Genomic DNA, 288,358 nt, shown 5'->3' with positions numbered 1-288,358 from the left:
TGAGCAGCTGATCAGGGAAGAGGGATACATAATGTTGATTGGTAAAATTCACTGAGGCATTTTTCACAGTGCATTTTTGTGGAATCTTGCCTTAATATAGCTGCTTTATAGCGTCCCACACGTACAGCCTTATCTGCATGTGGACAGCTGCTTTAAGCAAAGAGACTTACTAGCTCAGCATAAGCAGGCCAAATGATTAAGCTACAACTGTGCCAATAATCAAAACAGGTGCCCGCTCACTGTGCTGCTATAATTATTGGAGGAATCCCCCTCAGCTGCTAACCCCTGTGGGAATCTGGCAATCACCCACACCAGGTACTCTTAACAGTATACATTGAACCAATTAATATTATTAAAAAGCAACATTAATAAAAACAAAAGTAGGAAATGTAATTGACAAGAGTCTTTAAGGTTAGGAGATGTTTTTGAAAAAGAGTCTCATTAAACAATTCTTATGTCAAAGATACATGTGATGGAAGATGAGTCTTTTAAATGTGTGCAGAGTTGCTTCAAATTGTTTTTCAGTCCACAGAGATCTTGTCAATTTCTTTCAGTTATTTTTTTTTTCCTGTTTTCCTTCTCGGATCTCCTGGCTCTTTCTCTCTCTTACTCTGATGTTTCTTTTTTTTCTGCTTAGCATGCATCCCAAACTAAAAGGCATCACTTCCCGTCAAAAGTAACAATGATTACAAGAATAATCAGTAAGTGTTTGCCTTTCTCAGGCTGTTTGTCCATTCGGATCCTAATTACCCCAGGCTAATAAAGTACAAATAGTATCTGTAACAATCTTTTAAATAAAGATACAGAATTTAAAATCAATTTATATTAGACATTTAAAAATATACACATGAGTGTATTTAAAATGGTATTTAGAGTCCAGAGTTTAAGGAGACCCTGTTTAAATAAACTCAAAAGGTCCGGGTTTTCTAATTGCTGGCTATTTATTCAGGTGTCCTTAATGCTGGCAGGATAATCAATGTTAGTTTTGTGATATTCCATCTAGGTTGCAGATTAAGTCTTGAATTGTAACGTTCTTTGCTGATTCTTGTAATGCTGAACATTAAAAATCTCATATGGCTTATTTGTTATACCAAATATACACAACAAACATGCTGTGTTCACCAGTGACATTGCCGACTAAATATTTTCCTTGGAAATTCTCTGTCAGCTGGCTTAAAGAAAATTTTTTAACTGTGTCCCATAATGCTTTGTGAGGTCAGAGTGACATCACAGATGGATGCAGAAGTCACTACATGATCACGTATGTGCAGAACTTTTAGGCATGCCTAATGTAAGCATACTTCATCTCAATTTAACACCGCTTCCTGATCTGCTTTGTCATTACCTGCTTTGTACTACAGCTGGATTGGCACCCTATGTACATAAAAAAACAAACCTTACAGTATATTTTCATTTAAGGAGTACATAAGCTGACCATAATGAGAACATTGAGAACATAATGCATTGTTCTGAATTGATTCATTGTATGCTGTGTCTTTACTGTTGGATGAGGCAAGTTATACTCCTCTCAAGTAGCACAGATCAGATACTGACAGGGAGAGCCCCCTGAATATATAACACTGACCCTTTGCATCACACGCTCTGTTGATATTCCAAAACTCAGAGAAGTGCCAGTTTGGAGTAGTATTGGAGTTCAAACCAATCTTCAAGTCTGTGTACTTATAAGGGAGGCAGGCATAGGACGAATGCACAAATAATTAGCCATGCTGTGTGGCAGCAGTCAAAACAAACGATAAGGGAGGTCAATCCCGCCCCTCCCATGAACCCCTGTGAAATAGTAATAACAATAATAATGTGTTTCTGTCTTCTTGATGGAAGAAAGAAGTGCAAGGCATCTGCACAGACAGACTGGAAACAAAAAAGAGGTACCAGCTGGAATGAGCCAGTCCTACAGCATCGGTGCGTGGCACCTCTAATCAATGCCCTAAATAGTGGAACTCTGAGTGCAATGATATTGTTTTTACTTATTGGTAGTTTGTGGCTGTTTGTAATAGTTTGCTTGTGGTTATCATTCATCTGGGTCTTTTGTTGTTTGAGACACAGGGGTTCAATGGTTAGCACTCCTGCCTCACAGCTCAGGACACATTTTTGGCCATAAGTTTCGAAGACTTATCCCTAGCCCTCAGGAACACTTAAAAAACCATTGAAAAATTACAATCCACTCAAAATTAGTTTAGTTCCTGTCTCCCTTATTGACTTTAATGAATTTTGCAGAGTACAGTAAAGTTCTTGAACATTTCTGCAATTTCACCAAAATCACAGCGATGCAAACTCTATTGTGTTCACTCATAATTAGTGACGAATGGAACTAAAATAACTGCACATTTAATTTTTCTTCTGCATACATTCTTTCTGTCATGAAAACTGATCACTTACTTTTTTTTGTCCTGCCTATCCTGTCTCACTTTACCTACTTATTAAAAACTCTGCCCTTGTTGAGGGAGAAAGAGAGAGTCAAGACTATAAATATTTTGATGAGGACAGGTCATTCAGCCCACCAAAGCTCACCAATCATATCCACACACTGTAATTTAGTAAAATCAAATCAGACTCAAATCAGAATTCTACTCCTTTCACAGAAATAGCGAATAGTGTGTAACCCCAGACATAACCTGGAAGAGAACCCATAAGTTCAAAAAGTAAAATACACCTCAAGAAGGCCTTGGAGGTAATTGCAGAGCTTGCACTTTTGGTTACACTCCTTCTGAAGGAATGGGGTATAAAAGGAAAAAAAAAGATGAGATGGACTCCGGTGGTGCAATCTCAAGAGATGAAGAAACACCTTTTGCCCAAGTGGTTGCTCTCAGCATCCCTGAAAGGGCTGACAGTGATTGCTTGGCATAGCTTTAATAGAGTAAGAATGCCTGGTTTTGAAGATGTGTCACTGTCTGCTGTGTATCAGTTTTTCCCACACATTTTCTCAAATTTAACTATATTTTAGAAGCAAAACATGATTAACTTCTGCTCTTTGAAGAGTTGGTGCCTGCCTTGCATTTGATGTGACCAAGGTAGACTCTGGCCCAACTCTGTCAGGAATATACAGTATATGAACTTTTTCTAGATGCTTTTGTTGCATTTTGACATGATATTAATAGTTTCTACTTATTGTTTTGATTCTTTGCTGTCTTTCCAGTCACATTATTTGTGTCATCATTTAATGCTTGGGTTTTCCTTTAAGTTCTCCATAAGTAAAATCATGGGTGCCACCATTCTATGGCCACAGAGTTGTCTGGTTTCCAGGTAATACAATTTGCATGATGTCAGCATCGTCACACCATAACAGATTGTAGCACACAATGGGTCTGAACTTTGACAAAACAAAGGGAAGTCTTTTCTTAGAAATATAAAAGCTCAAAAATTTGAATGTAAAACTAAAAAGCAAGACTCATAGGTAAGGAATTAGTGATATTGAATAAAGGTTGAATTTGTGACTAAAAGGTTTAGTATCTGCCCTATGAAGACTCTTTCGCTAAATGTTTATGAAGGCTATCATGTCTGCGTCTAGTTGTGACATTCCTTTATAGGACACCACATGTAAGCTGTGTGGAAGATGACCCGGACACAGACAGGCGGACACATTCAACTCACCCATAACACGTTTATTTACACAATCCATTATTTACAGCAGTGCACACTAACCCCAAAAGTCCCCAAAGTCCAGGCCAACTCAAATGTCTTATCTCTCTTCAGGCTGCCTCCTTGCCACCTCCCAGACCTTGTCCTTCTTCCACCCGACTCAAGCCCCTGAATGGAGGGAGGCGGCCCCTTTTATCCTCAACTGGATGTGCTCCAGGTGTCTTCCGATGAGCTTCCGCCGGCACTCCCCAGTGTGGCGGAAGTACCGGCTCTGCACCCGGAAGCACTCCAGGTGTCCCCGATCCTCTTCCCCCCAGCACTTCCGGGTGTGGCGAAAGTGCTGAGGTCCAGGGCTCCCAAGGCATTGGGGCGCTCCCTGGCGGGCTGCTACGGGGTTGAGCTTCAAAGCTCTGTACCCGTGGTCCCCATAGCCGCCAGGGCGGTCACCCCCACGTGGTCTAGGGGAGGCGTAAACCCTCCTCCAGTCCTCTGGGGCGTCCCAGCTGGGTCGCCCCCCAGCCACCTGCAACAGCTGTTAAAAACTTCAACTATGACCTTAGAAATAATTAGGGATGGGTAAGAAATGTAGCTAATTAATATTTATTCATGTATTAATTATTGCAAACATTCTTTCTTCAACCTCAGGCCTAAATAGGAACTAATCCTTGACAGAATGATACATTTTGTTTGTAAACTAAAGGTAAATGTGTGGAAACTGGTACATGTTTGCCAGGGCACCACAGTACACACTTATTCATACGGGCCCAGTTTAGAACCTATGGATATAAGGCATTTTACCATTCCATTAATCTGGCTTATTAGTTTAGCTAATAACTCACCTAGATGCATTTAAAAAGCTCTGAGCATCTCTGTTTCAACGTCTTGACTCTATTTTTTTGCACAACTTATGAAAACCCTACAGTTACTAGTCAGTCTAATTTGTACATCATTAGATTATAGGAGCTGTCACGATCCCTAGTTTGTTCATAATACAGTGTGACCTTTGAATGAGGTTTCATTACGTGTGACACAATTTTGTGCTCATTTTTCATGGTCACAACCATTTTGTGCATAACTATGACTCTTGTTGCTGTCTGCGTGATCACCAGTGTCATGGTGTGTGAAGTCATTGTGTAAAAGCTATTTAAGATGGCGGCATGGTATCTTAGCACTCAAACCTTTGGATATTCTAAAAAAAAAAACCTTCAGCAGTGTGCTTGAGTTTGTGTTTAGTTATGGACTTTTACAATAGTCTGATTTTGACCATTGCTTTTTGTTTTGAGTGGCACATGTACTATTGACCTTTAGTTATTTTGTTTTCTCCTTAAATGTATACCTGGAAAAATGGGTTGATGTGGGTTTGTCTCTTATTGGAGATCTGCACATTTAAGGAGGAGGAACTGTACAGACAGGACAGTTTGCCAAAAGGGGATTTAACTAAGAGACTTAGGGATGAGGAGTGAGAGAGACATCTGAAGGTGAAGCATGGAGCTACAGCACACGAGCGCTGGAAATTTGAAACTGAAGTCACCTGCTGGAAATTGGATTTTTGTCCAGATTTACAAGAAGATGAACCCTTTTGTTTTTATTTTCTCTGGAGCAACCAACTACTTTTCCTATTAGGACAGAAAGTTTATATTACATAAGACAGCTTGTTTGGGATTCCTTCCTGCTTCCATCAACATCAAAAGCAGACTGTTATTTTTATGTGAAATAGTTTAATATTGGAGATTGAATCACGCACCTTAATTTGTTAATTTCTAGCTTTGTTTTGGCAATATATCTATTTTTTGGGGGGTTTGTGTTGTGTTTATTTTTGCTTGTGAAGTTGTTAATACACTTTTTTATAGTGCTGGTCTGGGATTTGTGGAGAGTGGGTTAAATAATGATGAGTGCTGGTCACTGAACCTCAAACTGTTTTTTATTAAGTATTGCTGCTAGTGAGATAGCAGTATTCTGATTGTGCTGAATCTTTATAATGCACTAGTGAGGCCTCACCTGGAATATAGGGTGCAGTTGTGGTCTTCATATTACTAAAAAGACATAGCAACACTAGAAAAAGTCCAGAGAAGAACAACTATACTGATTCCAGGACTAAGAAAAATAAGCAACGAGGAAAGGTTGAAGGAATTGAACCTTTTCAATGTAAGCAGAGATTAACAGGTAATATGATTACAGTGTTTAAAACTAGGAAAGGAATGAGTACAGTAGACTCAGGCTATTACTTGACTTTGTATTAAAGAATACGGGTACACAGCTGGAAACTTGTTAAGGGCAATTATCACACAAATGTTAAAATCTTCTTCAAGCAAAGAACCAAAGACACATAAACAGGATGCAGTAAAAGTGTTGCAGTAAAACAACAGTGTAGGATCAAATTAGGTCACTTGGGATTATACTCAATACTCTCTAAAAAAACATGTCTAAGCCCCACTCTCATGAAGGATCTTGTGCTGAAAAGCAGCACCCAGATCCACATACTCTTTCTGTATGTTGTACATCTATCTATCTATCTATCTATCTATCTATCTATCTATCTATCTGTCTGTCTGTCTGTCTGTCTGTCTGTCTGTCTGTCTGTCTGTACTGGTAAATAACAATAAATAGTCTAAAAATATAAAACATCTCACCCCTTGTTAGCATATTAGGCAGTACAATAGTCACTTAAAATGCTCAAACTGCATAAACTCAAACTTTGTCAGAAAATGCAGCTTTTCAAAGAGTTGCCACATGCAGTATACAGCTCTTATAAATAATTCAGTTGCTCCTGTCAATGGTTGCACATGAGAAACAGGAGGACATTACTTATTGAGAATTCTGTGTACCATATGGACATTTGATTTTACTTTTCAAATATAATATATAAAAACATATTAATTGATCATTTACTATTTTAAGTCTGGATTGAGAAAGTAATTTTGAGAAAAACAGCTTCTTAATTTTTCATTGAATCTGCAAAACTGAAAACAGCAAGTGAACATTAATATTTTTCAGCCACTCATCACACACACAAATGTCAAACTGCAGTCTTTGTGGTTTCACAGAGCCAGACATATAACATACGTCTGGAGACAGCCATGAGTAAATTGTGCTTAAAAGTAGGTGGGTAAAATTTGATGGTTCACTGAGTTCGAGATTTCTAAACCAATCCACTACCTTATGAAGGTGGAGCTCAGACTAGGGGCAGTGATTTAAACAGCAAAGAGTTAACAGTTCTCTGATTTATCTGGTTCAAAAGATAAGCTGTGGCCATGATGGATTAACTTCTATGGCTAAAAAGTCTCCTAAAAAGACCCCTGTATGTGTCAGGAGAACATTTTACATGTGTTAAAAAACAGGCATAACTTGTTGCAAGTGAAAAAACTTTCTGTAATACAAGACTGCACTTTGGCCATTGTCAGAAAAATGACCAAAAGACATTGAGAAGGTTTGGGGCAGCCACCCATATAATTGTTTACGGCTGCAAAACTGATCGAATAGCAGAGACATGCTCATTCAACAGAGTCCAAAACAGAACTGATTTCCATGTCTCCTAAACACACGTGTGTGACAGGGCCCCTCCCTTAGCCCAGACCCGTCGGGTCAGGCGTTCTGCACCGAGAGGTCGTGAACGTGGGAGAGAGCATCGGCATTGGCGTGTAGAGCACCCTTCAGATGAATGAGCAAAAACTTATAATGTTGCAGATCGAGGAACCACCTCGTGACTCGTGGGTTAGACTCCTTGTGCAAGGCCATCCACTGTAAAGGTGCATGGTCCGTGACTAGTGTAAACTCCCGACCCAAGAGGTAGTACCTCAACTGTGTAATTGCCCACTTAATCGCAAGAGCCTCCCTCTCCACTGCCGCATATCTGGTCTCCCGATCCAACAGTTTCCGGCTCAGGAACATGACGGGGTGTTCAGCACCATCGACACTTTGGCTCAGCACTGCCCCTAGGCCTGTGTCCGAAGCGTCCGTCTGGAGGATAAAAGGCCGTGAAAAGTCAGGCACCTTTAAAACGGGTGCCGACGTCAGGGCCCTTTTTAAGTCACTGAAGGCTGCCTCAGTCATATGAGTCCATACCACAGTGTTAGGAGCCCTCTTCTTTGTTAAATTAGTCAAGGGCACGGCTCTCTCCGAAAAACGTGGTACAAACTGGCGGTAGTACCCCGCCAATCTGAGAAATGCCTGGACCTGCCGCTTGGTTCGTGGACTGGGCCATGTCAAAATGGCTTCTATTTTAGAGCACTGCAGCTTCACCGTACCATGACCCACCAGGTAGCCCAAATACTTGGTTTCCTCCAATCCAAAGAAACATTTCTTTGGATTGATTCGAAGACCGGCTTCACCCAGCATCCGCAATACCGCTCCAATGTGCTGTAGGTGTTCCTTCCAGGTGCTGGAATAGATGATGACGTCATCCAGATAGGCAGCACTATACGTGTTATGGGGGCGGAGCACTTTGTCCACCAGACGCTGGAAAGTTGTAGGAGCCCCACGTAACCCGAATGGAAGGACACGATACTGCCAGTGCCCACTAGGGGTGCTAAACGCGGTTTTACCCTTTGCGGAGTCCGTTAAAGGAACTTGCCAGTATCCTTTGGTCATGTCAAGTGTGGTCAGGTATTGTGCCTGTCCAAGCCTTTCAAGGAGGTCGTCCACTCGAGGCATTGGATAAGCATCAAATTATGAGACCTGATTAAGCCGACAGAAGTCATTGCAAAACCTCCAGCTCCCATCAGACTTAGGAACCAAGACAATTGGGCTGGACCAGGGACTATGACTCTCCTCTATGACTCCTAGGTCCAGCATGCGCTTGATTTCCAGTTCCACTTCCACTTTCTTTGCCTCGGGAAGTCGATAGGGTCGTTCTCGGACTATGACCCCGGGTTCAGTCACAATATCATGGGCAACCAGAGAGATCCTTCCTGGGATTTCGTCCACTACCTCCGGGACGGACGAGATAACTGCTTCTAGCTCTCGCCTCTGTTGGTTATTCAAATTAGACCCGAAGTTAAGGGTGTTACTTTGAGCAAAGAAGGAGCGGGGCTGGCCGGCGGTGGGATCAGGGTCCCTTTCCTTCCACGGTTTCAGCAGATTCACGTGATATATCCGCTCACTCGGCTGACGATTGGGTTGTTTCACCAAATAGTCGACGAGTCCCTTTCTCTCTTTAACTTCGTATGGCCCTTGCCAGTGGGCAAGTAGTTTAGAGTGGGAGGTGGGAACCAATACCATGACTCGATCCCCCGGCTGGAACTCCCGAAATGTCGTGCCACAGTCATAATAGTGGGCCTGTGCTGCTTGCGCCTCTTTCATGTGACTTTTTAATATGGGCCGAATTTTCTCAAATCTATCGCGTAACTGCGATAACTCTGACATCACATGTGATGAAGACCATGGAGAGGCTGCTGCTTCACCACCTTAGGCCACAGGTTCAACACGCCCTCGACCCTCTGCAGTTTGCATATCAGGAGAAGGTGGGAGCGGAGGATGCCATCATCTATATGCTACACCGTTCCCTCTCCCACTTAGACAGAGGCAGTGGTGCTGTAAGAATTATGTTTCTAGACTTCTCTAGCGCCTTCAACACAATCCAACCTCTGCTCCTTAGGGACAAGCTGACAGTGATGGGATTAGATTCATACCTAGTGGCATGGATCGTGGACTATCTTAAAGACAGACCTCAGTATGTGCGTCTTGGGAACTGCACGGCTGACATTGTGGTCAGCAACACAGGAGCGCCACAAGGGACTGAACTTTCTCCGGTCCTGTTCAGCCTATATACATCGGACTTCCAATACAACTCGGAGTCCTGCCATGTGCAAAAGTTCGCTGATGACACTGCTATCATGGGCTGCATCAGGAATGGGCTGGAGGAGGAGTATAGGGACCTAATCAATGACTTTGTTAAATGTTGCGACTCAAACCACCTACAACTGAATACCAGCAAAACCAAGGAGCTGGTGGTGGATTTTAGGAGGCCCAGACCCCTCATAGACCCCGTGATCATCAAAGGTGACTGTGTGCAGATGGTGCAGACCTATAAATATCTGGGAGTGCAGCTGGATGATAAATTAGACTGGACTGCCAATACTGATGCGCTGTGCAAGAAAGGACAGAGCCGGCTATACTTCCTTAGAAGGCTGGCGTCCTCCAACATCTGCAATAAGATGCTGCAGATGTTCTATCAGACAGTTGTGGCGAGTGCCCTCTTCTACGCGGTGGTGTGCTGGGGAGGCAGCATTAAGAGGAAAGACGCCTCACACCTGGACAAACTGGTGAGGAAGGCAGGCTCTATTGTTGGCATGGAGCTGGACAGTTTGACATCTGTGGCAGAGCGAAGGGCGCTCAGCAGGCTCCTATCAATTATGGAGAATCCACTGCATCCACTAAACAGTGTCATCTCCAGACAGAAGAGCAGCTTCAGCGACAGACTGCTGTCACTGTCCTGCTCCACTGATAGATTGAGGAGATCGTTCCTCCCCCAAACTATGTGACTCTTCCATTCCACCCAGGGGGGTAAACGTTAACATTCAACATTATACAAAGTTATTGTCTGTTTTTCACCTGCATTATTATCATTCTTTAATTTAATATTATTTATTGTATCAGTATGCTGCAGCTGGAGAATGTGAATTTCCCATTGGGATTAATAAAGTATCTATCTATCTATCTATCTATCTATCTATCTATCTATCTATCTATCTATCTATCTATCTATCTATCTATCTATATTCCAAAATATTAGTCGAGGGAAGAGCCTCTCCTTCCCAACCTTCATTTAAAATGTCCAATATGCCCCGGGGTTGTCGTCCATATAATAATTCAAAGGGTGAGAACCCCATTGAGGCTTGAGGGACTTCCCGGTAGGCAAAGAGCACAAGGGGGAGGAGTTGATCCCAGTTCCTCCCATCCCCGCTGACCACCTTGCGAAGCATCTGTTTGAGAGTCTGATTAAATATCTCTACTAAACCATCGGTTTGAGGATGATACACCACGGTTCTCAAGTGCTTTATTTTCAGTAATTTGGCCGTTTCCTTGAACGTCTCCAAGGTAAACGGCGTCCCTTGGTCCGTAAGGACTTCTTTAGGGACCCCAGCTCGCGCAAAGACTCCCATTAGTTCCCGTGCAATGGTTTTAGAATTAGCTGAGTGCAACGGAACAGCTTCTGGATATCGGGTCGACCCCTATCCTTTCAAAGGGAACATCAATTAAGGGAAGGGGAACGAGAGGAGCACGGTCCCTCCTAGAAATTTGCCGCAACTGACATTCCGGGCACAAAATACATAAGCAGCGAACCTCCTCGTTAATTCCTGGCCAATAGAAGCAGAGCTTAATACGCTCTAGAGTTTTTTCGGTGCCCAAGTGGCCTCCTAGGAGATGGCCGTGTGCTAATTCACAAACTTGCCGGCGGAAAGTTCGTGGGATCAGCAACAACTTCTGCACACATCCGTGCTCACTGACCCGATATAATAAGTCATTTTCTATCACAAAGTGGGGTCCTTGTGGCATGGGCTGAATGGTGCGTTGTCCGTTGACGAGGACTACTACATTTTTAGCAAACTTAAGGGAATCGTCATTCCATTGTTCCCTTTTAAACGATGCCGGGGTTTGTCTGAATTGAGGGCTCAGATCTGAGAGAGGGTCTGGGTTGACCTCAAGGGGCGGAGAATCCTCCCGCTCTGGCGAGGTGCGGACTGATGACGTATTATTCCATGACGGCCCAGGAAGTTCGCCATCCTCCTCGTGGTTTCCCATACCTCTCTCCACTGGCTGCATACACGGTGTGGAGACAACTTGAGACGGTGGATTTCCGTCTGTTACTAGGCCCAATTTCGAATAAGGCGAGATCATTACTTCACCGCTTTGTCAGACCAGTCCCGCCCGAGAATCATAGCACACGGTGGATATGGAAGGACCGCTACAGTGAGTTTTTTGAGTGATCCTCCGTGGCAGATGAAACATCGGGCGGAGTTATAGGAGCGGACATCTCCGTGTACACAGGTAATTCTGGTCTTTGTTTTTAACCACTGTCGCGGTAGTACGTATTGGCAATCAACAATAGAAATGTTGCTGCCGGAATCAAATAGGGCTTCTACCTTGTAAACATTTACAATTACCTCTCCCTTATGAGCCATTAACAAGGGGTTTGAAAGTGCACACAATCCATCCCTCTCTCTCCATTTACATTCCGCCTCGCCTCCGAGCGTGGACCGTGCCCGCGGAATCGGGGACTCCGGTGCACACTCCGGGTTATGTCGAGAGGGCAGTTTAAGAGGGACGTAATGTCTACGGCTTCCACTTAAGGACCGTTCCGCTCTCCCAAATTGTGAGGCTGCCCTAGTCGTTTCAATGAGCTCAATGAGCTGGTTTACGTTTGAAAGTTCTCCCCAGACTGGCTGGGTGAAATGCTCTGGCAGGCTATTTATAAATAGAAAACAGGCCACTTTTTTCACTAATTGGAAGGTGGTGCATTCAGCGGGCCTTAACCAGCCTGCCACCTCTTCCCAGAGAACGTCAAGTTGTTCTCGGGTAGACCGTTCAGGGTCAAACCTCCAGTTTTGTATTTTTCTCACCTGCTTGTCTTGGGAATGTCCACTTTCCTCTGGGACCTTAGCCCCGGTGGGAAGGACAGCTCTCTCCTCCGAGAGAGCATAATAAGTCCCCCTCGTTTCCCCCATAGAGACCAGCCCACGTCTGTGTGTCCCATCGACACTCTCCCTATTCTATTTAGGTGACCCAGAGATAGACAAAGTTAGCGGAGTCTGCACCAGTTCTTTCCGAAATCCGAGACGCACTCCCCACCCAAAAGCTCGGCCCAGGTACTCTCCCACCTGGACATGATTCAGGTCCGGTCCCGTTCTCTTCAGGGTTTTCTCCATCCTGCCGACTACGCCACTGTCAGAAAAACGACCAAAAGACATCGAGAAGGTTTGGGGCAGCCACCCATATAATTGTTTACGGCTGCAAAACTGATCGAATAGCAGAGACATGCTCATTCAACAGAGTCCAAAACAGAACTGATTTCCATGAAGCAAGATGGCAGCTTTAAAGGCCAGTAGCGGAAGTGATGTCATTAATACCGGAACCAGAAGTGACGTCAGTGGCTGCCCTAAAGCCGGGCGGGATTTCCCTAGAATGGTCTGCAAAAGATCGAGAGGGAAAATTAGTGCACTTCACCACCCCCTGGTCTGGCGTGGAATCACATGTATTTAAGCCCTTTAGCTGTCTCCTAAACACACGTGTGTGACACCATCAAAGACACAACTGGGCTAGTGATAAAAAAGAATGATGCATCGCAGCCCACTGTCTGCCATTCTCAGTTACTACGAGAAGTCAATGTGAGACTAAAGAAATGGCAGCTAATTCCACAAAAAGATAAACTGTAAAATTTGCATTTGAACTGTCACACTGAGTTAAAAAGAGGTGAAAAAAAATCCCATTAAACAAGCTGATAAAAACAGTCACAGGAGATGTATAACGCAGTCCTCAGTACATCTGAAATAGTAGATGCGCCTGACAGCACTGATTTGACTCCTGTAGATGCTGCATAGCAGCCAAATTCTCACTGCATGTCTAAACAAATAACTAAAGTAAGTAAACATTACTGCCTAACTGAATACACCAAACATGCTATACCTGAATAGGGTTGCAGTTTGTTAACATGTAGTATCTATCTATCTATCTATATGTATATATATAAATGTATATATACATATGCCAGGCAGGATTATGCTGGAAGGAATGGAAGGACAATAGTGATGGACTGGAATCCCATCTGGGATGGGTATGGGACCCTTATCTGGATAGAAGGACAGGAGCAGTGCGGGAGAACTTCTATGTCAGAAAATGTTTATCCTCCATCCATTAAATGGCAGCATCCCAGGACCTCAGTAACCATGTTGACATCTGTAGGGCATGATGGCAGTTGTAGTGCCATGAGTCAGCCCTGCTGGATTCCATGGGTGCTGCCAGGAGGTGTTGTGGGGATTTATGATCCCTGTTCTTCAGGGCTTCTGTCTGACTTGGAAGTGCTTCCATCAGGCTTTGCCCTGGTACTAGAAGTATTCCCGGGTCTGACATGAAAGGAAGCCATCCAACCTCCTCCAGTTGAATTACAGTTGGGAGAAAGGAAGGCAACACTCACTGGAGAGAGGTGGATGGAGAGAAAAGAGAAGAAAGGAAGAAGAAATTGATTGTAATTGTGTTTTTGCAACCTTTAGAAGAAACCTAAATGTGGTAGTTTGATAATAAAAACCTCTATTTTGAATCTGTGACTGTATTTGAATTGGTTGTGTCCTGGGTTTGGACTCAGTGGCATCTCCATCTGTCCTGTCACTATACATATATATATATATATATATATATATATATATATATATATATATATATATATATATATATACTGTATATATATATCGGGGGTGAGCAAAAGTAGGTTTACAGTTGTTTGTATGGAAAAAGACATTATGATTATTACAATAGATTTATAACCTCATCAGCTTTATTAACTCAAAAGAACACTTAGGTACAGTTTCATAAGTGCTCAATTTGCCAGCCTTCGTTATTTACACATTCTTGTAGTCTATCTGCTACACTCAAGCACACTTTAATAATGATAAGAAGAAGAAAAAGACAAATAGGAAGACAAATAATACAAATAAATAATACAATAATTAATAAATAAATAAATAATAATACAAGAATGAACTCTGCATTTCGCATACTCACAACTGTAAACCTACTTTTCCCACTCCTGTATATATATATATATATATATATATATATATATATATATATATATATATATATATATATATATATATATATATATATATACGAGGGGGGACCCAAAAATAACCGGAAATTTTTTAAAACGTGTTTAATTTAATTTTCTGTACAAACTACAATTAGTCTCCTTCAAAGTACTCTCCATTGGCGGAAATACACTTATCTAACCGTTTGTTCCATTGTTCGAAACATTTTTTAAATTCGTCTGAAGTAATGCCCATTAATGCTCTGGTCGTTTCTTGTTTTACCTCTTCGACGTCAGCAAAACGCCTTCCTTTCAAGTCTTTTGTCATCCGAGGGAACAAAAAGAAATCACACGGAGCTAAATCCGGTGAGTAGGGTAGGTGGTTCAGGGTTGTCATACCGTTTCTTGCCAAAAATTGGCGAATGCTGAGAGCAGTGTGAGATGGAGCATTGTCATGATGAAAGAACCAATCGCCCGACTCCCACAAATCAGGGCGTTTCCTTCTCACACTGTTGCGCAACCTACTTTTACAAAAAAATTCATTGAACACAAGCACAACCTTCCAGACTGATGGCACTTGGCAGACTGACTTGTGAGGAGTGTAACTAGATCGCCTTAGCGGCCCAACCACGTACTACAAGTACCAACCTAACAACAACAAAATTCCGGTTATTTTTGGGTCCCCCCTCGTATATATAATGATTTGTGCAACGATTTTATGTGATGTTTTTATGTCACCTTTTTGTCACGCTTTAAATCAGCTTATTTTAAAACTTATATCTATATATGTTTAGTGTCATTCCTTTCAGAATTTGTTGAAGTTTAATTTGATGTTGTTAGATTTTCAGATTCTTATTCCGTTTTTAATTTAACGTAAAAAATATCAAGAACTCATGTCCCACGAGACAAGACTTTGTGCCAAGAGATGCAGATCACGCGGCACAGCAGCAGCAGCAAGCCAGCAGCTGATCGAGCAAAGAGGAGGTAAAAAAAAACTGTATTTGTTTCCCATTGTATCACTGTTTAAGAGGGGGTTTCGGAGGAGCAACCACGTCTCCTTGGGGTGCGTTCAGCCCCCCTCTTCACAACATGAGGGGGGTTGGCAAGCAAAGCGAGTAGGGGGTAAGCCCCCTAGTATATATTGTCACGCTTGAGTCACAGAATTGCACAGAATACAGAGGAGGTTGAACACGTACCTGTTTCTGCGTTTTAGGCCGGGGGTAAGCAAGCATCTTTTCAACTTTTCTTAACTGTGGATGAAGTAAACCCCTGCCCATGGAGTAACCTAAATAATGAGTCTCAGACATACCCAGTTTACATTTCTTAGGGTTAGCAGTCAAGCCAGCCTGTCTCAGGCTGTCAAGGACAGCCTAATGATGTTCTAAATGTGAATGCCAATCATTGCTGAAAATCACAACATCATCAAGGTATGCCCCAGAATATTCAGAATGAGGACGCAATATCTGATCCATCATACACTGGAAAGTTAGAGGTGCCCCATGAAGACTAAACGGGAGTCTCGTAAATTCATAAAGTCCGTCAGGAGTCACAAATGCTGTTTTCTCACAACTGTCAGCCTCTAGAGGCACCTGCCAATAACCTTTTCGTGAGATCTAGCATGGAGATATAGGTTGCCTGACCCAGTTTTTCCAGCAGCTCATCAACATGGGGCATTGGATAAGCATCAAATTTAGAGACCTTATTCAAGCGCCTGAAATCGATACAGAAGCGAACTGAACCATCTTGCTTTGGGACTAATACGACCGGACTACACCAGTCACTTTTACTTTCACGAATTACACCTAATGCCAGCATCTTCTTGACTTCTTTGCACATAATATTTCTTTGCGCTTCCGGGATTCGAAACGGCCGCATCTGTACCCGGACACTGGGTTCAGTAGTGATTTTATGTTCTGCAAGGTTAGTCACGCCTGGCAAGTCTGAAAAGACATCAGTGTTCTGTTCAATCAAAGTTAACAATTCTGTCTTTTGTGAGTTAGTCAAATCGTTACCAATGACAACATCGGTCTGAGAGACAGCAGCTAAGGAAGTAAAAATACCCTGCCGATCATGCCATTCCTTCAAGAGATTAACATGTAAAATCTGGAATGGTTTGCGTCGGCCTGGTATTCTAACTTTGTAATTTACTGGTCCCATACACTTCTCAATAATGGCAGGGTCCTGCCATTTAGCTAGGAATTTGTGCAGGTCAGACGGAACCAGTACCAAAACACAATCACCAGGTTTGAATTCACGAAGCTTACTGCGCCTATCGTAAAGACGCTTATGTGTTTCCTGCTTGCGTTGTTGATGCTCCACAGCAATAGAAGAAAGCTTAGAAATTCTATCTTGCAACGAAACTACCCGATCTGCAAAGCTTGGCCCAAGAGCTGTTGACTCTTTTCCTATCCATTCCTCTTGTACAACATCCAGGATGCCTCTCGGGCGCCTGCCAAATAACAACTTGAACAGACTCAAGCCAGTGGACGCCTGCGGTGATTCCAGCACTGCGAACATAACAAAACGCAGGACAGAGTCCCAGGATGTAGGATCATTATGAGCAACTCGTCTGATCATTTGTTTTAAAGTCTTGTTAAACCGTTCAGTCAAACCATTCGTCTGTGGATGGTAAACAGTGGTACTCAATTTCTTAATAGCAAAGCTGTCACACAATTGTTTCATCATGCGAGAAGTAAAAGATGTGCCCTGATCAGTTAAAATTTCTCTAGGGATGCCAATACGAGTAAAAATCCCACACAGAGCGTTGGCTACATTGGAGGAATTAGCCTTTTTCAAAGCAGCCACCTCTGGATATTGTGTTGCATAGTCAACCAACACCAGCATTTATTGATACCCACTTTTAGTCTTAGGCAAAAGGCCTACAATATCTAATCCCACCCTCTGAAAGGGGATTTCCAAAATAGGCATAGGACAAAGGGGATCCCGAGGAGGCTTATAAGCGGAAACGATCTGACAGTCAGGACATGAAGTACAGAACCATTTAACATCTTTTCCCATATTCAGCCAATAAAATCATTTTGATAAGCGATCTCTGGTCTTATCAGCCCCCAGGTGCCCTTCCAAGATGTGAGAGTGGGCCAGCTGCAAAAGAATTTCCCTATGCACTTCAGGTACAACTAGTTGTTCAATAAATTCCCCCATTGAATGGTCTGAAATCACTCTGAAAAGGCAACCATCTTTTTCTAGAAAGTGTGGAGTTTTCAAGCCCTCGGTATCACGCTCTTGGTAATAGGAGTACCTAACAGTGCGAGCCTGTTTAAATGCATATTCTAATGAGCCATCAGCATGCTGTAAGCACACAAAATCTGACTGCTCGCTAGTACTCGGTTTGAGTTTGGAGGCATTTGCAATCTGGGAGGATGTAGAAGGGCCTCCCTGCCACTTTGGGAAATTGGGGGGGGGGGGGGGGGTGTCTCCCTCAGTCTCGCTGGAGAGATCGGGTTCAATATTTAATTGGGGCTCTGGTTCAATGTTTAATTGGGGCTTTAGATTATCCCTGACTGCCACTAGTTCTCCTTCTTCTTCCCCACCACTAAGCTCAACAGGCAACTCGATGACCGGTGCACGACATTCAGCAATTAGTCTAGGAAAAAGGGCATTTCTTCTGCCTAACAGTAATGGCCAGGGGCAGGAGTCCAAAACGGCAGACCAAACTTTAAAGTGACGACCTTTATAAGTTAAAGGAAGAAGCAATGTCTGATAGTCTTTAACATCTCCATGTACACAACATATCTTTACAGTCTCAGTGTTACTAAGGCATCCATCATCAAGACAGTCCTGTCTGACAACACAAAGGTCACTGACTGAGTTCAATAATGCTGAGATCTTGCGGCCCCCCAACTTCACCGATATCAATAAGCCATCTTTTTTTTTACATGAATTGGGAATACGTGAGCAACAAACCTCCACCAATCCAATTTCCTTCGATTGAGCTGGAGACAGGTGACATTCCTTTGCCAAGTGACTGGGTTGATCACACTGGAAACATCTTCGTTTAGCTCCACTGCCACAGACTCGGCCGCCTCCCACGTCTCCAGAAACGGGCACCTCATTAATAAATGAGGCCTTCCTGACGACATCCGATTATCAGGTCCTGAAGTTTGTCGATGTTCAAGTCTTCAGTCAAAGTGATGAGAATGCCCTAGGCTCTCTCTCGGAGGTTGTAACACAGCATACGGGGCACCAAATCCACCGCTTTTTCTCCAAGCGGTCTGAGAACCTTCTAAACATTGAGACACAATCGTCAATGATTCAATATTATGACGAAGAAACTCATCTCGGAGAAGTGCAGGTATCCCGGCCAGTACTATGTTCATGACAACCTTTTCTACGACTCGCTCCATCTCGTCCCCCTCAAACCAGCAATGTACTTTATGAATCAAATCTTGTATTTGCGCCCGGATGGGACCGTCCATATCCAGTTTCCAGTCATAAAGTGCAAAACCTTTAGCCAAAAAGGTTGTGGTCTTACGCAAAAGAACTTGCTCCTTCAGGAAATTATAATTGCAGAGCTTATCACGAGGTACATTCCTTAAGGAAAGTAAGGCGTCCCCAGACAAAAAAGGGGTGATGATAACAGCCCAGTGTCGTTTATACAATCCCAACAAAGTCGCCACTTGCTCAAAAGCCAAACGAAACATCTCTGGGTCATCGGAAGGACCCATCTTCATCAGCACATTCTTAAAATTTTCAGGTAGTAGAGGCAGTGGAACATTTTGCCGAATATTTTGAGGCGTAACATTCTGGTGGGGGATCGGATCATCCTCTGGATTGTAAGGTAGCGAAACATTCTAAGCGATTTGAAATAACTTCTCGGCATCCATCTGTGCAACCACTCCTGGTACCACTTGTCACACCTGAGTCACAGAATTGCACAGAAAACAGAGGAGGTTGAAGAGACAGGAATTTTATTCAAACACTGCAAACAAACATTTGTCTCTTTTAAAAGGTTTTAAACGTGCTCCTTGACAGGATAGAGTTGACAGTTCCGTCTCTCAATTAAAAGTATGCACAGGTATCTTGTTCTTCGAAGGAGTACGTGTCAGGAGCAGGAAAAGTCTGAGAGAGAGAGGGAGAAGCAAAACAATCAATTCCAAACTGACAGAAGCCCGTACAAGCTTTTTAAGTAAGTGGAGTACCGCGTGAGAGGCATATCACGCGACAGAGCCTCCAGAAAGGTAACGAGGAATGTGAAGGTAGTCTGTCAACGTTTTTCAGGGGTTTTCTAAGCAGCGTCTGTATTCTCTAGAGGTGCGATCAGCCACCCAGCTCACAATATATATGTATATATATATATATATATATATATATATATATATATATATATATATATATATATATATATATATACAGTATATACAGTGAGGAACATAAGTATTTGAACACCCTGCGATTTTGCAAGTTCTCCCACTTAGAAATCATGGAGGGATCTGAAATTCACATTGTAGGTGCATTCCCACTGTGAGAGACAGAATGTAAAAAAAAAATTCAGGAAATCACATTGTATGATTTGTACAGAATTTATTTGTATTGCACTGCTGCACATAAGTATTTGAACACCTGGCAATCAGCAAGAATTCTGGCTCTCAAAGACCTGTTACTCTGCCTTTAAGAAGTCCACCTCTACTCCACTTAGTAATCTTAATTAGTAGCACCTGTTTGAGCTCTTTAATGACACCTGTCCACCCCACAGTCAGTCAGACTCCAACTACTACCATGGGCAAGACCACAGAGCTGTCAAAAGACACCAGAGACAAAATTTTGGACTTCCACAAGGCTGAAAAGGGCTACGGGGCAACTGCCACGCAGCTTGGTGAAAATAAATCAACTGTTGGATCTATTGTCAGAAAATGGAAGAGGCTAAAGACGACTGTCAGTCTCGCTCGGGCTGGGGCTCCATGCAAGATCTCACCTCGTGGGGTATCACAGATGATAAGAAAGGTGAGGAATCAGCCCAGAACTACACGGGAGGAGCTGGTCAATGACATGAAGAGAGCTGGGACCACAGTTTCAAAGGTCACTGTCGGTAGAACACTATGCCGTCATGGTTTCAAATCGCGCATTGCACGGAAGGTTCCCCTGCTCAAGTCATCACATGTCCAGGCCCGTCTGAAGTTTGCCAATGACCATCTGGATGATCCAGAGGAGGCATGGGAGAAAGTCATGTGGTCAGATGAGACCAAAATAGAACTTTTTGGTCTAAACTTCACTCGCCGTGTTTGGTGGAAAAAGAAGGAGGAGTTGCATCCCAAGAACACCATCCCTACTGTGAAGCATGGGGGTAGAAACATCATGCTTTCGGGGTCCTTTTCTGCGAAGGGGACAGGACAACTGCACTGTATTAAGGGGAGGATGAATGGGGCCATGTATTGTGAGATTTTGAGCAACAACCTCCTTCCCTCAGTCAGAGCACTGAAGATGGGTCGTGGCTGGGTCTTCCAACATGACAATGACCCGAAGCACACAGCCAGGATAACCAAGGAGTGGCTCCGTAAGAAGCATATCAAGGTTCTGGAGTGGCCTAGCCAGTCTCCAGATCTATATCCAATCGAAAATCTTTGGAGGGAGCTGAAACTCCATGTTGCTCAGTGCCAGCCCTGGAACCTGACAGATCTAGAGGAGATCTGTGTGGAGAAGTGAGCCAAAATCCCTGTTGCAGTGTGTGCAAACCTGGTCAAGAACTATGGGAAACGTTTGACCTCTGTAATTGCAAACAAAGGCTTCTGTACCAAATATTAACACTGATTTTCTCAGGTGTTCAAATACTTATGGCAGCAGTGCAATACAAATAAATTCTGTACAAATCATACAATGTGATTTCCTGAATTTTTTTTTACATTCTGTCTCTCACAGTGGGAATGCAACTACAATGTGAATTTCAGACCTCTCCATGATTTCTAAGTGGGAGAACTTGCAAAATCGGAGGGTGTTCAAATACTTATGTTCCTCACTGTATATATATATATATATATATATATATATATATTGTAATAAGAATGAGTCGAAGACATCACAAAGGTTTGGGGCAGCCACCCGTATATTATGCTTGGCTGCAATCGCTCTTTTTAAATACACGAAGTTAATCGTACGGAGTCCAAAACAGAACTGCCTGTACTGAGTCAAGATGGCAGTTTTAAAGGCCCAGAAGGGAAATGACGTCTTCATCACAGGAAGTGGGAGTGGTATCCTGGTGTTCGGAAGTGACGTCATCCTTGGGGCCGTCCAGAGGCGGGATTTCCCGGGACAGGTCTGCAAGGGACTGAGAGAGATAGTCAGTACACTCCGCCGCCCCCTGGCCTGGCGTAGAATTACAAGTGTCTAGGCCCTTCAGCTGTTTCCCATGCGCACGTGTGTGACAATATATATATATATATATATATATATAAATATAAATATATACATATACTGTGTGAAAGATAGAGGCACTGTCGACCCCTTGAACCCTCAGATCAGACGTCAGACACCAGATAAAAGTCCAATTATTATTTATTTTATAATAATAATGTGCACCAAGCACCCTCCACTCCACTATACTCAAAAACTACAATAATACAATACAATCAATAATCAATACACAATCCTCCACTCCCAGACACTTAGCCACCCTTCCTCCCAGCTCAGCTCACTCGTCTGGGGTTTCCCACAGTCCTTTATAGTCCCTGACCCGGATGTGGTTCCAACTCTGCAGTCCATGACTTGTTATCACTTCCTAGTCAGATTAAAAGTCCTTTTCTTCATCCCGGAATCACGGCGTTCCTTCTGGTCATGTGATCAGGACGTACTTCTGGGTTATAGGGCACGTATAAGTCCTTGAGCCTCCTTGCAGTGTCCTCTGGTGGGCCCCACAGTGTCCAGCAGGGTCGGGAATAAAAACTCCATTGTCCATGATTCCCTGCTGGTCTTTGGGGCACTTCCATGCTACAGGGAGGGCTCTATCTGGTGGCCTGGGGGTATTGGCCGGGATGAACGACCGGCCATCTCCCACAGTATTCCCCACCCAGCGAAGAATTATAATTCGGAGCGACCAGTCCCAAGAGGAACGTCTTTCTCCAAGAGGATCCATGCGCCGGACTTGGGCTTCGTTGTCTAGACTCCCCGGAGAACCTAGGGGGAACGTTGTATTGCCAACTCTTCTGATCCCTTGTCCTCCAAGGACAAGTTCGCCATAGATGGCCCGGCCTATGGCATTCGTAGCAGAGCTGTGGTCCCCTTGATATTCTCCCCCTGCGAGACTGGAAGCACCTCGGTACTTCTGGCTCCATCCTTCTCTCCACTGAGACGGGTTTATCGTCCGCTTTTACGTTTTCCAACCCCTTATCCAACTTGTCAGGAGACCCCCGTTTTATTTTAGGGATCTCCTGTTTAATCTGGGGCTTGTGTACAGTTTGGGTCTCTCTATTAGAGAAAGAGAGCCCTTTCACTGCCTCCACGTCCTTTGACTTTAAACTAACTAGAGGCGGTGTCTTCAGCACCGCATCGCTCCGAGAGACAGCACTTTTCAGCTGCTCTGGTTCGATTCTGCTCTGCAGAATCAGGGTGAAAGCAGGAAAGTTCAGCAAAGCTCAAAGAAGAAGTGGCTGTACAGCACTATAAAGCTCTACTGCATGTTAGGCGCTGTGGTTGTGAACGTAGGTGGAAAGGAGAGAGAGAGAGTTAAATGGCGGATGAAGTGCCGCCCTTAAAGTGGAACTAAATAACCTCAGGTATTTCGTGTATTCCCTATTCTGTGGGCTTCTCCTTACTCCTTACAATGCTGAATAAATTATGTACTAATTCTAATAATACTAGCCCAGGGGAAAGGTTAACCAGTCAAGTTCATGCAAATAATCCAGTAAGAAAAGTATTTTTAAAAAAATACCCCCCCCCTTTTTACAGTATCTGCAGCCTTGTGGCAATGCCTATACGGGGACTACAAAGTTTACAAAGCTTAAAAAGAGCATCAACAAAAGTGGCCTGTCATCAAAAGTAGCAACTACTGTACAGTAATCCCTCGCTATATTGCGCTTCGCCTTTCGCGGCTTCACTCCATCGCGGATTTTATATGTAAGCATATTTAAATATATATTGCGGATTTTTCGCTGCTTCGCGGGTTTCTGCGGACAATGGGTCTTTTAATTTCTGGTACATGCTTCCTCAGTTGGTTTGCCCAGTTGATTTCATACAAGAGACGCTATTGGCAGATGGCTGAGAAGCTACCCAGCTTACTTTTCTCTTTCTCTTGCGCTGACTTTCTCTGATCCTGACGTAGGGGGATTGAGCAGGGGGGCTGTTCGCACACCTAGACGATACGGACGCTCGTCTAAAAATGCTGAAAGATTATCTTCACGTTGCTATCTTTTGTGCAGCTGCTTCCTGAAATGACATGCTGCACGGTGCTTCGCATACTTAAAAGCTCGAAGGGCACGTATTGATTTTTGATTGAAAAACAAACTCTGTCTCTCTCTATCTCTCTCTCTGTCTCTCTCTTTGTCTGCTCCTGACGGAGGGGGTGTGAGCTGCCGCCTTCAACAGCTTTGTGCTGCGGTGCTTCGCATACTTAAAAGCCAAACAGCCCTATTGATTTGTTTGCTTTTCTCTCTATCTCTGTGACAGTCACTGCTCCTGACACGCACTCCTTTGAAGAGGAAGATATGTTTGCATTCTTTTAATTGTGAGATGGAACTGTCATCTCTGTCTTGTCATGGAGCACGGTTTTAAACTTTTGAAAAAGAGACAAATGTTTGTTTGCAGTGTTTGAATAACGTTCCTGTCTCTCTACAACCTCCTGTGTTTCTGCGCAAATCTGTGACCCAAGCATGACAATATAAAAATAACCATATAAACATATGGTTTCTACTTCGCGGATTTTCTTATTTCGCGGGTGGCTCTGGAACGCAACCCCCGCGATGGAGGAGGGATTACTGTATTTTATTTTCTCAACCACTTAGGGATAACAATTTTAATATGTCTTTTTGTCTAATCTTTGGTTATATTTTGACTTGTTGCATTTACAAAAGACACTTTTCCCCCACTTATTTAATTCAGAGACCTTTTCTGAGAAATGTATGGGTTCCAAATGAGTTTATGTTGCCAAACTCAAGCTGAAATCATCCTTTCTTTCGACAATAAAAAAAAACGTAAACAATTTCCAAACCGAAATAACTGTTTTTGCAAACTAACACGCACATGGTGAGATGCAATTGTCCAAGCATGCACTTTTGCTGTGTACACTACGCATGGCAATAAATCTAAAATGAAGTCATTTTTTATTCCTTTTTTTTAATGCATAGTCTTGCACTTTTGAAAAAGCCAGCATGGTTATTCACCTGCATATCATCATTAGTAGAAATTTGCAATACAATCAATAAACTGATTTTTGAAGAAAGAAAAATAAAGAGGAAAGAAAAATGAAAAAAAAAACCACACACAGCAAATTAACTGATGGAGCCAAACCATGATGAAACAAAATGAAGCATGATTTTTTTCTGTAACTGATGGGGATGTTGATTTTCAGAATGTGATGGAAAGAGAACAGGACAGTGCTTTTAAGTGAGTAAAAGTACTTCATAACTTATATATAAACATTTTTGGTAGACATTTATTAAAATCCACTGTATACTGTGGCAATACTAATTTTAGACATTTGATGCAAATGGAGAGTCAAGACTTTTAGATGTTTTAGCTTTGAATGAGTCAACTTTTTATCACCTGTATAACACTATTGAATAATGCTTTAATATGGAGTTTTGCTGCACTCTCATACACACATCAACACTACAACTGTGGATCCTTTCCACAGTCCATGCTGTACATAGTTCAGTCTTTTTGTACCTGTTCTTTTCTGTACAATGCATAAAGCATTCAAATCATTGTAAAAGTGCAGCCTGTAAACATCATTTCTATTTGTAATAAGGTAAAGTAAAATATGATTCTGGATTAGAAATTTATAACCTGGCAAAAAAAGAATCTTAAATATACAACTGATGAAAATCATGAAAAGAAATGTTTGAGTGAACAATGTACACAAAGGAAAATCACAAACATGATAATAAGGTACACTCAAATTTAACATTATTCCTACTGATTACCCATTTTAAGTCAAAAGAATACACTTTCTTGTAAAAATCTGTTTTGCAAACACCATCAATAAAAGCCAAGGTCAGTAAGTAGGAAAAGCAGGAATTGACCTATGGTAGAAATATTTCACTCTTGGGCAATGGTATATAGCATATTCAAGAGTAAGAAACTCCAGTGAACTAATAGTATTAGACACTGGTAAAAAAAATGCAGATATTGTATACAAAAAAAGTACTCAGTTACATAGTACATCTAATACAGGCCTATTATTTTAGAAAATATCCCAGGTAAAGCCAGATAACACAGCAAATGTGTGTGTGCGTGTGTGTGTGTGTGTGTGTGTGTTAATCTGATTGACATGGGTGCGAATTGTTGGGGCACCAACCCGGTGAAACCCCATTTAATGAGGTTGCAACAAAAAAAAAGAAACAAAAAAAGGTGTCCATGTGATATTCAACCATATTGTTAGGCTTTAAGAATACCTAGTGACAGGGAGCTCTGTCTCCTGTTGCAATCTTGGGCCCAGTGATGATCTCCATTTGGCAGATCACCTGTACTGTGTATACACAACTGAACACAAAGAAGGTCAGACATGCTCTCCTGGGGAAAGTTTAGAGCTGATGGAGGAGAATTGAGTCATTCTTATCTGGGCATTTTGGGTGATCCCAATATTTATAGATTACAATGTTTCTTTAAACACTGATGTTATGCTATTTAGTGATGCATTAATCAAAAAGACAGGAAAAACTAATCATTAAGACTCAGATACTGAGCTCTTGAATTGATAATAGCAATTTTAGCTTTCGATTTTCTCTGTGTCAAGTGTTTTGTTCTGTTTCCTTTTCTCTCTCCTTTTATTTCCATAGTATTTGTATAATAGATGAGTAGAAATGGGTCACAGCAGCCCTGAACATGCACAGGCTGAAGGAAACTGGGGGCAGACATTTAGGAAGAAACCCTGAGGGCTGAGCCGTTTTAATTGGCAGGTTTCATGACAAACAAGCCTTTTAGTGATTTGTCCCCAGACGTGTGTTTTCGTTCAAGAAGCACGTCTATCCTGTGGTCTTTTCAAGCATTGCACAAGTCTGACTCGGTGATATAGGTTATGAATCATTACTTTCTTTTAAAGAACAACAAGGTTTATGACCAAATAATGTGCACAACAATAGACAGTACACTTTATTTAGTTGGGCAAAATGTTTTTGAGTCATTCTAATATTGCTTGCGTATAAGTACTTATGATATGCAAATCCTGTAGGACAAAATTTGTTTTCAACCCAACAATGCTGTAGTTGCAGTGGTTCCAGTCATCTGAAACAAATGAAACTGCATTTGTTGTGATAGTGGAGAGAAACATTGAGATGTTGTGCTTTAAGGAGAAGGTCGAGACAGCAGTTTTATATCTGAAGGAGTGACCCCCATATCTCTAGCTACAAGGATAGGCTGAAAGCTGTTTGCCTGGCTAAGAGTTAGAGTTAAGTTTCAACTCCTCCAGTTCCACTACAGCAGGGTTGAGCAAAGTCGTTCCTGGAGGGCCACAGTGGCTGCAGGTTTTTGTTCCAACCCAATTGCTTAATACAAAGCACTTATTGCTCAAGTAACACTTGTGCTTCATTTTCGTGATCTCGCTCATTAAGATTCTGAACCCCTATTGCTTATTTTAGTCTTAAACAGCTGTTTTCTTGGTTTTTAATAGCTCCTTATTAACAATAAGAATCAAATGACAAAAGAAACCAGCATTTCTCCATTTATCTTGTTTCCATTACACCTCTGTCTATTTATCGTGCACTATTTGGTTTAATTAACTCTTTCAGGGCGGATGTCGACTTTTGTCAACAGGAGGTGCTGGCGGCGGTAATCAAATGTAAAACGGTGACAAACCTCGCTGTTACGTTTTTGTTCCACTCTAGTAGTAGGAATGTTCGCTGTGTCGGCTTGACCGAGATTCCCTGCGCTTGTGTGAGTAGTGAGGACTAAACGACAGTAAAAATGGCATCGACATCCGGCGAGTGATCGAAGGGAATGAGTAAACAAAAATACACTATGGATGATGTTTTGCATATTATCGCTGAATCGGACTCTGACTTGTTGGACTCCAATGTTGTTACCAGTGATCAAAAGCGAATGTGAGGTACCGGCATCAGCTGATCGATCTCCAGCTGACTGTGGTGCTGAACAGGTTCACCACGAAGGACCACCACTTACAATGACAAGGGGTCAAACCAGTCTGTGTGGTAGTGCGACTGCCGCTGCTAAAACCCCTGCCATGTGAAGACAGCCTGGCAGCCAAGCTCCTACCTGTGAGCGGCTCAAGCCACAAGAGACACCGAACTGGCAGCCACGGCATGAAGCAACAGATGTTTAATGTTGATTCATGTGTGAAACCATTGCTTTGTGTGCTTTTCAAAATACTGCGTTGTTTTGGAAAATAATATTCAGCCCTCAAAGAGTTAAATACTTTGGAAGAAAAGTGAAGAGAAAAAGTGAAGGACTGAGAATTTCTCATCTGTTTCAGACTTCAAATCATTTGGATGATATCCTCAGAAAGGAAAAAACTAATTCTAGGATATGAGAATGGCCTAACATGGCAGAGTTAAAGCACTAACAAGCTGTGAAATTGAATATTGGTAAGGATTGTTTTTCTAATTAAGCAACTGGATTGGAGAAAAAACCTGCAGCCACTGCGGCCCTCCAGGACTGACTTTGCTCACCCCTGCACTACAGCCTTACATTTCCTAACCATGATGGAATAGGAGTTTGGACCTTTAATCTGACTTTAATTTATTGCTTAAGGTCTAAAAGACCTACTTTATCTTAATAATATGAATTAGTTAATTTACTATGACTTTAAACAAATAAATCATCTGGGCTGCAGCTCATGGGTCTTGTTCAGAAAGCGGAAGCCACTTGAGACGGCCTTCCCTTTGCCCAAACACTAACCTTAAGGTCAATAAAATAGGCCCCTAATGTTAAGTCACTATTTTAGGGTTAAAATGATAAGAGAAATGTGAAACCTACTTATATCCCTAAATCTTAATTATTGTGAAACAACCAAGTTTCTATCTATCTATCTATCTATCTATCTATCTATCTATCTATCTATCTATCTATCTATCTATCTATCTATCTATCTTAGCACATGTTGGTTGGACATGCGAGTAACAATTCCACCTTACTTGGTATTTGTGACAATAGTTTTACTACTTCAATTACTATTACTACTATCACCAGGACAAGCAGGTGGAACAGTTAATGAATGACTGAATTAAAAATAATATTATAAATATTGTATGATAAAAAATTCACTAATACTATAAAAAATAAAATCCTGAGAAAATAGCAAGACAAGTTCAATTTCAAACATATGCCCTAAGGCATACATAACAAAACTCTGCATACTCTTTGTCCTTGAGCTGTTACAAATGCTCAAAGGAGCTGGACAATGCCTTTAACTATGACTTTCACCTCCAGAACTGACCTGAGAAAGAAGGACTCTATATCAGCCTCTGCGGCACAGCCAAGTGTAGCATGACCTTGCATTTCACATTTCATCTGAAGGATAGAGATCACAGAGGTTAAGCGACTTTGTAACAGTGACATAGTGAATTACTGACTGAAGCCGTTGGTTTCAAATGATTGTCTTTAATCAATGAGTCACGCGGCTTTGCTCAAAGCAACTTCCTTTAAAATAGCTCAATGCGGTCTGGCAGAAAAACAGCTAAATATACATAATATCTGTGTTTGGTTTTCAAATGTCATTGACATCTGGAAATTCAGGATAATTTTTTTAACTAATCTGTAGCATCATTTCAAATATAACATTCAAGAAGTATCTGAATCTGTTTCTTAAAAAAAATGCTAAAAATGTATTCAAACTAGATCAGCTGAAACATATCATATCATAGAAAAATACTCTCTTTGTTTAAAGCTCAAGGCGAAATTCTCCAAAGGCATTTATGGGGAGTAAGGGGATGAATTTCTTCAGCTCCTACAGAAACCGCCATTCAAAAATAAAAGGAATACTTCAGGCAGATTTCTGCATTTAGTTCCCTGAGAAGGTGCAAAAGGCCTCTGTCGGTTGTCTTCAATGAACAGCAAGTGTTACATGGAACAGTGTGACCTTGTTGAATTTATGCCACCCCCGAGGAAATGTAAAAAGATATGGCAATACTTCTTAGGGAAGAGAACGAAACGTGCCTTTGGGAGCTTGTGTATATATACAGTACATGCATCTTTGTTATATTCTGCTTAGCAGTCATGTTTTTATCTTAGTATATATCACATTTCAAATATTGTTAAATGGTGCAGTGACCCTGTTTGCTCTAAGTAAATATGAACAGATTTCAACTCTCTGTTGCTTTGATGTATGCTTGCATAATTGCATTTGCAGCTAATACTGTGCTGATACAGCAATCTCTTTACGGAATATGAAATAAATGATGCATTTTGTTTCTTGTTTCATTGCCATTCACAGCAGCGCATCAGGCCGATTTTACATTTCGATGAAAAAAAAAGTCAATTTTCTATCTTAATAGACTATATTGCACAATTATAGTGAAGGTTACTTGTAAATTTTAAAATCTGGAAGAAATGTAGAAATTCTATTAAGTACGGAAACCCAAATTGCTAAACCACTGATGATGAGATCATTTTACATATAAAGTAGAAGACCTCTTTGTGCTCTTTTCTTCTGTCACACTGAGCAGTCTGTGCACCAACTCAGTTCAGGAGGCTTCTTAATATGGCTTAGATTAAGCTGCCCACACTGGCTCCACTATGTTCTTTTAGATAGTCCAGATCTGATTTGGCTAACAGCTGAGATTCTACATAAATGGACATGAGAGTGCAGCAACTCAGGCTTTTGTTTTTAGCGTGGTTGGCAGGATATTTTCAGTTTGTTGTAATTTAGGCATTCTTCTTAAAGTGGTTGGTGCAGGTCAGTTTCTGATTTGGTGAATAGCTGCTTTATGGGGCTTTCTGGGACAAATAATGGTTCTGATAATTCTGCCCCTAATGTTTACTTTATTATGAGTCATTGCACAAAAATACACTTCCTAGTTTGTGCTCTATAATTGCCTACTTTGAATCTATCAATCTCCCATTGTGCTGCCATTGCATTCAGTTAACAGGACAATCAGCTTTGTGCTGTTGCCATTTTTGGCACTGCTACCGATATCGTCTGTGGCACCAGGAAGTGCAAGAGGACAGAGCTTACTCTAGATCTACACACAAAAGGTTTGTCTGTGATTGCCTGCTGCAGAATGAGCAAAAGACCTGCAGCAGAAATGTTCAAATAATTAAAAATGTGTTGTCTTATGAATGTTCCTTACTTGTGATGTTATATTCACCCTCACGGCTATTAATTTCGCCTAAATTATTTAACCACTCTCTTCATGCCTTATCCATGTCACTGCCCTACAAACAGTTATTGGTGGAAGTAATGGAAAAGAAATGAAGTTAGCAGCAATGCTGAGCCATACCTGGTAAAACAGTAGCATGGCCTAAAGCCACAGTGGAAAAAGGCTCTTAGTTTCTGCATTTTACTGCAGCGTTTTCAGTACCAATGATTAAAACCATCTGAAGGTCTGGTAATATACCTCCAGAGTGCTCCGAAAGTGATTACACGATGAATGCACATCCTCAGTCCTCAGGAGGTATGCACTCCTTCTGTTTTCCATTGCAGCTATATTACTCTCTTAATTTAATGACAGGGTGGCCTTGAGACTAAGAAGTGAGACTGAAAACCACAAGGTCACCAGTTCAGACACCACCTCCAGCTCGATGGGTGACCCTGAGCAAGGTACTTAACCTGCTGTAAAAATGGGAACAGTATAAGGTAATTTGTAATTGATGCAGGGTCAATCCAACTATCTTAAACTCTTAATTCATTTCTAGATATTTACAAGTAGGAGATTAATTCATTAGGTCCATTTCCTCCAGATTACATATAAGTACAATTTAATTTAACTACACCACCTAATATAAGGAATTCCATGCATTTAACATCTCTTGTTGAAATAAATATAATGCTATAACGCCTCAGTATACTTCTGTTTTGCTAGTCTGGGGTTAGAGTTTTCTAGGGTCAGTTAAACCACATGCTGAGCTCTGGTTTAATCTCCCTATTTTTATCTTCCTGTGCAACTCGGTGGCACCTTTTGTACCCTTACCTTGTAACGGTCATCTGGAATACGTGTGCGTCACTGTGAGTTTGTAACTTTTCCCATTACTATTATTAGTGGAATGGCTTAATTTGTAAGGCGGCCAATTGCACAGGGGGAGGGGAGCACCAGGCATAGAGGGCCAGCAGACTGTATGGGGAGGAGCCAACAGACTGTATGGGGAGGAGCCAACAATATGCAAAGGGAAGCGCAGAGCCAAGAGAGAAACGGATGCCATCACAGGAAAAGGCAAGAGGGAAAGGATTGACACCGCATGGTCGCTCCATTCTGAACATTTTATATGTCTTGTTACTACACGTATACTCTTGTGTGGCTAAATGATTAGCAAACAATAAAAAAAAAATGAAACTGGAAATATTCAAGGTAGAGTTCCCAGTACATTCTAGTAGTAAGTGGAAGTTTCCAGAACATTTAGTGTACAGAGTTTCTATTTTATTTCACCTTTATTCACGGTCTACACAGAAAATTGTAGAAGCGTCTGGTAACAACAGTTGCCTGTATAAAATGTCAAAAACTACACAACCGATATGTCGTTAAATGTAACAGCAAATTACCTTAAGATAGGAGTTATTAAACTAATATGACTTCATCAAGTTTAAGATCTGACCTAGAGAACTCGTTGCTTGGAAAGCCAAACTTTCATTTATCCACAGGAAGACTACCATATGGACTCGAGATGCTACAACTAGTCTAGGCATTTACGTGTTGAAAATGTTCCTTTTTAAGGCTCAGTTTGGGATAACTGCACGTGAATCCAAGATTATCCTAGATTTTGCTGTTTGTCAGACTTGTTTATGTCAGACATTGATTTTTTATCAGTTCTTTGCAAGTCGACATTTTCAAAGAAGCTCTGGTTTTTATCAGAAAATTCATTAGCTTTGCCTTTTTTGATGACAAGAGTCTTAGCAGAAACAAAGGAAAACATGGTGCAAAGCCTGCAGTGGCCACCATTACCGGATATTTCTTGATGTTTTAAGCTGTCAAATGAATGTGAAGAGCTGAAGTTGGAGAATCTGGTAACAGAAAGAACAACATTCTTCTCTGATGTCCTTATGGAAAAAAGGCAAAGAAAGATCTTGGTTGTTTCGGCACCCATAAAGGTAGTGAATAATGCAGCTGAAAGAAGAATAAGTCATTGAATAGTTAATGACATAATGACAAGGAACACAAACTCTTTATTTTTCGACCAGTCGCAAACTATTGCAAGAATTTTCCATCTTCATGGCTAATGTTGTAGACCTACAAATGTGGAACAGTTGTCTACTGATCAGTTCAGGCCCCATAAAAACTGCTAAATGGAGTAACTTGTAAATGCTTATTCCCTTTGAAATTGTGTGCCTCATGTTTGTATTTCTAATTCTGTGCAATTTTCTACACTGTAGTGTGCTGGACAGGTAACATCAGAGGCCCACTGAATCAATGAACTAACTTAAAGGTGTAGGATTTTTCATTTAGAGAAACTGCAAAAAAAAATCCAAATGTCAGTGAGTATGTTGTCCTACACAATCCAAAGGCAATTGGAAACTGGAAGAAACTCTGATAGGAAGAGTTCTGGTAAAGTCTCAACCCAATCAGAAGACAAGTTTCTGAGGGTCACCAGCTTGTGTGATAGGCACCTCATAGCATAACATCTTCCAGGTCGAAAAAAAACCAAGTCTCAGTTTCTACTGTGAAGAGGAGTAAGAGGCAAAAAGGAACGACATTCTTTAAAGGACAAAATTAAACCAGCGGAGAACTGCACACTGGAAGAAAGTCTTAAAGAAATGATGAATCAAAATTTGAAATCTTTGGTTCATCACACAGGGTGTTTTTACGCCATTGAGTTGGTGAACGGATGCTTCCTCAGTGTGTGGCACCAACTGTTAAACATGGAGGAGGAAGTGTGATGGTCTGGGGTTCTTTTGCTAGAGGCAGAGTTGGTGACTTGCACAGAGTGACAGGCATTCTGATTTAAAAGGGTTACCACAGTTTGGCTGTTATATCAATGAAAGGTGGCTACTATGATGAATCAAAAATTTCAATAAAATTTTGTACAGTTAATGATACATTGACTTATTTTTTTATTTGCCATTGTTTATTTGTCGTATGCCTTGATTTCATGAGACATTAAGACATTAAATTGTGCATTTCCATAAAAACTGAAAAAACTGATGTGTTCTAAAACTTTTGACTAGTAGTGTATATTATGAATAAATCTAGCATTGTGGAGAACTTTAATCTGTTTTGTTTTTTAATACAGTTTTTACAGAATTGGTCCTGTGCATGAGGTTAAACTACATCTGACACTGCAAGTGGTCCTCCAACTTGCAGGGAAAACTTGGATGTTGGGGGCAGGATTGGCACTCCAGCCACTGTAAAAATTTCACGTACCTCCAAAAAAACAGACAAGATTCCTTTCTGCTCTCTGCTGCAGTGGCTCAGCTGAAACCACCATAATAAGGCTGCTTGCATTATGAAGGGGATGGGAGAAAGCCCTCAGGAGCCTCATCCCCAGAAGAGCAGAAAAGTTGGAGAACCAATAGGATCAGGCCTGTTGGGAATTGGAACTGGTATGGTGCTGAGGCATTGCCTGCTGCATTGCAGCACTAGGGTCCTACTTTGAGGAAGCCTTTCTGGGTAGGAGTGTGGAACATCTTGTCTCTCTGGCATGATGATCATCTTTTCTGCTGTCGGAGGAACTTCATAAACTCCACATTTCAGTGGCAGCACTCTCTAAGGTACGCAGACTAGGGACTGTCCAAATCTCTGTAGATGGGTACACCTTTTATTGGTCTAGTCGCTCTGATAGCTGTCATACTCAGGGAGTATCTTTGCTGTGACAGATCGGCTCCTATCGATGGTATCCGATGTCACTCCTTTCAACGAGTGTATTATGGGACTCAGATTAAGGCACTCTCTGGGTGGCTTGTCTGTTGTCTCAGTGTATGCTCTGACTGCAGGGAGTGATATCTCTGTGAGGGAGACATTCTATTCTCAGCTTCGCTTGGTGGTTGATGGGTGCCCATGAGATGACAGTCCTCTGGTTATGGGTGACTTAAATGCGACCACTGGTACTGACAGGGCTGGCTATGAGGATTGTGTCGGTCCCAAAGGGTCTGCCGACTGTGGTGAAGATGGCAACCTTGTTTCTTGACTTTTCTAAAGGTCAGGGGCTATTGAGGCCAGGGGCCTGCACCCTGAGCCACATCGTCAGACCTGATACTCCGATTCTGGCGGAGTGGTGAAGGAAAACGATCACATCCTTGTAGGCAGATGCTAGAAGCTCCTACAGAACTACAGGGTCTGCAGAAGTACCCAGTTTGTGAATTCTGACCACAAACTAGTTGCTACTCTGAAGATCCAACTTGGGTCCAGTAGGCTATCACCTACTAGGAGAATAAGAATAGACCTGGCCAGAGTTTGCATGCAGTTTTTGGGAGGAACTTGTAGTCGCTGGTGCAACTAAATCCTAATATGAGGTGGGAGAACTTCCCTGACAAGATCCTGAAGGTTACTGAGGGTTGTGTTGGTGTTGCTGATGTTCCCAGAAGGAGGTATTTCATCTTACAGGGCACCACGGATATCATCGAGAGGAGTCGCAGCTCACAGCTTGATGGCAACTCTGGTCTGTACCAGTAACTGAGATTGATGAAGACAGATAAGAAGGTGTTTTGTTAAAGGAACCTGTGAGCAAATAACAAACCATCTATGGTCTAATGACCCATGTCCTGCTTACAGAGGAACCAAAGCTTTACACACATCCAAATGTGTTCCTTGGAGAGTCAGAGTTAGTGCGAGGTCTTACGGATGACACTGCAGTTGTGACTCTATAAGCTGGCTACTTTGAGCAGATGTTTAAAGCAATCTTTACTTCAACTCAGGAGATGGGCATCATCCCAACTCACTGGAAAAATGGGACTTATTGCCCCTATCTGGAAAAGAAACTGTGATCGTCTGGGTTGTGGCGACTACTGCTCTCAGTGCTGGGTAAGGTCCTTGCCGGGGTCGTCCTCAATATGATTTGTGATCACTTACTCACCTACCAGTGACCGGAGCAGTCTAGTTTTTCACCTAAGATGTCTACTATTGACTGCATCCTGGCACTGAGGGTTCTCATCAAGTGTAAATGGGAATATCGGCAGAGTTTCTTTGCAGGCTTTGTCAGTTTTCATAAAGAGTTCGGTTCAGTTGATCGAGCTGCCTTTTGGTACATCCTGAGACTTTGCAGAATCCCTCAAAAGTTCCTAAATATTATGGCCTGCCTGTACACTGGTACTTGAGTGCTGTGCAGAGTGGAGGCAGAACCTCTGCATTTTTTCCCAGTTGATTCTAAGGTTCGTCAGTGGGTGTATTCTTGCTCCTACCTTGTTCAGTGCTTGCACGGACTGGGTATTGTGCAGGATCGTGTGGTCCCATGGCTGTGGAGCATCTGTTGATGAAGAAAATTTACTGATCTTGATTTTGCTGACAATGCTATGATCTTCGTGGACTCCTTAGAGGCTTTCGTTGGGGTTCTTAAGAGACTGAGCAAGCAGTCTGAGTGTTTGGGCTTGCAAGTGTCTTGGATAAAAACCAAGATCCAGGCCTTTAATGACCTCTTGGGCACAGCCTGTCTGCAGAGGGAACATCTACCTTGTTTAGAGGTTTACTTACCTCAGCAGCAACATTCATGTCTCTCTTAACTGATCTTATGAAGTTAGTAGACAAATCGAAAGAGCTTGGGGGGGTTTGGTCCTGGGGGTCATGAGGTCGCTGGAAAGGAATATGTGCTGCTCCTGATATCTTTGCAAATGGATGAAAGTCCAAATCTTTAGAATCCTGATGCTTCCTGTTTTTCTATATGGTTGCGAGACATGGACACCATCCAGTGACCTGAGATGAACACTGGACTCCTTCAGTACTATGTCTCTTCAGAGAATCCTTGGGTACCACTAATTTGACTTTGTGTTAAATGAGTAGTTGCTCACGGAGTCCCAAATGAGACACATTACCTGCATTGTGAGGGAGCATCACTTACGGCACTACAACCATATGACGCGTTTCCAGAGGGTGATCTGGCTCGCAGGATCCACATTGTTGAGGACAAAAGTGGCTGGAGTAGGCCAAGGGGACACCCTCGTAATACATTGCTGCAGCAGATAGATGGCCATTTCCAGAGGGTGGGACTGGACCGTGTGTCTGCATGGGGGGGTTGCAAACTGGGATCCCAAACTATTTCATCTTGTGGAGGGTGCAGCAACACGTTGTACCAGTGTGTGCTCCCAAACCTGACTTGACCTGACCTGATTTACAGTATTTTGGGACAACTAAACATCCAGTCTTCACAATTCCCATTTCAGGAGGATGCTGGTTGTAGAGTGAACTCCTGCTTCCTAGCTGGCATTTCCTTAAATAGCTTATGTGATGGAAGAGGCAGGACTTTCAGAAATTCCTCAAGCAAGTTGTCATCTGGTTTATGGTAAGAGTTGGAGAACAAGTAAGCACCTTAATCTCAGATTTCAGTTTTTTATTTTTAATAAATTTGAAAAATTATAAACTCCCATTTTTACTTTGTCACACAGATGGAATTGAGTGTTAGTGTATGTGAAGAAAAAGTATTTGATTTTTGCACAAGGCTGCCACATAACAAAATGTAAAAAAGTGAAGAGTTCTGAATGCTTTCTGAATCCAATGTATATGCATCTATATAACAAAGGCATTTCTCACTAGACACTATGACTGGCTACTGAATAATGAAATAAGATTTGGCTCCCCTCAACCCTAAAATGGATTTAAAGGGTACAATATTTTGAAGTAGGCATATTTTATTCCATATTAATAAAAATTGGCTAATTGCAATCTATTTTTATAATACAATCTAATCTCTGAATGCACATCTGTGTACCATTAAGCTATAAATTCAGAAATATAGGAGCTAAACTTTTCTGACTTTACCCATATTTTGATAATAGAAATTCTAAAAATTCTGAACAATGAGTTGTATGAAAGCAAGAGTCCTTTGACTCTTTTAGAGTAATAAAACATGACACTGAAAATATTGTATGGATAAAATCTTGTGATAGAGGGTAAAATACAAGTAAACAATACTGGGTAGAGGTTAAACATTCTAAAAAATAAAGGGGGATAGCAATTGCTGCAAAAGTACTGGGAGTCAAAACATCAATGATAATGGTGACATGAATAATGGTATAGTTTCTGAAGTTTTTTTATTATCAATTAAAAATTGTGTAAATTCGGGTGCAAGTGCATGGATCTAGGAGAGAAGTGCCATCAAAAGGAGTGGAGCCATTCTGGAAACTGGCCATCAAAGTTGTCTGTGTGCGTGTGTGTGTGTGTGTGTGTGTGTGAGAGAGAGAGGGAGGGAGAGAATGAAATACTTAAACAGCAGCACTTACAAGATCAGCTCTACTGCTTAAATCAAATGGCCCAGGGTATGTGACCACTAGAGAGTCTAGGGAAGGGCCCTGGTTACATCCAGGGTTTGTTCCATGACTTATGTTTATTTCCCACTTTTGTGCTTTTTTTGTTTATTTTAAAGTAATTATTTTTCATTATGTCTATTAAAACTATGTATTTTTATTAACGTTTTTATTTTTATTTATTATTTCCTTTTAACTTTTTCTTCCTTTTTTTCTTTTTTGCCAATTAGTGTCCTTCTTTTCTTTATATGAATAAATTCTCCTTTTATAAAGTATTCTTGTTTTGGATCACCTCTACAATCCACAGTGTTTTATCTTTCTCTCCCTTCTGCTCCCTACTAAGACAATTTGATATATTTTGGGACTTTCAGTGTATTTCTGAACTTTCAAAACAGTTCCCCTATTTTGGGCATGTGTAGGCCAAAGCCTACAGGAAGCAGTTGAAGGACAGGCTGACTTGGGGTGAGCCTGGTCTGGTTACGCCTGCTTTTGTGGCTTATTTTGGAGGGCTCACACATTTCATTATGTTTGGATCTCCTAATCATAAGAGGCGCAGGGGAAAGTGAGTGCAAAAGGTGTAGCTTCCGACATCAAATGAGAGGTGTGAGGTAGAGCTGATGGTGTGAATATGCAAGCAGTGGATGTGGCAGAAAAAAGATAATTTGAGCCACATGGAAGAAGTTATGAAAGATAGGTTTTGGAAGGTGGCTAAGCAAGGAGACGTCCTCTAATAACCTTTCCTTTAGAGATTATGAGACACTGCACTTCACAAAATGTTAGGTTACCTGCACCAATGAATGTAAAATGTCAGCTGAATAATGCCTTACACAAATCATACAAAATGAAGATCTATCATTATATTATTTTGTAATCAGGTACAATCACTAAAGAACAGTATTTAAAGATCCATATTACTAACCGAGAATGGTAAACCGGAAGGCACGGACGCAGGTACACGGCGATGGACCCAGGAGACATAGTGTGCAGGTGCCTACAGCGCGCGTCTCATAAACCGCAAGAGAAGTCTGATCCACCGCGAACGAAGGAGTCACGGCTCAAAAACGAAAGAGCTCAACTAAAGTAAATAAGACATGAAGCAACAACGCGCCCATAGCTAACAACTAACGACACAGCCACACAGAAAAGAGGATTCTGCACTGCACCCCAGAGTCAAATGGAAGACACTACAGAGTCCGCAAAGGTCCACAAAGATAGTACGAAAGGTGCAGGCACCTACAACACGCTTCTGAACTAAATGTCCACACTACACAGCATGGTCCGGGTAATAAGAATAAACGAACTCTCCATATTAAACGTACGGCATCCTCACACGTCCAAACCATATAGCATATGTGAATCACATTACAGTGATGCATTATTAACAGTACAACCACAGAAAACGCTCCGTATTAACAGTAAGTGCAATTATCCATATTACTAACGGTAGACAACGGATAACTAATGGAGTCACGGTCACGGCTCCAAAACGATCCAGTTAACTAACGGAGCTACAAAAATGAGCCTGCATGGATAAAAAAAATAAACGTAGGAGCCTACAACGCGCGTCTGAAACCGCGGAAGCAAAACTGTCTCGGCTCCAAAACCAAACAGCTCGACTAACGGAGCTACAAAAACGAGCCCGCATGGACTGAGCCACACAATATGTCGCTTGCCAGTTCATTTAGAGCACGAACAAAATGTCTGTTTTCATGCAGGTAATGAGGTCCAAGCAGCAAAGAGAGCAGCCACAAAAGATACTAAACTTACCGCGTGGTTTAAACTCAATCAAAATGATCAGGATGCTCACCAGTGGAAGTATTGGGAGATTCCGGTTCACTATGTTTGGGTTGACAATGGTACTTTATGGAGAAAGCAACATCACCACGGTAATAATGTCATAGGCCGAATGTACACTGTCAGTATTAAGGAGCGGGAAAGGTTTTATTTACGGTTACTTCTTCAACATGAAACCGGAGCTACGTCATTTGACGACATTAAAACTGTTTGGATTGGCAACACCATCAAACTCTGTAAGACATTCCAAGAAGCAGTAAATGACAAAGGATATTTATTGGATGATACACTTTGGCAGAAAACTCTAAATGATGCAATATCGTATTCAATGCCAGGTCAAGTTCGCCAACTGTTTGCTTATATCTGTGCATTCTCCTCCCCATCAGATCCATTGCATCTCTGGAATACAAATAAACGAGGAATGATAGAGGACATATGCCACAAGCTACATGGAAACGATGATTCCTGCATCAACTGTGAAGCCTATGCATTTAAAGACATTCAGTTGGCTCTAATGCTCCTTGGATATACATTAGATAACTTCAATTTACCAAATGTTCCAGATTCATTACCAACTCTACATTCAACACCAATAAATCTGCAAGAAGAACAACATATTGCGCAAACTATGATTTCCAGTTTAAATACCTTACAATCTGCTGCTTTTAATAAGATTGTTCTTGCCACAGAAGACGACAGCCCGATACCCAAATGCTACTTTCTTGACGGCCATGGGGGGAAGCGGAAAGACATACCTTTATGAAACACTTATACATTTCTTTACTGCAAAACAACAGTTAATTATCGCATCAACTACAACCGGAGTAGCAGCTAATTTGTTGATAAATGATCGCACATGTCACTCCTTATTCAAACTTCCAGTCCCAATCACGGAAACATCGGTATCAACTATGAAAATGAACAGTAACAATGCACAAGAAATCCGTCTTGCAAAACTGTTGATTTTAGACGAATGTATAATGGCATCCAGTCATTTACTCAACACCATTGATAAACTTCTCCAAACGTTAATGAATAATAATATTCCATTTGGAGGAAAAGTACTGTTATTAGGAGGAGATTTTCGACAATGCTTAGCTATTGTTCCACATGCCATGCGTTCAGCTATTGTTCAGTCCAGTTTGAAATACGCAGACAATTGGCATTACTTTGAGACAATAGATTTGGTACAAAACATGCGATGTCCAGATCCAGAATATACCAATTGGTTATTGCAACTAGGAGATGGAAGCCTTACCAATACATATGGACTTCACCCAGATATTATTCAGATCCCTCAAGCCTTTATCTGCGACGACTTAGTGACGGAGGTGTTTGGAACAGCAATCATATTAGACCAGATACCACTATTAACACAACGGGCTATATTATGTCCAAAGAATATTGACGTTGATCGCATAAATAACCAGGTCATTGCGTTACTTCCTGGAGAAAGCCGCCTCTTTCTAAGTACTGACAATGTTGATTCTGAAGACGAGAATGAGCATCTTAATTTCCCCTTAGAATATTTAAACACTATTAACCCAGCCGGATTACCACAACACAATCTTAACCTTACAATCGGGACAATAGTCATGCTATTAAGAAACCTTAATACTAAACAAGGTTTATGCAACGGTACACGTTTAGTCATCAACACCATGACAGACAATGTTATTGAAGCAAAAGTACTTACAAGATCACATTCTAACAATACTGTTTTGATTCCTACAGTTGACGTTCCAAGTTCTGACCTGGAATTACCTTTTACACTTAAACGACGCCAATTTCCCATTAAACCTGCATTTGCCATGACAATCAACAAATCCCAAGGACAAACCATGGACAGAGTTGGCATATACCTCTCTGAGCCTGTATTTGGACATGGACAACTTTATGTAGCCTTCTCAAGAGTTCAGCGTTCATCTGACATTAAAGTTAAAGTTATAGATACTCCATACCAAGGAAAACTCATTCAAGGACAACACACCATCTTTACTACAAATGTTGTGTATAAAGAAATATTCCAATAAACCTTTCTAATGTGCCATGCTATGGGTTCTTTACTTCCTTTGTTCGTCATCTACACCTTTACACTCCAATATATCTGCTATATACATCAATGTATTTCGGGTTACCCAACACCAGGGGTTGGCGAGCGAAGCGAGCAGGGGGTGGAGCCCACTAGTATAACATAAGCACCAAATACCCAACACCAAAAGCAAAAATGCAAATGAATATTAATAAAGATCTCATTTTTGCTCAAACGCTAAGTTCTATTGTTCATAAGTTATCCATGTAATTCATGATTATGATGACAGCTTATACAAAATAGCAAGATGTGGAAGTTCATGCACCGTTTAAATTGCACAATAAAAAAATTAATAAACAGGTCACTTAAAAAGACTCAAGCCTTCAAGCACCAAGACGGAACAAAAAGCTGAGGCTGCACACTTAGGCACCTGAGCAAAAGCAATATGTAGAACACTGCAGGGTCTAAAGAAGGCAGGTTAGAAAACTAGGCACAAAGAAAATTTCATATATTTTTTCTAAAAAATAAATATTTTCCTAGATAAGAAATTACATTGAGCATTTCATGAAAAATTGGAAAAATCAGATTATGACAACTATGCTGCATTTGCTATAAATATTTTAACAATACTTACATTTTTGCAAAACAGCACATCAGTGTTTATCCATAAAAATAAAGCTGAAGTTTGTCTGTTGCCTTTTTCTTTAAACTGTTCCACTGGACGTGTCCCTTTACTTCGCAACTGCCCATTTCAAACATTGCATTTATTGGGGATGTTACTGAGTCTATCGGGGACTGTGCGCATACCATGTACTGTTTAACCAGAAATGAGAAGTACTTCATGATGGTGTTTATTAAGAAAGGCACTACATGAAATATAGATCAGTATGTTGACTTCCTCTCTTCACCAGACAGTTTTGATTTCCTTGCCTTGAGTGAACTGTGTGGCACCCATTTCTGTAATCAGTGGATTTGTATACTTTGAGATCATAGCTTCTGGCTGGATATTATGTTAAATATCTATAAGGCGATTTAACTCAAGAAAAAACACAGTTTTTAACTTTTCTACAGTATTTTATGTTTGAAAATCTGTGAAAGTGTGCAGAGCCCATCATTAGAGAAGAGTACTCTATATGAATTGAATTGAACGCAAAATATAAAACATGAAAGCAAATAAACCAAATGCAAAGCTGTCTTTAGAGTTATAGCAGGGAGCAGTTTTCCATCAGCCTCTGGGCAGTCATTCAAATGGTAATACAGTTTTATCTAATACAACTACTGCAAGCATTTCATTCCATAAGGCAGGCTGAGTGAGAGATCAAAGAGTCTGTGCGGGCCGTGGAATCTGTTCTACTGTAGCAGCAAATGATGGAGTGCTTTTGTAATCATGGTTTTGCTTTAAACAGCCTTGTTCTGGTTTGCCCAGAAACAATATTTCTTTCAATTTTAAAATATCCAAAAATCCATAATTGTAAGAATCTACTCCATCTAAACAAGAACTGAAGTACAGCTTGGGCTCCAATGTAAGCTAGCACACAATGGTGTATTGGTTATTTCCAAAAATAAAATAAAAAAAACCCACCTTCAATGGCCCGAGGAGTTCCAGTGATGGCCAATATTTTATTTCAACAACCCCACCATTTATTCACTAAGCAGCATGTCATCTGTCAGAATCACATGCTTCTTTTCCTCTTTTGTCATTCCACACTGGAAATTAATTGAACTGTTATAACAATTACAGGTTTCATTTTCTGAATAAGCCTCCAAGTATTATGATGGTTATTTATTCCAAATTAGAATTTTATCAGGGAAAATGGTTTTAAGTCATCAACAATCCTCCTCTCGAGAAATCCGCTGGCGGCTCTTTTTAAGCCACCAGCTTTGCCTTTGATGAATTATGCTCCTATAGGAATAAACGAAGTAGACCGTGCAAAAACGTCTTTTGATGCTAGTTTTATTTTTTCATACTTTGCTAAAGCTCCCCGCATTAATATTTTTGGGCATTCTCATTTGCATTACCATTAATCTCTGGTTCCAGTTTAAACGGATTTGAATGAGTAATTCTCACAGAATGCAGAAAATATGGTCTCCAGTTTCGACCTTAATAGCCAAGGTAAAAATGTCATCTTAATTTGCTTATCTGTTATTGCTTGTGTTTCAGAACCAAAGAGAATTGAATTAAGGATAGACTTTAATTAGAACATATCACGCATATAATAACCTAAGGTTATCTGACATGTTTCAGAAGTCTGCCTAGGAATTAAATCTGAGCGTGCATTCTGACCTAAATTATCCAAGGTCAAGGTTATTGTTACACAGCTTCATTAATAAACAGTGCTGGGCATGGAGACGCATAGCCTCAAGCATTCTTTGTGTTTTTGTTGCAGCTTGAACCATAGAAACAAATCAAAAAGAGAAAGGCTAATGAGGAACTGCATTCAGACAGCCGTTGACGTTAATCTGCGATGAACAATGAAATTTGTTACATTTGTTCAGTACAATATCACTATTTGTACCGTATGCTCAATTGATCTGAAGAATTGAATGCTACCACTGCTATTACTATGTGTACTAGCAAGTGGACCATCACATTTAAAGATACTTTTTTTCAATGATGGAGGTAAGGTTGAATATATAGATATGGATGTATTTATTATGAGTTCTTATTCCTTTGCCCTTATAGATATTCATTTAAAACTGTGAGATCTGCAATCTCCCTCTAAGTCTGAACAATGACGTTTGAGTACTTTTGAGAACAAAGTGCAAAAGTTAGTTAATGAGGATTGTGATACAAAAAGAGCTCCACAACAAAGAAACAGAGTTGAGGACCATCCCATATAATGTCCAATGGACAAAAAATGCAAAAAGGCAATAATCTTGATCAAAATTCATCAAGATGGCGTTTTATAGAGTGGAAAAAATGGCTGACGGAAATGAGTTGGCAGGATATGACACCATAGCTGTCAGATGGAAGTGATGTCATCATTGGGAGCTGGAAGTGAGGTGATGTCGGAAGTGACATCATCGGGGTGGAGCCAGAAGTGACGTCATGTCGAAAGCGCAAGTGGCATCATGGCAAGGGCGCCGAAAGTGACGTCATCACTGGGAGTCAGAAGCAGAATTGACGATTGGGATCCATCTTGGGAACCCGGAAGTATGGAAGGTAAGTTATATTTCTTCTTTTTGTCTGGCAAGAGATAGAGAGAGAGGTATTAGTATCGCAAATCAACCCCTTGTCTTGTGATATTTCACTCAAATCCGAGCTTGATGACTGCCTTCTAAGCGCACGTGTGTAACAGGATATATTTAGAAATGCACATTGACCTTATTTTACATATCTTCAGTTCTTTTGTTTCTTAAACAAATAAACTTCATTATTTATTAATACATTGTAACAGATATAAACAGTATATCCATCCAGCTTTTGATATGAAAGTTAAATTCGTATATAATTCAAGGCTACATGAAAGCAAGATCTATTGCAGTACCAGTGGGTGCAAGGCAGCAACCAATTCTGAACTGGAGGTCAGCACATCTCAGAACATGCTCACAAATAAAGACTCGCTCATCAAGAGCTAGTTTAGATTTTCAGATTAACCTAAACTTGGGATTAGAAGGAAACTCAAGCAGGCAAAAGGAGAAGATGGAGACATCAGTATGCTGGAGCTGTGAGGCAGCAGTGCTACTCATTGTGCTACCTTCTTATACTATTTTAATTATTCATCCCCATCATTGTTTTCACTCTGCTTATCCTGTTGAGATTCATGTTACTAATATACTAAGCTTGGCTCACCAAGCCAATGTATTTTCAGCAATTTTCCCCAAAATCTTTTAAGGGAAAGTTCTAGATGCTCCCAGGCCAGCTAAGACACAGAATCCTTTCATCATGTATTGGGTCTTCCTCCCCAGGTCTTCTTCTAATGGGCTATACCTTGTTGTGGTGTAGCGGGTCCAAAGCTCACATCAAAAAGGCCATTTTTTAAACAAATAATCGCCGCACTTGTGGCTTAGCGAGGGGGCATGGTATGTGTAGCCAGACCATTTCCCGGGTGAAACGTGATATGGACGGTCCTCACTAAAGTGCACAGGTGAAGAGTCGTCTGCATCTGTAATTGGTGCTGGGAGCTGATAATTGCCACATTTGATCCACGTCCCAATAATAAATAGAAGCGCAAGGCGGCTAGGAGGGAAGAGAAGAGAAGAGAAGAGAGAAGGTTAAGAGAGAAGGACGGAGGTTAAAGGAGATTTTAAATAAAAGCACTTTTGCACTTTTTGCACCATCCCCTTGCTTTGTTATGCCTCACTGCCTAGCTCATCGGTGACATTATCGACAGTGTCGGGTTCAAGAGCTCCCAGAAGTCAGATGAGAGCATGGAGCGAACCAGCATCGTCACATTTGTACACCTTCCATTGCCAAAAGAACATTCTAACAATGTGTCCAAACCACCTCCATTAGCTCCTCTTCATCTAGAAAAGAATTACTTTAACTCCAAAGTCCTTCCACATTGCCTAGCTTCCCATCCCGTTACACAGAGTGGGTCCAGTAACGTCATTTCAGCAACTTGTGCTCACAATCTCATTCTTTCAGTCACTAAGAAAATTTCATGACCATAAGTGAGGGTGGTGATATAGACTGAAAGGTAAATGGAGACCTTCATCTGAGGGCTTAGATCTCACTTGACCTACATGGTCCAGGTAATAATCACAAAACTGCTGCCACCACACCAATTTGTTACATAAACTCACACATCACATGTTACATAATATAATCATCTGTTTTCCTGCACTCATGAAAAAGACTCCTTGAGGCATCGGCCTTACATGAAGAGATCAAGCTGCTCTTTTCTAGCTGAAGACCATGATCTTGAATTTGAGGAGCTGACTCTTTATCCACCAACCACAAACCATTCCACTCTACAATGGAGAGCACAGTCTGATTAGGCCAAGAGAACAAATTCTCTATGGACAGCAGAAATGCAGCCCAGAAGAGGATGCACCAGTGTTGGAGTCTAATGCCAACATGGAATGAACTGAACTTAACAGCAAACATGTGAACGCAACTCTTGCTCCAATAGTACTCTTAAAGCACAAGATACTACATGGTACACGGGGACAAGCTTTTTCCTAATCCAGAAAGCACATTTAGACAGTATTGGCAACTTCCCAAACCCCTTAAACATCTGTGCAAGGGTAAAGATTGGTTCACTCTTCTAAGGCCATAATAGAATCAACACCACTTCTCCTAGATCTAACATACAACTATCAGATGAAGTCTCTGTTGCAGTAGGTCTGCATAGACTTGAAATGTATGATCACCTGTTAACTGGAACATATTCTCTTTTATACCTTTTAAAAATGGCGACAAACACTTTAGTCTAATTGCCCACAAGCACAGAGTGCAAGAGGCCTGTAAAAAAAAAACATACATATATATATATATATATATATATATATATATATAGTGATAAGAATGCCCCCGGGCACAGACAGACAGACATCGAATGTCCCAAAATACACACTATTTATTTACAAAATGTCCTGCAAGGAACACAGTGCTCTAATCCATCCAAACTTAGTCTCTGCTCTTCTTCGTCTTCTTCTGCCGCCTTTACTCTTCCACACAAAAGCTTTGTCTTCCGCCTCCCACCTCTGGCTCCAGAGTGGACAAAGGTGGCCTCTTTTATAAGCACCTGGATATGTTCCAGGTGCTCTTTGACGATCTTCTGGCGGCACTTCCTGGTGTGGAGGAAGTGCCGCATGAGCACCTGGAAGCACTCTGGGTGTCCCTGGAATTCCTTCCGTCACCACTTCAGTGTGCGGCGTAAGTGCTGACATCCAGGGCTCTACAATCCTGTGGGGGCCTCCATGTGGTGACCATAAGCCCCAATAGGGTTGAGCTTCTATACTTCATTTCCATGGCCCCCATACAAACTAGGGTGGCTGCCCTCTCGTGGCCCAGAGAAGGTATAGTCCCATTCCGGGTCCTTCCAGGCGTCCCAGCTAGGTATGGCCCCCAGCTGTCCGCCACAATATATATATATATTATATATATATATATATATATATATATATATATATATATATATATATATATATAATATAGATATATATTATATATATATATATATATATATATATATATATTTTCATATATATATATATATATATATATATATATTTTCATATATAATACACTATCGTGGCTGTCGGTTTGTCTGTCCAGGATTTTAAATCACTTGTAGCTCACAAGCTGTTTAAACTATTGACCTGAAATTTGGTACACATATACTACGTGATGTCTACTATCCGCTTTCAGGGTGATGATTGACCTCCAAGGTTATTCCTCTTTTTATTTTTATTTTATGTTATTGTAGAATCATCTCTAGGCAGCGTCCAGTAGGGCGGCTGTGCAGCGCATGCGTATGGGCACTGTTCTAATTCCTTATCACCTTTGCCGTAACTTCCTATACCTCTTCATATTTTAAATCATTCTTATGGCAGATTGAAGACTTAAGTGCCAGCTTAAGTGAAAAATTATGGAAAACGTACTAAGTAATTGCAACACAAACACTGACTTAATCAGTTTTAATGTGAAAAGATGCCGACGAAAGGACAGAGGAACCGGGCCTCTAGCGCTGACATCCGAGGTTTGATTCCTGAGAGGGGGTGCAGTGAGTGTGTACACCTGATGAGCCCAGAATTAGGGCGAAACATGTGTCGCGCACTCTTTGCATTATTTGACAGTAAAACTATTTTCAACCATATATATATATATATATATACTGTATATATACAGTACTGTGCAAAAGTTTTAGGCAGGTGTGAAAAAATGCTGTAAACAAAGAATGCTTTCAGAAATATAAATAATAATTGTTTATTGGCAAAACATGTGTCGCGCACTCTTTGCATTATTTGACAGTAAAACTATTTTCAACCATATATATATATACTGTATATGCAAAAGTTTTAGGCAGGTGTGAAAAAATGCTGTAAACAAAGAATGCTTTCAGAAATATAAATAATAATTGTTTATTGTTATCAATTTACAAAATGTAAACGTGAGCAAACAAAAGAAAAATCTAAATCAAATCAATACTTGGTGTTACTACCTTTTGCCTTCAAACCAGCACCAATTCTTTTTGGTACACTTGCACAAAGTCAGAGATTTTGAAGGATTATAGTCAGGTGTATGATCAACCAATTATACCAAACAGGTGCTAATGATGATCAATGTCACACATAGGTTGAAACACAGTCATTAACTGAAACAGAAACAGCTGTGTAGGAGGCTTAAAACTGGGTGAGGAACAGCCAAACTCTGCTACCAAGGTGAGGTTGTGGAAGACAGTTTCATGTCATGGCAAGATTGAGCACAGCAACAAGAAACAAGGTAGTTATACTGCATCAGCAAGGTCTCTCCCAGACAAAGAAGCAGACTGGGGTTTCAAGATGTGGTGTTCAAGCTCTTTTGAAGAAGCACAAAGAAACGGGCAACGTTGAGGATCATAGACGCAGTGGTCGGCCAAGGAAACTTAGTGCAGCAGATGAAAGACACATCAAGCTTATTACCCTTCGAAATCGGAAGATGTCCAGCAGTGCCATCAGCTCAGAACTGGCAAAAACCAGTGGGACCCAGGTACACTCATCTACTGTCCAGAGAAGTCTGGCCAGAAGTGGTCTTCATGGAAGAGTTGCAGCCAAAAAGCCATACCTCCGACGTGGAAACAAGGCCAAGTGACTCAAGTATGCACGAAAACATAGGAACTGGGGTGCAGAAAAATGGCAGCAGGTGCTCTGGACTGATGAGTCAAAATTTGAAATATTTGGCTGTAGCAGAAGGCAGTTTGTTCGTCGAAGGGCTGGAGAGTGGTACAATAATGAGTGTCTGCTGGTAACAGTGAAGCATGGTGGAGGTTCCTTGAACGTCTGGGGCTGCATTTCTACAAATGGAGCTGGAGATTTGGTCAGGATTAATGGTGTTCTCAATGCTAAGAAATACAGGCAGATACTTATCCATCATGCAAAACCATCAGGGAGGCGTATGATTGGTCCCAAATTTATTGTGCAGCAGGACAACGACCCCAAACATACAACCAAAGTCATTAAGAACTATCTTCAGCGTAAAAAAGAACAAGAAGTCCTGGAAGTTATGGTATGGCCCCCACAGAGCCCTGATCTCAACATCATCGAGTGTGTCTGGGATTACATGAAGAGACAGAAGGATGTGAGGAAGCCTACATCCACAGAAGATCTGTGGTTAGTTCTCCAAGATGTTTGGAACAACCTACCAGCCGAGTTCCTTCAAAAACTGTGTGCAAGTGTACCTAGAAGAATTGATGCTGTTTTGAAGGCAAAGGGTGGTCACACCAAATATTGATTTGATTTAGATTTCTCTTTTGTTCATTCACTGCATTTTGTTGATTTATGAAAATAAATGATTAACACTTCCATTTTTGAAAGCATTCTTTGTTTACAGCATTTTTTCACACCTGCCTAAAACTTCTGCACAGTACTGTACATATATATATATTGTCACGCATGCATGTTGGAAGTATGTACTTCTACTCCGGGACAGGATAGGACACTGTTGCTAACAGTGTAGTCTCTTTTCTCATTAACAACTGCAAGAAGATGCCCCATGACACTTCCCCATCTACCACAGGTTCCTTCCTCTCCCTCCTGTCTACTCAGCCTTAAATAATCAAAAACTAGTTAATCTAGTAATTTGCTTCAATAAGGCATCTCCCTTCTTATCCTGGGAAGGGATGTGGGGGGGGGGGGGGGGGGAGTATAATCACATTAAGTAAATCACGACAATGACAAAAATGATACCAAAAATGATGTTAACACACATAACTTTCCCATCAAAATAAACCTGACACTTACTGCACCCTCCTAATACTTGGTCTTCTACCTATCCACGCGATTTCGCTTTACAGTATGGACAGTGTATTCCCCGCGCAGAGCAACCTCTCAGCGAGCATAATGGAAAAAGAAATTAAATGACCATGGTGAGCATGAAGCCTTTGGTGATGGTACGTTTAATAAAGCTTTCTTTTTTTTCTCTCTCTTTCTTATAACCATTGCCAAGTGAAAGAGGGTAAATGCATGTTCCCCAAATGATACACAGACTTCTCTTACCACCACACTCATGGCACCGGGAGACTCATTACCCATGTCTCTATGAGACTCAAGGTATCACAAAATTGTTCAAGCTGTGCCAGGTTAGCTGGGAAGCAGTGGTGGACAGCAACTTTTAGATCTAGCCACATGGTTATAATCAGCTGTTTTTAATCATTTTTTTTGGTCGTTCTTTCATGGTTTCACATGATCCATATGTATTTGTAGGGGTTTTGAGAGTTGAAAATTTCATCTCTGCCATTATTTTTGTTGTTATATTCATAGTTTAAAAGTTGTAAATTTATTTATGTCTTACCGCAATGACATTTTGTTTCAAATTGTCAGATTATTTTTTATGAAAGGACTGGGAGAGAGTCATAGTTGGGGAAAAAACAAAGCAAGGTTGGCACTGGAATATAAAAGAAAACCATTCATCAAAACCAAACATTAAAAGCAGTGGTCAATAACAAAAACAAAAAAGTAACGCGCATGTAATCACTGTTTTTATCGAAATCTCGGACATCAAAGAAAGTCTTGTGGCAACATTTATACCATCGCATCTGACTATGTCACCAAATGTGGAGTCACAAAATATTGTGGGAAATCGCCATAGAAATAGAGCACGCTAACCTGTCAATACGACAACAACCAATAACAAAACAAAATGGCCGTAAAAAATATTAACTTTCAGGTAAAATACTAAATCACAAAACAGCACAATTGGACTCCTTGGTTTGAGAAACCCACAAAACTTAGGGAAAAAATAAAGCAGATGGCTAATTGTAACACGGCATCTGCTGTTTCCATGATGATCTCCCACAATTCCTAGAACTGTGCCAGCTTGAGATGTCACCTAAAACATAAAGATTGTCTTGGACAGTTCCGGATTTTCCGAGATTGCAGATATAAAACATCATTTGCAATTCTTAAACCTCAATTTTTTATGTTCCTGGTTACTGACTTGTTCCTCTTGTTATTGAATCTTGCCCTTTCTTTTTGACTCACAAATCTTCTGGTTATTTTCATTAATTCTTAATTTCTCTCATATGTTAGTATTGTGAGCATGGCGCCTGACCCGGCACAGACTGACACAGAGGCACTTGTAAAATCCAATCAAGACTTTTATTTTCTTCAGCTGGAGGGCACGTCTTCCCTGTGAACCCCCCAGCCACAACACAGTCCCAAAAGCACTGAACCCACAACACACAATCCTTCACCTTGGCACTACCACTCCTCCCAGGCAACCTCGTCCTCTTCCTCCCAATTCTGGCTCTGAGTGGTGGATTCTGGCCCTTTTTATAGCCCACCCGGAAGTGCTCCAGGTGCTTGATCACCTGTTGCTAATTGTACTTCCGGGCAGGGCTGTAGAGGTGTCCAGGTTGGCTCCAGGATCCATGCAGAACCCCCTGGCGACCACCCCAGATCCTCACAGGGTTGTGGAGAACTCCATCTCCCATGGAGCCCTGCAGGAAACTGAGGCACCATAGTCACCCAGGGAGGCTGACACCAAGCGTCCTGGGGGAGGTACTGAGGAGAACATGGCTGCTCCCCTGGAACATATGTAGCAGGGGCGTCCCGGCCGGGCGTGGGACCCGGCTGCCCGTCACACTATATATAGATGTTTAATGGGATTAAGGGCATCACTGTGGCTACTGAAAACGATTCATCTTAAGTCACTCCATTGTTGCTCTTTGTGGATTGTTCTGTTGAAAGACAAACGTCCTTCCCAGTTTAAGCTTTTTGACAGAAGGGAGATGGTTTTGCTTCAGGGTCAGTCTGTATCTCTTAGCATTGATCTTCACATCATTTGTGACCAGCCCATGCTGCTGAAAAGAATTCCCAATAAATGATGCTGAAATAACCATAATTAACAGTGGGGATGGTGATGTCTAGCTGATTTGTAGTGTTAGATTTACACCTCAGATAGTGCATAATGTTCAAGCCAAAAGTTACACTTTAGTCTCATCACACCACAAGACTTTCTTTCTCATTCTGACAGCATATTCTTCAACTGAGGTTCTGCAATTTTGTTTCTCAGCCACTGCTTCTTCTTTCTCACTTTTCCATAAAGACCCTTTTTCTGTAATGCCTTGAAGATTGTTGAGCCATGCACATTTCCTCCAATTGCAGTCACTGACTTCTGCAACTCAATCAGAGTGATAGTTGGCATCACAATAGCCTTGTTGACAACTGTCAGTCTTGTTCAGTGACTTTTAAGAGAAGGAGCTCAACTGAGGAAATGTGCCAGCTGTTTCTTTTTTTTCCACTTCTCTATGACTGAGTTTAGTGGTATGTTCAGTGCCTCAGAGATTATCCTGTATATTCTGTAAACAGTCTTTAAATATAAAGGAACATTATTTCTGGTAGTGTTGGCCAGGGTTTTGTAGCTACACCCTGTCCTTTTTATTTTTTGAGATTCAGAAGCCTTGATTTGATTTTAGTCTTCACAACAGCCTTGGGGCCTAGTTTTTGTAATGAAACCCTATTTTGACTTTTGGAGAGATTTTTTTTCCTAACAATTTGAAGTTTAGAATATGAGACTGTAAAATGTGTAAATGATTTTGGGCCACATCCGGAATGAGGTAATACATGGGGATTGTAAGCATCAGATAATATTCACATTATTGGCAATATAAGTAGCTAAGCATGGTGGCATGTTGTTATGCCGCTCTTGTGGCACACTCAAATATGTTTCTGTTCAGCTGTCCCTGATTTGTGGCATCTGTGGAACAAACTGGAGTTGACATCAATGAATGTATGACAGAAAAAAAGGTGTTCCTTACTAAGAGATGGCAAGTCGTGTGTACTGTCCCTAAGAATTCTCCCTGGTTTCATTCATAATGAGGAAATGTCTGTTTCCCTGATTATGGACCATGTATTGCCAGCTTTTGGCAAGTAGATCTTGTGGAAACTTCCCGACCATTTATGGCCATTTTTATTAAAACTTTTATCAAAACCTATTCTATATACCAGTAATGGCACACTGCACGATAATGTGCAGTGAATACGCTTCACTTGAGCATTCATAGTTTTCATCCTCTTTCTCTGTATGTTTAGCATTTGTTTGCTCAGTGGTTGATGCGCATGCTGCTTCCTGAGCAGCTCTTCTTTTCTCCACCCTAGCAGTCCGCTTCTTCTCTTCTTTCGTCTGCATCTTTTCGCGTTAAAACTGATTAAGTCAGTGTTTGTGCTGCAATTACTTAGTACATTTCAATCTGCCTCAAGAATGATTTAAGATATGAAGAGGTAGTGGAAGTGACGGCGAAGGTGGTAGGGAATGAGAACGGCGCCCATACGCATGCGCTGCACGGCCGCCCTGCTGGCTGCTGCCCGGAGTTGATTCTACAATAAAATAAAATAAAAATAAAAAGAATAATAAAAATCATCACCCTGTAAGCGGATAATTGATGTCACGTAGTATATGTGTACCAAATTTCAGGTCTATAGGTCAAACAGTTTGCGAGCTACAGGTGATTTAAAATCCTGGACAGACAAACAAACGGCCACGGTGGCGTATTATATATGAAGATATATAGAATCAGTGTAGGTCTGTTTCAGCGTGTACATCTGTACAGAAAAACAAAGGTGAAAGGCTATTTCCAAACAAAAAAGAAAATCGGCTGAATAGACTTCATTAAGTGTGCAACTGAAGAGTAAAAAATGGGAAATTTAGGTGGTAAAGATGGGAAAAAAGAAAGGGGACAGATGAAATGAGAAAATGTGGGAGTAGGTGTGAAAAAGCTGCCATTAGAGAAGATGAAGGAAGAGATTATTAAGACCTGGAGACATATATGATCTCAGGCTAAGAATGAGCTTAGCTTCTTCTGTTTTTCTTTGAAAAAGTCTTTAACGCCCTGTGAAAGAATACCAACAAAAAGTGCCTGATGAGGAATGTGGCTTTCCTCTGTGAAGTGAGCTGCAAATGAGAAGTTTGCATAGGTTAGGAGGTCGACAGAATGAGATTAAGGGAGGGTTGGGAGTAAATGCTACTACAGAGGATTCAGATGGGGAAATTTTGTTTAATAACCTGTGGGAGAGATAGAATTGAATAGAGAGGAATAAGAAGGACAGCATCATGCAGGTTTGAAGCAGAAACCTTGACAGCTTAACGAAGAAACTGGATGAGATATTTGGGTAGCTTAGCTATTAGCTAAACAAACAGGTTTGATGGACTGAATGGTCTCCTTTTGTTTCTTAAATGTCTTATGTTTCATTATTGTGGGTTCCTCTTGAAGTGGATGTTATGAGATCTACTACTGGCTTGACTGAAGGCTCTGTCCTCTCTATAAGAAGGGTATCCTCTGTCCTTGAGGAAACTCCTCATTCTGTGTGCTTCATTACAGAAGTCAACCTCATCACTGCATAGGTGTTTGAGTCTAAGGAACTGTGGAAGAGGTAGGGTGTTTTTAGTGTGCTATGGAAGGAAGGAGCTGTAGAGAAGGTAATTTTGAGTCAGTTGTAATAGCAGCTCTTATAATAGACAAATGTGTTATGTCCCGGGCAGCTGATTGAAAAAGTAATATCTCAAAATGGTAGAGCTGTGGCAGAAATGTTGACTGTAAACCAGACAGAAGCACAGAAACTAATAAAATCATCAATGAATTCCAGTAGTTTGTTTCTAGAACAACAGGCAGCACCAACACAGCTGACAATGTAAAAATTATATATAAATACAATATTCAGTGATTGGAGGTAAGGTAAGAATGATATTCGTTTTGTGTTATTAAAAGGAAAATTGTCAGTCCGGAGTGGCAAATATTTACAATATCAAGTCAACTCATACCACAAGAATAAGTACAAATATAATGGAACCCTTCCTAGTAGCAAAGCCAAGAAGGGACTTCCAGAGTAATTCCTGAAATAGTCCCGGCCAGAGATTTAAATACCATTTGGCCTGGGAGTGTGGAGTTAGGAAGTAAGTATCGGCAAGCTCTAATTTGGCAGGAGGTTAAAGGCTGGGCTGAAGAACGATTGAGAGATTTAGACTTCTAGAGATGATAAAATTGGTGGACAAGTGGGTAAGTCACTTTGCCAAGCAGAAAGAAACACATGACTGATTTAGGTAGTCCAAGAGAGACCACTCCAATGGACACGTCAGTCTTCTAGGACAATATATCATAGCAGTAATGTAACTTTAGCATTTTTACTGTATGTTTCAGAGAATGGCTAGTTGGGACTAGGAGGTATATTTATTAAAACTCTGCAGATTTATTTTCTCTAGCATCTCGCTGGTTCAAGTTTTTAATTTTGACCATAGTATTAAACTTATCATTGTAATCATTAAAGACTTAAGAAAATTATTTAGCAATTTCATCCATAATTAAGAACTCTACACTATCTGTTATTTGGTAAATCTATATTATGTAACATTGTATTTCTTAATGTTTATTTTTTTTTTCTATTTCATGTTATTTATCTTTTGTAATTTTTTTTATATTAAGTTATGAGCACTATGAGCTACCTGTCTTGTATGCAGACGTGCCATAGAAATAAATATTTTCTGCTTCTTTTTGCTTTTTTTTGTTCATACCTTTGCTGTGTTTATTTGTAATACATGGTGCTAATTATCATATTTTGGCCTCCTTAGAGTTATTTTGGCTTTGGGAATGCTATGAAACTGATTCTATTGTTTGTAAGATTATATTTATTTTGATGACCATTGTGGAACAGTGATGCTCGAGTTCTATTTTTGAACCAGGCACCATCTGGCTTAAATATTCTCCCTGTGCTTGTGTGGGTTTTCTCCTGGTACTCCACTTTCCTCCCAAATACCCAAGGCATTTCTGTTAGGTTGATTGAAGTCATTTTCCTACCATGGATTAGCGTGGGTGTATGCATAAGTGTACACGGTACAGTACTGGCCTTAGTTTTTACTTCATAACTGAAGCTGCCAGATTAGGTGAGACTCATTTTAAAACTGAAGCAGAACAAAACTGGGTTATACAGTGCATGGGTTCATTACTATTTTATTGTGTATGTTATTCCTTTACATTGTGGAGTGAGTGCTTTAATGTTCCAATATACATGGAGAGAAAAAGAGAGAAGAAGAAAGACCTCTAAATGCAATGAAAAGACAAGCACAGCATGGTAAATATCCATAACTCCATTCAAGAGTTATCAGATTGCAAGTGGAGAATCACATTTTGCTTTATTGAATGGTTTAAGAACTAATTCTCACTTCAATTGCCAATTTGTAGGGGGTTTGTGTATTGGTTGACACCTATTCAATAAATCTAAGTAAATGTGTGAAATAGAATGTCTTATTGCTAATGCTTTAGATATTTTAAGATCAGAAGTCACACATGAGGTGCTGGAGAATCAGACTAAACGAATGATAGGATAATCATTGACATTCTTATTCATCCATTTTCTAAACACACTTTTACCAGTTCATAGATATAATAAGCTGGCCTGGTAAAATAAAATGAGAGGGGGGGGGCAACAACAACAGTGTGTCACAAAGCACAGTCACACTCACTTCTCTTGTGGATGGTGAGCTTTGACTAACCAATTTTTAGCCAGCATGATGCAGCTTTTTGATTATTTCACAGGTATACCTGAGTATTTCATGCAATTTTTATATATTTTTGGGTGCTGTATTCAAAACTGAAAACCATTTTCTCCATCATATAACATTTCACACATTTTTAGCAATTATATTTAACTTTTTTATTATAATTAATTAAAGATCAATTTTTATTTAATAATTTGTTTGAATTTAATATTCTTTAGCATTAATATCTATTTTTAAAGCAAAACAGTTTTTTTTAAAAGGTTATTGACTAGAATAAGCACCATGGATTCTCATCTAGGGACCTGAAAGTTCTACGTATCTTACCAGGTCAGTAGTCAGGACATGCAAAATTTCCCTGATTTCTCTGTGAGTGGGACAGCCGAGCAAAAAATTGACATTGCGTTCAGAAGGAATGGTCAGCTAGAAAAAAACCACATAATCAGACCTAGCTTAATGGATCCAGGTAACGTTCTGCTACCACAGCTTCATATTAAGCTTGGTTTACTGAAGCTGATTGTCAAAGCCCCATCAAAAAATTGAGTCTGTTTTATGTATATGTGCCAAAGGTTTCCATATTTGCCTAAGGCTAAATTGAATTAGGGAATTTTTGCTGGACCTGCCTGATAATAGAAAAGTGATTTTTGACACAAAATTTAATGATACGATAAATGACTTGGAATGAGAGACTTGGGTATCATTCACACAAGTTATTCCTAAGTTTTTATGTAACAATAAAAAAACAAAATATTAAGAAATGGTGAAAAATGTATTAGTTAAGTTTAAGGAATTCAGCTGCAACATCAGTCTCAAAGTTCACTTTTTGGATTTGCATTTCAAAATTTTCCCTAAAAATCTTGGTGCGATGAATGATTTGGAGGGTTGAAGATTCCAAGGATATAGAAAGAAAGCACCAGGGATGCTGTAATGTCAGTATAGTGGAGACCTACAGCTGGATAGTTCATAGGCACGTACCAGAACATGTGTACAAATGATGGGCGATCAAACAAAGTTTTGGTTTTAAAAAATCATGTGACAAAAGCTAGAGAAGTTATATATAAGTCAATGAGTACATATTGTTGTTTTCTTCACATATATATACCAGTGGAACCTCGGTTCACGAACGTCTCGGTACACGTACAAATCGGTTTACGACCAAAAAGTTCGCCAAACTTTTGCCTCGGTTCACGACCACACACTCGGTATACGAACAAGCCAGTTTCCCTTTCGGTTTGTACATGTTCAGTCTCTCCCTGAGCATTTTCTGTGCAGCCAGCAAGAGAGAGAGCGAGAGAGCTTGCGACACACACACACACACACACACAGAGGCAGCCCGAGAGAGAGACAGACACACACACAGGCAGCATGAGAGAGAGCCACGCACACACATAGGCAGCGCAAGCGAGAGACAGACAGAAGCACACACACAAGCAGCGCCAGAGAGAGAGCCGGCAGCGCGAGAGAGACAGAAGCCGACACACAGGCAGTGCTAGAGAGAGAGAGGGCTGGACTCATAAGGTAGAGAAGGCAGTTAAAGAATGCACTGGGCTTGATTTTGTTTTCACTTCTGTTTACAGCGATCGGTTCGTAGCGTGCATTGTTGCAATGTTACTTTTCTTGGTGGTTTATTAAATTACGGATTTTTTCAAATGTTAATTTTTTTCTCTGTGCTTAAAACTCATTAAAAAAAAGTGTTTTTAGCCAGCGGTTGGTAGCGCTATAGCGCGAACTATTGCAGTGTTAGTTTTCTCTGTTGTTCAAGGTTTTCTCAGTGTTATTCAATGTTTTTTACATTTAGTTTACAATTACGCTGTGCATTCTATGGCTTGATTAACTATATTTGTGCTTAAAAACTTAAAAAATATATATATTTACATACAGTTCGTATGGTCTGGAACGGATTAATTGTATTTACATACAATCCTATGGGGGAAATTGCTTCGGTTCATGACCAAATCGGTTTATGACCAGAGTTTTGGAACGAATTATGGTCGTGAACCGAGGTTCCACTGTATTTAAAAAATATTAGATTGACTCAATATTTTCATGTTAAATTGATTTAATCCAATATCGTATACATGAAAAAGTAATGTTTGTTAAATTTTAATTCAAATTTTTTTCAGATTTATACTTAAATGTGACATGATGGAAACATTCTAATTATATTTTTATTGTGCTCATGAATGCAAATAAAAATTACTATTCACAATTCACACAATGAAGACTTGTGTTTTTATCATGCATTTGTTAGTCATCTTTATCCAAAGTGAGTTATAAGGTCAGGAACCCTGACTGAAACATAAAGGTAGGGGATCAATTTCTAATCCACACTCTAGGGAGTAGAAAAAACAGTAAATATTAATAATTATTTTTAGTCACTCATACACACCATCCCCAGTTGTTAATTTTTCTCTCTTCCATATATGCAAAAGGAGCGATTCAGTGTAATAAGTGTATATGTTTAATATGTCGCTGTGTCCTGTACAAATATTTTATAAATCTACTTTTCTTTCTGCTCACATACACAGCTAATACAGTGGACACAGATTTAGCACAGGGGCTCATCATATAGAACTGCTAGGCAAGCACTGGAAGACAAGACAGGGACAACTGCGAAATGGGCATTGTATACTATTTTTGTGTGTCAAAGTCAGCATGAAACTGCATCCCCTTTTCCTTGTTTGGAATTGCATGATTCATCAAAGTGGGGGCCTGCACATGAAGAAAGAGTATAAAGCCTTGGAAAATTGCCCGGCACACCTTTGAAGCTGACGGACAGATGGGAGATAACGTGATCTGATCCGGAAAATCCTTCCAACGCAGCAACAAAAATGGCAGACTCTATAACATCAGGCCCTCACTCCCGAAGGTCTTGTCATGGCTTCCTTCGTCTGTTATGCCACGTAATCCGTCATTAAAGAATGCTAAGTGATTTTTCCTATGTGATTTCTTACCATTGTATCACTAAGGGAGGGGTATCGCCTTTTTATATTACATCTATATAGTTTTGTGTTATGTAACACGCCGCAATTAAAAAGAACTCATTTCAACAAGGGAGCTAGTGCCCCCTGCTGGATACAAATGGTGACAAGGATGGGATTGTGGCTAAATTACTAACCGCATCATATTTATAATATATCATATATATATATATATATAATACGCTTCTGATAATGACCACATGGAAGGTCTCAGTCAGATACTGAATATATCGGGATTGTCGTGTGCACAGTCATGGACTCCCATGGCTGAGTTATACTGCTCCAAATGCCTGGCCCTGACTGGAAGGGGATATTAATCCTGTGAAAGTGCAAGAGGCGGTCTTGGAATCTGGGCTAAAATGCAGGGGAAAGAAAAACCAGACAGCTGCCGGTGAATTGGGGTAGCTTTTGCTAATTGCATTAAGCGGGTTGGCCTTAAAAGTTCAACGTATGATTATAGAATGTGGAGAAAAAAGATGAAACTGAGCCAGATGCGATAAATTGTAAAAATAAAAGTTTTGAAATTATAGACATGATACCGGTTGTCCGGAATAAAGTGAAACATGATGTGATGACACAAATTCAGACCTTTGACTCTATCTTCAAGATGATCTCTCCTTTTATAAATCTCATTCTCTTTGTATAAGAAATATTTTGTGCCCTAGTGCCCAGATCCTCTCATTCAGTTATCAAGTGTACATGCGTTTCAATAACCCAATTACAGTGTAAGTGCCAAGCAGGATTATATGGCATCCTGTCTGTGATGAATATGGAACCCTTACTTAGATTGGAGGAGAAGATAAAGGAGCAGTAGGGGAAGGCTCTTAATTTTGTACATTTTTATCACCCATCCACTAGATGGCAGCATCCCTGGACCATGTGGAAACCTGCAGGGAATGATGAGAGTTGAAATGCCTTAATTCAGCCTTGCTGGGTTCCATGGGTGCTGCCAGGGGTTGTTACAGGGATTCACAATCCCTACTTTTCGGTACTTCTTCCTTCCAGGACTATGCCCTGACACAGGAAATACTTTTGGGTCTGACATAAAAGGAAGCCATCCAGCCTACTCCAGCGGAGTGCACAACGTGGTGTGGTCTGAAACCCTCAACTCTGAAGTTTCCCAAATTAACAGTCACATCCTCTAAAGACGCTTTTAGCATTTTATTATCCAAGTCTCTCCAGCCCATCTCTGGCCCAATCTGGTTTTTAGACCAAGTTTTCTCCAGTGGGCCAAGGTGGTCTGGTTTCATGACAGTGCAAGAGCTGCAGAAAGCACATAACCCCGAGTGTTAATTGGTATTGTGAACTGAGTGATCATGCCATGGCTTTCTCAATAATGTGATTTTAAATTTAGTTTGAACCAAAAACATAATGAAGTGTAATCAGCTTAGTTCAGATTTATTGTCACTTGAGCTACATACAATTACATTCTTATTTACAAGTGTGAATCTCATTCCATAAGTTATGTAAAAGATACCAACACACAATCTAACAGGCCAAAAGTAATCTGGATCCCAGATGTGGTTGGCTCACTGGTTCCAAGATCCAAGCTCTGCCGTGACTGACTGAAAATTAGGCTGAAGGAACATTTTATGTATTTTCAGAAATACAAAAGAGATTTTCTTCAATAAAGCAATTGAAAGCCTTAACAAATGGTAATTCTGTGTGTATTGTTAACCCTAAGGCAAATGGAGGCTTTTTTGGAAGGAAATTGTAAAATCAAATGTTTTTAAAAGAAAAAGCGATGACAATCAATGGTAGTTTGTTGAGATCACAACTGAAATGTCTGTTGGCTGCCATTCAATTAAAATAAAAATTACATTTCTGACTTATTTCCTAAAAGCGCTGCCATCATTTGTACTGCACTAAACTAGCCTTGGCTTAGCAGGTGTTCAGTGGAAAGCCTTGACCTTGGTTGCCTTGGAGTTTGCTTGGCAGGACACTGTGTTTGAAGCGTTAATAAAAAAATACATTAAAAAGAAAGGTATACAGTACTCCCCGGCCTACTTATTTGAAGCTTTCCTCTGTGTGTTTTTGCTATACCACGAGGTCCCTGACAGTATATTTTATTTAAAATATTCCCTTTTTTGTTCAAACACACCAGTGTGACAGGTTTTAAATAAGAGATATGGAACAGGATGCTCTCAGTACTTGAAACATGCATCAACCTCAAGGCTTGCTGCTTCACTTTATTTTGTTGTATGCTCTGCTTGCAATTATTTTGAACAAGCGTCAAGATTTAGTATCTCTTGATGGAGTCCAGGCTCAGCTGGCCATGGTGGTGTACTGGACTTGATTGAATCCTTGCTGTTGGTATCAGTAACAGCCCCCAGATGATGCTCTATGCTTCAGTGCTGTGTTCTCATCTCTGTATTACTCTTTGTACTTTTATTTTTTTTGTTCTTTAATCTGTCTGCAGGGCTGATTCTTTTAGTTTTATTCAGGGCTGTCATCATGCAATTAAGTGCTGATAGTAGATCATTCTAGTACTTCAAATGCTGGCCTATTTCATATGTCCTTCCATTCATTTTCAGCATTCAGTCGCAAGGCACATTTGCAACTCAATCTTATGCAGAGTTACCAACATGTATGCCTCTGGGAGGAAAACTAGAATGCTATGAAAAACCACACATAACGAAGAAGGAAATATTCAAACTGCACACAAATGACAAGCCCATGATTTAATCCCAGCCATCTGACAAACAACTCAAACCTAGCAGCTAAATTGTGAACTGATGTCATCTAAAGAGTTCTTACATTTAAATTTCCTAGAGATTTATAAAGTTGCACAAATGAGTTAATAGCACTCTTCTGTAATACACTATTTCTCAGCTCTCCTGCTGAGGAGTTAAATGTACTAGAAGTTTGTAATTTATTTTTCATTCATTTTCTTGACTTATTTGTGCATACAGTAGTTTGGTCCAGGATGGTGCACCGATTACTTCTGTAGCTTTCAGCACCAGGATGCTGGATTTGAATCCCACTGTCTGTGTGAAGTTTGCACATTCTCACTTGATCAGATTGGGAACTTTCTCCAGATACTGCAGTTCTTCCATACCCTACAGATGTATGTATTAGGATGGCTGGCAGTTCTAAGATGGCCTGGTGTGACACAGTGTGAGTGTGCTGAGTTATGGAGAGGCACTCTAGGCAAGATGTAATTGGATTTGGAAAAAAAAAACTTTTTGTGAGTGGGAAAGATATCATTGGAAATTTAGTGATGCTACATATGGGGTATTTTCATGATTAGTATGCCCTGTTACAAGATTTGCCTTTACTGTAAAATACTTACAGACGCCCAAAAAACTTGACAAATTATGTGATGTGATGGATGGCCAGGGTTCATGCCTGGCCGGGGCGCCCCTTCACCACATCTGCCAGGGGGACAAGGGTGGGAACCCCCCTGGATGCTAGATGGCAGCCTCCCTGAGTTGCAGCGGTGCCTCGGACTCCCCCAGGGCTTCATGGGAGTTGGAGTTCTGTGCAGCTCTGTGGGGTTCCGCAGGTGCCGCCAGGGGGTGCTGCAGCAGGAGCTGCTGGACCCTTTTGGGCACTGGTTTCACCACACCCGGAAGTGCAGCCGGATGTTGCCAATCAAGCACCTAGAGCACTTCCTGGTACCCAATAAAATGGACCTCTGGACATGTTAACGTCAAAATCTCCACTTGCTGCAGGGATATCGAACTGTTGGCCGTAAGTTTACGTCCCTACTATTTGCCCAGAGAGTTTGGACATGTCATTGTTGTTATTATATACATTCCTCCTCGGGCAGACGTGGAGTCAGCGAGTGACATCATCCATTCCGCTGTTGCTAAGTTACAAACGCAGCACCCTGAGGCTCTTGTGCTAATCGCTGGAGACTTTAACCATGTGACGCTGGACAAAACATTACCTGCATTCTCCCAGTATGTGCACTGTAACACCCGGGGGAAATAAGACTATTGATTTACTTTATGCAAACGTTAAAGATGCATACAGCGCCACCCCGCTGCCTGCGCCTGGGAAAGCAGATCATAACCTGGTTCTGCTTCAGCCTCACTATAAACCAAAAGTTAGAGTCCTACCTGTAACCACACGATCATTCAGGAAGTGGACTCCGGAGGCTGAGAATACTCTGAGAGAATGTTTTGGAACTACAGACTGGGATATCCTGCAGGGATCTCATAGTGAGAACATTGAGGAAGTTGTTCACTGCACTACTGACTACATCAACTTCTGTATGGACATTGTAGTTCCAGTAAGAACAGTACGCTGCTATGCTAACAACAAGCAATGGATTACAAGTGACATCAAGGGCCTTTTGAATCAGAAGAAAAGGGCTTTTAAAGACGGTGATCAGCATGAGCTCAAGCGCGTGCAGAAGGAACTCCGAGTCCAACTCAGGGCGGCGAAGGAGCAGTACAGGAGAAAGCTGGAGCAGAAGTTGCAGAATAACAGCATGAAGGAAGTGTGGGATGGGATGAAGATCATCACTGGCTGCAGCTCGAAGCGGGGTACCACCATTGAGAGAGACGTGAAGAGAGCAAACCAAATGAACAACTTTTTTAACAGGTTTGACTACCCTAACCCACTCTCACTCTCACCTCGGAGTACTGCACCCTCCACACATCCTTCTGCTGATACCAGCATAAGAAAGACATCCCCACCCATAATTACAACAGCGCAAGTGAGCAGAGAGCTGAGGAGACTTCGTGCCAGCAAAGCAGCGGGTCCAGATGGAGTATTGCCACGACTGCTGAAGGTCTGTGCATCGGAGCTGGGGGGTCCTCTACAGCGCATCTTCAACCTGAGCCTGGAACAGGGAAGAGTCCAGAGGCTTTGAAAAACATCTTGTATCACCCCAGTCCCAAAGGTATCACGTCCTAGTGAGCTGAATGACTTTCGGCCTGTTGCTCTGACATCACATGTGATGAAGACCATGGAGAGGCTGCTGCTTCACCACCTTAGGCCACAGGTTCAACACGCCCTTGACCCTCTGCAGTTTGCATATCAGGAGAAGGTGGGAGCGGAAGATGCCATCATCTATATGCTACACCGATCCCTCTCTCACTTGGACAGAGGCAGTGGTGCTGTAAGAATTATGTTTCTAGACTTCTCTAGCGCCTTCAACACAATCCAACCTCTGCTCCTTACGGACAAGCTGACAGAGATGGGATTAGATTCATACCTAGTAGCATGGATCGTGGACTATCTTAAAGACAGACCTCAGTATGTGCGTCTTGGGAACTGCACGTCTGACATTGTGGTCAGCAACACAGGAGCGCCACAAGGGACTGTACTTTCTCCGGTCCTGTTCAGCCTATATACATCGGACTTCCAATACAACTCGGAGTCCTGCCATGTGCAAAAGTTCGCTGATGACACTGCTATCGTGGGCTGTATCAGGAATGGGCTGGAGGAGGAGTATAGGGACCTAATCAATGACTTTGTTAAATGGTCCGACTCAAACCACCTACACCTGAACACCAGCAAAACCAAGGAGCTGGTGGTGGATTTTAGGAGGCCCAGACCCCTCATAGACCCAGTGATCATCAAAGGTGACTGTGTGCAGATGGTGCAGACCTATAAATATCTGGGAGTGCAGCTGGATGATAAATTAGACTGGACTGCCAATACTGATGCGCTGTGCAAGAAAGGACAAAGCCGGTTATACTTCCTTAGAAGGCTGGCTTCCTTCAACATCTGCAATAAGATGCTGCAGATGTTCTATCAAACAGTTGTGGCGAGCGCCCTCTTCTACGCAGTGGTGTGCTGGGGAGGCAACATTAAGAGGAAAGACGCCTCACGCCTGGACAAACTGGTGAGGAAGGCAGGCTCTATTGTTGGCATGGAGCTGGACAGTTTAACATCTGTGGCAGAGCGAAGGGCGCTCAGCAGGCTCCTATCAATTATGGAGAATCCACTGCATCCACTAAATAATGTCATCTCCAGACAGAAGAGCAGCTTCAGTGACAGACTGCTGTCACTGTCCTGCTCCACAGACAGATTGAGGAGATCGTTCCTCCCCCAAACTATGCGACTCTTTAATTCCACCAGGGGGGGTAAACGTTAATATTTAACATTATACATAGTTATTGTCTGTTTTTTTCACCTGTATTATTATCATTCTTTAATTTAATATTATTTATTGTATCAGTATGCTGCTGCTGAAGAATGTGAATTTCCCATTGGGATTAATAAAGTATCTATCTATCTATCTATCTATCTATCTATCTATCTATCTATCTATCTATCTATCTATCTATCTATCTATCTATCTATCTATCTATCTAAAAGGGAGCCAGCGACCACCACTCAGCGGCCAGAGTCAGGTGGAAGTGGACAAAGCTTGCTGAGGAGGAGAGGTGGTGGAAGAGAGGAGAAGAAGAAGAGTGCTTGGTACTGTGTTGTGGCTGGAGGGATTACGGGGAAGATGTGCCCTCCAGCTGAAGAAAAATAAATAGTTTGTTTTATGTTACCCTTGCCTCCGTGTCTATCTGTGTCGGGTCGGGAACTATATAGTACCTTTCTTACAGTGGTTATGCAAGGAATTATGGGAATTGTGCAAGAAGCTTATAGGAATTTTAATTTGTTTTTTATATGTTGAACTATATAAAAATATTTAACATTGGAGTCCCTTGTTTTAAACATTACTACTTCAGTCAGCTTAATATAGAAAAGAAGATGTTTGAACTGGGAAAATGCTGCTTTGTCATTGATGGATCAGTCTTTACCAACAGCCGGAGAAGGGCAGTATTACCTTTACACTTGCACATATTTCTATGGATTCAAGCTGAAACAGTAAAAGATTTTAATGAAAGGAGATGAGATGTGGTCAGGAAAACAGCCAAGAGTTGAAACCAGAAAAGACAGCTGATCAATCATCAAGTTTAAAATATCTTTTAAACAGAAAAATGTTTTTGTACACAAGAATAGACAAATCAGAATAACGCAATGCACACCAATACGGGAATACTAATATCCTAATATCCAGAGTAGAAAATCATGCATATTCCTAGGGATCCTGGTCACGACAATGGTTAACACTCTACTATACAGAATACGACACAGCAATAAGATGTTAGCATAATTAAATATTGTAAACATTGCATAATGAAATAAATGACTGTAAAGATCAAAACTACATATTTCATGTACTGTATTACATGCATTCAGACCTCGAGGACAGCAACAAAAATTAAAGATAGAAAGATGTATTTTTCCAAAGCAACTTACAAAAGAAATCAACATAATCAAGTAAACATCACTCTGAGGGACTATTTGGGAACAATTGCTACAGGACAAGGTTACAAAAATTGATCACCACGTGTCAGCTGAAAAGTTAACTTTTTATTCTTCTAAGACCTGTTTGAATTTTTCCAGTGGAAGAGGCTTACCCATGAAGTATATTCTAAATTTGGACTTTGCTGGTAGGACAAACTGTCTTTTCTGGGGAAGCTGTTTTGTCAGAAGAAATACAAGTCATCTTTATCCATAGCTATTGTCAATTTTTACTTGGAATTGACTTCCAGCTCCTGCAACAACTGACTCATTTGGGACTGGGTTTTTATGGTTTTGATGTTGGCATCTGTTATTTCTGTGTCTATTATGTTATTGTAAATATTGTATATATTGTGCATGTGATGATAATACTGTGACGTGTCTTGCCATTGCATGGGCTGTAGGGAGTGGAAGTAGTGTTGGGGTGGAGTCTTGGGGGAACACTTTTTGTAAGGGCTTGAGGCACCTCCCTAGTGAGAGAGAGTTGTTTGACAGGGATCCTGGTTAATAAACGGTGTGTGAAGAAAAGGGAAGGTGGTGGCCGGAAGCAGTAGTTGTGGCTGGAGCAAAAGGAAGACAGCACCAAGTGGTGCAGGGAACGAACAGTTAAAGAGGTAGATAGGACGAAGGTGAACTATCTTTGTTATTTTGGAGGTGTCCCTGTGACCCAGACAACGGGTGGCGGTAGGGCATCATTTATATCGCGGCATATTCAATAAAAAGCCAGTCGGCATTTGGAAGACTCCCCCGGACAAGCGGCTCCTGAGACGGGACGTCACAATACATTACACATTCATATATTTTAATGGCGAGATTGATTTATTTAAACAGTTTTTTAGACATTTTACTATAGTAGTGATTTTTTCCTGGCCTTCAAATGTTCTTCCCTCAGTACTAAGTGTAATAAACTAACAAATCTGCTGTAGCCTTGTCACACCTGAAATTGGTGGAGAAATTGTTATAAAGAGCATAGTTTTCAGTTGTTGTATCCAGTTGTTACATTTCTGAAAGCTTAATGTGGAGAAAAAAGGAAGTTTGCGTAATGAGACGAGCAGTCTCTGGATTATTGTGAGCTGAGAAAGGACGAAGAAAGGCAAAATGCATTGGTATCGTAGTCAATAAGGAATGGAGAAATCGTTAACAAGAAGGCAAAAAGATTAAGATGTCAAAAACAAAAGGGTATGGTAAAAATCAGTGCCAAAAATCAAAAAAAGAGATCAAAAACTAAACACCGGGACCTACTTGAAATGAAAGCAACTAACACTAAAGATCCTGAAAGATTTTCTGCATGTATCCACAAAGGGATAGTGAATGATATGAACCCAAAGATATTTATAGCTTTAAATTCTGTCATCCATAGCATGACCGAATGGGTCATGTAACACTGCTCAGAGTCATGGACTTATTTGTTTTGATTTCTTTGTATGTGTGGATTACTTGGGTTGTTACCGACATGTGGTGAAAATTTCATGTCAATAGCCCAATTAGAAATATATATACTGAGAACAACGTTGATGCTTTCAACACTTATTTTCCATGCTGTATGTAAACAACGAAAACAAATTGTTAACAAAATAAAAATTTTTTAATTCAAATCAAAATAAAAAAAAAACAAACTACAAAAACAGACTCCTTAATGTAAAAAAATAACAGAGGCACAAAGATTGAGTTAACGTTTTGCCATTTAAATTGGTGGCAAGTGTTACTTCTATATTGCTAACACCTTTTTATTGACACCAGTGAGTTTAAATACAAAGGAGCATCACATGTTTGAAATCCAATTATTTCTTAATTAAGTTCCAATAATTTTGTCCAGTCCACTTCTGGAGTTCTGTGCGGAATGATATCAGATTTTAATTTTTTCTCTGTTTTTTCCATCCATCCATCCATCCATCCATCCATCCATCCATCCATCCATCCATCCATCCATCCGTCCATTGTCTCCCGCTTATCCAAGGTCAGGTCGCGGGGGCAGCAGCTTGAGCAGCGATGCCCAGACTTCCCTCTCCCCGGCCACTTCTTCTAGCTCTTCCGGGAGAATCCCAAGGCGTTCCCAGGCCAGTCGAGAGACATAGTCCCTCCAACGTGTCCTGGGTCTTCCCCGGGGCCTCCTCCCGGTTAGACGTGCCCGGAACACCTCACCAGGGAGGCGTCCAGGAGGCATCCTGATCAGATGCCCGAGCCACCTCATCTGACTCCTCTCGATGAGGAGGAGCAGCGGCTCTATTCTGAGCCCCTCCTGGATGACTGAGCTTCTCACCCTATCTTTAAGGGAAAGCCCAGACACCCTGTGGAGGAAACTCATTTCAGCCGCTTGTATTCGCGATCTCGTTCTTTCGGTCACTACCCATAGCTCATGACCATAGGTGAGGGTAGGAACATAGATCGACTGGTAAATTGAGAGCTTCGCCTTGCGGCTCAGCTCCTTTTTCACCACGACAGACCGATGCAGCGCCCGCATTACTGCGGATGCCGCACCGATCCGCCTGTCGATCTCACGCTCCATTCTTCCCTCACTCGTGAACAAGACCCCGAGATACTTGAACTCCTCCACTTGGGGCAGGATCTCGCTACCAACCCTGAGAGGGCACTCCACCCTTTTCTGGCTGAGGACCATGGTCTCGGATTTGGAGGTGCTGATTCTCATCCCAGCTGCTTCACACTCGGCTGCGAACCGATCCAGAGAGAGCTGAAGATCACGGCCTGATGAAGCAAACAGGACAACATCATCTGCAAAAAGCAGTGACCCAATCCTGAGCCCACCAAACCGGACCCCCTCAATGCCCTGGCTGCGCCTAGAAATTCTGTCCATAAAAGTTATGAATAGAATCGGTGACAAAGTTTTTTCATGTTGTTCCAATTCAAACAAATTAAATAAACATGTGAATACCATAGCATTTGTAATTGCAACAATTTTCTTGGAGAACTGGTACATTTTCTGATAGAAGTGCATGGGTGCCCATATTTTTGGCCATGACAAAAAATTAATACACTTTGGCAGAATGCCTTTGTAGGCTATTTTTCTCAGTATTAGTGTGTGTGTTTTTTCTGACCAAAAATTTTATCAATCGTATAATTAGCATAATTTTACATTGTTCCTACTACCCATAAAGTCCTAACTGCTGAGAAAAGAGGTAATGAAACTGTATGATTGGAATTTTGAAGCAATTTGTGCTACATGCAGTTCAAAAGATCACCTGATCTTAATTATGCACATTTTATATTTACTTAGCCTCAAATTACATTCAAGCACTTCGTATACTTGAGAGCCTTCCTTTAATTACCAGGACTTAAAAAGGATGTATTGTATTATGAGATAATAAAACTGGTTCCTGCTTTCGTGGAGAGATCTTAGGATAAATATTGAAGGATCAAGGGTAGTCACATTGCAATCCAAATAGTAATGCACAACAACAGCAACAAAAAATAATACATACTTACTTACTCACATGATGTATTTATGAGGCTCCAAGCTTAATAAAATCTATGGACAGCTCGTATGTTCATTTCTGAGCTGGGCCTACTTTGTTCTGAAATCCAGGATACCTGGAACTTCTGAAAGTGAATACTGAGACTGTCCTGGGAGATGAAATTGTAAACCAAGACATCTGGCAACCCTACAAACATGAGTAATTGAAACCAAAAATGTGAAATCTGCAAAGAGTCTGCCATTATTGTTTTGATGCACATATTGATCTCACTGTAGCTTTTCTGTCTTAGTCTTAGAAACACAAAATACTGTTATAATATAACAAAATACTGTATATATATATATATATACATATATATATATATATATATATATATATATATATATATATATATATACACACACACACAAAAACTTCCATTCCTTAGTTTTTTGGATTTTGAGGAAGATTTTCACTGAGGTGGCCAATTTCCTTTAACACATGAAATGTCAGGTGATTGAGTGTATTTGGAATAACAGGCTTGATTTATTAAGAGCTGTGGCCCAAGTCTTAAATTTATTCTGGCAAATGTTGAATGAAGGGTGAAAAGGGTCTAGGTGCAATAATCTGTGCAATTGTGAAGTCATTATGGTACGTGGAGTAAGTAACTGGAGACCTGGAAAGTTATCTGGAACAAATTAAGACTTATTGGGTCCAGCTTGCCTTAATTCTACAGTTCAGACAAAATACACGGCTAGAATTGGGGAATAAAATCCCTGCAGTTTTCACTGTTCTCCCTCTCCAGAGTGCGCTGTATTAATAGTCTTGCAGGCCTATGGTAAGTTATTAACTGAGACACTCGGTTTATGGTGAGCAGGTGTGTTTGTGCAAAACTCCAAGCCAATCTGTTCAATTTACCAATGTGATGAATAGAGCAGCAATTCTAGTGATTTATGAATGTTAATATTCATGCCTCTCCTTTTCTCAAATTAAAGTCATAGAAGACACATTGGGAAACATTCAAGGATAGACTGCAGACATCTTAAGTTTTTGGGAAATCGGTAATACTGTTTGCTACTTCTTGGCATGACAATATTAATTGCTTTCTTTTCATCAAAGAAAAATTGAGTTCTGGTGGGTTTATAAATATTGCTTGAGTTAGCCTTCTCTTGGTGTTTTAAGAGGGGGCAGTGGATATTTGAAACACTAACTGTGTCTTATACATAATCAGAAAAAAGCCATCTGTGTCCTCTTCATGCCCTGATGGAAAGCTTAATCGACACACTTTGAGAATGAGGGCAGATCAAGATACATAATTTATAAGATAAATTATAAGAAATCTCTTAGTTTATTTACAGCAATGTCAACATAAGGCTCATCCCCCAAACATCAGTGACATGAAAATATAGCATTTTTTAAAACATATAATAGCATACCTTTCATGCTGAATTATATCTCAGCGCATTTTATTGGAGGCACCCACGGAGATCTATAAATTATTAATTAGAGGTTAAGTGAGTGGGTCACATAGTAAGCTTGGGATGGAGTCCACAAGCAGAGTGTTGGTGGGAGTTGAGTATCCACCTTAATAGAAGGTCAAGTATCTGTGTGTGTTTGTGTCTGTGTATCTGTGTGTCTGTCCGGTTGCTAGGGTAAGGAAGAAAAATGTAAAAATAGGCAAAACATGTAGAAGGGTCAAAAAAATCAAAAGTAATAATAAAAATACCAAATAATTAGTCTTATCAGCCTATTCTGTTATCTAACATTATACTTCGGGAACAGCAACATGCTAGCAACCTTTTTGCACCCGCTTGGGCCATGTGAATGGGGTTTATGTCAGTGTTGCTAGAGTTTTTACCGCCTGGGGTGGTCTTTGAGTTTGCAACTTACTTACAAAATAAAACATAATACATATACAAATAATGAAAACAACAAAAAAAGCTACATTTTAAATTATTAATTATAATTACAATTTGATTACAATTACAATTTAATTACAATCTAAAATCTACAATCTACAACTATACAAACAATAAAGCTACAATAGTACTTTTCTTGCTTTTATGTTGACAAAATCGTTGATGATATAATCAAAGTCAATTTTGTTTGCTAGTTGCTGCTCTATGGAAAGTATGACAAGGTTTTTTAAACACAAAGTACACATTGAAGATCTTTGGAGAAACTTCTCCCACAGCTAGCAACACTAATAGCAATTGTGAGGAAAATTCGCAGAAGTATTCCGATATTTGGAAAAGAATTTCCAAGACTGAATTGACAAACAAAATTGTCAAAAAAGTCTAATTGTTCTTCCCCACATCTTGTTAGCTGTTACTGTTATTTGTTGAGCTGTGCTCCCCCTTCATCTTGTCATTTATTAACACACCAGTCAGTCACATCCCACACGCACAGTGGTGCTATAAAATAATCATTAGAATCATACACCCCATGTGTCTCACGTAGGCACCCCTTTATCATTTGTTTTGGTCACGTCCGAAGTGTATCTTTAAGGTATATAAACCCCTGGGTCTGGTTAGTTGTGGTACGCAGCAATCTGAACCTCTGTCTACGCGCTTCTCTTTGTCTTGATCCAACTGTGGAAATAGATAGATAGATAGATAGATAGATAGATAGATAGATAGATAGATAGATAGATAGATAGATAGATAGATAGATAGATAGATAGATAGATAGATAGATAGATAGATAGATAGATAGATAGATAGATAGATAGATAGATAGATAGATAGATAGATAGATAGATAGATAGATAGATAGATACTTTATTAATCCCAGGGGGAAATTCACATACTCCAGCAGCAAAAAATATTAAATTAAAGAGTAATAAAAAATGCAGGTAAAAAACAGACAATAACTTGAATAATGTTCAACGTTTACCCCCTCTGGTGGAATTGAAGAGTCGCATAGTTTGGGGGAGGAATGATCTTCTCAGTCTGTCAGTGTAGCAGGACAGTGACAGCAGTCTGTCGCTGAAACTGCTCCTCTGTCTGGAGATGACATTGTTTAATGGATGTAGCGGATTCTCCATAATTGATAGGAGCCTCTTGAGTGCCCGTTGCTCTGCTACGGATGTCAAACTGTCCAGCTCCATGCCAACAATAGAGCCTGCCTTCCTCACCAGTTTGTCCAGACGTGAGGCGTCCTTCTTCTTAATGCTGCCTCCCCAGCACACCACTGCGTAGAAGAGGGCACTCGCCACAACCATCTGATAGAACATCTGCAGCATCTTACTGCAGATGTTGAAGGATGCCAGTCTTCTAAGGAAGTACAGGCAGCTCTGTCCTTTCTTGCACAGAGAATCAGTATTGGCAGTCCAGTCCAATTTATCGTCCAGCTGCACTCCCAGGTATTTATAGGTCTGCACCCTCTGCACACAGTCACCTCTGATGATCATGGGGTCCATGAGGGGCCTGGGTCTCCTAAAATCCACCACCAGTTCCTTGGTTTTGCTGGTGTTAAGTTGTAGGTGGTTTAAGTCGCACCATTTAACAAAGTCCTTGATGAGGTTTCTATACTCCTCCTCCTGCCCACTCCTGATGCAGCCCACGATAGCAGTGTCGTCAGCAAACTTTTGCACGTGGCAAAATCACTCGCCTTGTAAGTGTCTTTTAAAGCTTTATTGTTTAATGTATACTCTCTGCTATGTATTGCTTTGTAAATCATTCTTTATTGTCTTTGGTTGTACACCTGTATATTCCTGTATGTTTCTTTTGTATATATTTCAGTTTACAATGAGGTACGTCCAGTAAAAGCCTTCAAGAAAGCTCACCCCTTGTCATTTTTATGTGGGATGTGCCAAGTTGTTTAAGCTCTCTGCGGCCACGTTGCAGTGCAGATTGAGGCAGAAAACTAATACTAAAGTTTATTAAAAAGTGCCACCCTAAAAAAGTGCTGCCCAGGACAGACTGCTCCCTCCACCGCCCCCTTAGCTATGTCAATGGTTGAAATGCTAATATGATTGATAATATGGGCAATGGATGAGTGAAAATAACAATATATTGACACATACTTTGGGAAACCAAAGCCCCGACACAATAAGGCTTGATCCACTAAACTAGGCCAATTTTGTACTGACCACTGCCACATTTTCCCATGCTCCGACTATAATAAAGGTCAGTTCAATGAGTGATGCTGATAGGAAGCAGCAAAAATGGGCAGCTCTATCTGAGAAAGAATATGCCACTGTGAGTGAAAGGGAATGGACAGCGTATTATAATACCAGACCAAATGGACTACCCATGTATGAGATAAAAAAAAAAAAACATGAGGATTGCATTGATTACTTAGATTTCAACCCATCTTCAATAACTAGTACAGCTAGTTTACTGTATATGCCAACTTTGCTGCTTAGGGACACCTGCTTTTATTACCATCCATCCACTTTAAAAACCCTCTTTAAACCTTTGGGATCAGAGGGGCCTTGAAACTATCTCAGAAGGACTGAGCGCAAAGCAGGAACAAACCCCAGGTGTTAGTCCGTGTTAGGATACACTCATGCACACTTTTCTGTGGTGCCAATTTAGATTTTTGAACTAATGTAACATGCACATCTTTGGAATTGTGAAGAGAAATGTAAGAATCTGAAGAAAAATCCCACAACAACAATGTGCAAACTCTAAAGGACTAGTGACCAGCCAAGGATCTGAATTACCACCATGCAGTTCCCCTTAAACGTACCTGTACAGAGTGTCAATCACAAAATCATCCCTTATGTGGAGATATTTAAGGGCACACCAGCAAAAGTTAAGAGACTTGGAACCTTATTCATTTAGTCTCCATTTATCTCCTTCAAAACAGACAAATACAGGGCAGATGAAAAGAATTGGCATCACTTCTGTCCTGCCTCAAACTCTGCCCCTTCCAGCCAGGAAGAATAAATAACCACATTTTACCAACACATGACAGAGAGAGACAGCACTTTAATCCTTGGCAGCGAATGTCAAAATTATCACAAGTCTCTATTTATCTTTTTCTTCTTTTGACATCAACATCATTGCCATCCTTTCTTCCTGGGGTTTTCCTCACCAGGACCCCAACATTTCTTATAGCTTTTGTCTGTTGTCATTTACAAAAGACTGAACCTTCTAGAAACTTTAAGATTGGATTCAGGGAACCAGACGTTCTTGTACCTTCAGGATCTTTTAAAAATAAACGTTTTAAGACATGCTGAAGTATATTTTGCTTGGCTCTTTATTTTTACTCATGTGGTGGAATCATCTAGCCAGAGTTCTGTCTTTCAGGACATCATAGTGTAGCAGTTCATGATTAGCTTATTATATTTACCACTACCATTTTTTGGGTTTAGTCCTACCAAATCTAATTTAAGATGACCCCATAACTCTCATTATAAATTCATTTACATTTCCCCAAATAACTCAAGAAACAGATGTAACTTAGAAAAGATTTTCATATATTTTGTGATTTATATACAAACAACAAAGAACAAATATATGCATATTTATAAATTCAGCCAAAGAGATGACACAAATCCCACAAATGATATTTTACAGTCTTGATGCTAGCTGGATTTAGCATTCTTAAGAGACTCTCAAGCTTAATTCAAAGAAAAGAACATACATGATTCAGTTTGTTATCTTTATCCTACCCCAGGGTATATTCTTACATTTGAGCCATCCATGTTTAATGTTCTAAATCACTTCTCAATATTAAAGTAATCCTTAACAGGATTGTAAGCATCAAAATAGTACTGTCCACAGAGTCTTTTGAGTACCATCTTTAGTGACAATATATACTGTCCTGTGCATGAACATGCCACAGATCTTAAGAGTGACCGATCTAAAAGGAATTCAGGAAGAAGGATCTGGAAATGACACAGAGGTCCAAGTGTTTGTTCTTTTCCTGTTTAGCAAGGCTGGGGATATACTTATGCAGTGCGACTCTTGCCCTTCAGAACACTGCTGCTACACAAGCAGTGTAATGTCTGTACTTGCACGCGTACTTTGAGTAAATCTGGAGGACTCCACCAGGTGGCATTGTGAGAAATCAAAAAGGTGAGAAAACAATGTCCTGTTTCACTGTGTTGTGAGTTGAGGGATTCTTTAAAATTCTTTGCATTCTGATGCTTTTGCAAAGGTGCAAAAAAAAAAATGGCAACAGCGATACAGATGGTATGTGAGACCATTAAATGTATTGCAGCATTACAATGGGGAATATGCAACGCTTGTATTGCCTATGTAAGAAATGGATGAAGAAAAGCCCCATGAATACTTTCATATGTCAGCATTTAAGTTTAATGATTTGCTTCACCGCATCGAACCATTCATCAAACATCGAAGCACACAGATTGGTCGTGTTGGAGCTGCAAGTGCATCTTGCCATTACATCACATATTAAACAACGATGCTGATGTCATGTATAAAAACTTGGACACACATGCCATCCAAGTTTTTGCTGGTACTGCAAATCACACATGGACGCGTTAATTTCTGATGTGATGAGTCAAAACAGCCAATCTCGCTCAGTCATTTTGAATGCGATGGCCACACAGTACACATGCTCACTGTGACAACCCATGTACTGGGAAATGGGGGACACCAGATTACACTCTAGGTGTCTAGTATGCAGGGCCAAGCATGACCAGGATGGTGGTGTAAAACAGGGAGACATGGACACAAAATGGTTGGGTTTTGCAAAAATAAAGTGAGCGCATATAGCTATGCCAGCATTTGAGCACGTGAACTGCGCTTCTGTCACAAATTAAAGTAAGCCCTTTTTTCCCCCAAGCTACTGCCCAGACAACTGCTGATATGGGATCCCCTTGTAAGCCATGGCAGGCCGAAACTAACATGCTTCACACTTTCCTTTGCTTCCCCAGCACTACGAGGTCACACTGAAAAATATGGTAGGTTGTTACATTTACAAAAATGTATTTACTTTATATTACATGTATTGTTTATGTTCCACTTTTGCGCATAACTCAATCATGTTTAATTTATTGAATCTTGTGGGATGTACAATATACAAATTTCAGTCATGTACTGTAGGTAGAAGTCAAAATAGTTATATTTAGTCCTCATCGGAAATTAACATGCATCAAGCAGATTCATTGTCAGCAGAGGTTGGATATCATGGCGGTAAAGTCATGTGACTTTCAAAGAAGCAACAAGTTGTGGGTTTGAGTCATTGTCGCTGGTTAAGAGCAAAAGGTTAGTGAAATAAAAGTTAAAACACACACCCAAACACGCACACACACACAAGAAATATTCAGACATTCATTTAAAACACTTAATCACACAGACTAACGTTACTTCATTTTGCGTTTTTTCCTTGTATCCTCTTTTAATGTTTTATCAAACTATGCTCACTAACTATTGTCACAAGTCAGTAAAGGTACTATTAAGTCTAGATTTACTCGTTTAGTATGGGTATGTTTACGTACTTGGAAAAACAAAAAGTTCTGACTTTCGTTACGGGTCAACTACTTTCAGCATTGCTGTTCATTAGTATTATCATAACATTGTTCAACCAGATAAATACTTTAAATACAGACAAATAAATAATACACCCAAATACCACACAATGCAGTTGCCGAATTTGCTCATTTGAAAATAAAAAAACAAAAAATTATTTTGTGAAAGAAGGTGCCAAGCAGCAATTTTTGCACTTTATATTTTACTAATAATTAATGATTATTTTGTTATATATACAGTTACATAAATATAAATAAATGTATTTTATAATATAACACTCTATCCAAGGTGCATTTTGTGTTCATGTTTAGTTATACATTGGTCATGGCATTCTGGCACAGCCAAAGAAACAGTGTTCTTGTACAACTGTTGTACATTTCAGCTTCTGAATACTAATCTTCTGTATTTTTGTTGGTTTGTATTGTTTTTACCAAATAAAACTAGTTTTGGTATAAGCAAACCTGTCTATTTCTTATTAATAACTTAGAACATGAACTATAAAATGATACTGGAACAAGTATAATTGACAAACTAAAAAGGTTATAGCTAAGTAACTCGGTGAGGTGCATTTTTTAAAAAGTTTATAAAATAATTGATAAAATATTATGCTTTATTGACATGTTCATTTAACATAATATAATTAATTTAACATAGAATGAAAAAGTTTCATTCATTTTATATAAAAATATATTGTTTCAGGATATATTCATTTAGTGCATTAAGCATAATTAAATAATTTTTGATGAAAACAATTTTATTATGTCCAACCAATGTCCATCCATCCATCCATTATCCAACCCGCTATATCCTAACTACAGGGTCACAGAGGTCTGCTGGTGCCAATCTCAGCCAACACAAGGCAAAAAACAAACCCTGGGCAGAGTGCCAGCCCACCGCAGACCAATGTCCATATTTTCATAATTTTGATCTGACATACAATTTTTTAAGTGCATGGGAGGCATGTGTGGGTGACGGACAACACCATCCCGGCAGGTCAATGGCAGAGTTGTGTTTCCCCACTTGTACAAACTCTCGCCACAATGCTCCCCAGAAGTCGCTCATATCATCAGCAAAGTCGTTCCTCTGCACTTTCTAAGTGGACAAAAAGGCAAGCTTTATTTCTTTATACTTTATTTGTCCTTTTTCTCCTAAAACTACTACCTCTCTTTTAACACTGCAGAGGACACAAAAATCATCTTTATTTAAATGCTGGTAATGCCTGTGAGGCACATTACCACACTTATCCAATGGCGTCTAGTGCCCCCCACTGACTAATCCAGTGAAGTTGTCATTGTTCATACATGCGCATTCTAGTCCACTCTCTTTGGCTGCCAGGTTACATCAATGCTGCGCAAACCGTTCACGTTATAATAACAATGGTTGGACTTTTTCTGAACAGACCTTGTATGTCACATTTTTTTAAAAAATGTACTGCAGAGATATAACTAGAATTGATTCTACTGTTCTCATTCAGATAAAATTCAGATAAAATGCTTTATGCAGCTGCAGAACGAACACAGGTAAACACAGAAGTGTGAACGAGGCTTTAGAGAGCAGTATTCCTTGTTTTACAACCACTCAAAAATGTAAAATATTCCTAAAAATTTTGATGCATTCTGCACAGCAAATTTTAGTGTCCGTTTCACGAAACTACCTGCTTTGCTCATCACTAGTAGCAGGCTATTGATTCTGTGTAGAATTGCTTTAGCAGGTTTTACAGGACAAAGACATTAATTTTGAGTTCTTTATACAATATGGCCTGTAATATTTTAGTGCCAAAATGTTAATCTAGACCCAACAGCATTTTTTAAAACTAGATTTCACTTTTTAAATATTTTTTGAATAGGGCAATGGCTCAGTGGTTGGTGTGGCTTCCTATCTGCATCAGGATGTAGGATTTGAAGTTCAGTCATTGTCAATAAAGAGTTTCAATGTTCTCCTCATGTTGACAGAGGCTTTTCTCCAGGTACTCTGGTTTCCTCCCATATCCTAAAGATGTACACTGTTGAGTAGATAACTTAAATTGTCCCAGTGTGGTGAGCAGACAAGACGTCCACCCACTGATTCCCCCACATGTCCCTTTAACAAAAAAAAGCAGATTTAGAATGTGGATGGAGTTAACTAATCAATATCTTTATCAGTTTCAGCTAAAAATCATGAAGATGATCATATGGTTAGGTTGATGTTTAACTATTAGCTCAGATCATTTATAAGCTTCATTGTCAGTGTGATATCAAGCCACTCTAGCTGTAAAACTAAGCAGTGGGATTGTCACAAGCATCTCACGTGTACAGCAGTCCTCAGCACAGCATTCCTGGTCTGAAAGTTTAAATAAGCCTTGGAGTTATACTTGGCAGCAGCCTTGAATTGTAAACTAGCATCTCAATTGAGGCGAAAAGTTCATCTTATCATCTATAATTTGCTGGAGTCTGATCTTCCATTTTCATTTCATGCCGTGATTATGTCTTGATTGCTGCAGCCTTTTTTTATCAATGGCCTCTCTGTACAAACACCCACAACAGATTACACAAGACTGAAAACACTTATTTGGACCAGCCCAACAACCACAGCACCCCTCAGCTGGCTTGGCTACATCGGCTTACTTTTCAAGAGCAAAAGATGTTCAAACCTCTGCTATGAACTGACAAAATTAAAGGTTACCTCAAGTTTTAACTTGTCTATTTAACTGGAAACAGCAGTGAAACTAACAACACAGACTTCTAGACAAAGAATCACCAAAGCACAAACCAACAATGTTTACCAGTTGGTAAAGAAAAAAAAAACTTACAAGGGAAAAAGCACAAGGGAATAACTGGAAAAATTCCCCTGTGAGAGTCTGTTGATGCAGCTGCCCGGTTCCTTTCCTGCTGGAAGAGGCATCTGTTCTGCTTTAAATTTAGTGTCCCAAGCCTTTCACCTTCTTGTCTTCTTTCAACAATGCCCTCAGATTGCCATGGTATTGTTCTTGGCTCTAGAATTATGGAATCTAAGAAAACTGGATGTGATCATACAAACTCTAATGTCAGTTCACTGCTGTGTTCAGGAGTTTCATGTAAACAGGGATGGTTTTACGTTTCCTGATTTGTCTGTGCTCTTGTTTGGGCTGTAGGGCCCTTCTATACTTACAACATAACCTTTTAGTCTATAACAGGACAGGGTGACTGGGACCATCCTGCCCAACACTCTTTGGCAGCACATCAATCTTTTCCTCTGTTGATGTTTTTTGGTGTAATTAATACAGTCCTCTATGACAAGTATATTAGGTGAAGGGTATTGTTAGTGTAGATTTTATTATTTCCTAAACAGTAAATGAATCCTACATATATCTACTACCATGTTGCCACTGTCCTTGTTATTAGCAATTAATAACTACAGGGACATTCTTTACACCTACATAAAAATGGGCCAGGATGGGCATGGATTGAAGAGCTGCCTTAAGTTGTTCAAAAGCATCCTACCACTCAATGGTTCATTTCCAATGAGTCTTTTTTCTTAAGTTGGTTAAGGGGAGCGGCAATGCCACTAAAGTGAGGAATGAACTAGTCATACTATCCCACAAGACCAAGAAACCTCTGTAGACTCTTTAGATCCATTGCTGTAGTTCCACATGGCAATGGTCTTCTCAGGATCCATCTGCACACATTTGGCTGACACCACTTGTCCAAGAAAGACAAAGTGAGGTTAAACAAGGTGACACCTCTTCACATTCAGTGTTAACACATTCATTCACTGCAAGACGACTTGTAGATATGGAGAGATGTTGCTTAAAATTGATGTGGACAAAACATATTTTCCCAATAAATCCCCTTACAACTTGTTCCATCAGATGCTGAAAACTAGCTGAGGCATTTTTCAGGCCAAACACCATTGCATAAAATTGGAACAAACCGTTCAGGGATTGTAACAGCTGTCTTATGTTAGCTGCCTTCTCACATTTCCACCTGTTAATAGCTAATGTGCAGGTCCAAGTTATTAAGAGTCTCCATGAAGTGACTCTTGGACCTGGGGCATAGAGTAGGCTTCCAAATGGGTCTTGGCATTTATTTACTCCTCAAATGTCTACACAAAAATGAAATGACCCATCAGATTCCTTTGCCAAAACCACAGGAGCCACCTGTGCTCTATTATATCCTAAACTAAAATCTTGTCAATATATGGTGTTTGATGACTAATTTTTCTGTCTGGTAAAATGAAGTTAATACCAGAGACAGGCAGAGAATCTCTTGCTGACTTGATTTCTTCTGCCACCAGCTCTTCTACAAAAGAGTAAATTGGCTCCATCCATCTACAGCAACATCTATGAACCATCCTCAAACAGGACTGAAATAAACAAAAGGGGTGTCGTGCTGGAAATTACAGTGAGCATAGCCTCTGCCTGGTTGCTTTTCAGTTTAATGGATTTGGAGGGCTGGGTTTCCTTTTTTCCCCAGTATGGACTTTAAGGATGATGTCACCCAGTTTTGCTTTATCAAAGAGCCAACTTTTATCAGGGATTTGACTGAACTTACAACCTCCCTTAGTCCTCCCTCTAGGAGAGGATTACAGGCATGTAAAATCCACCAAACCTTCTCCTCTTCCATCATATCTGGTTGCCACTTTAAGCATAAGGCCCAGTAATCATAAGCAAAGTCCTTAATAAATTGATCCGGAGCATGGAACATGGTCAGGAGTTTACACTCTGACTCAGCTTCATACTCTCCAGAAGGAATGCTTCCTGTAAGCCAGTAGGGGGCGCACTGCCACCCTAACCCCCGGACACAGACAGGCAGGACATAGGTTCACTCAACACCCGCGTTTATTTACAGTTTATGCACATTAACAACACCACAATATACAGTCCATTCCCTTCCTTGCCACCAGTTCATCCGCCTCCACTCCTCCTCAGGCTTTGTCTCCTTCCTTCCGACTCTGGCCCCTCAATGGAGTGAGGTGGCTCCTCTTATTCAGGTCCCGGAAGTGTTCCAGGTGGCTCATCACTATTACCTGGAATCACCCCCAGGTACGTTGGAGGTCCTCTACAGGGCTCTGCAGCTCCTCCTGGCGGCCCCCACAGAACCCAACAGGGCTTCACCAAACTCCAGTTCCCGACATGCCCTGCAGGAATCTGTGTGCCACAGCTGCCTAAGAGGGCTACCCTCTAGTGTCTCAGGGGAGGTATTGCCTCATCAATGCCCTTTCCCCTGGTCCTTCCACCTTGCAGGTGTCCCGGCCAGGTAGTGGCCGTGGCTGTCCATCACACTGCCCCTCCCACAGCTGAGCCTTGTCGGGCGAAGCGTCTTCTGTTGGATGGGGAGCTGCTCTCATCCAGCCCACGGTTCCGTCCTGCAAGATATAAACACAAGGGGGACGAGGAGGTGCTGCGCTGATGCCTTCTCCAGGCTCTTGAGACCTTCTCCCGGCAGCCTCTCCACACGTGGCCAACTTGTTGGCACTTGTAACAGCGGCGCTCCCCAACATGCGTTTGTGCCCTCTGGGCACTAAAACACTACGGGAATGCCCGCTCTGCTTTGCGCTCAGCTGGTTCAAGACCGCCCCTCCGCCTCTGTGGAGAGTGGCCCTCCGTCACACATGAGCACACGGGCTCACATGCTGCAGTGTTCAGAGACCCAATCATCCCTTTCCAGGTCCTCCTTATAATATGGGGTGCAGTGACAGTGTGAGTCTCTCTATGAGTGAAGAAGAGACTCCATGTTGTCTGCACCCCTGTCGACTTAAGTGAGACCGTGGCGGTAGTTGGGGGGTGGTGCATTGGGTTTTGGCGCATACCAGCCGACCCCTCTCTTGCGCCTCAGCTTTTTTCACTCCCACTGCGTGATCGGTCATCACAATGTGGTCAACTGTTGGACACCTGGCTACTTGAATTCCACCAGGGATTACTTCCGGATTCACTTTGCTCAGGTTTCCTTTATTATTTATGGTACAGGAACCATTCACCTGTACCGCCCACTCAAGTAGATTGAAGAGTCCCGCGCCATGTCGCGTCAGCCACTGACATGCTGCCTTTAGCGGTGCTTCAGCCGTCCTCTCCATCCTCTCGACTGCCTGCTTCAGTAGGTCAGTTTCCTGTAAGAGAGACTGTACAGGTTGGAGGACAGACTCCAATTCCCGTAAAGTTAAAAGCAGGTTACTTATCTCAGCGGATTTGGGATTTTCTCATCCTGAGCCGCTGGCCGGGAGCCATCAAGCGCATGTGTGTCCTGCACCGGCTTCAGTGGGAGTCCATTAGAGCAGACGTTCGTCAGCCCCACTTGTAGGCATCCGCAGGGCTCAGACACACGCTGTCCACTCTCGTCCAGCCCCCCTCCACCCCCTTCTCCCTCGGATTGATCCCGATGGATGCGTGAGAGTCCAGGTGATCCTGGCCATTGAGTGGTGGTTGCCGGCCCCTTTTATAGTTCACCTGGAAGTGTTCCAGGTGGTTGACTGCCGAGTTCCGGCTGCATTTCTGGCTGTGGTGAATATACTGCCCATACAGGCTCAGGAGTACCAGCTGCAGCACCCCCTGGCGGCAACCTGTGGGACCCAACATGGCTGCACCCAACTCCAATTTCCATGGAGCCCTGCAGGAAAACGAGGCACCTCTACCAACCCAGGGGTGCGGTCATCTAGCATCCAGGAGGAGGTATTACAGAGTCCATGGCTGCTCCTCCTGAACATATAACAGAGGGGTGTCCTGGCCGGGCATGGGCCCCGGCTGTCCACCACATTCCAAAAATGCCTTTTTAAAAGCACTGCAATCAGTGATAGTGTGTTTACGAACCTGCCACCAGCTCTTCATGGGTCCCTTCAGTGATACACTAATCATCCCCTGTGAGCTCTTCTTTTCTCACAGGAATAACAGATAAACAAGCATCTGCCTTCTTCACAAAAGAAGCAATGTCTTCTGAAGTATATACTGTACCTCATTGAGCTTAGGGAAATTGACATGAAGTATGGGAATGGGGAGGCAGGTCTAACTAAAGGAGGTGTGCGCCCTTTCCCAAGGCATAGATTGTGCTTGTGCAGCACCCAGTGATTGAAAGATGCTTCTGAAATCCCTCTGGAGGTGCTCTTTCCAAAGCTGATCTCACCTTCCTAGACTCTGCACTATATCCTGTTCGAAGTTGGTCGCTATATCATCTACATAATCTTTTATCCTGGCCCACATATGAAGTACATTATTTATGGAGGGCATCTTTCTGTGCCCTGTGCTGTCAGCCACTGAAGTTACGCATTGGTCAAACACTTTCAACCAAAAGCTGCGGTGCTTTGTCACTATCTGTCCTTAAAATGCATGGATTGCAACAAGCTCGTCCTCTCCTGTAACACTGATCGTGCCTTGACTGTAACGTGATGACTGAAGACTACCATATTTTTATACAGCAACCCATGCGGCCTGTTAATATTCTGCCCTGACTGGACATAGTGATGCATTTGTGAATACTAGGATGGGTACAAAGAAAAACAAAATATGCGAGGGAGGATGTTAATATAATGAAACAGCCTTCTGAAAGAGTTCCAATATGTAGCAAATGCTGTCTACTAAGGGTGACCTTGTTACACTATGATGCTGCAAACCTCATCTCTAAATAAGCGGCAAGAGACAGTGGCACTGCTGATAGCTAGCATGCAGTGCTAAGCATAACTTCGCTAAAGGGGGACAAAATATGATATGCAAAAAAGTGGTGAATATGACTTACCTCAGAATAGCACATCAAGGGTCTTCTCAACTGTCCTGATGGTTGCCCGACACACGTAATTGAGTGATGCTGGTGTTTTGAAAGCTAAGAGAAGCCATGGACAGAGGAGAGTCTGAAAAACTAGCATAGGGGAGTAAACTTCAATTGTACATTTATTTCACGTTTGCTTTAAAGTATTTGTTGATCTCTGTTATTTTATTTTTGAAGTTTTATTGTAATGAGTCAGCCTTTGTCAGTTTTATTTAGGTCCACAGTCCTGTGTGGATAATGGTTTTAGGAAGAGTCATCTGATTTCCCCCTCAATTTATTGCATGGTTGTGCCTGATCAGAGCTTGTGCTGTCCTGCGATGGCATGTTTTTTATAAAGCTGAGGCTTCCAACCAGAAGGGGGCAGAATTCATGTATTGACTAGAGAAAGCAAGAGAGAACGTATATAACACTCCTTCTCAGGGAGGCTCAGTGGTACTGTAGTTGGCTGCCAAACAGGAATGTATTCTTACTCCTATTAGCCAGTGGAGGCTTCTGATTTTTATATGAGAAGTCCGATTTTTATTTAGCTAATGGGATTGCCTCAGAACTGATTATTTTGTTATTTTCGAAAGCTGGTTTATTTAGACCAGATTCTCAATAGTGGGTAAGAGCCTTAAATTTTGATTTTGCTTTCCCTTACCTTTGTAATTTCACGTAAGGATTATTTTTAATTTAAAACATCTTTGATTTTTGCCCATTTACTTTCTGTTTATTGTAAATATTTGGATCCCTTCATACTGTATCTTGTTTTTGAGTGACTGTTTTGAATAAACTTTCATTTTTTGTGATAGAACGTTTGTCATCATTTTTAACTTGCACATCCTTCTTGATTCATCCATTAATCTTGGTTCGGATCTACTAATCGAGCGTCTGCCTCAGCAGGTGGCTGGTGACATACGCTTCTCTACCTGCTAAGGTTCAAATAAAAGGATCAAAAAAGGCCAAGATCTTCTCTGCACTTTGTCCTTCCCATCCCTCTACAAGAAATCCCTTGAAAACATACAAACACCATCAAGAAAGCTGTCTAAGGTTTCATCCATTGTAATAAAATATAGATGAAGACAAATAATGCAAAATACATAGTCAACAAAACAACTCCCCTCCCCCCCCCCCCACCACCCCACCTCACAAAAAGTTTGTTGCTTGATTCATTTTTATAGATAACTAGAGGGCTCTGCCCCCTGCTAGCTTCGCTCGCCAACCCCCTGGTTTGGCTAACTGGATATACAATTTAAAGAGATTGTTATTTTCATGAGAATTGTTACATATGCATTATTTTCACTTTTACTTTCAAACTTCAGTGAAAACAATATTTGGAATGAACTTTTCTTCAAGATCGCATTGAATTTTGATTCCGTGTTTGGATTCACATTGTGACAACGCAACGTATAACTGTCTGTGAGTGAATATCATTTCTTTCTCTCTAATAAATAAACCGACTATTTTTAATGTTTGTCCCTGTGATTTGTTAATTGTCATAGCAAAAGTTATTCTCACAGGAAACTGCTTAAACGTTTTAATACGAATGGCATATCAAGATCTCTTTTGGTGTCTAATGTTATTCGTGGAATATGTATTACATTACCTTTCTTGTCGCCTGTTAAAATTTTACACGTTAGAATTGTTCGACCAATTTTTAAAACAACTAATCTTGTTCCATTGCATAGTCCATCACTCACACATAAATTACACAATAACATTACAATACATCCTTCTATCAACAGTAATTCGGCCATTGGAAGACTGGACGGTGTTAACACTTGTAGATATTCTATGGGATATTGTAAATTGATGTTTTCATCAGCATAGTCTATTGATACGCATTTAATCAATTTGCCGTGTAACTGATAGACAATTATCACGTTAATTTGACTTCATTATTTCTCGCTGCCATATTTTGATGAATGGGTGATTCTAAACTGGATCTTTGTAAGTGTGTGTGTGTGTGTGTATGTTCATAAGTAAGCCCTTTAATGGATTGGTGTCTGTCCAGGTTAAGTGCCGGAATGTACCTGATGACTGTGGAAAATAGTTGTAAGTAGGGCGTGACTTGAAAGAATCTCATGGCAAAAGTCTCCATCCTGCGTGACTTGCTTCCAAAGGTTGAAAGTATGGCGTGACTTGAAAGAATCTCATGGTAAAAGTCTCCGTCTCGCGGGGCTTCCTTCCAAAAAGTCTCTTCAAAAAGTCACATCTCGTTGCAGGATTAGTCCTGTCTCATCCCAAGATTTTTTTATTATAATAGAGAGACTTATAGAAACAGCTCAGTCAAAACAAGAACAAAAAAAATTTGTCTGGTTTACAAATTGAAGATGGTGAGTGTGAAATGCAAAAGGACCGGCAAAGCAGGTAAAAACGCCTGTCCCCAGCTTTATCCCTGACATGAAAACTGATATTGCCTCACTGGGTTTGACGTTGGGGAGCTCCCATTTGCTGCCATCTAGAAAGGGTCTTTCTCCAGCCACACACTAAACGAGCTGCGTCAACGGAGGCCACTTTTTCAACTACAAACCTCTCTAAAATGACGATCAGCCAGTTTTTTGCTAGCTGGGGAAACTGCTGCCAATACATCTGTCAAATCTTTGTTTTAGACCAAATATGTTCAAGGAGGTACTTTTTGTAGTTGTCTTCTTGTCTTCCTCTTCTTCTTGATCTATAATCCCTTTACTGGCCTTTTGGTGGTGTCCATGGCAACCCCTAACATCTGCCTGGGAATAATCACAGTAAGGGGTTGTCGTTAAGCACTGCCCCACTTTCACCATACTGTATATCAAAGCAACAAAACAAAACAACAGCACAGGTAACAGAACAAAAAAATGCCCTATGTGACAGTGCTGCTATCTAAACTGAAGACATACTGTAGGCATGTGTCAACTTTGTAGCATCCTCTAAAGACATAAAGCACCGACCATGCTCTGTGTCTCTTAAGTAAAAAGGGCAGGTCTGGTGACACAGTTAATATGATATTTAAAATTAAGTTCTGAATCTAAAATAACTCTTCAGGTTTACTACTTATTTCTAGTTTTTCTAATTTTTAAAAACTGTTGCAGTTTTTTCTGACCCTTTTGTGTTATAGATTTAATTTTTAATTGGTAAATTTGCCATTATTTCAGTCTGCACCCATAATGACAAAGTGAATCCATGTTTTTAGAAAGGGTTATAAATTTATAAACATCAAAAATTAAATCTCTCATTCCAGTATTCAAACCCATAATTCAGTATTTTGTAGAACCCAATCTGGCAGCAAATACAGATTCAGATCTTCTTGGCTAAGTCTGCATTTGGGCAGTTTATCCCAGTCTTCCCATCAGATCCTCTCATGCTTAGTTAGATTTATGTAAACATCCATCTTCGGGTATCTCCAGGCATGTTCTAATGAGTCAAACTCTGGGCTGTGGCTGGGCCAACCATGGTCACTCAGCAGCTTGTCCTCAAGTCACTTCAGTGTTTTCTTGGCTGTTTGCTTCGGGTCATTGTCAGGCTGAAAGGTGAACAGTCACCCAGTCTGAGGTTGTGTACACAGTAGTGCAGGCTTTCCTTAAGGTTCCCAATGTATTTGGATACATTCCCTTAATTCTGACCAATGAGAAGCACCCCTATAGCATGATGCTGCCACCACCATACTTCACTATAGGAATGGCATTAGGCATGTGATGAGCATTGCCTGGTCTTCAGCAGACACAGTGCTTGGAGTTTTACCCAAAGAGTTCAATTTTTGCCTCATCAGACCAGAAATTATTTTTCTTCATGCTCTCAGAGTCTTATAAATGCCTTTTAATCAAGAGTGGCCACTGTCTAGGCACTCTATATATCTATAAAGGTGTCATTGATAGGTGGTCTTCCTTCCAACAAGTTCTGTCATCTTAGAAGAGGACTTCTGAGGCTCTGTTAGAGTGACAATTGGGTTCTTGGACACCATCCTTCTTACTTGGATGTCCAGCTTGAGGAAGAGTCCTGGTGATCATTTCACAGTTATCGAGGTTACTCTTCTCCTGCGAACACTCAAAGCTTTATACCCTTGTCCTGATCTATTCTTCACCACAATTTTATTGCACAGGTCTACAGAGAGTTCCTGTTCATGGCTTGCTTTTGCCCTGACATGCAGGGTGAATTGTGGGATCTTACATACACAAGTGTGTGCCTTTCTAAACATTGTATAAGCAATTCAGTTTTTCACAGGTGGATTCCAGTCAAGCTCTAGAAACATCTCAAGGAGAATTAAAGCAAACAGGATACACCTGACCACAATTTGGAGTGCCACCGCAAAGGATCTAAATACTTATATAAATAACAGATTTCAGTTTTGGATTTTTAATAAAATTGCAGACCTTTCTGAAAACATGTTTTCACTTTGTCATTATGGGTTATTTAGTGTATATTGGTGGATAAAAATGGAACATTTATCCATTTAAAATTAAATCTACAACATGATAAAGAGTGTAGAAAGTGACAGGGCCTGATTACTTTCTGAATGCATTGTATACTGTATATAATATTTACCATATAAATATATGTTTATAAATCCATATTTTTACTTTTAATAGTTTTGCAAATTATTAATAAATTCTTCATTATTTCTAAAATGTATACCTGTACCAAAAAAAAAAAAAAAATGTAAGCTCAGAATCAGTTTTCATGTCATTTGAACAGCTCTGTGCCTTGAAGCTAAGGGAGCTATGGATTTCACAAGATTAAACCTTCACTATCATATTTTTAGAACTTCAGTGCCACTCAACTCAAACAAGTGAAAAGCTGGAGAGTAGAATGAAAACAAAATTGTCGAGAAACGCTGTAAAACAAGAAGAAAGATCAGAAATAATATTATGACCTGCGGTCTTCTTTAGAAATTTCAAGGGGGTTAGGGTCTGTTTCGCTGTATGAAATGAATGTGAAAGGATCATCAGGAGACAGAACCGCTTTGAATGAGATCAAACCCTCTTTGCTCAAGGTCAGTGCCATATTCCAAATTGAACTTACCAGTTGTCCCTGGAAGGAGATTGCCTTTTGAGTGGCCTGCTGTGCAAGATGAAAGTAAATAAAGTACCTGTCAAGTGAAGAACATGTCATTTAGTGCGGTTCAAGTTAAAGATAGTTTAACAAGAAATGCTTTATTGAAATATCAATTCAGGACAAGAAAAAAAATATCATTTTAATTTTAGTTTTACTTCTTGAAGCATTCCACACATTTTTCAGAACAAAACTGTTTTTAAAATTAAGTTTTTTTTACAGCTAATTTTCTTTCCTCTTTTATTTACCTGAAAAATATAACCTAATTAAATTGGGCCTAATTTACGCGACCTGTCTGCCTTTCCCTTACACTGTTTCAGCAGACATCTTTAACAAACAGCTCTGTTTTATTACCGTTACCTAATAAACCTGAATCCAAGGTCCTGAATTCAGTGTTTTCTTAGGCTGTGATATGTAGCTTTGTCATGCTCAGAAATGTCATGCTCAGAGAGCTCATAAAGAAATCCAATATGAGAGACCTTTACTATTATACCACCACCAGCATGGGCCATGAACTCATGGGGTATTCACCATATCCTAATTCCTCAGTGTGAATTAGTAGGACTCGGGATTCATCATAGCAAGAGCTTGTTCATTTGTTCATTTTCTCATGGCTCTGTTTCCTAAGCCATTAAAGCTACACCATGTTATTCTTCCTGACAGAGTTCTAACTCTTGGGATATAACAAGTCATAATGAGTTGGTCATTTTAATATTAAGGTCATATTTAACTGTTAGGTGACTGACTGAAGCCTATCTGCTGCTCTGCACAAGTGATACCAGCCTCCTCTAGCTCCCTTCAACATGCCTAATGCCATCTATAGAAGCATGGTGGTGGCAGGGTTGCTGTTGTCAATACGCTAAAGTCCACACATCTGCTGCTCACTACCATGTCAAACCCATTTTAACCTTTAGACTTGCCCATTATCCCTCTGAACTGCAAATATATTGCTGTGACATCACTTTCTTTGAAGATGGCCAACTGCGAGCTACAATGTGTTGCGGAAGAACTGGAATCCTTAGAGATGCACTGGTTTTTCTTAAGGATTATTTGTTGACTTCTTTATTAATTGTCCGCACTGCACTTTAGGAACTGGACGTTCTTTTAGTAAACATACACTTTGGCTATTTAATTATGCTCAAGCTTTATAATGCACTGGTGAGAGCTCACCTGGAGTACTGTGTACAGTTTTGGTCTCCAGGCTATGAAAAAGGCATAGCAGTATTGTATTAAAATCCAGAGAAGAGGCTGATTTCAGGGCTACAGTGAATGAATTATGAGTAAAGATTAAAAGTGCCGAGACTTTTAAGTTTAAGCAAAAGAAAATTAAGAGGAGACATGACTGAAGTGTTTAAAATTATGAAGGGAATTAGTACAGTGGATCGAGACTGTGACTTTAAAATTAGTTCATCAAGAACACGTGGCCACAGTTGGAAACTTGTTAAGAGTAAATTCCGCACAAACATTAGTTTTTCTTTACACAGAGAATCATAGACTCTTGAAATAAGCTACCAAGTAGTGTGGTAGACAGTGAGAATTTCAAAACAAGACGATGTTTTTTTAGAAGAATTAAGTGAATAGGACTGGCGAGCTTTGTTCTCATCCTGATTGTTCTGATGTTCTAATGGAACCTGATTATTGTCTCTCACTCAGTTACCCATCTCGATGACAAACTACTAGGGGGTCATGTGGCCAGATTAATGATGGGAATGTGTCCCAAACTTCGACCCCTGACAATGTCTGTGTTTTTAAATAAAAATGTAGCAGTGTGGATGGGACCTTAGGCACAGACAGTTCATTTCAGCATAGAGCATCCTGCCATTTTGAGAAACTCGAGACTTGTTCTTGCGATTTGAAAGACTTTTAGATATAAAGATTTTGACCATTTTTGTTTGTTTTTGGATGCTTTCGCTTCTTGTTTAGGTATCATTCCTGTTTTGACATTTGCTTTTAACCACTTCCCTACTTTTTTGGTTTTCAGAAACCTTTGCTGCATTATTTTTGCTTCTGCTGTTTAGCACCATTTGCTTTTTTCCCTTTAAACTATTCTTTAGATAACAACCTTGTGTTAGTTATTCACCATGCCTCTCCTGATGTTGCTTCATCTTAAGCTGCACACCAACCAGGGCGTGTGCTGCCAGCTGAACTTTACAGCTTGAGGCTAGGTACAAGGAGCTGCACTTGACATACCCCTGCTGTTCCAGCCATGTCTGGTCAGTGTGCGCCTGACTAAAATGTTGAACTCCTTCTGTCTTTTCTCATTGAATGTACTGGTAAAATAAATTAAAGTAAATGTTCCCTGGTTTTACCTAGCTATCCATTCGTTCATCCATCCACTTTCAAACCCAATTAAACCAGGTCAAGTTCATTTTGCTCTGAGTCTGCCCATCAGACGGATAGATTCACATACTCCAGCAGCAGCATACTGATACAAAAAACAATATTAAATTAAAGAGTAATAAAAATGCAGGTAAAAACAGACAATAACTTTGAATAATGTTTGAATAAATTGAAGAGTCGCATAGTTTGGGGGAGGAACAATCTCCTCAGTCTGTCAGTGGAGCAGGACAGTGACAGCAGTCTGTCGCTGAAGCTGCTCCTCTGTCTGGAGATGACACTGTTTAGTGGATGCAGTGGATTCTCCATGATTGACAGGAGCCTGCTGAGCGCCCGTCGCTCTGCTACGGATGTCAAACTGTCCAGCTCCATGCCTACAATAGAGCCTGCCTTCCTCACTAGTTTGATCAGGCGTGAGGCGTCCTTCTTCTTAATGCTGCCTCCCCAGCACACCACCGCGTAGAAGAGGGCGCTCACCACAACCATCTGATAGAACATCTGCAGCATCTTATTGCAGATGTTGAAGGACGCCAGTCTTCTAAGGAAGTATAACCGGCTCTGTCCTCTGTTGCACAGAGAATCAGTATTGGCAGTCCAGTCCAATTTATCATCCAGCTTCACTCCCAGGTATTTATAGGTCTGCATCCTCTGCACACAATCTCCTCTGATAATCACGGGGTCCAGGAGGGACCTGGGTCTCCTAAAATCCACCACCAGTTCCTTGGTTTTGCTGGTGTTCTGGTGTAAGTGATTTGAGTTGCACCATTTAACAAAGTCCTTTATGAGGTTCCTATACTCCTCCTCCTGCCCCCTCCTGATGCAGCCCATGATAGCAGTGTCGTCAGCGAACTTTTGCACGTGGCAGGGATAATACACAGGAATTGAAGGCTATCACAAGGCATACTCATACACATGCCCATACTTGAACAATCAGCATGGGTTCAGAAGAGGGAGGTTGTGTTTTACTAACATGCTGGAATTCTATGAGGAGGCAACAAAAGGACACGTTCAAAGTGGAGCATAAGATATTACCAGTATTTATCTTGACTTTCAGAAAGCATTTGATAAGGTGCCACATAAGAGGTTGGGCATCAAATTAAAAGAAGTGGGAGTTCAGGGTGATGTTTTTAGGTGGGTGCAGAATTGGCTCAGACACAGGAAGCAGAGGGTGATGGTGCGAGGAACCTCATCAGAACTGGCTCATGTTAAGAGTGGTGTTCCACAGGGGTCAGTGCTAGTGCTGTTATTTTTAATATATATAAATGATTTAAATAGGAATATAAGTAACAGGCTGGTTAAGTTTGCAGATGATACCAAGATAGGTGGATTAGCATATAATTTGTAATTCGTTATATCATTACAGAAGGACTTGGATAGCATACAGGCTTGGGCAGATTTGTGGCAGATGAAATGTAATGTCAGTAAATGTAAAGTATCACACATAGGAAGTAAAAATGTTAGGTTTGAATACACAATGAGCGGTTGGAAAATCGAGAGTACACATTATGAGAAGGATTTAGGAGTCATAGTGGACTCTAAGCTATCGACCTCCCGACAGTGTTCAGAAGCCATTAAGAAGGCTAACAGAATGTTAGGCTATATTGCTCAATGTGTGGAGTACAAGTCCAAGGAGGTTATGCTAAAGCTTTATAATGGACTGGTGAAGCCTCATCTTGAGTACTGTGTGCAGTTTTGGTCTCTAGGCTACAAAAAGGACATAGCAGCACTAGAAAAGGTCCAGAGAAGAGTGTCTAGGCTGATTCCAGGGTTACAGGGGTTGAATTATAAGGAAAGAAAGATTAAAAGAGCTAAGCCTATACAGTTTATGCAAAAGATGATTAAGAGGTGACATGATTGAAGTGTTTAAAATTATGAAGGGAATTAGTACAGTGGATCGAGAGTGTTATATAAAAATGAGATCATCAAGAACACAGGGACACAGTTGGAAACTTGTTAAGGGTAAATTTCACACAAACATTAGGAAGTTTTTCTTTACACAAAGAACGATAGACACTTGGAATAAGCTACCAAGTAGTGTGGTAGACAGTAGGACTTTAGGGACTCTCAAAACTCGACTTGATGTTTTTTTGGAAGAAATAAGTGGATAGGACTGGCAAGCTTACTTGGGCTGAATGGCCTATTCTCGTCTAGAGTGTTCTAATGTATTGACTTACTCAAATGGAGCCAGCTTAGAGAGAACAATTAACCTGAACTCCATGTACAGGGAATGTGAAAGGACCAAAAGGTGAAAGTCAGAATATGGAGAGAACTTTCAAACTCCACACAGAGTGTGACTGGGTTTGAATTGAAAAGACATTCTCTGGGTGCTGTGAGACAGTGGTGCTTAACCTCTCTGCCACAATGTAGCACTACTCAACCTAAGATTTATTTACTCTGCTTCACCCATCATCTGACTGTGATGTGATTACTCCTGCTAGGCAATTACTGCAGGTTAGCTGGGCAAAGCACAAAGGACCTAGCCAAGGCCCCTGCCTGACAGTGCCATTTTTCCACAGCAGGGATTGCTCAACATGTGCTTTTACTTAAAGTAGATTAACCTATGAAACTTGTCTTTAAATGCTTAACACACTGGTTACTGCTATCAAGTGTGCATTTTACCCAGATCTATAGCAAGTTTTCAAGAATAATTGCCTCTGGCATGTCAGAACAACATAAGTAATAAGGCATAGGTCAATTGCACCACCACCCCCCGGGCACGTGACTGCCCTTTACTGCAGATTGTTCAAGTTAAATTAATGAGGTAAGTATGAATGTGGCTCATGGAGATTACTATAAAACAGCAATTAAATATACTGTTTCAGATGTAAGGCATGATAACTGCTGTTCCATTTGAATAAATTCTTTTGACCTTTGGGTCCACGACTTCTTGTATTAACCCATTATTCTACCAATTCTTGTACTATGTAAAGAAAAACAAGCTACTAAATGTAAATGTCTGCACAAAATTTATAAAAATAAAGTTCATGCTTGGTGTTAATAAATAGGTGGAATAGCAGATAATCTAAAATTAGTTAAATTGTTACAGAAAGGTTTGTATATGGTGTTTATTGGTTTGGAGAAGGCTTATGATAGAATGCCACGTCAAGAGGTCTGGAGGTGCACGAGAGAGAAAGGAGTAGCAGAAAAAGTATGTGAGGATTGTCCAGGATATGTGTGAAGGAGTGAAGACTCAGGTTAAAAGCAGTGTTAGGGTAACAGACAATATTCCAGTTAGAGTAGATCTGCACCAGGGATCTTCTTTAAGTCCTTACCTCTGATCTGCTTATGGATGTGTTGAGTCAGGGGATAAACATCCAATCATCTGGTGCATGCTTTTTGCTGATGACATTGTGTTGTGTAGTACCAGAAAAAGGGAAGTGGAGAAGAAGCTGAAAGAATGGAGATGGGCTTTGGAAGATAGAAGGTTGAATATAAATAGAAAGAAGGCAGAATATATGAGGTTTAATGATGATTAGGATTCAGAAGTTAGTCTTTAGGGAGAGCTATTGGAAAGACTGGATAAATTTAAATATCTAGGATCAGTGGTAGCCTAAGATGGAAAATTAAATACAGAGGTAATCCTCTGGGTGCAGTGTGAATGGAACAATTGAAAGAAGGTATCAGGAGTATTGTATGATTGAAAAATTAAGGAGAAGGTTAAAAGGAAGCTTTTTAAGACAGCAGTAAGACCAGTAATGATGTATGGAACTGAGACATGAGCAGTGAAGAGAACACAGGAGAATTAATTAGATGTGGCAGAAATGAGAAGTTGAGTTACAAAAAAACAACAGAATAAGAAATGAGACATTCAGAAGTACAACAAAAGTGGGGGAGATATCTAAGAAAGTACAGGAAACTATGTTGAAGAAGTTCGGACATGTGAATGAATATGTGAACAAAAGGGTGATGAGAATGGAAGTACAGGGGAAGAGGAAGTGAGGGAGGCCAAAGCAGAGGTGGATGGATAAAATAAAAGAAGATCTGAAAGAAAAGGTTCTGACTGAGAAGGTGGTACAAGGCCGAGCTGTATGATGAAAGTTGATATAGCACATCAACCCCACATAGAAGTGGGAAAAGAAGAAGAAAAAGGAGTTAAATCATTACAGGGGGACTTAGACAGAATACAGGCTTGGGCATATTTGTGGCAAATGAAATTTAACGTGATGTTAGGGAATGAAAGTAATAACACATAGGAAGTAAAACTGTTGGATTTGAATGCATAATGGTAGGTCTGAAACTTGAAAGTACACCTTATGGCAAGGACTTAGGAGTCATAGTGGTCTTGTCGCTATTAATCCCCAGATAGTGTACAGTAGTCATTGCGTCCTGCAGTAGGTGCTTGCTACCTGGGAATGAGTTCTTTTGTGATTGTGGCGTGTTACTTAACCCAAATATATACAGATATAACATAAAAGACGATACCCCTCCCTAGTGATATGGTGGTAAGAAATCACATAGGAGAAATAACTTAACTTTATTTAATGTCAGCTTACACTGCAGATAGTACAAAGATGAATGAAGCCAGTGACAAGACCCACTCGGGAGTGGGGGCCAGAGGAGTGGAGTCTGTTGGTGTCGTCATTGCAAATGTGGAAAGCATTCTCAGGAACAGTTGGTGACATCTTCTATCCGTTCACTGGCTTCAAAGGTGTGCCGGGCAATGTTTCAAGGCTTTATACTCTTTCTCTATGTCTAGAGAATATGTCTGTTTATTTTTTTCTCCAGCCTTCTGGAGTTTTTTTTTGTTTTTTCTGTCCACCCTGGCCATCGGACCTTACTCCTTTCTATGTTAATTAATGTTGTAATTAATGTATTTTAATTTCTTATTTTGTCTTTTATTTTTCTTCTCTTCATTATGTAAAGCACTTTGAGCTACTTTTTGTATGAAAATGTGCTATATAAATAAATATTGTTGTTGTTGTTGTAGGGCCCCCTCAGACAAGCATGCATTTCCAAACAAGGCAACAGCTAGGACGCAATTCTGTGCTGACTTAACAGACAGAAATAGCACATGGTTACAGCTCCCACAATCTGACTGCACACGGTGTCCATTTGTCCTAGTCTTTTTGTCATATTGCTTGCTTGGCAGTGCTTAATCTGGCTAAGTGTCTGCTGTACCACATGTGAGTAACAAAATCAGGTTTTTATAAAATAGATTTTGCACAGAGCACAGTGACATATTAAACCTACTCTCACAGCTATTAAGAAGGCTAATAGAATGTTAGGTAATATAGCACAATGTGTAGAGTACAAGTCAAAGGAGGTTATGCTTCACGTTTCATAATACACTAGTGAGACCTTTGTATACTTTTGGCCTCCATACAAAAAAAGACATTGCAGCACTAGAGAAAGTCCAGATTACCTGATTCTGGGACTGAGTAGTATGAGCTAAGATGGGAAATTGAAGGAGTTAATTCTTTTCAGTTTAAGCAAACAAACATTAGGATGTGTAGCCTGATCAAAGTGTTTAAAATTATGAAAGGAATTAGTATAGTGGATCCCAGCTGTTATTTTAAAATGAGTTCAACAAGAACACAGAGGCACAGTTGGAAATATGTTAAGGGTAAGTTTTGCATGAATTTTAGAAGGAGTCTACATGTAGGAGTCAATGTTATTTTGGTGAATTGAGGTGAATAGAATTGGTGAGCTTGTTGGGCCGTACGGCCTGTTGTAGTCTAAATTATTCTAATGTTCTAATGTGCTCCACATGTGACAAGTGGCAACCCGTCTCCTAGGCAATGTGCTCCAGACACATGAAGAGAGTAGGCTTAGAGGTGGAATGGTTGGGAATGTTGATAAACTAGAACTCCTGGGAACATCTTTGACTCCAGAAGCTACTGCCTGGAACTAACTTCAAAGTGAAATTTAAACTCATTTAAAGAAGATTAGAGATAGTAGTGGCAAAGACTTCCTGAAGAGAGTGTTCAGACAAATAGAAAAATGGAGAGAAAGACAAACATAGAGAGGAAGGAAGAAAGTTGCAGGGAGATTGTAATCAAGTAATTAAAAGTAAGTGGAAGCCCCGAGGCTATTTGTGCCACCTGCTCCTGTGACTTACTGGGGAACTCCATCCATCCATCTATTGTCTCCCGCTTATCCGAGGTCGGATCGCGGGGGCAGCAGCTTGAGCAGAGATGCCCAGACTTCCCTCTCCCCAGCCACTTCTTCTAGCTTTTCCGGGAGAATCCCAAGGCGTTCCCAGGCCAGTCGAGAGACATAGTCCCTCCAGCGTGTCCTGGGTCTTCCCCGGGGCCTCCTCTCGGTTAGACGTGCCCGGAACACCTCACCAGGGAGGCATCCTGATCAGATGCCCGAGCCACCTCATCTGACTCCTCTCGATGCGGAGGAGCATCGGCTCTACTCTGAGCCCCTCCCGGATGACTGAGCTTCTCACCCTATCTTTAAGGGAAAGCCCAGACACCCTGCGGAGGAAACTCATTTCAGTCGCTTGTATTCGCGATCTCGTTCTTTCAGTCACAACCCATAGCTCATGACCATAGGTGAGTGTAGGAACATAGATCGACTGGTAAATTGAGAGCTTCGCCTTGCGGCTCAGCTCCTTTTTCACCACAACAGACCGATGCAGCGCCCACATTACTGCGGATGCCGCACCGATCCGCCTGTCGATCTCACGCTTCATTCTTCCCTCACTCGTGAACAAGACCCCGAGATACTTGAACTCCTCCACTTGGGGCAGGATCTCGCTACCAACCCTGAGAGGGCACTCCACCCTTTTCCGGCTGAGGACCATGGTCTCGGATTTGGAGGTGCTGATTCTCAGCTGAAGATCACGGCCTGATGAAGCAAACAGGACAACGTCATCTGCAAAAAGCAGTGACTCAAACCTGAGCCCACCAAACCGGACCCCCTCAACGCCCTGGCTGCGCCTAGAAATTCTGTCCATAAAAGTTATGAACAGAATCGGTGACAAAGGGCAGCCCTGGTGGAGTCCAACTCTCACTGGAAACGGGTTTGACTTACTGCCGGCAATGCGGACCAAGCTCTGGCACCGATCGTACAGGGACTGAACAGCCCTTATCAGGGGGGCCGGTACCCCATACTCTCGGAGTACCCCCCACAGGATTCCCCGAGGGACACGGTCGAATGCCTTTTCCAAGTCCACAAAACACATGTAGACTGGTTGGGCAAACTCCCATGCACCCTCCAGGACCCTGCTAAGGGTATAGAGCTGGTCCACTGTTCCGCGACCAGGACGAAAACCACACTGTTCCTCCTGAATCCGAGGCTTGACTATCCGACGGACCCTCCTCTCCAGGACCCCCTGAATAGACTTTTCCAGGGAGGCTGAGGAGTGTGATCCCTCTGTAGTTGGAACACACCCTCCGATCCCCTTTCTTAAAGAGGGGGACCACCACCCCGGTCTGCCAATCCAGAGGCACTGTCCCTGATGTCCATGCGATGTTGCAGAGACGTGTCAGCCAAGACAGTCCTACAACATCCAGAGCCTTGAGGAACTCCGGGCGTATCTCATCCACTCCCGGGGCCCTGCCACCAAGGAGTTTTTTGACCACCTCGGTGACCTCAGTCCCAGAGATGGGGGAGCCTACCTCTGAGTCCCCAGGCTCTGCTTCCTCATTGGAAGGCATGTTGATGGGATTGAGGAGGTCTTCGAAGTACTCCCCCCACCGACCCACAACGTCCCGAGTCGAGGTCAGCAGTGCACCATCCCCACCATATACAGTGTTGACACTGCACTGCTTCCCCTTCCTGAGACGCCGGATGGTGGACCAGAATCTCCTCGAAGCCGTCCGAAAGTCGTTCTCCATGGCCTCCCCAAACTCCTCCCACGCCCGAGTTTTTGCCTCAGCAACCACCAAAGCCGCATTCCGCTTGGCCTGCCGGTACCTATCAGCTGCCTCCAGGGTCCCACAGGACAAAAGGGTCCTGTAGGACTCCTTCTTCAGCTTGACGGCATCCTTCACCGCCGGTGTCCACCAACGGGTTCGGGGATTGCCGCCACGACAGGCACCGACAACCTTACGGGGGAACTCTTAGTTGTTAATGTGATAAAAAGAAGTTTGGTGGTTTCATATTAACAAAGGGTTATTCTTTGTTTATATTGCATCTACGTTTAGTTTGCCTGGGTGTATGATCTGCAAAAAAAGCACATTCAGAAAATAAATCACTTGATGGATTTTATATTAAATGTGTGCAATAATATTACATGTCTTTAGCCTAAAGTTTATTTGCCTTACATTTTCCATTTTTGGAATTTGGTTGACACCATCTTCATAGCTGTGACTGCGTCAGAGGGAAGAGGAAAGCAGGCAAGTTTAGTGTCAATCTGTAAAAGTAAGTAACTTCTTCCTTTAGCAGATACTGAAATTCATACATTAGCTCCATTCATGTAGCAACCGATTGGAAGTTTTAAAAATCTTATTTTATAGTTAAAAATAGTGTGGTTCATTCACCTCATCCTTTCAATCTTTATATAATTTATGCCTACCTTTTTTATAACTGCAGTCACCAGGTATGTGGATCTTTGAGCCGAAGAAGATGAAATCTCTTTTTCTCGATAATCTGTCTTCACTTTCGGCTCCAGCCCTTAATGGCAGTCCTAAATTGGATTAAATGAGTCACGAAGAAGTTGTGTTGTCTTTATATTAGCATGACTGCAATGTATGTTCCTCTTCTGTCTTGATCATGTGCTGTTTCAGCCCTTATAAAGTGGTGCTATCAGCATGTTTGAAATATTTCCACTAATTCCCATTCTACCTTTTGTCACCTTTTTTCAGCATACAGCACAGCTAGGGTAATGTGATAACTGAAGACAGCCTTAGCAAATCTCTTTTCCAATTTTTAGTGTTTTAGTTCCTAATTTTCAGCTACTACTATAGCTGCTTGACTGTAATGCATTTTTTTCAGCAGGCAAACCATAAATGTATTTCATAGTTTGATGAGATCAGCATGGATAAACACTTAACCAACATTCATGTTTCACCTATAAAGTGTACAGTTTAAACATCCATCCATTATCAGACCTCTTTAGCTAATTTATGCTTGCTGGAAGCCAGAACGTATCCCAGTAGCTTTGGACACAAGACAGAAATCAGCAGTAAATGAACAAGATACATTTACACACATTGTAATACATCATAACCTGTAATAAGAGACAGGTTATGCAAGAAAAAATGAAAAATGTCAAGTTACTGGCTTTTCTCTAAAGACAAGTTATTATGATTCGCACCAGGAAAGGCAAGCAGAGTGAATGGAGGTATCCAAGGGTCTCATTTATAAAACTGTTCATGGATTCCAGCGTGGAATACAAGAAAATGCGTATGCCAAAAATAAATAAATAAATCTTGGCATATGCACACTCCTACACAATTTACCTTTATAAATCACAATCATCTTATAAATGTATGTATGTACACATGCCTCAAACTCTGCCCGATTGCCACCTTGAAACATCCATATATGGACTATGCTGATGAACCTCATACATATGCAATCACGACGCAGCAGACTTAATTGGCTGGTAGAGCAGCCTCCCTCCTGACATATTGCAATGCATTCCACAACTGAGTGTGCCAAGAGCTTAAGCAGCATTATGGAAGGGCATGAGGCAGTAACGTCTGAGCGGTTACTCATTATCATCTAGCACATTGTAAGAACATGATTGCTGTTACAGTGAATAGTATCGGACATATGAAAAGCGGATCAGCCAGTAACATTACCAACAAGCCATTCACCATGTACAGTACTATCATATCTGCCAAAGCTACTCTGCCTCAAAATAAATGAATCACAGGTTGACCCAAGCCACAGAGCCACGACATTTGTCGGTCTTATCTTGGGATCACAGACGGCTTGTGCATTAATGGAATGCAACTGCTTATAATTAACAAAAGCAGCTTTGTTTCTCACTAGGTGCTCTTATTGCAATATGAGCGCAGAAAAGTGAAAACGGAAAACGGACACCGGTACAAATTTTCTTTTTATTTTGACAATAACCTGTTATGTTTTATGTAGGTACAACCACACCAAACAAAAACTGGATGTAGCTCCTCATCGGTTAATGGCTTTCAGCACAACAGGTAGGATGGAGTGAAGCTTGGCAGAGGTATTCTTGACTTGTCCGGTAGCTCCATGAGAAGTGAACAGATAGCCGATATAAACTGACAAAGAAGCAAAAACGTTCTTCAGTACAAATATGCACCATTGACTTTCTTAAAATAGACACTGCACATTATATTCATCACTTTTAAGGTTTACTATGTTTGTAATGTCAACACAGATTACTAGAATGCAATGTTGATATGAATTATTATGTGCACGAGTCATCATTTAGCTGGTTTGGCTGCATTTCCCTAGTTGATCAAAGGTTTCATCATTTCCCAGTTTCTCCGAAATGTTTCATACAATTTTGTCAGAGTTGCCGAAAATATATGCAAGTTCAATAGTCAAGTTTTCTTTTATAAATCCTGATATTTGCCATGAAAGCAGTCTACACAGTTTTTGTGCCTAACTTTTTGTGCATGTGCAAGTTTTATAAATCTGACCCCAGAAGAGGAAACACTGGTAAACTTACCAGAGATTCAGTAACCGAAATTCTGCCCTATCGTTTGTCTAAACACAAAACAGTAACCCAGATTATAAATCCCAAGTATAATAATCTAGTGGTTTTGAGTGTTATTATTTCAAACGATTGCATGTGTTTTGTCTCTCAGGAAGGGGGAGGGCTTCTTAACATCATGTTCTAAGATAGTTGGTAGGCACATGGCTAATTATGCATGCAAATTAGCCATGCAGTGCTACAAGGCCAGCCCTCAGGGATCAGTGTTTTATGTCCAGTGGCAGTACTCATACAGTAATATTCTGATTATCATCAGCTAATGTACTCCTTAAATGAAAATAATGCAAGTTGTTTTTTTTGAATGCCTGCAGTGTGGACGGCTGGAGTACTAATTGTGTGGTGAAATCAAACATGTCCAAAGCAGTTCTGCAAGGCTCTTACTGTGTGTGTGTATGAAAGGTCTGTGCATGGCTGCTAAAGCACTGTGACAACATGCCAGCCTCGCAGAGCATCACGGGGTGCTGGGGAAAAAAAATATTCACCTAAGCCGGTCACAGGGTAAATTTCCATGAAAAAGCTGGGTGAACAGGGTCAGTAGAGAATACAGCGAATTTCGCCAAGCAACACTATACTCCAATATCAAACCATTTAAAATGTCACTTAGGTTATATTAGAACTGGTTACACCAACTGCGGTGGGTTGGCACCCTGCCCGTGATTGGTTCCTGCCTTGTGCCCTGTGTTGGCTGGGATTGGCTCCAGCAGACCCCCGTGACCCTGTGTTTGGATTCAGCGGGTTGGATAATGGATGGATGGATGGGTTACACCAAACTTGGTCCAGCAGGGTCCCTTTTCAAATGAAACCTGTGACCTCACACTGATTAGACCAATAACCAAGTTGAAAAATCATGAAAAAAATAATCAGCATGCCTGCTAAGTTAAAAGAATGCTTTTACGATGGCAAATCTATAAGTCTTTTGGTTCAGTGTTATATGGCTCATCTCTGTTACAGTATGTGTCTCACTTCAAGAACACTCAAAGTTAGCTAGTGACCTACTTTTGGAGTTTTTTGATTGCCAGGACTCTCTTGTGGTAATAACACACTGACTGATTTTACTTTTTATCCTCTTAAATGTCACTGTGCAGCTCTGATTTTTTTCGCTCAGTCCAAAGAGTTGCCGTTATTTTGATTGGCAACACTAAACTGGCTAAGTATATGAGATTGCGTGTACACCCTAATACAGACTGACATCTTTGCCAGGCTGCCCGCCTGCCTTTTTTTCACTGTGAGACTGAATTGGAAAATGCAGGTTCAAAAATAATGGATAGCTAATTGTTACAATTTTAAACCAAAGTTCTCCTTTCTTCAGTAGAATTATTAGACAAGCATAAATATAATTACACTTTCAGACCTTTCTTTATGAAATTACTTATTGCGTCAGCAGAAACATCCTCAATAGCTTGAACAGAAGACTCACTAATTTTTTTTTAAAACTTAAATGTCTTTGATAATAGGTTACACAAAAATAAGACATGTGAATTGATAATATTACTGTGAAATTCAGTCATCCGAACCCAACATCACATTTTTAACATATGGAGTGCAGGAAGGTTACCCTACTTGCTGAGTTGTCGTAGAGTAAGCCAGAGAGGATGGGACTTGTCTGGTTTGATCAATAACTCTTTAGCCACACTGTTTATTATACTGGGTGGTGCACAAATAAGTAGTCTTCAAATCCTGAAATATGTGTGGACATAACCTTTATGACACAGCTGCCTGTTGTGATGATCACCTCATTGACTAGTGAGAACTTCTTTCAATATGATTGTAATGTCAACAGTGATCTTTGGGGTGTGGATATTTTATTGGTTTCAGTACACTGTTCACTGTACCAGTGGTATGCCACCTTTTCACTAATTTATAAATGATGTGCTTTTCAAGGAGCACTTTTCCACTTTTCCCTCCTGTGTCAACTTGAAGGAACTTATACTTACATACAACTCCACAATTGAAATATGCTGTTCTATAACTAACGAAACAAAACAAAATGTGCCTGGGAATAAAGGCTGGTGTATGGGCGAGGTGACAAGAAGACTGCCTAAAGCGGCATTTTGGTTAGGGCGGCATTTGCATATAAGCCTTAAATAACCTCGCGCCAAACTACATCAGTGACCTTCTCCATCACTATGTGCCTGCCCGCCCACTAAGGTCCTCTGATTTTGGCAATCTTCTTGAGCCCCACACTTATCTACACTCCATGGGTGACAAGGCCTTCAGCTGTATAGCGCCCAGACTCTGGAATGACCTACCAAAATTAATCAGGTCAGCTGACTCCATGAATTCTTTTAAAAAACAACTCAAAACTCATCTGTTCAGGAAGGCGTTTAGCTCTATTTGACTTTATTACCCTTCTCTCAGTTTACTTCTCTGTCAAGATGCTAATGTAACCTGTGTGTGTGTGCGAGACCATCAATTATGTTGTCTGTTTCTTTTTTTTTTTCAGAATTCACTGTCTTAATGTTCTTTGTTTATTTATCTGGTTTGTACAATGCTATATACTGTATACACTGCCGTTATTTATTATATACTGTAAGTGCCTTGAGCATGGGAAAGGCGCTATATAAATAAAATGTATTATTATTTATTATTATTATTAAGAGGTGGGCGGCACGGTGGCGCAGTGGGTAGCGCTGCTGCCTCGCAGTTGGGAGATCTGGGGACCTGGGTTCGATTCCCGGGTCCTCCCTGCGTGGAGTTTGCATGTTCTCCCCGTGTCTGCGTGGGTTTCCTCCGGGCGCTCCGGTTTCCTCCCACAGTCCAAAGACATGCAGGTTAGGTGGATTGGCGATTCTAAATTGGCCCTAGTGTGTGCTTGGTGTGTGGGTGTGTTTGTGTGTGTCCTGCGGTGGGTTGGCACCCTGCCCAGGATTGTTTCCTGCCTTGTGCCCTGTGTTGGCTGGGATTGGCTCCAGCAGACCCCCGTGACCCTGTGTTCGGATTCAGCGGGTTGGAAAATGGATGGATGGATTATTAAGAGGTTTTTTTTTTTAACATTATGAAATAGTAGTGCAAAAAATGAAGGTAAAGTATGAACTGTAAGAATTACATACATATCATGGGCCTAATTTATATAAAACCTTTACAAAATTTTCATTTGAAATTTAAAATATCTCACAACATCAATTCGCACAGCTTTGCTGGACTGCAGGCTTCAAAATGACACATGCACATTTCGAAGCTACATGTCAGGAGCTGATATTTATTGTTAATTTTACTAATTTTCAAATATCATACATTTTACATATAATATTTCACACATGTGAGACTGGGGATCGACTCAATACCACTTCAGGATGAGAGGGGGTGCTGTCGCTAATGGCAAGTCCAGTTTTGAAAGTCCCTAAAGTCTTACTGTTTACCACACTACTTGGTAGCTTTTTCTAAGTGTCTATGGTTCTCAGTGTAAAGAAAACCTTCCTAATGTTTGTGCAAAATTTACCCTTAACAAGTTTCCAACTGTGTCCTCGTGTTCTTGATGATCTCATTTTAAAGTAACAGTCTCAATCCACTGTACTACTTCCCTTCATTGTTTAAAACACTTTAGTCATGTCTCCTCTTAATTTTCTTTTGCTTAAACGTAAGTAAAGATAACCTTTAGAGAACTCTGTGTGGGTCGATTTTCTAGTCAGTGTCTTTTTGCTGTGGCTCTGTGTACCCTTTTGCTTTTTTGTTTGGAAGAATCAAATGGAGCTACTGGGTTTGTATCCCAACAAATCTTACTACTTCGTTCTGGTTTCCTACTGCCAGCCACAATAAAGACTGTCATTTTATAAAATTTTGTTAATTACTAGAATGTTATTAAGGTATCTCTGACAGGTGTCTGTTAAGTTTTCAACGTGTGTATTTAGAAAGGATGGGTGTTTTTTTAGCATGAAGGTCAGAATTTTGAACCTACAAAGGTATTTAGGGAGGTGCGCAGAATGAGCAAAGCAGCTAAGCTTCATTTTCCATTCAAATCTTGCAATCGCAAAACAGAAATGGGGGCGAATGTACACATTGGCATTATTTTTAATGCCTATTATGTGCGTTTCATTGATTTTAAGCTTAAAATACTATTTATTCATTCTAAGGATGTAGTGTATCGTGAGAGTATCATATTATGAATTCAATATTGCAATATGGATGTGGACTTAAGTGTATTAACTGAGCTCATTCCTAATAAGGATGTACAACAAAAAAGTGCCTTACTTCAGTCAGCATTATTTAACGCACCGGCCCTGACGGGGCCTTCCCACTAGTGTTATCTGACTACTGCTGCTATAAAAAACTGTTAAAACTGCTTACAATGAATAGGACTCCTTTTTTAAGGGTCACCTTGTATAATGGTGTGGGTTTATTTTTACCTAAAATATGGCATAAGATTGCCAATGATCTTAATGGTGACTCCAGCACCCATTTATTCAACTTAATCAGACATACCGACTCCTGGAGCCGGGCCAGAGAGTGGTGTTTCCCCAGTGAGTGCCTGGTTGTATGCTGACCAATGTAGCTTAGTTGGGGCACCACAGAGGCTCACTATCCCAAGGTGGGAACATATGTGAGATGCCTACTGGGTGATACGTATGAGTGGGAAAGATCAACACATTGGAACAGTCATTTCAACTTTTCCTGCAGGCCTCCATCTAACAGCTTTCCCAGAAACTGTAAACCCCGAACTTAGAAACACTGCTTCCTCTAACTTCAAATTCCACAGATGCACCGCCTGCTATATGCATAGCATATGCATGCTCACATACAGTACAATCAGGTTGTAGAAGCTCTCCCAGAATTCTCTGTGCTGCCTCCCAGTGGTCAGAAGCAAGTTTGACCATAATTAATGTTATGCATGAATGGGTTTAAATATATAATTGCTACTAGACTGTACTGTGCACTCATTAAGAAATATTAATGCCGCTCAATTAAACTAAAATCTGGGCAGACTCTCATTAGCATTGCCACTGTTTTCGGCAGGAGGGCTGCACCCCTGTATAAGTAATAGTTTATGGTCAAATTAGTGTTTGTAACAATGCCATTTTGCATATTTTTGAACGTGCTGGAGAATAATGCTTACTATGTTTAGATGTAAGGACAAAAATGGAAAGATATCTTGTCACTTATCTTGGGGATAAATTAAAGTTCAGCATTGATTTCACACCTAGGGAGCTGCAAAAACATCTGGATTGCGTATAATAGAGCAGAACAGGTACATAAACCTTTGTATTTGTCATAAAAGCTTTGAATTCCTCCATTTTGATTTCAAGGAGAGACTCCTTTTTATTTTAGAAGCCAAGCTATGTCCCTGTCTGTAATCATCCATTTACATGACTCACCCTGTTTGCTGTAGGCCAGGCAGGATGCTGAGTGATCGTAATCAGCATTTATTTGTATTTCTTTTAAAACCTTAACATCATTAAAGTGGTCAAACTGCTAAAATAAATAAACATAGCTCATTCTCATTAAGTACAAAATGGTCAGTGACTTATTCAAAGATGAAAAAGCAAACAAACAACTGAATGAAATCTTTTTCCAGTGTGTTAATGTTTATGTTGGACATACCAATTACATTTAGTAATTTAGTAAGGAAATATAATAAAGATGTACACAATAGACCTATGTTCTAGATTAACTTCTTAAAACACTATCAAAAAAACCCATTTATATAATGTGAATAAATGCACTGTACTTCAATATATAATATGCCGGGACATTTGAGCCATGAGATGGTACACATACTGTACACCACCATGGGAGTTACCTATAAAAACTAAGCAAGAGCTATGGCTTTGGGAGCTGCTATCAGTAGTTGTGCTATCTCATGGCTCTAGTAATGTGGCTTACACCCTTGAGGGGTTCATTGTCTCTGTGGTGTTTGTATGTTCTCCATTTTCAAATTTGCATGGGGAGGGGGGGTTCTTCTGGTTTTCTCCTACAACCCAAACACATACAAGAACAGAACAATGTGATTGATCCCATAACGATATGTAAGTGTTTCCTACAGTGGCCCTGGGTTGACTTCTGTCTTGCATCCGATATTGCTCAACTAGGCCCTGACACTACCTAAAGTCATAATGAAGAAAATGAAAATGCAGTTTGGAAAGAGGGATGAAAACATGTTGTGCCACCAGTCTCTACACTGGCTGGATGTAACGGGTTCATACTCATCCTCACAATGACAACTCTAACTCCAGAGCTTTAAGAGTTTATGTGCTGAGAACTAGCATAGAAAAAAAAATAAGTGAACGAAAATGAAGTCAGTAAAGATTAAGTTTATGGGGTGTGGCTGAATAACTACTTATTTGTTACAACAATTTGGGTAGGTGCTATACTTATGCCCACCAGGCTATCTCAACATCTGTCCATTCTGAGCCAGCATTATGTGTGTGTACAGGGGCCAACATTATGTAGGAGGCGATTCAATTGCAAGACAAACTCAAAATGCTATACACCGGGACCAATTATGAATTCTTCTAGAATACAATGAGGAAACATACTTGGAAAGAAGACATACACTCCTATAGGGTCTATTGTATCTTTTTCAGTGTACACAGGTGTACGTATAGGTGGAAGAGTGTCTTTAATCCATTATTTATTAGAACATCAGAACAATCTGGATGAGAACAGGCCATTTAGCCCAACAAAGCTCGCTAGTCCTTTCCACTTAATTCTTCTAAAAAAAACATCAAATGTAGTTTTGAAAGTCCCTAATGTCTTACTGTCTAGCACGCTACTTGGTAGCTTATTCCAAGTGTCTGTCATTCTCTGTGTAAATAGTTCAGGTCTGTGCATAACAAGAACCCAACTCCACACTATCAGGTGCACAGCAGTACAAAAACTTTACATTAGGTCCCAGATCATTGCTGCACACAATTTTGCTAACACCAACACTTGTCCATTTTCAATATTAGAAGCATTAGTATAATTTGGACCAGAACTGGTCATTCTTCACAACAGTTTCTTCAAAATAACTTCAAGTCGAATAATGAAGGTTCCTGAAGTCCTACTCTTTACCACATTACTTGGTCATTTATTCCATGTCTATGGTTCGTTGTGTGTAAAATAAGCTAACATTTGTATAATATATGAGCTTGCAACAAGGTCTTTGTATTCTTGTTGAAATTAAAGTAACACCTGGAAGCTACTGAAATGATTCCCTTTATCATTTTAAACACTTCGGTCATGTCACCGCCTAACTTCTGTTTACCTAAACTGATTTCCGAAAGACTTTTTGCTCATACTTCTCAGTCCTGGAATCAGCCTCCTTGCTCCTATCTGTTTTTTCTTCATTGCTGCTATGCCTTTTCTGTTATTAGAGACCAAAACTGCACAAACTACTCCAGGTGACACCTCACCAGTGCATTATAAAATTTAGATATAACCCCCATTTGACAAGTACCCTATATCTCATACTATATATTGTAAGTTAACATTCTGTCAGACTTCTTAACAGCTTCTGCACTTTGTCAAGATATTGATAATGATGAGTCTGGTATGACTGCTAGGTCCTTCTGGTAAGGGATACTTTCAAGTTTCAAACCTCCATTTGTGTATTCAAGTCATAACAGTTTTACTTCCTGCATGTTATACCTTATATTTACTTACATTACGTGTCCTCTTCCACGTATCTGCTCAAGCTTGTATTCTGTCCATGTTCATCTTCAATGATTCAACTTATTTTACTCTACATTACCACTCCATTCAGTTTAGTAACATATGCAAACATAATCAGTTTATTGATTATATTCTTACCCAGTTCATTTATGTATATTAAAAAAGCGGTGGCCCCAGCACTGATCTCCTGTGAGACACCACCTACTTCTGTAAAGGTTTCTCTCATCATAACCCTCTGTTCTCAGCATTTAAACAAAATTTGCACCCACCTTCACCATGAACACTGCATTCTTACTTATTTTAGTTTGGTCCACTTTAGATTCATTAATCAACCTAAACTGCAGATCAATGAGATGTTCATCTCTGTAATTGAGAAAATTCAGATGGCCATTGGAAAAACAAACAAAACTCCACACAAAGACCAGCCAGACCTGGAATTCAGCTCTGCCACAGATTCAACAGGCTTAATGGTCATATGAACAACATGGAAGTGTGTAAATGTGTGCAGCAGGAGACTATCATTTCTGATGCAAACGTCAATCAAAACTACAAGATAAATCATCAGAACAGTCTTTTTTTATTACATTTTTGAATTATTAAAGAGAAATTCTTTACAACATTACATTAAGCTGTGAATCAGATGTTAGGGGTGTGGAGATGGGGAAAACTTTGTGACATCACAATATTTTACAAAGTTACAAATAAAATCAGAGTCTGACTTGGTTGTGTCTAGCAGTGTATACCAAGGGTGATAGCCAAAGGCACACTTATGGGACACATGGCCTACACACGGATGCTATCAGCATCACAAGGAGCGTTTGTGCTAATTCACTGGGAAACACGTTAAACAATGATGTCCCCCCAGAGTGGCAAAACGAGAATTCCTGTATTATCAAAAATAGTTTTAAGGCTGTGTAAAAACATCACCACGACTATCCAAATACTGGTTGCAATCTGTGACATAATTTATATTTAAGTGCATCATAATAACGAAAGAGTGACCGCCCACTAGCTAAAGAAATGCCCAGCTGTAAATGCACTTCACGTGCTGTCGGTTTGCACAAAGACGACAATGTGCAAGTCTCACATACATACATACATATATACATACATATACTGAAGACCCGCCAGAAAAGAGGAGGTAATTGATAGGGAAGCCATTTTTGGAGAAATTGGGGAGTTCATGCATGCACCCTTGTTAGACACTTTGGTTTAGTCAGCCTAGATTTCTCTAATTTCTAAAACACTACCTGACTTGCAGTCACTTCTGTCCAATTGAAGGGGTGGGAAGAAAATCGAAAACAATCAAGAGTAGTAATAAAAGCAAAAATTGTACAGGTTGGTAGATAAAAAATTCTTTTCTACAACAAGTCAACAAGAGAGTAAAAATTAATAATCATTTTGACCAAAAGATTTTTTTTTGGCGGCCCTTATTATTATTGCAGTATTTAGGTGCAGGAACCAGCCTGCCAAGCACTGCCTTTTATCATTCTAATCCACACTGTACATTTTGTGGTGCTTTTCACCAGCATTGTAGCCAATCAAATAAGTGTGTCATATTTCAGTGCTTTCAGCAGCTGAAAAACATGACAATAATAATAATAATAACAATAATAATAATAAAAGCCTTAAAAACATAACAAAAAATGTTTTTTTTCCTGCATGGATAGTGAAAAAAAGTTTTAACAATAAAGAATTTACAGAAAATGCCACCCACAGCACTGAGTCTACACTGCCAGCACATAAAAGGGTTGGTTCAAGCAGATAGTTGGCACAGTTAAAAATGAACCACAAGAAGGGGATATGGGACCATCCCAAATACCTCTAGGGACCAGGGTTACAACAATAACATCTACATTCTTTTTATTTGCATTATTCAGCAGGGGAAAATAATTTCAAGTAAAAAAAAATTAATAATAATAATAATAATAATAATAATAAAAGGAAACCTACTGAACAGCTAAAGAACTATGCACAACTCAGGGTGTAAGGCACAAATTTACATGTGGAAGTAAAACAGGCTATTCACAGATGTATTCCAACTAAGGACCCGTGTGATAAGACTAGAATGTATGCATTTCAATAGCTGGCATATAAACGATTTCACACCTTTAATTTTTGTGACTTTTTTTTTTTTGCATTTGTACATGCAAAGGCGGAATGAGGTGGCACATCACGAAGCCAATGCCTTTGCAGAAAGTTAACTACTGACAAACGCCATTTTTACTCGATGTTGATAGCAATGGTGTGATGAATGTGCAGTTGAGGAGTTCCATTTGTAGTTCTTAAAGATTTGACTTTTCAGTTTTTTTTTTTGTTTTTTTCTCGCTTGCTTTAGATCTCAGATCCAGTCAGCAGCCACCTGGCACAATTAAATAAATATCTCCCCCCTGTTCAAAAAATGCACTTACAAAGTTCCAGGACCCAGCTCCACAATGTTAGTGGACCCAAACTCTAAAAAAAAAAAAAAACAGATATTGACTAGCTCCAGTTAATTGACTTTAAATAATTCCCAAGCTTAATGAATTGAATTAAAAGTGTTGATCATAACCTCAGAAGTCAACCTTTTTTAAAGCACTTAAATAATAAATACAGGGAGCTATTAGTATTAACAGTCATGTGTTATTATGTAATCAAAACAGTAGCAGAAGTGCAGGCCAAAGCCTTGACCAAAGCAGTACTTGTTTTCAATGACCACCTGATGTAACACTGAGAGGCAATTCACAGTTATCCGCACACAGTTAAGACCATTATTAAGAGGCCCGAGCCACTGTGGTCAATGCTGTTTTAGCGCAGCAAACAAACTCTGGTGGTAGAGAGCAGGACAGTACAAAAGTGAGAGCACATTCAATGAAATGTTGTGCTTTTGGCCAGTCACAGAAGTGTTCCCTAGATGTCCTCTGTAGCCCATTTCTTTCACCTGGAAGAAGATGACTTATTTCTCCTTTTTTTATATCATTTTTAATTCACAGACTTCATAAGAAAATATTCCACTTTTCCCAGGCAGTAGGAGCAAACATCCTGAGCTCAACAACAGCCATTTTGTAAAAAAAAACAAAACAAAACAAAAAAAAACAAAAAACAAAAGGACAAAAAGACTTGTGTTGCAGTCGCTGCACACTGACTGAGACGTAATGAAGTCACTTGCGTTACCCTTTACCCCCCTATACTGTAATTATGTACATGCATCATTTGGCTTGATGTTTGCTGACAGAGGAACTAAAGAAGGTTTTGGTGGAACATCAGGCTTTAAAGATGGTGTGCGTTTTACTGCTGACCTCGGAAGTGAGCCATAGGAGCTCAGGCTTGGCTGTCTGGATACAGTCACGGCCTGCATCTGAGATGAGGCAGCATTCATATGTATTGAGTCTACTCTTTGTGGAGCTGGTGGTGGATTTTCCACTCTGTTAAAACTGTGATTTCTAGAGAGGTGTGAAGAGTTTGAGGAATTTGTGTTGTGTCTTTTCAGTGTCGATATCTGATGGCTTTTCTGCTGTGAACTAGCAGCATAGCCTCTCTTGTATTCATGTCCATATGCTGAAGAGTGGACATCTAAACGTTTTCCCATTTGAGGAACAGAAGGCAGAGGCCCCAGTGATGCCTCTCTTTGAGGAACTCTTGGTGGAATGTTGTCATTTTCCACTAAATTCATACCATGACAAGGGCTTTTACTGCTAATATGATCTTTGATAGCTTTGTATTCCAAAGTAGCATTTGGGTCTTCCATTGAAATCTGACTTAGTTCAGCTCGGTTGGGTTGGTCAACGTAATCATGCTGATAGGCCTGTTGTGTGATCGGAAGAACAACTACGCTGGGGATATGACCAGGAGACGCTCGTAGGGGAAGATCTGTTGGAATCACTGGAGAGGCCATTGGAGGCAAGTCTTTCGTGCAAGCATTAATCAGATTTTGATTTCGTTCCCATTCTCGACTCCCTCGGCTTGGCTTCCGCTTCTGCTGTAAAGTTGGGGTGGACTCTGGTGTAGGCAATGCTGTGAGGTCCAAGTGGTGTTGCTCAGCCTTGATCAACATTTTGGCCGTTCCGTTTGGTGTTCCCATCTTTCCATTGTGCATCAGTGGTGTAAGAATTGCTTCCGGCTTCGGTTCTTTTGACTGAGTTTCAAAGAGCCCTGTCAGTTTAGTTACACTGTTCATCGAACCTCTCCTTGAGTGAACGGAGTCCTTTTCCTTCCGACGCATCATATCAATGTCCCTCCTTCTGTGGTCACATATGCAGTACACAATAATTCCGGAGAAGACAGCTCCCATAACAAATGCAAGGATAACTGCTATTGCCAAAAGAGTGACTGGAACAAGCTGGTCATGACCCTTCTGGTAGCTTTCCCGGATCACTCCTGAAAAAGAAGTTAAAACGTATTAATAAATGCCTTCCCAAATTAAATCAACAGACTGACATGACACAACCCACTACTCAAAACTGAATTGAACATTCTATGTATGCAGCTTCACATCTATTGAATACACTTAAGGAAACAATTAGGTGTCATGTTCTACAGATGTAACTTCCAGGAGAAATGAAATCATGATAAAACAGTTCTTAGTCATACTCTGGGATGAAGCAGCTGCAGTTTTTAAGAGTGATTCTCTATTTTTGTTTGCACTTTCACAGTGAAGAGGAGTAGGAGGAGGATATCAGCCCAGCTGCTGTTATTTTGTGGTACATCCTATTTCTATAGACAGCAGAGCTCATTCACCAACGTGCAGATTCAGGAAAAAAACATGAAAGACTTCCATTTGTAAGAGAAAGTTAATTTTCTTGTTGTTTTATTATTATTGTAACAGCAAAGAAATTAAAAATATGCATTTAACAGAAAAAGGGCATCACATTTCCTTAATTGTTAATCTATTTTGCTATATAGCTGAATAATTTAGAGCTTGATCACTGTACGTATGGAGAATGTACACTTTTTGAGGTAGTTTTCTCAAACTACACACATCTTTACTCCTGTTAAGATATGCGTTACAAGCAATAGTAGCTTTAAACTGGCTTGAACATGTTTAGTGCACGGTTAGGTTGAAGAGGAACTTATCCTGAAAGCATCGCGCTAAAGGCTGGAACAAAGGATGGAGCCTTAGTCCACTGAAAGACATTCTCACATGTCTATACTCACTTATTTTGGGACAGTTTAAAGTAACCAATCAACCTAATCTGCATATTCTTGGGATGTGTGACTGACCAGAGATGTGAAAAAACATGCAAACACAACACAGGCTAGGAATCGATCCCAGCCTTTGGAAGATGCAGGGTAGTTAGTGTATGTATTGCACCAGAGTGCCAACCCACTATTAAAATAGGACATTATTAAAAGTGCACATATGCTCACAACAGGATTTTTTTAATCCAATGTAATCTCTAATGTGTATTATATAAACTCATTTAGCAGATGCAAAAGAGTGAATGTCAGTCAATCACAGATTTGTCATCCAGTTGGCGCCTCACAATAGAACTTTGCCAATTAAAAGTATAATTGTTGACTAGTCGTGTACTTTAGTATAGTGTCTATATAAAAAGTCTTCTGCAAGCAAAATGGCAATCACAGAATAGCGTAAGTATGCAAGTAATACTGACCTTTACATAAAATACAATTCAATATCTGTTCTATATGGCAGACAGCCAACTTCACATAATCACGGATTTCTGGAAATTGTGCAACATACTGTACTGTAAGGAACATAATGGCAAATATCGGAATGTGATGAAAGGAAGTGTTCTCCAGCTGCATGGAGAATGTGGGACATAAGATTTGCCCTGAGGCTTGTTCTGACCTAGCTCGGCTAGCTGCTGCTGCACCTGACATTACTGGTGAACTTGTTTAGCTGTTAAACACTTTCAGAAATAACATGAATAAAAGAGTCAAAAACACATGCACTATCCAAGAAATCCCTACTGTTTTGTCATAAAGAGGAGAAGTGTGAAATTTTAAAGAATTAAAATAAGTGTATTCACCAAAATCTTCTAGTAATGTTTTTTTCTTTTAAATCTATGGTGCTCATGTGTAAAGTTACACTTAAAAACCAGCATGACTGAAACAGTATATATATTTTTAGGAGTTACCTAGTACATTAATATTACTGATGCTGGCCTGGTTTCAAATGTATACTAGGTAGTAAATATATGAAGATGGTTTTGAAAAATCCTTCTTTTAGGTCAGTAACTTCTCATCTCGCAAAAATCTGTTTCAACAGTTCATGGACGTTGTGAATATTGAAACATTGGCTTCCTGACACATGTTGGTTGAAGACCCCTAATTAAGGAAAACAATCAGAATCTTTGGAATAGTGGATAGAAAGTGTCATGGAGTGTGCTGTCAAATGCTTAATACAGATTGAAAAGGGTCCAAGAGACATCCATCCATCATCCAACCCGCTATATCCTAACTACAGGGTCACGGGGGTCTGCTGGAGCCAATCCCAGGGCGCAAGGCAGGAACAAACCCTGGGCAGGGCACCAGCCCACTGCAGGGCGCACACACAAACACGCACCAAGGACAATTTAGAATCGCCAATGTACCTAACCTGCATGTCTTTGGACTGTGGGAGGAAACTGGAGTACCCGGAGGAAACCCATGCAGACATGGGGAGAACATGCAAACTCCACGCAAGGAGGAACTGGGAAGTGAACCCGGGTCTCCTAACTGAGAGGCAGCAGCGCCACCACTGCCCCACTGTGCCGCTGTCCAAGAGACACAACAGAGAAAAGAAGGACTACTAGCTAGGTGTTCTCAGAGACCAGACCACTGCAGTTGTTCTAGGCTTCATCCATTATAATACTGTAACAAATCTAAAAGTCATGGAGTGAGGAAGGGTGTGAGAGAACTTATCTGAGTACACCTAAAAAGGTCAAGGTGAAATAGCGCATAAAGGAGGAGTGCACAGGAGCTTCAAACCTTTCAGGATTAACCCTTGATCCAAGATGTATGCCTCTAATAGTACATGATATAGTGGCTAGGTCACTGCTCTTTAAACTACATAGTCAATACTTTAATCCCCTTTTACAGTTTACCTTGTGATCCGTACGCTGCCTGTACTTCAACTATAAAATGTACATAAACAATTATAAAACATACTGTGAGTCACCGTGGTAAATATACAATAAAAGAAAATGGGCCTCAGCCATGCCCCACAACTAACTTGAATTTGGGTGGATAGTTTTTGTGACTGCTCCCTAACAAAAAGGGAAGTCAAAGATGGAAGGAACAACAGATATAATAGAGTTAAAGGAGGTACTATAAATAGGAGTGCTAAGGTAAGGGGACTACTGCTCCACTAAATGGAGAAGATCTAAGTAAGGATTACATTATTTAGTCAGTCAGTCACTCGTTATCCAACCCGCTATATCCTAACACAGGGTCTGCTGGAGCCAATCCCAGCCAACCCAGGGCACAAGGCAGGAATAAATCCCCGGGCAGGGCGCCAGCCCACCGCAGTACATTATTTAGTTTATTATATAATAAACAATACGATATATATAAATTATATTATGTTGTACATTGTACATATATTAAATTATATTATGTATACATGGTCAGTAACCATTTTTTCCATGACATAAACCTGCCAAGAACTTAGCTAGATTTTCTTGGGGCGCAGGTGACTCAAGGTGACCACAGCTTCTAAAAGTCATAACCATGCTGGCGGGAAAAGGCCAAGCGTGTGAGGTAACAGGAGATTTAACTCATTCTGTGGCCCTTGTTAAGCAATCCTTGTAAATACTAAATATAGGGTTTAGAGGCAAGACTACCTGAATAAGGGCCACAGAGAATGAGGCAAAACTCCTATTTATCTCATTACCTGTTAACCTATGCAAACCCCAAACATACCATTTCATAGCTTTAACTTGGGCAAAAACAGGTTAAACTTTCTAGATACCATGACCATTAAATTACATGTGTAAACTGAATACAATTGCTGCCAAATGTCTGAGTCGACAACTGTGCTTTACTTGAACAGAAAAGAAAATCACTAGGGTAAAATTAAGGCACAAGCAAGCTACAATGTGCAAGTGATCTCATTTTCTTTTCACTTGAAGGATGTAATAAGCACTAATTATATTTATTGTGAACAACACTGGTCAATCAAGCAGGACATGCAGTTTCCTGCTAACAGTGGCTTGTTACTTGAGGTTAAACAGCTTTGTGATCAATAATGTAGAGCTTTTCTTTCGGGAGGCAGCAGCATGCTGTCAATGGAGCTGTTTTCAAGCTTTATGCTTCTGACACTGCATTGGAAAATGAAGGGAAAAATGAGTTGTTTGTTACTGAGAGGTTTATAATGTTACAAAGGGTGTCTGAATAAGCCGACATTTTTGTGTTCAATAGCTGTAGATAAGACATTCTTGGCTCATGATTTATTACAAAATGTAATGAATGAGTATTAAGGTTGGTGCAATGAAGTAGCACTTCAGAGGCAATTCTCTGTATAAAAGCCAGTCAATAGAATATACACATATCAGTTTGCTTTCTTTCAACATACTTGCTTTATAGCTATTTGTTTTAAGTTTATTTCATCGACTTGTTCTCAAGCTTATCCAACAATAGGATGTTGTCTCTTTTAGCTTGACTTGTTTGGCTTTACAGTCCTAACAGAATCTTGAACTCCATTTCATTTTTCGTACAAGGAAGAAAATTCGTGTATAGATACAGGTCTTCAAAACAGGCTGATGAATAAATTGTTATTTGTGTGCAATAAATATACACTGTTTGCATTAGTTTCCTTTTCATTGCTATCTTCTGAATTGAGAACATCTAATACTGCAGCAGAATGTAGAGAGAGATGGATACATTATTTGTATTAATAAAGAAAGAGCTAAAAGCCAACAGCACTAGATTACAAGCTATTTTACTATAAGCACCATACTGACAAAATGTGGGTTATGATTAAACAGAAAGAACATACAACATGTACAAAGAATTCTACAAAATAATAAAATGTTGTTTTTACTTCTTCTTATTCTTATTACCTTTCAATTTCCATTGAAAATTTTGGCAATAGTTTTATTTTAATAGTAGTAATTATTATTGTGATACAGAGTGAAACATTTTAATTCAATCACTTTAATATGTATTGAAATAAATAACTGGTAAATTCACTTTTTTTGAAATGTGATGGGCTCTAAAATTGTATAAGCTAGTTAATGGAATAGCAACACAGTGTATTACAGTGTTGTGTTGCTCTACTTTGAAAATTAGTATTTTCTTACTATAAACTTTAATTCAATCAAAAATAATCATTATCTTTTAAATAGTTTCTTTGCTTGGTATCTTAACATATATACAAATTCTGACTGATGACAAGTAAATAAAACTGAAATTATGAAGAAATAGAGCTAGAAAAAGAAAGTTTAATAGAAAATGTTAAGTGATCTTAATTTTTGAGTTTATTGTGATAAACAAAAGGAGCCTGCCAGTTAAGGATTTATTAAACATTTGTTGTCAGATTATGCTACTGCAAATAATATGGAAAAATACATATACTGTATTAGCATTTTATTAATTTTGCACTTGAGAAAAACAAACTAAGAAAACCGGATTCACATATTTGAATCTACTGTCCTGTGCAAACTACTGCTTTTCAACAGAACTGAAAGAATTATTACAGTAATAAACTATATATATATATATATATATATATATATATATATATATATATATATATATATATATATCCATCCATCCATCCATTTTCCAACCCGCTGAATCCGAACACAGGGGTCACGGGGGTCTGCTGGAGCCAATCCAGCCAACACAGGGCCCAAGGCAGGGAACCAATCCCGGGCAGGGTGCCAACCCACCGCAGGACACACACAAACACACCAAGCACACACTAGGGCCAATTTAGAATCACCAATCCACCTAACCTGCATGTCTTTGGGACTGTGGGAGGAAACCGGAGCGCCCGGAGGAAACCCCACGCAGACACAGGGAGAACATGCAAACTCCACGCAGGGGTGGACCCGGGAAGCGAACCCGGGTCTCCTAACTGCGAGGCAACAGCGCTACCACTGCGCCACCGTGCCGCCCATATATATATATATATATATATATATATATATATATATATATATACATAGTTTGTCAAATTGCTCACAAAACAAGCTATGTTGAGGATTCTTATAGATTTAATACTTTAATACAATTCAAATGTACTGTATATAATTAAAAAAGACAGATTCTCAATACATTAACCAAACTGAATTAACTATTTATACCTTGAACAAATCACTTAACAAAGGAATTCCCACAAAAGAAACTTTCTGTTGCATTGCAAAACAAAATATTTTTTATTTGGTATCTTATAATTTGTGGCTTCATTCTAACTGTATTTTAGCAGACAAAGAAGCTACGTGCTTTCTCTTGATTCTACGTGCAAAACATTATTTTTTCAGTGTAAAATGTTAGCAGATGTTTCTTTACTTGATTCACAATTCGTCCTTTGCATGTGCTGTAATTCTCATGTGACTGAGCCCTCAGTCCACAACAAATACCGTCCGGAATTGCTGGCTGTTAAAGAATATAGAAAAGGTAGGTTGTGCTCTGTTGCTTCTTTACTATAAGGTAAACAAAGATTACAGAAGCGATTGAGGTGGATTTCAGTATAAACAGTGCTACTACCACAAAAGACAAATCTGACCGAAAGTAGCCAAATATGCACACATGGCTTGTGTTTGATGAAAATGAAATGAGCAACTCAATATGGCATGTGTGTAACACTACAACATTAACAGGCTAATGTTTCAAAACTTCCATAAGTGAGCTGGCATTACTCAACTGGCTTTACTAATAATGTGGCACTGAAATGGCAACCAACGTCTCATTGAAATGAAGTCAAAAGCTTTAACCACTGATAAATCCCAGAACATTGAGCATGTGACATGCTATAAATGTCATACTTTGATGTTAAAAACAAATTAGCAAGCACAAATTAGATTTGGCCTGGTCGTTTTCTGTGTAAGTATGTACATACTCCACTTCTTATGTGTCAGCGGGTTTCTTTTCCTCTGGGTACACCATTTTTTGTACCACATCCTAAATACATATGCAATTGGTTAACTGGCAAACCTGAATAAGTCCAGAATGAAAAAGAATGTGTATGTCTGTGTCCTGTAATGGCCTGCCTTGGATCCAATGATGTCTGAATAAACTTTGAATCCACAGAACCCTGATATTTATTAAGCAGGTTCAAAGAGTTGGTAGATAGATGTAAGTTTTTCCATAGCTGGTTAGGTTTTAAGGGCAAAGTAATAATACCTTAATGGTGGTTTAGACATGGGTAGTGAACCTGTAAACCTGTCCACAAATGAAAGATCCAAACAGAATTCTTATTTATTTTGAATGATAAGAGTAAAATTTTAAATGCTATGTAGAACTGTACTAATTAACCAGGTCTAAATTGGTAATCTTTTGCTGTATCCTGAAATGAGTGTGTCAAAAAAGTCACTAACTAGCCCTAAGTTAAATTTCCTTATTGCCTATTTTTATCCTTCCATTAAAAAAAGGATAGCCAATGTGACATCAAGTACTGATGTGGTTCCATAAAATAAAGCCATGAAAATAAGTAATTTTGGACATAATACTGCAGAAAATAAAAATGTGAAATGATGATCTAAAATGAAAGCATAAAATGTGACAAGGACCAATGGATATATATTAATGGCATGTAGGCAGGAAAAAGGCAGACTGCTAATCTAAAGAACACTAATGGCTTTTAAAAATGCTTCACTGCAACCTAGTGCTAGGATTGAGCTAATACTGCATGAATCAACAGGCAAATTGTTTACTTATATAAGGCATATTGGAAACACCATCAGAAATTCCCATAAATCCTGTTTTAATGATTAGAAATGTTAGGAAAATGTTTTTAGAATGTCTTCCAGTCCATTATTCAGTAGAAAGTGGATGAGGATGAGTTCAAAATAAAAGGAGACATAGGAAAGGAAGGTGAGAAACGGGCAGAAACAAAGTAATCGGATGTTCATAGATACCCGATTTCTTAAACTTAAGCAACATGGACATTTTCTATTATAAAGTTGTTCAAGAAAAATGCTAGTGTTGCTTACATTAATTAACAAAACTTACCATAATGTAAGATACAAGTATAAAAGATGCAAATGCTTTTATCAGTGAAGAATCTCTCTCTCTTTATTTATATATTATATATATATATCCATCCATTTTCCAACCCGCTGAATCCAAACACAGGGGTCTGCTGGAGCCAATCCCAGCCAACATAGGGCACAAGGCAGGAACCAATCCCGGGCGGGGTGCCAACCCACCGCAGGACACACACAAACACACCCACACACCAAGCACACACTAGGGCCAATTTAGAATCGCCAATCCACCTAACCTGCATGTCTTTGGACTGTGGGAGGAAACCGGAGCGCCCGGAGGAAACCCACGCAGACATGGGGAGAGCATGCAAACTCCACGCAGGGAGGACCCAAGAAGTCAAGCAAAATGACACCCTGGTTTAGTTAGTTAGCCAATAAAAGGTGTCATTTTGCTTGACTTCTCACTACATTCACAATGGCTAACATGGTACAACACTCTAGTACTACAAATATATATATACAGTATATATATGTCACTCCAAATCCCTCAAAAAAAAGCTTCAATAATATTGCTGTGTGTGGATCCTCCACCTTTTAAATAATCTATAAATGTATAAATGCTGATAGGTTAACCAAGGGCCACTGGAAGCATTCACAATTGTGAAAAGTGGTTCAAGGCTACCTAAAACTGAGTGAAAGGCATCTTTGTTTCAGGAAAGTCTTTCAAATTGATACATCAAATAAAGTTAGCATAACCTTCAGCTACATTAGATGTTGTTGCTAGGCTCTATGTCCTCAAAAAGAGGCTGTAAAAGGCAATGGCTAGTTAAACCCAGTGAGCCAGAATAAGACAGGAATCACAGTATCCAAGTGTGGGAAATTGTAGCAGGAATAAAAAAAAAGGCAGCTGAAGAGATTTCTGAACTTTATTGATGAAATATAAAATGGAATAACACTGCAAATGGAAAGTACAGTATAAGGGAGGGTCAGTTTTTACAGCTGACTCTATAAACTGACACCATGTACTTATATGGTACATGGATACAGCCACTGATTACTCTGCCAAAAACTGCTTTCCTCAGTGCAAGTGCGGCAATTCTACTGGGGATATGTTTTGAGTCATTTATGGCCAGAGAAAGTTCCTTTTCCTGAAAGTGGACTAGTTAGCATGCCAAAGGAAAGCTTTTATGTCTGTTTTCTGGCAACTGTTTTTCCTAAATTGGACTGAACAAGAAATTAAGAATTTATACAAACACATGCTCAGAGGCACACAATATGCTGGTTGAAAGCAGTTCTTATAGCGGGGCCTATCTTTAATGCCATAACTGTATGACACATGATGCATTGCTGTATGCAGTAGTGTTAAGAAAGTATTTTAAACAATAAACTTTGACTAGAGAACTCTTTTTGTCATAAGCTTTAGGAAAGTTTTAAGGCAGCCTGTAAGAATATTGTGAAAGAAATTAATCCATATTCATTAATTTAATACATATTAAATTAAAAATAAGTCAATTGTTTCCCTCTTTCCTTTAGAAAAAATGCATTTTAGAGAAATGAATTGTCCAACTACAATGTCATGACATCTTCTAGAAAAACATGATACATATTTGACAGAATTAGCAAGTAATCAAGTGACTTTGTTCTTATATTAGTTATACCTTGTCACATTTGCTACAAGAAATAAAGGACTCTTAATCATGCAAGCAAACACTGTCTATTCTGAAAACAAAAGATAAAACCATGCATTAAAGATCAAGGATTTGCTTGAACATCAGAAAAAAACACAATATTACTATTTGAGGACTGCAAACTTCTACTTCTTAACAAATTAATTCAGATTTTAAAAGAAAATATGTTTTGGGTTGCAACACTGGGTGTGAATTTTTGATACAGAGAAAAAGCAATCCATCCATTATCCTAATCTGCTAATCTAGGTTTTAGGGCAGATAGAGCCTATCCCAGCAATCATCAGGCATTGCAGGATGAACGCATTTTACCTGTCTACTTGTCTTTGGACTGTGGCAGGAAACTGAAGCACCCAGAGAAAATGAATGCTGACATGAGGAGAACACACAAACTTCATGCGGGGAGTGCCCAGGATGCAAACCCTGGTCATTGATCATACCAGACCAATAATACTGTTAGATGGCTTCAGGAAATTACAGCCTCTGTAATGGGCAGTAAAGTTAAAATGTGACTAAATATACCACCCCACAGTTGCAAAATACAAATGTGACTCTAAGTCTGGTCACAATCTCTGGGGCAGCTTGTGTGTAATTTGGCTCTGTTCTTGTAGACTTTTCTCATGTATTCTGGTTTATACCTACATCCCAAACTCATGCATGTGAGGTTAGTCTGTGATTTCAAATTGATAACACACGTGCCAGTGTACCCTGTGATGGTCTACTGTTCTGTCCTGAGTGGAGAGCCTGCTGCTGAGCAGGTTCCAAGGCTCTTCAATTCTATAATTAAAATAAAAGGGTTACACAAATGGATGGGATGTATGGATGAGTAATCTGAAATCTCTTGGCAGTCATATTTGTTTCCACCTTTTTAAGAAAAAGTATTATAGCAGCAGTACATTGGGATAAACTTTAAATCTTTAATTTAGAAAATTATTATGGGTCTGGTATATTGGGATAATCTTTTAAATCTTTAATCTTCCAAAAATAATGAAAAGTGTTTTTTTCAGAATCTTAATATGAACTAATGGGGTTGAAATTAAACATTTACGGATAATGCAATTATGCATCAGTCATTGAAGTTAATTATTCAGTTTTAAGTAAAAATTAGGTTTTAATCAGTTAGTTACATGAGACAAAAATATAACCATGTTGTTTTCATGATTTACAAAATAAAATAAAAATATTTTTTAAATAAGATCTAAGTGGCCTTAAAAATATATTTCCCTCTAATGTAACGTAATGGTGTTTAGTGTATTGTTAGTAACTATGTCTACCACCACTGAATGAAAACTGATACACTCTGTATGTCCAAAAATATCTAGACATAGCCTTTAATTATGGGATTTGGCTATTTAACACACGTTCATTGCTGACACAAGTGTTGAGCATACAGCTGTGTAAACTTAATAGAAAAACAGTACGGTAGGATATTCTGAAAAGCTCAGTAATGCTCAATGCAGCACTATCTTAGGGTGCACCCATTCCAATGTATCTATCACATTTCTACATTGCTACAGTTGAAATGGTTAGCTTTATGTTATGTTAATGTAAAGTAGAAATGTTAACAGGAGCAACAACAACTCAGCCACCTAGTCAGAAACCATAAAAACCTACTGCCACTGGAATCTCATTCTCTGCTGAATCGTACTTCATCTGATGGATGAGTCTGTGTTTGGAAGACTCCATCTGCTACGATGTATAATATCAACCTTAAAGTGTGGTATAGGAGACGTAATGAATGAAAATCCATGTTTCAAGAAATTTCACCTAAAATTCTTTTGCATGCAAATTTGTAATTGCAAAACATACAGTTTACCAAAATGAGCTTTTTTTGGAGTAGAAAACAAAGACCATTGCTCTATAAGGGTAACTCAGCTGCTGAAACTACGTTCTCCAAACCACCCTTCAATGCCACTGCCTGTCCTTCCATGAGCCTTTTTGAGCTCTTTGTGCATTGCCTGCCAACACATTTACGTTACTGGCTCCGCATCACACTGACCTCTTGGGGTCTTAGGTAACACCATCATCACTCAAGTTTCCTAACCCCATAGGATCTTTCTGGAGATTCACTGGCAGGCATGCAACCAAAGCCAATGGATTTAAGCAGCAGAGAACGACCCAAACTGCTTTCTAGCTGTGTGGGGGAACGGAAAGGGGGATTTCCATGCTCTGCACCCGAATAAACGTTCCCCATGCTTTTACATATGGACAAATGGTTGCACAATGCTAATGGCACAAATTTCATCAGACACGAAGCACGTTTTTCTCACATTTTTTTTCAACTCAAAGTTTGGGTGCAAGTTCAATTTCCTCATCACTAAGGAAGACTAAATGTTTGGGGCTATTTTTCATGGCTCAGAAAAGCCAACTAGTTCCAGGAATGTCAAAATATAATGCTAAGGCATACAATGACATTTTAGACAAATCAGTTCTTCATACTTTGTGGTAACAGTTTGAGGAATGCTCTTTCCTGTTTCAGCATAACAATGCCCTGTAAAAAAAACAAGATCCATACATACAAATGGTTTGATAAGAGTGGAGTGGAAGAACGTGACAGGCTGGCATAATGCCCTGGCCCAATGAAACACCTTTGGTATGAATTGGAATGCCAGAATAGAATGTAAGAGACAGACTTAATCTTACAACATCAGTGCCTCACCTCATCAATGCTCTTGTGGCTTGAAGTGTTGAGAATTTCACTTGTCTCAATGAACAAAGCCAACTGTAAAGTGTGGTGGAGGAGAAATAATGGTCTGGACCTATTTTGGTTTGGAGTAGGCCACCTAGTTCCAGTGACATCAAAATGTAATGCTAAAGCATACTGTGACATTCTAGGCATTGATGGTTATGATTATCTGTTATCAAGTCTTTTCTACTTTCTTTGCCTACTTGAAGTCATGGGGTAGCACTTGATGTTGCCATCATTTAATCAAGTTATTCATCCTGACTTAGAACAGGACTTTGAACTATGTGTGTCATTGCTAGTTACTGACAACAGAATGCCCAAAAAAAAGGACCAGATAGACTAGTGATCTAGGGTTTTGTATCATCCTTTTTCTTAATAATCATGAAACCAGTGCAGAACTCACCTCCTTTGATTTTACAAATTCAGTGTCCTACCTTAACTGTTATATGTACACATTAGTACAGCTTTCTGTACCTTTAAATATTGACTTTGAGTTTTGTCAAGAAGGGACACCAAAATCATATCACTGTACAATGCTTATGTCCACAAAAATCTTTCATTACCATACCATTCATTATCAAGCTGTGTACAATGTGTCTTCTCCATGATCTGCAGGCAAACATTAACCATATTTTTCTAAATGGAGCTGTGTATCTTATTAATGGGAACAATAATGCATTTTAGTAAACAATTCTAGACACCTCTTTCAAAATCCTTTGACTATTTCATTATGTTGTTTTTGCTGCATGATAGGCAAGCTTTAGTTTATTTTTTTTAGCTCTAATGTCCATATATTATTAATAACAGTAGTATATGCCTGCAATCTATACATAGCATGCTTGCTGATTCTTGATTTTTATGGCAAGTCAATACAGGGCCACTGTCACAATATATGACACATCAAGAGCCATAAATGTGCCATGGGCTATAAATATAAATTACTTGACCTGAGTCAAATCAGAGAAAAACAATGCAGTCCCATAAACTGCAAACCAATAACGTCTAGATTCTCTATTAAAATTCTTTTTTCTTTACTCTTATTGACTAGTGTTGTACAGTATAGGATTTTATTCTATAATACAAAAGGTAACATTTTTGTTTCTAGTTAAGTTGTTCATTTGCTATAGTTGTACCAAATGGGACAGAAAATGGAGATGATTAAGGCTCTGTAAAGCTACATTAACCTTTTCAAACAACATTAAAGGATGCAACAGCACTAGTGTAAATGAAAAAAAGATGGATTAAAGTATACATTACAAATTATAAGATGCAAAAGATCTAGGTTTTTAAAACATACTGGAATTACTAGCCAGCCTAATACCTTCAGCAAATAATTAAACAAATATCAGCCACAATCTTGTTTGCAGGCTTCTGCTATGTTAATTTTCCTATTTTTGGAGTTTTTCTTTTAAGAAACATCATAAGTAACTGGAACATATAAACTTGTTAGAAATTTCTCCTACTATACAGTCAAGTGCAGGTGTGGTACAGAGTCATTGCAGGTGGGCTGCAGTGGCTGAAGGTTTTTTTTCCAACCCAGTTTCTTAATGAGAAGTCAATTATTGCTGATGAACCACTTACTACTCAAGTGACAGTCTAATGCTCCATTTTAGTGGTCTCAGTTGTTATGGTTCCCAACCCTTAATTACTCATTTCAGTCTTAAATAGCTGCATTCACTGTTTGTAAAGGCTCCTTATTAGCAATAAGATGCAACTGACAAAGAAACCAACAGTTCTCTGTCTGACGTGTTTCCATTTACACCTGTGTGGATTCATCATGGATTATTTGCTTTAATAAAACACTTAGAAAAATGTGACAGACTGAAAATTATCCATTTTAGGATTCAAATCTTTTGGATGATATCCTTGGAAAGAAAAAAATCTATGATATAAGAAGCTAACATTACAGACTAACAAGCCCTAAATTTAAAAAAGGTCAGAGACTGGCAATGATTGGTTTCTATTTAAGCAACTGGGTTGGAATGAAAACCTGCAGCCATTACGGCCCACCCCTGGTCAAGGGTGTATGCTGCATTCTGAAACACCTGAAATAAGTGCACCAAAAGCTTAAGTAACAAAAAAGCTCAATTTTGTGAAAAATGATTCTAGTTTCTAGTGTGCCTCATATTTAGGATGTGAGGGTTACTACACAACATGATTGCATTACATTAGGCCTTTATTCTCCATATAAAGTAAGAATGACCAAAATGTGGAAAATTAATCTCAAAATGTTTTTTTTTTGTTTTGATTGTATGCCTAGAATTACAAAATTATGATATTTTCTCCTACTTGTGAAATTCTTTTCCTGGAATGTAGTGGTTGAGCTATGAATTTGGGAGCAATAGATGTCATGCCCTAATTGCAGATGTATCATACGAGGCTACAAGGACAGAGATGGCTAAAGTGACTCATACTATATGTGGCCCTTGAATGCATACATTGAAAGAAACCTAGATATACTGGATATATTAAAAAAAACATGGGAAGTGTGAATTTGGATTTTAGACAGTGCAGAAATGAATTTTATGCATATTTTCTTAATTAATTATTATTCTGAAAACACAATTAAGTTTGTACTTTTTACCTTCATTGTTTTGTTTCTCATTTCTGACTGCAGGCGTTGCCTGCTTGTTTGTTTTGTTGTTGGCTACGGCACTCCAATTGCTACTACAGTACATGGACATTATCATGTCGACTATTTAACAGATGGCTGCATCAATGTTTTCATGTCTACGTTTCTGTATACTTTACAAAACCTCTGATGTGTTAGTTATTGCAAAATCATCTTGAACAGTAAGGACTTCAGCATTTGTATTTCATCCTGATTTTGGGTTATTATATTTGTCTTTGTTTATTCAGCATTAATTTGATTTCTGTTTTTGACTGGAATGTTATGGGATGACAAACGTTTCTTGATTCACTTTTGTCTTGTAGTATTCCTGTGGTCTGCCTTTTCCCAAGCATATAATGAATATAAAATGATTAACCTCAAGATGAAGAGTCTTTCAAAAGATTAAGTAAGCCCAAAAAGATGGAATGTCCTACAAAGGCAATTTAATGATTTAATGACCTCATTTTAACAAGCAGTATTAGAATTTGGAGATATGCAACAGGTGGGTGAATTAATTGTCTAATCCCATTCCTCAGGATATTAGTGTGGCCAAAGATCCTTTGATCCCACACCAGAGCTGTTTTTTGAGATTCAAAAAATTGCAGGAGGATTTATGAATCACTGTTGTCTGGTCTTCGATCAAAAACCCCAAGCATATTTGAAAGATCGCTTGATGTTTGCTTTTATCTTCTCTCTCTACTTGGTGACAGGCTTTTTCCCCACAATGGCAAAACAAGAAAAAACAGACTGACAAAAACCAGGTAGACTACGCTAGATAAGATATTCCTTGTAGCAACAAAGCAACTACTGTATGTCACTGAACACAATTCTGGTGGTGTGTTGACTAATAGTTCTGTCAGTTTTGGAGCAGATGGATGATATCATTACTCTCTTGGAAGATGTTTGTTATACAAGAAAGAGTAATTGGTGTAAGAATGTAGAGATAGATCCCTCTCACCTCTTTTAGAACTCTTTATAGATTAGTTTCTGTCCTATTTCTGCCTGTCTTCTCCTATTTCTCAGTCACCTGTGAGTACTCACTCATCCTTTTCTGTTGGAACACGGTCAGTTCACCACTGTGTTGAATCTCACAGGGCATTATTCATTCTGGACATTGATTTCTTAAAGTTAAGGACGGATTGAGCTTATATTTGTACATCATTATGCTTCATTAGAATGAGTTAGAAGTTAGAATAAGTTTTTTAATCTAAATGTTGAATAGCAACATTTAATCTGACAGCCCTACTCTCTAATCTAAGCACTTGTAGGTGATGGATGTACCATTATACAGTATATGTGCTTGAGAAACAGGCACATGCGAGCTAAACTATTTTTATGTCATTCCACCATTATCATTTTTAGGTTTTACATAAATACGTTTTATGTATTAGAACGGTGTCCCATTTGAGGCTCGATCCTTCTGTGTGCATGACGATCATGTAATAGGCTAAGGGCACCTTACAATCTTAAAAAAGAAAACACAGGGATAAAAAAAGATGATGAATGACTACAAATGATGCATGTTCAACTCAGACTTATTGTATTCCTGAGGTCATTCAAAATGGATGCCTTTTTAGTATGTGTTTCTGTCCTTTAACGAAAAAGTAACATTTACTCTCCGAGTAGTTATATGGAACAAAATATCAGAGGTGTTTTGTATACTAGAGAAGAGAAGAGTACTTCCCAAAATAAAGACATGAGAATAGTAACAGACAAACATACAAATTATGAAATATATATAAAATAGATACAAACTAATATGATATATACAAAATATGTATTGTAATTTAATCATTCAATATAGATTTCACTATACAAGAACTTAATCAAGAATTTCACTTCACCCTGTACATGTGACAATAATCACCTTATAAACCTATAACCATTCTACCTCCATATTTTGCAAAAATGACTAAATATAAAGCTACTAGGCTAACTTGGGGGCTCAAAGTTGACCTCATGTGAATGAGCATACCCTATAATGGACTGGTGACCTCTCCAAGGTTGCTTTCTGACACAGTATGCCAGAAATGGTTCCAACCCTTAACAGCCCTCAACCAGATTAACCAGGTTAATAATAGAAGGAAAGAAAAAATGGATAAAATAAAAACAATATTACCCTAAGTTCTTGTCTATAAGCCACGGCTTACCTAAGGAAAAAAGTTGCGAAAATGAAAAAATAGAATATCGGCTTATACATAAGTCCGGTTTATACAGTAATCCCTCCTCCATCGCGGGGGTTGCGTTCCAGAGCCACCCGCGAAATAAGAAAATCCGCGAAGTAGAAACCATATGTTTATATGGTTATTTTTATATTGTCATGCTTGGGTCACAGATTTGCGCAGAAACACAGGAGGTTGTAGAGAGACAGGAACGTTATTCAAACACTGCAAACAAACATTTGTCTCTTTTTCAAAAGTTTAAACTGTGCTCCATGACAAGACAGAGATGACAGTTCTGTCTCACAATTAAAAGAATGCAAACATATCTTCCTCTTCAAAGGAGTGCGTGTCAGGAGCACAGAATGTCACATAGATAGAGAAAACAATCTCTAGCAAACAAATCAATAGGGCTGTTTGGCTTTTAAGTATGCGAAGCACCGCGGCACAAAGCTGTTGAAGGCGGCAGCTCACACCCCCTCTGTCAGGAGCAGGGAGAGAGAGAGAGAGAGAGAGAGAGAGAGAGAGACAGAGTTTGTTTTTCAGTCAAAAATCAATACGTGCCCTTCGAGCTTTTAAGTATGCGAAGCACTGTGCAGCATGTCGTTTCAGGAAGCAGCTGCACAAAAGATAGCAACGTGAAGATAATCTTTCAGCATTTTTAGACGAGCGTCCGTATCGTCTAGGTGTGCGAACAGCCCCCCAGCTCAATCCCCATACGTCAGGATCACAGATAGTCAGCACAAGAGAGAGAGAAAAGTAAGCAATCTAGCTTCTCAGCCATCTGCCAATAGCGTCCCTTGTATGAAATCAACTGGGCAAACCAACTGAGGAAGCATGTACCAGAAATTAAAAGACCCATTGTCCGCAGAAATCCGCGAACCAGCAAAAAATCCGCGATATATATTTAAATATGCTTACATATAAAATCACAATTTAAATGACCGCTACACGCGCGTGTTGACTCGGCGACGCCCAGAGCAGAAAGAACGCGCTCCGGCCGCTCCAACCACGCCATGAGGTGAGTGAGAGAGACGCCAATATATCACACTCTCTCCCCCCTTAAAGAAATTAAATGGGTGCGAGTGAGACCACTGACCTCCCTTCTATTAGTTATAGGTTATAGTACGTTCAGCTTATCCATGAGTCCGGCTTATCTATGATAAGATTTTATTTTAAAAATTCGTATGATTTTTGGTCTCCGGCTTATACACGAGTCCGGCTTATAGACAAGAACCTAGGGTACTATGGATTCTATACATGTTTATTCCCAACTGGCTAGCATTTTGTTTATGATCAAATTATGTTTGAACATTTGTTTTTTGCTCATATTTATTGATAAAGCTATGATGTACATTTAAATATATAACCTGGGCTGTAAACTCAGTGCTATTTTCCAATTCTTAAATAGTCATCGTTTAACCAGTTTATCTGCTATACCAGTGTATAAGTGCATTCCCATTTCAAATGCAACCCATCACAGTAGCACAGATGTTGCATTTTTAAAAAAATGTACGCAATGTACTTCATAAATCTACATTTCTTTCCAACACTGTAATTACTGTCACACTTCTCACCTCCTGAATTTATTCATTTCATCTAGGACAACGCATAGCCCAGGCAGAATCTCTGAGGGGACCAACATATGTTGTGCTCATAAGTCTTTCAGCCACCTTTTCTAAGGTATCTTGTAGAACTAGAATTCTACTACTGTTTATAATTCATTACAATGTGGATGATTTCAACAGATGGTGCATAATTCCCAGACAATGGTGCAGACCTTTGTGTCAATCTGCCTTGATAGCAAATTAATCTCTCATTATGACAGTAATCTGGTTTCTAAGGGTTGGTTAAGAGGTGCCTGGCTGGGACTTCAAATTCCTATCTACCAACCCAGAAGGATCACAGCTTACATAAAGATTCATAAGGAAACAGGTGCCAATAAGAATTCCAATAATGAATTTGTTACACATGGCAAAAAGAATTCTGAGTTTAAACATCTGGCCACAAATAGACAGCTGGGTGTCTGAGTAGCATACTGCAGCAGTGGTTAGCACTACTAAATTGTAAAACTAGTATCCACGATTTGAATTCCATACCTGGTTATTAGCTATATGGACGTGTGACCCATGTCTGCATGGATTTTCCCCGGACATCTTCTAAGATATGTGTATTAGATTAACTGGTGTGCTTCAGTGGGCTCTGTGATGACCTGGCACCCTGTCCAGGGTCCATATCTTGTTCCTAGTGTTACAAGAATATTCTCTAGACTCCTGCAACACTGAATTAGACTAAGAGGATTTTAGAATTCTTGTATGTATACTGACATGTATGTATTTCTTACCTGATTTAAATGCAACAGTTAGGAAAAAATGATCTTTATCTAATATTGTTATTATTTAATAACTAGTAGGAATTCACTGTCACTGACAGTTATGCTTCATTGTTATTTTAAATGATTTTCATTTTTACATCTGAAAAATTTTGCCCAGAAAATAAAAGATTGTCAAAATTCTCCACTCTGACTAAAATCAGTAGCAAAGAAAAACAAAAATGTGTAAGCAACTTTTAGAAAAACAGAAAGAAGCAATTACATTTTCCAGCAAAACTAGACTTAACCTAAAGTGGAGGCTTAGTTTTTGCAGCTTGATCAGAAACGTTAAGATCACTATGTCGATCTAGACGATAAGTACAGTTGTGGCAATTAGAGAATGAAATCTGAATTCCACTGTTTTGTCAGATAATTTAACACAGATGGAAAGGACTTAATCTAATCCACATCCCATATGAAAGCAGGCATACAGTTGCAAAAAGTTAAGGCAAACGGATTTTGAGAAGATCCGTTAATATAGGATTTAAACCATATTGTCAAAATGGCAAAATTACTAATGTGTACATATGTTTAATATGTTGACTCAGGAAAGACTGAATAAACAGGTTGACATGAAAAAAACATCTTTGGTAGTGCTACAGTAGAGATGCATTTAAAATTTTCCTGCTTTTTAGATGTGTTTTAGTCCCTACATTTATTAAAAAAAACCTATTAGATGTATTCTTTGTTACAATGCATATCTATTTTGTGAGAAATCTGCACTTTACTTCTGTTAAAGTAGTAAGTTTTTGTTTCAACTTTCTCATTTTATAGGTGTTTTGAAATGGTGGAAAAGTGGTTAGGGTGACTGCCTCAGCACTCCTGGGAGCTTGGTTTGATTTCTGGCAGAATCACTGTCGTCATTCACTGCCTGTAGAGTTTCTACATTCATTTTGTGTCAATGAGGGTTTCCTTCAGATACTCTAGTTTCCGAACAAATACTTTTGTTAAGTTAAATGATGAATCTAATTTGATTTGGTACAAGTTATGATTGAAACTGCAGACGAAGGAAATGTATGGATGTTTTTAAGATTTACATAAACATTTGCAATTATGTGGAAGTAGTGATAACTCTATCTTCTTCGCTGTTTCAGGCATTATTTTTTCAAGTGGGTTCTATCACAAATCCAAAAGGCGTAAAAACGTAGTAATCAACCAGACAGAAGGGTAGGAGGATGAAAAATCACAGCAGGAGAATGCCAGATATTTTTTTTTCTCTTTCCATCTGTAATGATATTGTGTCTGACCACACCCTTAGCTGCAACAATAGTTAAGCAGGTTTCTCTATTACTAGGGTGTTGTACCATGTTAGCCATTATGGATGTAGTGAGAAGTCAAGCAAAATTACATCTTTTATTGGCTAACAAAAAAGATTACAATATGTAAGCTTTAGAGGCAACTCGGGACCCTTCTTCAGAATAAGTCAAACCTTCATTACTGAGTTATACTGCTAGATTTTGTGTTTTTGTTTGCCCGATTACCACTTCCACCTGTATTTGGCCTTGTCTTTAATTGCTCTTACTGTTCCTCTTTTCTATTCTTTTATAAACTAGGGATGAGAATTTATAGCATTATTGATCAATGAATCAGTGGCATCTGCTTTCAATGTATAAATTTAAAAAAATCAACAAAAAAAAAATGTTTCTAATAAAATGGTTGTGCACTCATCACTGACCATACCCTCTGTTTGCCACAAAATGTTGAAGATAGATTGTAATTTGTCTGAACGAATATTTTTGGTCATACACACATTTTATAGAAGATCTCACATTCAATTTATAGCACATGGACACCATTAACAAATCAGTTTATTAAAACTACTGCTCATCTGCTTGTCTCTGTGGCCTTCAGGCACCTATCTAATGTTTCTGCTAATGGCTCTAAATAATGTCAATAATACCTATGATCTCCTCAGCCTGGCTATAGTCCTCTGAACCCTTAATAGGGCTAGAAACCTAAATATAAGAAATGGGTGGGTGACCAAACTGATGCGTAAAAACACATAATTAAATGACTTGGAGGAAGATGAAAGAAGTTATTGTGTGTGGACCAGAAAAGGCAAATAAACATAACCCCTAACCAAAGAATAAATTATATATAGAATCCTTAAGACTGTATGCTCTGCAGTGATCTCTTGATTTCAACCAATATTATAAAACTGTGTAATAAGGACACATGCATGACTAACTTTACATAGTATTATGTACAAAAAGTGAATAAATATTAAAGTGAACATAGTATTAATATTTATAAATATTTTCATCATACATTGTCACAGTTATATATAGTTATAGTTATATATATATATATAGTTATACAGTTGTGTATAAATATATATACAGTCATATGAAAAAGTTTGGGAACCCCTCTTAATTCTTTGGATTTTTGTTTATCATTGACTAAGCTTTCAAAGTAGCAACTTCCTTTAAATATATGACATGCCTTATGGAAACAGTAGTATTTCAGCAATGACATTAAGTTTATTGGATTAACAGAAAATATGCAATATGCATCATAACTAAATTAGACAGGTGCATAAATTTGGGCACCCCAACAGAGATATTACATCAATAGTTAGTTGAGCCTCCTTTTGCAAATATAACAGCCTCTAGACACCTCCTATTAGAACACTCTAGACGAGAACATGCCATTCAGCCCAACAAAGCTCGCCAGTCCTATCCACTTGTTTCTTCCAAAAAAACATCATGTCGAGTTTTGAAAGTCCCCAACGTCTTACTGTCTACCACACTACTTGGTAGCTTATTCCAAGTGTCTATCGTTCTTTGTGTAAAGAAAAACTTCCTAATGTTTGTGTGAAATAGCTTTTGATGAGTGTCTGGATTCTGGATGGAGGTATTTTTGACCATTCTTCCATACAAAATCTCTCCAGTTCAGTTAAATTTGATGGCTTGTCTAAATGAGCATTTGCATACAACAAGTGACTTTCTCATCATCCTGCCATACAGATGTTCTTTGTGCAAATTGCGCTGAATTGTAGAACAATGTACAGATACACCATCTGCAGCAAGATGTTCTTGCAGGTCTTTGGAGGTGATCTGTGGGTTGTCTGTAACCATTCTCACAATCCTGCGCATATGTCGCTCCTGTATTTTTCTTGGCCTGCCAGACCTGGGTTTAACAGCAACTGTGCCTGTGGCCTTCCATTCATTACTTCCAGGATTACATTCCTTACAGTTGAAACTGACAGATTAAACCTCTGAGATAGCTTTTTGTAGCCTTCCCCAAAACCATAATACAGAACAATCTTTGTTTTCAGATCTTTTGAGAGTTGCTTTGAGGATCCCATGCTGTCACTCTTCAGAGGAGAGTCAAAGGGAAGCACAATTTGCAATTGACCACCTTAAATACCTTTTCTCATGATTGGACACACCTGTTTATGAAGTTGCAAGTAATCAGTATTGAGCAGTTACATGCATTCAAATCGGCAAAATTACAAGGGTACCCAAATTTTTGCACAGCCAGTTTTTCACATTTGATTTAATTTCGTACAACTAAATACTGCTTCACCAAAAATCTTTGTTGGGAAAAAAACCCCAGTACTCAGATGTTCCTAGGAAATGAAAGACATATCACTGTTAACTTTTTTGTTGAAAGCAGAGTAAATTATTATGCAGGCTGAGAGGGGTTCCCAAACTTTTTCATATGACTGTAGTTATACAGTTATATATATGTCAGATATATAGAAAAAACAATAGAAAGATCTTTGATTTACCTTTGGAATAGCACTTACTTTATTACTCATATTAGAAAAATAATTTGGAAATAATACATCCTATCCAAAATATCTTTAAAACTAACTTGGCAGTCAAGGTTTTTATGTTATCTGGAAATCAACAACATTCAGAAAGTAGCATGAAGGCTGGCTGCTAGTGTTCTAGACATCTATTATCAAAAGATAAAGAAAGCAAACTGTTCATCTAAAAAGTCCCATAAGCTGCCAAGACTGGGATTTCTAAACATGAAATCTAAAGGGGGTGGGGGGCATGAGAGTCAAGGAAAAGAAGAGAAAGGGAAGATTTCATTCCTCTAACTAAAGTAAGAAAAGGACATGGATACTTTGTTATGCCACTATTCACTCTCCCGTCTGGTTAGTAATACAACCGCAATACACAAGGTAAAGCCTTAGAACATTGCATCTCAGAAGATGAAATGTCCTGTGGAAGGGGGACTAAATACAATGGTAGCTGGTGGAAGGGTAAGGCAAGGGTGCTTAGTTGAATATTTTAAACAAAAGCAAGACATAAAAGTTAGCATGTATAGCATCATACAAAGATAGCAGCAATGAAATGTACTCTGAAAACATACACCATTTTCAATTTTCGATTATTATTCACCAGCTCATGTGTTGATTCACTTTTGTTTCTCTCCTAAAGTCGAGGTAATGTAGTGCTGTTTGAAAGTGTTAAATTATACTGAAAAGTGCCTAACGTAAAATCTGCCTTTAAGAAAGGACAGATTGTGTGGCATGGATATGATGGCTTTATTATGATTTTATCTTTCACAAAAACAAACACAAAAAACTTTTACAGATTTCAGTGTACTATAAAGCAGCCTGATGTGTTTATTATAGGAACCTAACACAGGTCCTGTAAGCAGCAAATGAGCAACTACGTAACTTTAAAAGAGGAAAAAATAGAGCAGGGCATGAGTATTGGTGAGAACTGGAAGAGGGAGATGACTATGTGACTAGACTGAAAAAAAAATCTGTTTGTTTAGATAAAGCTTCTATCCAAAAATGTAATCAAACCACAGCAGAGGTGTACAGTACAATTGATTACATATTTTTACAACTGGAACACTGTCAGATTAACTGACTTGCTCAACATTATACAGTCAGTCAGCCATTGAACCAACAACATTGTGGTACAGTGATAAAACCTTAGCTATCAGCCCAGAATGCAAATTGGCAGGCACCCAAAACAGATAAATAGGGGTGCCCAGGGCAGCCAGGTCATCATCACTTCTTTTCATCTCCATACAGAACATGTAGGTTTGAGATGCCAAGATATCTCCAGGCTACTCATTTATGATTCACATACACAGGCATCCATTAAAAATAATTACATTTTTGAAATGCAATCATTTAAATACTGTAAATACTTTATAAAAAAAAGTCATCTTAGTTTATTTAACTGCTTTGAAGTAAAAATCATTTAATTGAACATGTGTATGGATGTCCAAAGGTTTGCAAAGAAGGCTGGCCATTATGTAGCTATTGGATTTTGAAGAGATTCATAACATAAGTAACATTTTTTCATGGTTTAAAAAGATGCTATTTATATCTTATGATTCTACTGTTTTCAGAGTATATTTAGCATTCAAAGCTTGCAGTGCACAAATGTCACTTCCACATGCACAAGTTATTATAATGAGGCCCTGTGAAGAGTACATTTAAAAGAACAGCATATGGATGCAACATCAAAGCAGTAGCACTCTCAGTGATTACAAGACTGGTAAGTACACACCTCTTACAGTAAAAAAGTAAATACAGCAGTGATACAATAAGAAGCAGCAGCAGTATCAAACAATAAAAAAATATCATGCAAACTTAAAGTGTAAAATGTCTTATTCTGTTTAAAATGAATATATTTACACAAAGAAACAAAAGCTGTTGTGTAAGAAAAAAAAAAGCTTGATTTAAAATGATCAGCATAACCCTCCCCATTACCTTTACACAAAGGATTATTGCAATAATGATCTTTTAATCTTCACAGGTAATGGCAAATGGGGAGGCTATAACATTGTAATGTTACACAACCATGCAGTCAACTATGCCACCATTGTTTTCTGCTTGTAGGTACTCTGCTTCCAGCCTTTGTCAGTAATAATAATTACACCCTCTGAGCCTGAAACATTAAAATGACCCTGTTAAAGACTAATAACAGACACGTGTCTCTTACTGTCCCTCAGGAGAAAGCAATCAACCGACGCCAACATATCACTCACTGAGGGAGAATGATCAAGCTTAATGAAAGAGAAAGTACAACAAAACAAAATCTGACATTCTGAACGATTAGTAAACCAACTAAAGAAACTTTCATTTATATGATATTATTAGCTGCCTATTACTAAAACAGTTTAACAAATACATGTTTGTAATACATAACTTTGACCTACTTTTTAATAAAAACTACTTCATCGCTATGAGGCTGACATATTATGAAAACTCCAATGTTACCCTTTCTGCAGAGGTATTGCACTTAGGGTGTTCAAACTATAAAATGTCCAGTTTACTGCTGATAGAATTGCTCTGCTCTTATTATTCCTATGCACATTGGCTGGAAGCAGATACGCTACAGTTTTCCCCACCACAGGAGTAATATTTCCAAGGCCTTACCATTGCTATCCTGGACAGTATGGGAAGGAACAGCCATGTATTGGTCTTTTTTATCAGAAGTGATTATTGAATTTTTCTGATCAGTTTCTCCTCCTTTGCGATCAAGCCCAAATCTGACTGGAGTGTGAGACGTAGTGAGAAATAGGAAATCAGAAGGGTCTGTTGGCACCAGAAGCAAAACAAAATTAACTTTAAAATAATATCTTGAAGAAAAGACTCTTTACTAGCATTGGCAAATATTTAAACATATATATATATATATTTATATACACACACTAACATATGCATGCAATATGCTACATATAATTATTTGTCTATTATTGGGTGTTGTATTTTTGTCAACTATTTCGAGGAGATGCATATCTAAGAACTTAATTTTCATTGTACTATGCACATATGACAATAAACTTCACTTTTATATTAAGCAAGAAAATAGCATATACTGTATAAAGGTAATTAATTAATCAATCAATCAATCAATTAATTAATTAATTAAAAATTTATGGTTCATCGTCAGATTATTATTTGAAAATAAAACACATTTTGAAGTTAAAAAAAAATCACTTCAGTAACAGATTTTATACTTTTTTCAGTATTTTAGAAATTTTCCATAGCAATAAAGTACTTACTCAAGCATATCTATTGTTAGATGTATAAGATATATACGTAATATAATATATATTGCATACACTCAGTGGCCAGTTCATTTGGTACCTGCTTGGTAATGCAAACAGCCCTCTCCTTCAAATAACCAATCTTGCATCTACACCTCAAAATGTATTATCAAGAGTTTTAGGGATTGTTCAGTTAAGCATCAGAATGGTCAAGATGCAAGATTTCAGTGATTTTGACCATGGTATGTTTATTAGTGCTTGGTGTGGCGGTTCCAGCATTGTGAAAACAAGTACCCGCCTGGGATTTTCACATATTCATGTCTCTAGAGTTTACAGTGAATGAAGCAATAAACAAACAAAAAAAAATCAGTGTGTAGCAGATCTCTGGAAGACATGAAAGTGATAAGAGGAAAATGGACAGACTCAAACAGTCAAATAACAACTATTGGCAATAATGATGTATTGTATGTGCTGGTCAGACTTCAAAAGACCACACAGGATTCCATCTGAGAACAGGAAAAGGAGGCTATAGTTGGCAAGTGATCACCAAAACTGGAAACTGAAAGGTGGTGGAAAAGTGTCCCTTTTTTCTAACGATAGTCAAAGAATGTGACAATATGCAAATGCTAGAGTCAGATTTTGGCATAAAGAGCATAAATCCATGAATCCACCCTTCTACAACAGTACAGGTTGCTAATGATAGTGTAACGGAATAAAAAATGTTTTCTTGGCACAAACTAGGCCTCTTAATAACAATTAATTGTCAATTGTATTTCACTGTAAACCTAAGCATTGTTGCAGACCACCTTTTATCACCACAGTATAACATTTTTTAAAAAGGGTACTTCCAGCAGAATAATGCAGGTATTATCTCAAAGCTGGTTCCACAAACATGAAAATTACTTCAGTTTACTTTGATTGCCTGCACAGTTCCTAAATCTCAAGCCACTGAAATGAGATGTAATAAAATGGGAAGTTCATAGCATAAAAGGTTGGCCACAATGTCTGTAGGAAATTAACGTTGGAACTGAGTAAGCATGGGCCAAAATCTATAAGTTGTCTTTCTAGCACCTTGTTGAATCCATGTATTGAAGAATTCAGGGTGTTCTAGAGGCAAAAGGGGGCCTTACCAGATATTATACAGGCATGCATAATACAGTGGCCAAAAAAGAAATAATACTTGGTGAAAAACAATGTACATCCACTGTGTGTGTGTGTGTGTATAAGATATCCCTGGCAGATTCTTTATTTGAGGGTGCCTGCATTTTAGGATGCAAGTTATCAGATTACTCAATTCCGTATGTTTTGACTAGCACTAACAATCGTTATCACACAATAACTCACAATATCTCTTTTATTTAGAAAGCTTTGCCTCTAAATGGTTGTTTTGTCTTTCGAAACAGAGACAGAAAGACTGTGTTAAATGACCTCTGTTCTATCCTTTCTTGAACAACAAACTCCTATTTCATACATATGGAGTACATCTAGGGCAAAAATGATTATAAAAAGTAATGGTATTGTAGAAAATTTTAAAAAGAATGCAATTTAGTTTTTATACAATATTCATTTGTTCTAGTACTGTAAGCTTAGTATCATTACAGGAATGAGAATATAAAATATAAATGGGAAACATTGACACTAGCAGCCCCTAATTCAGTGGATTAGTTCACATTTATACTGTAAATTTCCACATTTTATTCCCAGATCGGTCACCATGGTTTGCAATTTGAACACATCCCAAATATGTGCATATTAGGCTCATTAGTAACTCTGATCTAGCTCAGAATGGAGGAGTGTAGTGTGGGTGGGCACTTGTGTGCGGTGCCTATAATGGACTGGCATTTCCTTAAAGATTGATTCTTGCTTTGTGCCACCTGAGGTTATGCTACCCTGTAATGAAATATGTGGGTTTGCAAAATGGACAGATGAATGTATATTGTAGCAAGTATTGCTATCATACAGTATTAGTTATTGCAGTATATATTACTTACAACTATGTTTTTCTTATTATCATTTTATTTTGCCCCACACACCAAACTGATATTTGAAGAAATGTTAACTGCTGACTGACTTAGCACCCTAGGACTTCGAGTATTTTCAACAAAATATACTGGTTATGGTTATTAAAATGCTGTCACACATGAGCGCCTGAGAACCACCTTCTTGGCTCTGGTAAGGTAAGCACTTCCACCCTGAGAAGAGAGGGTGTGCTATCACCAACATTTTCTTCCCCTTCCTCCTCCACAGGTGGGAAAGGATGACCAACGAGATTACCTAACACCGCCTTGACACCAATTGATGCCCAAACCCACCCCCACACCAGCCTACCCTTGTGATCCCAGCCCTATAAAGTCAGCCCGCTCCTGGAAGGTGGCATCAGATATTCGACTGATACTTGATTGATACTTGCTCCTAGCACATACTTATCATTGTAGAGAGAGAGACAGAGAAAGACAGAGACAGAGCATATCATTACCATTTTGTATTGACTTGTTTTGATGGCTGTCTTTTGTTGTTCTGATTATTAAAATGAGTTACCTTGCTGGTACCCCAACCTATCTTGATTGCCTCCCACAGTCTGCTTTCCCGGCCACACTTATAATTCTAAGATGGTTACTACTGCTGTCTGCCAGATTTCAGATTTTATAAAATCTTAAGATGATATGAACAGACAAGAAAAAGGAGGGATGTACAGATAATTGTACATTACACATTTAGAAAGCATGATCAGTCTTAGTGTTTCAGTTGATAATCATGTGACCTCATAGCACTTGATCAGTTATTCAATCTCTGGCTGAATATCCTCCCTATGTTTTCATGGTCTATTTCTGGGGCTTTAGTTTACTCTCAACATCAAAGGCATATTTACGTTGAACAGCAAATATAAAATGGTCTAGCTGATAAGTTACTATGTAATTCAATAGACTGGAGTCCAATTTATACAGCAGCTGGAATCCAGCCTTTTCTAACTGTTAGCTAGATTAGCTCTACTTTCATGTAGCCTTAAACATGCAGAAACAAAGTTATACAATATTTACAAAAAATGTAAAATGTTATATTAAGGTCATGGAAAAAGACTTGAGTATAAAATAAGCTAGAGTCTCAGGTGTTTATTAACAGTATGTGAGTAATTCTGCCTCAGACAGACTAACAGACAGCAACAATGTACTATTATAACATCCAAACTGGGTTTTTAAAGGCTGATAGGAAATAATTAAAACCTCTTTTGTTTTGTGATGGCACTTACTAAGCTGTATTATTTATAAAAACATGATGGTGTACTTTTCTAGTTGTTAACTTATAACAAAAACAGTTTACTGTGAAACGTGTGCACTGCAGATACTGTATATTTTGATTTTATGATTTTATAAACTAACCTTAGCAGTATACAACTGTCAGCATACTGATTTAGATAAGCACAGACAAATATGTCATATTCCCTTCCTTGCATGCCTCTCTGCTCTTCACTGTACTTGATTGCTCTTTGCAGTAAAATGCTTTTTTGGCTTAATTCTATCATGTGTGTTTTAAAAATGAAATACAGTTCAAAGTCATTTTCCTCCATTCTGTTTACTTTACAATTACAGCTACATCTACAAATCTAATTCAATGCTATTTCACACTATGTTTATTTTATGTTTAAACCTAATCAGTTCCCACAAGAAAAATTAGCCTATAATTAAAGTACTACAGGAAGAATAACAGGCCATTACAAATATTTATTTTATAATTTCAAATGCTAAAAAAGCTCTGGATGAGCCAAAGGGTAATGCAAAGAAAATTAAATATTTGTCAGATACATACAGTATGTGCATTAAGAAAAAAAAAATATTCAACTGCACAAAACTTAATTTGTTGAGTTTTAATTGAAGCTTTTACATTAACATGTTTCTGCCCTTTCCTTCTAAAAAGCCTTAGAACTCAATCATTGTTAGGATTGTTTAAAAAATGCAGAAAAGGCCTTCTGTAATACAGTACAATACATTAGGCAGTCAAGAAGGTTTTTTAGTTATATACCACAAACTAAAAAGTGAAGGCAATGGTCTGTTTTATTACTTACTATCAGTCTTGAGAGTTTTGTGGATTTACTCTCTTGTTTGGGGATAACCTGAGTCAAAGTTTAATTGGTGTTAAATTAAGGGCAGATCTGACCTTTATTCCTCTTGACCAAGATTCTGTGTCAATATCTAAGTGTATCATTTTCATTTTTTTATTGATAAACAATGTTTATTTTAGAATGGCACTCTTCACAGGAACACTAAACAGTTCAAAGTGAACTTGATCGTTTCAGGACAACTCCTTAAGTCACTGACCACACATCCAGTAATGGCCAAACAAGCACATTCAAAATAAGGGGACAGTTATCACAACTATAATGACAAGTGTTAAACAATACCTTCTTGTTTAGTTTTATCTGCCTTAACTCTTGTAAAAGATTTCATATTAAACTGAATTGACTTTTTGGTATTAGTCAAGTAAAATCACAACACAATGACTAAATACAAATGGAATGACATAATTAAGAGTATAATTAATGTCTGCATTGTAACTGTAATTCCTTTATTATTAATCCCTAGAGTGCAGCTGAGATGCCAAACTGCAATTATTAATGATTAGGGGGGCAGCTCTGATGTAATTATTATTATTTACTGTTTAGTTAAACGTTTGTTCACATTTTATATGATTGCTTGGATAAGTTCTGCCAAGCAACTGCAGGAATATATGGAAGAGCTATAACAATAATCAGAAAAATGAGATTAATCGAAATAGCAGTTCATTCTATTAAAAAAAACTGTTATTATATTTTAATAAATATATAATGTACAATTTAAATGAACATATTTCATTTAAAAATATTTTATATATAAATCGAAAATCTAAATAACTGGACAGTGTAGAAGAACATATGCAATTGTTTGATTATTACACATATAATATGTGTATTGAAGGCAAACGTTTTGTTAAAAGCTATTGCTTAAATAAGCTTAAGCACTTTAAAACAGCCTGTATGTACATTTGCAAAACACTGTTGGTTCCTATCGAAATTGTTTAGTCAGTTTGATGGATTAATAAACAAAGTGAATGGAAAACTACTAGTTATGAATAAATAAAGATCAAGTTTGCCACATCAAACACTTTCTATTTTTATCCTAAAACGATAGCAATGTCTTCTCCTCTAATTAGAAGTAGGTACTCATAAGACACTAGCTCACCACAGAGCTGTTTTTTTTAATGAACTTAAAAACAGAACTGATGTTACACATGAATTATAAATCCATTGCCTTCATTATCTGAAAATAAAAATATAAAATTATCTGAAATCAGGGTCATTATTTACAAACACATCAGATATGTTTGCTAATGTTTGCTTTCCAGCAAAAATGTCGGGAATAAGAAAGACTGGACATACAATACTACCACTATATACAAAATGGAGTCCGGCATTAAGAATAACTGATATTTTAGGCAAGTGTTAAAATTTTCACGTAGGAAAGTAAAAATGATGTATTAATGACTGCAAATAATACATTTTTGCATTTTATTCCCAATTGATAACAACACAGTTCACAGCAGGTTACTGCTGAAATCAAGAAAAGCTGAAGGACACATAAACTCCCCAACAAATATAAAGGAATCAGAAGACACTGCTGAGCTTTTCATCTTTGTTTGACACTGTTGGCAGAAGATGAGCCAGAAGGCGTCAAGTTTAAACAATGCCTACAGATAACCAGCTGTCTGAAAATAACTAATCATGGTGTGTCCCTTCAATATCCACAAAGCTGATGGGATATTGATCTGTGTTCTCATCTATAAAAATGAAACTGAAAAAGAAAAAGCAAAAAGAAACAGCACATACTGATATACTAAAATGAAATTCAATCTGTCATTGTCCTCACAAGTGATCTACCAAAAGGATTATTTATCCATCCATCCAGCCATCCATTCATTTTTAAAACCTGCTTATTCAAGTACAAGGATGTGAGGAGCTAGAGCATATTCTGGAAGTGCTGGGCACAAGCCTTAGAACCAGCCCTTGAATAGGTACTAGTTCTATTACAGGGTACTTCAATGAACATGCCCACCATCATGCACATCAAGTTACTAATCCACCTAATCTGAATATTTTTGGAAAGTCTGAGGAAATTGCAGTATTCAGTGAATATCAATGCAAAATATGGAATAAAGTGCAAACTCGACATAGACAAGGTCTAGACTAGGATTTGAATCCAGGACACTGAAGCTTTGAGGCAGCAGAACTTTCTAAATGAATTTAAACTATATACAATTCTGAAGGTGTACTGGAATAATCTTTCCATCTAGCTGCTGATGCAAAAAACATATTTTAGGACTAAAGGGGCTAAGTTTTAATCTTTGTATTTCATAGCACGAAAGTTTGTAGATCATGAAGCAGGACTGGAGAATCACTTGTTTTGCAAATGGACAAAACTGTAATTGAATCCTTGCTTTAACAATAATCTTCCTGTCAGCATGAAATTTGAACAAGTTTCATCATCTCCCCAGTGCACCATGACATAACTAAATAAATAGTCTTGCATGAGATAATACAGTCCACTAATTTGATTAGTTAAGTGCAAAAAGCACATAGTTTGTACAAAAAAACTGTTTTTATTACTGTTTTTGAATTAACATGTTTTGTTTGACATGTTGATGTGTTAATTCTAATTGTAAAAAAAATAAAAATAAAAAATTAAATACTGTGTTTAGCTTTACTTCAAGGGCAGCAACTTAAATTAGCCTTTATTGTTGTTCTAATATGTGCAAGTCAGCAAGGCCCCAGAGGCCCTGAAGCACCAAGCTCTATCCTATTAACAAGTATAGAAGCCTAATTAGACTATTAAAGGCCAAGACAGAATCAATGCAATGCAGGATAGCCAGAATATACAAAATTTAAAAAAAACTGAGAAAGTAAAAAAATGTCTTTACAGCCGTAGTTCTAGAAGTAGTATTGCATTTAGTAAGAAAATGAAGGTTAATTATGCTTTTCCAATGACTTCTGAATTTGTATTCTCACACACATGTTGCAAAGCATACAAAACAAAGCCAATTAGGTAACAATTAAAAAGAAAAAGTAAGAAAGTTAACAGGAAAATATGGATATCTGACATCTATGTGAAGTAGATAATATGTAAACCATGTGCAGTACTTACCATTAAGTGCCACAAATGAATCTGAAAAAGAAAAAAAAAATAGTCAAGACAGGAAAAAGTCAGGCTCAGGGAATGTGAAAAAGAGAAGCTTTTTGTATACAGAGAAAACAAACTGTTAACTTAATGCTTTTGTACATACATATGGAATATAGTCTGGCCATCATTGGAGTAGGACAGACTGAGAAATCAAGTATAGAGTTAGCATATTTTCAATATTTCATTAACTGTCTTTTGTTAAATGGTTATCATAGGAAACCAGTGTGCTTTTCTTGTTTGGTACACAGACCAAAAGAAAGGTATATCCATAATATTAGGCTAGAAATATTTATCACAAGTATTGTTTGTAAAGAAAATAGTAGGTATATGATATTGAGGTTATTTGGACATATGTATATTCCCCTTCGCATAAAATGATTTTATGTAAAAACCTTTGATTAAAAGTTTCTCCATTACAGAACTGATGAATAAATGTTTATGTTCCAGGACATCCTTTCATCCTACTTGTTAAATCTGCTCTCCTTGAAGCTATGGGATATTAGGTTGTAAACCTTTCAATTACAGCTGCTTTTAGTATTCAGCTTACTATAATTAAGACCCATAGCCTCATTTACCAAGTAATTGTAAGTGCAAATCTATCAAGCAATCATTTAGACAGATATCAGTGTGATTGTAGAGTACAATCCAATCCTACATTGGGTCATAGATTTGCCTGTACACATTTTATTTACAGAAAAACTGGTCTTGCTTAAGGATGCCGGGATCAGATCATCTCCCCAGTAGCACCCGCAAAACACTGTTGTGTAACACAGCAAGTAAATACTATCTGATTTTACTTAAAATTTAGAAAAAAAAAATCAAATTCACTTTATGAGGAATTATCCAAAATATGTTTAGAATTTAGCAGACTTTTAATGCTATCCTTAACAATTAAACATGTTGTACCTCTGCTAAACTTTAGGCTTCAAATTTATGTTTGAGCAATTACTTAATTGCTTAATTGATTAAATTTATAAAATCAATAGGAATTATTTAAATAAACATATAAAGTAATGGGAAAAAAAATAATAAAGTAGAAAATATAAAACATTAATATTTTATATTGTGCATGCTGTCTTGATGCTTGAAGAAATTAAAATAGTGCTGCATTACCAACTTAAATATAAATTGTGTTTTTGCATATGGCAAGCTCTAAAAATTTTCATATAATGGCACAGTAATCCTGCCACTGGCAAAGCTAGTGTTTTCAATTTTTATTAATGACTTAAATTTTGAAATATAGACAAACTGTGTTGGTGAGGCCATCGGGGGTGTATACCCTGTGGTCTGTGTATGGATCCCAATGACAGAGTCGAGTGAAGGGAGCACTGTGCAGTAAAAATTGACATTGCCCTTCGAATTAAATGTAAAACCGAGGTCCTGACTCTCTGTAGTCACAAAAGATCTCTGGTTAGCTCTCAAAAGAATACAGTGTATTATATCCTATATTGTCCACCTAGGTTTAGTCATTCTGGTCCCATAATCATCCACTGTCTCTTACTGGATAACTATTTTTATCACCCCTTCACCATCTAATAGCAAATGTGTGGTTAGCGTACTGGCACAAGATTGACTATTGTCGCATCATCCAGGTGGATTCTACACATTCTACAAGGCACAACCAACTAGGTTACATTAACTGCTTGGCAATTTGCTGAGAGTGCTAAAAGGTGCAACACTAATAAGTTAATTACAACAGAGTTTTTTTTTTTATTTGTTTCATTGTTTTTGTCTTCCAGTAACTTTTGGGACATAGTCAAGCTGACAGGACAGTATGATAATCTTTGGGATTTGCTTATTTTAATTCAACAGAAATGTATGCATTACTTAAGTGTGATTTATAATATCTTAACTGCTTGTATATTCACATTCACTGATGCAGGTTCATATTGCAGGTACCTTGTGGCTTATATTTGAGTTTTGCAATTTCATGAGCTTAGTTTTATATTCATGCTGATACCCATTTCCATAACATTGGTTTTTAGTTCTTTGGCAAAGACTAACAGGAAAAATATTTACTTAATTACCTGTAATTAACTGATAATTTTTAACTATTCAGCACAAAGCACATGAAAAACTTAAATAGGTATTCACAAAATGCTATTCAAATGATGTTAATTTAAAATATACAATAAAATTACCAACTTTTAAATGTTTATAAGGGTCTTTCAAGAGCAGGCCCAAACATTTAAAGTGTTAATCTAACACTGCCAAGTTTACGTTTTAGACAATTTAAATGCAGCAATACTGCAAAATGCTTTAAAAGCAACTGATCTTTCTATTCTAAAAATATCCGCAATTATGTACAAAATAGCATATAAATATAGTAATATTTACATGTTAGTAAATTAAAAGTGCAACCACTACTCAGCAGGATGGATTAAATTAATTTCTATTAAAAATCTCCACAAAATGCATAGTTTGAATAGCCTTACAAATAATGACAATAGTTGTGAAATGTAAGGTACTGGTAACACAATGTATGAGAAAATAAAAAGAGGTGGAACAGAGGTAGTTTGACAGGGTGGGGAGAACACTGAAAGCAGTTTCTGGACAAACAGTTATGTTAATAACTCTTTTTAAAAAAGCACTGTTTCTTTAGAAAGAATATACGTTAACCAACCTAAGGTATTTGACAATACATGTGAAGGCTTACATAAAAAAGTTACAATACTGTTCATTCTGTATATCATGACATTGTGTTTTCTGACTAGATTTAAACATTAATTCATATAACTGTTATTCTCAGTCAGATGGTAAACAAAATCTGCTAACGTAATATTATTGCAAGGGGATAAAAACTCTCTGACCCACCATAAACAGGAGGAAGATGTACTTACTTTGGCAGTCACCCAGCCCATCTGTGTTGCCGTGCTCTATGTCCTGCTCAAATGTCAATCTGCGTAATGAAAAGAGACATCATGGTGAACATTTAAGCTTTCAGTGCAGGAGAATAACTAACAGAAGGAAAAGGACAAGACTAAAAAAACATGACTTCATTGTTCATAAGCACTGAACGACCTGCAGACTCATATAAGCAGTATGTATAATTAAAATCTGTTTAGACTCAGGTGTCAAGGGAAGATGAAAGCTATTCCCGCGCAATCATCTTTACCACATGTATCTGTGAAATGCTCAAGAACTTACTGGTGACTCCTCAACTCACTTCTTCAACTATGACACTGTTAACAAACGAACAGAAACCATAACACATTCATAGCATTCATTTTTTGACATTCATAAACTCATTGAAATGGACTCTCAAATATCAGTAGCCTTTTAACAACATGTTGTTCACTTCTGATAGATTTGGTATATTCTGCATAGGCTGACCTAATAGCAAGGACCATCAATCTTTCAAGCTAACTGAGTTTATAACAGTGCTAACCAAAAGTATTGCAATTTCTGTGGTTCTAGGATCATATCTTGGCTGAGGTGTCTAGTCTTATGAGTTTTTTTGTTCTTGTTTAATTCTGCGTTCCTACCACAATCCAAAACACAAGCTGTCAAGTTAACTGACATCACTGAATTGCCCCATGTGGGTATGACTATCCGTTCTGGTACTAACATTGTGTCCAAATTAGGTTCCTGCTGGCTCGCCCCTATTCATGTGCTTGATTTGAATAAGCAGACCCAGACAGTGAATGAAGCATCAATTATATCAGTGACATAAAAATCCTTCACATATGTCTTACTGTCTGAACCCACACCCTTACGTTTTCAATTCTGACATGTGTGAAGAAGGCATTAAGGCAGACAGTATTCTGTTCACTGGTTTTGCCTGATCTAGTAGCCCTTGAATGAGTAGTTCACCCAACTGTGTGTGGATGTTACGAACTGCACAGTGCTCTGTGAAGCCACTACTCAGCAACAAATTCCCTGAGTAAAATGGTCAGCGCAAAAGCCAGAGAGGCTTGTGCAGGTCTTCCCTATAGTTGGGAAGACGTACTCCCACCTTTTGAATCAGGGTCATTGAGAGGTCTTTTACATTAGTACCAACTGGAGCTATTTATTTTGAGTAATGACTGTGCAAATGCTGAAGCTCTACACTTGTTAATACCTGACAAAGTAAAGCTCTTTGTGCTGATAACAATAATATAAGAATTTAAATACAAAGTCCATCTCACTTACATTGTAGGCATGTAGCTCAAAGATTCATTCAAGTATATGGCTATGGAATTAGGTAGTCAGGATTTCACAATGTAGTCTTTTTAATAACAATGTAATAACTATTTTAGAAAATTTGTAGAAAATCTCAAAACTTAACCATACCTAATAGAATTGAGTACAATTTACAGTTGAACAATCATTGATACTGCTAGACCCTTGACCTCTTACAAATGCAAGAATCGACTCTTAAAGGGATGATATTCATTTTGACGTGAATTGCCTTCACACTGTTTGGAAAACACCCAGAGGATGAACAGTGTGGGTCTGAATGGACACTATTTAAATGACTGGGACATTAGTTTCTTTGTGAAAGGTTGGGTTAAAAAGTTTGACAGGTTTTACACATTCTAATACAAAATGAGTATTATATGTCTAAGCTTACATAAAATATCGGTGGGCTTCAATTACTAAATCCCCTTTGGCATTGAGCACCCCATGCACTCCAGCATTTGAATAATATAAACATTCTTATCTTTCATTAATTTAAGTAAATATAATTTTGTTGTTAATATTATTTAATAGTATTTTTTATTTTAAAAGGGTAGGTTTTAAAGCAGATATCCAAAGATGATACTTCTACTGTGCAAAAACATACTTGACAACTAGAGTATTGTCATTTGGTCCATTTCTGTCATATAAAGCTAAAATAAATAAATAAACAAACAAACAAATAAATACATTTATGAATGTGCTTTTCTTTTTACTTTAACAACACTGGATTAAAAGAAGCAACAAACAACAAATGAGAGCCTGGTCTATTGAAGAGCACAAAAATACACACATTCAAACATACTCATGCAGTACATAACCAGTGATATCGAAGAAATCTGAGCGGCCATAAAACTCCAAGTTTTCTGTGTGGATTCCTCCTCCACCCAAAATATGTGCAGGGTAGATCACGTGACAACTCTAATGTGAGTCTGGCCATTATCCTCTGACCTTTCTCATGAACAAGATACTTGAATGCAAAGATGTGCCATGATTTTTGTTCACCCCATCATCCTCTGTAAACTGTAGAAACTGTAGTGTGTGAAAATCTCAGAGAGGGAGATAGTGTTTGAGATGTTGGAACAACCATGTCTGGCACCAACAACCACATGAAGCTCAAAACTGGGTAGATTATTCAAAATGTTTGGTTGAAGAACAACGAAAATCTCCTGAACATGTCTGTATGTTATATACTGAGCCGTAGCCACATGATTGGCTGTTTGGAGGAGCAGACTAGTTGTGTTAATGATCATGTGTACCAAATTACATTCTGAATTGCATGTCTGTTCAGGAGAGCTGAAAAAAATATGAATTGGCAATCTGCACACAATTTATAAATGCCTTTTAACTCTCATATTTTGCTCCAACGACAAACAAAAACTTGCAAAAAAGTTTCATAAACTGTATAAAATTACAAGCATGTATAACCAGGCAAAGAGCATTTTTAAAGGTGCAGGTTTTGATCCAGTGATGGAAGAAAATGGACAGGCCTGATACGGTTTTAGGAGAACACTGTAAAGGCCTGTAGTGGGTGCAGATTACTCAAACTACTGTTTCAAAAAGGAAACAATGTCTTTGACAGGACATGACACTATAATAAATAATAAATACTTAAATAAGCTGAAAAAGTTACGCTTAAAATAAAATAACTTATTTTTTTTGTAACACGATTTATAGACACTTCAGCACCTTTAAAATTCAATCTTGGCTGTTACCGTTGTGGGTCTTGTATCATCTTTGCATTGAAAGCACAATGGAATAGATTTGAAAAAAAGATAATTATCTATCAAGCATTTTCATCAGAGCTGTAATAAAAAATTCTAAGGACTACTCCTTTGTGTAATGTGTATAAAATTGATTGAGATGGCTTTGTAATTAGGTTTCTTTTTATTGATTCCCCTTAATAGAAAATAGTGACAGCTAATCGACACTATCAGTTTTAAGAATAGATGATAAACAGCAAAATGTAAAGCTTTAATTTGACTTTAAACATTCTTTTCTACTATCAGGACAATTATGCTGAAATAATTTTGCTTAATTTGGGAAATCAGTCACCACAACACAGCTAATTAATGCAGTCATGGGAATAATAATTCAAGATTAATAGTAAAATCTTTTACAGTTTTTAAAGAATGTTTCTGCTCGCTAGCACATTTTATAGTTAACTGATTTAATTTAATACAATGGTGTCCCATGTCAAAACTGCAGAATTATTCAATGTAATTTAAATTAACCTTATAAAATGCATCTAGTGTAAAGAGTTTAAACTAACTTTGAATATCCTACGTTCTGTCTAAATATATAATGGTGTATACTTTTGTTCACTCTGCACTCAAAGTCACTTTATACAGAGATCTGCTAAGTTCAAATGTAATGTATATAACTTTTTCAGCCATTCAGTATTTAAAACTATATTTTTGATAACAAGATAGGTTTTCAAGAGTTAACATCTATCATAGTAAACAAAAATATAATGACCTTCTTAAAGAAAAGGAGGACACTGCGATCTTAGCTTTCATTGGTATTATTGGTGAGTGTACTGAAACAGTGACCCCATAAAGTATGGTTTTCCTTTCCAGAAAATAAAAGTAATGTATGCCAGTAAATTTCTGTTAAATCAGAAAGTCTTGGCTTCAGCAGAAATGAGGATCTGATGAAGCAAACAACAGATTGCTGTTATGGTTAACATATTTCTTCTTGACTTTCTGAAGTAATGGAAAAGAGTGGAACATCATTTTATGCATTTATTAAAGATAATGTCCTGAGCAGATGCAGAAATGATGTATCTCAGTAGGAGGCATACACAGAAAACACACCTTCCTCTTTAGCTGTACATAGAGTATGGACATAAAGCAAGAGTAATTACAGCAACGTGCCTGGTATTGGGCAAGATATCCATGCATATTCCATCCTTCACCCAGCCACAATAGGGATCCCGGGATGCAATGCATGCCCTTAAAAAAGAAAAATCAATTTTAGATCTAATTTAATTAAATTCATAGCAATTGAACTTTTAGCAAACAGTTTACATAAGCATAGGCCTACTATTGCTTATCGGTATACAGTAATCCCTCCTCCATCGCGGGGGTTGCGTTCCAGAGCCACCCGCGAAATAAGAAAATCCGCGAAGTAGAAACCATATGTTTATATGGTTATTTTTATATTGTCATGCTTGGGTCACAGATTTGCGCAGAAACACAGGAGGTTGTAGAGAGACAGGAACGTTATTCAAACACTGCAAACAAACATTTGTCTCTTTTTCAAAAGTTTAAACTGTGCTCCATGACAAGACAGAGATGACAGTTCTGTCTCACAATTAAAAGAATGCAAACATATCTTCCTCTTCAAAGGAGTGCGTGTCAGGAGCACAGAATGTCACATAGATAGAGAAAACAATCTCTAGCAAACAAATCAATAGGGCTGTTTGGCTTTTAAGTATGCGAAGCACCGCGGCACAAAGCTGTTGAAGGCGGCAGCTCACACCCCCTCCGTTAGGAGCAGAGAGAGAGAGAGAGAGAGAGAGAGAGAGAGAGAGAGAGAGAGAGAGAGAGAGAGAGAGAGAGAGACAGAGTTTGTTTTTCAGTCAAAAATCAATACATGCCCTTCGAGCTTTTAAGTATGCGAAGCACCGGTGCAGCATGTCGTTTCAGGAAGCAGCTGCACAAAAGATAGCAACGTGAAGATAATCTTTCAGCATTTTTAGACAGGCGTCCGTATCGTCTAGGTGTGCGAACAGCCCCCCTGCTCAATCCCCATACGTCAGGATCAGAGAAAGTCAGCGCAAGAGAGACAGAGAAAAGTAAGCAATCTAGCTTCTCAGGCATCTGCCAATAGCGTCCCTTGTATGAAATCAACTGGGCAAACCAACTGAGGAAGCATGTACCAGAAATTAAAAGACCCATTGTCCGCAGAAATCCGTGAACCAGCAAAAAATCCGCGATATACAGTATATTTAAATATGCTTACATATAAAATCCGCGATGGAGTGAAGCCGCGAAAGGTGAAGCGCGATATAGCGAGGGATCACTGTATTACGTTTACTTTCAGATGACAACAGAAAACAAATTCTACTGTATTGTGATGGCTAATACATCAACTAATCAAAATATTCAAAAAAATATTTAATTTTTCTTTAAAATTCAACATAAAAGAAAAATAAAAAGGCTTGATTACTTTTTGCACTTTCCATGCTTTTCACATCTTGACAAAGGCACCTTCACCACGCAAGAGGAAAAAGCCACAAAAAGTGAACTGCTGTGTTTGTCCAACTGCATGCCCATGATCCTCTTGTCCTCTACACCATCAATACTACATCTAATTGGAAAAACATAGGTTTGAAAACAGTTCACAAAACATTCTGGCAATGAACAGCCAACTGAATATAAGCTCATCAATATAGTTTTCTACTACTTTATGTCTTTATTTAATTATAGGGAGACTTAGTGGAACATAATCGTTATTGTAGCAATACAAGACAACTTTGATCCAGCAGAAATCTTGCTTCTGTGCAAGGACTGCTGAGCCTGTCACATAGGGTAGCCAACCTGTGTCATAGAATTCACTCAGTTAAAGAATATGCCTAAGCTGTGAAGTACCAAATCAGACAGGGAGTCCGATACACACATCTCTCTTCACCAAAGCTGACTACTAAATTAGCTGGTACCTGAATATTTATACAGCAGAAGAAGGATGGTTTGTTTCACAATACTGTATGCTTGCTGTTTCCTTGTAACTTCATTTTAAAGTGCCATACTTTCAAAAATGTATACAGTGAGTATTGGGCAATATTTTAATGTATTTGCCATAGAGGCTGTGCTAAATTACAACACAACAATAAAAATGAACTGTGTTTTTCCATTCAAAGAAAAGAATAAAATCTAATAACACTCACACATTAAAGATAAAATTGGCATTAAACATAATAATTGATGAACCACAACAGTCTGAACATGGGATAAAATTTCCAGATAGTTTTAATGTAATATTGGGAAAAAATAATTTTTAGTCTCTTTCAACATGTTCTATATATTATCCTATTTTCTGACTTTTCCACATAGTAAGAATGGCATCAGAAGGAAAACTCAGAAGACAAAAGGAAATTCAAAGCACACTCTCTAATTTGCTAACCATGGTACAGCAATGAAATCTGATCAAACTGTTTAAATGGCAACAAAATGATCTGCTTGGGAGGCTTTTACCAAGGGACTAATGAGATACACACTTCTCTGGATTGTAGACATTCAGCTCCTCCAGGAAGAGGCTGTCATTTAAGAAACCGCTGCTCATTTTAGCTAGGAATTTTAAAATGATCCCTTTCTCAGATCCAAGGAACACAACTGTGTAATTCTGATAAGGTCCAGCTGAATCATCCACAGCAATTCGAGTCAGTCTGTAGCTGAAAGAAACAGACACAAATTAATTTTTTTGTTAGAAATTACTTTTTTTTATGTTGTCCTTTAGTGCAACAAATCCAGTTATTTCTGTATAAATTTATTTACCTTTACAAATGGTATTCTAAATGAATTAATTAGCATCTTATTACACATTTTCCAATTCAACTATGGGCAAATATGGTATCAAGCTAAGTTCTGAATGAGCACAATCGTTACTGCCAATGCATTTACTTTTATACTATGAATAAGCTTTTTCATATGCTGAGAGGGAAAGAAGACACAATCAGCTATCTTTCAGCAGTTTATAGCATAGGTTTTAAAAAACATCACCAGGAAGCAAGCTGAATGTTCACAGTATTTCCACTTATACTTACCGTACCATAGTCTTCAAAAACCATGGCCTATTGGCCAGAGATGACACGGCTTCATCCATTAAAGGGTGCATTTTAATGAAGTTTAGTGTGTCATCTGGGAATTCATTTGAACTTTTATATTTTTCAAGAGATACTGATCCAGCACAGCAGCCAGGCCTAGTATAAAAGAAATTGAGTGACTTGAGGAGGCAGAAGAATATATATGAAAAACGACATTCTACACTTCACTTCATGAACAGTTTAAAAAAAATAAGAGAAATTGTTTTTCTGGGAAAGCAAACATTAGAAATGTTCTTGGTGAAACCATTTACTGGACATTTTGTGGAAGTACTTCCCCTGTGTCTCTTTTACAGCCCACCCTCTGTCAATGGTAATTCATAATATTAAACTCTGAATAAACTGAAGGAAAAAAATATTTGGCATTCAACCAGTTATGCAAAGAAACCACAAAAGGCGGGCTGGGGAGCTTTAAATGCTCAAAAGCATACACCAGATGCTAACATTACAATTCATTTGATTTTGCAATATAATATTTAAAACAAAGGGCTCATTCTTGTGGTTGCAGAAGGAAACTCTAACAAGAACCTTTTCAACTGTCTGACTCAAATGTTCTGAGAATTACTTGGATTTTCTTCTTTTGATGCCCAGACATAATTTGATTTGGTGTATACTCAAATGAAATCAAATTATATTGTTAAATTATAACATTATTAAAATATGCTGTGATAATTTTATGCTAATCAGATTGAATTTTGGTCAATTTTTAAATGTCTGTTTAAGCAACTCAGTATGTCCATGTACATAAATGACTTTTGGTTTAATTAGTTTTGCCACTGCTGTATAGCTGGAATTGTGTATAAGTGCTCTGAGCTCGTACGCACTGAAAATTGTTATAAGAAAAATTACATTGAATTTAACAGTTAATTTGTTAACCAAACTGAAAATATCAATGCTGTACTTGTTTTTTTTTATTTTCATGTGTAAGATAATCTTTAATGCATTTAATACTGTTTTGTTGCAAATTATGAAATTAAGCAAAATATCTGAAGTTGTTGTCGTAGTAGTGTTGTCAAGTATACAGTATGGTGAAATTTTTCCTTGAGCAAATAGCTCGCTTGTGTTGGTAAAACATCTTACAATGTTCTAAACTATAATACTGTTTACATGTAATCCATACATAATTATTTAACCAATTATTATCAACACAGCATAACCAATGGCGGACTAGAGTGCAGTCTTCTTTTACTGCCCAAAATGCATTATTTTGATATGACATTATCTAGTGGAGGGCGGCACGGTGGCGCAGTGGGTAGTGCTGCTGCCTCGCAGTTGGGAGATCTGGGGACCTGGGTTCGCTTCCCGGGTCCTCCCTGCGTGGAGTTTGCATGTTCTCCCTGTGTCTGCGTGGGTTTCCTCCGGTTTCCTCCCACAGTCCAAAGACATGCAGGTTAGGTGGACTGGCGATTCTAAATTGGCCCTAGTGTGTGGGTGTATGTGTGTGTGTCCTGCGGTGGGTAGGCACCCTGCCTGGGATTGGTTCCTGCCTTGTGCCCTGTGTTGGCTGGGATTGGTTCCAGCAAACCCCCGTGACCCTGTGTTCGGATTCAGCGGGTTGGAAAATGGATGGATTATCTAGTGGATTTAGCTGCAGACTTTAACCACAACATTCATTGTTTATAATGGGACATGATTTTGTAGTACTGTTTGCAAGTGTGAGATTAATAAAATGATATGTATATTTAGGCTATGCCAGGTACAATAACATTAAGTTTAGAATCAGCAAAATATATCTATCCATGACAGTTACTGAGTGTCTAGCTTGTCCTGAACACAGGCACGTGTAATTCTGGTTCTTTTTCCTCTGCTACTCTACAACATCTTAACCAGGCAACTGGCAAATCTCCATTGGCTTTGTGGCTTCTGCTCAGTGGAACTCTCTCATTGATATGCTGCTATAATTAATCTTTGTTAACAGTCAAAATAAGCCTTAGATTGAATATAGCCATGTTCATTTTATTTTTAAATTGACTCTATTGAACCCATCCTTCAGGAACTATCCATCCATCCATTATCCAACCCGCTATATCCTAACTACAGGGTCACGGGGGTCTGCTGGAGCCAATCCCAGGGTGCAAGGCAGGAAACAAACCCCGGGCAGGGCGTCAGCCCACTGCAGGGCGCACACACACACACACCAAGCACCCACTAGGGCCAATTTGGAATCTCCAATCTACGTAACCTGCATGTCTTTGGACTGTGGGAGGAAACCGGAGCACCTGGAGCAAACTCATGCTGACACGGGGAGAACATGCAAACTCCACACAGGGAGCACCCGGGAAGCAAAACCAGGTCTCCTTACTGCGAGGCAGCAGCGCTACCACCGCACCACCATGCCTTCAGGAACTAACTCCTTATAAATTATTATTTATCTTATAATCTAATTATCTTGTTTTTAACTTTTTTTAGTTTTGTTGCTTTGAAGTGTTGTATGCTTTGAAAAGAGCATTATGATGGTTTGTCATTTGAAAAGGTCTTTGATGAAACAACGATAAATCAACTGATTAAGAGCTAGCTTCCATTCTGAATAGGAGGGTCTATGGAGTTTGGAAAATATCAGGGCAAAGAACAGCATGAATAAATAGTCACTAGAATTCAACACAATCATCTTAAATAGTCATCATCTAATCGTCTACGCATTGTACAGGTTCAGATCACAAAAATGTTCACATTTATTTAAGTAAATCCTCTATCATACTTTGCCAAGCTTTAAAAAAGTTATGAATGATTATGAGCTGAGTTTTATTTTAACATGTAAATATATTCTAAACATATCTAAATCATGCACAATTGTAAAATAGTAAAATACTTCATGTCTTTATATAAACTAAAACTAAAATGATGTTTGGACTGTTGTTTTCTTAATTTTAAACTAAAATGGCAAAATATTTTGTCAGTTACAATTTCTATGTTGAGATAACATCGAGTTGATTTTATTTTGCTATTTGTGCAGGGTGACCAAAGCATTCCTTTTCTATTTCCCGGCAAGAATTGTTATTTCTCTCTATGTATATAATTCTGAAATTATATGATCTGCTTTCTTTTTTGTTCATTTTAATATATTCAATATAGTACTACCTATATAAAAATGTTTTTTAAAATATTCTATTTACCTTGGTTTCGGCACACGCTCTTCCGGGACTGGCGTCCAAGTTGAGTCAGGGGATTTCTGCTCTTTGAATCTTCCGGTAAAAGCATTGGCAACATCTGCCATGTCATACGCACAGACCGCTGAGCCAGGTATGCTGCAATTTGACATTTATAAGTGTTTGTTTGTTATACTGATGTGAATTATGTGAAAAGTAACATAAAACACACAAAAGGTCCTATGCTAAATGCTTATTCCTCCAAATAATTGAAAAAAGGGAATGAATACTTTTCATATACAACACACTGAAAACTTACACAGTAATTTTACTAAAAAACGAAAGAACATGTTAAATCTTTCCTATGAAATGACAGATATTTTAAACTGCAGAATGAAGCTTATCTATATACAAGAAGGGAACCAAAAATTCCCAGAATTGGTCAATAGCACAGAAGTATGGTTTAGTTCTCAATGTGTTGTCAGTCAAAGAGTCTTTGACCAAAAACAATGTGGTTGTTACTTTGCACCTCCTATATTTGCCAAATCTGGCTCCCTGTGACTCCTTTTTTGCATCCCAAATTAAAATCGAGACTGAAATGAAGAAGATTTGATACTGTGGAAGTAATCCAGCCAAAGGAGTCTCTATACACTATAAAATGAATGAGTATAGGAAATGTTTTCAGGAATGGGAGATGCGCTGGTGGGACAAGTGAATTGCATCTCAAGTAGTGTATTTTGAAGGTGACTAATGGAGAATTGCTATAAGTATTATAATAAAGTTTTTTTCACAATTCTGTGAATTTTTGGTTCACCCCTTTGTATACAATTCAACCTATAAAAATGTTTGAAGGGTGACATGACAAAGGGATTAATCATATTATCTCTTTTGGCACCTTATTTCCCAAGAATAAAACACACATGATAATAATTCAAGAATACATCTAAAATACAGCACCCAGTGATACTAACAAATAAATCTCCAGTGAATGCTAAACAAGTGGAAAGTGTTATCTTGTATTAAGAATTGCATTAGTGTTCTAAACAAATAAAAAATGTATTTATTGGACAAAATTATATTATGCTTCTTTGGGAAGGGCTATTATATGATGCATATTATTAATAGTCTGTTTTGACAGTTTTAAGAATTTTGCCTCTCTTTGACAGACATCAAGAAATACAGTTTAAAACTTGAAAACATACACCCAGATTGATGTGACTACAATTCCCTAGTGCGAACATATGTATCAATATTAAGCTCTATTTTCATATTGTTTTTTTAATATTTATCTTCAATTAACTTTTGTAATTGTTTAGGATCTGCCATTATCCTTTTCCTCCTTGGTGTAGTAGCACTTGATCAAAAGTGGAAGTGCACACCAGGACTTTGGGAAGAGTTAACAGATTTGCAGGTTCCTTTGTTCTAACGCTGTAAAAGGTACTTAAGACCTATTTGTTTACATTACACAAATATTTTTATCCTCTCTTTCATTATTACTACCTGTGACCAAATTCTTAATATCTAATAATATAATATCATTATAATAAAAACTGTAAGTCACCTGTTATATGGTGTTGAGAACGTGGCCAAGACAACATCACGGCCATTCAGGTGGATAACATTAGTCACTGCCTGTAGCATGTTGAAATAAAAATGAGAGTCTCCAGGAACAGAGCAATTGAGACGAGCTTTGAGAAAGGATGTCCACTGTTTCTCCAATACTCTCTGTGATCCACCACGGTCATTTTTACAGACCCGGGCCACTCTCGGAAAAACAACCTGTATTAAAAGAAACATAAATGAGACACTTAGAAAACTAACCTATTAGCTAACTTGTTTAACATTTCTTTACCAGTGTTACTATACAATGAGAATAAAGAAAGTTTAATAAACTATATAAAATATTTTTTATGTTTATCAGCAAAACTAGCCTGCAACATATACAATTTAAAACTTACTATATAAAGAACCAAATATTTTCATGAAAGAATGAAGTATGACCTTGCTGGACTAAATAAGTCAGAGTTTAACAAAAGGACATGGCTAGGTGTGTGGATTGCTAATGCAGTATCTGCAAACTGGCTGGAAGGGAAATGTCTTATCTTTTTCAAGTGGTGTAGTAAAGCAGATGATTTGGAGACCTTTTACATCTGACATTTATAATAGGGCCATCAATCCTTACAGAACTATGACGACACTAAGCATTTAGAAACTCATTTTCACAAAGGTTACAGCCTGACCTTACCAATTATGGCATAAAACCTAGACATCAGACCTCTGCTGTATACCACACCTAAAGCTGTAAAAAATAATGTATTAGCAGTTCAAGAAAATGTGCAATGTTTGCAAGAGAGGCAATTGTTTTATCCCTTATCACACTGTTTAAATTATATAGTCTACATTTTCTAGCAATATGTTTGTATTATCCAGCCCCCACCTGCCCCACCACCTTATGTCAACCACAAAGGAACCGAAGAAGGATTTTCTTATAGAAATACACTCAATATTGAAATTTAGGAAGGTAGCTCTTGCATATCTAATCAGTGGCCAACCACTGTTTATAACAAGGACAAGGTAAAGGTTTACCCCATATTGCTCATCTTTTTTAAATGCAAATCAGAAAAATATCTGTTTTAGACAATCTGTCCTTTGAAGATTTCTGTTACCTTCATGATTGCTTTATGTATATAATAACAATTCATAACATCTGCTTCTTGATTTTAAACATACCAATATGCAATCTGCAAGTAATGATCCATTGGACATAATTTACTCTGTTTCTGGCCTTATTTGAGTAAAAGGAGCCAAAAAAAACTTAAAGCCAAAGTAGCCTTACCTTTCCCATACTGTTATACTCCACAGCAATTTCTCGGAAGAAGAAGTAGATATAGTCACCATAATCTACTGCTTGCACGAAATAGGGCTCTGAAAATAAAAAGTACATAATAAGAATATACACTAAAAAGCAGATAATAAGAATGCACACTGCTTATATATTGTGGCAATAACAGCAACAAAAAGAAGGTACCGATGTAAGAATGTAAAGTAAGCTAAGTTGACAAATAGACGCTAATCGCCGTTTTTATGGACAGATATCTACAGGCAGTGCCACCATACTGCTTTAATTAAGAGAAACATTCCTAGGCATGGTAATGGAAATACATTTTACTGTAGTTCTAACTTTGATGCTGAAAATACAAAAAATTTAGAAACAAAAAATGAGAATGCCAAAACCAAGTCTTTAAGAAATAAAAACTCAGCCAAGATAAACATATTTTTTTATTTAGCCTGCAGTCAGAAAACTGAGTTCTGCAATGTATGAAATCTGACCCTGTTTCCAGTTCAAGAAAAGAGAAAAGCCCTAAAGCAAAAAAGCAAGATGTCATTAAGTTGATAACCACAGGCACTCCTCAGATAGAGAAAATAAAAATAAAGGCTGATACTGGAGCAAAAACATCCTAGGCCTTGACTCCAATCAACAAATATCCTCCTTTCCTGAATTTAGTGACCCCACTAAGAGAAAAGCTTAGACGTCATTATTTTCATTGCTAAAAGTTACATACTCTCATGTTTAATGTGTGAGGCGACAAATTATCTTTCTCGCAAATGTACACATTTCATTGTTTACTTACCTTTCAACCATTTTGAGTCATGTTTGACTGTTCGCAGGGTTGGACTGTCTCCAAGGCTCCGATAAATGACAGCATCGATTGCTAAGAAATCTGTTACCGTGGCAGAGTAAAGCTTTCCATCTGGAAGGAGAAAACACCACAACAATGGGCTTCCCACATCATTCACACAGCAAAAAACATGACAGCTGTAATAACTTATGTGCATTTAGAAGCACTAGCTTGAAAATTCAAATTGTAATTGATTATAATTTGCAAATTATACAGGGGTTTACAAGACTTGTTTTGGAATAGTGGTGGGGAGGGAGTTACTTAATGATTGGAGGTTTACCCTGTTTTGGTAAAAGTCAAAAAATCAAAGCAAGTAATGAATAACACAGAGTCTGAGTCATACAAAGAAGATTCACAAACTAAACAGAATGTTCACTTAGCTTATTTGTAATGTGAACTTTCAGAAAACTGTCAAGACTAGTGAGATAGATAAGACAGTGAAAAAATAATGTTGTGCTTGTATGGTGTCAAGATATTTAAAAGTGAATCTATTTTTATTACTGTCACAAGTACACAAGTTCTATTTTCCAACATTACAGTACATTACTGTAGTACTAGGGTGTTGTACCGTGTTAGCCATTATGAATGTAGTGAAAAGTCAAGCAAAATGACACCTTTTATTGGCTAACTAAAACAATTATAATATGCAAGCTTTCGAGGCAACTCAGGCCCATTTTTAGTTAGCCAATAAAAGGTGTCATTTTGCTTGATTTTTCACTACAGTACATTACTGTAAAATAGTGAAACCATGTCCTCTCTAATGTAAAAGTATTGTTTAGTAACAAAGTATGTTACTTTTATGTTTAAACATCTAATCAGCCAGTACATGATGAGCATACAGGAAGAGATGAAAACTCTACATGCTTAAAATGGGCAATGGGCAATTAAGAGGATCAGACTCCTTTATTGATTTAGCAAGTGACTCACTGAAGCAAACAGGTTCATGTTAAATCCTGTCTATCTAAATAGCTGTGAAATACAGAAAAAAAGTCTCAGATGGCGCATAAATTAAGACTGGGAAAAAAGATAGCTAAATAACATGTATTTCACTAACAAGTATACTGTATTTTATAATTTTTTGAGATGGTTATTTCATGCCAGAGAAAGCATTTTACTAATCTCATGTAACAGGCTATGTACACATGGCAAAAAAAGGTTTCAGTGATTTTGATAATCTGTAAATTCCAAATAAGAGGAATACATTCAGTCCACCAATTTCTGTTTAATTATGATTTGCATGATTGCTGTAATGATTATTTAAATCATTATTTTTTTCATAACATAATGAAAGAATAAGTATCGACGGGCTCAAATGATTAAACAGCAGCCGTTAGATACTTATAAAAAGTACAATATTTTTTCACATCTGCTCATACCTCAGCAACTAAGTAGTCCCCAGTCACTACAAGGGAAGGAACTGCATGATTATCTTAATATTTTTTTACAAAGAATCACATCTGAGTAATATGTATCATCATGTCCCAACAGTATGGTTACATATCTCAGAGTGTGATGATAAATTACTCTGCTCTGCATTAAATCTTTTTTTCTGTTAAAGAAATTGGAAGAAAACTTGGTATTTAGTTTAATGTTGAGTTATAGAAGTTTTTTTTCTCATTGCAAACATCCATCCATCCATTTTCCAACCCATTGAATCTGAACACAGGGTCACGGGGGTCTGCTGGAGCCAATCCCAGCCAACACAGGGCACAAGGCAGGAACCAATCCCGGGCAGGGTGCCAACCCATCACAGGACACACACAAACACACCCACACACCAAGCACACACTAGGGCCAATTTAGAATCACCAATCCACCTAACCTGCATTTCTTTGAACTGTGGGAGGAAACCGGAGCACCCGGAGGAAACCCACGCAGACACGGGGAGAACATGCAAACTCCACGCAGGGAGGACCCGGGAAGCGAACCCAGGTCCCCCAACTACAAGGCAGCAGCGCTACCCACTGCGCCACCGTGCCGCCTCACTGCAAACACAAAATGTTTTATACATTTATTCCAAAACAGCATGTACTTTATTACAACTGCACTGCATGACTCCCTGTACCTATATAATACATATCTACATTAAAATTAGAAGTTAAATTCTAAGTTCAATTTAACACTAACAACATAGCAGGGTTCAATATGCAATTCTGTTACTATGCAGTGACAGGACTGCCACCACAGATCAGATTAATGCTATGGAACTTCTTCTATAGCTCAGAAAGCTACATTAAGTTATGTTTGTGTCCATTCCATTATGTGCATTTGGGCCAGGTTTGATCTAAAGTGAAGGAGGACAAGAATCATATTTACTTGTAAATGCATGAATTACACTTTAACATGCAAAATAGGTAAGAAGAATACAGACATAAAAGTGAAAAAATAAAAATAAAATAAAGAGGTCATAACCAAGAAAAAAATTAAACAAACTCAGATAGTAAAACAATAATGCAGGGGAACGGAAGCAACATAGTATAGAGTGAGGGTTGAAACAATTAAGATGATTTCCTGAGAATACCTTATTTGTGAATGATAATGGGATAATGCATGTACTGCTGTAAAATATGGATAGCCCAATAAGGTAGCTAAAACCAGCACAAAGGTAGCTAAAACCAGCAAAAAGTATTTCATTTTGCTTTGGCAGTGGCAACTGAAATCACCCTGGTAGTACAGAAAGACAAGAATTATCAGGGAATGGATGTTCTGGTTTCTCCAGTAAGGCAACAGACAGGGACACCAAAGAAGAAATGAGAGACAGAGAGAGAGACAGAGGAGTATTGCCTAGGAGGAATCTTTTAATATGAGAATGTGTACCCCTTTAAAGAAAAACAACCCAGAGGCTGTGTAAAGACTTGTCCCATAAAGGATGGAAGTGGTCTTGGGTGTTACTGTATGTATTTCTCCTGATTGTGGCCCTTTTTCTGTCTTTCATCTATTCTCCTGGTTGCTCTTTTAATACGAGTTGGCTTGCTGACATAGCAGTTTGACATATTCCAGACCAGTCAACTTGCTGACATAACAATGTTGACACAAGACAGTTCCATCGTTCTGTGGCCCCAACATTTTACTAACCAATCACTGAACTCTATAGTTATCCAATGCTTCTTTAGGAGGATCCCTATGTGGGGCTCTAATGTCATTTCATGGAAGTTAAGAGAGTAACCTCTCTGCAATTGCAAAAATGCAACTGATGGTATTTTGCTGTCTGAAAAAAAATGAACTGGAAATAACTGCAACCAGAAAAAGAAACATTGTTGAAAACCAAGCCTAACACTGAGGCAGAGGCTAAAACAGCAATCTAAAATTGTAGTGAAAATTCAAAACATGGATTCTTTTAACTAGAATATTCAGACAAAGAAAGCACACATTAACAAGCAGAGTTGTGTGTTGTTTCCGTTATCTCAGATAACCAGTAAGAAAGCAGTGCTGACCTTTATACTGTCATGGAAGTGATGTCATGTGACACTCAATTTCCATAACAATGTTGGGCAGTGCTGGTAGGAAACAAAATGGCACTGGAAAAAGACTTGAAGGAAAGGTAATGTTTTAAAAAATTTTAAAGAATAAAAGCAAAGGACAGAAATTAATTCAGTGCGTTTCAAGACCTCCTAAGGAAAATATAAGACTGAAAAAGATGCCAAAAAACATACAATCAGCGTATGGGAAGAGGAGAGTCCAGAACAGTGAGATTGACAGGCAAAGAGTGAAGAACAAACAGCAAGATAAAGGATGAAAAAGAAGAGACTGCTTTGTACTAGGGATGCACCGATACCACTTTTTTGGAAAACGAGTACGAGTACGAGTACTTGCATTTCAGTACTCGCCGATACCGAGTACTTAATAAAAACATGATTATTAGGGTTACCACTTTTAATACAAAAAAATAAGGGACGCATACTGCAGCGGGGGCCACATCCCGTATTACCCAATCAAAAGTAGGAAAGGAGGCATCTTCATAAAATGCGTGTGGGATGATTTGCATGAGACGCTGCTTTAAAAAAAATGATAAAAAAAATACGGGACAAAACCCGTCCCGTATTGATTCAAAATGGGACGCGCAATTTCATTCTCAAATACGGGACGATTCCGTATTTTAAAGGACGAGTGGCAACCTGTCTGGAGCATTTCCTCAAACACATGCGCTATAGCCTGGCTGGTGTGCGAGCCGCGGAATTGTTTCGCATGTAATATGGCTTGTTGCGGCGTGAAACTCTCGTCTATCCACTGGGAGGTTAGGCTAATTAGCGACACGGGGCTAACACTGCTTGTCCAAATATCCGTGGTGAAACTAAACGCAGAGGAGGCTTGCAGTAGGCTGTGGATATGTTTTTTCACGGAGTCGTGTAGTTTAGGCAGCTCTGTGTCAGTCATGTAGCGGCGGCTTGGGAAATCATACCTGGGCTCCAGAACATGGAGAAGACGCAGGAATCCCACATTTTCTACCTCTGAGAGTGGCTGGTCACTCAATGCAATGTACTCGATAATTGCCTGTGTTATTTTCACAGCACGTGGATTGTCTCTGGACATTTTCTCTCGTCTTGCAAGAGTTTGCTGCAGCGTGGGTTGTGTTGGTTTAGAAGCGTGGGTGAACTCTTTGTACTCGTTGTCGTGTTGGGATTTTAGGTGCTTGATTAAATTACTTGTGTTAAATGCGCTACCTTTTGAGCCTCCTCTGGACAATTTCGCTGAGCACAATTTGCAGTCCGCCTTTGTTTTGTCGTCTTCATTCACTTTGAAATAGTTCCACACGGCTGACATGTCTCGCCTCGCCTTCTTCCTGCTCTGAGCTGCAGCCGTGGCCTGGGGGCGGGCACTCGGCGCCTGTGATTAACCCCTTACACGCCGCTCAAACATAGACATTTCTCAGACCATGGTATCGGTCCCCGGTATCGGGGGACTTTTAACGAGTACGAGTACTTTAGAAAATGTGGTATCGAGGCCGATACCAGATACTGGTATCGGTGCATCCCTACTTTGTACATATCGAGTCATGTGGATGTGGGATGGTCACTACACCACACAGACAGAGCTAAAACAATCATTATAATTAATCAGTGACAGATGCAGCTACGTTGTTTTGTCCTGTTTATTTAGAACCCCGTATTCTTCTTTTGTATTTATTTATTAAATGAACTCTCTTTCTGTACATTTTGTCTTCCTTAACACTGTTCAGGCAAGATGAAATCTTGTATCTGTTGTATCTCTAATCTGTTCAGGTAAGATGTAAATGATTACATCTTGCCTGAAGAAGGGGCCTGAGTTGCCTCGAAAGCTTGCATATTGTAATCTTTTCAGTTAGCCAATAAAAGGTGTCATTTTGCTTGGCTTTTCTCTATATTCATAATGGCTAACACGGTACAACAACCTAGTACTACTTAACACTGTTCTAAATATTAAGGACTGCTATTATGATGAAATGTCATGTTAGAATTAGTCTTTCTTCTCTATTTTTTAATTCAAAATGAAGACAACATATCATAGGTTCATAGGGTCATTATTGACATATACAAACTATAGTGAAATTTTTACTCGCTTGTTATGCAAAAGTGTATGGCCACAACAATGCCACAGTGGTGGTTTCTGTACTTTTACAGCTTCCACATAATAGTTTCAAATGATAGGCTGGTCACTGTGACTGTGGACTCTACACGTGTGCCTAATGTTGCGAAGTTTCTCATGCTTCAAATATGTGTGTATTAAGTTGACTTCAAATTTTAAATTATCCCCATATAAGCAAGTGTGGGAGTGTGCACCTATGTGGCCTACAGGGGACTTTCAACCAGTCCACCATTGGTCCCTGCCATTCAGATGATTCTTCTAAAATAGGGTCCATCCCTCATTCACCTTTATTAGAAGAAAGATAAACAAATACTTTATAAACTTACCAGCAAATAATGCAACATTAGCATGTTTTGCATCATATGGACATCTTGCCATCCCACTTATTCCATCTTCAAGGACATCCAAAGATTCCATCTGCAAATAATTGGTACTAAATTATCAGAAGCTGCATTTCCTATTTCTAAGAAAAAAAGTTTAAAGTTCACTCTTTATTAGCCTTTCAGAAACTACAAGGACCTGTTAGTCAGTGGTATGTTGGAAAATACTTTCAGGAATGCCTAACAGCAATTTCCATGCATTAGAAAGTCTCCATGACAAAAACATCAGGTCTTCCTAGTATTTGTACTTATCTTTTGATCAAAAATCTCTAAATCAGTTTTAGCAAATGTTTCTCACCATAACACAAGCAATAAAAGGACTTGTGCAGTAAAAATCTTGTGAGGCCTTTTGGTATCAAACAGGAGTAAAGAATATGCTACTGTAAAGAGTTTGGAAGCAAAATTTTAGTTGTACTTTTGCATATCGTCATGGTTAAACCATTCAGTTTTTGCAATATGTAAACAAGCAAATGTTATACCACTGAATCTTTCACAGTAAGGATTTCCACATATTTTTGTCCCATACTCCTTAAATACTTTCAAAACCTCAGGGTTAAAATGCACCTCACATGACCTCTGCTGTCTATTGGTTAGGTCACTTTGTGGTTTGTAGTCTTTGGTCAGCACTTACCAGTTATCTATCTCTGTCAAGTGTAGCTACAAGTCCCTGCACATACAGTTAAACAAGAGAACTGTTAAGATGGTCTGTAGAGCACTCACTTGTAACAAATCCAGAAATAGAATTCTTTAATTAAATGCTACCAGCCCTCAATAACCTTCTAGCCTTGTTTTTGATGCTGTTTTTGTAATAAATGCCAAATGTCTAAAGAAGACAACTCCTATTTTTCAGCAATACTATATTTTAATGATTTCAGAATCATTTTTTAAATGAGGAACTTGCTAGTAAACAAAATGAAACAAATTACTTAGTTTATGGAAAACAAGAAAAAAAGCTTTTATAGCAGGACTTCTAACGTGTAATGAAAGTTTTACAAGACATAAGTAAGATAGTTTGTGTTACTCCTTACTTAGACTTGATGTTAAAATTGGCGAAAATATCCAGGCCTTTGATATCTTAAAAGTTTAGTAGTCTTTAACAAATTTAACATATAAATCTAATATTGCCAATAAGTGCAAATCATTATCCTTGCTGAAAGTGTACTTTCAATTTTCTCTTTAGTATCAATTTTAAAAAAAGACTGTTTTAATGGTTAATGAATGCCACCTCTAATCTACAAGTTGAAATGTCAGTCATACGTGACTATGCATACTGTTAATGATGGCAATGCTCAGGTTATCCCAATATCACTTCAGTTGTGTAGTTTGTGATTTGTTGATAGCAAGTAATTTGTAATATGCTGCATACAATTATGACTAATTAATGGACAACACACAGTAAGGTGACACACATAAAAATATAAAATTCTTCAGCTGGGATCATGAGATAGTCTGGTAGCACAGACATAACACTAAGGTGAATTAATAGAAATACACATTTAACAGATTACATTTGCCTACATAATTATCTAATTGCCAAGTGAACATAAATCAGGAGTATGCAACCCAGCTGCTGGAAGGGATGTCTGACTCTCTCTTTTTAAAACAGAGTTAGGCGAGGGAGGAAATGCCAGAGTCAGCAACACATTCTGGACTCCAGAGGGCTTAAAGTTCCAGAAGGGAATATATTTTCTTTCACCTTTAGACGCTTCAGGCAGCTGTGGACCTGCATTGAAGATCAAACCCTTTAAGACCAATGGACTGCTCATATAAGTAGGGACACCTGCACATGGAAGCCTTAGACAGACATAACCTTGGGGTGGGGTTTAAAGCTGTCTCACAGGCATATTGAGTACAGAATCAAGAGAGGAGGGTGACAGCTGAAAAAAGTTACAGAGGTCAAGCGCAAAAGTCTAGACAGAGAGAGAGAGAGAGAGAGAGAGAGATTGTATTTGGTGTGGAGGGGAGCTATGAGAGCCCACTCATGTTACAATGTACCACAGGTTCAGAACACACTATTCACTCACTGAAATACTCATGTATCTATATATATATATATATATATATATATATATATATATATATATATGCAGAATCTATTTCAGATGTTTATTTTGCATTTTGAGTTGAAATATAAAAGTTGCCTTTTATTACCATATTGATTTTTTTACATGACACATTAGTTTTGATAACATGACCGCAGCAATCACACTTTTGATAATACTATGTGCTATGTATAAAAACTGTAGGGCAGTGATCACACTTTCAAGTTGTCTTTCAGTGGATAAAAATCTCACCATCTCTAGTGCTAGTTAGCCTTAAATGCAAGTTGGCCCTTGTGTCTGGTTTTTATCTTTCTGGTTTTGAACTTTGTTGTTCTTTGACTATAAATTTTGTTTTGCCCTCTGATTTTTGGCAGCTTGTTTTTATTTTTTGACTCCTGGTATTTTGACCCAAACTTCCCTTTTTAACAATGTCTGTGCTGCATTCTTTCATCTCACTGTCTTTTCACAGTTACAATAATCCTCGGGTACTCTGTGTGCCCATGACACTCACTGCTTGACCCTGAAAAATGTCTCTTGAGTGGTTAACACTACTGCCTAGTAGTTCCTGGAACCTGAGTTCACTTGGCATGTGTATTGTTTGTTGTGTTTGCATGGATTTTCTTTGGAGGCTCAGGTTTCCACCGCTATCCCAAAGCTATTAACTTAATTGGCAACTTTATATCAGCTGTAAATGAGTTTTGGCATGCTTTGTGATGAACTGAAATGGAAAAGTGATTTCAGAACAAACAATACATTTTATTAGTGAAAACCACCCTGTGTACTTTATAAGGTCAGGAAAGTAAAACACTTGTTTATTTTGATTTTCACAACTGAAAAGCAAGCAGTTAAAGTGATTGCTCAAAGCTGCAAAGCAAGTCAACAGTGAGGAATTAGACTGTCAGTCTTGTGAGTAATAGTCAAACACTTTTTAATTAGATCATACCGCTTGTCAAAAATGAATGAACAGATATTTCTCTCATAGGCATCTATCTGTCATTCATTTTCTGAACTTGCTATATCTACTAGTATGCCAGGGTGGATCTGAACCTTCTAGGACCACTAGACGCACAACATGCACTAACCATACATGGCACATCTGTCTACTGCAAAGCACACTTACACACAGCCAACTCTTAGTCAATTTAAAGCCACCACATAACCTAATATGATTGTCTTTGTGAGGTGGGAGAAATCTAGTGTGCCTGAATAAAATCAGTGTAAATACTGATCAGGGGACTTGTCAGGGGACAACATGCAAACAGTGATTGTGCTAGGAACTTAGCTCAGATCAACAGAGATCTGGGACAGCAGTGAGCATGCTAGGTAAATTAAAGATTGTTTCAGTGTACAATAAAAAACAACTTTACAGATGAGGCACATAATCCAGGACATTGTATAAAGTAACTATACCTTTGCACCTTATTTAAGATTATCAGTGTTCATTTTCAAAGGAGAAATGCTTTTAAGCATTATATTTTCGATTGATAGGCAAAGGTATCCATTACAAGACCTTACTTTTAGATGCAAAATATCCAGCACATATTCAAGATTTTAACGTTTTTAATCATACTGAATCTAACTTCTTGACCTTTCTCTGTGCAAAGGTGATACCAAGCTATCAGTTTTCAGAGTCTGCACAAATCTAAAGTGCTTCCTATTAATTAAAAATGCACATTCATTGCAGGAATCCTTCTGCAAAATTCACGAGGAAGAAGACGCAGCTGGCAGTGTAATCTTCACACAGATCGAATAAGCAGACATACAGCTGCTAAATCTATTTTCAATGTCTGTTTTTATATTAAAAAGATAATCTATTAACCAGAAGCAGGAGGGAAATAAAGATGGGGGTTATTCCTCAGAACTATGAGACAAAGTATACAGCAAAACAACATAATGAACATGGTTGATGGGTTAAAAAAGGGATGGATGGATAGAGGTAATAATTTAGATAATTTCTTACTTCTTTTCAATAATGAGGGACAGTCAAATCAAAGCATAATTTAAAGACAGGCTGTGTTAAAGACAGTAATTTGTAATGCAAACATTTTTCATGCCATCAAGTATACTTTTCTTTTATTAACTCTCTCTGTCTCATTTATGAGAAAGTTTCATTAATATAAACTGTGCTGAGTTGTGTTAAAAGATATCATCTGGCATACAAAATGCATGTACTTGCTATGTTTGATATATGATTATAAAAATTGTCATTGAATGCTATGAAAGGAACTTGGGTTAGAAACCACAATTGTGTAGTTTTCTTACAAATGTTCTTTCATTTTTTTTAAATATTTTTTATTGATTTTAATTAGAAACAGATAACATTCCATGCAGTCAAGTCAAATTTAACAAATCAAAGCAAAATTTGACCACCACCAAAGAGAAATAGAGAGGAGCCAACAACCAAAGCTACTCTATAAAAGCAGCAAAAAAAGAAGAGTATCCTTTTCCCCAAACTGGAAGCGTACTTTAAAATGTTAATTGTTTAGATCCTGCCTTATTTTAAAAAGGTTTTGAACAGATTCCCTAAATGAGAATTTGATTTTTTCCAATTTCAAGTAGTATAGAACATCAGTTACCCACTGACTTAAGAGTGGTCGGGTTGGATTATTCCAGTTGAGCAAGATAAGTCTATGTGCTAGTAATGAAGTAAAGGAAATTATAGTTTGTTTGTCCTTCTCCACTTTAAGCCCATCTGGGAGTACACCAAACACAGCTGTTAATGGCTTAGGAATGATTGTGACACCAAGACCGTCTCTGATAGGCATGCAAAGATTTTTGTCCAATAAGTTGTTAATTTGGTACACGCCCAGAACATGAGGCCCAAAGAGGTAGGAGCTAGATCGCAAGGTTCACAGGTTGAATCTTGCCCTTGAAACATTTTGGACAATTTTATATGAGATAAATGAGCTCAATAAAAAATTTTAAGTTGAATGACTGTATACTTTGCACATATGGAGCTCGAGTGTTTTCTGTGAATGACTGCCTTCCACTCCTTTAGTGAAATACTAAGTGACAGATCCTTTCCCCAATGTACTCTGGGGTCTTTGAAAGGAAGAGACTTAAAAATATTTTAATAAATTGTAGAGATACTATCTGAGTTTTCAAGACTGATCAATATTTCTTCTGGAATAGAACAAGGTGGAAGGTGAGGAACATTGGGCAGGTTCTGTTTAGCAAAGTTTCTAGCTTGAAAGTAGTGGAGGAATTGTGTTGATGAGAAGTTGTCTTTGAAACAGAATGCAAATGTATTATCTATATACAAGTCTCTAAGTGTTTTAATTCTGGACATTTTTCAGACATTGAATAGTGTATATATTTGAGAGGGTAGAAAAAGATGGTTGTTATGTAGAGGTGCAACAGATAAAAGTTTTTTTCTGTCTTAAAGTGCTTCCTACATTGGTTCCATATTCTGAGAGAATAAATGGCAATTGGATTTTTAGTGTAATGACAGTAGTTTGTATTAACTGGAGCACAGAGCAGGGAATATAAAGTAGTACTGCAAGTTATTTTTTTCTGTTGCAGACCAGTCTTATTGATATTTATCAATTTGTGATGATGTCCAGGTATTTATAGCTTGTATATTTGCCGCCCAGTAATAAAATTGAAAGCTGAGTAATGTCATGTCCCCTCCTGCTTTAGGTCATTATAGAGTCGCCCTTTGGATGTTTCGAATTTCAAATAAATTAAGTTATAATTGAGTCTAATTTATTAAAAAATTATTTGTTAATGTATATGGGGATGCTCTGAAATAGGAAGAGCAGCTTGGGAAGGATGGTCATCTTAACAATGTAGATTCTCCCTGCTAACATAAGGTGGAGGGTAGACCCTCTAGTCATGTCTTGTTTAATTTTTTCCAAGCAGAGAGCAAAATTTTGTTGAAAAAGACTTTTATATTTACTTGTAATATTTAACCCTAGATATTTAAACTGATCTGCTAAAATGAATGGAAAGGTGTCCCATCCGATATTACATGCTAGAGATTTCACTGGAAAAAGCATGTTTTTATTCAAACTGTTTGTAAGTCCAGATATCTTTTGGAAATCTGCTAATGCTTTTAGGACTGTTGGCACAGACTTTTGTGGGTCTGATAAGATACCATATCATCTGCATATAGTGATATTTTCTTTTCAAGTCCTTCTGAAAATCTCCTTATTCTCTGATGCGTTCAGAAATTATATAACCAATGGTTCAATGGTTATTGCAAAGAGCAAAGGTGATAAGGGGCATCCTTGTCACGAGTGCCATGTTCTAGTTTGAAGTAATGTTAATGCAAACTGAGGCTTCTGGACTAGTATAAAGTAGTTTGATCCATGCACATATGTTTGGGCCGAATACAAATTTGTGCAATGTGGTGAATTGGTAGTCCCATTCAATTATATCAAAGGCTTTTTCTGCTTCTAAAGATATTAAGATCTGTGGGATGTAAGATACAATGGGTGTATATATAATATTAAACAAATGTCAAAGGTTAGAAGTTAAGTGTCTGCCTTTAATAAATCCAGTTTGATCTTGTGATATTACCGAAGATAGCACTTTCTCAAGTCTTCTGGCTAGAGCTTTGGAGAACGATGGTAATTAATGCTTGGTGAAATGTATGAGGTAGAATTTTTTTGTCTTTAGCTTCTATAAACATTGCTAATAATAGTGGAGCTAACTTATTTGAGATTTTTCTTAATAAAATTCCACTGGGTAGCCATCAGGGCTGGCTTCTTTCCCACTTTGAAGTGAGTTTATAGCATCTAGTAATTCTGAAGGTGTAAGATGTTTATCCAGTTCTGCGGCACTAAGAGTATCTAGCTTTGGTATCTCTAATGAATCAAGAAACTCTTTTGATTGTGTCATATCGTCTTTAAACAAAGTAGAATATAAGGGCTTATAGTACTCTCTAAATGTGTCAAGTTATATTGTTATGGTTAATAATTTTATCTCAGTCTGTGTTTTAAATACTGTTATTGCATTACAGACTTCCCAATTGTGGATTAGTGGGGCTAAGATCTTACTAGCCTTTTCCCCGTGTTCATAATAATGATGTCGCAATTTAAAGATAAGCTGTTCCGTTTCTTTAGTAGTCAAGATGTTAAATTGTGATTGCAAAACCTGTCTTTTCCTTTAGAGTGCCTAATTTGGAGACCTGGTGCATTTTAGGTCTATTCTGGTAATTTCACTGATTAACTCAGACGCCTTCTTGGTTTCCAGCTTATTTTTGTAACAAATATATGAAATAATCTGTCCTCTTAAAAATACCTTCAGAGTTTCCCAGAGTATACCTGCTGAGACCTCTGCATTTATCTCAAGAAAATAATCAATTTGCTTGGATATGAATTCTGTACAGTTCTCATCAGTTAATGACAGGCGGTGAAGATGGCAGCTACAAGATGTGTGTGTAGGACACAGTAATTTAAGCTCCATGATCAGAGGGTCATGATCATACAGTAGATAATGAAAGTGTCATACTTACAAGATTTGATAGTGGGCAAAAAATGATTGTCAATGAGGAAATAATCAATTTTTGAGTAACAATCATGTACAGGTGAGAAGAGGGAGTGTGCTCTTAGGTTAGAATTTAAGAACCTCCATGGGTCAGATAAGTTATGATCTGTTACAAACTACGTTCAAATTAAGGATAGATGCAAATACATTTTGGAAAAAAAGCTCTATTTTAGCTTTAGATAAATTGCCCAAGGACAGCATGGTGGCGCAGTGGGTAGCACTGTAGAGTTTGCATGTTCTCCCCATGTCTGCGTGGGTTTCCTCTGGGTACTCTGGTTTCCTCCCACAGTCCAAAGACATGCAGGTTAGCTGCATTGGCGATTCTAAAATTGTCCCTAGTGTGTGCTTGGTTTGTGGATGTGTGTGTCTGCGCGCCCTGCAGTGGGCTGGTGCCCTGCCTGGGGTTTGTTTCCTGCCTTGAAACCTGTGTTGGCTGGGATTGGCTCCAGCAGACCCCCGTGACCCTGTAGTTAGGATATATAGTGGGTTGGATAATGGATGGATGAATGGATAAATTGCCCATCATCCTGACATATCGCCCTTCAAAATTCAGATATTGCATCTGACACTACAAATCGCATAGTTCTGTGTATTAAAATTCCCACGCCCCTGGTTTTTTTCTATAGCTAGAGTGAAGAATTTGGCCAGACCACTCTTTTTGCCACTGGTCCTTGCTTAATAAATGAGTCTCTTGTAAAAGTACTTTCTTGGCATTTAGACTTGTTAAGTGTGACAGTACTTTATTTCTCTTAATTTGTGATTGAGACCCTTGACATTCCAATTCACAAAGTTCTTAACTGTTGACATTTTTGTAGTCTTAGGTTAAGGTAGTACATTGTACATATGATAGCTTTGACATAGATTTCATATTATTGGCAAGTGATACAGCTATGAAGCGTATTGTTATATTGTCACTAATTGTTGTATGGGTTTAAGGATACAATAGAAATAGCATTGCTCTCTTTCTCTTCCACCCCTTAGAATTCATTAGCTTTTTTAACCTTAGCTTATTTTCATTTACATTGTACACATAAAATCTTATGTTTTACATATATCAAAAACTACATTTGCATGTACAGTAGGTTAACTAGTTGTTAACTAGGGAGCTAAAATGAGTCAGCAAAGTCATGGGTTTAATATTAAACCCAACTTCAATGTACAGGAGGACCTAAATGAAATTCCTTAACCTTGCAAAGGATGCAAGGGATGGTCATATTAAAGTTCTCTTCAGAAAAAATTAAAAAAAACAAAAACAGAAAGGGGGATAGGGAGTGATGATTAGTTAAAGACACCTCTGTTCTGGCAGTGAAAGAACACTGCTACATGCCTTAGTGACAAGAAAGGATCCACTAGGGATTGCTAAACATTGTATCCTGCATATACTGTAGTAGTTCCCTAGATGTAAACATTAAGAGAACAGCAAAAAGAGAGACTAACTATGGGGACCCACCAGCTCAAACTGCACAAATTGCCTAGCCTGGAAAGATAGAATCATGTTTTGCATTAATAGGTGACACCAGAATCTTCTGGCCTTTTGACTCTGTAGCTAAAGTGGGCTGTCTCTGACCCTGGAATTGACTCTGGACACTGGCTTGGAAGTGATCCTGGGAGAGGTTTAATTTAGCTTCAGACCACATCTATTTTGAGTCTGGTTGAGACAGGTAGAATGCTGTAGCCAAGCCGGTTGGGGATGCTTCAGTTTTCTTTCTGAGGCTAAATTGATATATCCTTAACTCCAGAAATGACTAAACAGAACAGATCAAAGTGACTGGGGCTCGGGGTTAGACCCATCTATGGTCCAAACTCACTACTGGTTATGTTAGAAGTGGACCTGGGACACGGTGGGAAGAATAAAGGGCAAGGATGAAATTAATAGAAGAGTGCTTTCACAACACAGAATGATGGGTATGTGTTAAAGCAACCATACCTACGTATTCAGAGGAATAAGCAGGCCCAGTGAAGCGCCTAGTTTAGTTTTATTTTTCTAAGGAAGCTTTGTACTTTGTGATCTCCTGTTCTGTGGCCCTCCCTATGTTAAGTATAAAATAAGTACACTGATTTTGACATACAAATATACAAACATACTGTACATACATACTGTACATACTTAGACTTAATTTAATTCAGTTTTGAAGGGTGACCAGAGTTTACCCCTGCAGAACTGGGAACAAAGTGGGGAACTACCCTGGACAATACACTTGCCCACTGCAAGCCAAGCACACACAAACACCCACACTCACTAAGACTGGAGTCAAATTTGAGTGAACAAATAACCTAACCTGAATGTCTTTCGAAGTGTGAGAGAAAACCCTAAGAAAAACCCCTGCAGGAACTGGAAGAATGGAGTCAGGAGTCAGGCTCAGGACACTGTATCTATAATTCAAAAATATTTATCTATAATCAGTGAAATACTTTGAATTATCCATATTATTTTTGATATAATTAATTGGCTTCATAATAAAATGGACGGTGAATCTCTTACTGAATCTTATTTCAGTATTATTGTCTTTCTTAGTAGCATTAGGAATGAAGCAAAAAATAAAAAACATCCAAGCAGTATTGAAAAAATATGAAAACTAAAGCATCACTGCTAAAGTCAGCATACCACACTTCATCTCCTGAAACTGAATTTTAACGTCATTGCTAATTTCAAGTATTCTCCTAATTACCAAATCATCTGACACTGGCTCACTCCAAACTTAATTTACAGCTTTATTTGACACCTATCACGTATGCAGCAAAATTAGGTCCTACGTGATGTTGAATGTTTTCTTGCTATGAGCAACACCGGCTGCCATAAGACTATGTGTGTTCAGCTGTCCTTGACTTATCCTTCTTTTGCTTAAAATATTTATTGTTTTCTCTCTTTGACCAACTGCTTGCTGTACTGTGGTTATAAGGCTTCATTTCATAATACAGCCTTATTCAACACACTGTGTTTACTGTGTAATTTTGTTCGAATTGTAATCTGGGTTTGAGGAAAACCCAGACATTTTATTATGTGCAAGTTTGAGAGAAAATGCATTAAACACTACATTCCCCATGGATTCTCAAACCTCAACAATCAAAAGAAAAAAATCTTAAATGATTAATGCACAGGAAGCTATAATAAAGAAAAAAGGATAAGTGTGTTGTTTTCTTCAAGGCAAAACTGTATGTATTCACAGCAGCTTCCAAGATGTAAAGGAAATGAATGTCAGTTGCAATGTTTCTGTCAAAGTGAGGTTGGCTTTTTTGTGGAATAATTTCCTCTAATTTTATGGATTTATTTATTGATGTGAGTTAAAATTGTGCTGGAGGGACATTTAGATTGAAATTATTTTGTAATACTAACTTTGCAATATCAGAAGTCCACATAAACAGATGTTCCTGTTTAGCAATCTTGACTAACAAGGAAAAATCAATTTCCAGAAGCTCTCTTCGGCAGGGTCAAATCTTGTTTTAAGATTAGGGATACAGATGCGTGCTCTTTACTTTTAGCACCACATGTTAGGCTGATCTACTTCAGATGCCTCAAGTAAGGAGGTGGCTTTCATAAACACTGTATACTGCAATGTAAAAAAATAATTTCAAGGCAGTTAAGAGTTTGTTAAGTGGCACTTAAGTGTTGGCTAAGTGGCATTCTTTTCTCCAATAACAGAAAAACAAATAAATAAATAATTATTATTCAACAGGAAGACATACTGTATGTACATTTATAGTCATTTCTAAGTCTCTGAAATAAGACTCTTGGGTTACATGGAAATAATTAGCCCTGTAAGGAATGTAATTCCTATCCGATTCTTAACAATGTTGTGTGATCCTCTGAACTGCCACGGTTTTCCATTACTCATTTGGAAACTAGCATAACATGAATGAAAGAATCAGCATTGCTATACATAAAAAATACTCCACACTTTTTAGATGTTCAGCAACTCAAACAAACATTTAAATGTTGGTCTACATAACTGATATTCTTTAAAGTGAAACATTAACATGATAATACATATCACACTTCTAGCAATAACAAAAACACTTACCTTATATGTTCTACATGCTGGATTAAAGGCATTTGTCCCACACACAAAAAGTGTGTCGTTATTTTTTTGTAGTAACACTTTGATGAAATTATGACATTCATCCTACAAAGAAAGGACCAGAGCAAATTACTAATGTAGAAAGAAACACCCCTTCTTCATTTGCAGAACTAACTCCTATAATAACCAAATCCTCATCATTCCCACTGCTTTGAGGAAACGCAACAAAAGGAATGAGTTTCAATTCTAGTACCATTACTCTTTCAGGAGTTAGTTTATTGGCAAATGCAGCCTTGCTGCTGATGACAGTCATATCTGCCATTTTCTGTTTAACTTAATGAACAAACTGTCCACATGCGCAAAGGGAAATTAATTACACCAAATGTTACAGAGATCAGACTGCTAAATGTCACTGAAACACACATAAACGTGTTTTCACATACAACATCATTTCAATCTGTTTTATCCCATTATACCACTAGCTTGTTTACAAGACATTTGTACTAAAACATTATAGTAAAAAGTATAAATAATCTAATTATAATAGTTTTATAATTTCTCCTGTACTCGTATAATCACTGTAATCCCAAATACAATAATTAATGCCCTAATACCAATTGGTTGCTGAGAAATGTCCTCCTTTAACGATTTGTTTTTCACCATTACCCACAAAAGACTACACTGCATAATTAAGTGATTATGCCTTGAATGACCCCAATCCCAGGCAGCTCATTCTTTACTTCATAAATATGTGATGGACTTAATCTTAGACAAATTTCCAAAAAACTTTTTAGCTTTTTCCACTAAAGAGAGACTTGTTTGAGGTGTTTTATATATATATATATATATACACATATATATATATATATACTGTATATATGCATATACAGAGAGAGACAGCGGGTAAGCACAGAACTTTTTTAGTGCATTTAGACTGTTTAAGTGGATAAAGCTCTAAACCAATAACATAATTCTCATCACGGTTAGTCTCACAATATCATAAAACAAGAGAAATGAGAGCAACAGTGAAAATTTACTGAGATCAATCAAATGTAAAAATTGTTGTGTATTTAAGGCACAGTACTCTTTGATCATCTTTGATGCATGTGTGTAAAAGTACTTATATATAAAAAGAAAGAAACAGGCTGGTGTTTCATGTTTATAACACAAGTAAGTGGACATATTCATATACAGGTAAGTAGAACATTGTCATATTCAAGAGATAACCAAAATGTTTTGGCTGGAAAGTCACTTTTTAAATGCAATGAAGTTAAAAGTAAATTCTAAGAGCTGTTTATCAGTTACCTACATGTACTGTAAATAAAAGAGTGACTGCCAGACACATAGGTTATTTTAGACACTAAGTGCTCACTGTGGTAGCCCCTTAAAACAGAGCTATTTACCTTGTGCTTCCCCTTCATTCTGCAAGTATCTACATCTGCTTGTTTTGATTTCCATGTCAGTTTCTATGAAAAGGGCCAGAGATGACACACAGAGGAAGAAAGAGAGAGATAGAAAGAACTATCAGTCATGTCAAAAACACAATGACATTTCTTATTCAAAGTAATCTTTCTCTGCAGGTAAAGTAATGAGCACAATACTTTCACAAGATTAATACACAATCCTTTCCAATAAAGGACAGAAGAATCTTAGCCAAGCTACTCAGCTACACTCATGCTGTGTTTAATTAATAATTGATTATTTGAAAGCCCCCTTTCCAGATAAAGCAACAAAAGTGCATTAACGTGTTTAAAGAATATGTAGCTTCCATTCCCGAAAATCTACAACTCAAAATGCAGCTGAAAAGAGTAGCTCTTAGTAAATATTAATTTTACCCTTATGGCTATCTTTAAAACAGAAATGGACAAAAATTATACCATTTATCCTTTAAAAGACCTCATTATAATTTTTGCCAAGTTAAAAATAGGCTGTGCATTTACTCATTTACTCATTCAGCTTTTTATCCAAAGCGACTTGTAAAACACTATTGCATAGAAAAATTGTTTTTTAATACTTCATGAGTTGGCCTAGTTGAACAATATGACACACACCAAATGGTAAAATCAGGGGGGGCTGAACTTTATGAATACCGATCAAAAAATGCAATGTCCAGATGATAACGCTTTTCATTGAAAGGATAATTGAAGTGAGAATTTTAATTATTCAATTAATTATTTTCTTTTCTACAATTTTCTTTTCCTTATGACACTGTTCTTGTAATATACAACGGGTGATAAATCGCAACTCTGAATATGCTACAATTCCATCATGTAACCTAAAAATATGAAATTGTTCAAGGTTGGGGGGGGGTGTAGAATATTTACTATACTTAATGAAAATACATAATTGCCACAGAGAACTTATTAATCCACTTACTTTGTTAAAATATATTTCATCAGAGTGTGATGTGTCCATATCAACAGTATAAATGTGATCCCTAGAAACAAGAGAAAGAATAATTAATTAAACACATCTGCATATAAAATTTATAAGAGATATCTCAGCAGTGATAAGGTGACACTTCCTTTTAAAATCTGACTCTGAAGAGGTGCCCTGTGTCTTTAAACAAATGTCTTCTTGTCTCCCCAGAAGGTACACTAGAGAAGCACAAGTGGTATTTTCACTGAGCAATGTTCTGCTCAATTAGGCACAGTGTTTCCCGAAGGAAAGTTCATGCTGAGTATACAATTTCCTGTTTTCCTGCGAAGTGGTGCTTTTTCTAGCATTCAAGTACCCAATAAGTTTGGGGGAAAAACACTACAGGCTATTTTTACATTTTTTAGAAACAAGCTCTGCTGATGAAATGCACACACAAACATAAAAAACAATTTCCCATATTAAAATGTAAATATAAGTTCAGAAGGCACATTTTGAGAGAAACAAGGTTTCGGTTTAAGTATATTATAAAATAAGTGAAAAAACTTTTTCGGAACAGTAATACTTTTCCTTAAATCAATCTTCATTCAAAGAAGGCTAAAGGATTGGGTAGCTAAAAGCAAACCTTCAGTTTGCAGAAAGTAGTCAAACTGTCCATCTAGGCCTGCCTGTCTTCCTTAATGGAATGTTCAATACCCATTTTCCCAGAACACACAAAACAATGATTATAAATACAATGCAATCAAACCATTTAGATTGTACTCGTTTTGGATTTTCATGAGTATGGAATTGAAAATTAACCCTCTTTACAGACATTATTTTCAGCATGTTCAAATTTTAAGCCCCTGGGACTCATTTATGATTCATGCAGACATAGAACTGACTATAATTTGTGGTCTTCTTAACAAAACATAATAATAAGACAGCAACACATTAGAATATTAGAACAATAGAAAGATTTAGACAAGAACAGACAATTCAGCCTAACAAAGCTCGTCAGTCTTATCAACTTAATTATTCCAAATGGTTCAATAAAACATATAGCAAAACAATGAAACAATGTTTAAATTGTCAAGTTGTTAAATTAATCAAGCAATGTATTAAACAGGAAAAAAGTGCAAAACATCGTCAAATGTTTCCTGTGTCTATTAAAAGATGTGCTTAACACCTTAGTCCAAATGGGTAGATGGGAGAAATGTTTGACCATAAAAGAACAAAGAGATTCAAAATTTTACAACGCAGTGGTTGTTAATTGTGATTGTCATGCGGCTTTGATTGCTTACCAATAGCTGTCTTTCATGACACTTCAGATCTCTGTATTGCTAATAACAGCAGTAGTATGAAAAGAGTGTGAGAGACAGCATGGTTTATTTAACAGGAGTAAAAAAGACACTTGTAAAGACAGCTAAAAGAAGAAGAAAATAACAAAAAAAGAAAAATCTGAATTGTATGGTAGATTTTTCTTAAGATGCTTTGGGGTTCCATTATAATATTTACAACTGGTGATAAAGTATACCTTTACTACTAGGACAAAGTACAAAGAGGCCAAAAAGAAAGTGTCTCATCTAGAGTCCAAACAATGCTAGACAGCAGACATACTGTATCTGCTACACTCTTGCTGTCTTTGCTGCATGTACATTCAAAAATAACATATTAACACCTTTAACTGCAATATGTATTTCTTCTTCAAAATATATTTGGGCTAGAAAAGATACATAGTTCTTTGTTATATGAGTTCGGCAGATGTGTGTATTTTCTCTGCTGTAGTTTAATTCCACAAACCAAAGACATGCTCTGTATAATGTAGTGTGTATGTGTGTGTGTGTGTATAGCATGCTTACTGTATCCATCCATCCATCCATGTTCCAACCCGCTGAATCCGAACACAGGGTCACGGGGGTCTGCTGGAGCCAATCCCAGCCAACACAGGGCACAAGGCAGGGAACCAATCCCGGGCAGGGTGCCAACCCACCGCAGGACACACACAAACACACCCACACACCAAGCACACACTAGGGCCAATTTAGAATCGCCAATCCACCTAACCTGCATGTCTTTGGACTGTGGGAGGAAACCCACGCAGACACAGGGAGAACATGCAAACTCCACGCAGGGAGGACCCGGGAAGCGAACCCGGGTCTCCTAACTGCGAGGCAGCAGCACTACCACTGCACCACCGTGCCGCCCTGCTTACTGTATGTCACCTGTAAATATAGCTTTCATTAAGTGTTATCCTGAGTAGACCCTGAATGAAGCAGATTCAAATGATGGACTCATTAATGACTTTTCTATTTTTTAACATATGACACCAATCTGTCATAATAAGGACAAGTTGCAGATTGGCATATAACAATTATCTTCAAAAGCTTCTGATGCCATTCACCAATATCTGTAAATAGTAATGTCACATTTATTTCTTGAAAAATATCTGGAATAATACGTTTTAACATCTTATATCATTTTAAAACATGGAAAAAGAATAGTAAATAGGTTAGTACCTTTGAAAACATTACTTTCAATAATAATCACAGAGAAAGTATTGGTTGGGCACCACACTCATTTAAGGATGATTTGCCTCAATGATCTTTTCAATGCTTTTCATCAACAACACCATATGCATGGGTGGCAAACTCCAACCCTGGATAGCCGCACTGGCTACAGGTTTTTGTTCCAATCCAGCTTCCTAAGAAGAAGCCAATCCTCACCTATAACAGATCTTATTTGATTGCATAACTTGTTAGTGTTTCAACTCTACCCCGTCAGTTCACTCTGAAATCATAGGGTTTTTTTTTCCTTTCTGATGATATATGTATTATCCAAGTGATATGAAGCCTAAATGGATGAACAATTTTCAGTTCTTCACTTTCTTTTCAGTTTTCTTCTGAGTACTTAATTAAACCAAATAGTGAATGATGAATACACATGGGTGGAAATGGAGACAAGCTTGATGGAGAACTTCTGGTTCCTTTTCCATTTGCATCTTATTGTTAATAAGGAGCAGTTAACACAATGAATACAGCTGTTTAAGACTAAAATAAGTAATTAATGACTTAAAATCTTAACAAGAGAGACAACTAAAATGAAGCAGAAAATGTTACTTGAGCAATACATGCTTCATCATCAATGAATGATTTCTCATGAAGCAATTGGGTTGGAACAAAAACCTGCAGCTACTGCGGCCTTCCAGGACTGACATTGCTATTGAGTCTTAAATAGCAAATAAATTAAATGATTAGTAACAAAAACTACTCATTAATTAAGAAAATGGTTAGAATGAAAACCTGTAGTCACTGTAGCTCTCCAAGATCAGAGTTGGCAACCCCTGCTATGTAAAAATAGTCAGCAGGCCTATATTTCCAGAGATTTACTCGACAATGGAGTAATGAAGAAGGAGATTATCCACTTCTTTAAATGAAGAATGAATTGCTTGTCCACATACCCACCTCTTACTGGTAACGACTATAAAAAAAAAAAAAGCTTACTGCTTTGTTTCTGTTGTGTTATATGTTTTACTGTTGGTTTTCTTCCAGTTTAAATGGAGAAGAAATTAATAACAACAAAAAAAACTCTTCATGTGTTAAGTGATTAAAAGGCCATTTGGAAAGAAATAATTGAAAATATCCTGGAACAGTAAGGCAAACAATGCGTGCACCTTTAGTCATGCCTGTGCAGGTTAACCTTTATTTCCTGCTGTGTAATTTTCCTTCCCTTTTCCCTTGCAAGCTGAGTAACAAGAAGACTATTAGCACCATTGTTCTGGCCTGAAGGCTGTTCAATCATGTTTGTCTAAACCACATAGCCATTCTATTATCTCGCAAACTACTCTGTAGGCAATACAATTCCAATTTTAGAGGAAATGGCACGTTAACAATAAGCAACACTTGTGAAGTAATTCAGCTTTTGTAACGCTTTGAAAGAGATAAATAGAGTGATGTTTTATTAGCTAATGGTATCTGTATGTTGCTATGTGCTTGATATTAAACAACAATAAAAATAAAGAAAATTCAGTGGTGTCTTCTTCTGGAACATTACACTTGGTAACAACAAAAAAGCATACAAATGGTCATCTTTTTTATAATGTTGTAAGATAATAAAGGCTTCAAAGAACTTAACTTCCAAAAGATCTCACACTGGCAGTTGCAACTCTAAAGTATTTAGTAAAAATTGCTCATAATGAGGTACTTAACCGATTGGCAGATAAATTCCATGTAGGCCTTAGAGGGCAATGACAGAATTAGGCAAGGCAAGGTGTACTGAAGCTTAATTTGTATCCTTGGAACAAATTCAAAATGCACAAAATCTCATAACGCATTACCAACATGTGCAATCATAAAAAATTATGTGTATGCAGAATCCCCACTGACTTTCTGGTAACCCTATGTAGGCCAAAACAACTCTTTAGCTTGGGTGCTGACTGCTGTAGCAACTTCCTTTTAAATGAACTAGTATGAAAAGACACACAAGAAGCATTCCTGCAGACAGATTCTACTCTAGTAGCACAAGATGAACCCTGACACTTACAGCTTGACCCCAATAGTGGTAGAAAGAGCATAAAGCCACCTCTTCTTCTAAGTTAGATGAGATTGTTTTGAGTGTTTGGAATGCAGCCTCATGGCTATAAAGCTGCAATTGATAAAAACAAACTTATGGAATTTTAATGTAGAGTAAAGCTGCACAGCTGTTTAAATACATGAAAACAAACCTTTATATCACATCAGACATGTCTAGTGTATAAATAAAGATTCTTTTTTCCAATTTATGCACAGAATTCTACTTCTTTTGTTTTAGTGTATGGGAGTGCTATTTTGAACATATATCATAATTAGCATGAGAGACTCACAGAAACAAAAAACTTTTCAAAGAATAACATATAATGTTCTACAATTTGTTTATTTAATTCAGGGTTGAGTGGATCCCATAGCGTATCATGGCAGCACTGGCAGGATCCATCTCTTTACAGAGCCTCAGGCCGTCACAGGACACAAAATAAACACATACACTACACTCACTCACAACAGAGACAAATTGGAGTTGCCAGTTACATGGGAAAAAATGTGCAGACTAAATATAGACAATTACTTGGCACACGATACAAACCTAAGATGCTGGATCCATTAGACAACAGTGTTATGCTGAGGGTATGCTCCAATTTTTTAATATATTTTTAACTAAAAGCACTGTTTAAAAAGTAAAACATCCAAGATTTGTATGAGTGGAGTCAGGAATCATAAAGTCAGAATGATAATAACCACAAATATAATTATAAACGTGTGTGAGGGCATGCTTGTACATCACAAGAGCTATACAAGCTAATGGCCAAAAAAAAAACAAAACTTAATTTGTTCTTCATGTGCTGCTACTGTTTATTGACTGAAGTAGTCCTAACCTATGTATACATCAAATAATTGACAGCACACAATTAAAAAAATGAACAAAAATTAAACTGAAAGGGAAGCTGGCTGAGTGGTTTAATTAAATGAGGTGCACTGAAATTTTTACCCTTTTTTACTTATGCCAGCCTTGCTCCTTTGTTTCAGTTAATGATTAAAAAGAAAAAAACATAGAAGCATTTTATGTTTTAAAACAGTCATTTCACAAGAAAGATATATCCTACTTTAGATGTCACATTCTTTTCATGATACTTAAAAGCATTGTAATTGATAAATTATTATGTGAATCCTTAATCTCAAAACTTTCACTCAATTCATAATACTAAAAGTGATTCTTTCAGAAAAACTTTACCTCCAAAACATCTGCCTGCCACTGAAGTTTACACTGACATTTTTAACAGCTTACCGTTATGTGAACTAAAAAAAAGCTTTCACTAATGTGGCATATGATAGGCAAGAATTCACAATTAACAGATCACATTCAGATACATGTCTTTTGAGTTAAATATTAAATATGCTCTGGAAAAAAGCAGAACTTCTGCATTAACATAATATTTTGAAATATGCTTAACCTAATTCAGAATTTCAGGGACTTCTTGATTAATTGAACTTAATTCTAAGGTAAACAGATAAAAATCTAATCATTACAAGTAACATTTTTAAGAATCAAGACATTAAACATTAAATTGTGCCATGCTGAAACCCACATTAGTCTCTTTCTCCATTTATTTAACTCACTTTTTCCATTATTTAGATGCAGAGAGCTTGAGTCTGTCAAGCCAGAAACAAAACCACCACAGAAACCACTCCTGGATGGGATGCCAATCCATTGAAGTACATCATTTTACATGTACCTATTCTCGCTTAAATTAAACTCATGAATATTTCTGAGACGTGGGGGGAAGTCAAAATACAGTACCTAGAGAAAATTTGTGCAAACAATATGAGATCATGTAAAGTACTCACAAATGATGACAAGACCAGAAATTAAACATAGCTGAAAGGCATTACTGTGTATTACCACATTACTGTGCTAATAACTTAAAGGTATTGTGAATTTATCTAAATTTTATCCTCAATATGGCTACATACACTATATCATGTGTTAGCATTTTCACTGGCTAGCATCACCTAGCTGCAGTCCATTTGTAAAACAAATCTACAAATGAGAATCATACGAAGGACAGGCCAAGTAATCATTGGGGAAGCAGGTTTTAATACATATAAAGGGAGCACTGACAGAAAATGTCCACTTCAGCATCTCCAAGAATCAGCCTACATGTTCATATATACACTGATGACCAGAAAAAAGCAGTTCAATAACCTGAAACTACATCTCCCATCAAGTGCCATTATTAAGGGCAAAATAAATGGTTATGGTCAAGAGCTAATAGAGGATCTAACACAATAGATTCAACTTATACATTTTTACAAAAGTACCCCAGCATGGAAGAATGTATATGAGTTTCAACCAGAATATGAACACTGGACACCTACAATGAATCTTTATTAAGTCAAGACAGAAACTCAACAACAAATAACATTGTTGCCTGGCTACAATACCAAATTGCCAAACAGTGAGACTCATAAAAACAGGAAACCTTTACAAAAATATGAGTTTCAAAAATTTGTGAAGGATTAATCAGAATAAAGGAAATATAAACTGCAGAGTATTCTACCATAAAGGTCATATTTTGCATTACAGTACTTACACTATTAAAAGAATGGAATTGGGCTGTTTCAAATACAGCAAGGAAATAACATGCAAAGCCAAGACTTCCATAAGAACACAAATGCAATATTTTATATTAAGCCATATTAATTATGGCAGCCTTTTAAAGCTGGGTGAATTATTACGAATGAAACTACTATTAAAGTTTAACAAATACTAACATATAAAAATGGCCTGATACTCAGAAATAGCTATGTCTACTGAGCGCTTGTATACAGTTGTTTTAACATAACCTAAAAAAATAGGCTCAAAACCATTTCATTTATTTCAGAGTCATTGGTGCCAGAGTCCATCCTACCAGCACTGGGCATACGGCAGTAATTGGAGACAGCTCTGGATAGGATGCCATCCGTTACAGAGTAAAAACTTGCACAAACCTACTCTGGGGGATAGCTAGGAATCACTACTTAACTTAAACAGCAAGCCTTTGGGGATTTGGGAGAAAACCCTTATTCTTATAGGAAAACCCACACAGAAATGAGGTGCATATGCAAACCTCACATAGGCAATAATAACTTTAAAGTAGTACTACCCACTGTGCCACCATGCTTCCCTCAGAGCTGTTTCTTCTCTGCTTTAATTCAACTGAATATAAATGTTTTTAAATGCATGTGATTGTGTGATGGAATAATAAGATAACATTACACAAACAATAAAAATGATAATTCAGAAAAATATAACATTCAAAGCCACTTAATCAAATATTCGATTGCAGGGCAAATAAAAATATTTTGTTTAATACAACGGGGGGGAAATATTTGTTAAGGTTTTTTGTTAAAAAAATACACAGTGTGCAAAAAATAAAACAGTGACCTACAAACTTGTTATCTAGACCACACCACCCACTCAAACTGAGAAATTCTGCACATTTTTCAATGTGAAGGAAGCAGACTTTGATCTATTTATGGTTATATTATATATTACAATATTCATAAGATATAAATATACCCATTGCTTTTAATTATTTCTTTATGCACATGACAAGGAAAAAGCAATAAAAATATATTTATTCATTCAGTTGCTGAACCCAGTCAAACCAATTTTAGGAGCTGGGGTCTATCACTGTAGCATCATGCAGGAACCAAACCTGGGTGGAGCATGAGTCTATGTTAGGATATTTAAATAATATTTTTGTGAAAAATCTGTACATTTTTAGAACTTGAAAATATATTTTACTTTAAAATGCACTCAGATACTGCCTTGTTACATTCTTTCCAAAAAAACAAGATTATATTAAACATTCTTCTGTTAAATAAATACAGTAAGCAACTAATTCTTCCACTGATGACCCATTTTGAGTATGCATGCAAAATACAGTGTATGTAAAGGTGTAGAGTCAATACAGAAAATAGAGGATATTTTTAAATGTAGCTACTATACCTAAAACTGGCACAACTGACCAAGAGACTCAGATGTTATTTTACATTTTACTAAAACTGTACCAAGAGTGGACGATTCACATACCCAAACAAGAAATAATATTTCCTATTTGATTATAGTTTGTGCCCTGTGTTGGCTGGGATTGGCTCTAGCAGAACCCCGTGACCCTGTGTTCGGATTCAGCGGGTTGGAAAATGGATGGATGGATGGATGATTATAGTTTGCTTTCAAGTGGTAGGTTGACTTTGAAGTGGAATTAACATTTTTTCTTAATTTTGTTAGAACTAAACAAGATGGTTGATAAACTACTTCACCAGACACTGACAAAGCTGGTAGTATTGATACCAATTAAAAATTTATTGGCAAGTAAAGTAAGCAGTTGATAAAGTGATCATGTATCCTGCAGTGTGCAGTAAATGATGACAACCAGGGTGAAAGATTTGAGCGGAAGAACAAGGCTACTGAACAAAGATGGTGATTAGTAAGTAACAAAAAAAACAAAACACAAAAAAAAGAGATGGAAAGAAAAGTATTAACACATGGGACACGTGTGAAAACAATTTGTATGGATATACAGTACAAGTGTCAAGAAAACATTGATCCCTGAAATATTTTTTTCCCACAAAATGTTAGAGATACACTAAGGATAAAAATAGAAGCTTTTTGTTTACGTATTTTACATTATATATACAGTTAAGTATTGGAACCTCTGCAGTAGTGATGTTTTTTTTCTTTTAGAATGTAAAAGCAATGCATTTTAGTAGCACATGCATAACAAAATGCATTCCAACAAATAGTACACTGTGCACATTAGCTCTGGTCCAGAGATTACTATGCGACATGCTACTCAAGTTTTTGAATTCATTTTATAAATTCACACTGGAGCAGAAACAATCCCAACAAATTCTCAGGCACGGTGGCTAAATATAACACAGTCACCTAAGTGACAATAATAAGAGTGATAGTCTTAGTTTTTTGTTGTACCTATTTGCAAATGTAAAGATCTTCAGTTTTACTCTCTGTCCTCTGTCTCTCAGTTTCTGATGTATTAATCCAGTCTAGATTTTGAATTACATATTTTTCTGTTTTTGAATTTCAAGTTCTAAGCTTACATTTTTTTAACTTTTAATCTGTTTTACTGAGATCTTGTGGTAATTATTCTGACTTTCTCAAGTTTTTTTAGTCTTTAGCATTTGGATTTCTAAAGTAATTCTTCCGTTGTTTTTCAAATTTATAAGGTTCCTAGTTATTTAATCAGAATTTTTCCCTGTCTTTCCCAGTGTTTTCCCAAATGTTTTCAATATTTTGGGGTGCTTTTAATAAAGTTATTAATCCATTATTGTTAATTTCTAAGTTTCTTATTCGCTTTTCCCTAATTTTATTGAGTTTCTGCTTATTAATTCTTTTGTTAATAAATAATTATATTATAATTCATTTCTGGTTTGATTAATTAGGAGATATAATATTTGGCTGTTGTGATTTTGTCTTTCTCAGTAGATGGCCTACAAATCCCTGCTACAACTATAAACCCTCTTCTCACATGGACTCACCTGGAGATAAATCTAGAAAATGTATTAATGAGAGTTTTCCATACCATAACTGACTTTTCCCAATCTAATTGTGCCGATTGCTGGGATACTTGAAATATTCTTTTACAATTACAAGCAGAGTTTGTAGTGTAGTGGAATGAATTGATTCAAGAGCTCTTGTTATGTGTAATAGATTGACACATTTGTTCCTATATAGATACGATGTTTATGAATCATGGCGATTCCCACTCCTAAAATACAGTACTCTACTGTTCAATATCTATGAAGTGAAACTGTGATGCAGTTCATTATATTCTCTTATACTGTATCATGCAGCCAAAATCCCAGCTTAGCATCACAAACACCTGAGATTTTAACTCTGATTCACTAAACAGTGCACTCTTTAGTTACTTCTGTCTTAAATAGTGATAACACATAAAGGCCACATGGGCAGATCTCCTATTAGATTCAGCTAAGTTCAAAGAAAATGTACAAGAGATAAAATTATTTTGCTCACTAGAGATATGAATGAACACTTTTGCAAAGGGGATAAAGTCTTGGAGTTTTAATTAGATTACTAGTCGATTTTGTAGGGGGGACTCTTGGGAGAAAAGGAGATTATGAAGCAGAAGCAATAGGAAAATTCTTCCCTGGTGTGCCTTTTATTACTTTTAATTTATTTGCTAATGTGTAAAATGGGAATTTATTACTTTTCTGCTGGTAACAGTGAATGCAAAACATATGTAGAGAGAAAAATGTCATAATAATAAAAAAGAAAGCTTTCTGGTTTGTGATTTCTTCACTACTTAAGCACTTACATAAGTAAAAAGGTGATGACATGCAAGAAGTCCACTTAAGAAAGTGTTTTTCAGTCATCAAATGATTTTCTTTCAACAACTGCAAAACCAAAAACAGTAACAGCCTATGCAGCAACTAACTTGCTACAGCTGTGTGTTCATTCCTGCCTAGTTATTTTTTTAAACGTTGTACAGGTTTATTATATTATTTATTCAGTTAGAGTTAACTACCTTATAGTATATAAATATTCAATAAAATGCAAAGGAAGTTCACTGCCTGAGAAATGTGAAAACTAGTATGTCTTATGTACCGTGTATTGGCATCATCAGTTTGAAGTAATGTTTAAAATGAAGAGTGCTGTGCTATAGCTACAACATGTTTTAGAACATTATAGCTACATTTAGCAAACATTAGATACTAGGCATGCATATTCGGGGCATAAAAATACAGATTATTGGGGAGGTTAGTTTAATGAATATATGTGCCTGTATATCTAAATTAAACGTGATTAAAATAAATATCTGCTTTAATACTTTTCTAATTTTATTGACCCTACATTGCTGATACCATCAGTTATTTAGATCAACAACACTTAACTTGAAATCATTGTGAAATCAATGCACACAAGTTAATTTATGTAGTAGGATATCCATGTAAAAGGTGTCTCAATAATTTCCATGTGTCCGTTATAATTGAAAATTTGTTTTTCCGGATAAACACTTTTAAGATTTTTTTTTCTTTGAATTGTTGCTATTTCATTAGTTGCACTTTTATTTCAGAACTTCGTTAAAAACAATATTTGGAATCTTTTGAGTCCCAACATGCTGAATCTTTTAAATGAAGTCCGTGAGACATGTGTTTAATGACTTTGTACCATAATTCAGGATATGTTTCTCTGTTTGGAATTTCAGCACAGACAAAAACAATCTGCATCATCAGCAATTAATAATTTCTTTTACAAAGTAACCAATAAATGCATGTGAGGTAAACCCCGTTTTTGAAATACTCTGACTTAAACTTCAAAGCCTTACAATATTTACATACTTCAAACCCCAAAACACGCTACGCCAAAGATTGGTCCATCCCAAGGATCGGGTCCCACGGCACAGAGTAACATAGTTTACGCAGTTAAGTGCCAGGAGGAGTGCCGTGAATTGTACATCGGGGAAACCAAGCAGCCACTGGCTAAGCGCATGTCACAACACAGAAGAGCTTCCTCGTCAGGCCAGGACTCCGCAATTTATTTACATCTACAGGATAGTGGTCACTCCTTTAAAGACGAAGAGGTGCACATCCTGGACAGGGAGGAGTGCTGGTTTGAGAGAGGAATCAAGGAGGCCATTTACGTGAAAAAGGAACGACCATCTCTGAACAGAGGAGGGGGCCTAACGGTACATCTGTCACCATCTTACAATGCTGTGATTGCAGCCATTCCTCAACCCTCTATGAATGGTTCACACATCTACTAATCAGTGGACAATTTGCATATCACTGATCAACTGGCCCTTTGTCAATGGTGCTAGTCTCTGTGATTAAGAAAAGGTACTGTTTATAAGGTTGGGGAAACCTGCAGTCAATTGAGACTGAGGAAGAGACTTGGATAAGTCTCGAAATATTTCTCCCACTTAAAAACTTTGTCCAGATGAACAGAATCAAATTTCTAGGATTTCCTTACCTGGATTATTGAGCATGCATAGAGACATACTTCTGACATATCACCTATGCCCATATATTCGATCTCCATTCCTCGCTTTGTCCTGCTTTTTTTTCAATGACACCTGATCCGTGGTGATTATTTTCCCTTTTTTCGAGTAATAATTTCCATTTGTTTTTGCTACTATGATCTTTGCTTTCTTTTTTTTGATACTTTCTAATTCTCCTGCTTTCATATTCTTTAAGTTTCTCTGCATTTGTATCGCACCGTTTTTTGAGCCTTTCGAATTCCACTGCTTTCATAATCTCTAACCTGCTCTGCATGTGTATAGCACCGTTTTTGAACATCTTTATGAAGTTCTACTTTGTCTTTTATTTTTTGACTTTTAATTCTGAGCCCAATTGAACATGCTTTTTTTCAATTCCACTTGTTCTGGGTTGATTATTACTTTCTTTATTTTCTTTTTTGCATTTTTTTCTCTCCGCTTTTTAGTCTCTTTTTTCCACGTTGCTCTTTCTTCTTCGCTTAGTCGTCAATGTTTCATCTATAACGTATTGCCCATATATGCTTTATATGCGCTGAGAGCCCTGGAGCTGTGTGTGCTCAAACCATTTACACAACTGTGTGTTTTGCTGCCCATGGTCTTATTTGATATTGGTTGTAAGTAGGGTGTGTCTTGCAAGAATCTCATGTTCTACATCCCCACGAGACGGTCCTGAGTCAATCTCTTGGCACAAAGTCTCATGTTTAAGGTCCCAGCGAGACGCTCCTTGGCCAATCTCTTTCGTCTCGCAGGTCTTTTAAGTGTCTTCCGTGATCTTCACGTGAAGATCACGTCTCGACTCCCTAGTCTTTCTCTCCCAGGATTTTTTTTTTATAATAGAGAGCTTATAATACAATGGTTTATTCAGGCTAAAATTATAATGTTGTCAGATAAGCATACAAAAACTCTAGCTGCCTACAACAATATTTTCTACTGCCTATAATATTTATGCAATATCATCTCTGATTGCAGGACTCATAGTGGATGAATATGTTGTATAAAGAAAGCAGAATATGATGTAGTTTCAGTTGCAAAAATTCAAGATAATTATTTTGCTGATGCCTTTATCCAAGGTGACTTACAACATTTGATATATAATTTCTTTTGTTTTTCCTTGGGGTGGTGAAGTAACTTACACATGATTACTCAGTGTCGGCAGTGGAATTTAAACCCACAATCTCAGGGATTAAAGTCCAAAACCTTAACCACTATGCTACTCTACTTCTTTATGTAAAGTGTAGACTTTGAAATATTTAATTTTTAAACTATTTTTTAACTTTTTTAACTTCACTTCACTAAAAAGCATATTGAATGAAGTATAAAAATTAAAGGCAGGGTAAGTTTAATTTAGTTTGTATTATACTTGTGTTTAACATGAAACTCTGCAGTTTTCCATTGACGGCACTACACCTAAAGATAAGGTCTGTAAATTGTGTTCAGTGTCACTTGGTAGTGAGACTATGAATAAGTGTGTTTGGGTTCGATCCGAACAATTTACAGAGCATGCAAGCAAGAACTCCTTTACAGAATATTCTGGCACATAATACAGAGTGGTAGCTGTTGGTTATGTTGCTTCCCAGAATGCAGCTAGCCCAGAATAGCTGGATTTTGAACTTGAAAAATTCTCTATGTGTTTTTTATGATGCCACACTTATCCAGATAAAAAAGTTTAATTATAATGCCATAAACAAACACACAGGAGAAATATAGGAAAGAAGAACACCTATTACAAAATGAAATAGAAAAAGATGCCCCAAACTATTGAAATAACACTTACTAAAGGATGACCTTTCCTCCCAGGCACAGTGGCCCAACAACTGTGCAACCATCCAAAAATAAAGCAAACAAACAGACTCTCTACCTTTCTCTGAACTCTAGCAGAACTAACTCCCTGCCAATCTGAAACCTTGCCCAACTCTTCTACTGAATCTAAGGTCACTGGTTCTCTGGCAAAGAGGTGATATTATGTGCCAGTTTGGAGCTACTTCAAGAACAATCTCTGGAACCACTCCTGGGTCAGGAACACATCCCTCTGAAATTCCTGTGACCTTCTCTACAGAGTACCCTCTGGTGTCCACAGGTCCCTCTACATGTCGAAATCCTGTAATAAAGTTTAGGGGCCAGCCACATTTGATAGTACAACTGATGCTCCTCTTCTAAACTTTGCACCTGAACTAAAGATGTTCTTTGTAGGGCACCTAAGAGATATAGCTTTCTTACAGATGCTTATCCATGTTGCATTGCCCATGGTCCCATCTCTAGACAATACTCTAACAGCTGCCAAACCCACACAGTCACAACTATAGCCCTGACAGTATGTTTTTTTCGTTCATTTTTGAGTAATGTCACAATATGCACAGTAAATGTGTATATTACATGATGTTTTAGTGTTATATTTTCTGGTTGTTGCAGCTCATTTTTATATAATATTTTGTAGTTACTGTATAGCATGTGTTCATAAGTGGAAGTACACTTGTGAGTATTATGAAAAACCAAAACTGCTCTTCTGAAACCAGTAGCCCCATCCATAAATGTATGGCAATCAACAAAAGAGTTGCTGGGTAAAATACAAATTGCTTTATGGTGAGCAGAGTATCAAGATGTGCATACTTTTGAAATTTGGAAGAGACCCAAATGTGATTTAAGATTGCAAGACAATCTCAGACTAGTGCCACTGCTGAATGATGAATATCATGATGAATATCAAAACCATAAGATGTGTATAAGAACTGAGTCTTTTCAAGCTACATTCAGGAATATATAGTAATATTGTATGTTAATTTTTAAATCGGAATGCAGAGAATTAATTTATAGAATTACAAAATACACAATGATCAAAATCAATACGAAGAATGAACATTTTGAATTAATGACTTTGTGTTTGTGTTTGTACTTGCATTGACCCAGAAACAAGGTACAAAAGAGACATTGTGGGGAAAAGGACTAAATTACAACCTGGCTGAGGTATCTGCCGGTCTGGTTTCTGATAAAAGCCACATGACTATTTTACTACAGGCATCCAGTGATTTATTTAGATACTTCAAATATTTATTGGAAGTCACTGATTTCAAATCACTGTTCAATGGAAATGATAGTCTTAAAGTCATATACATAAGCAATTGACCAAACTTGGATTAAATGTTAGCAATACATTAAGCTGCCTCAGGACTACAGGTTGCTTATATAACCCTGAATATGTTACATACTGTTACTTATAGATTATGTCACAAAGAGAAAGCAGACAAAGTCCCAAATGCATTCACAGATAATAATTTCACTTTACAAAAATGACAAGAACTTAAAAAATAAACAATAACTTTACATAGCTCATACTAAGTGGATGCAAATGAAGAGTTAAAATTAATAACTTGAGAAATGCTTAGGAAATTAAATATTTAGCAGGTATTTATTGATGTAGGCAGAAACTAAATTAATTACCCCACCCAATGTGTACCACCTACCGTAGCCGTATTCAAAAGAATGTTACAACCTTAGGCCCTGACATATGCATTCACTTGCATGACACTGTTAACAAAATCCCCCCACACTCAAACTGCCCTAAAGGGTGATTAGTTAAACAATACTGACCGAGCAGCAATGTAGAGTGTCCTGTTCATTATCATGATCAGCTGGATGTCCAGCTTATGCCTTTGTGTGTTGTTTCTTCCCGGCTTGTGACCAACAAAAGCTGGATATTGTTTCGTATCTGCAAGAAGAAAGACAATGTAATCACGTTAACCTGACAGCCCCCTGTCAAAGCCTGTACAGCCAACAGTTTGCCCTCCTACCGTGGCAACCAGGAAAGAAATTGGCACATAAAGTTTTGCTGCCATTCACAATTAAAAATCTTCATTCTTGTCAGCAGGGAAAAATACCCCACAGCTTGTCAGAAAAATACCAATGAAAAGCTAATTAAGAACCAAACTGTTCTTTACTTTTATAAAAAGCGAATGATTTTACTAATGTATTTTTCTGGAGGAACCCAATTTAAAAAGAAAAAAAATACAAAGCTTCCTTAGTAAAGGTTATATATATAGGAAAACATGTTTTAAATATAAGCAAACAATAAACTCTAGTATATTTAATTGAAAACTATAATTGGAAGTTTGGTATAAAGCAGGCTGTATTCATTTTACCACTAATATGAAACATTTCAGTAGAGTGTTTTTCTGGTGATATCTCTATAAAATTAATTTTCAGTATGACTAATATACATTTTAGTGATATTCCAGAAAATTCTACCTTATTATTCAAAATCTTAAATTATACTTATAAACCTACTTTTCCAGTTTACATGTATGTAATTTTTGCAAACCTCAATGCTCATATCCTCTTTAAATTTTAAGAACAAAAAACTTATTTATGGTCTGTTACTCTATTAACTTGCTAGCAGCTGCCAGTGCTTACGCTTTGGTTGCCTTTAGCAACAGTACATCGTTTCTTAATAAATCTTCAGCAAGTTAATTGGCATTTAAATAAAGTAAAAACTCAGGCATGGCAAATAAATTAATGTAAATTTAAACAGTGCTTTGTTTTATCAGCAGTGGCAGGGTGACAGCTTTTAATTCCTTCCCCGCAAGAAATGTCAATATGTAAACAAAGATAAAACTTTTGAAGAACTTTGATTTCTTAATTTAACACTGAGTTTAAAATAATATAAATGAACCCAATTTGGAAACCTTTGGAGGTAAACAAACTGTATTACTGTTAGTGTTAATAGTGAAAAGTTAGTTTTTCCTATTTTTTAACTTGCTTTGCTCTGTTAAGGTGTATTTTATCATGAAGTTAAGTAATTGCTACTGGCACATCAGAATGAAAATTCATAAAAATAGTAATAACAATACCAAAATCTGTATACTTTATTTCTGCAAATTATGTACAAAAGACAGATACTACTTTCTAAGGACAAGCAGAACATCATATTTATAAAGGGACTGCTCTTCTTGTATATAGACTTAACAGCAGAATTTCCTATGCACATAAATATTACCCACAAATTGATCTAGTCTCTTCATTGTTCATATCATTAAGACAGGCTGTAAAAGTTGGCAGATGATTTTAGATGTTAGGTGCTTTCTGTTCAGTTCAAAGTGGGTCATATGACTCCTCTACTAACCTCTGGAGTTCTAGAACTACAAAGTAATTCTAAATATTAATTATGCATAAATCTATGAGACAGTGGTAATGTTCTGAAAAGGAGGCTTTCGACTATTTCAAGGCATCACTTATCACATTTGATGAGCATGAATTGGCTCTAAGGTGTTGACTCTGTGGAACTCTTCTTTTATGTGCCAGTGAAACATCTTGAGCTTTCACATTTTGAGCCATGCTAAATATGGAAATATTTAATTCCTACATTTCAAGACAACGTGACGGTGTCTTATAACTTTTAGACAGTATGATGCAATTGACAAATAAACATCAATGAAAGAATGGATTTTCTACTTATTTCTGTTCAAATGTGCAATCTGAAATGGAAACCAGAAAAGAATTTTGGCCACCTGAGGTTTAAAACAAGACTAAAATTCTTTTTAGCACAGATTTAACTTTTTTATCACTCACATGTAGAACAGGGAACAAGTCAAGACTGAAACTTTCACCCATTACTCTTGACTTCCAGGTACTACCCTCCATCTATTAACATTTTCACAGATAGTCCATTTGTCTGGCCACCAATTTTTTTTTATGTATATATTTTATTTTCTCAGCCGGAAAAGGGTGGAATGCTCTCTCCGGGTTGGGAGCACAGTACTGCCTCAAGTGGAGGAGTTCAAGTATCTTGGGGTCTTGTTCACGAGTGAGGGAAGAATGGAGCGGGAGGTTGACAGATGGATCGGTGCGGCATCCGCAGTAATGCGGGCTCTGCAACGGTCCGTCGTGGTGAAGAGAGAGCTGAGCCAAAAGGGGAGGCTGTCGATTTACCAGTCGATCTACGTTCCTACCCTCATCTATGGCAACGAACTTTGGGTAGTGACCGAAAGAGCAAGATCGCGGATACAAGTGGCCGAAATGAGTTTTCTCCGCAGGGTGGCTGGACTTTCCCTTAGAGATGGGAAAAGTTTTGAGACATCTATTATCTAATCTGCACATCTCTGGGATGTGGAAGAAAACCAGTGTACCTAGAGAACATGCACCTTCCACTCAGACACTCAATCTGAACTCAGTAACCGGTAGCTGCAAGGCAGCAGCACTAATTATTGCACCACCATGTTTCTTGCTTAGGTAGACATAATCAGAAATCGTTTGTTTGACCTCAACATTATCTCAAGAAGATAACCTCTTCATTTTGCGACTGTTAAACACGAAGTTTACAACTGCAAAGCTGACGGAATTTCTCAAATGAATTTAAAAAGTGTTTTGTATGTACAGTTAATAAGTGGTAATCAATTCAGGGAAATATGAAAACTTTATTTTACTCGACTATTAAAACAACAAATGTACCACTTTTACTATGGCTCTTTGTGGCTTAATGTTTCCTGTAAATGGATTACTTTTGTTTGAATGTACAAGTATTTAATTTCTGAACTCATTTATTCTAATACAGGGTTGTAGAGAACTTGAAACCATCCTGACAGCACAAGGTTCCCTGCAACTTAATCCCCATAATTTAAAATTTACAGATTATTAAAATAGGTGTTTTAAGACAATCAATGCTTTTGTTCTTTTAAACTTTATTTGTAATAAAATATGTCAATTTGAACAGTGTCTATGTTTTATTGAACTGTATTTTAATTTATTAGACATTAGCAAACCTTTCTCTCTATAGATGAATGGAGTCAATAAATGTACAGCATATTTTTGTGCACAACTGCAAATGCTGCTGGAATTTTTCTCAGGGTTTTTTTTCCACAAGGTTTCTGGCACTGACAATGTCACTGAACAAGTGTTATGGAAAGAGGAGTAGAGAGTAAATTGGTTACGCTGCTTTGTGTTTTCTATGAAATAAAATAAAATTGTGGATTTGAATATCTTGGCAAAGGAGTGTGGCAACGTGTTCTGTGTTGATTGAACATGCATGTATAAGTTTCACTGTACTGACATGACAATACCACTACTATTCCTACTACTGCTACTAGAACTATTAGGATGGCAGAAACATGTCTTTCATGGAATGTCAGTCAATTACAGCACATATTTATGACAACACTTTCACTGATACTCAAAACACCAGTGTACCTATAGAAATGTAGGTGAGCATGAGGAAAACTACCCAGTAACTGTAAGTGGAAGCTGAACCCTGCAGTCTGGAGCTGTTAGGTAGAAGTCCAAGCTAGATGATAACACATCAACCCAACTCCAAAATAATAGACGTTGAAAAGACAGGAAATCCTACATGTATAAATCATGGAAAAATGAGGAAAAATTATACAATAATCACTTAAACTCTACACGCTCTGCATGGATAGGTATATATAAAATGTTTTTTTATACTTACAGTTGCCATGTGCAATACTGATTGGCTCAGTGTCTTCAGGGAAGCCAGCCCCAGCAATATGTACTAGTGTGAAATATAGCAGCAAGGCCTCAGACCTCATAGTAGCACAGCTAGTTCTTTGCGCTGTTATTTCTTAACTTTAGCCTGAAATAATTAAAATTACAAAAAAATGTATTAAATGATTGTCATTTGTTTAAAAGAATGCAGTATTTAGTTAAACCAAAACAAACATGCCTTACAATGTAGTAAATTATGGCAGCATAACTTTACACTGCACACTACAGAAATACTTTTTTGATAATCTTTTTACTGAATTTATTTTTTATATTGGACTTTGTTTCATCACATTGAATATAAGAAATTCAAAAAAATGGAAAACAATTAATTAAAACATATAAACACAAAAACACATCAGATACACATCTTTACAGAAGTTACAGTACTTTTAATTCCCTTTCCAAAATCCTTATCCCTTATAAGGGAATCTCTGCAGTGCCACTGTCACTTTCTAACTGTACCTCCAATAAGGCTGAACTTTCCTAATATCCACAATATTTAGCATCATGCTGTGCAGAATGATAGTCAGTGTATCTATGCACAATAGCACCGTGCAATGCATATAAAAGGGTATTGCTATAAGCAGTTCTATCAAAAAAAAAAGACTCATACAAATGATAAGCTATATATATGTTTGCCACAGCTCAAGTGCTTTGGTTGCTTATTCTGAATTGACACAACAAAGGACTGTTTCTCTCATTGTCATTACCATTCCACAAAAATCCTAACTTGCCTACCACATTGATGCTCTCCCCTCAGATATCAAAATACACTCTTTCCAAGCAGTTTGCAAAAATATATGTCCAATTTTGAGCTTTGAGATAAAAGAAAGGACGTCCTCAGAAACAGTTAAAATATTTAGTTAAGGATTATTTCCTAGCTCTGCTAAGGTAAGCGGTACCACTCTGGAATTAGAGGGGCAAGTTTCATAATCTACCAATTGAATGAAACAAAGGAAACAGCTTTATACTTTTGTATTGTATGTGGAGAATTACACTTTGCGTACGGTAAGAAATGCACTGTGCAATTGCAAAAGAAAATTCCTGTTTATAGCAATATATAAATACAAGGTGTAGCAGTTAAGTTCCCTGAATGCACACTTAGATATTGTCTCTAAGAAATAATGTAACAAGTATGAAGTAACTAAGCACCAACTTCTCTATGACTTACATCTTGTATATTACTTAATCAAATAAGGTATAACTGGTGAATCAATGACAATATATATATAAGTGTTGTGTTTCTGACTGTACTGTTTGGATTTGGCATCATAATGATGTCATGTTCTATAATTAGTTTGCCATGCAGAAATATTGAGCCAAAATATTGATAAAGAAATTGGACCATCATCCATGTCATTTCAAAAGCACTTTGAAAAGACTGAGATTTGAAGACATTGCTGATATTAACAATATGCAATTAACATCCCGTACAGCACTACTGAAGAACAGTTCCAAATATGCTTTAAATAATAATACAGATTTCCTAAGTGTACCACTGCAGATAGAGACTTCTCCACCAGTGGCTGCAGCCATTAAACTGTAATCATTGCAGGACTCCCATGGGTCATCAATTTAATGACTCACACTCACATATTTATAATTCTCCAAGGAAGGAGGAAGCAGAAAAATGGGGATCAGTTTTTTGGTGAGTTAAAGAAACACAATGTGCACAAGTACATATATATTAAACTACCCCAACAGTTCCCTAGTTTGTATCCTGTGTCTGATGGGAATAGTTTCATGGGGCACTGAATGGAGAGATTACAATAGTTTTGATAAGGATTTGGTGCTCTCCCCATTGTGGATGACCAAAGTTGAACAAAACCTCTATTGCAAATTCGATGACTCCAGGGACACAGAGGAAAATCTTTTTGTTATACAGAAAGACAGAGAGGGAGAGACACAAAGAGACCAAGAGAGAGAGGCTACAACAACTCAATTCTTCAAGTCACTTCCAGTGCCATTGCAAAGAGTAAGTAGACTCCAGAAAAATAGTGCTTGTCTGCCCAACAAACACATAGCCATACTCACACCAAGACAATTTTGAACTATACTCCAACTAATATGCACATCTTTGAGATGTGGAAGGAAAAGTGAAAGTACCCAGAAGAAAACATATGAAGACATGTGAATAGATGCATAAATAGGCACATAAAAAGGCAGGTTGAGGAACCCCAGCCAATATATTATTATAAAACATTCTAAGAATGTCCATCCATCCATCCATTCTCTTCTGCTTATCCGAAGTCGGGTCGCGGGGGCAGCAGCTTGAGCAGAGATACCCAGACTTCACACTCCCCGGCCACTCCTTCTAGCTCTTCCGGGAGAATCCCGAGGCGTTCCCAGGCCAGCCGGGAGACATAGTCCCTCCAGCGTGTCCTGGGTCCTTCCCTGGGGCCTCCTCCCGGTTGGACGTGCCCGGAACACCTCACCAGGGAGGCATCCAGGAGGCATCCTGATCAGATGCCCGAGCCACCTCATCTGACTCCTCTCGATGCGGAGGAGCAGCGGCTCTACTCTGAGCCCCTCCCGGATGACTGAGCTTCTTACCCTATCTTTAAGGGAAAGCCCAGACACCCTGCGGAGGAAACTCATTTCAGCCGCTTGTATTCGCGATCTCGTTCTTTCGGTCACTACATAATAAGAATGTTACTTTACTTATTACAAAAAGGACACTAAACTATATAATACATATTAAAAAGGAAACTAATGTCTGCCCATATATCATCCACTATCAGTTAACCGTAGTTCTTAGTGATGGTGGACTATTCTGATCCAAATGTAATACTAATTACTTCTTTTTCTTTATCGTTTTAAGTCATTTATCTCAGTGAAATCAAAAAAAAAAGTCCAAAATGTTCACACAACAACATGGCCATTGAGAAAATCAGGGGAGTAAAGTGGTTTCTCTTGAAACTAAGTTTCAGTTGTAGTTTACGTTTGTGTACTAAAGTTAAAGTTAAAGCACACTGTAGGAGTTGCAAGGCCTGCACAAAGATCAGTTGTTGGGCCCTTCACATTGCGCAAAATATGAAAGGCAATGACCTAGATGGAACTCCCTGTGTGCAGATTATAGTGATAGTGACATGTATTCAATAGAGTAGTATGACATTCCCAGTCTAGGAGGTTTCCATCTGAACAACAGTTAAAAGAGAGCATTGTCAAGTTCACCCCATGATCAGGTGTTATATATCTTCCCAGTTGTATAAGTATGTGATAGCTTTAGGTCTATACTATACTGAGCTGCTCAATGAAGGAAACAAAATGGCATCAGCTTTAAAGCAAGGTTAAGTCCCCAGGTGTTTTCTCTGACAATATGGATGACCTTCATCCCACCCACTGTTTGTGGACATGTATAAGTAACTTTTTGTTTTTTGTTCCTATGCTTTTTTTTTTCATTAACATATGGAATACAAGCATGTATTCATATGTATTTCTTCCATATTCATTCTCCTGATATGATACAGTCCATGATGCACTTATTAACCAATTCTGCAAAAACCAACTAAAAAGTGGAGTATGATAGTGTTAAGCATGGCAAAAGGTTCATCCAAGTTAGAAGAAACTTCTTTACCAGTTGTGTAAACTTTTCTTTTTTAGCAGCTTGGTCAGATTAATTCTCATGTCATCTGAGCAACATACCAGTGATGGTTAGCAATGTAGGGAGCTGGAGTGCCCCCTCCCCAAAATTTTTTTTTAAAAACTCTACTTAAATTAATTAGGTAATGCAAAATAATCATGAAATACATTTGTTTATTTACACAACGTGCCTGATGTCAGTGCATGTCATCATCCATTAAATTGTTTCCAAGTTGTATTTGTTTAATTCCTTTGTGAACACCTATTTTTCCTGAGTGGAGGACAGCAGCCAAATGAGAATGTATGTAAGTCCTTTATCTTTTGGCAAGCAGGTGACCTAAGGCAACCCTTTAATTGGTTACTTTCAGATTTTTCCAAGGACACAGCCTGTGTGCCCCGAACACTCACACATTTATTGGCAGCAAATTAGTACTGTTTTAGTTTTTTTTAATCTAATGTGATCAGACAGTCGTCTACGAACTACTTCATGTTCATATCCATGGTTCACAGTTCACACTCACTATTAATTTAACTACAGATTAGCAAGGACTTTAGGAAAATGATAGCGTCAAGTGGAACTTCAGAAGTCGTATAAAAATTTGGTTGTTTCTTTAATGAAACTCCCCTTCACAAGTCATTCACTTGAAGAAAAAAAGAAGATAAGGAGCTTGGACCCGAATGACCTGACTTAAAAATTCAGCAGCAGGCAAGTGATCAAGGACTAGCTTACACAAAGAGTTTTTCTAGCTCTTGTTATGACAAACAGAGTTGGCTAACTGGATGTGGTGTAAGTAATGCCTTTTTTCGCTTTCCCTGTTTGTTGTTTTGAAGTCTCGGTACTGAAGCATTTTGAACAATGACCAGGGTACAAGACGTAAAACATCTTTCTGAAAAATGCAAGCGCCATTAAAGAAGCCACAGTCATCTAGACCAGTATTTTTCAATGCACAATGGTGTACCATGAGAGCTAGATGCCAGCATGTTGTCACTAAGTGCCGTGTCTGTGAATGCTGATCTCGGAGCTTCTTTTTTACTGGCTTCTCCGGTAGTCCTACCTCTTCGGACAGTTGATCACATGTATGAGATATAATGAGTTTGTCATTAGCAAAATAGTGGTGTGCCTTGGGATGTTTTTGTTTACAAAAAGTATGCCACCAAAGAAAAAAGGTTGGGAAACACTGATCTAGACAATTGCATGAGGCTAAATTGTTTTGGCAAGCTTAGTGAAATGACTCAAGTTTAATCAGAAACTTATTGAGAAATATTCAGGCCTTAAGGAAAGGAGGGAAATTTTTTATGTTCAAGGAAATATAGGTATCCTGATCATATGGGCAGAATAAGATTTATGTTGTACTTGTCCTGTGGGTGTTGTACAAGACAGGGTGGGGGGTAAATTATGTTTTAAGATGTGGGGGGGTCTGTGGATCTTATAATGTGAATTTGTGCACAGATGAGGTAAGCCTGGCAAACCTGCATAGGACTGGGGAGACTGGCAGCAAGTGTAGAATAAAATAAGGGTGGGAAAGACTCTGTGGGTGTGTTGAATGATAAACTGCAATGCAAGACTTGAGAAAAATCAAAGAACTAGTGATTGTATGATGTGGATTTATGGAATACAGTGGAAGTGGCCAAGGACTGAGCACTCTATTAGCAGAGGCAGAATAAGAATTGGATTGGACTTATGCTATGGATGTGTTATAGGAGAGATGGAAGTCCACATTATTGAAAGATTACGGAGGTGGGGGTATAGGTTTTAGTAGCATGGAGAACTGAGCAGGTTAGCAGAGGACTGCGCAATTTGAAGACATGTGTAGTATAAAATTTGGATAGCAGGTGCACCTGTTCCTTTCCACCTCTACAGGGCAAGTTATGGGAAGAATATGGGAACTTTGGATGTCATGGACTGAAGTTCTGGAGCACAGTAAAAATGGGAAAGATGGCAGCAGATTGGGCAGCATGGTGGAGAGGGTATAAAACATTTTAGCCTGCATTTGTCCTATGGTTTAACAGCCTAACAGATCATTCATCCTTCACACAGACTATTCTTATTATCTCCTTCAAGCTCTTTTCCTAGTATTGCAGAGTTTGAATTACATTATACGTTAAAAAATCTTTTACTTCTACCTGCAGGTTTAACAGAAAATCCTTTATATTACAAAACAAAGCCCCAAAGCAGACAAAAATCAAAAGGAGTGTAAACAACTGTCTGGCACAACATTTTCCAACCCATTTACTCAACTACATGGTAAAGGGTGGCTGAGTCTATTCTGACAGCACTGGACACAAGGCAGGAAACAGGCCTGAATACCAGGTACCAGTCTCTCGCAGATCCCAAGTACGCACAAACTTACACTCAAACTGTGTCAACAATAGAAAAATCAGAGTATTGTTTAACTTTGCAGTTTTCCTTTTGGATAACATATTATGTCATAGAGTTAATGACAATATCAGCACTGTGAATAAAAATGTTGAATTTAGTGTTTCTGTTGACTTATTTCCTCATATGATCTGCACTCTAATACTCCCTTGACTAAAATTATTTTTAATGTGCTTTTATAATGGCACTAAATGAGTCACAGAAGCAAGTATGATTAAATTAAATGTCTGGGTTTAATAATACGTATTTATTAATAGCAAAAGTTAATTTGTTTAGTTTAATTTGGCCTCTAATTAGAAACCAAATATAATTTATCAAGCACAGCACATTCCTCACTTCCATATATACACATAAACGTGCTCCATGTCCATCTATAGTTCAAGGTTTGAGCTCACTACATTTCCATATTTACAATATCACACCTGCTTTTTTGAGTGTTTTCAAAGCTATTAAAGGGAAACCACTGGGAAAACAATTGTGTGAATAATACACAAAATATTAAATGTTCAATTCTTTAAAAAATATAACTTAATAAAGGAAGAATGGTCTCTAAACACCCAGCCTTTTTAAAAAAATTCCTAATGGCAAAGATTTGGAAGGTGTTACATGGTTCACAAAAGCTTTTGTGCTAAAACAAAATTGTAAGCCTAGTGTTTGGGGGCCCCTGGAGTTTATATCGGAAAGACTGTTTTTCACGGATGTTTTCATTATCCCAATCAAACTGCCAAGGTTTTTTGAGGCATTTGCCAAAGGCTAGATTAATCCACATCACAAAAGTCTTTTCTCATGTGACTTAAAATGCAATCAGCTAAGAAATGCAGAAGTCAGTTGAGTCCTTAACTCTTTTTACATACTGTACACGGCGTTGGGAAATTAGTTGTTTTTCCTATCTGTACGATATTTTATAAAGTTTGACTGATTAAGATCTATGTCTTTTAAACAGGACGCAATGCAAGAAAATCAGGTTCTTGGGCCTTTGCAGATACGCTTGTCACTCACAAGCTATTCAAATAAATATCTGTCTGCTGCTCTTTGTGCAACATCTGCTTCTCACTGAAGCTTGACTGTTTGTTTAAACACATACAACATCCTTCTGTAACCCCTGCAATGAAGAGACCTCAGCAAAAATACTTAAACTTCCAAAGATGTACAGATGCCTTAAGTTTTCATTATACGCTAATCTTAGAGCATTCAGCCATCCCAGTGCTATAAATGCATTTTTATAAACTTCTTTTCAATAATGACTTGTCTAGAAATCCCTTACTCTTACTTTCAACCATTAAGTGAACATCAATGTTTCTCATGCCATTCAAAAGATACAGAAGGTTGCTTTGCATTTTCGGAGTACTTGCTATGATGAGTTATATTTGCTTTCTTTCTGCATATTCTAATATTCTGTGCAATGTTTCTTCATTACTTCACTACATTGTCTTATTCTTTTTGCAGTGTTTTGTGCATGAGCTCAGTCTGAGAGATCCCTCCGTTTCATCAACACACTTTATCCAGTACAGGGATTCAAAGAGTCAAAGCTTTCATGGCATCATCACACTCAACATACTTAACCCTGGATAGAACTCCAGTCCAATGCAGGACACCTTCATGCATGAAGCTTCACTAGCTCATGGCAGACCAAAAACATGACCAAATAATCTCCTATCGATCTAATTATTCAGCCACCTGTTTATAATCAGCAGCAAATGAAGCAAGAGCTTATCCTGACCCAATGACCACCGATCACTGGGCATGCACCCTCTTTTATCCATACCATGCTAGTTTAAAATCACACTTCTTTAAGATGTGTGGAAAACCTTAAAGTGTGGTGAGAAAACCCACTCCAAAACAAGAAGAGCTGTGCAAACTCCCAACACAAACCATGCTAGGAACGTAACTCCTTGGAACTGTGAGGCACTAGTTCTAACCTAGGTTTACTTTAGTTTTCTCTTGGTGCTGTGGTTTTTATTCCTCAACCTAAAATATCTGGATAGTCAACTTTTCTATCAATGTTTCAATGATAAAAATTGAATTAGAATGTTTGAATCTATTACCCATGTTTGATGAAACTGAATGAAATAAAATGTAAAAGAAAATGATCTGAAACATTTGCCGGAGGTAATCAAAAATAACAAACATGAACAGCACGACTGTTTACATATTCCTGTAACTATAGCACTGAAAGGCTAAGTAACTTATTCAGGGTCACAGAGTGAGTCAATGATGGGGATTAAAGTAGAAGTCTTGTGGTTAACGCCACAGCCACCAAGCAGCAATTTATTGGACACACTGCATCAATACATAGAATATACAAACTTGTTCAGATATGGTAACAATATGTTAGAGGATGTATTGACATTTTCATCTAATGAAATTAAAAATTAATTAAAAAAAAATAATTAAAACCTGGATGAAGCATAATTCTTTAAAATTAAATGGCAACAAAACTGAACACCTGCAAATTGGCACTAAAGCACAACCTAAGAAAATGAACTCCTTCTCAGTAACTCTTGATGGTGATCTTATTATACCTTCTTCTTAGGCAAGGAATCTTATTGTCATTTTTGATGATTCCCTTTCTTACTCCATGCACATAAAACCCATTAAGAAATTTTCTTACTTCCATCTCCGTAACATATCCCATGTTCTTTTTTCTAATGCTGAGAAACTTGTCCATACTTTTAAGACAGGTGGCGCAGTGGTAGTGCTGCTGCTTTGCAGTAAGGAGACTGTGGAAGATTGTGGGTTTGCTTCCCGGTTCCTCCCTGTGTGGATATTGCTTTGAGTACTGAGAAAAGCGTTATATAAATGTAATGAATTATTATTATTAAGACATCCCGAATCAATTATCATTACTCCCTACAGGTAGGTACCCCTTCAAATCTTATATCACATCTTCAGTTAATTAAAAACTCTGCTGCAAGAGTCCTTACACGAACCAGCAACAGTGAGCACATCACACCCATCCTGCTTTGCCTTCACTGGCTTCCTGTGTTTTACATGATTGAATATAAAAGTCTATTAATAACCTAAAAACTTTAAATGGCCTCACACCAGACTACATCAGTGACCTTCTCCATCGATATGTTCCTGTTCGTTCACAAAGGCCCTCTGATTCTGGCAATCTTGTTATGCCCCACACTAACCTGCACTCTATGGGTGACATGGCCTTTAGCTCCACAGCACCCAGACTTTGAAATGACCTCCCAAAATTAATTAGATCAGCTGACTCCATTCATTCTTTGAAAAAAACAACCTAAAACTCATCTCTTCAGGAAAGCTTTTAACTTAACCTAACACTCTGCTCCTTCTTTCAGTTAACCTATCTGTCCAGATGCTCAGGATAATTTGTGCGTGCATTATATCATAAATTATGTGATTTGTTCAGTCATTTCTTTTAATATTGAATTTAGCATTATACTCTGGTTTATTCTTTCTTTTATTCTGCCAATGGGCACAGTGGTACTCCATAGTATACTGAAGAAGAGATGTGAAAGAAAACTGATTTGAATAAGTTGGGTTTTTGATAGACTGCTTGGGAAAATAATATTACTTACAAGTATTTAATGACTCTGTTCGCTGAGCCTATCAATGACAGATTTTAAGTATATTGCTTTTTTTCATGTCGTAAATGAGAAGTCAAGCAAAACGACACCAGGAACACTAGCCATTGAATATTTCAGATAATAAGACAAAGGCTTTTTGGTACTGAGCACATTAGGTAGTAAAACAGACATATTTAACTTTTTAGGCTCATTTCAAGCTTCAAACTTTAGTAGTCTATTCAAATAGGGACCTATAATTGCCTCTAATGATCCATTACTCAAGGACCCATCCCTCTTCATTTCATGTCCTCATATGAAAAGGCTGCCTAATAATTTGTGGCCTCTAAGGAAGAAAGCACCAGCTCGCCCATTTCCTAAGTCAGTTTTTGACTTCTAACTGCAACTTCCAAGGTGTCATATTATCTCTTCCTCTCTCTTCTTGACCTCACTGCTCTGGTCTTATCCACTCACAGATAATTCATGTTATATGTGATGTTGATATGAAACAGTAAGTCTCCTTAATATTTAAAAGGCAACAAAACTGGAACAAGCTTGGGAAAACTCTCTTTAATAGACTTGTAAACATTAATAAAAGACAGATGACTTTTTATTTTACTTTTGGCATCTTTCTTAGTTATTAGTACCTTGTTTTGACATTAAAAATTTGTAAAGAAATACATAGTTCACATTGTTTTGACATTGACACTGATATCAAACAATAAGCCCTAAGTTGCACATAAACTGTCAGACAGATCAAGAAATCTTGAGCAGTTAAATCTCTTACAGGATTGCTACATGCAGAAGAAAAAATCTGAAAATAAAAAGCCCTTCTGCTGTGAGACTGCTGTTCATTGTTTCCTCTGAGTTCAAAGTAAACTGATAAGTACATATTCACAGAAGGCATTATGACAGAGACAAATATTTATAAACAAGATGCAGTTATTTAGTTATACAAGTAAGATACCTTTGACTCATCCCTTTCTGAATATGTTTTATGTGATAGAGGCCCACTGTGAGTCAGGTCCAGTCAAATGTAGTAGCCAAATAAGCCAACCACATTGCACCCTCATGAACACTCACTCATTGCATTAAGGTTTAGAAATGACAATCAATCTGATGCTCGTGTCTTTGGACTTTTGGAAGGAAATCCATGTCGACAAGCAGACAACACATACAGAAGGTGTTATAGCTAGGAAATGAACTGGGGTATAGCCACGCAACGATACCTGCTGTACCAGCCAGTTACCGCTCAGATGCAGCAGTGATGCTCCATCTAAATACATCTTAGAAATATGATGACTGAGTTTACAAAAGTATTGAATCCAGTATGACTTTCTTCAACTAAATTAATTATATATAGATAGATATATTAGTACATATTAATGCTGACATTATTATTTACAAGTCAAATGATAACAGCACATTTATTTTATAACTAGTCATTTAGCCCGTTACAATAACGGGCGCTAGAACAGTAGTGCATAAACATTAGTAGGAACAATCTATATTAAATGGCAAGGGACTTTGACCTCATTCTTTTTGTTGGTTGTATTTTTCTTTCTGTCAGCCTTTCTTTTGTTGATATTTACTTGCTGAGCTGACCGTTCTTCGTGGGCTGCCGCCGTGTATTGTGTATCTTTAATTTTCTGTGACAGTAATACTGTCTTGTACGGCTCTATTCAATAAGAGCGCGCACAAAAAGGCGAGCTTCAAAAGGGCGACCTCAATTAAGCGCGGCGAAAAAAGGCGTTCGTAGATAATTTAGTTCAAATGGCTCTGGAATATGTGAAGAGCAACAAAGGTGCAGATCTTTATTTACGCGCGCCTTTATTCACTGCGCCCAATTGAGGTCGCCCTTTTGAGGCTCGCCTTTTTGTGTGCGCCCTTAATGAAGGATGCATGTGAGCGCCCTTATTGAAGGATACCGTCTTGTACGTCCGCTGGCTTGTAAGTCCGTAATATACCTTTAATTTTCTCTGGCGGTAATACAGGCGTGTGCGTCGGTAATATGCCTTTAATCTCCTCTGACAGTAATACTGGTTTGTATTTCCGTAAAACGGCTTTAACTTTCTCTGACAGTAATATCGCGCATCACACCATGCCCCGCGCATGCGCACTTCATCAGAAGACACCCACACATAGACACCTGGACGCACATTATATATATAGATTTGTCAGCACCCTTAAGAGTATACTCTGAAATGCAATGCTAACAATTGAAAGATCATGCGAACACAAAAACAAACTGAAACTGTTAAGCTCTATGTAAAAATAATGTTTAAGTATTACAATGCTCAGATGCCAGGACATCCAGCAAGAACCATCAGCAATCTAGATAAAAAACCTGAGGGGGGTAGGCAGGGGGCTTATAAATGAAAAAAAAGAATAACACTTGAGCACATTACACAGGATGCCAATCAGAAGACACACTTTTAATACAACTGCAGCCACCCTGACAGCTTGGTAAAATGGAGATAAATTCAGCAGTGACTCAATGAGGGCAGGACCCTAGGGCAAGTTACCTTTAGCAGGAAGACAGACAAACAAAGGCTCACCTCACCAGTCAGACATGGGCATTTTCTCCATCAGTCTTATGATGAAGATAACCGTATGCACAATTTACAATTTCCAAGATTTAATCAAAATGATGTTACTTTATATCACAAATCTGGTCATCTGCCAGGCTCTCACTGCCTTCATTTCAAAGGTGAATGGCAAAATTAAATTTCAGGCAGACGCTGGTGATCTAATTACAACAAAGCATAATACATTTGTAAATACTATGAATACTGTTTTTTTATCTAGACTAGGAATGTAATGAATGGCTAATGACTTTAAAACTACAGATAGGTTGCCTAATTTGTCTTCCAGTGCAATATGGGCTTGTCTTGCGGCTTCTGTTGATTAAGTATGGACAAGCAGCATCCAGAATTCAGAAGGGAGACCTGAAATAACTTACAAGTAAGGTAAGACTTCTGTAGGAAATCTAAATGCGACAGTTTATAAAGACAGACACATTTGAAATTCATACAGTATCCAAAAGCAAATTGGAAATAACAAGTACCGAACAGTAGCCTCATTATATGGAGGATAATGAGCCCTTTTGAAGGAAGAACAGGCATTTGTAGGGACTACAAGGCTTAAATTCTCATTCAATCTATGTATTAATATGCAGACCTGCTGATACATTTAAAATGCTAATCATTTTGAAGTGTCATAATTAAAAACATAACAGTGTTGCTTTCTGTTGCAAACTATAAATGAATACCTGCGTAACTTGCAGCTTAATGCAATGCACAATTTACTTGTCGTTCAGGTTGAGCCTCTATTGATCCACAATTTTTACAATGGTCAAGCATTGTGCACTTTGTGGAAAACACGGGAAATTAAGTGGCTAAAAATGCTTTACACAACATTTGAGTGCTACAAAGGCTGCACTATTTTCCCCAGGTCTCTGAGTCTGTACTTAGTGTAGAGCATTATGCAAACAGTATATAAATTTGATTGAACTGAAGGGAATTGAATTTTTATGGTTGCTTCCTATCTAGAAATGAGACAGACGTTTCTATCCAAAACCACATGATAGCTGACGTATATGAAAACAACTGTTAGAGTCAAATAAATCTAAATTAAGTATATAAGGATTTAAAAAAATCCAGAAGATGAATAGCAATATAATTTAATAAGAAGACAAATAAATATTTTTCTAAAGTACAAAATTTTGGCATGGCAACTTCAGCAGTTTTCTAGTTAAATATGCTAAAGTGGCAGATGTACTACATAAACAAAAGAAACTTTTGAGATCACAAAAACAATATTAATAGCATTTTAGACTGCTTTACAGTAAATAAACTTCAGTGAGCCATCCGTTTTTTCAGTCTTAAAAAATTCAGTAAAACGTGACAAAACAGATAAGTTGCAAAGTCATCCTTCTTCCAACATACACAGAGGTAACCTTAGAGCAATGTTTGTGCAATCGATTCTTTTGGTACGTGAAGATATGCAGCAATTTCATGAAACTCCCATTTAATAGATCACATCTGGTCTTCATTAAATCACATACTTATACAGTATAATCTTTAACCATTTTTATTAAAGCAGTCATAAAATGATGGATTGCAGAAGAAACGAAAAATAGACTCAATCCCATCAAATAAACTGTGTGATTCCGTAATACCGCAAGTTAAAAGCTAATAACTAAAATCAGCAATGCAACTTATGATTCTAAACAAGAAGTGTAAAATATTTCATTAAACTGTGATTTTAAATTAATTTCTATAATTATTAAAACAAAAGAAACAGAAGCTTGCTAAAGATTAACAAACTGCGCTCATATAATTTATAGGCTTAAAAGGTTATCATTGTCATATATATATAGAGTACAGTGAAATTCTCCCTTGTGTATGTTAATCAACATAATACACATTGCCACTCTTGCTTCTTAAAATGAATCACTACATTTGTAGCATAAACAAAGGGTCTGTATGGAATGATTGAAGTTAAGGGTGTTTAAGAGCTTGTAACAGGGAACAGACTTGTAGAATAGGAATAATACTTTAGATACTTTAATACAAATCCCAGTGTCACCCCAAAGTGTTTTTTGAAAGATTGTGCATTAAAGAAATTACGTTAGTTTGCCTTTTTTTTCGGGGGGGGGGGGGTGGATGAGGGGATGCAACAGTCACACCCATTTATGTTGTAAACAATTAAACAAATAGGTGAAATTCAAAAGACAACTATAGCCATGTTCATTAATGTGCCCCGGAATAGGAATCACTGTACAGCATTATGTTTGTCAGCCACAGAGCCCAAATTGTAATATGTTTTGAACAATATTAGTTCATGTACCATACTTCACTGCAAATTTATTTATTTACTTATTTGGTTGATACCTTCATCCGGGGCAACTTTACAAAATTTATTATACAACTAGTCATTTAGCCCATTACAATAACGGGTGCCAGAACAGTAGTGCATAAACATTAGTAGGAACAGTCTATATTAAATGGCAAGGGACTTTGACCTCATTCTTTTTGTTGGTCGTACTTTTCTTTCTTTCAGCCTTTCTTTTGTTGATGTTTACTTGCTGAGCTGACCGTTCTTCGTGGGCTGCCGCCGTGTATTGTGTGTCTTTAATTTTCTGTGACAGTAATACTGTCTTGTACGGCTCTATTCAATAAGGGCTCTGGAATATGTGAAGAGCAACAGGTGCAGATCTTTATTTACGCGCGCCTTTATTTGCTGCGCCCAATTGAGGTCACCCTTTTGAGGCGCGCCTTTTTGCGCGCGCCCTTATTGAAGGATACCGTCTTGTACGTCCGTAACATACGTCCGTAATATACCTTTAATTTTCTCTGGCGGTAATACAGGCGTGCGCGTCGGTAATATGCCTTTAATCTCCTCTGACAGTAATACTGGCTTGTATGTGGCTGTAATATGTGTCACTGTATTGTATACCTTTAATTTCCTCTCGCAGTAATACTGGTTTGTATTTCCGTAAAACGCCTCTAACTTTCTCTGACAGTAATATTGCGCATAGCACCGTGCCACGCGCATGCGCACTTCACCAGAAGACACCCACACACGGACACCTGGACGCACATAGGGATTTTATATACAGTATATAGATTGGCTTAGGCCTTTTTCCAAAGCAACATATATATTTATGATACAATTGTTTACCTTTCCTTTGATTTTCCAATTGGTGCAGAGGCAGGTCAAGTGATTTGCTTATGGTCATACAGTGTCGGTAGCAGGACTTGAACCCACAACTTCAGACTATAAAGTCCAAAGCCTTAACCACTACACTACACCACACTGCCTGCCTACAAGATGCATGTCTAAAAGGTAATAAACAAGAAGAGCATTTTCCAGAAATACTGAAATGTTGCAACCTAGCATAATAGAAAAGACAAAAATAAATTCTGCTGCATCACTGTTCATTTTCTGAGTAGCACTTGTTTCAAAGCCTGCTTGCTGTAGAAACATCAGAACAGGCAAGGATAAAAAAAAATTTAAAAATCACAAATTTCTGTCTTATTAACTCTTTTAGGGCTAATTTTTTTTTTGTTTCTTTTCTCCCAGGGCTGAATATTTTTCCAAAAACTAACATTTTTTAAAAAAGAACACAAAGCAATTGTTTAACATATCAAATCAACAAAAAATATTTACTTTTGACAAATCTTGCATGTTGTATGAGCCTGCATACTCTATGATTTCACATACATATCACATACATTTTACACAGCAAAGTCTGATCTCGCTCAAAGCAGCCAATTTCAGTCATTGCCACATTGCACTCCTTACAATATGTGTTGCTTTGGTGCTTATTTTTCAATTGTCTGTTGCTGCACTTTCTCACATATATTGTTAGTGTGTACTGTAGAGAATCAAGTCACCCATTTGCCATTGTGCCATGCCACTGCCACCAAGTTTTCTGCCTGCATGAAAACCGTATTGTCACCTCTTTTCATCTTCTGAAACTTTATGAACTTTATGTATGGCATTATAGCCTGGCTCACCCCATGGGATTTGCTTCTGTTTATTACAGAAGTGAATAAAACTTTGCAGCAGCACGTACCTAAGCCACCAGGGGACAAAACACGTTTGGACCAATGCTCCCTGAAGTTATATCACCAGTTCTGTCCCATCTCTATTTGTAATGCCACAGTGCGCTTCATCTCGTCTTTCGTTGTGGGTTTCCACTTTGAAAAACGAGAATGCGATGCAAACGCAGCCCGCGATTCAAAAAAAATCTCTGCCTACCTGTTTGTCTCGTCTGACAGTAGCTGAAAAGCAGCATCAGGAGAGAGCAGCCTGAAGTACAGCAGCTGGTGATCTGTCGTGTCCAACAGCAAGCCATGCCGTCTTGTAAACTCCGGTAGCCAGATCGGCTCTCAACAGATCAATGTCTGTGTATTTATCCCATGTGAACCTTGCCGTAGATGCATCGGCTGCGCAAAGGCACTCAACTGGCAGCAGATCTGCTGCCGCGGCATCGGCTGGTGTCTGATCAGCTGATGCCTGCTTCTCACTCTCTTGCTCGATCTCCTGATCACTGCCAATAAAATCCGATACTGAAAAATCAAGAGTCCGACTCCACGATAATGCGCAAAACATCGTCTGCCGAGTGTTTTCTTTTCTGCACTTGCTTCGCTCCCTTTTCACATGTCGATGCCATCTTGCCATTGTTTACATTTCGCAACTCACGCACACGCAAGGTTTAGTTGCCGAGTCAACGAGTCTAGAATTCCTCCAAGCACAGAGGGAATGCCTGTGACGTGACAGTGAGATTTGTCGCCATTAACAGCTGATTGTCGCTCCCTATCCCTGGATGTCGACTTTTGTCGACATTCGCCTTCAACCCCTCCTGTCGACAAAAGTCGACATCCGCCCTAAAAGAGTTAAAGAAGGGATAATGGTCAAAAACATGGCAAAATCATCCATCCATTGTCCACCGCTTATCCAAAGTTGGGTCGCGGGGGCAGTAGCCTAAGCAGGGAAGCCCAGACCTCCCTCTCCCCGGCCACCTCCTCCAGCTTCTCTGGGGGGACTCCGAGACATTCCCAGGCCAGCCGGGAGATATAATCCCTCCAGTGTGTCCTGGGTCTGCCCCGTGGCCTTCTCCCAGTAGGACATGCCCGGAACACCCCCCTAGGCAGGCATCCAGGGGGCATCCTGACCAGATGCCTGAACCACCTCAACTGACTCCTCTCAATGCGGAGGAGCCGTGACTCTACACCGAGTCTCTCCCGGATAACTGAACTCCTCACCCTATCTCTAAGGGAAAGTCCAGCCACCATGTGGAGAAAACTCATTTTGGCCTCTTGTATCTGCGATCTTGCTCTTTCGGTCACTACCCTAAGCTTGTGGCCATAGGTGAGGGTAGGAACGTAGATCGACTGGTAAATCGACAGCCTCCCCTTTTGGCTTAGCTCTCTCTTCACCATGACAGACCGTTGCAGAGCCCGCATTACTACAGATGCCGCACCGATCCGCCTGTCAACCTCCCGCTCCATTCTTCCCTCACTCGTGAACAAGACCCCGAGATACTTGAACTCCTCCACTTGAGGCATGGACATGGAAAAATCAAAAACCAAAAAAAAATAAGCACTATGGTAATGTCCCGACTAGTGCCCCTTTAAGTGACATCAACCTCAATTAGTTTTTCAACTGACAAGAGATCAAGAGGAATAAGATTCTCTGGCAAAAGAATGGAAAACAAAAGTTTCAGTCTTTTCGCAATTTTACGTTTTACTCTATTACTGATTTTCCTAATAATACTTTTTTCTGCTCTTGATATTCCTCTGACTTTTGCCACAAACACGCAGTCTACCCCTGAACAAAAATAAAGATGGCACAGCATATCATCCTTTCTGTCTGCTTTTATACACAACTATTCCCTTATGCGCATAATAACGATGCCAAGCAATAAATGGTCATAGGACAAATTAACACTGAATGCAAACAGAAGGAAAACTAGGAAAACAGAACTAACAAAATACAAAAAATAAACAGGAAAAGAAAATGACAACCATGTGAAAATATGCTCAAAAATTCCCAGACGCTGATACAGAAAATGTTTCCACAATCTTGCATGAGAAAACGTTTCTACAATTGTGTTATATATGGGAAAACACTTTTTTTTTCTGCACCATGACTTGGTTAAATTTATTAACATTAAAGTATTTCTTCATTGGTTTTCTTATACTCACAGCCCATTACCACCTAATAACACAACGAAGGCTACATTTAAGTGCACCACTCTATATGCTAACATAACATTCTCAGACTTGTATAATCCAGGCAACATTAGGTACAAGGCAGGAATCTTAAACAGGGTTGCATTTCATTATAGGGCCCATTCTTGCACATACCCACACTTAGGTTCACTAGGGTTGTGAAGTATACCAGCACTGGAAAAGTACCTAAAAACACAAATTTTAAAACAGTATGCCCCCCCAACTGCTTGCCCCTCTATACTCTCTAGTGTAGTTGTTGAAAGCTTTTCATTATGTAGACTTTACAAACAAAACCGCAGGTTTTGACATGATCGATATTTCATGCGGGACCACAGTTCCTCCACAATTTGATTCAATGTGATTGGAACATAATTAGGGATATTATTGTTTTGATACAATAGGCACATCATAATGCATCTGCCCCAGACCCATCCCTCACTGATGTAAAAGGGCTATCAAGTGGGAAGTGATGCGTACTGCAGTGTGGTGCGTGCACACCAGGGAAGCTCACAATTGTGTGCTGCACCAGAGAGGTTGAAGTTAGAAAAGGGTTTTTAGAATTATGTGTCATTTGCTTCAAAACTGTTTTGGTACCGTTAGTGTGGTCCAAAAGCTGGTATAGATACCAAAGTCAAAATTTTAGTGTCAATTATTAAACACTATGTTTACACAGAGTGAATTTGGAATCGGCAATTGACATGGCAAGCATGTCTTTGGGGATCTGCGAAAAAACACATGCAGATATGTGCAGTATGTATAAATTCCACACAGACAACTATTTAAACCCAAGACCAGTGAGGCAGCAATGCTAACTACTGGCTAAAAATGTTTCTTCATATCTTTGAATATTATATGAAGAATGCAAATAGACATTCAAGATATTGACCAACCGCTTCAATGCTATAAAATCAGTGCTATGACTTGATTAAAAACATACTAATTTTACCAGCTTCATATGCTGTATTTAATGATGAGAAAAAGAACTTGTGTAATATCATGACAAAATCCCCAGTCTAGAGTTTTATTATTACACCATTTTTATCTGTTGTCTTATAAATTTTGCCACAACAAATACTATATATATACAGTATATATATATATATATATATATATATATATATATATATATATATATATATATATATATATATATGTGTGTGTGTGTGTGTGTATGTAATCTTACCTGACCTTACAAAGTTCTGCAACAGCTGATCAGAAAAGTAAAATATTTTTTTAAATGTAGAGTTAGCTGACATTTCCACCAATTAATTACCTAGCATCAAAAACCCTGACTCTACAATTTTTAAAGGCTGCCTTAGGGAGCAAGGAAAAAGCTCATCCTTCACTTGTGTAATTAAGAACAAAGTTCTAAAACAGATGATTGCAGTCTGCATCAAATGAATAGAAAGTTTAGGAATTAAAAATGTCAACGTAAGTTGCTTCCAACATTTAAATACACAGAGAGTGTATTATGTTAACTAACAGAAGGCCACATACAACAACACATACACACACACTCAGTGAATTAAAGGCTTAAGGGACCCAGCATGCAAAGTGGATCCTGTGAGTGAAATATTTTCAGACTTTGGTCAAAGTAGCACAATTAAATTACTGTGTTTATAATTAGCAGTTCTGAGGAAATTTAGGGGAATATATAGATATATTTTGTAATCTATATCACCTATAAAAGACTGAAATAAAGGCATTACTGTGAATACATTAATTTACCATATCTGTCTAAATATTAAAACAACTGATAAAAAATGTCCACGTCTCCGATATTAAATCATTTACTGTACAAAGTATGCTGAATGCATATCAATTATTCTGATATTTCTGTCTATGGACTAATATTTCAGCTTCCTATATGTATGTCTGCTAGTTCTAAATATAGGGATATATATTACTTATACCAATCATTTTTGCTTATTTAATTAAGTCTCCAAGTGTAATGCACTAACATGAATTTGTACACCACTTATTGGCCCCACTGGACAGTCAACGATAAGTCTATGCACGTCTCGTCTGCTGATTTCACAACTACGTCTCAGGCAGTCTCTAGGGCCAACCACATCCTGACATGATTGTTGTATCAGATTGACTCATAACAGACAGAAATATGTCTGTCCTGGCTGCTAGCATTATGTAAAAGACTTATAAGTGTAGAGCTCACCACTATGTGAAGCTGAACAAGTCCTATAACCCTATTTAATTCAGGAGTAAACATATGAATCTCTGTGCAAAATATATCTGTGTAAGGCTTCCCCAGGTGCTCTTTAAAATGTTATGTTTAAATTGTCTTGTAATGTGTATTTTTGTACATCCTGTAGTAGATCTGTGTCCCCTCTAAGGCAGGTTCCTTGTTTGTGGTTGTTTGTATCCTCAAAAATAGATCACGTGACCTTTGAAAATATATAGATGGCTTTGGGAATATGTTTATTATTAACTTCTTTCTTCAAAATAAAGACCATAAATAGTAAAAAGCTTTCATCAAATTATTTCTTTTATGCTATGAAGATAAAGATAATATTAAATTATTTCAAATAGAGCATTTCAGCTTAGTCACAACAGACTATAATATCTCATCTTAAGTAATACAATTGAAGCTAAATTAATACTAATGTGTTACATGTTGTGTACTATTTTATATTTTTCTTATAAATGTACAGGACCATCATTTTTAATGGCAAGCACGTCAAACCCTTTTGCATAAATCAAAAAATCAAAAAAATAAAACAAATCAAGGAAGGAAAACTCTGAAAACTGACTGCTAAACAGGTGAATCAGTATCCTCAAGTGTATGAAATGATCTATTTTCTCCAATAATAAACATAACAGTAAAAGGACCCATAGACACATTACTGCTGGAACAATACCAACTGACAATATGAATACTAATTCAAGACTACAACCCAGCATTTCACACTCCTGTTCCATTAAGAATGACTATCATGTTTCTAGACTTCAGATTAACTGTCATTCTGTACAACTGAATTTTTGACTTCCTAACTGGCAAGCCACAGTATGTGCAGATTGGCAATGCCACTTTCTCCACACTGATCTTCAATGAAGAACCCCCAAAAAGGCAGCATGCTTGGCCACTTTTTATACTCCTTGTGCATCCAATGATTTTGAAGTCAGACACATCTCTACATGATGCTAGTTTCATGTCTGATCACCACTAATGATAAGATGGCTTATAAGAAGGCATTTCCCTTTCAATATAGACATACCAGGACAACAACCCATCCCTTAATGTCAATAAAACTATGCTGCAAGGGATTGACTTCAGGAAGCAGAAAGTAGACCACAATTCAATCTAAATCAGAAGGGATGCTATAGAGAAGTTCAGCAAATTTGCATTTTTTGGAGTCATGATCAATAATAACCCATAGTGGACACAACACTTCTTGGCTATCATCAGGAAGGCTCAACAACTCATTTACTTGCTCTGGTGTCTGTACATGGTTTCCAAGTCTTTATGTATGCTCATCAATTTCTAAAAGGGAACAATGGACTTCAATGAAGCTGGCTCAAAATATTAATGGAACACAGTTTTCTTCTGTTCAGGATACATACACTAACATTCAAATGTTTGGAATCACCCAGAAATGTTCATGTTTCTGAGATATATTATTGCTTGAAATGACTCATATATAAGTTGCTACTGACATATAAATTGCAAAGCCCATTTTTAGTAGCAATTAATCTAGTGTCCTGATGATAAACTCTCTTAGCTCATCCTTAATTAATCATGTTTAAATGCTATTTCCTTATTAGAGAAACCTTTGTATTAGTGTTAGGACAGGTGAAATCTGTTAGTCATTTCAATAAAGCAAGTAAATTGTATTTACTTTGGTTGCATGTTACTGGTATTCCTAAAGTTAAATCCTGGGTTCAAAAAATGACCAAAACAGAACAGGTTTTCCAAGAAACATATCAGTCTAGTGCTGAAGGTTATCCCATGTGATAGATTACCAAGAAACCTGAAAATTTCATACAAATAGAGGTCAATGCACTTTTGAGAGAAGAGTGTTAGTCTAGCTGGGACAGAGAAAAAATCAGAAAGCCCAGATGCACCAGTGCAAAAAGAGGATAAGTATATCAGAAACAAATGACTTACAGCTCCTCAGTCAGCTTCCTTTTTAAATACATGGCAGGTAACAGTGTCATCGGCAACAGTATCTTTATATATAATCTTCATTTGGATCTTGATCTTTGTTTGCCCGCGAATTCACTGCCTTGTGTGGTGTTCCTGCTGTGTTCAGTAGAGGGCAGTAGTGATGGAGGAGGAGAGGAAGTGAGGGAGAGGATCGTTGGATGAGGTTGGAGTGTGGTGATTAAAGAGGATTGAACTAAAGGAGACTACGTGCTGTTTGTACTGGCTGAATGCACAACACCTTGGTTGTTACTTTTGTTTACAAACACTGTCGATAGCACTCTTTGTGTTTAGATCTGGCGTCGACACCGTGCTTTGTGTTTAGATCTGGCGTCGACACCTGCTTCGTTGTCGAGACTGTGTTTTTTTGTGTTTCTATCGACCGTCGTTGGCAGCACTTCGTCCAAATCAAATGTTCACCCACTTCTTGGAGTCGGCAGTCAGAGTATATAAGTCGGGCACACTTCTGTGATTTTCCATCAGTCGGCGTTTGGAGTTCAAGAAAGAAGCATTGCTTCTTCCTTATTCTTTGGATTGCCACAAAGCAACCTGCGAGATTGGAGAAAGGTTGAGAAGAGATCATGACAGGAAACGACAGCGTCATGAAAACGAGACGGACTGTGAACGGACAGAAGCAAAAATGCTCCACCACCACATAATTAATATTCGGACAGTGATTCCGAGTAGGCCGTTCCTATCGAATCAATGTCCAAGGGTTTTGTTTTCTAATTTTGTTTCCCTTATAAAAAATCATAATGCTGTGCGACAAAGGGCCCAGTTCACGACTGGCAGCTGCGTTTAAACAGGGAGCCCTTCACAGACAACTTTAACACGTGCAATGTAGTTGGGAGCACATGGCTAGTATCTATAAATCAATAATTTCAAGCAGTAACAGTCATTTGCAATATTAGTAATGTCTTAAATGTATTTTTAAAATAATTTAATTGTACCTTGATGAAAAAAATTGGAATTTATATTACAAATATGAACGTTTTAGGGTGATTTCAAACCTTTAAGCTAGTATGTAAAACATGCTGACTTATAAAAGTTAAACATTGTTAATTAGAATCACCAATCACCTAGAATTGACTCAGTCAGGATACGTGACCCTCAATTGGAAAATGAGTTTGGTATTTTATGTTACAACAGATTATCCAGAGTCTACTAATAATAATTTCACATATGAAAATGGGACAGAACAGGCAACTATGTAAATTTATAAGGCAGTAGTTTTATTTTCCACTACCTTCCCCAGAATTAAGTGGGTTCGATAATATATGGATTGATAATCTCAAAATTTTATTTACAGACAGACACTTATGTGTCCATCCAGTACCAGAAGTGTATGAAAATTTAAGCCATGTGTATTTTATTTTATAAATACATATTGATGTTAAATATGTTTTTCTGTTTTTAGAGTTGAATTACCTTAAATTGTTCTTTTTATACAGAGCATAAAAATTGAATTGTAAGTCACTTTAATATTTATGTTGGAAACTATTCATCATTATAAAAGTAATACAAAAGGAATTTTAAAGTTATGTGTAGGTAGTAAAAGCCATATCATAGACACACAAAACAAATGTTGTCCTGGAAGAAGCAAGATTTTAAAACTAAATATACAGCATGTCATTCTACTCATGGCAGAAGCAATACAAACACTTGATTTACTCATAAAGAAATAGGAAATATACTTGTTGTAACTCATCTTTAGTTTCCTAGCTTAGCAACATTTCAGTAAGTTATTCATTTCTTTATCAGTACATAAACAATAAAGATATAAATACAATCTGATTTTTATTTAAATTCAGTTTTCAAACAAATGTTGATAGATGGCTAGGGCAAGCTGTGGCATGAGCAATCTACTTTACATGAGATGAGAAACAAGGGTGCTGAGCTTTTAATGAGTTTCTGAGGACAAACAAGAAAAAGGGTTTTCAAAATGTTTATTGTTTCAGCTTTGTATATGAAATGTTTTGTGTTATAAATCCAATAAAATATACTTGTCAAAGGTCAAGTTTGGTAATCAACCTGTCATGTCCAAAGAGGAAAAATTCATAAAAAAACAAAACAAAAATAAACCTAAAATACATAGTAGATGGCACTATATATGGGATGTCACTCTGGTATCTATCCAGAATCGAAAAAGTTAAAAAATAAAAAAAGCATATAATCTAAAAAATTATCAGTGTGACTGTTTACAGAACACAAAAACAATTAAACAGCTGAATGACACTGTTGACCTGCAGTCTGCACTTGAACACTATACCTTACTAGAATCACGTGCCTTATGTGCTGTGCAACTTACTAAAATAGAAATGCCTCAGAAGACCAATCAACTTTGCTTGCAATGTTTCTCACAAGGGACACACAGGCCCTTTGCAGGTATGATACTACTGAATCTACTTAAAGAATAAGCAATCAAAACCAACAGTCTGTACTATCTGCCATGAGATATGCACTGTTAGATAAGCCCTCACCTCTTTACATTATTTATACCAATGTACTTAATTTTAATTAAAGATTAAGCATTTTTTCCAATTTGTCCACACTGTCTTGGTCGTAACATCTTAATTACTTCTTTCAATAAATTCTGTGTCATGACACATGCAGTTCTAAGCATTAACTTCCACCAATACTGCAGGTGCAGGCCAATGTTTCCCAAGACAGGTGTTTTAAGTCCATTGGGGTTTAAAGCCAAGGAAATATTAATTATTGAATATTATGGCTAATTAATGTATTGTTCAGTGCATTATTAGTAGACTGCAGGTGATTAAGAGTCAGCTAATGGTCCATCTTGCAGCTGGTCCTCAGTTACCAACTGATGAGGATAAGTTATGTTTGTCAAGCAGAACTGACTTCCAATGACACTTCTACTTCATACAATTCAAAACCACATCTTCTACTTCAGTCTCTTAATAGCTGCAGATTACACTTTCACTACTGCTTCTATAAAGTAGAGTAAAACGTACTCCGTTCATACTACACCAATACCTACATCCACTAGAAACTATGATGGCTGAGACTGTCAGGTCCTGTCAACGGCAATTATCAGATAAAGAATGACTATACAACACTGCATGGAAGTAAGAATTTCAGTGATCCTGACTGCCATTCGAGAAGGTGCATTCACAGTGCTCAATGAAGGCCAATATTCTAATCATGATTTTATTGCAATTGCACATTTGAAGCCGCTAACCTGCTATAAAACACTTGTAATTTTGTTCTGGCATGTTCAAGTGGTCTGCTGTGGGCTAGCGCCCTGCACCGGGGTTTGTTTTCTGCCTTGCGCCCTGTGTTGGCTGGGATTGGCTCCAGCAGACCCCCGTGACCCTGTAGTTAGGATATAGCAGGTTGGATAATGGATGGATGAATGGATGTTCAAGTGGTACGTAAACATCCACATGCTGAGCTAGTAACCAACAGATCTTGAGAACTGCAGTCTTAAAGACAGATAGTTGAAGTTGTGCATTTACATTATTAGTTTTAAAAACTAATTGTATATAACTTTTTTGCCAGGTCAAACTAGAGGCATTGTATCTTTGTGAGTAAGCATGCAGTAAAATAAAGTTTGTAAAACTAAGAAGATCACTGGACAAAAGAGGAAAGAATACTTGTGGAGAAATGGCACAGCGACAAGCTCTCAGAATCTATGATATTACCTGAAGCCATACAAACCAAGCCTAAAAGGGTCAAAATCACACTTTACATGGCAGTAAACAAACTATACACCAATTTAAAATTTCTGAAATTACTGCTTGGTGGTTGTTTCAAGTTTCTTTTGTACCCTCACCTGGAACCATTATTTCAAAGTCTACCTGCTGCAAAAGTGGTATCATAAAAACACTGACATAACCTTTTTTAAACTTCAAGTATTCTTTTGGAGAAGTTGTCTTTAAGAATTTGCTATTCCTTTAATCTTATCATTTCAATCCCAGTGCTCGATATTAGCTGCTTGGTGTCAAACAAGTTTGGAAATTTTAACTCCAGCAGGAGAAACACTGACTCAAAAGACACATGAGATTTATTGTCTTAATTCACCATTCACTGGAAGCACTCAATAGAAAGGCTTTAATCCGTTGAAAGCAACATTCATTTATCTTCACAAATGCTGAGCTTAAAACTGCATGGCAGTTCCTCAATATATACGATTCACAAAATGATGTTGCCCACATTATATGTGGCTTACCAATTTCTGGTATTAACCAAGCTATGTTTTTGCCTAATGAAATGGCTCCAATAATGCTGCCAGCATATCAGAACAACACAACCAGGAAAAAGATAAATATTGCATTGTATTTATTTATAGGACGGCACGGTGGCGCAGTGGTAGCACTGCTGCCTCGCAGTTAGGAGACCTGGGTTCGCTTCTGGGTCTTCCCTGCCTGGAGTTTGCATGGTGTTTGCGTGGGTTTCCTCCGGGCGCTCCGGTTTCCTCCCACAGTCCAAAGACATGCAGGTTAGGTGGATTGGCAATTCTAAATTGGCCCTAGTGTGTGCTTGGTGTGTAGGTGTGTTTGTGTGTGTCCTGTGGTGGGTTGGCACCCTGCCTGGGATTGGTTCCTGCCTTGTGCCCTGTGTTGGCTGGGATTGGCTCCAGCAGACCCCCATGACCCTGTATTCGGATTCAGCGGGTTGGAAAATGGATGGATTTATTCATAGAATATGCTCAAGCTATTCGAAATTTGATACTGGATTAAATAGGTTCAAAAATGGATGGATGAATTATTTAATGAATGCAATTAAATTGAATAAACTGCTTAAATGATGCAAAACTTTTTTCAACTATAATAGATTCACATGCTTTCTCACAGTTTTACAATTATGCTGTTTTTTGGGTTAATGTTCTTACACGTTTCTTTTATACAAGGCAAGAGGATGAAAAGAATCCCAAAATGTAGGATATTGTTTATTTTTTTCATATTTCATCCAGTAGCAAAGATTATTTGTCTAATTTAAAAGCCAACCAGTAAATCTACAAAGCTGAGAAACCTTTGACTAAGTGATAAGCATTTTAAAACTGATATAATAAGCACTGAGAGAAGTGTAAAGGAACTGGTGTTAATAAAATGCACTGACTTACACAGCGACTCAAAGCAATATTCACCCCTGTGAGCCTACTAAACTCTTTAAGCATAAGGACTGGTATTCTGCATTAAGAATAGGTTCAACACATAAGATGACCAGCAGTTTTATAGTTTGCTGATGTAAATTATAATTCATTTAAAATACATGGTGCATTGCACAGTTAAATTCTTTCTTCAACTCTATTAACAAGCTGAAATGTTAATGTGCTGATCAGCCGTGGTCTGCAAATGTTAACGATTCTTTACACCTAGCAGACATGACGGAAGAAGAAATGCAATCAGCTTCCAAATTTAAGCCCTGTGAGTATAATACTGCTTTTGAATTTTGGTTGTGATCAGCCTGCTGGGAACTGAGTTGAGCCTTGGCTTTATCAGAATGAACTTTCTTTTTCCCCTCCCTAGGGGAATAAGCTTAACTTTTGCTCTGCAGGCTGCATTGCTAGATAAAAAGGCACGTTCTTACGCGTGACAGCTCTACACGAAAAGCTCAAAGCTGGAGGAGTTTTCACAGGGAGCCCTTCTGGAGTCACTTAAAACTGTCAAAGTGCATTTTATAATGCTTGCTGAATGTGGATATTACTAATCTCACAGCAATAAAACATTGCTTGCAAAGGAATCAACAGCAGACAAATATAGACCATTAGGCAACATTTTCTGCATTAACCTATTAGCTGACAGGTGGTTCAACTTGGCAGCAAAAATAAAACATCCTTAGATATAAATCTCTCACTGAGTGCGCCTCCTTTAATTACTTGAGTTTAAAATAAAGAATGACTATTAGGAATTACTAAATTGTTCAGTAGTTTAATTCAGTTATAAACAAGAGGAGTACAATGATATACTGGATAGTCTTGTTGACTTAAAGCTTGAGGGACCCGGGTAAATTCACAGCCAAAGTAAATGTCTTAATGTTGTTTAAACATTCTATTGATGTCTAGTAGGTTTCTTTGTATACACTGGTGTCATCCCAAATACCAAAAAGATGTGTATTACGTTGAATTACTACTTTAAAATCAACCTATTAAGAAATGAGTGGAAATTTGTATTTCAGTGCATCCTGCATTTGACTAGCATTCCATCCAAGGTTGCATCCTGCCCTGCACAAACTCCAGCACCATGTTGCCTGTAATTGGAAAAAAAAAACTAAGTATAGAAAATGGATGCATGAAGGAATGTAATTTTTAAAAAATGTGTTTAAATAATCAGTGAATGGGACAGAGAAGTTAACAAATGGTGGGCTTTTTGTGACTCGATTTGAATCTGTCTGGTGATAAGTTTGCAAGTTCTCCTTTTGCCTGTGCATGTTTCTCTCTAGTGTTTTTTTTCACCTTCACTCCAAAGATGTGCATGCTAGGTTGATTAGTATTTCTTAACAAGCCCAGAATACTTGAGTGGAAGTGGGTGTAAGTTTGTTCGTCGATGCACTTGTGCTCTGTCCTTCTTGCCTTTCTCCTGATGCTGTCATGATGGGATTGAGATGAGTCTAAAGTTAGATTAAGTAGATCTGGAAAATACATGAATGGATAAATATGCAAACACTACAATAAAACCACATCGATGAATTCTTATTCAACATGAGGTGCTATACATAGTTTGAAATGTCACAGAAACCTACAGCTCACCCCATCCCCATCGGTCAAAGCTCTAGGAAACTCAAAATGAAAACTGTGCAGTACAGCAAGGCAGTGAAACCTGAGATTGTGGTCTGCAGTGGGTAGGTATCTGTTATTTGCTTTGGTAATATTTCAGTACTGGTAGTTGTGATCCAAGAGCTGATATCGAAACCAAAGTAAAATTTTAGTACCAATCCAACACTAATCTGTTCCAATTTAACATTTTTAACAAAATCTCACCTTATTTTTGTCTCAATTCTATTTCTTCATTCACATTTAAATAAATTTTAGCAATGTTGCTTCAATGAAATTTGAATTAACATGAGATCTGCTCCACCAAACACCAAAATGCATTTCCATCTCATAGGTAGCAACATAAAATAGTTAGTAGATAATACTAGGCTGCGGTGGGTTGGCACCCTGCCCGGGATTGGTTCCTGCCTTGTGCCCTGTGTTGGCTGGGATTGGCTCCAGCAGACCCCTGTGACCCTGTGTTCGGATTCAGCGGGTTGGAAAATGGATGGCTGTATAATACTAGGTGAATGATGCACTCCAAGAAAGCACACTTTATTAATATAAGACTGCAAGGCTACAATCTACTGCCCTGAACTTTAGTGATAATGAGTGTTTATTTTTAATTTTATGTCTTTGGTAGAGAAGAATAACCTGAATTTCAAACTGTCTTGAACATTCAAAGTGAATGCTAAAGAAAGGCTGAAAAAACGTGAACATGAGAAAGGCAGTATCAGTAAGAATCTGTAAAAGATAAAAATAGGTGAAAGTTAAATCCATCCATTATCCAACCCGCTGAATCCGAACACAGGGTCACGGAGGTCTGCTGGAGCCAATCCCAGCCAACACAGGGCAGGAACCAATGCCGGGCAGGGTGCCAACCCACCACAGGACACACAAACACACACCAAGCACACACTAGGGCCAATTTAGAATCACCAATGCACCTAACCTGCATGTCTTTGGACTGTGGGTGGAAACCCACACAAACACGGGGAGAACATGCAAACTCCACGCAGGGAGGACCCAGGAAGTGAACCCAGGTCTCCAGGTCTCCCAACTGCGAGGCAGCAGCGCTACCCACTGCACCACTGCCGCCCAAGTTAAATCTGAAAATTAATTTTATAGAACATGTCTTCAACTGAGATTTGACAATTTGTGTTACTTCCTCATAAATATGAACTACATAACAATTAAAATGAGTATATTAGAGGTGCCAGTGGCAACAATTGATCCTCATCAGCCACTATGCAGGAACTTGATGTCCTTCTGTGTTTTCTCTCTGCCTTTCTTTTCACTTGTCTGCTTTTCTTTACACGCTGCAACACCGGCCCTTCTTTAAATAGTGCCTTGCTTTTACAATCTATTCTCCAAACAGAACAGAGGTTAAGCCACATTTTATTTCTGATTGGCAGTACTTGCAGCCAGGTTTAATGAGGATAAAAATACACTGATGCTTCTTAAATTCATTCCCACAATAATTCAATGGCACTATATTATGCATTGCGCCAACGAAAAGACACATCTTTCCAAGTTTACATCTGGCTTACTGATCACCCTCTACTCTAAACTCAGATTTCAAATTGCTGCTGGATTTTACCCAAAAGCCACAGAAATATTTAAACCATGTGATTTTTCCTCCAACCCTCTGCAGAGCTCAGTAGGTTAGAGTGCCTAAGTTTGCATGGGAACTGTGATTTTAGAAACCTTAGGAGCAGCATATGGTCACAAAGTCCCCCTATGTTTTTCTACCTCCCAACTTGAAGGCTACAGTGAAACAGTGAAAAACACCATTTCTAAATATGAACACATTTTAAGTTGGAGTCAAGAACATTTACTATAGCACTGTTTACAAAATGCAGTGCACCATGGGAAGAAGCAAGCAAATGCAAAAGTGAGAGAAGAGAATAAGTGTGACAAAGAATACAGGGGGTGACACAGTGTGAGTCAGCAAGAAAGCAAGACAAGATGGTGCTAGCAAACACGCATGTAATAGTGAGATTGAGAAAGGGTGATAGGGTGAAAGGGTGAAAATTAGCAAGCCAAGTGGGATGAGGGAGGAGACAGTGAGAGCCAATGGTTAAAATGAAGGAAAAATAACAGAACAGTGTAAGAGACTCAATGAATACAGTAAACATTTAAAGAAAATCTTTCTTTCATTATATGACACAATATTTCCAGCCAATGCACATTTTCTTAGTTTGGTTTTACTTTTCAAGATGATGACATTCCAGTACCTACATCATATTCACGTGTCCCACTTGTTATGATTATGTTTCACTCTACTGAATTTTCATTTACGAAAAAGTTTCATTACAAAACACCTACTGTAGATCAGTAAGACAAATAGCATTACATTTTATTCAAATATTCTTTACACCAAAAATTTTGTATGAAGTGTTTATTCACAGATACTGAAACCTGCAAAAGGTTACATAGGGTTCAATACGAATAAATGCTTGTCAGGTTCTAAAATTTTTTAATTTATCCCTTATATCAAAAAAGGAAGCCAAGTAAATGTGTCAGTCACCCAATAAGAACAGAAATCAGGTGAACCAGACCATTGGCAGATTATTCATTTCATTTAAAAAATGAGATATAAGCATGACCATTTTCTGATTGGTGGAGGTCTAAACACAAATACCACATATAAATGGGAAAGTGAAACACTGGCAAGGTTCCAGAACATGACAAAGGAGATGCAAAACTAAAAGAAATAGTTATTACGGAAAAAAATGATTCCTATATAAATCCCAAGTAGCAGTTGAAAGCCTTTTTTTTAATACACATCTCCATCAATCACCTAGATGCCACACAATTTATGTTACCAGGCAACTGGAAATAAGGGATGGGGTCAAGGACAGGATGCACATGAGAAGATAGATAAAGTGTATACAAACAGGTTAGTAAATAATGTGCAAGTAGTAAAATGGAAGGGACTACAATATGTTTCTTTTAAATCTTTGGAATGGTAAAATCCACTTTGATCAAAGTCAACTGAGTTGTTCCACATTTTTAAAAAAAATGCACGGCAGAAAACTAGCGTTACCTAAATTGTGAAATCATTAACAAACAAAGTTAACTGGCCATGTAATGCAATTAAACTTAATACAGTTTACTTGCTTTCCCTGATTTTGTCTCTTTGTACTCCAGTTTTTGTCCAATATCCCTAAAATTTATGGTTGATGACTCTAAACTAGAATAATTAGATTATGTGTATGAATGTTTCCTGCAATCGACTTCCACTCAGTCATAAGGATGTCCAAGCATTTAACAAGCATAGCATCTAGCTTTCCATGTCTCTTAAGGTTTAGATAATGTAATCAGTTAATTTTTCCCATCATGCTTGTCCTCTTTTAAAAGAACTCTGTTTCTTTTCTAATACCTCCCAGACCTCATTGGGTCCTAATCCATTCATTTTTGTCTGTTCTCTAATTGCAACATATTGATACGCTTTAATGATCTTATCAATTTTCCCTTTATTACTTTCTGTACATCCAACAGGCAATGTCTTTGTTGTCATTCACTTTACCAATAGTCTGGCCCATCTACTTTAGCAATCATGCAGGCACCTACATATGCACAATGAAAACCTTCAGCCTTAATAAATATCTTTATTTTCGAATAATGTGTATATTGAACTGGGTAGCAAAATGTCTGCTAATCACTAGATAATATTCTTATGCATGCTCTGCTGTTGGAACACATTGAAATGGAGAAAAATCAATAGAACAAAAGACACCTGTATACAGACTACCAGAGAAACCAAAAGAGAATAAATATATGCATAAAGGTTATTTTTTAATATGTACTTTCAGCATTTAAGGTAATATGGTAAATTCCTCCACATCTGTGTATGAAAATACCAAGTATTTGTAACCAAATGAGTATATGTGAACCTAAAGCTTGGCCTTCTATATCAAACAGAACTTTCCTCTACAATACATAATACTGAAATTCTTTTGAAAAATGGGACAAAAAAATATTACATGGTGTAGGACTTAAGGAATGCTACCATTTTCATTTGCTTTGGATCTAAGCATTTTGAAAATGAGTTGTTGATATTTACATATTATAATAGACTAATTAACATCTCTGAAAAGAATGCAGGTATAATTATATCTCATAGGACGCTTTATACTGTAGATTTCAATTGACCTGATTTTCATAAAACAACAAAGCTATAAGAATACTTGTGCTTCATTTTTGTTTGGCCTTTTCTTCATTATGTTATATAAATCAGAATTTGTAAATTCTGTTGCTTGAATAATTTAGGTGAGCTATTTACCTGTTACATGGAGGCTGTCCTCTTATTTTTGTCAAATAATACAACTTTTTGAAAAATACTGGCAAAAGATGAAAATATACTGTTGGTGTTCTCTAATTGACCTTGGACATTGTGAGTATGACAAAACAACAGCAAAATTCTGCTCTATTACCTCCGTATCACCACCTAATCAAAGCACCATGATGTTCCTACATTGATGGATTAAAAGCCAGAAGTCTACATGACCATCATCATCAAGTCTTTCCATGAGAACCCTAAATACAAAGAGGACTGTTCATTTATGTTAGGTAGAAATGTCCAGAGGGGGCTGGGCGGTCTAATGGTCTGGAACCCCAGCAGATTTTGTTTTTTTTCTCTAGCCGTCTGGAGTTTTTTTGTTTTTCCTGTCCTCCCTGGCCATTGGACCTTACTCTCATTCTATGTTAATTAGTGTTGTCTTATTTTAATTCTTACTTTGTCTTTTTTTCTCTTTTCTTCATCATGTAAAACACTTTGAGCTACATTATTTGTATGAAAATGTGCTATATAACTAAATGTTGTTGTTGTATCTGAGGCTACATTCTGTGGAAATGTGTGCAACCCCTCACCGCTTATTTACTTGACTTTCTGTATCGATTCCATCAAGAGATTTGGATTCCAGTTCAGTAATAGTTATGTTGTGAACTGTTATACTGTATGCTTAGGTATTCTGTACGATGGAACAGAAGCGCAGTCTGTACAATATTGGTGTCACAACTGGTTTTTAAAGGCACATCACTGTGGTAAATTTAAGCAACCATTCAAAAGTAATAAATGCCACCACTACAGAAACTGAGCTTTCAGGTGAGGAAAAAGTTCACAGAGTTCTGTAAACTGTGAGGGGGTAAGAACTGGGCAAGGATAAGATAATTAACTACATACTTAGTTGTTCAGTAAGAAAACTATGATGATAATGGCTAAATGGCTTAAAAGACATTTTTGTAAGAACGATGGTACTGTAAATCTAAGTCAGCAGGTATCCCCCTAACAAAGGACATTGTGATATATTGATCTTGAGGAGTAACCCCCCAAACAGAAAAACTAAACACCCCAAAATCTCAAAAATGCCTTGACGGATTTGCTTGAAATCTGGTGGTGTAACAGAAAAAAGACAATTATCAGACATGTTTTTTATTTCTTGGTAACTTTTTCATTTGTCAATATTATATTAACTTACATGCTCTATGTGATGTTGAAGTGATTGACAGCAGTCTTAGCCAATAGGATGGACATATGACTAAAGAAGAGGCAGTTTCCCGGACCTTGATGTAATCATGTTTGCTGTGTTCAGTGAGGAGTGAAATGGAAAACAGAAAGTTCCACAAAGCTTAAGGAAGACATGAAGCATAACGGTTAGCAAGCGCTATAAAGCTAGACTGCTAGACTGCCAGATGCTGTGACTGTGAGAGTTGGTGTCGCTTTGCCGGAAGCAAAAAGGCAGGGAGAGAAAAGCAGAGGAGGAGGAAGTGGTGGCGTCAGATATAAAGACTTTGAAAAGGGACCCCCACCCAGAAACTGTTTACATTTACATGCGCATCTGCTTACTTTAAGTGGGGATGCCCCAGCCCCTTTCCACCTCTATTCAAAATTCTTTACATATACAGTCTCATGTTCTGACTTTTAACTGATCATTGAAGAACCTCCAAAACACAGAACCAACAGTTACTTTCTTCCAATTCTTTAAATAAGTTGCCTAAATGTGCAGCTTGTAAAAATCAATGTTGTTTGTAATAAGTTAAAGTAAAATGTGCTGTAATAGAACTTTATTATCTACCTACTTTTATTGCAAAAAAAATTATAAAGCTTGAACATAAAACTGAATAAAAACACTAAACAAAATACTTGAGTGAATGATGTAAACAAGTGAAAATCTCAAGCATTTACTACTGAAAATAATATATACTCTAATTTCACATTATTCCTATGAGTGCCTGTTTTAACTAAAAAGAATATAGTTTCCTGTAAAATTGTTTTGCAATCTACAAAAGCCAGGGTCAGTCATTAGAAAAAGCAGGAATTGATCTATGGCAAGAATGTTTTGCTCATGTGCAATTCTATATAGCATGTTCAAGAGTAAGCAGCTCCAGTTACCTAATAATATTATTATTAGTTATTATTTGACAGATATCTTTATCCAAGGCGACTTATAACATTTAAGATACAATTGGTTACATTTCTTTTGTTTTTCCAGTTGGAGCACAGTTAGGTTTAGTTACATGCTCATTGTCACACAGTTTCAGCAGCAGGATTTGATCCCACAACCTTAGGGATTGAAATCCTCGGAAGTTCAAAGCCTTAGTCATAACACCACACTGACTGACAATAACAGTAGCCCTTGATAAAAACATTACAGATATTGTATACAATACAGAAAAGAACTTAGTTACACAGTACTTCTCATATATCTGATTAATTAGAGGCACTATAAATGAGGCCTATTGTCTTATGAAATTTCCCAGGCAAGGCCAAGTAAAACAGCTAGTTATGCATATATTTCAGAGACATGGTGGAACAATGAGTTAAGTAACATTGTTGCTTCACGTATATAGCATCATGGGTTTGAATCTCACAAATGGTTACTGGATGTGAAGACTTTGTGTATCATCCCTATTTCTGTGTGTTTTTTGTTCTGGGTTCTGCAGTTATCCTGGTTAATAAGGCAGAAGATTTCAGAAAACTTCAGAAAACCCACTTTTTATTTTCTTCTTTTTATAATCCTTTCTTTGTGCAAGATGTAATAGACTATAATATCCATCCATCCATCCATTTTCCAACCCGCTCAATCCGAACACAAGGTCACGGAAGTCTGCTGGAGCCAATCCCAGCCAACACAGGGCACAAGGCAGGAACCAATCCCGGGCAGGGTGCCACCCACCGCAGGATACACACAAACACACCCACACACTAGGACCAATTTAGAATCGCCAATCCACCTAACCTGCATGTCTTTGGACTGTGGGAGGAAACCGGAGCACCCAAAGGAAACCCACGCAAATATGCACCGTAATATCATATACTTAAAAGCTTGGCAATAGTTATTATTCACTATTTTTCTTTGTTTTCTTATTCTGGTTTTCTGTGGTGGTGTTCCGTACTTCTGTCATTTGATTAAAGTACTATGGAGCCATGTTTGACTTTGGGAGTGATTTGGATGCTCCAACTATCATCAAATCTTTTAAGACACTGCACCATAACAGTAATAAATAACTATCACATTTTTTGGTTTGTACAGTACCTAGTGGGTGCTAGGTTGTCTTTTCACATTGGACCCCTAGAAGCTTAATTTGCTACAGTATCCCATCAACTGGAGTTTTTGTTTTCCGTTCCTGCCTGGCCATTTGACCAAGGCATTTGAGTCGGGCTTTTATTATTATACTCGCTGGAGACAAAGTATAGTTAATAGTAATTTAAGTTTTGCATTATTTCAGTTTCTATTCATATGTATTGGTTTATTTGTGTTATTTATTTTGTAATTTTCTTTGTAATTGTGTTTTGAACCTCTTAGACTTCAATTTTTTCCACAAAAATGTACCATCTAAATAAATATTATTGCTGTTCCTTTCATATATCCAAAGCCTGCTGGTTAGGTTAACTGCCAGTCCTAGTGGCTGCACATGTGTGTATGTGTGCATGTTGGCTTGCAATGCACCAATGCTTTGTCCAGGGCTGTTTAATGCCTTGCACCCAGTGCTGTCGGTATGAACTCATGCCCTACCATCGCCATGAAATATGCTTGAGAAAATTATGTTATTTTATGTTTCAACCAAAACATTTCATATATCATACATTAAAAACATCTTTAATTTCAGCAAATGTTTCACACAACAAAGAATAAAAAACATCTTTTATTTCTGCAAGTTAACTCAATAACATTTATACAAGATGAATACCTGAGGGAAAAACTGTTTTTACATTTTTGTCTTGATGCCAATTTATCTCCGTTCCTGCATGTTTCATAAGCTGTGTAATGTAAGGTGTGAATGAAACCTATAAAAACATGTGACACCGAATGGTAGCATGGGGCCTGGTGCTCCGGTAACATCTTAAAACTTGTTTATTTATTTACTTGTATTCTTTAGGGAAGTTCAAATTGAAATTGTATATCTGAGGCAAAATTAGCTGTGTATCTTGTCTCTCAAGCATTCATATATGTTTACCTGAGAGTGTGTTACAATAATTGAGAAAATTGAGTGTTTCTTGCTTAACATAAACTCTGATTACTAAATATTGAATTTTGTTACATAATATTATCAGAAATGGAAAACTTCACTCCCAGGTTTGCTCAACCCTTTCAAATCTGAAATAAACTAAAAATACTATTTATTATGCAACCATCAACTAAACTATCTGTTTAAGGTAGTTAGGAGTCAACGGGGTCAAAGGCAACATCAGGTGCAATGAAGGAATCCAGTATAGTAATCTTTATATACCCCATAAAATAAGCATAAATATTTAAATTCTGAAATTGCACAATATTCCTTGCTGCCAGCTGCAAGGCCAAGTTTCACCTAGATTTTCTACTTACCTGATTATTTATTCAAAATAAATTGCACTATCATATAAAAAACCATGCCTGTTACAGACCCTGTTAAATATGAACATGACATAAATATTTACCACAGTGTATCATGTCACAATGTAGAGTAAAGAGGGTTAACTCCTCTACAAAGCGTTAATGTGGTACTGAGACATAAAGAGAATTTCAATCTAGATCTGCACGTTTATAACAAACAACAGCAATGGCATCAGCACATAAATATTTAAAAATGAGATAGCTCTTGACAGAGTAAGTAATAGTAAACTATTTTCTCTACATGCTCAAAATATTTCCTGGCAAATGTGCCTTTTGCTTGATCTTCACCTCTTTGTGAAGTGAACCAGAATTCTTGTTTAAGATTAAATTAATTTATTCTCTTGGCTCGGGCATCAAAAAATTTGATACACCGAGTTAACATAGAATCAATGTTAATTTATGCCAGAAAGGAAAATTTTCAAAGTTAATCACAGCACATAATAAAACATAATGCCTTTAAAAGATCAGCAAACAGTGAAACACAAATGAAAAAAGTAGAGGAAAAAAAAACATGACTTTGAATTATTTAGGAACGGTTCATGGGCAAGAAAATACAGTTCACAAATATTTGTGCATAATTATTAGAATTAGTTTCTTTCTTTTTATTGCTTATTTTAAGTTCTGTAATAACATAACATTTTCAAACCCTCCTAATCCAAATCATGGTCTATCTCAGCAGCATTGAGTACAAGGCAATGATCAGCCATGGGCAGGGTGCCAGTCCATCAGAGGACCCATTCACACGCACACTCTTACTCACATTACCCAGTTTTGATTTGCCAGTTAACCTAACCAACACAGCATCGGGATGCAGGAGGAAACTTGGAAGTATTCGGAGGAAAACCCACACAGACACAGGGACAAACTGCAAACACTGACAATGTCTTCAGAGCACAAACATTCAAACTCAGGATAGTGGATCCATGTTGGCAACACAACTAACCAGTGCGCCAACAAGGTGCCCTAGCTATGAAGTATGTTTGTTTAACCTGTAAGTAGACTTTCAAAATGATGTTGTCTTGTTTTCACCTTTACAGCAAAGCAAACCAGTACAGCAAAAATGACATTTCTGAAAGTTCCTTGTACCTTGAGGTCATGCCCGGCCTTATACCTAACACCCTGATAATTCTGTTTTGCAATTTTTCCATGGGCAACAGCAAAATGCATGAGGATACATCTTACTTACTGCTCATCTTGCAACCTCCGAGTGCCAAACATCTAAAGCACCTCCACAGACCTAACAATTCACCCTATTTTTTGATTGTTTAATGTACATAATTTGAAATGAGTTACATTATTTATATATCACCTAATTTTCTAACATGTTTCAAACATGTATGTATTTATTTATTTATTTATTTATGTATGTTTTAACAGGTTTTAAAAAGTCACCTTGGATAAAGATATCTGTTTTAGAAGCCATTGATGTAGAAAAAAAATGAAATCAGATCTACAGGCAAAGCAAACTCTCCCACACAAAAAACAGACAAAAGTACTTAAGCTGCGGAGACATCAGTGTCTTTAAGTTCATATCCTCCACTTAAAAATAGCAGGTACTTATAAAAGGCAAGCAGAATGAAGTGAGATTAGCTGGGCATTTGCCATGCTTTTGTGATTCAGCTGTTTTCTTACTTAAGGGATGAGGGGCTGGTAAAATTCACAATGTGGTGTAACATTTGTAGGAAAACTGTGCATTTTCTCACAAGAAAATTCCCAGTATGGTCACATACCATTCATCACTAGAGCACAAAGAACTATTAACATAAAGATGACCTTGATTTTAGCAGCAATTGTGATTAGGGCGATTTACTACAACTCAATTAGGCTCCAATACCAGATCAAGCACATTCTCACAACAACTGGATCAGAAGAGCTTGCTGGTCTGTTTACATGGAGGTCAGACAGGTCAAATAAAAAAAAATGCAAACTGCAAATAGGCACTTTTACCATTTTTCTGTTTACCATGTTAACCCTAAGCTTTCTGAATACACTTCTCCTCAGTTGCCTTTCTTATTTTCTATACAGCATGCATAATAGAATTGCAGGAGAATTTGATTCATGAGTAAGCTGAGTCATGTAAATTAACTTAATGGAATAGAGAACTCAGTAGCCATCCCTTTGATACTGATTAGGCTCAAGTATCCACTCAACTAATGGCTAAGGCAACAGTGGAACAGCTGCAACATACCACGTATAGAGATGGACATATCCCAAACCTTTCTTTTACGTTTCTGGCCTATATCCTATAACCACCCTATATCATCTTTTCATTTAATTACACCAAGGATTAATAATTTATTTAAAAGTAAAATCAACCGGCACATAATTGCTGGACAAATAACACTTTAAGGACTGAAGATAGCAGTCACTGTCTGCTAGATGTCTAAGCTAGTCTTGGCATATCAAAAAAAAATCTTCGTCTGCTTCACCGTCTGTCTCGAGTCTAAGACACAAAGAAGATAAGCCCGCTCATCCTCATCTCTAAAGCTCTTAACTCTCTGTGGGCAAGGCCAATACTTCCAGGCATTTTCCCCCAAGAATAAAATGAGCATCTCTGTAAACACATATTAAAATTTTCATTATTAGTAAAAAGGGGGTTTCCATGTATCATTACCAAATTCTACTCTTAAAATGTAAAATTCTAACCTGATTAGATGTATTCATGGCTAACATATACAGAAGAATAAAAAATCTCCACAAAAAGCTTATTTTAGGAAATGTAATGTGAGATAAAATACTGTCATTCCCTTTTCCACCATGCCTTGTATTATAGATAGATAGATAGATAGATAGATAGATAGATAGATAGATAGATAGATAGATAGATAGATAGATAGATAGAGAGGCAGGCAGGCAGGCAGGCAGGCAGGCAGGCAGGCAGGCAGGCAGGCAGGCAGACAGACAGACAGACAGACAGACAGACAGACAGACAGACAGACAGACAGACAGACAGACAGACAGATAATTTACTTGCCTCCCAGGGAGATATTTGACAAAAACGGATATGTACTGTCACACATGCACATCAGAGGACCTTCTCGCTGTCTCAGTCAATGCATGTAATAACCTGCCAAGACAAGGTGGGCGCTGCCACTAACACTGTCTTCTCCTTCTTTCCCTACAGTGTCATGAAGCCACACAGTGAAGGCATTTAGTCCCGTTTCTTCTGGTCCTGCTACCATAAAATTCCAGGCATCGCGGAAGGAGGCATCACTTTTGCCCAGAGCAACCTGTGAGATGGATCTCTGCTAAAGCAGATGAAATATGCCTAGCAATCCTCTTGTTGAATCACCATAACAGGAACATATGCTAATGAGTGCTGTTTTTTAGTTCTTTCTTTTGTTTTGTGTCTCTGCTCCTATATAAGGGATGAATCGATTGGAACCTTAAAATTTCTTGCTGCAGTTCCGAGGTGTTATAACCACACCTGATCACAACATACCTAAATATACATAAATAGAAAAATACATTTGGTTCACAGCAATCTTCACCAGGAAAAGCTGTTTGAGAAGATGAGATATATATATAGTGTAGCATACTGGTTAAGCCTTTGGACTTCAAACATGAGGCTGTGGGTTCAAATACTGGCACAGACACTGTGTGACCATCAGTAAGTTACTTACACCAAATGTAAGTAATTGCATCACAAATGTTGTAAGTTACCCTTGATAAAAGACATAAGTCAAATAAATAAATTATATATTTATATATAGTGCTAATAATACAAGGGACGTTCAAACTGTTTCTGCATTTTTATATTTTCGTTGGAAACAGTGAAGGTGGGAGGAGTAGTAATTGGGCATTAAAAAGTTGATACAACGCTGGGAAAATTGCAACACAATGGAAGGTGACTATGTAGAAATGTGATGTCATTTGTTTTTGAAATTTTTAATAAATACAGTTAAAAAAAGTACATAAACTTTTTGAACATCCCTCGCATATATACATACATACATACATATATATATATATATATATATATATATATATATATATATATATCTTGTTAGTAAATAAGTAGACTATGTCAAACCATATATTTATAGATTTTTATGTGAGCATCTTTCTTGTTCTACGAGAAGCAGAAGGACTGATCACTGAGTTTTGACATTTCCTGCATGTTTCCCTAAAAAGATAACTCAGTTTTGCTTCAGATTTTAAAGGTTTTCAAATTGTACCCATTACTTTCCAAAGACTCTACACTAAAAATTCTCATTTAAAAGCTGGGTGGCATTGACTTGAGATTAATGTTCATTTAGAAAAGGTAAGAAAGAATACAATAATTACAGAATATTGAGAAACAAATAGATTTGCACAATCAGCTTTCTGAAAAAAAATAAATAAATAAAATGGATTACAGCTTACTTATGATTTATGATTTGTACTTTTAGTTGCAGATTCCTGTACTTGTCTAGCTACAAATCTGTACTTTTTCCCCAGATAGCTACAGAGTGCTAATAGCTATCAGTGGCACAATTCAAAACTGAAGTAAGTGACATGAGCATGTGACAGACTATTTATTTGTCACATGCTCAACATGTACAGTACTAATTACGTTCTTATCCTTATACTTTCAGTTTTATTTAACTTAATACAAAGTTCACTTTAAAAAAACATAATTTTAAAAGGACTGCCTTTCCCAAAGTTACTCCAACCAATCCTTTATAAATTAATGTAGCTGTAAGCCAAGGATGCAGTGGCTAAGCCTCCTCAGATAAACAAGGCTTCTGCACATTTTATTGGTAGTTACTGTAAATCCTTCAGTTTGGTTACCTAATGAAATTAATTTTGTTAAAAGTAAGGTTTCATTTCTAATTACAACACTAGTTATAATGAGGATATGCAACTTCTTTGACTTTAAAAGGATCAATTTGAAACAACATAACTTTTCCAGAGTAACACGCAGATGCTGCAGAGGCACTGCTAAATTCTGTACAGTTGGAATGTGTTTGCAATTCAAGACACTGAACTTCTCAAAACAAAACAGATAATGCTAACAGTATGGATCTTCAGTATGGTTTTTGAAAAGAAAGTTAAACTGCATGATAAGAATTAGTGCAAAGGTTGCAAACATATTTAAACACAAAACATAAAGCATTTGAATATGTGCATGCCAAAGGTAATGGAAAATGTGTTTTTCTGTTGCCATATAGGTGTTTTAAAGGTGGCAGATTTATGACCACTCATAATTCAGAGGAGTCACACCCTTGGATTAATATTAAAATGCTCTACATGCATTATTACATATGTGGGAGAAACAAAAAGATTAGTAAGTAGTATCTTTAATGGTAATGTGTAGCAATAGACCATACATCCCATTAAGCTCTTAATTTTTTGTAACAACTTGCCACAAGATATGGTGGAGAAAACAGCTTTCACAGGCATTTTCAATCTGAATATCCAACAGCTAAAGCAGTATGTTTTGTTGCTGGAGCAAACCCACCTGTCGCTTTATAGTATATACATATTCCAAAAGATAACACACTGCATGGTGCCAGCGTGCTACTTTGCAGTTATTCTGCAATGTAGGCTACAAGGTATCACTGTTTACAGCTTATTTAGATGTTAAATATTAAAATTAGGTATATTCTTCCTAATAAAAATCATATTGGGTATGACCATGGGCTAAAATTGCAGCATTAAACCTTCTCCTTATAGAATAATGACTTGTTCACTCTAGGGAAATTTGCAATAAACAAAAATGTAATGGTGAGGGGTCAGTAAAGGAGAAGCAATGATTCTTTTTTTCAATTTAAATATCATCAAGTCTGCAAATGCATCATGCAGACATATCAAATATTTTCTCACGTCTTTCAGTACAGACAAGGTACAATTGTTTTGAAACACCATATTATCTTATATCATAGGTTCTTAAACTATGGGTCATAGTCCATTTTAGGTCATGTGTTGTCTGAATTTGGGTCGTGCGGAGTTGTGATTTACAAATGTACTTAATGGGAAAGGTCCGCGTACTGTTTGCAGGGTGTCATGCGATGGGTTTCTGTGGGCAGTTTAATTCAACAACATTGCTTTGGACTGTCGGCAGTGATTCCACAAGGGGAAATGTAATGAATGACTGTCAGAGGGGGTTCTCCAAGGGGAAGGGGCATTACTGTCAGGTCTCCAAGACACAAAGAAGGCAAAATTTTGTTGATAGCAAGGTAATAATCGTAAACTAAAACGAAAACGAAGACTGAAACTATTAATGAAAAAACATTTTCGTAAACTGAAATAAAATAAATAACAAAACTGAGATGAAAAACTAAAACGATACGGAACGATTACAGTAGCTTAAAAGACTAAGTGAAATAAAATAATAATTTCTAAAAAAAAAAATCAGTTTTCGTGATCATGTCTGAAAGAACGCGGCAGAATCTATTTTTGCATTTTCATTAACTTCCAGTCCTGCCCTGTAGGTGGTGAAATTCAGTATATAAACTTTATCTGACCAGAGGGTATCAGCGATCAACATGTCCAGAAGAAAACGACACAGCGCTGTATGGGAGTTTTTCGAATATAATGCTGAAAGCAACAACAGTAAGTGCATAGTGTTGGAGCAGGGTGCGTTGTGTGCTGTACAGATTAAAGGTAAAAACCCAACAAACCTTAAAGTGCACCTAAATAGCTATCACAAATTAGCCTACGAGATATTTCTGGGTAAAGAAAAAGAAAGGCTGAAAAGCGAGTGCAATTTGAGTATACATGCAACCTCTAGTACACATCATACAAGACAGCAGACATTAATATCGTGTTTGCAGAGGACAGCAAATTGGGGAACAAACTCAGCTGAACACCAAAAACGCGAAGACGCCCAAGTAAACTTGTTTATTGAAACTGGCATGTCTACTAGGCTGTGTGACTTGCCTTCATTCAGAAAATTTGTTTCCTCTCTTGATCCCAAATTTAGCATGCCACATGCTGCACGAATAAATGCGCTCATCGTACATAAAATGAATACAGCAACACAGCGTATCAAAGAAATGGTCCAACAAGCTCGGAAACTAACCCTTTGTATAGACGGATGGAGTAAAAAGGGTCTGATGGCTTCGTTTTTGGGAATTTCTGCATGCTTTTATCATTCACCAACAAACCAAGCACAGCATGCTTTGTTAAGTTTACGACGCATATGTCATCCGCATACGGGACAAGCTTTGGCAAACGCTATCGACAGTACTCTCGATGAGTGGGACATAACAGAAGACAAGGTTATGATTATAGTGACAGACAATGGAGCAAACATAGTAAAAGCTATAGATATACTACGGAAAGGGCGGAGGCAAGGAGAATATTCTGCACAGCAGTTCATCGAGCTGGATTCAGCTGAATCTGAGTCGGACTCGGATATAGAGGAAGAAGAGATGAGCATCTCTGATCAAGGTAAGTTAAAAAATATTGGCTAAGTAGCTCAGTATATTCTGCTTGATACTTTTTGTTTCAGGCAGCAAGATTGTGGCATGTATGATAAATGGTCAGCAAACCATCCAACATGTATCCATTGTCTCTCTAGTCTGTTATATTTTGTAATAATATAACACATTAGCACATTTATACAGCACATTACATTTTAATTAGTCTTGGTAAAATAGTTATAAATTATCATATTTAAAAATTATTTCTTTTGTAGTGTTATATTTATAGATTAAACTTAATAGATGATTCTGGAGGCTGTGTGTAAAATAAATAATAAAAACTATTATTTATTTCAAAATGATTCAATGCAGCTTTAAGTTTTTTACAAGACTGAAAAAAAACAAATATATAAAATTAAATATCATGTAATAAATAATATACATAAAATCTACATTGGAGAAAAGACAAAATTGAACCAAGAAAAAACATTTCCTAAAACACATTAAGCTGAACTGTGATTTATTTGATTACTTAACAGAATCAACAGACTTCTTTGAAGACGGAGACATATCCAGGTTTCGACGTATGCCTTGTATGGCACACACACTTCAGCTTGCATTGAAAGATGCCATGAAACAATCAGGAGCCAGTTCTGCTGTTAACAAAGCCAGGAACCTTATTCATTCTGTCAGGAAATCTTCGGTAGCAAATGAGCAAATGATTAAAAGGTGTGACTTTAGCCTGTTTTATAATACTAACTGACTTGACAACAGGCTTGTCTTTATCTAAAAATCTGAGTTACAATATATTTATATATATATATATATATATATATATATATATATATATATATATATATATATATATATATATATATATATATATATATATTTATATTTAGTAAGTAATCCCATAGACAAATTGTTCTGAAACTCAATCCTGGGAACGCCATGTGACTGCAGGTTTTCATTACAGCCATGTTTTGTTTTTAATTGAACTCCTAGCCTAATTGAGCAGTTATTGTCCAGATTTGGTGTCCATATACAAATTATAAAACTAAATTTGGAAAAATGTTATTAGACTGCATCAGGCATTGGTACATAGTATGGTACACAGTAACAATTTAATTTCTTTTTATCTTGGTTTTTAAGAATTTTATCATTGTCATAATTTTTCATTTCCAGTTTTTCTGGTTATGTATTCCATTATTTACCATTGTTGGAAAAGCTGTGGCAGGCAGACAGCTTTTAGCATTCAACATTGTTTGCCCCAGTGTCTGCTTATTATCATGGTACAATTAAGGGATTAAACTAGACAGAAAAAGAACAAATTAATTGGAAAATCACAAAGAATTGACCATTTGTACTATAGAAAAAGCCAATATTTCTAAATATTTTATTTAAAAAAAAAAATCACACTTTAAAGCTTTTCTGAATATGAGAAGAGAAAATGAGGCCAGCTTATTAAATGAGATCAGTTACAGAGGTAAGATGACTCTTTGACTGTGAAACTGAACAAAACAAAATCCTGCAACCACAGTGGTGATAGATAAATAGATAGATACTTTATTAATCCTAAGGGGAAATTCACACCAATAGTGACTAATAATAATAATAATAATAGTGGCTTTGACCAAAATTATCATTTACTTATTCTATGATGCACTAGGAATAAGTGATTATTTTGTTTAAACTTCTTACCTTTTCATTACAATGACATTATTCTCTGTTTGTTTCTAAAGGTGTGGCTGAACACTGATTCGTGACGGCCCCACACGGTGGAACAGTACACTTGACATGCTGAAGCGACTTCTGGAAACTAAAGCTACACTTAATGAGGTTCTTGATGAACTCGGGATAGATACACTGTTGACCAGTGATTGGGCCAAGTTGGAAAACCAACTTAAAGTATTGGAGCCATTTGGCATGCACACAGATCAGCTTCAAACAGATAGCCAGTCTCTGTCAGAGGTGATACCTTCCCTGCTAAACCTGGAGGCACATCTCCAGTCAACTAGTGAAGAGAAAAATTTGGCACAAGCTCTTCTCAAGTGTTTGCGCCAACGTTTGTCATTTGTCAGTTGTCATCTGGATTGCGAAACAGAATGACCATTTCTCTAGAGCACAGAGTTTTCTTGAAAATTAACAGAAAGATGTATAATTGAATCAGTCAGGCTGTTTTGTATCACTGTTATGGTGGGGCTTTAGTAAATTGTGCAAAGGAGAAAGAAGCATTTGTTGTTTCAATTATACCATTTAAATTAGGATTACTATTTTGCATGCAAAACTGCAGTGTGTTCCACAGTCAGTTCAAATTCAGTATCTGGGTTTATTTTTGTTTGTTTTTTAACAGGACATACCTATAGGTTTTTACTGACATTAAATAAATGTTATTTCCAAAATTATTAAGTCTACAGTTCTCTCATTGTGGCACAAAAATTAACCTCCACAAAATTGCTTTAACCATACTATAATTACTAAAACTAAAACTGAAACTAATATATATAAAAATAAAATAAAAATGACTTTGTAAAATAAAAACTAAACTAAAACTAAAAATATGGCATGAAGGCTAACTAAAACTAAATTAAAACTAAAATTAAGACCTGAAGTAATATAAAAATAAAAACTAGCAAAAAAAGTCAAAACTATAATAACTCTGGTTGATAGAAAAAAAAAAGGTTAAGAAACACTGTTTTATATGATTTACACATATTTTAAAATTACAATTAATGAAACTGTGATAGACACCACTTGCACACTTAAAGACACAATTGTACTGTAATTGTTTTCCATTCATAACACATACTAAACAGAAGGCAGTGGGTAGCACTGTAACCTAATAAATCCAGCATCCCAATTTTGAATTCATTGCCCAAACATTATCCATGCAAAATTTTTCACATTCTCACTAAATCAACATGGGCTTTCACCGGGTTCTGTGGTTTCTTCCCCTGTACATGTTCATGCCATGCAAGTTAGACTATATCCAAAGATGTTTCCTGCCTTGCAGGCCTCCATGACACTGAATTGCATTAAGCAGGTTTATGAATGTGGTAAAATGATGCAAAACATTCGGGGTAAACAGCGATGTTTGACATGAGACAGTTCTGTAATTATAACTTTTATTTAAGTTATTCTTTCAGGAGTAATTTAATGTATGGCATAATGCAAGTATGTAGAATCACTTCCCCAGCTAATACAATGTCAATTTGACAAATATGAAATTATTTAAAAGCCTGTAATATGTGCACCATTTGATTAAACTTAATGAGAAGCTGTATGCTTGAAGTTGATTAAATATGACACTGGTGGCATAATGATTTTGATCAAAGCTCTATATACAGTATACTAGGAATGAGTTGAACACTAGTTTTTAGAGACTGATTTGCTGAAGCTGTCCACAGGCAGCAGAGTGATAAACAAAAATCTAGGATTTTGAGTATAACCAAATCAAGTGGGGTTATAAAATATCAAGCTACCAAAACTATACTTATAAACAAAAACTCTCTTTACTAAATTGAAACGTGAACAGTTTTTCTAACTTGATAAGTTACAAATATATACAATATACATAGAACACAAACAATAACTTATTTACCGTAGATTTGATAATTCAGCACATAATGCAACACAGCTTACAATATATTGTAATTAAAAAGGACATACCTGACAGCAAGCACAAAGCTAGTCCTTTTTAAAACATGTAAAATTCACTCCTTGTGGAGTGCAGAAAAGAAACATGCTTCAAAGTATATAACACATAATTGTTTTATCAGATAAATCTGAATGGGGCTGGGTTCACCAAATGCTTCTAGCAAAACAGAATTTGAAGCAGATAACGCTGATAAATTGAATTAATCATCCTCAGCTCACATCACTATAACACCTACTGGATTACGTAGATTTGAGAATGCTACGTCATGCTATGTGTGACGGATGGCCGGAGCCCATGCCTGGCTGGGATGCCCCTTCACCACATCTGCCAGGGGGACAAGGGTGGGAAGCCCAGTATCTCCCCCTAGACGCTAGATGGCAGCCTCCCTGGGTTGCAGCGGTGCCTCAGACTCCCCCAAGGCTTCATGGGAGTTGGCGTTCTGTGCAGCTCTGTGGGGTTCCGCAGGCGCTGCCAGGGGGTGCTGCAAGAGGAGCGGCTGGCCCCTTTTGGGCACTGGTTTCGCCTGATAAAAGGGAGCCAGCAACCACCACTCGGCGGCCAGAGTCGGGAGAAGGAGGACTAAGCTTGTGGAGGAGTGGTGGTGGAAGAGAAAAGTGCTTTTGTGTGTAGTTTCAGTGCTTGGGACTGTGTTGTGGCTGGAGGGATTACAGGGAAGACGTGCCCTCCAGCTGAAGAAAAATAAAAGTCTTTTTATTTTATACGTGCCTCCCGTGTCAAGTCTGTGCCGGGTCGGGCACAATATAGCACCTTTCTTACATATGCTATTACAAAATGTGTTACTTTGGAATTTACGGTAAAGTCTGATTTAAAGCAAATAAAAGTATGCCAGATGGATGTAGGATGCACAGTGTATAACACTTCAGATATGTATTATGTAGTGAGATGCAGTAAACATATATTTTATTTAACTTTAAGACATGCTGCATATACCGTCTTTTTCCGAAAATAAGACACTGTCTTACTTTCTTTTTTGGTCCAAAATACGCACTAGGGCTTATTTTCGGGGGAGGACAAAAATAAAAGTATATTTATATATTTTTATTTAATATTTATTTATTTTACACAGAATACAGAAATTAAAATTGATTCAATTACAGTCATGTCATCTTCTTCTGGAACATCGTCATAAATCAAGATTTACACCCCTGGAGTCTTCCACAATTCCCTTTTTGTACTCGACGGAATAGCTCTTTCGTTTTGTACTCATTTTAACTGCGGTTAAAAATTATTCACTTTATAAAAAAATAAAATTACGTATGAGGAAATAATCAGCTGCGGTGGGTTGGCACCCTGCCCAGGATTGGTTCCCTGCCTTGTGCCCTGTGTTGGCTGTGATTGGCTCCAGCAGACCCCCGTGACCCTGTGTTCGGATTTAGCGGGTTGGAAAATGGATGGATGGATGGAAATAATCAGACTTACAAGACTGAAATGAACAAACACTGTATCTGCACTGTCGCTCAATGTAGACTGCTGCCTTAACGAACAATTATTTATAGTGTGCGCCAACGACGCGTTCCGTCGCATTCCGCATATGCATGCCCCCCTCCACCCCCCCCCCCCCTCATTCGACCATACTCTGCGATACGCGCGACGCAGTACAACACAGCAGAGCAGAGCGGACACAATATTTATGTATTCATGCTGCCTTATGTTGTATTTTTAAGATAAATTCCAAGAATTAATTTGAAACGAACTGTAGAGGTAAACAATAAATTTCTCGGAATATTTTATTTCAAACATTTCTCTGAAATACGAGTATTAGGGAAGCTAAACATACTTAATAAATCAACAGCATTTTTTAACGAATTCTTTTTTTCACATTATTTTAACTAGGGCTTATTTTCGGGGGAGGGCTTATATTACAAAAAGTTCCGAAAATCTCGATAGGGCTTATTTTCGGGGGATGTCTTAATTTCGGAAAAAGACGGTAATATATTCAAAAGAGTTACAATAGTTAAAACTACAGTTCCAAAAATATTTTTAAATGATTTTTTTCAGAATAGACATTGTACTGTGTGATCTGTTAACTTTTCATGTAAAGTTTTATGACTTTTCAGTAAATGTGGCAGAATAATAAAGACAAAAAAAAACACTGAAGGAAACAATACAGCTACATTCTGTACTCAAACAGGCTGTAATCTTTGATTCAGCAAATATACAGTGGGACAGACACAGATAATTCCTTTCAGGCAAACATGCTCCTGACACTGTTGAAAAGAATTAGTAAAGCAGCTTTTCTGACATTGGTGTACATCTACAAAACACAAACTCTCTGACTAATTTTATAACACAGAGCTTAAACAACATCCCCAAATCTGTGTTGTGTTTGAAAAAACTCATGCTTGAACAACTGACATGATATTTACATGCTTGAGGACTTAAAAGGAAAATTTCTGAAGGAGGTAGAACAATTTATCATACAAACTTGGATTAAATTTTAAGATTTTACCAAAAATATGATTAAAGTTAATGTGATTCAGCCTAAAAATGTGTTTACAATCAAGGGCGAACTAGGGCTAGAAAATCTTGACAGTTATTTCACAAACGTGTAAGTATTTTGGAAGCTAAAGGAATTATTGTTCTCAGGCACAAATAAAGAATTATAAAATAAAAATAAGCAAATCATGCATATTCACAATTTATGTTAATTAGGCTTTACTCCAGGTTCGCCAGCATTCTTCCTATATTCCAAAGATGTCTAAGTTACATTAACTTGTGGCCAAAGACCTGACCCAGTGTGTGCTTGAGTGTTCTCTGACTCTGACAGGGTCGGTTCCTGACTTGCAACTTGGTGTGACTCTGAAAATGCTATGATTGGCTTTGAAAAATTGATAGATCTGATCTAATGAATGATACTGCTTTTTGCTATTTTTTTTGTTTTCTGACCTAAGGAAATTCAATTTCAGTTCTGTAATACACTTGTAAAAAGACATTATCCTAAATGCTAAAATCCAAAGTGCTCACTCTAAAGTCCATACCAAGGAAGCAATTGTGTATATTAATGGATATGCCAATATAGGCATAATATGTATTCAATATAAATCCACAAAATACTTCCTATACAGCAAATTCACCAGTTTTAATTTATTAATTTAATTATAGTGCTAAAGTAATCATTTAAAGTATATATATATATATATATATATATATATATATATATATATATATATATATATATATATGTATATATATATATATATATATATATATATATATATATATATATATATATGGAGTGACTCTATAGACACACTTTCATTTTAATCAACACTGTAGTACTAGGGTGTTGTACCGTGTTAGCCATTATGAATGTAGAGAGAAGCCAAGCAAAATGACACCTTTTATTGGCTAACTAGAAAGATTACAATATGCAAGCTTTCGAGGCAACTCAGGCCCCTTCTTCAGGCAAGATGTATAAAAGGTGTCATTTTGCTTGGCTTTAATCAACACTGGAAATTTTGCTGTGTCATCATCATTATCATTATTACCAGTTTAACGGCCATTTTCTGGGTTCACTCAGGTTCACTGATTGTTTCCCCAAATCTTTTTCTTCTACTCTCTGAGGTCCTGGGTAATCCTTTGGGACAGGAGTTGCTAGAGGCACTCCTTACATAACATCCAACACTACCTCCAGCCATGTTTTCTTCAGCCTCCATCTGAGCCTCATAACCTTCTACTATTATGTTATGTAGAGTGTTGAGCATTATTGAGAGCAAATGGACCAGAAGATGTAGAGAATGCCAAGAGTCATGTTCCAAAAGGGAAACCATAAGTGAAAATTCCAAAGTCCAAAAAATCTAAATCTGACACTACAGCCTACTTGTTATGAAGCTATCTCTAAAGAATGAGAGGTTATCGTATCTACTGAGAGATAACCTGAATGCACGATTGCCACCGTATTTATACGTAGCAATGTGTGACATCACAAGCGCAACAATGTGCACAAGACCAGTAACATGCTGCCGCATACATAATGATAACCAAGATGTTAAAAAACTTTATTAAATTCCATTTAAGACATAAAATGTTTTCTATGTATGAAAAAAAATCAATGAATACAAAAATACACACATTTAAATATGAGTATACCACACCACTTCCATTATGGTGTACCTAGCTACTCAAGACGATTTTACTGTGTACTGTATTAAAACAAATTCATCACACGTACATTTTCCAAATGCTGTAAATCCCAGAGTTAAGTGATTTCCATTTAGTAACTTCAGACGCAATGAAGAAAATCAGTTCTGTGCTATTTGTGCCTTAATCCAAGCCAGTGTGGAATAGGGCGACCCGGACACAGGCAGGCAGACACATCTAAGTCCATCACCACACGTTTATTATACATACTATTATTTACAAAGTCAATAAGTGCACCAACACTACTCCCCACAGTCCCGGCTCTCACTAGCCATCTCTCTTCTTCCCAAACTCTTCTCACACACAGGGCCTCTCTTCGCCCCCTTCTCTCACCGACCTCGTCCAGCTCCTCACCCGACTCCAGCCTTGATTGTCGGGAGGCGGACCTTTAAATAGGCAGCTGATTGCCGACCACACCCAGCCACCTGTGACACCAGCAATGAAGTGTGGAAAACAGGAACCGAAAGCAACCTTCCACTACGTAAAAAAAAAAGTTATAACGAACCTCCACCATCTCCCTGCAAAGGTGACATTTGTGATGCTTAAACAAAAAGTATATTAATTGTTAGTGGATATTTGGCTTTCATGGACACCCCTTTTTCATTCCACCTATTAAATCCTTAAGTCAATCACTTACAGTGTTTCTACTCAACCATTTTGTAACTCGTATCAAAGTACTGAGGACTTATGAAAACTTTCTACTTATTCTTCCATATTTTGTACCACATATTACGGAACTATTACAAATAGTGTTAAAACAAAACAAAACATTCTGCAAGATTATAGCTTCAAAATGTGTAATTATTAAAGAATTAATAAGGTTGAATAAACCTGAGTAAATGTGGGACAAATAATATTTCACATGATGCTGCCAATAAGGCTATCATCGACCTTCCTTAGGGCAAAGAAGAATAGAAAAAGGAAGAAAAAATAAGAATACGGGCAGGTTAATAAAATGTGTTTCTTCCAACAATACAGCCTTACAGCTTATTTCAAAGCCATTTCATGGAAAATAACTGCAAAAGGTTTTAATCTTCTTAAGTACTAATTTGCGCAAGAAGCAGAAATTCAGCCTCCCAGCAGTACACAACTTTTTTCAGAATTAAAAAACAACTCATTGATGGTCCCAGTCTACAATTTAGCAATGTATAGAAATAACTTACACATGGATGAATATCTAGGCCACAAATAACTCATTGTCTCTACAGTTCCACTTGACAAATTGCAATAAACTCCTCATGGCCCCTCCCTTTGCTACTGTCCACCATGCTTTGTCTTGCAAAAATGTGCCCTTTCCCTTGCCCCATCTTTTACGTGCAAACCATGTGAAGGCAGCTGATGCCTTCGCCAAGGCTTTTCAGGGAAAAAAAAAGGACTCGAGCAGCACAACCAATCAGTGAAGCCCCACGGGGCAAAAGCATTTTAATGGGGGGTGGGGAATGTTGTAAGACAAATCAATTTAATGGCAATTTCTGTTTTAAATACAGCCAAAATATAAATAGAATTAGTATGAACTATTTTTATCTTTTCCATGCCCAATAAACTGGTTGCTAAATATTTTTGCAACCATAAATCTCATAAATCTTTTTTTCCCTAAAAATAAAGGAAAAAAAACTTCACTTGTTGCTCTGATGTTGTCTGCTGGTTGAATAGCTTTCAAAAACCATATCTTGCTTATGCCACCACCACAGCGCCACACTCCTCTTTTCAATAAGCGTCAAGGTTGATCTGCCTCTTTATGCCACCCTTGATTTACATGTATGTTGCTGGTGGCTCTTAAGCAGACAGCCCTGCATAGCATGGGGTGATAGTTCAATGGCAGAGCTCTCAGCATCAATTCAAAAGGTGATAAATAGGCTTGTCTGAGTGTAAATGATCAGTGGGACTTAATGCGTTGATTCCCATGAAAGGAGTTTAACAAATACAAATGTGGGAGGCTAAAGCTAGGCAATCAGATAAAACTGGCTGAAGATGGAATTTAGATGCAAGGAATCTAGTGTTCAAATTTTGTCAAGGCTTAAGTGTAAAAAAAGCAAAACACTTACCCTTCAAATGTGTCCCTAAAAGAAGAGAATTTGCAGATATTTCTTGACACCAGCACCTACCCCTTCCAAAAGGTAATATCCTTTCAAAGGCAGAATCAAAGTGGCTGAATTGAGTCTAATCCAATAATGAGGTCACTGCAGCCCACTGACCAAGCTGGTGATCCACAACAGTTGCTAAGCAAGTTTGGAAGCGGCCCGTTTCATTTTGTTGCTGTGGCCAATTTTTTTTTTACCATCATTGGCACAAAGCTAAGTCCAAGTTAAGAAAAGGAAAGGATACCATTATACTGTCCGTTCCTTCTCTTATCTCAAGAAAACAAAAGACTGTATCTATGAGATACATAAATGTGTGAAAAATTCCTAAAATACCAAAAGAAGATGAAAGTATATGTACATTTGTATCTGAGGTTTATGTGCTGCAAGTAGAATGAACATTACTTAATTCCACCTAGTGAAACATACGTCTTTCTGCCATATTCCCTCCTCTAATCTCTGGTCCCTAAGCACCTAACCACTTGTTCACACAACATGGGGGATCTAAACAAAGATGTCTATATAACTCTCACCCCCTAGCTGTCTAATTGAATATTAGCTTTTATTTCTACACGCATTTATCATTTTGCTAAATTCACATAATGCTACCTGGTGTTGTAGGAACCTTTTGAAATGTAAGTATGCCTGGGCACATCAGACAGCACTGCTTTATTCATACCTACCTTAAATAATTTAGGCAGAATGTGTAGCCATGATGCATTATCAATTTAATGTGGCTCTTTCAGAAGTAGAAGCAGTACCTCTGTGGATAAATGAAACATGACAAAGAAAGAAAGAAAGAAAGAAAGAAAGAAAGAAAGAAAGAAAGAAAGAAAGAAAGAAAGAAAGAAAGAAAGAAAGAAAGAAAGAAAGAAAGAAAGAAAGATTATATGGATGAAATATGCATAGTTGCTATATGCTTAAATATGACAGTCACATATCCAGGATACAGGGAGAAACATTATTTGACATAAGATTACATATATAGTTTAACACTAGTGATTAACAAAGTGATTTGCAGTACTCCATAAACTGCATTCTATGAAAGGCATCATTTCCTAGAAATCAGGCAAAACAATGCCTGAACATAACAACATGTTTTCCTTTTATTACCTCATTCCACATGATGACTAGGGAAGTTAATGTCCTTAAACTAATCTACGGGAATTTGGGGGAACAAGTCCATCAGTATTTCCCTAGTTTATAGTAATTTGTTTTATGCTTGGGGAAGCACTGAAGCCCTAAATATATGTGTACCCTGATTATGTTACTGGTCTGTTCATCATCTGTGTGAAGTTTGTAGTTTCTCCCTGTGTAGGTTTGCGGTTTCTCTGGTGACTCAGATTTCTTCCCACTTCTAAATTATATTGTAACAAGTACATAGCTGACACCACTCAGAATGAACTGTGTAAACAAGTGAGCATACCTATTGCTTGATTACAGAAATATACTAGCTTAAACTGAAACCAAGTTTCTCACTGCTAAGGTCATGTTTTGTGATGAGCAAAACAGGCAAGTTTCGATCCTCATACAGGTTTACGAAACTCACAATAAAATTCTGAAGTGGGAAACACAATACCTACTTAAGTATGTTTTGGGGTTTTAAAGGTGTTTTCATGGGTGGAAAACAGGGAATACTTCTCCCTGAAGCCTCCACACTTTCCTGTTTACCTTGACTCTTTTCTGTAACTCTGTAATCCGTTTCACACTGGTAAAATCAATTACAGTGTTCTGTGTCTCCCATTTACATCACTGCTGAGGAGTTCAGCATGTTTTTCACAAGTGTGACATGCTGCATGTATTTGTGCCCTTTAGGAAGACACACCAAAACACACCATTATGCACATTAGTGTGTTTTTTTCCCACAGGAAAACTCAATATATGGTAAGTCGCTGTTGCCAATCCCACCACCACTAGCAATCTTCTTATCATATTTGAGGGCATGCATACTTGCATTGGCTTTTTTTCCCACTAGAAATCTTTATTTAAATACTAAGTGACAGGCAGATGTATGCAGAAATAATACATGAAAACACTTCCAGACAGCAACTAAATGCATTTCATCTTGTGTGAATGGCATTTTGTTGAAAGAGAAACAAATTTACTTCACGATTTTTTTTTTGCAAAGCAAAATACTGAGTATCTCAGGAAATGCAATTTTGTGCAAGCCTTTTCACTCATCTCTAGTTCACAAGAAATACTTCCAAAACAGCAAAAATGCATTTCAGGGCACATCTTGATTCACCTTGTCTTATCCCCTTTCACATGCAATTCTAAAGACTGCTGACTGCATTCTGTTATTTACTGTATCTGGAGACTCGTTGCTACCTTGTGGTCCTCTCCATGTGGTTTCTCAGGGCTCCTTGACTCCTGCTACCTCCTGGACTTCTCCAGAGAACAAAGACCCTCCTAGCTCCTTCTACATGTGCACCTTTTCCTTGATTTGCCCAAACAGAACTTTGGCTCCTCCAACTAACTATTTCTGTCTTCTTAGGAGTCTCCTCATACAGTTTCTCCTCGCTCACAACTTTCTACCAGAACACTGGATTCCCTAGTAGTCACAGAGCTCCTATATAAATAAGACACGCCATGGGGAACCCAAACCCTGGAAGACACAGGGTATTTTCAGGGACTTCGGTGGCACTCAGGAGTAGCTGATCCACCCTATTTATTAGTGCTTTGTCTAACTGTGCTTTGTGGGTAGCTGGCCCAGGTGGTTTGCCGGCCACTACACTATGCATGCCAAGTTAATCAGATATTCTAAATTAACTGGAGCCCAGTGCTGCTGGAATGGGAAGCTCTCTGAGAATAATTTTTAAAAGGGGCCTGAGTTGCCTTGAAAGCTTGCATATTGTAATCTTTTTAGTTAGCCAATAAAAGGTGTCATTTTGCTTGGCTTTTCTCTAAAAAAGCAGATTAAGAAAACAAAAGAATGTATAGATAGTTTTTACATTTGAACTTGCCTCAATGAGTTTACTGCTATTACAGTGATTCATTTTTTGCTTGTAAGCCTGTACACTAAAATCCATTACAGGAATAAGGATCTAATACTCTGTACCTTTGAATATCTGGCACTTACTTGTCTCAAACATGCCTGATATTTCAGCTTTTACTGTGTCATCTATTTACAATGTTATTTTGTGCGCAGATTGTCTCCTGGAGATAGCCTTCACTATCACAGATACTGTAACAGGTGCATGCCGTGCCTGCTGCCTGCTGAGCTGAGTTCATCTGGGAAGCATGACTCAATAGGCAAAGTGGCTTGTTTTAATACTGTGTGGCTGGGCTGACAAAAGTAAAGAGGGGACAAACCACTGGCACCAATGTGCAAGCCTGTTATAATATAAATACGGTATATCTTCAAACTAAATGCATTTGGTTTTGTTCAAGAGATAGCCAAACATTTATGAGATTTTAGGAACCTACTGTACACCTCACTGATGGAACACTAGTTAGTGCTGCTTCCTCAGGCAGATGCTGAGTTCAATTGCCAATCGGGCTTCAATGTTTATATGGGTTATCTTCCCCATCACAAAAAGGTTTATTTAGCTGGCAATGTTAAGTTGGATAGATAATAGTGAATGTGACAATGGGGGTAGAAGAAGGTAACACAAAATTGATAGACGTAAAAACACATACTCTTCAGTATTCAGACACTGCACTGAATTAAGCAAGTTTGAAAATGGGTGAATGGATGATAAAAATGTATATAGTTTGAGAGCACATTTGATCACATGTCTATATATTTGTAAGTTTACACATCCACCCATCTTCAGAAACCATTTCTTCCAACAGAGTTTTGCAAACACCTTAAGAATATCCATGCAGTATTGGACACAACACAGGAACAAACCCCAAACGGGATACTAGACAACCCAGATAGGTAATGTGCTTATACACAAAGAATTCTCAAACTCTTTTTAAAAGACTTATTTTTACAGACTCCTACTTCATGTATGTGCATGTGTTTATGCAAAAGCAAGAAATTATGAAGGAAACATACTTCTGTTTAACTTCATGGAATAAAGTACAGTGAACAACATTTTGAAATATAAGCAAACAAACATGACTTCTGACCACTTGCATTTTATTCTTTATTAATGGCACCACAGTAACTTTGACAAACCTGGGTTTGTGCAGTCACAAAATGGTACATTACCTGTGGGATTCAATGACCTTTCGGTGTGAAAAAACAAGCTTTTCTGGGGTGGCATTAGCAAACCCAGTACTATAGTGAATTTTTAGCAGGATTGTTGTTCACTACTATAACTACTGTTAACGTAGTACTTTGCCCATTGTTTATTAAAACAAAAGTCACCAAGGACACCAAGATTTCAGGATACAGCTTAGCTGTAACTGCCTGAGCAATAACTTTACCAACTACATTAAACCATGTTTGTTTAAGATAAGAAATCATTCAGCATTAAACATTTAGCAGAGTTCAGTCCCAGACCTCCGACTATTGAAATTCTACAGGGAGCACTGATGCTTCACATGCATTATTCATGGTTTGGCAGCATATAATAATGTTCACAGGGATAAAAAAGGAACAAAATTAATATTTCACATATGAGACCACCAACCTCAGAAAAAAACAAAGTCATATTTTAAGCAATGATTTATTTGTGTCTTTCTTTTTTTTAATTAGTTACTTGCCTGTTTAACTCAATTGGAAAAGAAATTGTCTCTAAGTTGCAATACTTAAAATGGACAATAGAGGGCAGCAAAATAAATCACAAACCAAAATAATAACAATACATTGAAAGCTTATGGAAGACAATGCTATCTCAGCCTAGAAAAAGGATTTTTACTTTATTGAATGTCATTTCTTTTAGGTTTATTCCTTTTGATTTTTAAGCTTCAATTCTAGTTATGTAATTAATTTACGTTGTACTGGACATAATTGACAATTTGTGGCATACATTTTTTAAACTTTGAACAAACGACAATATCATATGCTTTTTACATATAGTTATTTCAATTTCAAAAATGTAAAACTTCAGTCTTCTACCAATATTGTCATTTCAAGATAACATATTCTACTGGAAATGCACTACTCTATTTTACCATACAATACAATAATATTTTCAGATCCATATGCACAATATATAGCGTGCCACTACACTACACTTTAATGTACAATACGTTCCATTGCACAATTATCCTAAATAAATGCGATGTGCCAACAAAAATGAAAATCCCACGGTACATAGCAGTTTCATAGATAACCCTTGTGACATTTGAACACTGAGCAGAGAACAGTCAACCCAGTTTTTCTGTGTTATGTTATAGTATTGAAAGCACAGTTTCACAATCTTCCATACGAGCCTCAAAGCTCGAAATGACTGGGTTCAAATCATGACCCAACATAATCCCCAGGTACTCTGGTTAAATCCCTCATACCAAGAACAAGAATGTGAGGTGAACTGGTTACGCCATATTAGACAACTGGAAATAATTGTCAGTGTGTGAGTCAGTAGGTGTACCCTACAATAAACTGGCACCACATCATGGATTCACTCTTGACTTTTGTGCTACATGGCAAGCTTTAATTTTCTGCACCCAGGATTGAATAAAAAGGAGTATAAAATAAAATGGATGGATGGTACTTTGTGTGATCTTATACACCTATAAACCTACTGTACAATATTAATGGTAAATGGTAAAAGTGAATATTCAGTGCTCTGTGTATAGAAAAACCCTGATCTGACATTGTACAATATGAAATATGAATTAATTTCTGTGGGTTATTAATCTAATGTACTAAACATTAAATTCATTATTAACCATCTTAGGATCTGCAGTTGAGGAAAGGTTTTTGTAATTTGATGTACAGTATATGGAAATGTAAAATGCTGTCTTCTTCTACAGTATGTCACTACTATCTTACACTATGCGCTGTCAAATGATGACTTATTTAGAAAGCCAGATTATCATATGAAGCAACAAACACAAAATAATATTCACAGATTTACTCTAAATTTTCTATTATGTACATTATTCAACTCTGTGTTCCAAGTAGAAGTATAATCTCAAGTTTCTGTTATTTGTTCTTTTTTTCTAGACACCTCTTTTGTGCAGTTTAATTTTAATGGAAATCTTTTCTTTATTATCTTTTAGTTTTAAACAACTAAAAAAATATCTGTGCTGAACACAAGTAAATTCATATGTTCTGATATATTGTTCATTAAATTTAATTAATCTGTAATGTTACACATTTTTAAATTATTTATAACAGAACCTTCAGCTCTATGAATGATTCAGTTTATGCAAATATATATTCTTTCACAAAACATGTTTTAAAACTTGCATTGAAACGTAGCTTATTTCTTTGGATATACCAGACAGAAGAGCAGTATAATGTGGCAAACCTTCTCAAACACTGCCTGACAGCAGATGAAAGCTGAAGGTTTTCATTTCAGGCATGCTATTACACTTACATGTGGGGAAGGATCATACAGTGCAAAACAAAACTTGCCTGAAACCAAAAAAATCAAGCAAATCCAATATTCGTCTTGATAACAAACTAACAAAGGTCAGGGCAAGGTGGCTTGTCTAGCTTAAGAGAATGGCATTCGTCCTTCCATTAGTCATTTTGAAATTTTCTGCTCCTACTGATCAAGAAACTTTCTACCCATAGTCTCACTTGGAAAGTGCTAATTTCTTTTTATGGGATGAGATTGGAACTTGAAGCAAGCCTAAATTTACAACTGGATCTTAACTTTACAACTTCACTCTCATACAAGCATCATAAAACAAAAAACATAACATTGGCAGATAACTGATGCCCACATGTGTGAGATGAGCAGATTTCTTTGTCTTATTACATTTCTTATACAGTACATATTCACTGAGACAGTGAAAAAGAATGTTGTGTCCAAAATTCAGTAAATCTGGGCAAGCAGCGGCTATGCTGGACTAGAATATGTGCATGTGTCCAAATTTCACCCTCTTTTCATACTGGCCATATGGAGGCATAGATGTTACGTGACTGACCCCAACAGAATCACACAAAAATCTACAAGACTAAAAGACTTCAAAACACAGATACATATATACAGTGCAAAAAAAAATATATCATCCCTCACAGGTTTTTTAAATCTATTTAAAAAAAACACACATTATAGTCTAATAGCCTAACCATCAACAAGTTCTCAACCTTAAAAAATTGAAAAGCATTGGCTATGCTGAAAAAATGTATGACTTGGATCATTGATACAAAAAACCTGACCGTGTGATGTTGAATGTTGGTATATCCCGACACTCACATATTAAGAAACACAATTAGATTCTTAAACTTTTAAATTTAAACTTTTACTCAATACATAAAAAGATATAACATGTTGAAATCCCAGAAACCTTTTTCAGTCATTCTGTATATATAAACAGTGCACATTCACATATTTATGAAAGCAGTTACAGGTTTATACTCACAAAGAATAAAAGTTGAAAGTTAAGCCTAAATCAGAAAACTGAAAGGGACAACTTGAAAATATAGAAACAGGAATGCACAAAGTCTTTAGTTAAAACTCAGGATCAGCAACTAAAGAAAAGAAAACTTGGCACAGAGAATCCATCTTTGTGGTGTGTTAATCAGACTGCTTCGGAGTAATAATTTCCTTTTAATCATGGTTGAAAGGAAATGTCTTGAAGATAACACAGTCTTCTCACTTTCACTGACAAGAGTAAAACTAAGGTGTTTCTTTTGAAATTAAAAAAATGTCCTGCTCCTTTCACCAAAAAAAAGAAAATTCTGAACATATGCGGTGTAAGAATATTATAGATATAAAGTAATGATTTTAAAAAGCTAAAGGTAAACGCTAATGAAACAAAGACCATGCACTGCTCAATTGGATAAAGCTTCTACATCATAACTCATTCACATAACTTAATATTAAATTTTAAATTCAAGTTTACTTTAAGGATAATCACAGCAAAATAACACCAAAATTATTTAAATTGGAAGGATTTCAGTACTACACATTATTATAAAGACCCGCTGAAGAGACAGACAGGCAGACAAACAACGTCTTTGTATTAAAACTATAGCGGTCTACGTGATCTATCAAACAAAGTAGGCAATATAAAGCAGCACAGTAAACAGATCTTTCAGTCTTTTCATTTCTGACTTGAAATTCCCCACCAAAATTATCATTTAAAACATGTCAAAAGAACTCCATCTGCCCCATCGGGTCTCCAAATAACAGGGTTTGGACAGATACACTACACATTATCAATTTGAGGTATTAAAATATAAATCACACAGTTTAAAGTAAACCAGACTCCAATCCACTTATCTTAAATTGTAGCTCCTATCAAAGTGAAGCATCAAAATCACTCTGAGACAAAACCATAAACAATAATTTTCGTTGCACGTTCTGTCTCAAGTAGTACAATATATCACTCTTTTACAAACAACTCACCAGGCAGCTTTATGAAGCACATCACACAACAAAAAGACCACCTACAATGTAATTCTGAAATACTGTAATTTGGCTGTAAACTGGCAGATGCTTTTGAAGACACAGTTCAATAACAAATGCAAACACATGTTACACTACAAGCAATGAACAAAGAGTCCTTTGAAAGAAATACACCTATCTAAACCTGAAACAAAGAAAATGACAAAAAATAGTGAACAACACTGTGGACCCTCCTTGTGGAATTTGCAGAAGCTATGCTCTTCATGTCTTTGCAGAGTCCTGCAAGGTTTTGAAGACTATGACATCAGTGGTGTACCTTACCTGATACCTGAGCCTAATCACTGCACTACAGGCATGTGAAAGATAAAAGATGGCTGAATTTCTCCAAGTAACCCTTTAAGCGTTGATCAGGTAGTGTCGTTCTCATATTGCCTGCCCCTACATTACCCAGTAAGCATATTAGGGGTGTGAAACATGAGCAAGGTGAGTTTTCTTACACAATCAAAGATCCTCGGGTTACTAAAACTCAAGATTAGCTTTTCGCACACGCTTTCTACACTTGGTGTGGAGTTTTCAGGGTGATAATTGCAGCCTATGGGAAAGATATGCTGCAAGTTCAAAGGCTGCTTTCACACTTTGAGACCAAGATTTGTCCATAAGGAATAGTAGAGGAGCAATCCAAAATGAAGCAAAGAAGGATCTTCTGAGACTGAGCAAGCTTCAATTTTTATTGCATCTATAATACCAATTGCATTACTGTGCCCAATGAAAATACTTAGCTACATTTACAAATTTGAGTCTGTTATTTTTCAAAAGTCTTTGTCAATACAGTTGCATATCAACATATCTAAATCAATGGATTACTTATATTTAAATGTTTGCTCCAAAGGTATTTATAAATGATAATGACTGAAGTGCTTGATCAAAACTTCTTAAACAGTTATAGAAACATGCCCCAGATGGCAGAATAAGGCTAGAAAATATACCATTAAAATAGCTTTAAAAATAAAAGAAGAAAACGTAATCAGAATTACCCTCATATCTATCTATCCATATCTCTATATCTCTATCTATCTATATCTGTATCTATATATTTTTTTTTCACAGCTTGAAATATATTTTCAGAAAGGCAAAAAAATTGTTTACGCTTTTCAAATGTCAAAATTGTGTCTTCTAGCTACACTAAAGTTTAAAACAAGAAAGAATGAATAAATTCTGTGCTATAAGATATCATGAACACATAGTTCAGATTTTAAATAATATATAGATAGTCCTTACCCAAATTATACAAATCTTTAAAATCTGAAAGGCTACAAAACACTCTTTGCAGTGCCAACACTAATAAGCACATATATGTAGCCACATGAGAAAAGTTTGACCATGCTGTCCTTTTTTGTCAAAAGACTTGCTTAAAGTTATTCCACTGGAGCAGCTTTCTCCTTGTTCTCTGTATTGAAAAGCCTCTTAGGGTCTGCCACACAGAGAAGCCATTAGCCCTTGAATTGCTGCGCAGATGCTAAGGCAGATTTAAGCAAATATGAACTCAAACTTTCTAAAACATTCTTCATTTGCTGCCACTTACAAATAGCTCTCGGGGTTTTCCATTTGTGTTTATTTGCTTTCTTGATTACACAAAACAACATTTTACTGAAAACACTTTTTTAGATAATCTGCAGGAGAAAAAAACCCTGCTAAGTGCACTGCTCGCTATATTTTCATCCATTCCCAAGGCACCCCAACACTATCTGAGGCTTTGAAACTATGGCAACCGAATAAGAAAGCAGCCTCCATGATTAATAGATGAAGATCCCAGTGACAGAGACTAGCAAGGCCATAACTCAGGATGATCACAGGCATATACACATCAAGCCCATTTCCAAGTGCACTTGGCTTCCACTTGAAAACATTCTATGGAAATTCAGAGCATACATTATCCTGAAATAATGTTCAGGTGCCATGTCTTTTCAGCTTCCCTGCCTCGGCCCAAAATTTTTTTTTTGTGCAGAAATTTGCTATTTTTACCTAATCACTGTTTATGGTAATATGTAACACATTTTCATATAATCTATTATAACCAAACCCTGTTTAGAAATTAAGATTTTAGCCAGTCCCTACTCCCCATGAACTGATGACTGGAGATTCTATAAGTCTATATAACTATGTATATCTGTACGAAACAAAAAAACATTTGTTATTCATTGCCCAGACCTACTTGGACAACAGACAACTTTCCTAGATGTTCCAAATGAAAGTCTTCATTGAAATATCTCTAGCAAAGTCAGCAGTTATCCCAACTCCACCTCCATTTATTCTTTAATACTTTATATATAATATCTCAGAACTGTTTACAAAGGCATGTAATAAATCTTATTTAAAATAAATAAGCTTACTGTATGTTCATTCTAACACTAACCTGGTGACAGTCCTATTTGTTTACTCTTCCAAAAAATATATAAATATACTATACATAAAGCATATACACATTAGTACACAGGGATTTGAAGTAGAAATGTGATTTACAAGAACCCATTCAATTCAACTGAATATATATTTCAATAATCTTCAATCCTGTAGTCACATAGCAACATCAGTAATGAAATGAAGGCATGTGCAAGGCAGCTTTTATGATATTTTCCAAGGGCCCTTTCATGAATCAATGTCTTAAAAGCATTTTAAAATACATGCATTGTATAATCCAGCAAATTGGAACAGTAGGCTTGTTTCATTCTTCCTTTAAAATGGTACAGTATATCAAAATGTGCAACAGCAAAAACAGATGGCAGGGTCTGTAAGGCCTGGAAATAAATGCAAACAAGGGCTTCTGAATATACAGTATGCTGTTGAAACGAATTTAGATTTCTACAGCACATAATCTGCAAAGACTAAAAACAGGTAAGGTAAACAAGGTCAGTTACCTGAGGGCTTCTTTATAACTATTATCTCTGCTCAGTTCTTAATTTGATTTCCAAAAAGTCACTATGCCACCATTTAACATGATTTTTCCCTAGTGGTGTTTTATGTCTCTATAATGTAACAGAGACAGAAAGGAGCTCTATTTGTCTATCTTGTATGAACAAGCAACGTTATGTTAAATGAAGGACCTATCTCCCATATATACTAACACATATGTATAAATCTACTGTATATATATATATATATATATATATATATATATATATATATATATATTTATATATATATACATTCAGTAGACATCTACGTACTACCATATACTATATGTATTTTTACATTATATTGAATATGTAACAATAAAGTACACTAGTGCATTGTACTGAATATAACAACACAGATCTTCCAAGGGTGCTGACAAAATATAATAATGCAATAATGTGATCCTGGCACTGGACTAATACAATAAAATCGGAACTGATCCCATCTGACTGCTTACTGTGCGAGCCTGCATTCGACTTTGCACAGAACCTGCTGGGCAGCCCGCACAGTGGCTAGGCGGGGACGCTCGGCTAAGAGGGGGTCGATGTAATCCCGGCACGGCTGCACTATCAGCGATTGCCTCGTCCCTCCTCCCTCACTCGCACGGATTTGGCTATTTTACACCTTCCGCTGCTAAAGCCAAGAGAACAAAAGTGGGCTATATTTCTCCATGTTAGTGTAAAGCTGTACTACTAACTAGGTTAATCACTACCTGTCATTAAATTTCCACAGCGAACACATAACAGATAACGTTTGCCTCCGGCTTTAGCGTTCTCCGCGCTGTGAATTCCTTGCTTTTTATATTTTAAGACACAATGGATTTCAGCGCATCTGCTCTGGACTGCTGTAAAAGTTATTGTGCTTTAAGGAATTGAAATCGCAGACATAAATTCGATAAACAATGGATGTTATCGGCATTTACCGTATCCCAGTGTTTTTATCTTTGGAGAAATTTCTTCAGTATAATGCCCTCGCTAATTTTAAGAGTATTTAAAGCCACACCTTAAGATATTCTACGTACACTCACCGTCTATGCTAACCAAAAGTGTGGAAGGCGGTCTTTTGTTTCTAAATTGTATTTTAAAAATTTCTCCGTTTGTTACAAATAATTTGTTTTTACAAATATATTCCACATTTTCATTCGCAAATAAATATCGCACAAGCATAATACACCGGTGCATTTTATGATTCCGGAAATGTAACTTGTTTCTTATCTTTTTATAAACCGAAAGCGTAGTTAATACTTTAGAACTGACAAGCGCGGTTTTTAATAACAAAAGCCGAATTCAAGGCGTCTAAAAGGTAGCGGCACCTGCAGTCGCACTTAGCTCTTAATATCTACTCCCGTTCTGTGAAAGCCAAAATGCCGAGAGGTGCGGCACTGGATAACCTCGTTTGTCGCCTTAGAAGCAAACTCAAGAACTGTCCACGAATAGCGACTTCTCATTCTGGAGGAAAATGTACGTTGTGTACTTTACTGTATTCGAATAGTGCACTTCTGTTCTTTTCCTGCTGCCCGTTTAAGCAAACTAGTGTCAGTTACATTTTTTCCTCTCGATCTTTCACAGAAACTTTGACGGCGAAATCGCATCACCGCGATTAAGAGGACAAAGATGCCAACTGTGAAAGACAAGTCGCAAGAGATTCCTGAAGGCGAGAAACATTAAATGTGAGCATAAACTGAACCGCACATTCCGTGATTGCTTACTGCTTGTTTGATTTTAATATCTGCATGTTGTTCTGGTGCGAAGTGAATGGACTGAAACTTGATTTGCTATTTTAAATCGGTACTTTCCTTACATATACACACAATACGTCCCGTCTTCCTTTGAAATGAATTCTTTCAGAAGTGAATGAATGAATTCTTTCAGAAGTCATTGTTCAGAGAGCGAGAGGAGAAAGCCGTGCGGCCGCGGTCCTACTGTACTCCCAGGCACACACGTACATTCGCACACACAGACTATTGCGATCCCTGCGTTACAGGATAACGCATCCTCACCGAGAATCAAAAAAGCAGCCCTTATGAAAACAACGCAGATGTAATATCTACCAATAGTGCATATGCTTGAACAAAACTGTGTACTTTACCTTCTGCTGAGGAGAAGGCAGCCAGCAAGGTTAGCAGAACTAGCTGCGGTATCCGTCCCGTTAGTAATCCATTTAAGATTTGGTCTTTGGGCAGTTCCAGTAAGAGCGTGTCAGCGGCTTCGTCTTGAAACTACATGGGTGTTAGAATGAGGTACGCTTCATATACAAATAAGTACAAAAACGATATCTTCAGAGTATGTGTGTTTTGTAACATAAAGCACCGCGAGCTTTCAATGCCAACTTTTGTTCTTCAAAATGATAAAAAAAAAAATCCAGTAGAAATCCACTTTTCACAGCCAGTACTGTTTTAAATCCTTTCCAGTAACATGTATCTGGCGTCCAGAAACTGACCATGTACTGCCCGGGACCCTGTCCACTTGCAGCGGGCTAACGCAGCGCTCCCCACAAAAGCTCCTAGTCATCCTATTTGCAGATGAAGCTTTCTTAGCAGCGCTCGCTGATCCCAGCCTACAAACTCCAGCTGTCACTCGATATCAGCTTCACGCTGGAGACACACAAAACACGGACTGGAATCTCTGGATGCCCTCACGATGGGCGCCACTTTGTTTCTTTAACTCGCTGGAGCGGAGTCTCTCGCTTTTAAACAGAGGCGAGCAGTCGATCACACCCTTCAGTGTGGGGCGCTAAGTAGCCTCTAATTCGGCGCGTGTCTGCCAGTTGCTTGAATTTTGTACCCAAGTAAAAATCGTTATAATCTATCTGATAAAACATAACTTGTAAGTTAGCTTTGGAACTTGCGCTTGTGTGTTGCCCTTTTACAGTGTAGTAATTCTTTAATTTAGGACTGATCACAAAAAGATAGCAACTAATTCAGCACAATATTTTAAACTTTGATATTCGTGAAATGCATGTTTTTTCGGCCATAGATGAACGTATAGTACTAAATATACCATATAGCAAGCTGAAAGCAGTAAATCTACACAGCTTGTGCTGGTGTTTCCATATTTGACAGTTTCATTAGATGTGCGGTATTGGTCCAGTAATATTTACTCTAACTGTAGACAATCATTTGACGATGCAGATTATGTAAATATATACGGGTTACAGGTTTAGGTGACAAGATGATGGCATGATCATTCAGAGCACTATATGTAGCAGCAAATTACCTGTTGGAAAAGCCACATTACATATGGGTCCCCACAATTTGGATAAGAAGTACTCTTCCTGGTGCTCTGACACATCAGTGTAGATGCACAGTGATTTTTTTAAGAACTGGGTGGAGGTTGTATTAGAAACAGATACGAGTTATCTATAATTACATTATCTGCAACCCTAGTCCTTAAAATAAATGGATCAATTTTTTTGTTTTATTTTTGCAAACTGATAGGTGGATGTGTCCAGCATCTCAGGTTTGAATCCTGTCATGTCTCATGTTCACATTCATGCTTTGTGTCTCATATGTTCATTTTTTATTCTTTGATTTAGGTTAAATATGTACACCATTCTTTATTTACTTACCTTGGCAGTGACATTCATGTCTCTGGTGACTCTTCCTATGAAGTCAGAGCATGGGGGGGTCATGAGGTCACTGGAAAGGGGTCTGTGGTGCTCCCGATATCTATGCAAAAGGAACGAAGGTCCAAGTCTTTAGAGTCCTGGTGCTTCCTGTCTTGCTATATGGTTGCGAGACATGGATGCTATCCAGTGACTGAGGCAAAGACTGGACTCCTTTGGTACTCTGAATCTCCGGAAAATCCTTGGGTACTGTTGGTTTGACTTTGTGTTGAATGAGCGGTTGCTCATGGAGTTCCGAATGAGGCACATTACCTGCATTGTGAAGGTGCGTCAGTTATGACACTACGGCCATGTGGCGCGTTTCCCCGAGAGTGATCCAGTTCGTAAGATCCTCATTGTTGGGGCTGGAACAGGCCAAGCGGTCGACCCAAATAACAGCTGGCTGAGGCAGATAGAGGGTCATTTCCGGAGGGTGGGACTGGACCATTTGTCTGCCTGGGGGGTTGCCAACCGGGATCCCGAGTTGTTTCGTTGTGTAGTGGGTACAGCAACGCACTGTACTGGTGCATGCTCCCCAACTTGACTTGACTTGACTTATGTATATTAGTAGCTTTTGCAATGTTCTGTGTGTTTTGTGGGTGGTCCCCCAAGTGGTGGGCCTATCTGCCAATCACCACCAGGAACTGCCCACCATCCTATAAATCTGGAGGGTCTGTCATAGCTCTTGGTGGTTCATTTTGAACATTCCTGGGAATGGTGAGTTTAATTGTGTTTTGTGCTGTGCTTGTGTCACTGGAATGTTGACCTTCATGCTTTATGTTTGACTACATTTCTGGATAACTGTTTCGGGACTTGGTTGCATTGGATTTTGTTAGTGATTTTGAGCAATTCCTAGCAATTCCACAGAGATTCACTGTTATCGAAGAACATTTTGAGAGTACACTTTTATTTTCTAAAGATTTGGTGCTTGCCCTAATTACTACCTGGGTTTTGGCAGTGACATCCCCCTCTAAGTGGGCATTGTTTTGTAGTGCTTATTGAACGTTTTTGGACTTATGTGATTTGGGTCTCCTAGTCCACAACAAATGCCTAGTCATTGTCTAAATGCAGTTTGCATGACTTTATTTTGTAAGGGTTATCTTCTGAGGAGCCTTCATTTTCTTTGAAAATCCCAAATATGTGTGTTGCTTTATTGCCAATTTTATATTGTTTTATATGGTCCTTTTGTGACTGTGTGTGCCCTGCAATGGACTAGCCCCCTTGTTTGATGATTGTTCCTGCTTCTAACCCAATGCTACCAAGATATGATATGATATGATATGATATGATATGATATGATATGATATGATATATGTGAAGGCTTTCGGCATTATTAAGGAATTTTTCTATGTGACAGGTGTTGGATGAAATATTCCTTCTGTGTACATGATGCTGGAATTTATTTTAAAAATGTGTTGGTGCAAGGAGTATTTTGTAGTGAAAAAGTGCAAACTTCATAGAATGTGTGTGAGGGAAGTGCAGTGTTCACTTTTATAATGAAACTGATGTGTAGAAATAAGCAGGTTATGCTACATACAGTAAGTGACATGTTGAATATACATGAAAGTGCACAGTTTAGAATAAGCAAAGGTGAACCACAGTGTGGGCAGAAGTCATTCCCTCTTTATGTCATTATGCTTCTCTTTTGTTCGGCCATTCTTCATAATCTATATCATAGCTAATATACAACAGATTTCTAATTATTTTAATATTTCAGCTTGTTGTTTATCTTTTTTTCAATTTGTGATGTTGTTTGACTGTAAGTTTTTTTAATTATGTATGTATTTTTTTCCAAATTATTATTTTTTTTTATTAAACAATGCACTTACAGTTTATCAGTCTTGTCAATGATGGATTTTGTGGGATGCTTTAGCACTATGCTGTCTAATTTGATGATGTTTTAATTTTCACAACTGCTAATGCTGATGACGATAAGTAACATACAATATGAAGCCATTTTTCTCCTTTAAAGAAAGGAGAGTTTAACTGCAATTTTGGAGAGATCAATCATTCTTTTTTTAAAATCAGGCTGTCTTACAGCACACACTTACAGATACAAAGTAAACAAAAGTGTACTCTAAAGAAACAAAAACCTGATCATTCAATATGAAATAAATAATAATGAAAGAAACCTAGATAGTAAACACAAAGTACCTGGGAGTCGACTGACAGTATGTGTTGACAATGCAATAATAAGAGAATAAGTGCAGTAGATACAGAATCATCATCTTATAAGCAATACCTGAATAAGACCACTGGTGTGGTTGGTGTGGTCTCCTGGACTGACTAATGGAGATAGTTCAGGAGAATAGCATACATAGAGCTGAACTAGCATTTAACAACAATTGCAAACAAGTCCATTAAATAGTGAGAATGCCAATGTCAGACAGTCTCAGGTGTCTGACAAGTTGATATGAGGTAAGCAACAATGACAGGTAATCAGGGGTGTTAGAATTAACAGCACTGAAAGTCAGCACCAGACTTGAAGATAACATAGTATATAGGAATACAGTATAGTCAAGCATTTAGATTACTATTATTTCATCATGTGAATAGCATTACTTAACGCCAAAACAGGTTTAATAAGTTTCTAGCATTGCTTCAGCCAGGGAGGCAAGTATAAAGATTTATAGGATTTGCTTAATTATTATATGAGGTTTTTCAAAATTGTATTATCCCTAATTCTCCATTTATTGTTATGAAATATTTTCTCACCTTTCTGTTTGGTTGCATTAAGCACAGAAATCACTTAAACATTTAATGCCAGCTTTCACTTTTTGAATCTTTCCTAACATTTTCACATCCTGTTTTACCTTCTGCACTTGAGACTGCAATGGAAGAGCACCATTATTTCCAGTGAGCAACCTTTAGCCAAATGTCTTACACACACCAAATGAAGATTTATATGGTGTATGGGGAGCCTGACATGGTCAAAGCAGGAGGGACATGAAACCAATTGAGACGGGTTTATGCTGAAAATGATAAGGTGGATATGCAATTTCCTCGGTGAGAGCTAGGAGAGATGCGTACATAGCTGAGGGAAGCTAAAGACAGAGAATGATGAGGTGAAAAGATGCACCATGATATAAGTAGAGGGGATGAGAGAGACCAGAGATGACATGGATGAAAATTGTTGTGGACATCATGAGCAAATAAAATCTCATCCTTAAGGAATGAGATATAGAAAATATATATATTTCTAGAATATAGAAAAGCATTCTGTAAGGACAACTGCCAGGTGCTATATTTGTGGAATATACACATTCTCCCTGTGTATGCATGGGGTTAGTTCTGGTTTCTTCATTTTTTGCCCCCACATTCCAAAAATGTGCATGTTAGGTTTAATGCAGATTCTAAATTGGCCCTATGTGACTGTGTAGGTGTGCATGAGCAGGTCCTTTAATGGACTGGTAAAACTTCTAGGACTATTTTCTGCCTCACAATGCTGCTGAGGTAAGCTCTGACCCTGTATGACCCTTGGGTTAAGTGGGTTTGAAAATATTATGTAAACCTATAAAAATATATGGAAGGATGATTTTTGGGTTTGAATCCTCCTTAAAAGTATTTTATGACAGTTCCAACTGATTGATCAAAGGTGGAATTATGATTTGTGTACTTTCTCCCTGAAATGAATTCCTGTCTGCCCCCTTGTGTTAGATGAACATTCTAGATATACCTAGAGAATGACTATTTCTTGAGCTATCATTATTGCCTAAGCGTTTCTAAGACAACCATCGTTCAGTTACAATCAGACCTTATTTTTACCATGGACATTTACAGCATCTTATACAAACTACACTGCTGCCGTTCAACTGGCAACACCAAGAAATAGATATCATATTTAAATGGTAGATCACTTTTGATACGTGGTATACATCATTAAAAGTACAGCTTGGTCAAACTGTAGAACACACAAAAATCAGTATTTGGGGTATCCACTATGGGAGTAAATAACTGCTTGTACACAGTATGGCATTACTGTAACAGGAAGAGACATCGTATATGTGTTTGTGGAACAGCATTCACGCTATGGAACACACAATAATCAGTATTAGGTGTATCCTCTATGGGAGTAAACAACAGCTTGTATAAAGTATGGCGTTACACTAACAGGAAGAGAAGTTGTATATGTCTTTGTGGAACAGCATGCCATGCAGCTATTTGTGTCTAAAGTTCATCTGTGGTAATTGCAGGTGGCATGCCAGTCACTGTCTAACCATGTCCCAGACATGCTCAATGGCAGACAAATCTGGTCAACATGTGAGCCAGGGAAGAAGTAGCGCATGGTGGTCATCCAGAAAATGAAGAATATCTTGTGCCACATGTTGTTAAGAATTGTCCTATTGGAACATGGCACCAGGAAACCTTGGCAGATAGGGTACCATCTCAGCTTCCAACGCCATAACACCTGGTGCTGGGCCCATATGGTGCTGCAGAATTCATCCCTCCAAGAGTCTTTTATCACAGTGCCTCCATACACAGCTCTGTCCATAATGGTGCAGTAAATTCAACTGGGACTTCTTCAAAAACACAATGTGATGCTAGTCATCAAGCTTTTTGCAGCACTCTTGGCGCCACTGAAGTTGCAGATGCCTGTGGTTAATGGTCAGGGGAATCCAAAGTAATGGATGGTAAGAAAGAAGGTCCTTCTGCTACAAACAGAGTCAAACAGTGAGAGTGAACACCTATTCACATGTGATAGATCAAAATTGTTGGGCTAAGATCTGTGATGTGGCTGTTCGGCCTATCACTGCCATGCACACAAGATGTCTGTCCTCCCATTCATTCATGTATTTGGGAGCTCTAGACCCCTCACTTCAGTGGGTCAAACCCTCCTCCATCCATTGACACCATAATCTAGTCACTGTGCTCGCATTCCATCCAACACAAGTGCTAATATCCCGGAAAGACATCCAGACTACTTGCATTCCCACAATTCACCCTTCTCAAAGTCAAAGACCTGGACGTATAGCTGTTGTTCTCTTTGCTTGGACCTGGTTGGCCCCTAAGATTGCACTAACTGCCACTAGTCACTCAATAAGATTCCCTTTGCAGGTGCCTTTTACACCCAGTGTTGGAAAGCCCAGGGGGTGTAACTTACACACATTATTTGCATATGTACTGCGCATGTACTGTAATCATTTACACACTCTGCTATGATCTATCTATTCTTCAAGTTTTTGATCAATGTGATGCATTTTTCAAGTGTGTAATTTCAATGGACAAATTATTGTATATATAAAGCATTTGTTTTATTTAAGTTGTATTTTATACTACATTGTTGTTTTTTGACTTTTTAACTTCAATGACAGCCTATTTTACTCAGCTTATAATATCAGTGAGCCTATAGGCTGACCATGCAGTACTTCTGAATTGTTTTATGAAATTTGACACACTTCTGGATCCTGTATAGTTTATACAGAAATATTTAATTTCACTTGTCTTCAGAGCTGATTTAAGCATGCCTTCAGTGCTATGGCATTTTTCTGAGACTGTAGCTAAAATCATTCTTTATTACAAGTTTAGATGGCACATTTGTCATGAATGGTTACTTTGGTCATGATCTACTGTGTCTAACATGATGCATTCTGGTATTAGTTGTTTTTTTCTGTTCTAATTGCAGCTTCTTCTTTGTTCTGTAGATGGTGTTATACTGATTAGGAGTTGACAGCCAGTGTTTAAGAGAGATAAGTTTGGTTATTCAGCAAATTAACAGGATTTCTAACAAGTAATTGAGAATACAATATAAAGCGTGGTAGATTACAAGATAATTCAGGTTAAGATGAATGTTAAGGAAATGGTGAGAATCTCATTACAGCCTGCCAAATGTCAGTCAAATGAAAGTACATATTGCAAATGTTGTCTGGCAGTCAGATTTCATAAATAGCATATTGCAGGGGACTCAGATTCAATATCTGTAGGGCCAAATTGGCTGCAGGTTTTCATTCCAGCCACTTTTTTTAATTGGTAGTCAATTGCTGCCAATGGTGCATTCTTTGCTGCCTTCATTTTAACTGACTCTCTTATTAAGATGAAACCAAAATTGCTTATTTTTTCTTGAACTATTTGCCAGTTAACAGTAAGTGCAAAATTACTTCAGCATCTCCCTAGTGTTATATGGACAAAAGAAAGAGTTTTAAAATGCAGATATACAGTATGTAAAAGTTTGGACATCTCCAGTTTTAATGAAACTGTAAGTGAAAAAAATGTAACTTAACCCCTGCCAAGTACAAACATAAACAAATGTATAGTGCTGAATATTTTAATTACCATTTATTTGAAGAATTTAATAACTAATCTGCAATAAATCCGGCATTACATAATAGTCAATAACAAAGTTAAAATTGATTTACACTGTACTGATGCTATGAGCCTGCGGTGGGTTGGCACCCTGCCCAGGATTGGTTCCCTGCCTTGTGCCCTGTGTTGGCTGGGATTGGCTCCAGCAGACCCCCGTGACCCTGTGTTCGGATTCAGCGGGTTGGAAAATGGATGGATGGATGGATGATGCTATGAGCATCAGATGATACTGTGATGCAATAAACACCACAGAAGCAAGCCACACAATTGAGTTAATAATAATAATAATAATTCTTTGCATTTATATAGCGCTTTTCTCACTACTCAAAGCGCTCAGCAATTGCAGGTTAAGGGCCTTGCTCAAGGGCCCAACAGAGCAGGGTCCCTATTGGCATTTATGGGATTCAAACCAGCAACGTTCAGATTGCCAGTGCAGATCCCTAGCCTCAGTGCTACCACTCCGTGGTGCTCATTATACACAGTAAAGTTTGTAGAGATAAAATGTCAAATGTAAGGAAAAACAAAATAACAGTATAAACTAATTTTTGCAAATGTTACTTGGCAGGATCAAGATTATAAACAAAATATAACTAATAATACCATGAATTTTATTAGCTATCCAAAAGGACACCACCTGTATGAATACACTTAAAAGTTGGCCACTGCTCTGCTGGGCCTTTGAGCAAGGCCCTTAACCTGTAATTGCTCCAGGGGCGCTGTACAATGGCTGACCCTGCGCTCTGACCCCAAGGGGTATGCGAAAACTACCAAATTCCTAATACAAGAAATTGTATAAGGCGAAATATAGAACAAAAAAAAAAAAAAAGTTAAAGGTGAAAGATTTGCCTGACTACAGCTACTGTATCCTTGTTGGCTGAGCAGTAAATGGAGAATTTTAAGATGATTGGGGGAGACAGCATGAAAGCAAAATCCATCATCTAAAAATAATTGATTTTATTCCACCTGATTTCACAGTTTTGCTGAACATTGTAATGATACATGGTGTGTATTGAAAAGATGAGCAAACAAATTACATGGAGAGAAAATGGTCAAAATCAGGAAGGCAAACAATCAAGCATCAAATCAAAAGGCCTGGTCAAAGTCATAGGAAGAGCATGAAAATAATGTTGGCAGGATAATATGGAATATGCAATGCCATTGTTGGTCACATGATGGTAACCAGCATAGCAAGTGTCAACATCATGGTGGTGGGCACAGAAACATTTTAAAATGGTGTCATGGAAACAAAAAAATGTTAAAAATTTTAACTTAAACAAGATTAAGTAAATCTAAAAATAAAAGCTAAAAAAGATTCTCAATTTAGTTCTTTTACGCTGTACCAAGTAGTGCTGGACTGGTACTAAAATTTTTGACTTTGGTATCGATACCAGCTTTCGGAACTTTGTTAACAGTACCAAAATGGTTCCAAAGCAAATAATGAGTAACTCAAATCCAATCTCCCAAACCTTACTCCTGTCTTACTGGTGTACACCAAAGCATGGGGGGGCACTATTAAGTCCGAACACAGGAGTATGGGGTCTCCAGTGCGTCAAAGAATACTTTTCCCCATATAGTCTATCACACATTGAAGGAGAGGAATGTTGTGTTCATTTCCATAAAAAACAAAAACAATGGTACCATACTGTTTTAAAAATTGAGTTGTTTTTACACCTTTTCAGTAGCAGTATACCGTAGTGCCCAGTGAGCAGCGATGCGTCTTGCCTGAACTATACAATGTAATTGTGTGACACTGTTGCACTTACTGCCTGTTGACACACTCAACATGCAAAAGTATTGCTGTAAAATGTCACTTAACCAGGAGATGTTTAGCATGAACAGGCAGAACCAGGCAAGAGTCAAAGTTGCAAGATGGTACCAAAATCAAACGGGTTCGACACAAGAATCGTAAATCGGGAACAAAACAATGTTGAAACCAAAAACAGAACACTATTAGTTCATACTTGAATTTAGAAACTAAGTGTGCTACACTGAGATGTTATAAGTTTTGTATCCACCGAGGGATAGTGAAAGCTGTGATCATTGCATTTAAATATTGTCGCAATCATGATGTCAACTCAACTTTTATTGTTATTCATCCACACGCATAGTATAGGGGTGAACAAATTTGCATTCCTTGCAGTCCCTGGTGCATCGGCAAAACAACATATATTTAACATACACCATAACATTACCAAAACCAGTACAACAATACAATGTAACAAAACAACAGACACAGGAGTATAAAACTCAAACAGTGCTCAATGTCCACAGTAAATTGCAGAGTATAAAGTGACAGTACATAATTAATAATAATAATAATAATAATAATAATAATAATTCATTACATTTATATATTGGGGGGATATTATACGTACAGTATATGGTACTGAGTGATATGTAGGAGTTCAGAAGTTTGACAGCTTAGGTAAAAATCTTTTATGTATTTCCTGGCTGTGCTGGTCCTAATGCTATGGGATCTTCTATCTGACAGCAGAAGGTCAAACAGTATGTGTGACAGATGAGAGATGTCTTTCACAATGGCAGAGGCTCTATGCAGACAGCGTGCCTGAAAAATATTCTGGATCGAGGAGAGGGAGACCCCTATGATCCTCTCAGCTGTTTTCACTACGTGCTGCAGAATCTTGCACTCATGACCTTTGCTGTTCCCAAACCACACAGTGATACTATTTGTCAGGACACTTTCCATATAGTAGTTCCTCTGTAAAAGGTGGTAAGAATGGGTTGTGGCAAGTGGATTTACTTCATTCTCTGCAGGAAAAAGGGTGTTGTTGTGCCTTCTTGACAACAGAGTTGGTGATTGTCCAGGAGAGGTCATCAGAAATATACACACCAAGAAATTTGTTGCTAATGACTCTGTCCATAGCAGAGTCATTGATGAGTAGTGGGGAATAGTCAGCTGATGTTCTCATGAAATCGACAAGCATCTCTTTTGTCTTATCAACATTTAGAGACAGATTATTTTGACTTTTAATATAGTATACCAAGAACCAAAAATACACCACTTCACCACATGTTCAACCTCCTATTTGTAGGATATGTCATGCTGATGAGGCTCGCTGTGGTTGTATCATCCACAGACTTGATGATTTGACGGTGCAGTCATTGTTGAGCAGTGCTAACAATAGTGGGCTAAGCAAACAGCCTTGGGGGTGCCTGTGCTCAGCCGGATGGTGTTTGATGTTTTACTGCCAATGCACACTGACTGTGGCCTCTCTATCGAAAAGTCTATAATCCAACTACACAATGGAGTGTCAAAGCCCAGTAGAGAGAGTTTCCTCACCAACTTCTGGGGAATGATCGTGTTGAATACTGAGCTGAAATCAACAAATATTCTGACATATGTATCACTGGTGTTCAGGTGTGATAGTACCGTGTGCAAGGTATATGAAATGTCTTCATCAGTGGAGCGGTTCGGAGAGTAAGCAAATTTAAGTGGGTCCAGAGAGGTGGGGAGGATGGAGTTGATATGTCTTTTGACCAACCACTAGAAGTACTTCATCTCGATAGGAGTCAGTGCTATAGGGCAGTAGTCATTAAGACACATCACCATTGACATCTTTAGCACTGGAATGTTATCTGGTCCTGCAGCGTTCCGTGGATTGACTCTGGAAAGCATCCACCTTACATCAGCAGGGTCCAGAGTGAGTGCCTGTTCCTCAGGGGAGAGTGTGGACTTATATGCCTGAGTGTTGTTGTGAGCCTCGAAATGTGCGTAGAAGTTATTAAGCATGTCAAGGAGGCAAGTATCAATACTGTTGGCCTGTGGTGCCTAGTATATTTCAAGTCACAGATGTTGCTGTTAATCTTCTGTGCATACTGACATTTGGTTTTCCTGATGGACTTAGAAAATTTAGGCCATGCCTATCTGAGAGCTCCATCATCTCCTGATTTAAAGACAGCATCTCATGCTCTCAGCAGAGCACAGACTGGAGCCATCAGACACGATTTCTGGTTGGTACATATAATCATGGATTTTTCAATAGTGACATCTTCAATGCACTTTCCTAAGTACCCAGACACAGAGTCAGCATATTCCTCTAAGTTAATATGACGGTCATAGGTGGCTCCCTCCCTGAACATATTCCAGTCTGTACACTCAAAGCAGTCCTGTAATCCTGAGCTGGCTCCTTCATGCTAGAATCTGATGGTTCTTTGTATTGGCCTGGAGAAGCATAACACAGAGGTGGTCTGAGAATCCCAAATGGGGACAGGGAACAGCCTTGTGAGGGTCATTAATATTTGTGTAATATAGGTCCAGCGTATTCTCTCCCCTTGTAGCAAAGTTCACATGCTGGTAAAACTTTGGCACTATAGTTTTTAAGTTGCCATGGTTGAAATCACCAGCAATAATAAAAAAGATGGGCCATTTGCTGCTCACTGATGATGTCATGCAAGTCTCACAGCTCCTCTTTAGCAATTGCACTGGGTGGGATAAACACTGCCAGAACAAAAATGGTGGTGAATTCTCTCGGTTGATAAAACGGCTGACGTTTCACCACTAAAAACTCCAGCTGAGGTGAGCAGTAAGTCACGTGACATCTGCGGTCACATAACGGTTATACAGAGCAATGCAAAAATATGTAAAATAGATGTTAGCCAAAATAAACTTTTTCAGTTTGTCTTGAAATAAAAACTAACCCATGAAAATGGAATCATTACTGGAAGAAACATAAAATATACAAACTTACAGACATTATCAACTTGGCACACCATATTAGACAATACTGATACAAATTGGTTTTGATGTGAATATTTTCAATTTTTCAAGCATTTCTTTGGTATTTTATTATAGTTTTTTTGAATCACTGAATCCATTTCAGTGATTCATCTCATTTCAAAAGGGTTGAAATTTTTTTGTGGTCCCGTTTTGTTTTTCATGATAGTTGTCATTTTGTAGATTCTAGAGGTCATGAACTCCAAGGTAACAGTCAACAGTATAAAGGTCAGTGCTTCTTACTTCCTGGTTATCCAAGATTGTGGATAGAAACTTAACTTGTTGGCGCATGCTTTGCTTTATTTTTGGTCTTATGAACCGGACCTCTGAGTTTTATTTTTCTGACCATGATTTTTGTTTAACAATTGCTTTGGTGAAAGATTCAACTGATTTTGGGTTTAAACTTAAAGACTTTCAACTGATTTTGGGTTTAAACTTAAAGACTTTGTGGTCCATTCATAAAAAATCAGCTGTCTTTTCCATCAGGCATAACATATATTGTGTGTATTTATTAATACACATCATTTACATAGCTTTACTTCAGTTTGTCACAGCATAAATGCTAGTAAAACAATTATGTTAAATCTTCCCACTCAATTTACTGAAGAACATTTTCTCCCAAACAAGGGAATTTTACCAGCTAAACGATGCATTGGTTCATACACTTCAGTGACTCTCTCACTGGCCTTCGATGAGTGGAAATTAGCTAAAGAAAACATGCATATAATCTACAGGGACAATGCATGAAAAATTTCATATAAGTTGTCATGATTTGCTCATTCTCTGACTTCACCCCCAACGTATCTTAGAGGAGAAATTCTCTAAATCCTGTCATCAAAAGGTCAAGACTACAACCTTGAAGGACTTCCTGCACATCCAAATTGTTTAGCAGTTCATACCAGCTGTATGAAAGATGCAACTTCAAAGGATCCTGAGGA

At 38.0% G+C, this 288,358-nt stretch overlaps 1 protein-coding gene across 4 annotated transcripts; it reads right to left on the bottom strand.

Moving 5' to 3' along the window:
* Positions 1-112,449: 112,449 nt before the first annotated feature.
* sema6a (sema domain, transmembrane domain (TM), and cytoplasmic domain, (semaphorin) 6A) lies at positions 112,450-275,352 on the bottom strand. Of its 4 annotated transcripts, XM_051929422.1 has the most exons (20): positions 274,871-275,352; positions 262,091-262,170; positions 206,120-206,263; positions 202,273-202,390; positions 186,159-186,219; positions 185,186-185,248; positions 183,786-183,887; positions 172,181-172,271; positions 166,245-166,364; positions 165,449-165,537; positions 164,174-164,391; positions 162,640-162,771; positions 159,470-159,625; positions 158,924-159,097; positions 157,876-158,016; positions 156,579-156,656; positions 152,385-152,443; positions 149,509-149,529; positions 141,726-141,884; positions 112,450-116,140 (listed from the first exon to the last, which is right to left on the bottom strand). In XM_051929422.1, exons 3-20 carry the CDS (start codon positions 206,217-206,219, stop codon positions 114,960-114,962), a joined length of 3,063 nt encoding a protein of 1,020 aa, XP_051785382.1. In that variant the 5' UTR covers positions 206,220-206,263; positions 262,091-262,170; positions 274,871-275,352; the 3' UTR covers positions 112,450-114,959. The 4 variants fall into 4 exon arrangements, with proteins under 4 accessions (XP_051785382.1, XP_028661094.1, XP_028661095.1 ...); XM_028805261.2 differs by lacking the exon at positions 262,091-262,170; XM_028805262.2 differs by lacking the exon at positions 262,091-262,170 and having other exon boundaries at positions 158,924-159,091.
* Positions 275,353-288,358: the final 13,006 nt, after the last annotated feature.

This window comes from Erpetoichthys calabaricus, chromosome 7 (assembly GCF_900747795.2).
Source record: "Erpetoichthys calabaricus chromosome 7, fErpCal1.3, whole genome shotgun sequence".
Classification (NCBI taxonomy): Eukaryota; Metazoa; Chordata; class Cladistia; order Polypteriformes; family Polypteridae; genus Erpetoichthys; species Erpetoichthys calabaricus.
This window is presented reverse-complemented; position numbering and strand designations above follow the sequence as displayed.

Excerpts from the sequence above, each read along its gene's own strand:
- sema6a (XM_051929422.1), bottom strand. The coding sequence starts at position 206,219 with ATGAGGTCTGAGGCCTTGCTGCTATATTTCACACTAGTACATATTGCT. Across the intron at positions 158,017-158,923 it reads AATGTCTACAATCCAGAGAA|ATGTAGTATTGATGGTGTAG; the intron begins GTGTGTATCTCA and ends TTTTCCAATTAG. Across the intron at positions 141,885-149,508 it reads TTCATTTGTGGCACTTAATG|ACCCTTCTGATTTCCTATTT; the intron begins GTAAGTACTGCA and ends TGGTGCCAACAG.